Raw genomic sequence first — 288358 nt, 5'->3', positions numbered from 1 at the left:
ATTTCTAACAATATGTAACTAAAGCACACAACAAACATTATGTAAGAATATGACAACGTTGCTACAAATAGTTTTTAAAGTGTAGTTCTGTAACATGTGGAAGCTTTCCACTTAGTAAGTCAGATTACATCACTGCATATCTTCAAAGTGATATTTTGAAATCATGAACTTAGAAATATTGATGGTTCCCCCCATTCTGTTGATGTTACTGGGGAAATCAGACTAAAGTATACAAGTCATTTGTCATGGATACCCGATATGTGGATTAGAAATAACTATAGAAGGAGCAACGTTATAGTCTGATCAATCAAATACAAGTTCTTTTTGGGCAGCACACTCAGGCCTGGACTGCCCATTGCGGGCACCGGGCAATCCCCCGGTGCGTCACAAGGGTGGGGGGCGGTTTTGGGCCCCTGAAAACCGTCCCTGGCAAGGAGCGCGGTCACACCCCCAACCCCCCCTGGTGGGGGATTGGGTGGGGAGGCGGCTGAGCACTTTGCCAGCGCCGGTTTTGGTTCCCACTCCGGCCCTGAGCACACTACCTAAAATCACGCCTTTGAAGGTGCTCTCATGTGTGGTAGAGAAGGTTGGGTGAAATAAAATATTTGTCTAGGATGATACCATATTTTCAAGTGGGTAAGTTAGGATTGAGCCCATATTTTCTGATTTTGCATTATGCAAATCAGCTACTAGATGGATATCCCTTTGCCTTGCCTGTTTTACATCAATGGTCACTGCTTATTCACTAATTTGTAGTGCATGAGGTTAGAATATGGCTGAGAGGCAGAAGGCATATGAAAGCTCAGCTTATTTTGCGTTCAAGGGTCCAAAAGCCAGAGCCATTTATATGGCGGAAGCCTTCAGTGGCCCACCAACCTCTAAGACTGGGTCTTGGATGATAGAGTGACCTATGATGTGTGTGATACGCATGCAGGGATGAGGGCAATGGCCCATGGCACACTTCACATCAGTGTGCTGTCTAGAGGGATTTAAGTGGGCTAAGTACTGTCAGTTCTCAGTTGAAGCAGTAATTGAAAACTGTTTTTAAAATCGGTCCATATCAGGTCCTAAATCCATGTGCTTTACAGGCAAAAGTAATGCTTGAATGCCACATCTGTAGAAAGTATTGAGGTATTCCATAACAGAGATACAGTCTCTGTTTACATTTCAATTTTAATTCCTCTTCCACTCCTTAGGGGTATTTGCTTTCTCCATATGTTGTGCTTCTATAGTGCTTTCATGAAACATAACTTTTAGATATGAAGCAAGTTATCACTCGGCATTTGGGGGATTGTTCGTGATGGAGCATAAGTGAGAGTTGGAGAGGATTCTGAAGGTTGTGTTAATTTCTTACAGTATCTGTCAGTGTGTCATAAATGTGTTCAGAACACATGCACATGCTGTCCGTGGGCTATCTGGATTGAGTCCATGGTAGACCTGTAGCCTTAGAGCATTTTTTAACCCCAAAAATGTATTTCCTCCTCCATTGTTCTAATTTTTTTTTGGGCCCTAGGACTCTGCACACTTTACCACCACAAACCTGTGCTAGCGTGCCTCTCCTTAGCCCCTTCGATGCTCATGACGGAACGTTTCCGTCATGAGGCACAGTGGAGCTGTGCTGATGACGGAACCGTTCCGTCATGACCACACCCAGTATCATTATGCTCTAGCACCGGAGCGGAATATGGCTAGCAGCGATGAGGTTAAAGCATGGTAACATGAGCTTATGCCCTATTGGCATATTTCATGTACTTGTAAGTCCCTAGTTACGTGGCACTGCGTGTGCCCAGGGCCTGTAAATTAAATACTACCAGTGGGCCTGCAGCACTGATTGTGCCACCCACATAAGTAGCCCTTTAAACATGTCTCATGCCTGCCATTGCTGCCTTGTGTGTACAGTTTATACTGCCATTTCAACCTGTCAAAATAAACCTATTGCCAGGTTCTCTCCTTCCTTTTTAATACATATATGTCACCCCTAGGGTAGGCCCTGGACAGCCCAGAGGGCAGGATGCAAAGTATTTAAAAAGTAGAACATGCACTTTTAAGTTTTACATGTCCTGTTAGTGAAAAACTCTTAAATTAATGTTTTATTACTGCAAAGCCCATCTCTCATAGTATAACACTTGTGTAAATTACATGTTATACGTACAATATCCAAATGGGAAACGATAGACAGTTCATATTAGATGTCTCTGGAATCACAATTCAAAATCCTAACTTATGGTGAAGGTGGATTTTAACATGCAATTCTGAAATTGTCACTTTTAGAAAGTTGGTATTTTACTGCCTCATTCCATTTAGGGTCTGTTACCTGTCTCTGGTCACATGACTGGGTGCAGCTGACAGTTGAGCTTTGTGTATTCCTTTTGGACAACTACACACAATAGGGAGCTTTGTTGTACCTGGATAGGCTATCACTGGCAGGGCGGGAGCCGGAAGCTGGGCACAGTCCCACTCACACCTGAATCGGCTGTGTCCTGCCTCCACACAAAGAGCTTCATACCCCCTGTAGTTACTCTGAAGCCAGCACATGGAAGGTAGGCGGCCTGGGGACTTAAAAAAGGAAACCTCTAGGAGCTTATACCCCCCACTTTAAAGGCACAACTGGCTGTAAATACTGAATAAATAAAATACAAGGAGATGATGGATGGAGCGCGGAAACTTTTCAGACACTCACCTCCAGTCACATATCTGGGTTGAATCCCTCATCGTTCTTTAGCTCACTTCACCACCCCAGTTCAGACACAGCTATTTGCAAATCTGTATTGACCCTGTGCCTGATGGGAACAGTCCAGCCCGAACTGCCAAGCCATCTTCCCTGGACCGGAAACAAGCATCCTGGGACCAGTTTTGGGCTAACAGCCCTCATCAGCCAGGCATGCTTGAATCCAGTGGCAAGGTGAGCAAGGGACCCACGTCTGGGCATATCCTGTCAACTTATGGCGAACAAAGCAAACACAAGGAGATGATGGACATGGCGCTGACATTTTTAGACACTCAACCCCAGTCACATATTTGGATTGAATCCGTTCTTTTCTCACTTTGCGACCCCAGTTCAGACACAGCTGTAGGCAAATCAGTCTTGACCCTGTGCCTCATGGGAACAGTTCAGCCCGAACTGCCTTGGCAGGGTATGCCCAGACTTGGGTCCCTTGCTCACGTTGTTACTGGATTCTTGTTTCCTGTCCAGGGAAGACATGGCTTGGCATCTGAAAGGCAGAACAGGATATAGGAATACAGAATGTGCCTGTACCTTACTCAGGGGAAGACGTGGTCCCAATGTGGCCCGTCAATAGTCAGTGCCCAGGTTGTGGAGGCCACATTTAGACTTCCGTATGCATGTAGGGACAGCCCTCTACCTGGTGACATAGAGTGTGCCCCTTAAAGGGGGCAGATGAACAAACTATAGGGGTCACCCATATAACCCTTAGGCTTTTGGGTATCTAGCAAGGGAAAAACAAAGTAAAGCCTACAGAACAATATTATATCTATTTAGTTGTAATACTGGATACCATCAATTGTCCAATCTTGAGTGAATCCTTCTCAACACAAATTAATTGAAGTAATTTTTGCCGAAGAGTATCTCCAGATAGATAACCAAACGCACAGAGCAATACAAATCAAATGTGTAGTTTAACTTTCTCTTTTAATTAAACTACATTAAACCTTAATTATTGGTCTCTCACATTGAACAAAACTGTACACAATTCATATATACACACAAAACACATATACTTTTGATTTACATATATACACTTCTTTTGGAACCAAACTTACGGTTCTAATGCCCCACTTATTTAAACAAGGAGGTAAATGTAAAACTTTTAACCTCTCTCAAAGTAGCACTCTCCTAAATAATTTTTTCAACAATGTTCGACAGATCACTTGTTTTGGAGTCTTCCAATGTGTGTGTTGACGCGTTTCAGCCTCTGTTTAATCCAGGCCTCATCAGGACTACGAGGGCAAACATACTAGGTGTATGGCATTGAATAGATTAAGTAAACACCATTTGCGTAGCTTATTAATACAACCTTTACAGTTACAGTTATTTCGAACCTGGTATGTAATGTAGATATCACCATCACTTTTGGTGACCTAGGCCCATAATTTTTGTTGCAACTGAAAGTGGTTGTATTACTAAGCTATGCTTGTTTAACACGCGGTCTTGGTGGAGGGTCTATATATTCTCTCTGCTTTATTAGTGTCTATTAGAATACACGTAAAATGGTGTTTACTTAATCTATTCAATGCCATACACCTTAGGATGAGATATTCGACAGTGTAAATATAGTCACATTGCAAATAGAATCACAAGGTTTTGTGCATGGGAGGGTGATGTGTTATCCCAGTTAACTTATGGTCAATACAAATTGAGTTTGTTTGTTTTAGGGTTCTAGTATGTTTGCCTTCGTAGTCCTGATGAGGCCTGGATTAAACAGAGGCTGCAACGCGTCGACACACACATTGGAAGACTCCAAAACAAGAGATCTGTCGAACATTGTTGAAAAAATTATTTAGGAGAGTGCTACTTTGAGAGAGGTTAAAAGTGGTTAAACCTCATACACTCCCTTCGTTTTAGTTTTTGTTTTGGTGATCTAAAGTGAAGGAATGTTATGTTAAGGAATTATACATTTACATCCTTGTTTAAATAAGTGGGGCATTAGAACCGTAAGTTTGGTTCCAAAAGAAGTGTATATATGTAAATCAAAAGTATATGTGTTTTGTGTGTATATATGAATTGTGTACAGTTTTGTTCAATGTGAGAGACCAAGAATTAAGGTTTAATGTAGTTTAATTAAAAGAGAAAGTTAAACTACACATTTGATTTGTATTGCTCTGTGCGTTTGGTTATCTATCTGGAGATACTCTTCGGCAAAAATTACTTTAATTAATTTGTGTTGAGAAGGATTCACTCAAGATTGGACAATTGATGGTATCCAGTCTTACAACTAAATAGATATAATATTGTTCCATAGGCTTTACTTTGTTTTTCCCTTCCCTTAAAGGGGGCAGAGCCTCATTGTGCAGTGCTTCAAAGCACGATTAAGAACGAAAATAAGGAGACGGGAAATGTAGTGTACGCTGGCACAAGCAAATGCATGCATTTACCATGGAGTATTCAGGTTGTTCCAATGGTAAAAAAATTAGTACTCTAACTCACGAGTGCCAAGACTCAATTTGGTCAAAACATGGGCCCGCTTTATAATGTTGTGTCTGTAATGCCACGTGTCCCATACAGTCTAGTCATAAAATGCTGGGAAAGAGGAAAGATCAGAGTGCCACAAGGGCCATTCAAAATTGAAAAGGGTCTAACAAGAAGTAAATCATAAAGAACTGGAAAGAGGGGGCCACAGGGGCCATTCAGAGTACTGTGAGACAGCAGTATGACGCAATTGCAGTGTGTGCACAAATGTCGCACAACGTTCTGTCCTCAACTAGAATCTTATCAAAAATCAAAAGAAGTCCTCTCCTGCCAGGGATACAAGGTGATTACTTAGTGTAACTAGGGCACAAATCCAATGGACAATGGTCCTATTATGACTATAGGTAAAAGTCCTATGGATAAGATAGAGAGAACCAGGGAATTTCATTATTGAGACCTCAACCGTCACTCTTAAGTCTAAAAACCCAACTTTGCTCCTTTCTGAACAAGAATTGTGTCGCATTGGCAATTTGTTGTGAAGTGTCTGGTTTGTCCAAAACTGTCAATGACAGTTCATTTGGTCCATGTCCCATGTAATGAAAATGTGTGGTTAATTTGCTAATGATTTTCTTACATCGAATTGTACTCTTGTGCTCTGAGATACGGATCTTGATCTTTCTGGTAGTCACACCCACATATCTCAGACCACCGGGGCAAGTGATAAGATGGATGAAATTTTCAGAGTTACAATTTGTATCATTTTGTAATACCCACAGCCGTTCTGTGCCTATATCAATAGATGTAGTATGTTAAGTTTGTGCACAAACACTACATGACCAGCATGGGAAATGGCCTCTCACAGGCTGTAAATCGAAGAGAGTATTCTGATGTGTAGTCATTTTGGTGTGTGGTCTTGTATGCACCAGACTGTCTTTCAGGTTCATGCTACCTCTAAAAGCAAACAACTGTCTGTGCAGTACACACGCTCCTTTGCTTAGGATCTCCAGTTTTTGTTGATGGATTTTTGTATGAGACTTGATCTATTGCTAAATGTACTGACACAGATCAAGCAGTCAGTCGATTCTTTGGGAGGACGTGCATCTAAAAGAGCTTCACGGTTAATATTTTTAGATCGATTTACTGACTTCTTAATCAGCATGCATGGATATTGATGCTCCAGTAGTTGGCATTCCAAATCCTGAGCATGATCTTTAAATGTATCATTGTCTGTACAGTTACGTCTAAGACATAAAAATTGGCCAAACGGCAAATTGTGTCTCAGCGATCTGGGATGAAAACTAATGTATGCCAAGAGCAATATTTTGCTTTCGGTTTTTTGGAAAGTTCAGTTTGTAGACCACTAGGTGTAGTGTAAATCAGTAAGTCAAGAAAAGGTAATTTCTCTCAACTAAATTCACAAGTCAATTTGAGGTATTCATTACAGTTATTGAGCCACTGATGAAAGTTGGTTATGCTATCCTCTGTGCCCCTCCAGATGACCAACACATCAACTATATAACTCCTGCAAAGGCGAATGCTAGACTTAAACAGGCTCACTGGTGTCAGAATGAGCTCAATCTCAATAGAATGTACATGCAGATTTGCTAGACTAGGAGCAAATGTGCTGCCCATTGAGGTTCCAGAGATCTGAAGGAATAAATTATCTTCAAATTGATTTAAGACCCGTGATTCCATTGTAGTGAGAGTTTGGTCTTGAGGAATGCAAGTATACAATGATTCAATGTGAAATGATACAAGAAAGTCTGTGTCCTTATCGAAGTCAACATCCCTAAGCATGTTGAGGATGGCTTTTGTGTGCTGCAAAAAAGTCAGCATGGCCTGGACAAGTGGATGTAGGAAGACATCAGCAAATTGAGAAAGGGGATCTAATAACGAGCCAATTCATGATATGATTGGGTGTCCAGGATGAGTTGACTCATTGCCACTGCTGCATGGATTGTACCGTCCCAAAGACCCGCATTGCATCACAGCTCTACGAAACCGTGGCATGGACACATCAGCGCGTTGCATCCTCTGCACAGACCAATGCATTCCTCGTCGATGATGGCCTTGATGACACCGGGCCACGAGGCCATCACTGCCTTGCAGCTCTTCGATACCGATGCATCGCCCTGACTGCGTGCCGCATCCTCGACGCCAGACTTCGCTTTGAAAGTTCCACTGATGGGATAACTCAACAACGGTGCAGGCCCTTGAATCGCAGCCTTGCTGCATCTGGAATCACTTCAGCTTAGTGACCCACCTGTGACGCGCATCCACGCAATGCTCCGCAGACAAGGATTTAAGGTAGTTTGTTCAGCAGACCTGATGCGCTCCCTGTAGCTGGTCCACTCTCCATCGCAGTCAACCTGAACTTGTGACTTTGTCCGTGTCTAGTATAACCAGCTATCCACAGTTAGGGCTTTGTGGTTTCTGGCACTATTTGTATTTAAATCTTCAATATTGAATATCTCCTGTTCTCCTGATTGGATTTCTGTTCTTTTGGTCTTGTTTTATTTAAAAAAAATCTATTTTCTAACTTGGCATTGGGATCCTTTTTGTCTGGTGTTTTCACTGTTTTACTGTATGAAGTGTTGCAGAAATACTTTATATATTTCCTCTAAGTTAAGCCTGACAGCTTTGTGCCAAGCTACCAGTGAATTGAGCACAAGTTAATTTAGGGTTTGTTTGTGCCTTACCCTGACAGGGATTGTGGTTGCTGTATGACCAGGGCTCTCATGGCAGTTAACCAACAATCCAATTCCTCACAATACAGAGTTGAGTGTGTGTGTTTGAGGGGCTGGTGAAGTGTGCAGATGAAGAGAAGTAAAAGCTGAAGAAAAGAGTGGCGATACAGTGTGAAGAGGTAAATCATGACATGTGAGAAATGCAGATGGAACATTTCCAAATGATGTGAGGAGAAAAAGGGAGTACGTGTTTAACCAGGTGACAGCAGAAGAGAGTGGTGCAAAAGGGAACAGAAGTGAGTGAGACACTCTGAAGACCACTCCCCCTTCCACAGATCTTAGTAATGTTATATTCAGTCTCAAATGTTTAGAATTGAAATATTTCAGTTCTAATTACTCACTATACTACTGTTGTTGATAGTAATTTATTTGATACTTTTAACCAGCATAAGCAAAGCAATATGTTTGACTTGATATATAGGTGTATGTCTGTTATAAATCTGGATGCACTCAAACACTGACAAGGGGCATTATTTGTAAAGCATAGGATTTTAGTTTTCATGTTTTAAGCCACACCATTAATTATGTAGGCCAAGTCTCTTGGAAAGGATTCCGAGTTACTCTTCTCTGCCAACCCCTTTTTAGAGTCCCCCCCCACCCCCGCCTCTTTCATTCCACCTAAAGCACAGGTCACCTGGGATACTGACGACAATGATCTGATCAAAGCACAGCGTTAGACCTACATGACCTTCTCAGACATTTTTTTGATGCTTCAGTAATTAAAGTTGGCTCTTAAATTATGTGTTGTCCACTGCAGCATCAGTTGTGGAAATCATGTGCTCATTTTTTCTCCTCCGTGATTTAAATATTTCGGTTTTATGGAGAAATATCTAATCCATCAAACCACACCAAAAATGATTTTCAAAGATTTTGAAATATATGTTTTTACCAGTTCCTATCAATAAATGTTAAAGAGCGTTTTATTATTTGAAAGGAAGACAAGTTGTTTTTTATAGCTCTGGAAATTTGAGAGCGCTGTATGTGGAAATAATAAAGTTTGCCAAGTTGTTACCCTGCCTGGGTATGGCTGCTCTTGTTCTTTGACTTCTCAACCGTACCTACGGCTGCAATGCTGCAGTGTGTGATGTACTGTATTATAACACAATAATACAGGGTAGATTTGCTGTTGCGATGCTCTTAGGTCTGGCACGCTAACGTAATTCAGAGCCAGGCTATGTATATGATGAAAGATCATGTCTGCTTACGCAGGGCTGGCTACTTCAGCATGAGATTACAGTGAATAGGCAATCCAACAGAGCCATGTTACTGTACACAAGTAGGCATTCTCCATTGCACCATGTTGACAGTACAACATTTCAGAGATGTTCAAAGTTCTTATTAGCGAGCACGATCTAATGTAGATTCAGATTACTGGGCGTAGACTGTGGTGTCTCCCACTGTTCTTGTATTTCCACACTACTGTAGTTTTTCAATGCAAACTAGCAATATTTCCTTGCAAAGGCCAATATTTTCTTGAAAGTGCTAGCGGGGACTGAAATTGATCGTGCCTTTTTTTGCAAGTAAACTTTATCACCAATTTTATGACCATTTCCTTCTCATCTTTGGACACGAAATGGCTTACACTTATTTTGATGTGGAACTGGGGTATTTTGATGGTTATGATTCCAGGGTGAGCTGTCCTTTGGTTAAACTAATGAAAGTGAGGGTGGTTTAGGTATAGATATGCTAACAATAAGAACATGAGATATATCTGCTGCTAAATGTGGAGGTGACAACCTTTTGGGTGGTAGTGTGTGTGCCTAGCTTGTAGCACCTAGTGGCTTACCTACGGTAGGTAATCCGATACCAAACGTTATCCACATTTGGGCTGTTAATTTCTTTAGACAGGGACCTCAAGTATCAAGCTTAAGAACTGATAAGCTTTAATTTTTTACATCTCGTAATGTGCTCAAATGTCCTCATGATAAACCTGCTAGACATTTGTGCGAGGTCTTAAGATCTGTGGTCACTTCTCATGAAGTCTTTTCCTGTGAGCTCATGAGTCGTGATGCCACTTCCTGAAATGCCATGCGTGATGTCTCTCATCGTGATGTGACTTGCATATTGCCTAACTTGGTTAGTCACGCAATGTCTTTTTTTAGCACTTGCGCACTGAAAGATGATGATGCAGGGCAGTTCGGGCCCCCTTCCCATCTGGGCCTCGGCATTGATGATTTTGCCACAATGTGCACAAATGGATACAAACATGCAGCATTATCACCTGTTACATCATGATCCACCCTGAATCAGAGCGCAGAGAAAGTCCCTCGGATTACACAATTTTACAATCATTTCCACCATTTTATTCCTTCCTCACCCCACAGGTTCTTATCTCTCTATGTGCTGATATAACCAGTTTTGTTCTCTACTAAACAGGGCCCTACTAATGAAATTAAATGCTTCAATTACTTACCGGTAATTGCATTACTCTAAGTCCTACTCCCTCGCTTCCCTTACGTACACAATGAGGCACCCCTGCCTCACCAGACACCCATACCCACGTGATTTATCACGTGAGGACTATAAATAGTCCCCAGCCCCCACACACCTCCTGTAATACCACATAGATCGAAACCATACCAAAAGGTTGGCCTGGACCATCAGGGAGGGAGGGAGGGATGTAAGTAAGGGAAGCAAGGGAGTAGGCCTCAGAGTAATGCAATTACCGGTAAGTAATTGAAGCAATACCTCATCGTCCCTCCCTCGCTTCCCTTCCTTACACAATGAGATGTACAAATCCAAACAGGACAACCAAAGAAGGTATGCAAAAAACAAGTTTATTAAAAAAACACAAACACAGAAAACAAGGAAAAAAACACTATTCAGGTATCATAGTGGAAAGAACCCTGTGTCCAAAGACATCAGCACAGTCAACCTCCTGGCCAATCCTGTAATGAGAGGCAAAGGTCAACGGTGCAACCCTGAACCCCCAAAGGAGAAAGGTGGCCCGCACCCTTGTACGCCAAAGAAATAAGCGATCAAACCCAACTACTCAAGGAAGGAGTAGAAGGACGCAAACCCCGATGCACATGTCCAAAAAAACAAAAAGGGAATCCGAGAGATTGAAAGGAGCGACCCGCTCCAAATAGAGCAGGAGAGCCCTCCTAACAGCCAAAGAGTGTAGCCATACCTCAGACTCCAAGGACGGGGAATCAAAAAAGGAAGGAAGGACCAACTCCTGATCCCTGTAGAACTGAGAATCTACCTTAGGACGAAAGGAAAGAATCGGCCGTAACACGATCCTGTCCTCAAAAAACCGACAAAAAGGGTGTTTGGAAGAAAGAGCACCCAGTTCACCCAGGCGGCGAGCAGAGAAAATGGCCACCAAAAAGAAAGTCTTGAAGGACAACAGGCGCAGATCCACAGAAAGCAAGGGCTCAAAGGGAGGGGACATCAAAGCGTTCAAGACCAGAGACAGATCCCAGGTGGGAAAATGCCACCGAGGGGTAGGAAGAACATTACCCAAACCCTTAAAAAGGCGACTAACCAACCCCTCAGAATCCGAGAGATTGCCCCAAGAGCTTCAAAACGCCTTAATCGCAGCCCATTGAGAATGAAGGGAAGAAACCTTTAAGCCCGGGCAGCACTCTCCTGAAGAAACAGCATCACCTCAAACAAAGAAGAGGAAGTAGGGTCCAAACCCTTGACAAGACTCCACTGACTGTAAGAACGCCAGTGCCGAAGGTAAGACTTGTTGGTCGACGCGCGCCTAGCCGCCTGCAGTGTAGAGGACAAACCAGCCGGAACCCCTTGACGCAGAAGACCTAAGCGTTCAACCTCCAAGCCGCCAAGTGCATCCGGGCCAGAACATCCTGTTGTAACGCCGGGAAGATCAAAGGGGGCGGAGACAGAGGCAGTAACCACTTCACCTCCGACCTCATCTCCACTAGGAGAGGAAACCAGGAAGCACGAGGCCAAGCCGGAGCCACCAGTATCTCAGAAGCCCCAGAGGAGCGGACCCGGAGCAGGAAGCGGAGAAGAAGGGGCAAAGGAGGAAAGGCATACAGGAGCCCACGGGGTCAAGGGCAGGAGAGAGATTCCACCGCCCAGGCCGACCCCTCCCGACTGCGGAAGACAAACCGGGCCAACAAGGCATTGCCCACATTCGCAAAGAGGTCCACCACCGGAACAGCCCAAAGCATCGTCAGATCCACAAACAACTCTCGACGAAGGCAGAAATCCACAGAGGACGGAATGGCCCTGCTGAGGGCATCTGCAAGGTAATTGGACACCCCCTAAATATGGATCGCCGAGAGCGCCAACAGATGAGACTCCGCCCAAACAAACAACCGGCTCGCCACTAGGGCCAGAGAAGAGGACCTGGTCCCACCCTGTCTGTTCATGTAAACCATGGCAGTGATGTTGTCGGTCCTGATCAGGACAACGGAACCCTGCAGAAACCGGGAGAAGGCCAACAGAGCTAAACGGACCGCCTCCAACTCCCTCCAGTTCCATGACATCCTGCTCTGAGAGGGAGAGCAGAAGCCCCTGGACCAATGAACCCCCAGGCAGGCCCCCCACCCCGAGAGGCTGGCATCTGGTCACCACAACCGGAGCTGGAGGAGAGAGAGAGACACCCTTCAGCAGATGACCTCGAACCAGCCTCCAACCCAGAGCCGTCTCGATCTGAGGGGAAACCGGGATCGGAGAAGAGAGGGAAGGCAATGGGGAGACCAATGTGCCAGAACATGAGCCATCAGTGTGTGTAAATTAAACCTGGCCCATGGAACTAGAAAAACTGTGACCGCCATATCCCCCTGAACCTGGAGCCAACGAGCTGCCACCTGCACCGTTCGGGCAGAAGAGACAGGATGTGAGAATGAATCTTGGCCACCCGAGCCTCGGGCAGAGTGACCACCCCTAAATCTGTCCGAAACCGAGCCCCAATGAAGAGACGATCTTGGGAAGGAACAAGGAACGACTTTCCCAGATTGACAAGAAAGCCGTGCTACCTCAAAACGGCCAGAACCACCTCCGTGTGATTGAGAGCCAACTGGAAAGAGGGAGCATGAATTAACCAATCTTCAAGATAAGGATGAAGAAATATCCCTTGACAGTGGACCAGGGCCACCAATGGGGCCAAAAGCTTTGTGAAGACCCGAGGAGCGGATTTCGGCCCGAATGGCAAAACCGCAAACTGGAAGTGAAAGTTGCCAACCGCAAAACGAACAAACTGCTGATGAGTCTGAGCCACTGGAACTTGAAGGTAGGCGTCATGTAAATCGATAGATATCATGAAGTCCCGGACCCCCACCAACGGGATGATGGTCTGTAAGGTCACCATTTTTAAGTGAATGGTCCGAACTCAACCATTCACCCTTTTTAGGTCCAGAACCGGCCGGAATCCCCCTGACACCTTCTGGACCAGAAACAAAATGGAATAACATCGCTGCCCCCGCTGTGCCAGAGGGACCAGAACGATCGCCTTCTTTGACAGAAGATCCCGAACCCCCTCCAGAAGAGCCTACCTTCTGGCCCGGAGACCTGGGGATAGGAGTAAGGATGGTGCCCCAGCCGGGTGGAATGGCAACAAAGTCGATAAGATAACCTCTCCTGATAATAGTCAATGCCCAGAGATCCCTTACATCCAGCCGCCAAGCTTCCAGGAAAGACAACAGCCTCCCGCCCACAGGACATGTGGCTGAAACACAGTCGACGTCAGTACTTCCTCTTGAAGGCATCCGCCAGAGTCTTGGGACCAGCCAAGGTAGAAGACTTCTTGGGCCGGAACTGGCGCTGACGAGCAGAAAAGTTTTTAGAGGACTGCCGGGAATACTGAAATGACGAAGAGGAGGACAGAACCAGATTCCAGAAACGGCGAGAACCAGAGGCAGACGCCTTGCTCTTGTAAGGCAGCGCATGCTTACGATCCTTGAAAGCCTTAGTGATCATACTATCCAGCTGGTCACCAAAAAGCATCTTGCCATCAAAAGGGATCTTAAGGAGCGAGGACTTCTCTGAAGAATCAGCTTTCCAGTCACGCGTCCACAAATTCCGACGATCCAAAACCAAGGAGCCAGAGGCCATGGCCGAAGACCGAAGCACATCCGAAGAGACGTCAGCTAAGAGTTTAGCCTGCTGTTCCATGTGGACAAGCAAGCCAGAGCAGTCCGTCTCCTCCTGAAAAGCCGTGGCCAGCTTCCCAAAGTCAGACACCAAAGATTGGGCCACATAAGCAGAGTAAACGCCAGCTCGCAAAGACAAATTCCCAGCGGAAAAGGCCTTCTTCAGCGCACCATCCAACTTCTTATCCGTGGCATCAGTCGGAGAACAATCTTCTGGATTGATAGACGTACAACCAATCAGAGTGGTTAACATGGCATCCACCTTGACAGAGTGAGGAAGAGAGACCTCCCCCTCCTCCAGGGAATAAAGTTTCCGCAAAAAGCGAGGAACTGAGGAACGCTCCAGGTCCAGCCTCTCCCCCGAAATCAAGTCCTTGATGCGTCCATGAAAGGGCATAGCGAGCACGGGAGGCTTAACATATTGTGGAAAGATGTCATCTGACCCGATGGGAGCAGAAAAAGGAGAAAACCCCAAGTTCTCCCTAATGTGTTGGAGAATTGCAGGCACCTCATCCCTACGTACAATCTTCCCCGAAGAGGTAGAAGGCTCGGCAGTGTCCGAAGAAGAAGAGTCCTCAGAGGGAGAGTCCACCGGACCCACCACAGCACAAGAAGACCTGCGCTTCGCAGGAACCCTGCTTTCCAGAGCACGAGCCACAGCAGCCTCAATCATGGCCTGAACCTCAGAAGCAGACACGAGGGCTGAAGAATCCTCCGGACCCTGGGATCTGGTCCGACGAGCCAGGATAGGCATTTCATCCTCAGAAGAGGAGGACAAAACACGTAAGCGCTTGAAAGTTCACTTAGCCATAATGAAAATGGTCAGAGAAGCACAGCAGTGACAAGCCTTAAATAAGGAGTAGCCCAGAAACCGACCAATAGATATAAAAGACCGGGAGGTACCCAATGATAGAGCATGAAAATGAAAAACCAATCAGCAAATAACAAAAAAGAAATAAAAATGACCCCTTACGAGGCCCCTAATGTAATGGAGCATCAGAAACAGCCAGCCGAGGATCACCTGCACACCCGACAGCTGCCGTCTCCCATCCGGCCTCCTGAACCGGAACTACAGCCCAAGTCACTCAGGACCAGTGACTCAGTCACACGGACCCTGTCCACCCAGCCGCCGAAGAGTGCACCGCTACTCCTGCAACGCGGTGAGGAAGGCTCGCGTACACCAGGCCGGCACCGCCAGACCCAGCAGGCAGCACAAAGCGAGGGCAAAGCCCTCAGAATGCAAAGAATGAGCGCAGCCCCGCAAAACGGCCAGCGCATGGGAAGCGTGTCTCATAATGGTGAGAAAAGAAAAAAACAGGAGGAGTGTGGGGGCTGGGGACTATTTATAGTCCTCACGTGATAAATCACATGGATATGGTTGTCTGTGAGGCAGGGATGCCTCAATGTGTAAGTAAGGGAAGCGAGGGAGGGGCGATGAGGTAATGCAATGTGCAGGGATTTTGAGGGAGTTAAAAAAATTAAAAAAATAAGTCAAATAAAACTTACCTCGCCGCCGGCCCCCATGTCTCTGCTACTGCTCTCCTGCGACCGACTCCAGGAACAAGAAGCACAGCCAGGCTCCCCTGACTAATCATAATGCTACAATGCAGCATTGTGATTGGTCTGAGCACCATGACACGGTGCTCAGTCAGGGGCTGGAGGGGTAGCCATGTTCCCTAGGGCGGCTGTAATGCAGACTGCATGGAGAACAGGGAAAGTGTGCATGACTGTTTTGAGTGGCCTTAGAGGGCTGACTAAACAGTCATTGCCATTGCCTCTCCCCCCTGCTCTGCAACCCCGTTCTGCCCCCTCACGCAAGCTGCGGGAGCAGGAGGACAAAATAAAATGATAATAACAATTAACAATAACAATAACCCCCTCTTGCAAAGGTTTGACCCCTCTGACAGCGCTTATAGACTTGCTGGTGATAACGCTCTTAACAAATAACAATTAACAATAACAATAACATTAGTTATTATCATTTTAGATTTTCTTTTCTTTTGCTGCGTGGGGTGATGCTTCTCCACTTTTGCGGAGGAGCCGCCACTGCCCAGGTAGAAGGTGTAGATCCAGAGGCAAGCAGTGCAACGGTATGCCTCTTCTGTAAGCAGGGCTCTTGCTGAGCCATGATCCTGTCATCCTCGCTGCTAGTTCAATCACATTTTCTCCCTCTCAAGGCCATACAGAGGAACCAAAAGCAGTCCTTTCAAAAATTGACAAATCAGCCTGCTCTCTTCATATCCTTGAGTATCCTCTCTCTTATGATCAATCCACTTTCCCTCTCTCTCTCCTTCTCTCGCCTCTCTTCTCCCTGTCTGTTCAATTTCTTTCTACTTCCCACAACCTCCCTCTCCTTCTCTCTCTTGAAGCCTCCCTTGCCTGTTGCAATTAACCTTGGGTAGCTAGGGAAAGTGACACTGGCACCAAAAGCAGCCCTGGGCTTTAAAAAACTGGCCGCCAAAGGCTCAAACTCACAGATGAAATGCCCAGTAGAATAAAAAAACTTTCCGGACCTGCTCTCTCATCCCCTTAGACAGGTATCAGCACTCCCTCAGAACCTCAGAAAATCGGCTGTTCTTGGTCCCTGAAAAAGAAGGGAAAGGGCAGTGGAACATAAGCCCTTATTTTGTTTTAAAGCACACGCCCAAACCTATGTCCCCCTTCCCCCGGAATACTTTGGATGCGTAGACAAATCCTTGTCCTGTCATTGTTGTAACAGGCTGTGGCACTGGAAGAGGGAATGTTGCCTCAAACCCATTAGGGGAATGAATGATAATCAAGTCCAAAATTCAGGGTTTTTGCATACTCAGGTTGGGAAACCTATACAGCCACAGAATGTGCTGATGCCAAGGATGCAATGTTCCAATTTGCCACAAGTTCCAGTGATGCAGGTCCTTCAAGCCACTAAGCCTTAATACAATGTACATGGTCCTATATTTAACACGTCAGATTCCAAATTTCAATCGAGGTCCTCATCCTCAGACCCGACACCTCCACCTGGGACAACACCTGGTGGCCCCACGGCCTCGGGAATCCACCCACACCTACAGACCACACACGAAACCTCGGCATCATCCTCGACTCCTCCCTCTCCATGAACTGCCAGATCAACGCCGTCACTTCCGCCAGTTTCAACTGCCTGCGCATCCTCCGCAGGACCTTCAAATGGATCCCCCCGACTGCAGAAGGACCATCACCCATGCGCTCATTACCAGCAGACTGGACTACAGCAAGGCCCTCTACGCCAGAATCAACAAAACTCTTCTACGCAAACTCCAAACCATCCAGAACTCTGCAACCAGACTCGTCTTCGGGACACCGCACCACAAACACATGACCCAACACCTACGAAACCTCCACTGGCTCCCCGTCGAGAAAAGGGTCACCTTCAAATTCCTCAACCACGCCTACAAATCCCTCAACAATATCGGACCCAAATTCCGCAATGAGAGAGTCTCCTTCTAGGTACCCAAGAGGAACCTCTGTAGTGTAGTTCCTATATTCCCAATAGGCTCTGCGCATTGGAATAATATATCCTATAGATGTGACATAGGACTGAGGTCAGTATGTCTCTATCGAATATACTAAACTTAATTGTGAGTGCCAGCTAGCTCAGAGGTCACTAGAAACTTTCTCGAATACACAAGAAGGGATTGGTTTCTGACAACCGCATAAACATGAAAACTTTGTTTCTCTAGGATTGGAACAAATAGCTTCAGAGTCGTGGAAACAATAGATAACTATTTTACTCAGTCAATCATGCATGCTTTGTTTCTACAGAGTTGCAGATAAATAGTGATATGGGCGTTTTCAATAGACGGGATTTATTGAACAGTATTCTTTCTCATGCAAGAGAGGTGAACTGCTACAACCGTTAGACAGAATGCAAAGTATAATGCGTACAGCGTAAACAGTAGTATAAGATAATACTATAATAGCATTGTCTGGTGCTATGACATATAAAAATACATACATAAATCACACAGGATAAAATACGCAACTGGTGCTTCTAAAATACGCCTACCCCAATGTACCTAACCTAGGTCTAGTACCAGGGAAGAAGTAAGTGTGCTCTTTTGCAGAAGTTTTAGCTCTTGCCAAGATTTGCCAAAGGTTTCTCTAGGTTCTAATCAGGTCCATACCTTAGAATGAAGGAGGTAGGTATCTCTGTCTCGGGACTTAATTTCCCAACACCCCGCAAGGGGAGTCAGAAACACTGGAGCTGGGTTCTCGGCAGAGGAGGACAACTTCTGATCAGTGCGTCAGCTGGAGAGTCGGCTTCCTTCGGCATTTGCTGTAGCGAGCTGCGTCGGGCAAGTAGGTAGTCGAACTGCACCAAACCCCACCGTGCTTTGCTATAGCAAGTGAAGGTAAATGTATACCTTGAAGGTGTTTAGGAATGCCAGCTTTGACGTAAAGTCGGGCATATGAACGTCATGGATGAACCCCTAAGGAATAGTTGTTCATGCATAATAATGAGTTTCCTGGAAAAATCAATAGGCTTGGGGAAGTCCCTTCTGCTTAAGAGTCTGGTTTTCCAAGAAATCGTTGTGACGTTGATGAAGGGATGGAAGAAGCCATGCCTGTATTTGGGTATCATGGGCTATGCATAAATAAGGGCTTGATTTCTATGCCTATATAGGGCAACGCAAATTGTACCTATATAAGGGCATGAATTGGGAAAATTAATTGGGAATCTAAAACGCCATACAACGCCTTCGCTCCACCGACCTTGCCTTGGCAGAGGTACTCTGCATCCACAGAAAGATAGCAGGCAGGCGAGCCTTCTCCTACATCGCAGTCAAGACCTGAAACAAGCTCCATGTGAACATCCGATGCTCCCCTACCTTGCAAACGTTCAGGAAGGACCTCAAGACCTGGCTATTTGACTGATCCGGAGTTGCACCCCTCCCCAACAGCACCTTGGGACCCACACGGGTGAGTAGCACGCTTTATAAACCCCCTGATTGATTGATTGATTGATTGAATCAAAATTCTTTCCAAAACCAAAATCTATTTCAACAATTTCCTATTTTTGATTTATTTGAGGGTTACGGCTCTGACCAGTCACAATAACAGTGCATGAGGGGGAGGAAGATGCGTACTAAGCGCAGTCTAAGAGGTAGACCGGAGTGGCCTACTTGTAGAAGACGAGGTGAATGGCCACCCTGTGTTGTTCTTGATGGAGAGAGGTTCTACCTGTTCCACTGTTAAAACAGCGGAAGTTTCAAACTACCCCTCTTGATTGAAAGAATCCGAGTTGTAGGAGTTGCTAATAAACAAATGACAAACCCTGTCACAAAACAATTTCCCATTTAAATAGGGTCCCTTGAACAAAGACACCAATTTGTGGTGTGTGAGCCCAGTCCTGTAATTCTTTTAAGGCATGACTTGCTATGCTAGGTGAATGGTACCATTTATTGTACACCAAAAGGTGTGGAGTTTCAGACCCATAATGAGGATGTTGATTTGAAATTGCCAAGCCAAGGTCCAGCTGTTGGATTGTAACCTTTTGATAACTGATGATGATTTGCCACTGGATTTTAAGAATACAGTGAAGCCTGAATTTTGAGACTTTTTAGGAAAGGGATTAGGTCTCATAAATGGAGTTGGGTCTGTCCATATAAATGCTGAGTATCAAAGAATGCCTCAGTACCATTCAACACATTTATTGATCGCTAGGATTATCCCAGTGATTGAGTCATCGATACAACAAGTCATTTTGAAAGAGATAATGGGAATACCATGCAACACATCCATTATGGGCATGCTATAACCCAATGTTAAGTACAGCATTGTGCTGGGCTTTCAAAAGATTAACAACATTGCAGTCCCCTGGTATCTTGTGGTACTGAATCCAGCTGTGATACTATTGCAGATTCCATGTGAGTGGTTAACTGTAATTGGTTTGTGTAAGGCTTTCTTGTCTATTCCCTTGCTTGCGGACCGTCAGTACCTTCTCGCCTTCAGGTTCCAAAACTGTGTTTTGGCATGGTGCTGAGTAACACAAAGCTATAAAGAAAACACCTCGATTTTCAATCAGATCCTTAAAAATAATTTGGAATCCTCTGTAATGTCCTGTAAGTTTGTCTTGGTTCAATATATCGGCAATGTGTAGGTAGTGTCAGAAACTTAGGAAGGCTGTAAACAAGAAACAATAGTGTTGTTGAACCACTAGGCTGAGAATGGGCATAAAGTGGCCCGAGTAAGTTACAATACTGTCAAAGAGAAGCTCTATATCTCGGACATCACATTGAGAAGGTAGCAAGGAAGGTTGCAAATGAGAGAATTTCTGCCATCTTAAAGATGAATCTGCCAATAACCCAAAGAGAAGTCAGGCTGCTTCTGGGAATGATGGGCTACTGTCGTCAGTGGATACCTAACTTTTCCTTAGTGGTCAAACTTTTACAGAGGCTGACACACAAGGATGTGTTTGATCTCATACCATGGGATGACTGTTTAGCTGAATTATATGAGCTGAGAGATAGTCTTTGTCGTTCCCCATCACTGAGAATGCCTGATTTTAACAAAGCTTTTACACTCTTCTGCAGTGAGGAGGGCTGCGCTATTTCAGTGCTCACACAAATACATGGGCATGCCCGAAGTCCTGTGGTTATTTTCGACTACTTTAGATCCTGTAGGTGAGGCACTGCTCAGTTACCTTTCCGTTGTAGTGGCAGTAGGTGTCAGCAATGAAAGATGTAAGAGTATAGTCATGGGACACCCTTTTACAGTCCCAGAGCCCCATTTTGTGAGACATTGCTGATGATTACTCCCAATCAGCACTCAACAAAGAGCAGGTTGACCAAATATGAACAGACTATACATGCAGCAGAAAACATAATTCTGAAGAGGGGTGCCTCACTGAATCTTGCCGCTGTGCTACCAATGCCTGATGAAAATGATGATGGGTAAGTGGAACATGACTAAATGTCACGGAACTATGCACCAAGCTGAAACCAGATATTCAAGATGAGCTTGGCAGAGTCTGATAATATGCTGTTTGGAGATGGCATATGCCTTAGAGATGATGGGGGAACCTTAAGAGCTACTTATGTGGTATGTACAGTCGAGGGGGTAGTAGAAGCTTGAACTGATTGCTCTGACTAGAGTCTGCTGTGTTTCAGAACAATTAATTTTTGCTAATAGACAATACCGCTTTGGTTTGGACATGACAGTTATGTTCGAAAGGGGATTCATGACATCATCAGGATCCCCTATGCAAAATGCAGAGTATGCCATGAATCTGTTAGGAGCATTACAGTTGCCTAAAGAAATAGCAGCTGTGGAGTGTTCGTCACACAGGAGTGGAAATGGCTATGTAATGGTTGGCACTGTACTGTGCTCTTGGGTCCCGACCCAAATTGCTTGCTGTCTCCAAGGCTTAGGCATTTCCATGATCTCACACACATTGGGAGGGATGCAATGATCACGCTGTTTTGACAGAATTGGTTCAAACCCTTGTTTATGTTGATGGTTGAAAGTTTGTGCCACAGGTGTGTTGTGTGCCAGAAAATTGATGTAGGGAAAGGGACATCTGTGACACGAAGGGCCCGATGTAGGTAAATCCCATTTACCGATTTTGAAATACCGAATCCTACTGATTCGGTATTTCAAAATCGGTAAATGGTATGTAGGTCCCAACATCTGGATTTGTTACCGAATCCTTAACAATTCTTTAATTACCGATTCGGTAAATACCGAATCGGTAATGCCCATTCATTCCTATGGGCTTTGAAGCCCATAGGAATGATTAGGCATTACCGATTCGGTATTTACCGAATCGGTAATTAAAGAATACACAAGGGTGCAGGGGGTGTCACTTTGACACCCTCTGGCACCCCCAAAACAGGCACAGGTGCCATGTGGCAGGCATACTGCATGCACACATGTGCATGCACACCGGAATCGGTATTTTACCATGGATTTGTATTCCATGGTAAAATACCGATTCTGTAAGCCATGTGCAGGTACATTGCCTACCTACATTGCATTTTCGGTAATTTTACCGAATCGGTAAATATTACCGAATCGGTAATTATTTTACCGATTCGGTACATATTACCGAATCGGTAAATTTACCGATTCGGTAATGATACCGATTCGGTAAAATTACCGAAAATGTGCCCCTACATCTCAATAGCCCTTTACCGATCGGAAACGGCCGAAAATCGGTATTTTCGGCCGATTCCCATCGGTAAAGGGCTACCTACATCTGGCCTTTAGTTACATAGAGAGATCAGAAGGACCTTTCCACAGGATGCAGTTGGACTTTATCAAGATGCTATGTGTGACAGGCTGAGATATTTCCTAGTGATTAAGTACATTTTCTCACTTTGGGTTGAGGCTTATCCAACTAGAAGAAATGACAATCTCACTGTAGCTCAGTTGTTGATGCAGGAAATAATACCTAGGTTCAGGTCCAACTTCACTGGAGTCAGAACGTGGAACTCATTTTAATAATGAGATCCTGAGAATTTTGCACACAGCATTGCAAGTGGAACAGAGACTGCACTGTAACTATCAGACTGAGGCCTCTAAAATCATGGAGCATGTGAATGCTATGCTGAAATTGAGGCTAGCCAAAGTGTGCACATCGACATCCCTGAGGTGGCCATGTGCTTTGCCTTTAGTGTTGATGAATCTTTACAGCATTCCTGACCGAAGGACTGTTTCTCCATTAAATCATTATGGCAATGAGGCTGCCTGCAGTGCCTGCAAATGCCCTTGTAAACATTACAGTTGACATGATTCTTGAATATTATAAGGGACTGGCTGATGTGGTGCATTCTCTGTGTCACAGGTTGGAGCTGACATTGCCCTGCTGCACCAGGAGCAGTGCCATGATCTCGGTCCTGGAGGCTGGGTTTTGGTGAAAAAACATGTTTGGAAAACGTGTCTGGAACCTCATTGGAGTGGTCCTTTCCGAGTTATCCTAATAATAATCACTGACGTTACATGAAAGGCTCTCCCCACTTGGGTGCATGTCACCCATACTCAAAGAGAGGAGTGTTCATTTGATGATGTGACGGTGCATCTTCCTGAAGTACAGACAACAACTGAGGAGCACCAAGAAGGATCTGAGGAGACCGCGGAGAGTTGGTGGGAGACTCAGATTTCAGTGGCAGTCCAAGAACCTGCAGCAGCACCGTTCTGACACGAGGGGGGTCTTGACATGTTGGTTTCCTAAGTAGAGGTAGCGAGTCTTGGCCTGTAGTGCAAGTGAAAGCAAGCCTCGTTACTGGCAAAGGCCATTGTGGTGTAATCAGCCAAATTGGAGCTGGAGACGATTGGCCAAGAAAGGCAACAGGGGGCGAGACCAAATTTGCTTGTAGGACATCTACATCCTACTGTCCTAGAGGACACTTAAGTTTCTGATAAGAGTGGCAGTGAAGAGGAACAACCTGTACTCAGGAGATCAAGAAAAGCCCAAGTGCCTTGTCAGAGGTACTCAGCCACTCAGGGGACATGCTTTGTGACAGATGACAGTGTCAGGTTGTTTTGTGATTTGGACAGTAATAGTGAGGTGTCAGCATCTCTGTGTGTCTACATTTGTTGCAGAGCATCGTTAGGAACTTGTTTTACTGTTGAATGAACAGACCTGAGCTGTGCCTCATATGGTCTTTGAATTGAACTTTGACTTTTATTTCACTAGAAACAATCTAATCAACTTTACTTAAACAAATGAAGTAGATTTCCTTGGCCAGAGGTTGCAGAAAGAGCATAAGGGTGTCATTTTAGAAGGAGATGGAGTAGGATTAGGAAAGACTAACGAAGAACTTAATCATTCAACTTTTTGAACTCGGCTTTACCATTTGCACAGGTAGAAACATATGGAGGAATCTGTTTGCTTTTATTTTCTACTTAACTGTCTGATTTAAGTGAAGTCATGGAAACTAGTAACCGTAGTAAACATAGTTTAGTGGTGTTAGTGGGTATAGTTGTAGGGTTAATTGTTTTATGTTGTAAATAGGATGGTCATAGATGACAGGATACTTCTAGTTGATTACATGTAGGTTTATTGTAAGACACAGCTGAGTACACAAGCTCGCTAGCTGACCAGACCATCAACTGACACTAATAGAATTCTCAGGTGGAAGTCAGAACATACATAGGCATTGTGGTAGACAGAGAATGAGAGAACACTAAGAAAGGACTAAGACTACAGACAACCATATTACATGAAGAATCAATGTACAACACATCTCCCTCCTTTATAGAAAAGAAATGAAAAAGAGCAAAACAGAGATTACAACACCCACCCCATGTAGTACAAAAACGAGATACACAAATCTAATTAAGTACCACACGAGGTATCAGAAATATCACTAACAAGAACGGAAATACAATAAGATAGTAGACATTTGTATTACACACTCCATCTCCCTCCCTGAGGCACTGAACGTCAGCACAACATAGGGTATACCATGGGTACCGACTGTTCCCACACCCTCCCCAAAGAAGGGTACACCATTGGGTAAAAAAAACACCGCCCTAGGAAAGTACAGCCACAACAGCTCTTCTAACACTTTCCACAATGACCCCCAAAACGCACAAGTTCACACCCTGGAACTAAAACTACAACATACCCTACATAGGGTATACCATGGGTACTGACAGGCCCCACACCCTCCTCAAAGAAGGGTACACCATTGGGTAAAAGACACCGCCCTAGGAAAGTACAGCCACAACAGCTCTTCTTACACTTTCCACAATGACCCCCAAAACACACAAGTTCACACCCTGGAACTAAAAATACAACACACCCTACATAGGGTATACCATGGGTACTGACAGGCCCCACACCCTCCCCAAAGAAGGGTACACCATTGGGTAAAAGACACCGCCCTAGGAAAGTACAGCCACAACAGCTCTTCTTACACTTTCCACAATGACCCCCAAAACACACAAGTTCACACCCTGGAACAAAAAATACAACACACCCTACATAGGGTATACCATGGGTACTGACAGGCCCCACACCCTCCCCAAAGAAGGGTACACCATTGGGTAAAAAACACCGCCCTAGGAAAGTACAGCCACAACAGCTCTTCTAACACTTTCCACAATGACCCCCAAAACACACAAGTTCACACCCTGGAACTAAAACTACAACATACCCTACATAGGGTATACCATGGGTACTGACAGGCTCCACACCCTCCTCAAAGAAGGGTACACCATTGGGTAAAAGACACCGCCCTAGGAAAGTACAGCCACAACAGCTCTCAATACACTTTCCACAAAGACACCCAAAACACACAAAAGGATAAAAACACCAGGTAAGATTATATAAGCTCTCCTAGATAGAGTACATCAGGGGTATTGGCCCTTAAAACTAGAAAAAGACACTGAATGTCAGAACAACCTCTCCATGAAGAAAACAAAAGGAGAACAGACCAGCAGGCAAGACCAATCAAGTCTCATAAGTAACTTTGAAACTGGTGTTGATCTAGTACGAGCATTCTAATACCTCATTCAAGCACCATTTACCAATGCACTTAGTGACTTAATCACCTACAACACAACCAAACAGGGGTGACCACAAAGAACATAACCCCCTCCCATACACAAGCTAATAAGTTGCCTAACAACTTGACACAACTCACACACAACGTATGTTGTGGGACAAACCCTAGTCCCGGTTCCTCTCAGAACCTTTCAGTCACAACTCTCTGTCGTGAATCTGGGACCTTAGACCTGGTACTTCTGTAAGCCCCACTGTCACAAATTTCCTCAAGGTTCTTGGACTCAAAACCTTCTTCTTAATTCAATTGGAAACTTCTCAGTCACAATCGCTCAGGCACTCAATCCTCTCCTAGATTCCTTGACTTACTTCTGGACTCACTGTCCCATTTCAGATCTTTTCCTTTAAGTTTTGGAGTCACCACACTTATAGCAATTATCCTGTACATTCTCAGTCTTGAACGCAGGTTTTAGACTCCACCTTATTCACCGACCCAGTTCAGAACTCACTGTTCCTGTTTCGAAGTCTCCAGACTCCACTCCACTATTCCGGACTCCTTCACTTCTCCTTAACATCGTTTGCCCTCTCCTATTTAGATGCTAGAATCTTTGTCCTTTGATATACTTCGTCCTCTCCCAGTATCACAAGCAATATAAAGAAATTCATTTTCCTTCTTGAAGCTTTCACTTCAAAAGATGGATTCGTCCATCCTTGCTGTAAGTCTTGGAACCTTTGTCCCAAATACGGGCTTTCAGACTTTGCCTCCGTTGTGGACTTCTTGTCCAAACTCTGACAGTTCCCGTCGTGAACTTTCTGTCCAAACACTCACTTGGAACTTATGTCCCCGTTGTGGACTTACCGTCCAGAGTCACACGTGGATCCTCTGTCCCCATTGTGAACTCACCGTCCCGAGTCTCACCTGGAACCTCTGTCCCCATTATGGACTTACCGTCCAGAGACTCCTATGGGACCAGGACCTTTGTCCCCGTTGTGAACTTAATATCCAGAGTCTCACTTGGGACCTCTGTCCCCGATGTGGACCTTCCGTCGAGACTCTCACCTGGGACCTTTGTCCCGGTTGTGAACATTTTGTTCATCTTGCAAACATCTTGCAAACTTGACTCTACTTGCAAGACCATTGTCCATGCTCTGTTTACATACTTTGTTTTCTTTCACCGCTGTCCCCTCGCTTCATTGACTCATTTATGGACTAATTTCGCACTGCTCTTTGACTTTCCAAGGATTCCGTGCACCGATAGTTATTGAACATTTGTCCATAGATTCTCTGTCAAGCCAAAGTCTCCTTTATGCTTCTTTGCTATTCCTAAGTACAAATTACACAGTTGTAAGGCACTCGTTGATATTGTGAGGGACATGACATGAAGATCAACAAAATAGAATTGTTGCTTTCTCAAAGCAAAGTTCAATTTACTTTGCACCATCCACTTCAACTCGTTTCCAGATTATTCACAGATCTCTGTTACCATAACGGAAAAATCCACTAGGTGGCACTGTTACCCCTTCTTAGTACTAGTCACTTTGTCCTATCACAAATCAGCTTTATACAACAGGACGACTTATTGCTTCATCTTCAGACAGCATGCAACTAACAATGCTGAATTTCGATCATAAGAAAACATAATGCAGTCCCACAAGTAAGTGACTACCGGAACACAAGTATCTAAAGAAAAACACACGCAAATAAAGAAGACACCTTCCACTTCTCTCACCGTCTGATTATCAGCCTGTGTGTGACAGTTCTTTCCGGTTTGCGTCACGTTGAAAGCAGGTTAGACACCGAGAGCCTCATTGCTTGTTGAGTTGATGCACGTCAAGCTCCAAAATGGCCACTTGACATCGCAAAGTGACATTACACGTTGCGCACCATACGTGATGATGCACCCAGCTTGAAAGAAGTTTCCCTACTGTAAGAAGACGCTGGGCACACCACGTCACAATGGAGCAAGCAGCCCCTGCGCTGAGACAAACGGAGATACAAACACGTCATCATTTCAAAATGGGTTATGAAGAAGTGTAGATCAAACACGGAGGGAGAATAACGGTATTACTCACGGTAGATGAACTTGAACTTGTATCTTCATTTCCTTCCTCCGTTTCCAGTCTCTAATTCACTCGATTTACTAATTATTTTTTCTAGCATGTGTCCATCCAATTCACTCGTTTTTCCAGCAGCTGTGCCTTGTATGTTGAAAGTACTTAGTTTAAATCCGTGCTGTTTCTCTTGTCTGACGCTTAATATGTAGCATTACAGGAAGGACAGAAGAAATTCTTCGGACAGTTTTCTGCAGTTCCTGGTTCCTTTTGATTTTGATAAGGGTTTCACAACATTGTCAGTTACATTTGTTAGAGGTTCTACCTGCAGCTATTTGAGATGTAGTTTAGTTCTACTTTAGTTGCCACTTTAGAGAGGTTCATTGAAGTCTCTAGACGCTACAAATACTTGTGGCAGGTTTCTTCTTTTTTCACAGCGCTTCAAATATTTCTGGTTACATTACAGCTTTATTTTTTTTTTACACCTTACTTCTTGCCACAGTTAAGATTGCGCAGTACTGCCAGAGATGAGTAATGTACTCACAGTTCTTTTCCTGCTTTAATTTCCTTTGAGTTTTACTTCATTCATCTGGTTTCAAACTTCCTCGCCGTACTGCCAGAAATGAGTAATGTACTCACAGTTCTTTTGCTGCTTAAAATTCCTTTGAGTTTTCCTCATTTAACCGGTTTTAAGCTTCCCTTGATAATGTTACTGGCAGCAGATAGGTGGACCGCAGTGGGTTCTTTTCGCGAGGTGTAGCTCAGGCTGTGTTTGATGGTTTCTTCTCTGGTCTGGTCAGCAGAAAACGTCGCCAAAATGTTGTAAATAGGATGGTCATAGATGACAGGATACTTCTAGTTGATTACATGTAGGTTTATTGTAAGACACAGCTGAGTACACAAGCTCGCTAGCTGACCAGACCATCAGCTGACACTAATAGAATTCTCAGGTGGAAGTAAGAACATACATAGGCATTGTGGTAGACAGAGAATGAGAGAACACTAAGAAAGGACTAAGACTACAGACAACCATATTACATGAAGAATCAATGTACAACATTTTACTTTAAGGATTATATTCGCCCACGTATTCCAAACCAACTCATCCTACCCCTAAACCTATCCCTTGTTCTCTGTACCCATTGATGGTAGTTTGTGCACTTTTGATTTCAAGGCATTAGATGTAGACTCTTCAAGGGGAGTTTTTTCTTCAAATGCTTATTTTAAGTTGCTTTATGAAATATATTGAACTGTTATGTCTGCCATGGTTGCAAACACAACAAGATGATGAACGGAATGCTGAAACTTTTCATTCACTCACTCCCAGTCAAGAGATCTGGGTTTAATCCATCGTTCTTTTGATCACTATGCCACCCCAGTTTGGACCCAGCCATATGCATATCAGTCTTGACCCTGCTCCCCATGGGAAAAGCCCATCCTGAAATTCCAGGCCAGGTCCTCCAACCGCTCCCTTGGCTGCTATTCTTTCTAAACATGTTTGCATCTCTGCTTAATCACTTATGCTCTTACTTCTCTTTTTTGTTACTTTTGAAACACTTGGTTGTTTTACATTTATTCTTGTACACTTATGTGGTACTCCTTATCCCTTCCAATATGGCACCCACTTTCTGAATACGTGACGGGCGTTGTCCTTATTTACTTTTCATCTTCTCAAATGTCCGTCCCATTTAAACCTGCGCTCTGCATAGCCACGCATACTCTTGGTGTTTTTGAACTGTTACAGTTGTTGGGTATGCCATAATGTGCTTTGCCGTATTTGTGTTGTTTTAGTGGGCTTTGTGTAATTAGACTGGGTTTTCTGATATGTACTTCATTTTTTTTCCCCCTCATTCGCCTTGGATATAGTCGGAGCTATTTTTGGGTTTCTCTGGGCCCCTCCCCCCCTCTTGTGTATTTCACAGAATTGATCCAATCTAAAGCAGTCGGCGGGGGACATTCTTTATCCAGTATTTACAAATTTACCTCCGTGCAAGTAAAATTAAATAAAACAATTATTTGTTTTTTTCTTTGGATAGAGATTCATGCTTTGCCATAACCCCAGAAAATACCAGCATTAAGCTTATCTGAAGGTTCACCCCAAGTACTGTAGAGATGCTCTTACTTACATCAGCCCAGAAATGCTGTAACATTAGACCATCCAGAAAAATAAGCACATCATCTGCCTTTTCCTGTGAACAATTCGGACATTTTGGAGTGGCACCCTTCCCGAATTCAGAAAAGAGACCAATAGACCCTATGGAGACAGAAGATGTGATTTCTTCTTAGGTTTGCAGCCTGGACTTTGGAATACAAAGTGTTACATGATACTTGCCATAATTCTTTTAGATGGATCCCAGGCAAGCTTTTTCCCCAGAGCTCCATTGGCAGTTCAAAATCGCCCTCTACAAGATCGATCAGGAGCAAGTATAGATTTGCCACCTCTTTCTTTTTTCGATTTTTCTCCTTCAGGCAGACTCCAATTTGTTCGAGGTCCCAACGGTTGTTCCAGCTGCTTGATGCCATCTTTTCAATGGCAAATATTTTAATCCGGACAGCTCATTGTCCGTGATGCCCCACAGATTATCCCAAGAAAGTAGAGAGCCAATCTTTAACTCGCTGTTCCCAACACAATATTCCGTATTTTTTAAACATGCTGCCAAGGAGTCTTTTGTCCATTCAAGGGAGCCGGGTATCCCAGATGGGTCCCAAAGCACTATAGTAGCTGATTTTTTGTGTCTTCCTAATTTTATGCCACGAAAAGGCAAACCCATGAAAAATCTTGAGGCACACCTTATTTTAAAGTTTTTAAAGTATCTGGGATCTCCAAATTTATATATAAAACCTTGGTCCCTTCCCTTCAGATCTAACAGCATCACCTTCAGCATTTTCCCAATGTCTGAACCATCAGGTTCATTCAACACTTTCCCAGCCCTCATAAGAAAGACCCATGCATAATAAACTAAATCTGTCAAACACAGACCTCCCTTGTTTTCTTTCCTACAAAGTTTTTTTCTATGAAATTCGTATACCTCTAGAATCCCAGATAAAACTGCTCATTTTTTACTGCAGTTTCTTCAACCAGACTAAGGGATATTCTAGCATATAAAAGTTTTGGGAAGACCATCATGTTAATTAGATTTTCTCTGCCAATTATAATCAGTGGTAGATGTGCCCAGCTTATTAATGATTTACATATCTCTTTGCTGACTTTTTAAAAGTTTCTTTCCGGAATTCTCTCAATGTTTTGAGGGACCATGATTCCAAGGTATCTTATCAGCTTTTTCATTATGCATCGTTGCGTATCCATGTTCCATGCCATACACTCTTTATTTGATGCATTCACCTCATAGCCTGAGACACAGCCAAATTGTGAAGCCAAGTTGTGAAGAACCGGGTTTCTAAACACAGCGGCGGCAGGGACACGCCCAAAGTCTTCGGAGTCCCCTGTTTTGGTATACAGAGACACAGAATACTTCTGGGTGGCGTCAGAGACCAAATTTATTATCTACAGCTAGTAACAGTAATCTCAGCAATACAACACGGTGTACAACTCAAGAAACTGTTGAATTTTTATAAACATAGTCTGAAAATCCCATACAGACCCATTAAAAGAAAAAGGCAAAACCAAATAAGGCATACCTCTATCTGTCGTATGAGGCATAAGACCACAAACCCAGCAATTAGTGGTATTCACTACCAACTGATGCTGATGCAACAGCTGTATGAAAGAATTGTTAACAAATTCAGGTCTCCTTATCTGTTCATGTTCAGGCAACGTGTAAAATTGGTGAGAAGAAACAGTAGAAAAAGAAAGCATAGGTTGGGACGTAGGTGCAGAATTCAGTGGAGTAGCATAGATAATCCAACCCACAAAGGCTAATGCAATACTTAAGAGCATAAAAGAACACAGTATTATAAAACATTTGCTACGCATCAATGTACATAATCTCATCTTAAAATTCATTTTATCAACAACTCTCTGTTACAAAAAACTCCATCCTCTAACCGTGTTGTTTGCGGAAGTTGATTCTTTTCACTCAAGTGTGCATCTGTAAGAGTCCAGGGAACGCCCTAGAACAAACCAGAACCGCCGAACTTGCGTCTACATGGCTCACAACCTTAAGTCTTAATACCACGACCCTACAGCTGAGCTCGGATGGTAGCTCAAAAAGGAAAAATAGAACAAAAAGGTTTCTTGTCTGAAAGAGTATAGTTCCCAAAAAAGCTTAATTTGTATTTGTCCATGTTAGATCTCAGATTGTAGCGTTCTTTACCAGACACCGTCTGATCCTTAAAAATCAACTCTGGTTGGGTAGTATCAAGCTTCAGTTGAGGAGGCACAGCTTCTTGTAGAACTTCGTCATCTGCACGTTCCGACTGAGTCCATGTCAAACATGCCTCACTAAAAGGCATAACGTTAGGGACCCTTTCGATTTCTGAATCTGCAATACCTTCCCTGACCTACTGATCATATGGTGAAGGCAAAGGGATCTTCTTGCTATGGGTGGCATGCACCCAGTTTTTCTTGCCAAAAACCTTAAGGGCAGTCCTCGTTGTGAGTAGAACCTGAAATGGTCCTACCCATCTCAGTTCCAAATTCTTTGTCCTCTGGGAATTCCTCACCAAGGTCCAATCTCCAGGTTGTATTGAATGTCCTGGATCCACAGAAGCTGACTGTAAGGTATCGTGCACCTGTTGGTGAAGATACGCAATTTAGCAGTCAAGTCATGTAAGTAGTCGACCAACATAGGATACTCGATGTTGCTATACTCATTCGGCCTCGGCACACCCTAAACATTTACAGGGCGACCAAAAACTATCTCATACGGACTAAGTCCCACACGAGAATGTGCTGTCATCCTTGTTGACAAAAGTGCCAACGGCAAAGCATCGGGCCATGTAAGACCAGTGCTCGCTTGTATCTTGGCCAATTTAAGCTTAAGAGTGCCATTGTAGCATTCGACCAAACCAGCTGACTGGGGGTGATTCGCAGAATTAAATTTCAGTTTGATTCCCAAACCCGCACACACTTTCTTCATAATCTGGCCCACAAATTCACTTCCGTTATCACTCCATACCATTCATGGCAAACCATACCTAGGGAAGTATTCCTTCAGCAAAAACTTGTCTGTAGATATAGCAGTATTATCCTTTAGGGGGTAGGCCTCTACCCATCGGGAAAAGGCACAAACAACCACAAGGACATACTTTAGGTTATTGCATCTCTCCATGTGTATAAAATCCAACTGCAACACCTCAAACGGATATGTTGGAGGAGCAAAATGACCAGCTGGAGTTGGGGTTCCCTTGCCAGGATTATGCATCAAACAAATCATACAGTTTTTAACTGCACACTTTGGAATTCCAGCATTCTTCCATACTGGAGCCAACAACTTACATATCCCTTTTGAACTGATGTGAGCCAATCCATGTGCCATTGTAACCACTGGGAGCACATACGCATCAGGCAACAACCATCGCTGGTGCTCCGACAATTCAACTCAACAGCCAGTCGAGTCCAACATTCCCGTAGTCTCTCTCCACACATTCAATTCTTTCTCAGTAGCTTCTGCCTGAATCGATTACACACTTTCTATCGTGTCTTCGCATATTCCTCCTGCCATAACCCAGCTAGCAGGGCCTGCAACATACATTCGACTCGTCACATCTTTCGCCGTTTCCCTCGCTACTTCATCCGCAAACGCATTACCACGACCAACATCATCCGTAACCTTCTTATGTGCACTGCATTTCACAATCGCAACTTGTGTCTGCAAAGTAAGTGACTCAAGAAGTTCATTCACCAATTGTCCATGCTGAATTTTCGTACCATGAGAGGTAATAAAACCTCGTTCCTTCAACAAACGTCCGAAGCTATGGGCAACACCAAACTCATACTGGCTATCAGTATACACATTCACTCTCTTTCCTTTCGACAATACACACGCTCTCGTCAGTGCAATCAACTCTGCTGCTTGAGCTGAATTCTGTGCAATTCGTGCGGTTTCAACAATCGTGTGCAAAGTCGTAACTGCATACGCTGCAGTCGTATCGCCATTCGGGAGCTTAAAGCATGAACCATCTACCCATAGGGTACCATCTGGTTTCTCAAGAGGAGTATCTTTCAAATCAATTCTACCCTTTGTTTCTTCCTCTGTCCGAAGAAAACAATCAAGCTGTTCCTGAGCATCTGTCTCTACAGAAATCGGCAACAATGTAGCTGGATTCAACGCGTTGCACCGCTTAATGTGCACATGACTAGCCAAAAGCGTCAACTCATAACCCGACAAACGTGCACTAGTAAGGTGCTGAGTCCTAGTCTTATTCAGTAAGGTATCCACTGCATGTGGGACCATCACAATCAACGTATTATCCAATACCAAGCCAGCAGACTGTCGGATAGAAACAGCCGCTGCCGCTGTAGCTCTCCAACAACTCAGCAACGCTCTAGCTACCAGATCCAAAGTGGACGAGAAATACGCACATGGGCGCTGCTTGTCCCCGAATTGCTGTGTCAGTACTGATAACGCACAACCCTCTCTCTCGTGTACGTAGAGTGTGAAAGGCTTACTGTAGTCGGGAGTACCCAATGCCGGAGCAGAACACAATGCATGACGCAGCTCAGAAAAACTCTTCTGACATTCGTCAGACCAAGGAATAGGATTCAGTGTATTCTTAAGGGTAAGTGCCAACAAAGGTTCCACCAATAGAGAAAAATTTGGAATCCATTGCCTGCAATACGTGGTAATACCCAAAAACGCACGCACCTCTCTCTGTGTGAATGGCACAGTCATCTGAGCAATCGCTTGAATACGCTCTGGGGTCAATCGTCTTCCCTCCTTCGACAAGGGATTGGTGTCGTTACAACGCAGGCTATTACAACGCCTGCTGTTACAACGCGGTTTTTACATCGCATACCACTACAACGCATAGTGCTTTTAAGCGCTGGATAGTGATTTATTTAATTTACTATTCCAACTCCAGTCCCCGTGGATAGTAGGGAAGGTGTTGGATAGTAAATTAAATATATTCCCTATCCTAGAGCGCCCCCCAGCGCAATGCGTTGTAATGGTTTGCGTTGTAATGGTTGCGTTGTAATGGTAGTGCGTTGTAATAAATGCGTTGTAAGTGATGTTTCCCTCGACAAGAGATGACCTTAGTAGGTCACTTCTTGGCGGCAATATTGCAACTTCGAAGGCGACACTTTATGGTGAAGGTCAGACAAATGTCGCAACAAAGAAAGCATAGCTGCTTTACAAATCTCTTCATCATCAGCAGCGACCAACAAATCATCCACGTACTGGATAAGAGTCGCACCAGGAGGCAAAACAAAAGCATCAAGCTGAGTTTTCAAAGCCTGACTATAGATAGAGGGACTCTCAGAATAACCTTGAGGAGCGCGCTTAAACCGGAAGCTTTGACCTCCTAAAGAGAAGCCAAAAATATCTCTACTTTCTTCAGCAATCGGAATACTAAAGAAAGCATTCTTCAGATCAATGACAGAAAACCAAGCAGCCGAAGCAGGGATCATAGTCAATAAGGCTGTAATGTCCGGAACAACAGGAAACTGTGGCACGACAATTTTGTTGACCTCTCGAAGGTCAATCACAAACCGATACACAGGTGGTTGAGAAGAGTCAGTACGCTTAAGGACAGGCAAAACAGGACTGTTACACACATTACATCTTGTTTCTTCAATCACACCTTTCTCAACCAAATCATAGATAATCACCAAAAGCTCTCACCATCACTAGAGATCTTATATTGCGGAATGCGAGGTAGCTTAGCATTCGACTTGAGAGTAACAACATAGGGTAGAATCTGCAAAAGGCCAACATCATTCGGACCTGTAGCCCACAAAGTATCGGGAAGCGAACGCAATTCCAGTGGAAGCCGATCTTTAGACAAGTACATCGGAGAGATCACTCTCTTACCCAACGTAAGATGTACTCCTGAAGGAGAACAATGTAATGTCGCATACAATCTTTTCAACAAATCCAAACCCAACAGATTCTCACCACAACCTGTCATTAGAATCAGGGGTGCTTCCAATTCACAAGGACCAATAGAAAGAGACAAAGGACTAGAAACCGGATTACGAACTGGGGCGCCAGAAAATCCTACCGAGACATTCGTCAAGCCAGACAAAGGGCGCCGGGGAGTTTAGAGTGCATGATAGAACTCTTAGCCGCACCAGTGTCCAAAAGAAAAGGTTCTGACACACCTGATGTAATTACTTCAACATAAGGTCCACTCTGGTCTACTGGAACGGACACTACTCCCTCTCTTTGTCCATGGCTGTCCTAGCTATCATTAAAGCCAGCACTCTCACCTCCAACATAATAGTCATCCGTGTAGTACTGGGCAGACTGAACAGACGAATCGTTCTGTTGATCAAAATAATTCACAGAATTCTGAGGGGGAAGGGAACGTTCATTCTGAGAAAACGTACCACGGCCTCTACCCCTAGACGCTTGTTGAAAACCACCATACCTCTCTGACCAGACACACCATTCGCACGTTGTGGCAAAACCGGACAACTATTCTTGAAGTGACCCTCTTCCCTACAACAAGCACACTGATTAGGGCCTAACGGAATTCGCGGAGGAAAAGACTTAGGCTTCTGCAACAATCTCAGAAACTGTGGGGGCTGCTGAAACTGGGAAGGTTGCTGACGCTGATTTGAGCGAGGCGGATACGCCTGCTGTAAAAGAACCTTCCTCTTTAATTCTTTAGTCTTCTTTTCTGCTTTATCCTTCTCTTCTTTATCCCTATTCTCGTAATACTGTGCAGTAGCCAATATCTGGGCCGAAGAAGAAACAGCCCATGAACTCTCAGAGTCCTTCAACTTATTACAAAGTTCGGGAAGCAAATTAAAAACAAACTTATCCACAAACAGTCGTTGGCCACCTTCTGTACTCATGTCCTGACCACTGTGATCAATAAATGTTTCTTCAAACCTAGTGAAGAAATCAGACACACTCTCATCTTTCTTTTGTTTGCATGCTGCAAACTTGTCCCAATTCACTCGCATAGGAGGCATCACCCATCACCCTGCCCTGCCTCTGTGGCACAATTGGCAGCTACTCCCATTTCATGCATTCTGACGGAGCTATTTAATGGGATGTTTGACCTCGGAGAATACCCAACATGCTGGAAACGAGTGTCAATTGCTCCTCTGCTTAAAAAACCAACTCTTGACATCTCAGACCCTAATAGTTACCGGCCTATAGCCAGGCTACCACTACCGGCCAAACTCATTGAGAAAGTCATGAATGCACAGTTATGCGACTTTCTCAGGTCCTATCAATGCCTGGACATAGCCCAACATGGGTTCAGGGAAGGCCATAGTACCGAGACTGCCCTTATCAAGTCTACGGAAGAGATTAGGAAGGTGATGGATTCGGGAGGACTGGCAGCTCTGGTGCTCCCTGATCTTTCCGCGGCCTTCGACAGAGTCCACCATAGTATATTGGTGGACCGTTTAGAAGGCTGCGGAATTCAAGGGACAGCCTTAAGTATGCTGAAATCTTTCCTAGCGGACAGGGTACAGGTGGTGGCCTTGGGAGAATTTGAATCTAGACCTTTCAAACTCCCAGGGGGGGTACCTCAGGGCTCCTCCCTAAGCCCCACATTATTTAATATTTACGTTTCCTCCCTCGCCCCGGTGATTCGGTCATTTGGTTTCGAACTAACATCTTACGAAGATGATACACAAATTGTGGTATCTCTGCTCCCGGGGAGAGAAGAAGGAATAGCGGCTAAGTTTCAGGACTGTATGACAGCAGTGAGCTCATGGATGGCTGGCAATTGCCTCAAGCTGAATTCCTCAAAAACTGAGGTGCTGCTTTTTGGCGCTGATGTTAGTTTCTGGAGCCCCAAATGGTGGCCCCATGATATGGGAGCTCCACTCATTCCGGCAATGAAAGTGAAGAACCTAGGTGTTCTCATTGACAGTCAACTAACCTTTAAGCCACAAGTCAATGCCTTAACATCTTCCATCCATTGGATTATGAAAACCATCAGGAAAATTGTCCCTTTTTTATCAGAAAGTGGCAGGAAAACGGTGGTGACAGCACTTGTGCTGTCCCGCCTGGATTACTGCAACAGTCTTTTTCTGCAAGCCCAGCAAGGGATTCTCAATAAACTACAAATGTTGCAAAATGCAGCTGTTCGACTAATCATTGGCCTGCCTAAGTTTGCATCGGTCGCACAGGAATTGAAGAAATTGCACTAGCTCCCGATATGCAAACGTATAATGTTTAAATCATTATGTATGGTGTTCAAAGCAGTGAATGGACTAGGTCCATCCTTTCTTCAACAACATTTCCAACTGTACACACCAGGTAGACAGCTGAGATCAGCAAACAAAGGACTGGTCAAGACTCATCGGATTAGGAAAGCACGATGGGGAGGACGTAGTTTTATATCCGGAGCTTCCACCATCTGGAATAAACTGCCCCTGGTCTTGAAACAAAGTACCAACCTGATGACTTTAAGGAAAAACATTAAGACTTGGCTCTTTGACCTTTAAAAATCAGTGACCAAATTAGGGGAGAAATCATATCATTTCAGCGCCAGGACACCGCCCGGTAACAGCACGCTTTAAAAATGGTATAAATAAATAAATCAAAGTTTTCATTAAATTAATAATCCTACCAGGTAATTCTGCAACTAAAGGCTCAGGTTTGGCACCTCCTACCTGTCGACCATCTGCAGCAGCAATGTTAGCCCATGTATCTCCTAACTCTTGTGCGTGATTCTCATGACGAATCTTCGCCCACAAAGGTTGAGGAACTACATTACCCAACAACATATCTATGTCAGCTAGATTCATAATACACGCATCAACTGTTTGGGACAACTCCTTGTAGTACCCAGAAGGATTCTTACGGGGATCAGGCAAGGTCTGCTTAAGAGCCATGACCTCTGCTCTCTTCCAAGGAACATGTACCCATACACGCTGAAAATGCACCGGTACAGCCTGAATACCCTGATTAACATTAGCCACAACTTCCTCTCTCCATACAGGCGGAACTTCTCTCATAGGATACTGCTTCACTTTCCTCCTAACAGAAGGATCAGGTTCAAACAACGACTGAGAAGAAAGTTTACACCTAAACGCAAGAAGCGTCTCTACCGCTTCCTCAACATCGGGACCCACTATCGTCCCTTTAGCAAATTCAGATTGAACATCAAGCACTTCCTGCGGAATCAGACCCAACTCGTTAATTTTTCATCCTTCACGAAGGAAAGTACACCACATCAAAAACATACCTTTGCTTAGGCCGATCCCACTGCAAGAAAACATCCATAACTGCTTGTAAATCATACCTAGAAGCATTTGAAACCCATCTACGAGCCAAGAGATCCAACACTACCCGCTCTTCGGGACCAGGAAGCTGACTTCGACTCTGCTTACGTTCCGAAACCGGGGTCATATTCAGTGACCCAAAGACTGGAGACAAAAGACTAACAACAGTCTCTGAAATCCGTTTCCGAGCAGAAGAAGAAGAAGTTGACATAAGAACAGGAGACAAAGTGTTTTGAGGAGACAAAGACATAAGATCAGTAGAAAAAGAAGTCAAAGGCACAGGAGAAGAAGGCAAAGGAGTTTGAGGCAAGACTGGTAGCAAAGCTGGCGGCCCTTGAGAAGGCTGCGCCAATGGAGAAGGAACCAACTGTGGAACAGCAGCTGGCGGCTGAGCACCACCAGGGGGTTGAACAACTGGGGGTTGCTGAGGTGCTGTAGCACTCTGCACATAAGGGGGTGGTAATCTCAACAAATGCAACATCACAGGATCCTTTTCAGGGTCATTTGTCGCACTCAAAGGAAGAGGTGACAAAGCCGGATAACATTTATCAATGGCCATGCAATGCTGTCTATCTGACACCTCAATCGCACAATCTTCTTCATCTTCTTTAAACTGCCTAGCATCTTGCATAATCGATATATTCTTCTCTTTCCTATCTTTCTTCGCTTGCTTAATTTCTCTCTGTTTGGCTTCCTTTCGCCAGAGGCGGAAAGAGTCAAACATCGCCGGCCGGGCTTTCTTCCTAAATAGCGCAACTTCTAGGTTATCTAAAACCTCTGTTTCGAAAATACCATGTTGGGGCCATCGTAAGACACCATCTTTCCTGGTGTAAAGGATCCATATTTCATTATACGTAATTGGACCCACGCCATGCTTTGAATAGAGCTCATAAGTTGGAGTTCCAATCGGAGGTATCGGACACGAATCCTACAATCGGGAATCCCTGTTACAACTACAACGAAACCATTTCCTAAATTTGCTAAGACCAGGCATCTTATAGCTCACTAATCTAGCTTCAAACTTCAAGGGGTTATCAACACGATATACTCGCAAATATACGAGCCCCTCGGCTTTGATTGGTGCAGCAATCAAATCAAAGAAAACCAAGAAACTTAACAGAGTCGTGGGAGCGACCCACTTGTAATTAACCAAAATGTCTGTCACGCCACCAGAAGACCGTCTATCGTCTCGCCTTACAAATCTTCACAAACGGGTCCAAGACAGGGCGCCAGTCAGGGCAGCAGTCCTTCGTAGCCGTCGGAAAGGGGAAGCCTCGCAGTAAAGACCTTCGGTCCACAGTCGACATGCAGGGGTCGATGAAGTAGGGGCCCTCCTCCAGTATTTCCTCACGAAGCTCCTCACAATCTTCAGACTTGGACCGGTACCGCTGAAGTCGCTCCACGTTGGGCGCCAGTTGAAGAACCAGGTTTCTAAACCCAGCGGCGCCAGGGACACGCCCATAGTCTTCGGATTCCCCTGTCTTGGTATACAGAGACACAGAATACTTCTGGGTGGCGTCAGAGACCAAATTTATTAGTTGCAGCTAGTAACAGTAATCTCAGTAATACAACACGGTGTACAACTCAAGAAACTGTTCAATTTTTGTAAGGCAAGACATTCCTTTTTATCCCAAAATTCACAATACGAGTACACAGCCATTGCGCAAAATTCTAACCAATAAGGTACATTCTCAAACAAAGTATCACATAGCAGAAACTCTCAGTTTACATTGCCCCAACCCACAAGTTAAATATTAGGAATGTCCCAAATCCAATCTCCACAAGCCGGACAAACCCATAATTGAAAGCAAAATGCATGTAATGAAAGAGCATAGGAAAGGAAACAATGACAGATAACGAGCAAGATAAAGCAGGTGTAAGGAACCTAAAAATTAACGATGTCCTGAACCTTGGTTCGTAATCTCAGACAACAATCAGCTAAGGAAATTAATTTAGCGAGGTCAGTTTCTGATGGAGGGGCCAGTTTCTTACAATGCACCTTAAAGTCAAGAAAAGGTCTAGTTAATAAGTGTATGAACAGCGAAGCTCAAGCATCTTCGTTCGTTCGGTTACCTCCACGGGTTCACCAGGGATGTATGACGTTACAACGCATACTTTTACCACACATACCATTACAACGCTGTATTTACAACGCATACCATTACAACGCATAGCGCTTTGGGGTGCTGGATAGTGAATAGTTTAATTTACTATTCCAACTCCAGTCCCCGTGGACACTAGGGAAGGTGTTGGATAGTAAATTAAACTTATTCCCTATCCTAGAGCGCCCCCCTAGCGCAATGCGTTGTAATGGTTTGCGTTGTAATGACTGCGTTGTAATGGTAGTGCGTGGTAAAAGATTCGTTGTAAAGGTTGTATACCGCTCACGGGCCTTCGTGATGGCAACACAAAATGGGAGTCCCAAACAAAATGGAACCCATGTTCGAAAACTAAGTCTCTGAATACGTAATGAACTCGCTAGTTAACGTGACGAATTCACTCCATATTAGCCGCACTCACTAAATACGGTTCGACATCACCAAAATTGTGGCGGAACCATGACCTCACGAGACAAGTCAGTGTGGTACTACTGCACCTGCTGCATTAATGGCAACTACACTCCCAAGTCAGGATTTCGCAGAACCTCAGTTGTACAATATTGGGACCGCCGAAGTTAGATCTGACATGTATACCATTAAATCGCCTGCCTACACTTTTTTCTCCCAGTTTCTATACTTGAAAGAAAAGATTCCAGCATCTTGTCAGATTTTTACAGGTAGGGGCTCAATATATAAGTTAAAAAGTAAAGGAAATAAAGGACACCCCTGTCTAGTTCCCCTCTGGATTTTAAAAGGGGCTTATACATTTCCATTCACTAAGACTTTAGCTGAAGGAGTTTGATATATCAGACTAAGAGTCCTCCAAAGTTTTCTTCCAAATTACACAAGCTCAGTATTCGTTGTAGATAGGGCCAATTTACCCTATTGAACACTTTTGTTGTGTCTAAGGTAATAATGGCTAAAGGTGTTTTGTTGAGTGTAGCTAAGTCTATTGTCCCTAATAAGTTTTAAGTCAGATCCTGAATTCCTCTCCCTCGGACAAAACATTTTTGATCTTCATCTAAAAGGCCCACTGCCACCCCACTGAACCTCTTTGTTAAAATCTTGGTGAAGGTTTTATAGTCGCAATTAAGCATGAGAGAGATGGGTCTGTATGAATCACAAGAATTTGGTGGTTTTGCTGGTTTAAGAATCAAAGCGACTATGGCTCCATTCCATGATGTTGGCATGTCCCTACCTTCGCCAAAAATTTGAGAGAATAACTTCTCCATTATAGGGGTGAGAACCTCGATCAGACACTTATAAAAATTCCTCTGGTCTGACACTTTCCGAGATTTTCCAGCCATTATGGCCTTCTTGACCTTTCCTCTTTTAATTGGACTGTTGAGCTTTTCAGAATGTCTCTTTAATTCTACGCGGCTGCATCTTGGCCGAACCAAGCCTCAATGTCTTCCTTCACAACTATTAATTCCTCCTGATAAACCTTTTCAAAGTGATTATGAAAAGCCTCTTCTATCTCTTAACAGCTCCTGAGTGGATTTCCCAACATTTCACACCGTAGTTCTTTTATAAAAACCTTTTGCCTGATCATGTTTGGTTTTTCAGGCTAGGAGCTTTTCACAGCCTTTCCCATATTCAAAGTGAGCTAACTAGCTAGCTTGCCACCGCTGCCTTAGTCTCTGTTCCATCACCCAGCAAGTTCCAGCCTAAGAGATTGAAGAGATGTTTGAATACCTTCTAACTCCTGACCACCCCCTGGACTAATAGCTGTTGTTGCGACTGCTTGATGTTACGTTCAATTTTTCCCACTTTGGCTCTGTATTTCTTCTGTTTGGATATCTTGAGAGACGTAATGTACCCCCTTAAAAAGGATTTATAGGCATCCCATACAGTTCCTATTGCAGCACTATTTAGATTGATTGCAAAAAACTCTTGTGTCTCTGCACTCAGCTTCTCAATCACTTCCTCTTCTAATAAAATAGCACAGTCTAGAGTCCATCTCCTATACTCTGGCCTAACTGGTAGATCTAATAATAAAGTTATTGCAGAGTGGTCCGAAAGATGTGCCCCCAGATACTTTGCATCTTTTACCCATCTTTTCAGATCTTGGTTAATTAAAGAGAAATCCAATCTTGATTGATGTCCATATTTCTTATTGTTGAAGGTGTATCCCCTTCTGTTTCCCATTTTAACTCTCTATATATCCACCCATCCTAACTGCTTCATAGAGGCCTTTAATATTGACCTCAGATTGCAATTTGATATTGCTCTGCTTGTTAATAAATGATCCAAAACTGGATCTAAAACCACATTAAAGTCCCTGGCAAGGATTATAGGATCCGTAAAGCTTAACTCTGTAAGCAACCTTCTAATAGAGTCAGGGTCATCTATATTTGGCCCATAGTATCCCACCACTGTGAATTTATGAGAATAACATTTCATCTTAACTATGGCCCATCTCCCCATTTTATCTACTCTATTGACTTCTACAATGATATATGGATTCCTTTTAATTAAAATTGACACTCCTTTTATGGTTAACTGTTGAGCGGTACAAATAGGATCCTGGACCCAGGGATTTATGTTTATGTTTATGGATTGGTAGAGCGCATGGCTGCCCTAAGGCTTACCAGTGCTAAGAGACGGTGCAGTCAAGGTGCAGAAGTTACGGGAAAAACAAAGAATTAATTTTTTTCCTAAATGGCAGTTTATTCGAAATGACTCATTTCTAAAGGCATGGAGTTTCATAGACCAGGAGTCAAATGTGAAAAGGATCCACCTGGATCTCTTTATTCTTGTCATTTTTCATGAGAAGCTCTGTGGAAGGTCTTAAAGATCTGCCTGGGACATATGGAGTGACAAGGTTTTTAATTAGATCGGGACCACTGATATGTATGGCTCTATGGGCAATACAAAGTGATTTTAACACTAGCATGGATCGGGAGCCAGTGCAGTGTCCTCAGGGCTACTTTCGCTGACTGGGAGTGTGCGTCAAAATCCTAGCTGCGGCATTCTGAACCTCTTGTAGTCGGTTTATGACATATTTGGTTGCACCGACATGAAGGGAGTTACCGTAGTCCAGCCACAACACCACCAGTGCCTGAATAACAGTTCTGCGAGTATGCTCAGGGATGAGAGGTAGGATCTTTCGTAGCATGCGCAGATTACCAAAGCATACGCCCGAAAGTTTCCTGGCTTGAGTCTCCATTGTTAGACTGTCATCTAGCCATACTTCCAGATTTTTTACCTTATTCTTTGGGACCGGGGGTTCCCCCAGTTCTGGAGGCCAGCAGATCATGCCTCTTGAAACTGCCTTATTTCCCAAGAACATAAGCTCTGGTTTTCCTCCATTCAGTTTCAGGCTGCATTTATTCATCCACTCTGCTACTTGTACCATGCAAGGTGCTAGGTTGGTATGGATGGATTGGGGGCCCTGTGTCACTGACAGTATCAATTGGGTGTCATCAGTGTAAGTAATGGATAGCCCAAATTCATGCACTATCTCTGCCAGTGGTTGCATATATAGGTTAAAAAGCGTGGGGTTCAGTGCAAATCCCTAGGGGACTCCGCGCGGAATTTGAAGGGTGTCGGAGAGAGGCTCATCTTCTAGTAGTTGGAAGGATCTATCCTCAAGAAATGAGGCTATCCACTTTAGTGCAGCCCCTGTGATACCCGCTTCCATCAACCTGTGGGTCATCATCATATGATCCATCGTGTCAAAGGCTGCGCTAAGATCCAGTAGCAGGATGGCTGCAGTGCACCCCTGGTCCAATATTCCCTTTAGTACCTCCATGCCCACCAACAGAGCTGATTCTGTGCTGTGTTGGGGCCGGAAACCCATTTGTGTGGGATGCAGCACTCTATTCTCCTCTAGGTATTGGGACAAGATCCGATTAACGTATTTCTCCGCTATTTTTTCTAACAGCGGCAGAAGTGAAATTGGTCAGTAGTTCCCTGGCACTAACGGATCTAGAGGAGTTTTTTTAGCAACGGTCTAACTATGCATGATTCCAGGTTTTAGGGATAATCCCTTGTGTAAGAGAGAGCGAAATGAGATCAGCAGTGGTGGTCCTAGTTTTTTACCTCCATGTATCAGGACATCTGGCGGAATCGGGTCATGTGGGGAGACAGATTTTATCTTCTGCAGAATCGAAGTCATAGCTTCTTCGCTAAGGGCTGCAAAGCGACCTAATCTTGCCTCAGTTTTGGTGCTCACATTGTAACTGAAATTTGGGTGAGCAGCAGTGTTGTTTGGGCTAGTTTTATTATGAAGGGAGTTATACATTGTTTCTACCTTATGTTTGAAGAAATGCGCCATTTGGTCACACCTCTCTTCAGATGAGGAGTGACTAATCGTCTCCTGGTCAATGGCGGTTAGGAGCGCACTACCCTGAATAATTCTCATGAGGAGTTCCTTGCTGCTTGAATCTTGTTCTCAAAATATTTGGCTTGGGCTTGAGTCATTTCATTATGGTACTGTCTAATGGGCAGCTTGTAGTGGCTCTTGGTTATGGGATCATAGTTCTTTCGCTAAGGGCTGCAAAGTGACCTAATCTTGCCTCAGTTTTGGTGCTCACATTGTAACTGAAATTTGGGTGAGCATCAGTGTTGTTTGGGCTAGTGTTATTATGAAGGGAGTTATACATTGTTTCTACCTTATGTTTGAAGAAATGCGCCATTTGGTCACACCTCTCTTCAGATGAGGAGTGACTAATTGTCTCCTGGTCAATGGCGGTTAGGAGCGCACTACCCTGAATAATTCTCACGAGGAGTTCCTTGCTGCTTGAATCTTGTTCTCAAAATATTTGGCTTGGGCTTGAGTCATTTCATTATGGTACTGTCTAATGGGCAGCTTGTAGTGGCTCTTGGTTATGGGATCATAGTTCTTTCGCTAAGGGCTGCAAAGTGACCTAATCTTGCCTCAGTTTTGGTGCTCACATTGTAACTGAAATTTGGGTGAGCATCAGTGTTGTTTGGGCTAGTGTTATTATGAAGAGAGTTATACATTGTTTCTACCTTATGTTTGAAGAAATGCGCCATTTGGTCACACCTCTCTTCAGATGAGGAGTGACTAATCGTTTCCTGGTCAATGGCGGTTAGGAGCGCACTACCCTGAATAATTCTCATGAGGAGTTCCTTGCTGCTTGAATCTTGTTCTCAAAATATTTGGCTTGGGCTTGAGTCATTTCATCATGGTACTGTCTAATGGGCAGCTTGTAGTGGCTCTTGGTTATGGGATCATAGGGGCATATTATCAAGCCTGTGCGCTAAAATTATCGCCGCTTTATCGGGCGAAAACGGCCGATAAAGCGGCGATAATGGGCTTGATAATATGCTCTGTGGAATTCCAATCGAAGCCCATGTTAGATGTCTTCACATCTAACATGTGCTTCGATTGGAATTCCATAGAGCATATTATCAAGCCCATTATCGCCGCTTTATCGGCCGTTTTCGGCCGATAAAGCGGCGATAATTTTAGCGCACAGGCTTGATAATATGCCCCATAGTTCTTTCGCCATTGTCTTTCAAATTTTTTACATGATTTTGTTTTTAGGATTAAGCTGGCGGTAAACCAAGCCACTTTTTTCCTAGATGAAAGATTACTTAGTCTGCTTTACTGAGGGTATTGAGCTGCTACTTTGTTGATCCAGTTTGCCCACAACTTGTCTGACTCCTCTATGTTGCCTGTCATGTCCAGAGCTTGAGCTTCTAGTGAGTTCATCATACTATCAGTAAGAACTCTTGGCCATTTATTCCCATTTTTGGGGGGTTTGTATTATATAGGTAGGCCCTGAAAGTTGTCTAACGTAAAAGGTATTAAGTGGTAATCCAACCACCGGACTGGCATAGAGGAGTCCTTACTGTTAGATTGGGTTTGTTGGAGAAGATGGCATCTAATAGGTGCCCTTTTCCATGTCTGCCAGCGCATACCATTTGTTTAAGTTGCATGGCTTCCCTGTCTTGAGTAAATCTATTAGACGTAGTATTCTCAAGTTCATCTAGATGAAGGTTGAAATCCCCAAGTATGGTGGTCGAGCCTTTACTGACCACTGTTGTTGCTATTGTTCCAGGGAAGACCTCTATGAAGGAGTTAATAGAGCCATGAGGTCTGTAGAGCAGTGTGCCTGAAAAGGTGACATTAGGGGAGAGTTTAGTACTAAATTGCGTAAAATCACAATTAGTGATGGTCAAGGGTGTTGTCATACATCCATATTCGATTTTATATATAATTGCCACTCGCTCTCCTATCTTTTCCCTCAGGCTTGTCTTCTGATTGAGTAACCTGGCGGGAGTGCTTGGATTATGTCTGGGGCACAGCACCCTTTCAGCCAGGTTTCAGTCACAAATAGGATTTCGAGATCCTCATCTTCTATAAATGTCCTGGTTTCTGTAGTGTGTGCAGGTAGGGATCTACTATTGATGAGTCCAATTTTCCATTGACTACTTTTAGCGGGTCTAACTGTTTGCTGGCACTTGTCTGTGCTATCTGTGTTATTCTTGATCAAGCACGGAGGACAGCTAGTCTCCTTACCGATCAGGCTTGCTGGCGGGAATATGTAGTTGCATCGCGAGTATTTGATGGTTGTGTAATCTTAAATAGATGTACCGACAGAGTTTATGGCCCTTAGCCATGTCTGGAAGTGGACGGGCACAGACGGGCTTGCCTTAGGCGTGCTTTTGGTGCACGTCCGTGCTCTGGGCACCATAAATATGGATTTACCAAAATCAACTAGAAAGCTAACCTAGCCCTCTATTCGACACAAGGGAGGGACCTCTCAAGTGTGTTCCTTTCCCTGACCCGCCTTGCCAGCCGTTTAGCAGCGCAGTACGAGTTCAGGACTACCTTCGCGGCCACAATGAGTGATAGTTATTGTTGGACACACATAAAATTCAGTTCGAATTCAAATTCAAATTTAAAACATTTCCAATTAAAAGACAGTTTTAAAATTCAGTTTTAAAATTAGGTACAAATCAGAGCATGTACATCGGTGTGTGTCTGTTACCGTGTTGCTGACCCTCTGTCAGTTCTCTTAAGCATGTCCGCGCTGCGGGCGCCATAAATAGGTGTTTACCAAAATCAACTAGATCGCTAACTTAGCCCTCTAAACAACATGAGGGCAGGACCTCTATAGTGTGTTCCTTCTCCTGGTCCAACTTGCCTTCCATTCAGCAGCATAGCGCGAGTTCAGAACTACCTTTGTGGCCACATTGAGTTATAGTTATTGTTGGACACACATAAAATGCAGTTCAAATTCATATTCAAATTTAAACATTTCCGATTAAAATACAGTTTTAAAATTCAGTTTTAAACTTAGGTGCAGATCAGAGCATGTATATCGGTGCTTGTCTGTTACTGTGTTACTTACCCTCTGTCAGTTAACTAGGTTTCTCATTTCCGTATCCATTAGATGCGTTTCCTGTAATATTAAAACCTATTCTGGAGCGTCTTTCAGATATTGTAAAATCTTTTCCCTCCAGTACTTCACTCTTAACCCGTTCACTTTCTATGAGAGAACCCTCAGCAACACACTTTGGTCACTTATTGGTTGTGTCACATCCCCTTTGCCAAAAACATTCTCAAAATCATACTGATGCAAATTGGACGTTTTATTTTAACATTTTCTCCCACTGCTCCTCACCGGGTGCACCCTGCCTCAGCCCCCCTTACCCCACTGTGAACCCCACCCTAGAGAACCCTCCCTTTCTTCCTTCATGGCCCTATACTGGCCTATGGGGCACCCCCTGGAGTCGGAAGTATATACATTTCATGTTTCAACTGTTTAATGCTCCTTGCTCGTCATTATTTATTACTTCAACTGAAGAGAGAGAAGTTTTTATATCCTCTAGCTTATACCTCCCTCTGAGATAGACTGTAGAAATGTTTCCACGTCTTTCACCCGCCGGAAGACTTGCATTTTGTTGTTGAACATCACCTTTGACATAGCAGGGAATTTTAAATGTGCTGTAGCTTCCTGTTTTGTTTCCTCAGAGGACTGAGGAGCTTCCCCAGCTCCCATTGTTTAGTTGCAGTAATTGTTGAAACATCTGAACATATTTCAAAAGTAGTTCCATCTACTATTAGTGAATTCATCTTGAGAGCTTTATTCAGGATCTCTGCCTTTAGTTTATACGTCAAAAAATGGATTGAAATTTTCCTTGGCCTTGTTTTGTTTGGAGCTAACCTGCAGCCACGGCCCGTGGAGGGAGTTTCGGTGGGGCGGAGAGGCGGGGCGGGGGGTGCTAAAAACTGGAATATGGATAATTGAAGGTAAGTAAACAATTTATTCAATAAAATGAATTTCGTAGCGCACCATGCATCGCATTTTGCGATGCAGGGCACGCTACGAAATTCGTTTTATTAATTACCCCCACCCCCCACACGCCCCACCGAAACTCACTCCACGGGCCGTGGCTGCTAACCTGAACGGATCTCTGTGAACCCTCTGGATATCGGCCAAGAGACCTTACTCAGTAATGTCAGTGTGTGTGTGTGTACCTTCTCTAATCAGTTTGACTACAAACTCCTTGAGGTTATTCCCTTCGGGCCTCCTTGGAGATCTTTAAAAAACGTATTTTGTTTCTTGGGGTGGGAGAACATGGCGACCAGTGAATAGCAGGTCACGTAGTCTCCAGGAGTTGAGAGTCTTTTTGCTTTGAAATGCTCTGTGCAGATTAGGCTAATTAATGAAAATAACTGATGGGAATGCTTACAGCTAGTAAGAAAGTTCCACTGCACATTTGGGGCCCGATGTAGGTAAACGGGATTTTCCGATTTCAAAATACCGAGGCGGGCCGAATCGGTATTCTGAAATCGGAAAACGAGATGTAGGAAAAAAATACCGACTGAAAACCGATTCGGTCGGCATCGGTAATGAGATTCGGTACGTTCCGATTCAGCTCGGTCCGAATCGGAAATTACCGAATCGGCCAACAACGAATCGGAAATTACCGAATCGGCTACCACCGAATCGGATATTTCCGATTCGGCTAATACCGAATCGGTAAAAGCCGATTCGGTAAAAACCGATTCGGCAATCATAGACCCATGGCGAAAAAGCCCATAGGAATGCATTGCATGACCCGATTCGGCTTTTACCGAATCGGATAATACCGAATCGGATTTTACCGATTCGGATTTTACCGAATCGGTAAAAGCAGACTCGGCAATAGGCGATTCAGCCAATGAGGTGGCTCCCCCTCCCCCACCCAAACAGGGAGTGGCAACCCTGGCAGGTGCAGCCAATTAAGAAGTTTCTAGAAGTTTCTGGAAAGCCTGCCTGAGCCCAACACACAGTTAGCAGCAGTGGGAGAAGGAGGTTGCAGACTGAGCAGGAGCAAGAGAATATGGCAGATCAGGCAGGAAGCCAGAAGTCCTCCCAAAAGAGGAAGCCCAAATTCACCACCACAGAACTACAGGTGCTGGTTGAGGAGGTGGTGAGGGTGCACCGGCAGCTCTTTGGCAAGCTGTCCCTCAACGTGCCAGACAGCACCAAGAGGCGATTGTGGGCAGACATCGCCCAGAAGGTCAATGCTGCTGGAGTCACCCCCAGGTCCATTGAGGAACTTAAGAAAAGGTTCTATGACCTCCGCAGCCTCACCAAGAGGAAGCTGGCCGACCTCCAAAGGCAGTCTGGACTCACCGGAGGAGGCAAGAACCCGGCGCCACCCCTCACCGAGCTGGAGGAAATTGTCTCCAGCACCATCGAGAGGGAGAGCATTGTAGGGATCGGGACCCTGGACAGCACTGCGATGGCCACAGCTACAGGTAAGAAGCATGCGCATCATGACACACCCTACCAGACACCTCCCCATTAGACACAATGCATAGGCAAACACCAGCACTGTACTGTCACCAACATACAAGAGACAAGCATCATGGTACATGTAGTCAGCAGAAGTTAGCCAAATATGTCAGTGCAGAATCACAAGACAGGAAACAGTGTGACACGGTGTAAGGAGATGCAAGGACATGTGGAATGCCATAATTGTACTGACTGTAATACATCGGCACTCAGTTTACAAATGCTTCTTTGTACCTAGGGGCACCATCAGGCGGCACCACTGTGGCAGCAGAGGGAGCTTCGACATCACATACTGCAGTGGCAGGGCCGAGCACCAGCCAGCCTGGCCAGGAGGAGGAGGAAGAGGATGAGGAAGGAGACACCCCAGGGCTTGGAATGGAGGGAGTCCTGGTGATTGATTTCCAGGCAGTGCACTCCCCAGTACTGCCCAGCTCACCCCCCTTGCAATTTTCACCATACAACTCCCCAACAAGGCAGACCATTCCGCCGACAACAGCTCCTGCCACAACCGTGGCCTTGCCACCCGTCCTACCTGTCCTGGGAGCAGGGGCTCCGGGACCGGCCAGCACCACACCACCACCAGTGGCACCCCAGCCCACTCAGCAGGCCGGAGGCAGCAGTGCCAGACGCCGTGCCACCACCACCACCACCACCACCACCACTGCTGCACCAGCACGGGAGGGCAGTGTGTTCCTGGGCCTGGAGGGCCAGATGGTCAAAATCCAGCGCCAACAGGCCAGATCCACCATGGCCTGCCAACGCCAGCTCCTGCAGCACAACCTGCAGATGGGGGAGTTGGTGAAGGGGTTCCAGGCTGTTGTGGACAGCAACAAGGAGGTGGCAGCAGGGTTGGGCAGGCTGACCACTGCCATCACCCACTCCTCTGCCAGGCAGGAGGAGCATGAGGTTGCGCGCAGGAGGGATGCCCGGGTGCTCAACCGGGCCATGGCCCGCCTTGCAGCGGCGACCGCCCAGCTGTGCATTCGAAGCGCAAATCAGGAGTCGGTGCAGAGTCAGCAAACGGCTGAGCTGACCAGGGGGATGGCCAGGATCACCACGGCCATGGAGGCCATGTTAATTTCAAACGCCGCCTCCAATCCTGCCCTGGACCTGGGTGATGCTGGAGACAGCAGCAGCCGCAGCAGCCCGGCCAGCGCTGCATCAGAGCCAAGGAGGAGCACCAGGCGATCCGCTGATGCTGCAGGCCATTCGGAGGGGGCCGGGGGACACCCCAGTGGGTCTGGAAAGCGGGCCAAAAAATAGGCTGGCAAGGGGGGATGATCATACCAGGACCCTGGACTTTATTTGTTTTGACAGACTCCATTTTTTGATGCACTTCAGTGATGTAACTGTGGTGCATCACTATTAAAAATTTTATTTTCCAAGCAACATTTAGCTGTCTTTGCATCTGTACTCAGTCAGAAATAGTTCTCAGTGATCTCCTCACGTCTGTATCTGCCATCACATGGCGTACACACCCCAGCTGGCTGTGTCAGTGGCACAGCTTCGTCGTCGTCATAGTCCTCGTAGTCAGACAACTCCACCTCAGTGCCCTTCTTGACCGCAAGGTTGTGTAACATTGCACATACAGCTATGATCTTGCAGCAGGTGATGGGGGTATACTGCCTTGCACCTCCACTCTTGTGCAGGCATCTGAATCTACTTTTCCAGATGCCAAAGGTCCGTTCAACAACATTCCTGGTGCGTATGTGGGCCCGGTTATACCTCCTTTGGCTGGGTGTGGAGGGGTTGAGGTAGGGGGTGAGTATGAATGAGCGGAGGGCATATGCACTGTCGCCTGGAAGAGAAAGGGGTCACATTAGACACATGCATACATGTATTACACCTACCTACTATGTGTTATGGGGGTCTGATGATGTGGCTCACCTAGGAGGTATCCTTCTCCAAAATCGCCAGCCATCAGCCGTGCATATATGCCGCTCTGTTGGAATATATAGGAGTCATGGGTACTCCCTGGAAATTTTGCTACCAGGTCTGTGATGGTGCACTTGGCATTGCAGATCACCTGCACGTTGATGGTGTGTGTCGATTTCCGATTGCGGTATATGTATTCGGTGTCCGCTGGTGGGCAAATCGGAATATGCGTGCCATCTATGCAACCGATGACTTGGGGAAAGTGTGCCATCTGGTAGAAGTCCGCTTTGGTTTGTAGCAGTTCTGCGTGGGTTGCAGGGAATGAGATGTATTGGTCCATCCTGTCTATCATGGCGTCAAGGAATATGTGGAAGAACCTTGACAGGCTGCTCTGGCTCACCCCTCCTGCTGCTGCTACTCCACTTTGATAGCTGCCAGACGCTACCAGGTGTAGGCTGCATAGCACCTGGACGTGCGCAGGGATGGCGTGTGCCCTTGGGGTGTGGTGGTCCAAGTATGGCTTAAGGTCCCTGATGAGCTCAAGTATGGTGTCAGAGTCCAGCCTGTATCTCTGTAGGATCTCAGCCTCAGTGAGCATGAACAGGGTTATCCTCTGTCTGTAGACCTGTTCATTTCTTAGCCATTCCCTCTGTCCTTCCTGCTGTAGCCGTAGCCGCCTCGCAATGACATAGAAAGCTGCCATCCTGCAAGTTGCAATGCATTTTGGGACTGTTTATATGGGTTGGAGTTGGTTACCACCTGATTGCAATCCATGGTAAATACCGAGTGAATTCTACCGATTTTGAGCCGATTTCGGTGTTTCTGTGCCTCCCTACATCTCCCCAACTGTCGGAATCGGGGTATTTCCCGATCGGAGATTCATCCGAATCGGCATGTTTTCCGATTCGGATCATGTCCGAATCGGTATTTTTACCGATTCGGTACATGGACCGAATCGGTGATTTCCCGATTCGGTGTCACTAACGAATCGGTAGTGGGACCGAATCGGTGATTTTCCGATTCGGTGTCACTAACGAATCGGTAGTGGGACCGAATCGGTGATTTTCCGATTCGGTGTCACTAACGAATCGGTACATGGACCGATTCGGTCTTTGTAACCGAATCGGTGTTTTTCCGATTCGTTACATATCCGATTTTCGGTATGTACGTATCGGATTCTTTCACGTTCGGTACACATTCCGAATCGGTTTTCTATCCGATTCGTTCTGTTTTTGGTTCCCTACATCTCGATGGCTGTTTACCGATCGGTAAGGGCCAAAAATCGGTATTTTCGGCCGATACCGATCGGTAAAGCCCTACCTACATCGGGCCCTTGGTCTCTTTCCTCGCTACGGCGTTGACAGGGTCGGCGGAGTTGGCGGCGGCCGCTGCGGAAAGTTGATCTGGGACCCCCGGGAGCTGTGTTGGTCTCGCGCAGCGCTAGAGCGAGGGTGGAGAGTGGAGAGTGGTGGCACGGATCCCCGTCCGTGGCGACTGGGGCACGGGCAGTAAAAGCTCGTTCTGCTCCGTGCGGGATCTTAGAGGAAACTCAAGGAGATCAAAGGCTGCAGAAAGTGTCCTGGCTGACACTGAAGCAGGTAGGGAGGAAAGGCCACTACTGGAGGGCAAAGCAGGGAATTTAGGGCAAGAGAAAACCCTAGATTAACTTTGGAGGAGGGGGTGAGAGTGAGGCCAGACGTACGGGCCAGCAAAAAAGATACACCCTGAGCAGGCTCAAGGCAGTATAAAGAACCCTTAAAAATAGATTACCAATTTTCTCAAAATAACTCTGGCCCAGCCCAGAAGCAGGAAATCCTAGGGGAGAAAAAACACACAAACACCCGGTCTATCCTGCCGCAAGCTGAGGTGGAGAAGTGGGTTAGCCCTAATAGGAGAACATCAAGGAAGGCAAAGTTCCCCCCTCTGATAAAACACAAGGTAAAAAATACCCCCTTGTTAAGAAGTTTTTTCACAGTGATGCCCAGAACTTTAACATTATAACCTACAGATATTTCTATCCCTAATAGCGTCCCCAGATATTAAAATATCCTGAAGATATTCTCAGTCCCAATAGATTTCAAGTGCTTGCAGGTTACTCTAAGCTATCAGAGGTAATTACTCAGATAGTTCTGATGGCGGATACTAAAAATAAGGGTATAGCTGCGACTCCCCTGCCTTGCCTGGGAGACTTGCAGGCAGGGGTCTGCAGGGACACACAAATAAGTGATAATGACCAAGGCCAAGTACCGATTTTGGAGGACTGGACCATCTGACCAGGTAGCTTCTCAGTCAGTCTCAGACTTGGTATAATTGCTGACAATGGAAAATAGAAGTAGATTTGAAGTATCGGAAAAAATTCAAGCCGAGTTCAATTTGACATGTGAAAAGATGGAAGAGAAGTTGGACTCTCTGACGGCTAGAACAGCGGCCTTAGAATCCACTGTGATGGCGTTAACCACCCAAATGGAAGAAAACACAAAAGAGATAACTCGGATAAAAGAAAAGGAAGTGGGTTTTCAAGAAAAGCTCTTATCCCTTGAAAATGCTCAAAGAAGAAACAATATATGGTTGATATGTACTTCATATTGCATGGTAGGCTTATGACAGTCCGTTTGGATATACGGTCTACACAGCTGCATAATCAATATGGCAACCCATATGTGACGGTAAACCCATACACTTGGATCCTTTTTTGTTTATTGTAGACCGATACACTCTTTACTGTAACTTGGTCTCTGAGACACTGGGGGTATCGGTGTTTGATTTGTACTACAATCTGAAACCATCCCTTTACATCCTGCTCCCAGACTCTTTGTTATGTGACTTGACGGTTTCATATGCGGCATCTCTCGGATGTATATGCACTTGGTGGCGTTTTCCCACATGGTTACCTTTTATTTGGTCATTTATATATTAGTAACTCATTGGGTGTGTACGACTGGCAGGTATTGACAAATGTTTGTTATTCGTAACCTTGGGTAACAACCAGTAATCTTGCTGAATATTATTTTTCTCTTCAGATCCTACATGGGCCCCGGGTTGGCTGTGCTCTTTGCAATTGTTCACATATTTGGAAACCTGATAGTTTAAGGTAATTGATACAGGTGTTATTATTACTCTTGTTTTAATGATCAGTGCTAGCCTCTTTCTTCAGATGGCACAGGTGTTTCTGACACAAAGATGTCAGTGTCTCTGTTTTGTATAATGACTGGTGGCTCTGTTTGATATATTTTCTGATAAACTTTCCTCTTGCATCTCTCTGCACCTCCTGGATGTCATTTCCTCCTATTTACTTTAGAAGTTACATCGCTATGCTCACCGGGTGTGGCTTTAGGGTTTCACATTTATGGATTATCCATAACATATGCTGAATTAGTTTTATATGGTTTTCTAGCCTTAAAAAATTCCTGCAGAAAAAACATGTGTAGGCTTCCTCTATGGAGAAATTGTTTCATGCCATGCACGTTCGTTTTTAACAAATAAACAGACGAATTAGACCAACTCGTTTTCTGACTACATCTATTAACTTATCAAGTTATTCATGCAAACAATAGAGTGCGTGCCTTGGTACCTTCCCGTCAAGGTGCTTAGGAAGCAATTGGACATGAATTTGCTGCAGTGGGCAGATGGTGTGGGAACTTGGATAGTGGGATCTTAGGTTCCATATTGAGATCCTTTATAGTTATTGCCATCTGTGTGATCCACTTATTTGTCATGTTCAAGGGGTACAAGTGTCTAACGAAACAACATGGAAGGGGAGGGAACAGAAAAGGAAGGGATGTAGATTTGGAATAGAATCAATGCAGGTTCTATGATGAGTTGAAACACATGGAAAACACAAGACTTAAGATGTTGGAAATAACAAGGTTTGAGCTTGTCTCATGAGATGAGATTCATGTGATATTATGATGGTAATCCTAGCCATCAGAGGGGGATTGATGCAGCATAATTTAGGCTCCACCCTTTTACATCATGAATATATATCTATATATTTATATTTGACATTTATATTCAACATGTGAATTATTTTATCAACATGTGTTACATTTAATGAATCAAAATAGAATATCCACTGCAAAATGCTTTCTTTAATTTTGCCAGTGCGTTTTTGCAGGTGCTTTATCATGTTTCTTATTACCTAGAGAAAGACTTGTTGTTTCTATTAGACAACTGACAGTGAGGCCTGATAAGAGGAATCTGGCAATGAATGGTGCGCTTTACAATTTTAATAAGATGTGTTGACTCCCCTCACATTCAGCAAACTGGTTGGTTCCTGGTGGTGTAAGGAGACATATGGATGTTTTTAAAGCTGCTACTGTTATATGTAATTCGTGTTCCCATAGCTAGTTAGGAAGTCTTACCCTGATTCTGAGAGGGAACATATCTCTCCTGCTAGGCTTTTCCTAAGTGTAAAGAATCATGCTGAATATTTCTCTATTACCCTGAATAGTTGCAATCATGTGCTGTATGAGCATAGACGAATATCGATATAGGACTCTTAAGTGATATAAAATCCAGAGTTTGTAAATAGGTAAGATACTGTAAAAATAAATAGAGCATTCTAGAACCATAAAGTTCGCATCGTAACAACCTATATGACTCAACAATCCCTATTTTGCAGGCCAAATTGGACACCCTGATCACTTTAATATCTGGACTTACCAGGTAGAATGACGTATTGAGTACTCAACACTGCAGACTTCTAATATTTTGGAGAAGATCCTCTACCTTTAACTTAGTTGTAAGTAGGTTTTCCAAGGAAAATAAATCTACCATAGCGGCAGCACTTAGGACTGCTTTAACATCTAACCGACAGGTATTTGTCTCCTACCATAGCTATTGCTCTTAAACAAGACGGCGATACACCGATCCATTGGAAAAAGAAAACACTTCTACCATTTTCCAAAAAACATGTAGGTCATGATTAGACCTTTAAGTTCATCTTTGGTGTAGGTATAAAAATAGCACGTAGATTTATGTTCGCACTTTTGGTGGCATCTATACGGTCTTTGCCCAGATCTTGGGCGTTCTGCTTCTTTTTCTCATTCTACTCACTAATACACCAATTAGGTTTCTGATTTGGATGTGGAGTTTAAAGTCTTGAATGGTGTTTTTTGAGCGGTCATATCTCACCTCTCAGCACGTAAATATATGCTCTAGAATAAGAAATAGTGTCCTTGGTAATTATACAGCACAGATACTTATATACGTATTGTATTATTGCAGATATAAAGAACCCCAGTTTTTTCTTGGAAACTGTACTTTCACGGCCCTGAGGAAGGTGATAACATCTTGCTTTCACCGAAATGTGCGTAGGCCAGCAATACACATCTGAGCATTCCATCTAAGAATCATGTCAAGGAAATGATCATTCAAAACCTAAATGATGGATTGATGCATTTTGAATGTACATACATAAGACAAACAGAATCTCTGTAGCAGGTCATTGTCTCAGATGTGGTTTCTTTGTGAATATGTTTGTACAGTATGAGAGTTAGTATGTCTGAGAGGAATGAACGGTGAGAATGGTTGAATGAGAGAATGTGTTTGATTTCACTTTGTACTTTTTCTGTGGGGGTTACTGAAACAATAACCTATGAACTGAGAAGTAATAGAATATGATTTTTCTTCCTTATCTTCAAATCTCATTGTAAATATTTTCATGGTATGTATTTTTCTTAATGTTTTAATTGAGAACATCAGCAGGGCATACGACAGGTAAATGGTACATACATTGGGTATTACAGAGCATTATAGAAAACAGTGGCAGCATGTTCATCAATAAAGCCAGAAGAAATTATTTCATCCCCGTTGGTACATCGCTGAAATTCCCCCCTCCCTCCCACCTCCTAGTCAGATTCGCTTTCCCCATCTGGCATTGGTGGATCACTCAAATAACCTCAATATTCATTCCAGGCACCCCAAATTTTGTCCCATTTCCGGGGGCATCCACGGAGCAGGTACACCACTCTCTCTGCCATCATAGCCGCATCAAGATCCATGCACCAGTCTCTAAGTGTAGGCACCTCCCCGGATCCCCAATATTTGGCTATATTTTGTTTGGTGTACATTACACCCAGCGTCAACCAATCCTGAACAGGGTGGGTAAGATTGTTCGGCTCCCATATGTTTAGCAGGAAGCATTTTGGCTCCGGGACAACTGATTCCCCCACCACCTGTGACACTGTTCTCAGAATTTTAGCCCAATACGCTGTTATCTGGGGGCATTGCCATATGGTGTGAAAGTACGTTCCCTCCTCCCCGCAACCTCTAAGACAAAAGCGGTGTGTGGCCCTCCCTATGGCGTGTAGCGTGACCCTAGTGTAGTACACGCGATGTACCAGGCAGAGTCTTGAGGGTATGGCCACTTCCCGCGGGGAAGACAGTGCTGTCTGCCAGTCCGCCTCGTCGAGTTCCCCCAAATCAGTATACCAACTGCGCTTTAGTTTCAGTGTTGGGTCCGGTAAGTTATTAACTAGTTTGCAATATGTGGATGAGGTCGCCTTTTTGGGCATGTGCTCAGTAAGCAGTCTGTCTTCTAACGGGGTGGCCTCAGGTACATGGGTGCCCGGCGGGATAACCGATCCCAGGGCATGACTAAAATGCAAATATCTAAACTTCTCGGTGGGCGCTAAGTCATATTGGATCTGAAGCTGGTCAAATGGTACTAAAGCACCTCCCTTCCATAGGTCACCCACCGTGGAGATACCTATCAGGTCCCACGCCCTGAAACCCTGAAGTCTGCCCAATGTTATGTATTTTTTGATGAAAAAATCATTTTTATAAAAAAAAGAAAAATATATATATATTTATACAAATAAAACAAAAGAAAGAGAAATAATGTTTTTGATAAATAAAACATAATGTAAATGAAAGTCAGTTCTCTTGGTTTTGTATCTGTGTGGTATATCAAATATTGTTAGCAGCGCTATTGCCATTTTTTTAAATCAGATAGGTTTGACAAGAGGTTGTTCTAGTTTGTATTTAGACATTCAATTCTGCTCACATGAATTAACATAGATGGAAAAAAAAATAATCCAAACTAACATGTTTTTGGTGTGGGGAGGAGTAGAAGTTAAACCCGTGTTCCAGCGGTCTAGTTATGGACTATACATCCACATACAGTGTATCTGGCATAAGTTAAGTAGTGCTCAGTATACTTTAGACTTCCTCCCCATATACTTTTGCCCCGGCCCCCAGTCACATGGCAGATTGATTTTTAAATCTCCACCTAATATAATAGGAAGTGGCCAGTGTGTTAGTTCATTGGTTATCTAATAAAAAAAAGTAGAATCATCTATATTGCTACCATATAGAGACCATAAATTAAATTCAGGAATCCCTGGGGCTTTGAAGCCAACAATAACCCATCACTCTAGTGCATCCACCCGGACTTGATTAAATTGTATCAATTTGTTACATATTAAAATTGCAACCACGCAGGTACGAGTCCCTTGGGTCGTTGCCCCCACTATGCCATACCCAAGATTCTTTAAGAGACCTTTCTGTGTATCCTCTAGGTGGGTTTCTTGCAGACACACACTGTCTGCCTGCAACAGTTGCAGCCCTTATGACACCATCTGCCTTTTTTTAGCATCATTTAAGCCACAGATATTTACCACAGCTATTCGCAATCTTCCCATCTTTGTGATCTCCCTAGCCCACTACATGAATAGATTCCCCACTACATATGTAAGCCTACCAAAACCAAGCAAAAAACAAACCACACAAAACCTGATGCCTTTCTTTGTGCCTCTGCACCCCCACTGAGTGATCCGCCCTCCCGAATCACCCTTTACATCCCCAAAACAACCAGGCAACCAGGCATAGCCTGAGCGATGAGCGTTTAACCTACTGACCCACAGTCGCTCTCCTCCATTACTGAAACATAATACACATTTGACTGCCCAATCCATTAATGGTCATTGCACCCCAAGGAGCAGAACTGTCCATTCACTAGGGAGGATCTCTCCCTCCTTCTTTTCTCTTGATTTCCTCTAGATACTACTGTGCTTGGACCTCTGAGGTAAAGCTCTGTATAGTTCCTTTAAACTTGATCTAAGTCTGGCTGGATTCTGGAGAAAGACCTCAGCCCCTATTTTCTGAAAGGGAGAGTACAGTTAACGTAAGTGCCATTGTCTTTCTACTATTGCATGAGCAAAGAATGGCTGGGCGAAAAATGATACACCATCACAGGACTTCAGAGCGTTGGGGCGGGCTTGATCGTAAACTAGTTGCCTAAGTAGAAAGTTACCCAAAAAAAAAAACATAGCTCTAGGTCTTTCCTAGTTATTTTTTCAAGGGTAAAGGGAATCGATGAGATGTTGGATTTCAGAGTCCCAATTCCCAGTTCACTTGCTTAGGGAATGCACCTTTCAGTAGGTTCACCACATAAGACCTAGGATTTCTACCTGCCAATCCTTCAGGCATCCCTAGGACCAAATTGTTTCTTCTCTGGTGGTTTTCTTGATCTTCAAGCTTGAACATAACATCGGACATGGCTGCGCCTTGAGTGGCACTTTGCGACTTCAGGGATTCAACCTCAGCTTCCAATATCTCCGTCCGTGTGTCTAGCGATGCTGAACGTTCAGCAATTTCGCAACAAGTTTTATTGAGATTACGAATCCCCGCATATTTTTTAGCAGCGACTCTTGCTCATCGCCCATCGTTACTAGTTTCTTCTTTCATTAGTTTAATGGATATACATATTGTCGCCAAAGAAGGCTCCATAGACTGCATAGCCCCATTTGTGTTATCTTCTACACCATCTTCCTGATGTATTATCTGAGTGTTTGAATAGTCTCATTTTAATTGTTTTCCGGCACTTCCCTGCTGGCTTTTTTTGGAGGATCTTTTCCTTTGTGTTATTTGAATACCCTCAATTGATGTGCAGCTGCTGGAATCCGAAAAGACCTCATTTCTTGAGGTCTCAGGTTTTCCTGCCTGGCAGAGTCTGAGTGATCTGTTAATGAAAAGAACTTCTCTCCTTGCGGATCGCGAGAAGAGACCTCCTTGCACTGGTGTGTGAAATCTGAGGACCCAGATCTCAGAGGTGTATCAAATTTTGAGCCCCCAGGGCCTTCCTTCATCTTGTCCGTTTCTTTGCCGTCTCCTCTTAGCGTTACACACTCCTCCTCCATACTCAGCAGGTTTTTTCCTGCCCCCCCCCTCTGAGATAATGAGGGAAGTCTCTGGTATATCAACAATGGGCATGATACCAATAATTTCTGCTACGGCCATCCCGTGGGGTCTCCCCCTGCCTGTGTCCTTGATTGTATCCTTGTTGTCTGTGCAGCAGTCCGAAGCCTCTATTGCCTGTTTTTATCCTCCCTCTCCACCAAAAGTGCATTGTTTTTTAAAGAGTCAACCGAAGACATGCAAACATTGTTTAAAGAGTCAACCGAAGACATGCAAATATTGAAGCCACCGTAGGTTGTATCCTCCCCCCTCCATCTGTGACATGTGCTTAGCTGCTGTCTTTCTTGTTCCAGTTTCTCGCTTTACTTTTCCCGGTCTGCCGCGCTGCCTCAGGTCTGGAACTGCTCCGGTAATATCAGTAGGCTGGCCGTGTCCCACGAGGTTACACCACTGCTGGGAATCCCGACAGTCCGCACCCTCCCCGCCTTGCCACGTCTGGATGCCATAAGCCAGCCTGACAGCTATCTTCCTGGCCGCCATCGCAGCCGACGACAGCCAGCTAAAAATATGTGCCGAGTAGATGCACTCATTGAGGTCCATTGCAACATCTCCCCCAGGGGCGGCCTTAGGCATGTGCAAGCTGTGCACCTGCACAGGGCCACCAAACCCCAGGGGCCACCACATCAATATATATCCTTAATATAATAATCCTCTGAGGATGTATACATATTTGCGTGGCGGCTCCTGGGAACTGGCAGCTTCCGGCTCTGTTCCATTTCCAAATACCCTGACCCCCTCTTCACTGTCTCCGCGCTCCGCCCCGCCTAGACCCCCTCTTCCGGGGCCCCCTATCTACGCTCCCTGCCCAGGGCCACCATGAGCCTAGAGCCGCCCCTGTCTCCCCGGACCAAATGCACAGTAAGGAGTTCACCAAGCCCATGCCCAGGCTGAGTAGTCGATCGTCGTACCACCGAACGATGGAGAGAGACGGTGAGTGTCACAGCAGTTAGTCGCACACCATCTTTGCCTTTTTCCACTCTGGCATTTCTTCTCACTTGGTACTTTCTGATGCACTTCGGAAAATATGCACACAAAAAAAGGAAAATATTTATGATGTTCTCCTTAGAATATAATATTGCATCTACCCGTTTGCTTGTATTAATGAATTTCAATCGAAATTAAAATGGAAGAAAGAACATTATTTTTCAAAAGATGATTGGTAACATATTATCACAAATGATATCCAGTCCATTGCTTTCTAATGGCTCTACAGTCACTGAATGAACAAAGAAATTGCCAGTACTGTGCAATAATTTGTGCTTGTTTGACAAGGCGTTGAGCGGAAATTTACTCAACCCAAAGACCACTATTTCAGTCTAGAATCTTTTGAAAGATAATTTATTTCATAAGATTTTAGTTTTCTTTTTCTTTTTTACTTTCTCGTGCTACAAAATGTCAATAAACAAGTCAATTTGAACAAGAAAACCAATTGTGGATGAGTATTTGCGGTTAAACTCACCTAATGTTCAACATATGAGTCACACTTGTTTAAAGGTGCATTTCAACACAAAAACGGAAAACCAAAGACAATAGGGGTATCAATACCCAAATCACAATTCACCAATAACAACATGAAAAATGACACTTTTAGACAACGATTAGACGATAGACAACATATAGAAATAATGAGGCTAATGAGGAACCTCAATTTAAATTCGAGTTGTTTCAGATAAGACCCATTGCAGAATCTCTGCTCTAATTTAGGATGGGCCTATACATCTAAATGAAAACGTGCCAGATTAGATTTATCTTTTTACATATACGACCACACACTATGTTTATACTTTACAATTTTTCAAAAAAACAGGTTGATCGCAAAAAACAGAATAAATCTGAATAAATGAGGAGAAGGGGGTCGATGCGTTTCGAATCTCTGCATAAATTCAGAGATTCTCTTCAGGACCAACAGACATGATCTGTATTTTCTTTTAACAATGTTCAAGTCCACAAAGTATAATTGATGTATAGCAAAGTCCAAAAGTTGATTTGAAAGGCAAGTGGGGAATTTAACCCGACTTCTCAGTCAATGTGTAGACAACTCCTTGAATAGTTGCTGTGTCCTCCTTCACTCACTCCCGCTTACAGGGAAGACGCCGTCAAGTTTGGCAACTTGTCTGTTGGTCCTGAAGAGAATCTCTGAATTTATGCAGAGATTCGAAACGCGTCGACCCCCTTCTCCTCATTTATTCAGATTTATTCTGTTTTTTGCGATCAACCTGTTTTTTTGAAAAATTGTAAAGTATAAACATAGTGTGTGGTCGTATATGTAAAAAGATAAATCTAATCTGGCACGTTTTCATTTAGATGTATAGGCCCATCCTAGATTAGAGCAGAGATTCTGCAATGGGTCTTATCTGAAACAACTCGAATTTAAATTGAGGTTCCTCATTAGCCTCATTATTTCTATATGTTGTCTATCGTCTAATCGTTGTCTAAAAGTGTCATTTTTCATGTTGTTATTGGTGAATTGTGATTTGGGTATTGATACCCCTATTGTCTTTGGTTTTCCGTTTTTGTGTTGAAATGCACCTTTAAACAAGTGTGACTCATATGTTAAACATTAGGTGAGTTTAACCGCAAATACTCATCCACAATTGGTTTTCTTGTTCAAATTGACTTGTTTATTGACATTTTGTAGCACGAGAAAGTAAAAAAGAAAAAGAAAACAAAAAACTTATGAAATAAATTATCTTTCAAAAGATTCTAGACTGAAATAGTGGTCTTTGGGTTGAGTAAATTTCCGCTCAATGCCTTGTCAAACAACCACAAATTATTGCACAGTACTGGCAATTTCTTTGTTCATTCGGATTCTGGCACAGCCTTACTGTGCTTTTGCCAAAACCCTCTTTGTTCTACAGTCACTGAAGGCACAATGAAATCAAATGATTTACGTAAACAACTAGGATTAAAATTACTCATTTAATCATTGTGCTCTGGCTGCAATGTTGTCATGCTCATTAGTAGATTGCCACAATTTACAAATATTGTTTTAAAACACGTAGAAAATGTGCTGAATATTTACCCATGAATTGAAACTAAAATGTATATGTGTGCCTCTGAAACTGACCAAACACTAATTGCACTTTACCCTAAATGAGCTACATTTTTATTGAGACACTGTAATGGAAATATTGTATTAATTGCACTTTATGTATAGAATTGAGATTTTATATCACATGATTTAAATTAATTAAAACAAATTATTATTATTAAATTAGTCCACCTTTATTTTACTCCATAATCAACAGTTTAAAACATCATGAAAGCCATAACTCAATAAACCATGGAAGCAACGCCTATGTAACTGCAAATTGGATGGCTCTGACTTGAAATGAACATGGTAAGCATCCATTTTACTAGGTCTGAATGAAGCTGGAGGAAGAAAACACTATGAAAAAAAGATCAGGTGGTTGTCTGGCAGCCACAAAGCCACCTAAAAAGACAAAAAAGAACTGCCTGGTAATAAATCCAGTACTTAATTTGAGCCGGTGGTTGCCGGTGGGGGGCAGTAGTCCTTATTTTTGGGTGCCTGCATTTATTTTTCACATCATTTATTTACCAAGCCCAAAAGAAACAAGCATTTTCAATCTATTTGGTCTCACATTGGTGAAAATTAAAGCTCTTGGCATGAAAAAAGGACAATGTTTACTTTTGGTTTTTTATTTGCAGTGGAGTGATCGTATTTGCATAGCCCTATTGCCATTCGTACTACCTCACCAGAACCAGAAACAGAAAATAGAAAATAGGTTTGAGGGAGGGGCGACAAGAGTAATATGCTGCCTGAAAAAAAGTAACAATATCCTGGAAAAAGTAAACACAGATAGGGAGTGCAAGATTAAGTAAAGCATGTGAAATGTAAGCCAAACAACTTAGTTACCTCAGCTCTTTTACACTTTCATTATTCAGAAATCAATGAGTGTTTTGCATGCAAAGTTAAGGACATGACCACAGGGCCTGAAAGGGACCCGTTTCAATGTCCATTGCTTATATCCTTACAAAACATAGGCAGTATGGTTGAAAAGACCACATCCCTAAACACAGAGCCGCGGAACAGAATTTATTAATTAGAAAAAGGAAAACAGCTGATAAGGGTTCAATTAAACGTTTTCCACTCTACACACCAACCAGGTATTGCAGTACCTCCATAAATGGTGCACTTCCCCTCCCAGGAAAAATAATGTTGTTCAAAGAAAGACAAGGAAAGAAAAGTAGCGCTTCTATGGTAAACTCTGGAAAAGTGGTGCTAATATGTGTGGGTGTGGATAAATATGGCCACTTTGCGACCACTCTGTCCTGCTTTAATTAGGTTTTATTTTAGTCTTCGGATGTTGAACCTTTTTTTGGCTCCACCCCGAGGCTGCACTTTGGAATAGAAAAATGTCAGAAAAAGACGACATTTGCAGCAAAAGAATTATTTTCTTTTTTGGATCCATTTCATAGGGAAACAAAAAAAGGAAAGGAGGGGAAAAAGAGTGTAAGAGCCGTTTGTTAAAGTCACGGTTTTCCGCAAAGGTGGAGGAGTGAGATAGAGACAGAGACAAAAAGAGGGGGAATAAGAGGAAGAGGAAGAAACATGGCACACAAGGCAAACTGAATACAGATCATTAGCCAGCTCAGTAGTACATATTTATTAGCCTTGGAAGGAGAAAAGACTGGTTAAACAAGGTTTGAAACTTGTGACCTGGAAGAACAAGTTACTTACCTTCGGTAACGATATATCTGTAAGAAACAGTAGTTAGTATTAGATTCCTTACCTTAGAATATCCCCAGGCGTCAGACTGGATCCGGAAATTTTTGCGTAGCAGTACCCTTGCGCATCGGTAGGCGACGTCTGCGGCTCCGCGTCCATCCTGGGCGTCGTGGGTGCTGTGATGACATCGGAGTACTTAGACGCAGCCGCCGCGCGCTGACGTCAGTTCTAAGACATAGCTTTTCGCGCCAGAAACGCAGAGCCATGTTAAAAACCGACACTGGTGCCATTGAAACTAGGGCCCTGTAAGGGGATGACCTTAACCCTAGATATCGGTTTGCAGAACGAGGAGGATGGGTGGGGCGGTAAGGAATCTAATAATAACTACTGTTTCTTACAGATATATCGTTACCGAAGGTAAATAAACAGGTTAGTATTAGATTCCTTACCTTAGAATAGATACCCCAGCAATACCAATCCCGGTGGTGGGTCTGCGAACCAATAATCACACCAGAAAGTCCTGGAGGACGGAACGGCCAAAGAAGCCATCCCTCCGGACTTGACTGTCCAGGCAGTAGTGTCTTGTGAACGTGTGCAGCGAGGCCCACGTAGCTGCCTGACAAATGTCCTGCAAGGGGACTCCCCGACCCAGGGCAGTAGTAGCCGCCGTGGCCCGAGTGGAATGGGCCCTCAGCCCAACAGGAGGTTCCTTCTTAGCCAAGGAGTAACATGCCATGATACACAACACGACCCACCGAGAGATGGTCCGCTTGTGTACCACCAGTCCCTTCTTAGCGCCCACGTAACCAACAAAGAGTTGGTCATCCACCCGGAACTGGCGAGTGCGTTCGAGATAAAACGAGAGTGCACGTTTTGGATCCAGACGGTGGAGCCGCTCTTCCTCTTTTGAGGGATGCGGAGGCGGAAAGAAGGTGGGCAAGGTGATAGACTGCCCGATGCGGAAGGCCGTGACAACCTTGGGCAAGAAAGAGGGTCTAGTCCGCAACACAACCTTGTCCGGATGGACAGAAAGGAAAGGAGGTTTGGAGGAAAGAGCCTGGAGCTCACTCACTCGCCTGGCAGAGGTGATGGCAACCAGGAAAGCAGTCTTCAGAGTAAGAAGGCGGAGAGGACAGTTGTGAAGTGGCTCAAAGGGAGCACACATCAGATAAGTAAGAACCAGGTTCAAGTCCCACTGAGGCATCATGAATGGAACAGGTGGAAAAGTGTGTGTGATGCCTTCAAAAAACGAGTTACAATAGGGGACTTGAATAAAGATGGTTGATCAGGCAGCCTTAGAAAGGCAGAAAGGGCAGAAAGGTAGCCCTTGATAGTGCCCAGAGCAGAGCCCTGCTGGGCAAGAGAAAGAAGGAAGAGAAGAACCTCAGAAAGAGGGGCAGAGAGAGGATCCACAGCCTTTGCTGTGCACCATGCCACAAATCTGTTCCATCTGCAGGCGTATACCATAGCTCGGGATACCAGTACCTTCGTGCCCAGTCCGGAGCCACAAGGATGACTTGGGTCCGGTCGCGTTTGATCTTCTTCAGCACTCTGGGCAGAAGTGGTATAGGCGGAAAGGTGTACAACAGACCACAACTCCACTCGCGACGAAAAGCATCTCCAAACGAGTGTCGCCTTGGAAATTCCAACGCGCAGAACTGATGACATTGCACGTTCTCTTCGGTGGCGAATAGATCTAACCAAGGTTCTCCCCACTGTAGAAAGAGACCTTGCACCACGTCCGAGTTCAGACGCCATTCGTGATCCATCACGCACCGACGGCTGAGTTCGTCCGCCCTGGCGTTCAGAGAACCTGCCAGGTGTTGAACCACCAGGGTCATGCCCTGATGTTCCAGCCACTGCCATAGGCACAGAGCCTCCTGGCAGAAGGTCCACAACCCCACCCCGCCCTGTTTGTTGCAGTACCACATGGCGGTGATGTTGTCCGTGAACACCTGCACTACACTCCCCCGGACAGAGGGGAGGAATGCCTTCAGTGCAAGACGAATCGTCCGCAGCTCCAAAAGGTTGATATGGAGGCGGGACTCCGCCGGAGACCAGAGACCTCTGATATCCGCCTCTCCCATGTGGCCTCCCCAGCCCTGGAGGGACGCGTCCGTCACAACTACGTGCTCCGGTTGGGGAAGGGAGAGGGATCTGCCGCTGACCCAATCGCGGTTCGTGAGCCACCACTGCAGCTGTCTCGCAGTGCCCTCCGAGATCAGGACATGGTCGGACAGGTTGCCCTGATGCTGGGCCCACTGAAACTTCAGGTCCCACTGCAGATCCCGCATCCCCCAACGGGCGCGATGCACCAGAAGGATGCAGGAAGCCATCAGACCCAGTAGCCGCAGCGTCAACCTGACCGAGACTCGGGAAAAAGGCTGAAAGATCGGAATCAGAGCCTGAATATCCCAAACCCGCTGCTCGGGGGGATAAACCCGAAACTGCGCCGAGTTGAGAACCGCTCCGATGAAGAGGAGCTTTTGAGAGGGACACAGGTGTGACTTCGGCACATTGAAGGAGAACCCCAGCGGGTGCAGGAGGTCCGCCGTTGTCTGGAGGTGGCTGACGACTGAATGGGGCGAGCCCGCCTTCAACAACCAGTCGTCGAGGTGGGGGAAGGCTGAAACCCCTAACCTGCGCAGAAGAGCTGCGACCACCGCCATCACTTTCGTGAACACCCGTGGGACGCTGGTAAGGCCGAAGGGGAGCACGGTAAACTGAAAGTTCTCATGGCCTACCGTGAACCGCAGGTAGCGCCAGTGGGCCGGCAGGACGGGGTTGTGGAAATAAGTGTCCTGTAAGTCCAACGCTACCATCCAGTCTCCTGGGTCCAGGGCAGCCAAGACCTGCTGAGCCAGTGTCAGTATTTTGAACTTTTCCTTCCCGAGGAAGCCTTTGACGTTCCGTAGGTCCAAGATAGGGCGTAGGCCCTCTTTGCCCTTCTTGGGTACCAGGAAGTAGTGGGAGTAGCAACCACACCCTACTTCTTGCCCAGGAACGCGCTCGATGGCCCCCTTGGCCAAGAGGGCCATAACTTCCTCCTGCAAAAGCCGCAAATGATCCCCCGATACGCGGTGGTATTTCGGTGGCATAGCTGGAGGGGTCGTCTCGAAGGGGAGGGAGTAGCCCCTTCGGACGATTTGCAGCACCCACCTGTCCTATGTGACAGTGCACCAGTAGGAGTGGTGATGGCGAACCCTGCCCCCCACTAGCGTCACTTGGGCCTGAAAGCACGGACTAGGAAGGTTTTGAGGCGGATGCCTTGGGGGAAGGTGTGGACTAGCCTCGCCGTTGTACCCGACCGCCTCCAAGGGGATTTCCACGACCGCCACCATGTTGGATGTTAGTCTGTGGTATGTGGCTGGCAGCACGTGTGGGGGCGCCCCTTCCTTGGCCACGAAAGGAACGAAAGGCACCCATTTGCTGGCGCGGAGCCTAGAGGCCCAAGGACCTGGCTGTAGCTGTGGAGTCCTTAAAGCGCTCAAGCGCATGGTCTGCCTTGTCGACGGAAAGGCGACGGCCATCAAACGGCATGTCCATGAGGGTATTCTGGACATCCGCAGAAAAGTTGGCGGACCTCAACCAGGAGTGGCGACGAATCGCCACAGTCGTTGCCATCGCTCTGCCCAGTGAATCAGTGGTATCTAGCCCACACCGGATGGAAAAACGCGCCGCATCTCGACCCTCCGCAAGGGCACGGGCGAGTTTAGCCTTGAACTCCGCCCGGCATTGTGGCAGCACGTCTGCGACCGTGTCCCACAGGGATTGGGTGTAGCGGCCCAAGAGGCGTGCTTCCAATCGGATTATTCAGGATTATAGGGAGTAGTACTTTAGAACTCCAGAGAAACACCTAGTAACAACCTGTTGTACTGCACCCTGCAATCCTGAATATTCCGATAGGAAGCACAGCAATGATTAAAAAGCCATGCAGTATAAAAGGAAATACAGATACTATTTGGTGAGGATTGTGTCAGGAAAATAGAAATGCTTACCATAGTAGTTCCGGCAAGAGTCAATAATAGTCCAGGAAGATACTACCAATCAAATCCTTAGAATACCTATCTTTTGAAGAAATGCCCGCCGTGGCGAAGCTTCCATCACACAGAGCTTTTGTTGTGGTGCAGCGAGGAGCGTGCACAGAATGACGCCGTGTGCCCCTGCAGCCTCCTGTGCATGCACTCTGCTGCCCAGGCGGGAGTGAGCTTTAAATGCAAACAAAAAAAATAAAGCTGCAAACAAACCTACATTTACAAAAACAGGAAGAACACATGTAATAGGGGAGTTTGCTGAAAGGGTCCAAAAAAGCAAAAGGAAGGGACGAATTAACCATATTCACCAATCACAAGCAGCCATTTAAAAAGGACATTAACAGGAGCCAATAGAAAACATGGGAGGTGCTTCAAGTCTTGACGAGACAGCTAGGCGAGACCTAAAACAATAAGCATATAGAAAAGACAAAAGAAGAGTAAAACGGCAAAACTGTCAAAAATGGAGGAAGCAGGAACATCTGGTAGTGAGATGAAGGGGGAAGGAGTGTGGATTTAAGAGGAAGGTGTGAGGTGGTTTTAAAACTACCAGCCTTGGTATTCCTTGCACCGATGTTTAATTGCACCAGCTACAAGCTCCTGAGCTGAGTTTCAGGCACTGGCACTCTTTCTTTCATTAATTGAGCACTGAACTGCTGCATGTGAGTTATGTTGGCCTGGAGACTTGAATGCTTTTTGCAGCAAGTTGCACTTTCTGGGTGGTTGTAAAGGCATGCTTTTGTTCATAATAGGCCGCTTCGTTGACAAAAACAGGACACACTGTGCAGTCTCCCTCGTAAGGAATTGTCTCCCCATCAAAAGTAACAAACACCGGGTCACCTGGATTCAGCTGCTGCCAGTCTTGATCCTGGAGTAAAATATAAAGCACAATTCTTTAAAATTGTAATTATGCATACTATAATTGAAACAAGCATTGGCAAAGCTATGAGGTCTTGACCACCAAACACACCTCTCCATATATCCTGCCATGCATGGTACACACTATTGACAATTTTGTGAGAATTATGCGCCCAATTAATTTTTCAAAATAGCACAACTGATAATAACAATTTTAGTTATCGGCAGGATGTGATTACTGTGTAAAACTACATTTATTTACATCCAAAAATTGCCTCTTAGTAGGACAGGTAAAGACTTGCAAACACAGCCATTAGTGAAAAATCAGATGTTTGACAGTGAACTATAAAGCTTCCATGTTTCAATCACAACATTTAGAACCTATTGGGCCCTTATTTTGGGGAGTAAATGAGAGTTGCTTGTGCATCTGAGATGCAATCTGGAAGAAGCAATACTTCTTCAAGATGTTCACAGGTAACCAGAATTAACTATGGTTTGCTCAAATGAGTCTTGATGATGGTCCACTGACCACCTGTGTGAATCTTGTGTAAAGTGAAAGATAGTCAGAGATGCACCTTTCTGGGTCAAGAGTAACAACTGAGGTGCACTATTCTGAAAAAGTACATTTCAAATTAGACAGTCAGGAGAGTTGTGGACAACAGCACTCATAGACTTCCAAGGCGGTAAACGTTTAAAGCCCCAAGTGGGAAATAGCACAGGGAAAATGTAGTGTATGGAAACTGTCAGGTTACTGCATGCATATCCTGGACCAAAGGGGAATTGTGGATGATTCATAGAACTTAAACATTCACTCACTGATGAGGGTGCTATGTTACTGTGTGGCAGAAGCTTCATCTATATAACTTTAGTACAGGTACCATTACAGTAAATGCAGACCCCTCTATGTGTATGAAGTAATGCTAACACAGCCCAAACCCTGCTCTGGAGAATGAAAAGCCAAGACTACACAAAATCAACAATAGGGATGTGAAGACCTACACAAAGATCCCACTGTACAGAGGAGTGCGAGCGGAGAGTTCCGAAAGCCCACATCTTACAGTGGCTTGTCTGGATTTCCAAAAGCTCATACTATAGTCACACTCTACACAGACGTGATGACCACCTCAGGTTTACAGCACCATACAGACGGGTGCAGAGAGTATCTGAAGATTGAAAGGTGTTTATTTGTTTAATTTTGAGCAGTTTTAACATGTTGATCCAGCAGTAACAATAATAGATGCATTTAGCAATGGCTGGACGGTTAACATCAATCCAATGAAACACAGTTAAGAATGTTTTTAAAATATCTGAAAGAGATGCTATGACTATCCAAAACCACTCTATACAAAGGAGTGGAATTGTTTTATTATCTAGCTTGCCAGGTTTTATTGTTGATTTCTCAGATTTTACCCAAAACGTTGCCTTCACCGACTACAAATTAGGCAGGCTCTTACTAAAAAAACTATTCAGCATGTCTTTGCAAGCTCATAATTGCCTCTTCGCAAATGTGTCTCAATCTGTTTTTAGCTACATGATTCGGTAATAGGCACCACTTTTATTCTGGTGCCCAAGCCAATGTCCTGTCCCAGTCTCACCCTGAGTGCAGTGACTATCAACACTCAGCTGTGTCCACACAGTTTGTGCTTGAGGTACCTGCTGCTCCTCTCTTCATCCAGTTTTAGCCTTTGGTATAGACCACCCTAAGCACAGGGTGTGCAAGAAGGGTTGGGGAAATGCCCAAAGCCCACGATGCGCGGGGAGGTTGGAAGACTGCCCAGAGCCCTCACAGAGTGACAGTGTTGGAAAACTGCCCAAAGCACTCAGTGTACAAGGAAAGTGGAAGGCTGCTGAAAGGCCAGAGTGTTCAAGAAGGGTGAAAGACTGCACAAAGTTGACAGTGCGCGTGAACGGTAAATGCTGCTTAAATGCCACAGTCTGCAAAGAAGGTTAAAGTCTGCCTAAAGCCTGCAAGAGGGGTGTGATGTGCATGTACAGTGCAAGACAACCCAAAGGCCACAGTGTGCAAGGAGCCTGATGGACAGCTCGAAGTACATAGTGTGGAGAAAAATGGTTGGGATTCTGCAAAACCCTACAGTACCTAAAACGAGAAGGTAAATAAAAACTTCATAAAATCATGAATAAATATTTTGGGGAAAACATGGTAGATAAAATGTTTTTTTACCCAATTCATTATACCTAGAATACAGATCTTAATTCAAATCAAGTCATCCATTTCATGGTTTTCTCGGGTAGTGGTAATGTTCAAGGACTCTTGTAGTTATGTCTAGGGAATTGGTGATCAGATTCAGAAAAGTGATCAACTGATTGGGAAGCCTCGCCTGAGTTCAGAAATATGAGCAGTATACAATGGATGAACCACAGAAGCATTAAATGACCTTTTAGAAATAACAAAACGGAGACAAATCCCTATTGTATGTTTTTGATGCTAGGCTGCAAGGAATGAGCTGGCGATGTTGTGCCAGTGGTCCCGTGGTCAAGAATCTGACATAGTGGCACAAGGCAGAATACGGTTAAATCCCAGAAGTGTGGTTCGTGGGTGGAAGATACAAAGCTGAAGAACTTTGACAGTTTATTTTTGTCCTGTTGGACCAAAAACAGCCCAGACACTTGCACTCTTAAGCTGATCCCTCTGGCATTGCCAGACTCATCGAAATTCCAGTCCAACACTGAATGGCCTCCCTGTATCTGTGAAAGGCAGTGCAGTCTGTGTCTCCTGTTATGGTGAATATTTTGCTGCGACAGGCTCTGCTTAAGTGTATTCAAGAGTGTGGGGTGGGTGCAGGGTTTGCCTATGACTGCAGAATCACTCATGTGCCACAGGACTTTAGCTCGGCTCATGGCTCACAGTGCACCAGTGCATGGAAATGTGCATGTTGGTGAGATATTTGTAATGGCTGGGAAGTGAATTATCTCCCCTGTCATGGCAAGCGGCATGGTTTGAGCAAATGGTTTATTAGGGAATGGCAGATTGCTACAGAGCAACAGGAAGTCACTTCCCAAGCTGCTGGGCATAGCTGAACTTGAGGTCACTATACATGGCCCACACCAGCCCGGCCACCCCCTTAATATTCTGGCTGTTGATGTCCCACAGCACCAGCACGGCCTGAAGCCGTGGCAGCTCCAGGTCGAAGAGTTGGTCCAGGATCATCCTTGCAGCCTACACCGGGCCCAACTGGCCTGCCAGCTCTTCGCCTAGGGCCACAGCAGACAGTGGATTGATGCCTGCATGAAGACTTTGAGCATAGTTAGAGTGACTAACAGCAGGTCCAGCAGGAGGATCAGCCTATAAGGAGGAGAGGGGCATATTGACTATGAGCACAACAAACAACATACTCGAGACAGTTGCCGGGTACCTTAGAGCCACCTGATTTGCCAATCATACTGACTCATAACACATTCCATTAGAATATGATGGATGGGTTAGAGTCTGCCATTGAAACAAGTAATGCCAGGGTATGCCAACCTACCGAAATGCTAAGGAAGACAAGTACAACCCAGATAATGGTGAATATATAAAACATATGATTGCTTTTACCACATCTGCTGACAAACCACGCCATGCTGAGTGACAGAAGTCATGGGTCACACAGTTGAAGGCACGTCCCTGTACAATTACACCCAACAAAGGCTCCCAACAACAAAAGGAAATATTGGGCAGCCAAAGTCAGACCCATCTACTGACTGAGATGTGTTGCCTTGAGCTTACACAGCTATAGATATCACGGTCTTGTCCCATCTCACAGAAAAAATGGTCTTGTAGGATTGATTCCACACATTTAATGTGAATCTGTTGTCAGAGACCAATGAAGAAGGTACAGAGGACCTAATCAATGTATGTCAACATCTTTTGGTGCAATTTGGAGTAATTAGAAAAAATGTTAATGCTGTCTGTGAGAGCATGAATGATGTGAAAAATAAGACTGAGGTTGAACAATCAGATTGAGGACATTTTCAAAGCCAAATTGAAAGGTCTTTAAAACCAGCAGTGCTTGAGATGCAACAATATGGTGGCCTCTAAAATCTATTGCAATTTTCACATATCCATGTGGAGAGCTTGATGAAAAGTTGAAGATATTGATAATTATTGGAGATGTTTGGTTCAGTCCTTTGCTACAGTAAAGCAGATACACCATTAATCTAGTGACACTTTTGCTAAGCACTGATACATTGTAGGGAGTTAAAAAAGAAGGTCTTACAGGAAAGAGAAAAAAATAAAGAAATGGCTAATCATGATCTCACTTGCTCCATTTTCCATGATGCATCTTCAGATACACTCAAATCAAAAGATGAAATGACACTATTAGCTGAAAACAAACGTACAACATACATGTAAAATGAATTTGATGCTGTTTCACCTATCCCTCTGCGTCTCTTTTATACACATTAACAAATCGCTGCATGCAATGAAAAAGATGCAGGCACTGGGACTGAATGTGATGCCTTCCCAGGACAATCACGTTGGGAAGCCATAAGACCACAACAAGACTCCAGCTTGGAGCATGTCAGTGTCAGTGGTAAGAAGAGAAAGGTGGTCGAAGCTTGAGAGTGAGTGATCATCAATATCACACTTTACCTTTTAGACTTTCAAAATAGAGACTCTTGGTCAAATGTTAATGCCTCAACTTCACGGTGACGCAATTTGGATTTATTAGCAGTGGTGTAGTCACAAGCTGGACTTATCCTGGTCTAATGGGGACTAGAGCGTGGAAATGAGATTCAGAAAGGTAGAGCTGATGATTACAAAGGATCATTGTGGTAACTGAAGATATCACATGAATTATTGGAAGTGATATTTGTTGTAAGTAGAAGAAGGCTGCACTGGGAAGTCTCCAAACTACCATCATCAAACAGTTCCTGATATTAATGCTGCACCTTTACAAACCTGATTCATCAATCTAAATTAAATCAGGACTTTCTAGGAGAAACATCAGTACATTCCACCATAAACATACATAGTGTTCAGGAACATACCAGACCAACCGAAGAGTACCTGTACAACAGTTCAACACTACACTTGTGCACATACATTGGCACAGATGGTGTTTGCCTGGACTACCCTATGGATCTGTGATAATAGACCTAATTAATCGTAAGCCACAAATCCCATATATTGTGTTGTGTTGTGGTTTGGTCCAATTAGGGAGGGTGGGTGGGTTTAATAGACTTCCTCAACAGGGCTGGGGATGTGTAGTCACACGTATACAAGTGGAACAAAATATCACATGCAACCAATATGTATATCCACATTGTCTTAAGAGTCAGCTAACTTGTTTATATGTTTTGTGGCCTTTAGGTGTATATTTTAGATATTGCAGTAATTGTGCGCCAAGGCAATGGTTGCACCTCTGAACGTCAAAGGTTGCACTCCATTAATATGAGGCAAGCATATGGTGATATCTGGAGGCACTCATGCATGTATCCTAGGCCTACAGACAATATTATAGATGTAAGGGATGCATGGAAACACAAGAGAAGACCATGTCCCAAGAATATTTCACTGAATTGGAAAACGAAGCACAATGATGCACTGCAAAACATTGACAAGAACAGTACATTTATGTTCAATACTAGAAAGGAGAACAGTAACACAAAGTACAGAAAGGCAACAGGCACCATGGGAGGGAAACTACATCAGGCAATATGGCATTTGAACTCAAAGCAAACATTTTCACAACATTTTCTGAATAATCATTTTTTACCTAACCTGCATTTAGTGCACCCTTATGTCAGGAAATAAATGCACAATGTGAGACTGAGGTACATATAGTCCGTTAACCAGACTATGGACCCTCATATAATATCAGGAGAGATCAGGCATTGAAATAATTGAAGAGGGAGAGCATTGAAACTAACATGAGTAACACGTTATCCTCACTTCAGGATTAGTGTGGCACAGGTGTCTCCAACGAGTAGTTTGTGAGCTACTGATAGCTCGACAGCTACATGTAAGTAGCTCTCCTATGTGCAGCCCAACCTACTAAATAAAAGCTATTGCTTGGATGAATTATCATAGGTATACCAACATAGAAAAGTGTGTATTCAAAGTGAAAATATGTGTATTTTCAAACCTCACAGATGATGTTTGGCGAAAAATGGTTTCATTTCCAAAATATATCTACATTTAAAGGTGATTAAACCTTCCTTGCATTACTTCTGAGAACCCTGCCTAGTGTACTGAGGTTATCACCACTGGCAGACTTGCATGGGGTGGCCACTAATCTAATGTTGTCTGATGTGGTCACTGTATAGCGCGAGTAACACTAATAGCTCTGCGTGATTTTCATTGAACATAAGTAGCCCGTATTACAAAAAAGGTTGGACATCCCTGGTGTGTTACTTTCGGGCAATGAGAGCAGAAGCGGTATGAAAAACTCACAACCACGGGATAGGTGCCTGGTATAATTCCCTGGTTGTTTAGTCGTATTCCACTTCCAGATCACTTTGTCACCTGGCCTTGTGTCCGCACACTTCATAATTGCTATGGCGTCTTTGCTGCCGGTCCCATGGATCTGCCTTATTATTCTCCCCTTTGGTTCGCAAATTCTACATCTGCAAGCTTACCTGCAGTGCGTTTGCCATCAAGAAACTGTGAACGCACTGCCTTGTTTCACCTCAGCAGCACTGACTTGTTTCACCTCTGCAGCACTGCCTTGTTTCACCTCTGCAGCACTGCCTTGTTTCACCTCAGGAGCACTGCCTTGTTTCACCTCAGCAGCAATGCCTTGTTCCACCTCAGCAGCACTGCCTTGTTTCACCTGAGCAGCACTGCCTTGTTTCACCTCAGCAGCACTGCCTTGTTTCACCTCTGCAGCGCTGCCTTGTTTCATCTCTGCAGCACTGCCTTGTTCCACCTCAGCAGCACTGCCTTGTTCCACCTCAGCAGCATTGCCTTGCTCAACTTGGCATCCTTGCCTCTGGGCCTTTATCCCGGTAGGACTAGGCCTAGTCACAACACTACCAAGCCGAGCTCAAGGTAAGCTGATAACACATTCTTCCCTGTGCTATGTGCTGTAATTTATTTACTCACAATAATCCAGATGCTCTTATTAGCATTTGGATTACCACATGGTAGTACTGAGACAATTTGAAGCTGCTATGGGCACTATTCCCAACCAGTTTTTCTATCTAGTCTTATCCTTCTTGTATTCTTCCCCAGGTTCCTGGCCAACTTATTATCATTCAGTACATCAGGCCTGTGCTTAATTTGTAAAATAAAAAAAGGGCTGGAGCCCTCCCTTGTTAGGAAGCCACTGCAATGTGCACCATACATTGCCACTGTACTTACACAACTACTAACCATCACACTGAAGTGTGACAATTCAGACTACTGAAGCCGCCAACGTTTGAAGAATGTCTTGGGTGGCAGATATTAGTTGTTGTTAATGTATATTGAATTAACAAACAACTGTTTTTCTGTTCATCTTTGAATTACACAAACAGCGCCTCCGTGTGGCAGGTTTCACAAGTGCAGGTTAAGGCAATTAAGTGTGGGTGCAGAGCACCGAAAACCACCGGCTCAAATTAAGCACTGCATCAAGCACTGCATCGGGTTGAAGAAGTGGCAGATAGGAACTGTCCACTATATACCTTGGCATGTTCATCCGTAAACTGAATACTGAGAGTTTGTCCATCCATTTATCCACCACATGATGCATTTTGCCGGCAATCTTGTTTAACTTATGGCACAAGCCATTTCTAAAACTCAAAGTGAGTTAGAGACCACTTAACAAACAGCATTCTTGTTTCTGCAGACCATTCAATCAACTGTGCCTACCTCAAAGTTCAACTGCGCATCTTATTGAGACTAGTACAGTACGACACATATAACCAGTAGGGTAAATTTATCTTCAGTTTCTTAAATCGATACAGGTATAATGGGTGGAGTTTAGAGTGTTTTGGCTCCACAAGATAGTTTTGCATGAGAGTAACACATATTTCGATGCATTAAAACCTCCTGAGTGGCATTTAACAAAAGATGCCTCAAACTTGGCCAGGCCACTCACTTTAATTCGGAAGCCCTTGCTTGAAAAATAATGAGCAATTCATTCAGCATTTCCAGAACTTATTAAACAAAGAGAAAATAAACAGGCAGCCCAAATAGGTCTATTCACACTCCAACAAGGAAATCAAGACCGTATAGCTTAAATCAGCCATTTTTAACATTTATCTTTTCTAGTATTCTGCATCAGCAGCATCAATTTAGGTAGGTTTGAAATAAGAAATAAAAGAGGCCTTGTCTATAGTTGTACAGTGACACACAACTACCTGAGTGCTTTTTGAATTAACCCTACAAACTGAACCCAATAACTATATATGTAGAAAAAGCATAGAAATACACGGAGACTGGAATGGAGGGTCTCCAAGCAAGAAAATGAATGTAAATAATAAGAAGTAAAATCTGTGCAAAAGGTGGTACTACAATAACACTCTCCCAAGAAGTAATAGAGCGAAGGCGTCAGAAAGGACTGTGCCTTTTTTGTAGCAGACATGTACATTTTATCAAAAAATGACATTCTGCTCCAAGACATTGAAAGACCTGAGGAGACCCAGGAGAATGTGATCTACTTCCTTTATCTTGGGAGTTGTGTTCAAAGAAACAAATATTTTGATAATGGGTATCCAATCAGATCATGTAAAGGCTAATACATTTGATATCACTGATACTTCAGTATTCTTCATAGTAATAGGAACCTCATGGCTTTGCCGACATTAGCCAAAGATTTATTGGTGGATACTTGCCATTAGCTTCTGTTCTGAGTTTTGCAAAACAAGTTGCTTTGCATGAAAAGATATGGTGAATACCCAGCTCCTAGCCTACCTTCAAAGGAGAATTAAGTCCCTCATCACTGCGAAAACATCTGCATAAATCGTAAAGGTTTTTAAGACATCTTTAGTTGAAAGCTGACAGGCTTCTACAGCCTCATCTACATGCCTATGTCATTGACTTATACTGGAGACTCCCATTCCTGATGGGAGAGTATATCAATGAACCATTAAGGAAGAGAAAATGTTTAAACATTATCTCCAAGAAAACCTGCAAAAGGATTTTGTCTGAAATTCCACCTCCCTTGCAGAGACAGCGATGTTCTTCATACCAAAACCAAATGGAGATGATCAAGCACGCATTGACTATCGTGAGCTGATATTCATCAGCCTCAGGAACTAGTACCTCTCCCCCTTAGAGCAGATGAAAGAAGCCTAAGCCTTTGCAAACTAGGATGACACAGGAGCTTACAATATGGAAGCAATTTGTGATGAGTATGAGTGGAGGATTATGTTCAATACTAGATACAGTCATTATGAATACTTTGTTATGCGATACACTTTATATAAAACCCCTGTAGCATTCAATAAATATATTTTCTTTAGGATACAATCATTATTGCGTAATTGTTATATCTTGATACATTATTAAGACTTTCAACAAAATCAAGATCATGTAAGAGAGCAACTTTTTTGCTTAAGAAAACACTCTTTACATGAATACGCTGATAAATGTGTCAATTGACTAGGATTTCAGGTCTTGGGGAAATGTATAAACAGGGAAAAGTTAGCACTGTATTGTACTGGGCAGCATCCACAGCAGTGAAAGAAGTACAGAGGCAGGCTCTTGGGTTTTGCTGACTTTTATCAATATTTTATTAAGGATTTTCTACTATTGTTTGACCCATAAACAGCTCACTCAGAGTAGCAGTCCCTTATATCAGGAAACAAACAGGATTATGCTTTTCAGATACTTTCTGCCATTGTTGCAGGTTTTAGGCATGAAAATATGCAACTTCCCTTCATTGGGTTTTGCCACTGCTCCAAGTCTTAGGCATACAAATATGCAACATAACTTCATTGTAGAGACTGACCCTGCAGCATTCGCTATTAGGGCAGTTTCCTCCCAAAGAAATACAGAGATCGAAGCAGCTTCTCCAGTGGCATACTACACTTAAGCCCGGTCTTCATACGAGCACAGTCACACTTATACTATTTAGAATCGGGAACTACTAGCAATCAAGGAAGTTTTATTAAGTAGGGACATTAATTTGAAGGGATGATGAATGAGTTCACTCTCTGAACCAATGATAACAATCTTATACATTTATGCTCTATGAAATGTCTGCACTCAAGGCATGCCAGATGATACCTATTTTTCTGAAGGTTCCAGGCTATATAACCACCTACAGACCAGAAAATATTCATGGCAGGGCAGACGTTTTATCTAGACAAGGAGATGAAAAGGAAGAACCTGTACCAGCCTCTAACAGCCTGTCGGCCACTCATTTCTTCGAACCTATAGATACTTTTCAAGACCAAGTCAGCTTCAGGCAAGTACTGTTAAATAGAAAAAACGGATTTAGAAACAACATGCAAAAAGGCAGAAAGTTGCTAACTTTCTGTATCAAAGACAAGCCCCCTATCTTCTAGACGAAGACTTGCATAGAAGCCATGGGGAGGTGTCATGATTTGCCCATTGCAGGATGCCCAGAACCTAGGAAGATGCAGGACCTTGGTAAGAGATATTTCTTGTGGTCATAAAAAACTTTCTCTTGTCTAAAAATAACTTTATAAGTTAATGTTCTATTTGTGCTCAAGCTAATACGATTACTAACTGACCTACTGGGCTACTACAATCAGTTCTATAGCCACTCATCTATACTAAATGGTATCAATGGATTCTGTGGTGGAGTTACTATTGTCACAGGAACTCAACATACATATAGTGATTGAGAATTATTTCATAATATTGGGGACATGTTTTGCCATAAAAGGATTGCCTACAGCAGTGGAAGTGGTACAGGGTTTTATGTGTTCAGGCTTAAAACGTTACCTGATGTTGTACTCATGGATCGAGGATCACAGTTCATCGCCGGCTTTTGGAAAGAAGTATTGAAAATAATTTTACTTCTACTAGTTATCATCCACAAAGTACATACAACCATGGGACCCTCCCCTTTTTAATGCTCTTACAGAAAACATCCTCATGCCTTTCCTGCATGCCTATCTCAGTTCCCTAGGGCACATATTCCTTGGTACCCAAGAAATAAAAACGATAGTTTATCAATACGTCACTCAAGCCAAGACGGATCATAAAATACTGTCCGCAGCATACAAAATGTGAGAGAAAGTCTGGCTCTCTAAAAGATGCCTTCCTCTGTGAGTGTCCCATACAAAGTTAAAGTTTGTCCCATATTCATAGGTCCCTTTCCAGCCTAAACTATCCAGAGACTGCAAATAGATCCTGTATTTCATTTGTCCTATATAAAGCCAGTAGTCTCCATCAAAAAAACACTTTCTCCTTCTGTATTGGTTGATGGTTCCTAAAAGTATGATGTAGAATCTATCCTAGACATACATATTTGTTTTAGGCAAATACAATAGCTTATATATTTGAAGGGATACCATGCTTCTGAGAGATTATGTCAACTACCTTTGTTTCCCATAACCCTAGATTAGTGTATTAGTTCCAAAGAGAGTTCCCAAAGAAACAGGGCCCTTTAAAGAAAACTCTAGGGAAAATGTTATTTGGGGTCAACATAATGTGACTACGGTACATCCAGTCCAAAATCCATGGTTCCAACCCTCATACAGATTAAAAGTAGTCAGGCATATAAAATATGGAAATATGGGAACATTGAAACTAATGTGAGAACTATACGCTTCTTATTCCTTGGTTAGGGGCAATGGGTGTAGCAGCAGTTTAAAAGACTGACAGGCACTGAAATTATGCCTGGCATCATTCCCCAGTTGTTTTGGCTTATTCAAATTCAGAACATGTTTGTTTCCAATTCTTGTATCCCTGCACTTTATCATTTACTTCCCTTCTCAGTTCCCAATCCCACTGACCAGCCTGATCATTTTCCCACTTGTTTTTTTCTGGCTCCTCTTCTTCCTAAATTACACAAGACTTCTAGGGCCAGATGTACAACCATTTTTTTGTGGTCGCAGAGGAGTTTCAGACCCCTTTGCGACCGGAAAAAATGAGCTGGCCATGTACTATTCCCATTTTGCAATTCGCAAATTATTTGCAACTTGCAAAATAGGAATTGCGAGTCGCTATTAGGAAGGGGCATTCCAAGGGCGTCCCTTCCTAATAGCGAGTCCTCCAGGTACGTATGACTCTTTTGCGACCGCAATTGCGGTCACAAAACAGTCACAATTTACCACCCTTCTCAGAAGGGTGGTAAAGCACTAGCAAACGGGAAGGGGCTCCCAGGGGACCGCTTCCCCTTTGGGAATGCAAGGGAATATAATTTTTAAGGGCAGGCAGTGCCCTTTAAAAATGAAACACAAACGGTTCATGTTTTCTTTTTTAAATGCATCCCGTTTTCCTTTAAGGAAAACGGGCTGCTTAAAAAAAAAACTGCTTTATTGAAAAGCAGTCACAGACATTGTGGTCTGCTGACCCCAGCAGGCCACCATCTCTGTGAGGATGGCCATTCCCAATGTGGTTGCATTTGCGAGTGGTTCCTGAATATTGATGAGCCTCGCATTTTGCGACCCCATATGGAATCGCTAACAGTGTCTCTGACACTGTTGTACATTGGGTTTAGTGCCTTGCAATTTCCGACTTGCAATTTGTCACAAATTGCGAGGTGCTAAATCAAATGTACGTACATCTGGCCCCTACTTCCTTACCTGCATTCTGGTTGTTATCAAGAAATGTAGTGTCTTGTAAATAAAAGAACGCTGGAACTCTTTTGGTTCCCAATATACACCTTAGGCCTGTGACGTAAGCGGAGGGATGAGTTGAAGGTAGGCTCAGAATATTGAGTTCTAACATACACACAGCAGAATAAAGACATGTACAACTACTCTCTGTGTGTGGCCTGGGTATTGGCGAGTACCTGGGCTGGTAGGATGCTACAACTGGTGACGAGGCTCAGCTGGTGGGGGAAGGTTGGGTAAAAGTTACTCAGGGTATCGCGTTAACAGGAACAGTCAGACCAGAATTGTCTGAGACCTGAATAGTAGTAAAGCGGAGCCTGCCTGAATCAGCCGCTAAGTGTTGGAGCGTCAGGGTAATGACGATCCACGATTAGAGTGCCTATCATTAAGAGGAAACGGGTGTGCTTCAGGCAAGTGACAGGCACTGGTTCACCTCTGTACCGAAAGTCGACACTGTGATAATAGGGAGGAATGATATCTGCTGATTGATGGAAGACTTGATGGTTTGTGTATCCTCAAAGGGAGAATCTGTGTCCCTAACAGTGACGAAGAGGCCTTCTGGGCCAGGCTCTCAGGAGTGCTGGCACACAGAACTCAGATAGCATGGGTGCTGGGCGGGGACTACAACTGAGCGCTTAAAACTCAACTTGACAATTATCACCCACCACTCCCTTGCTCTCCCCACACACTTCACAGGGTGGGTCCACTCATTTCCCCCCATTTTTTTGTGACCTTTTCTGCCCTTTCTTGGGACCTTTGTGCCTCCGTGCCACTCGTTTCCCCCCATTTTTTGTGACCTTTTCTGCCCTTTCCTGTGACCTTTGCCTCTGTGCCACTTGTTTCCCCCCATTTTTTGTGACATTTTATGCCCTTTCTTGGGATCTTTCTGCCTCTGTGCCACTTGTTTCCCCCGTTTTTTTTGTGACCTTTTCTGCCCTTTCTTGGGACCTTTGTGCCTCTGTGCCACTCGTTTCCCCCATTTTTTCTGACCGTTCTGCCCTTTCTTGGGACCTTTGTGCCTCTGTGCCACTCGTTTCCCCCTGTTTTTTGTGACTTTTTCTGCTCTTTCTTGGGGCCTTTCTGCCTCTGTGCCACTCGTTTCACCCTGTATTCTTGTGACCTTTTACCTTCTGTTTCCTTCGTCGCCCCTCGCCGCTGCGTCCCCGACAGCCACACCCCCCTGACTGCCCATTCACTACCCTACCTCCCGCCTCCCAGCTGCTCCTCCCTCCCACCTCCCCATATAGGCCAGCCGCTGCGCGGTGAGGAGAGCGACCATTGACCCTTCCAGGTAGGTCGCTCCCCCTCTGCACAGCACCGCCTGTGCCCGTTCTCTCCCTCCCTGCCCCGTGTCTCTCTCTGCCCGGTTTTTCCTTCTGCTCCCCTCGCGGCGCCCGTGTCTCTCTGCCCGTTTTTCCCTCTGTTGCTTAGCTGCCCCTACATTTCTGTGACCTTTCTGCCCTTTCTTGGGACCTTTCTGCCTCTGTGCCACTCGTTTCCCCCCGTTTTTGTGTGACCTATCTGCCCTTTCTTGTGAGCTTTCTGCCTCTGTGCCACTCATTTGCCCCCGTTTTTTGTGACCTTTCTGCCCTTTCTTGGGACCTTTCTGCCTCCTGTGCCACTCATTCCCCTCGTTTTTTTGTGACCTTTCTGCCCGTTCTTGTGAGCTTGCTGCCTCTGTGCCACTCGTTTTCCCGTTTTTTGTGACCTTTCTGCCCTTTCTTGGGACCTTTCTGCCTCCTGTGCCATTCATTTCCCCCGGCTTTTGTGACCTTTCTGCCCTTTCTTGTGACCTTTCTGCCTCTGTGCCACTCGGTTCCCCTGTTTTATGTGATCTTTTCTGCCCTTTCTTGTGACCTTTGTGCCTCGGTGCCACTCGTTTCTCCCATTTTTTGTGACCTTTATGCGCTTTTTTGTGAACTTTGACCCTGCTCGCAGGCAGGTCGCCCCCACGCCGCTGCTCGTCACCTGACTGCCTGGTTCCTGCCTCCCTGCTGCCTCCTTGTTTCCTGGGTTTTTCCCTCCCCTCTGCCCTGTGCGCCAGTTCCCCCTGCTCCCCTGCCGCTCCCAATCCTTCCCTTTCCCGACGCTGCTTCCCTGCAGCCCTCCCCCCTGCACACCCAATCGCCTCCCCGCTCACGCCTCCCAGCTGCTCCTCCCTCCCTAGCCACCTCATATGCAGGCCGTCTGCGCCAGTCCGCGCCTGGACCGCACCCAGTGCCAGAACCCCTGGACCCCGTGAACGCCACAATGCCAGCACCCTCCACGCACTCAATGCCAGCCGAAACCACACCTGCTTCCAGGCCACCCCGAAACTGACCCACGGACCCTTCTCCTGCCACACCTGCAGCTTTACCTACAACAGAACCACCAAACCTCCAAGGACTGGACCCAATCACCTCTGCTGCATACTCCTCAACCCCCACTCCGCACGCAAACACACTGTCGAGCTCTGGGATCTGCTCGACACCTCTGCCCCAGACGTGGCCTTCCTGACCGAGACCTGGTGGACTCCTCGGAGCCCGACATCGCCATAGGCATCCCAGACGGCTACAAGAGCACCTGCAGGGATTGTTGCAACGGAATCGGAGGAGGAATAGCCATCGTCCACAAGTCCACCCTCAAGGTCGCCACCCATGCAGATGCACCCTCAACACCGCCGAACACTTGCACTTCCGGATTTACACCGACCCCAACACCACCCTCAGAGGAACACTGATCTACAGACCCCCCCGGACCCCGGGCTCAGTTCAGCGACTCCATCGCCGACCTCACCAGCACCCATGCACTCGCCTCCATGGACTACATCCTCCTTGGGGATCTGAACTTCCACCTCGAGAACAACAACGAGGCCAACTACGCCACCCTATCGACAACCTCGACAACCTGGGCCTCAGACAACTCGTCACCGCACCCACCCACGCCGCTGGCCACACGCTGGATCCCATCTTCTCCACAGGCTCCCACGTCGCCTTTGACCACACCACCGAACTGCACTGGACCGACCACCGCTGCATCCATTTTACCTTCAAGAAACCAACCACGCACCACCGCACCCAACAGCTGCCTCGCCGCTGCTGGAGCAAAGTCATCGAAGACCAACTGATCACCTCCCTCACCAAGAACCCACCCACCGACCCCTCCAACCCAGACGCCGCAGCCCAAAACCTCAGACAGTGGATCGACGACTTCTCCAACACCCTTGCCCCGCTCAAGAAACCCTCCAACAGCCACGCCAACAAGAGAGCCACCTGGTTCACCGACGAGCTCCAGACCTCTAAACGCGCATGCAGGAAACTGAAGAAGACATGGCGCCACAAACGCACTCTGGACAAACACGCAGCCCACAAGGACGCCACCCACAGACACCACCACCTCATCAGATTAACCAAGAGATCCTCTTTCAAAGACCGCTTGGATAACAACGCACATAACAGCAAAGAGCTCTTCAGCATCGTAAAGGAACTCTCCAACCCCAGCGCCAATGACATCCCACCCTAACAAGAATTGTGCGACTCACTAGCCATTTTCTTCAACCGCAAGATTGCTGACATCCACGACAGCTTCAACACCACGACCACCCAGACTACGCCAGACTCCACCTCCCCTGTGAACACCACCAGCGCTAACCGCCTGACCTCCTGGTCCAACATCAACGACGACGAGACACGCAAGGTCATGATCTCCAACCACTCAGGATCTCCGTGAGACCCGTGCCCACACCACGTATTCAACAAAGCAGACGCAGCCATCGCACCCCAACTACGGAAGGTCATCAACATCTCCTTCGAAACAGCGACATTCCTGAAAAGCAGGAAGCACGCCGAAATCAACGCCCTCCTCAAGAAGCCCAAAGCGGACCCCAAGGACCGCAAGAACTTCCGGCCCATCTCCCTGCTCCCATTCCCGACAAAGGTCATCAAAAAAATGGTCAACTTGCAACTGGCCCGCCACCTGGAAGACAACAACATCTTCGAACCGTCCCAGTCCGGATTCAGACGAAACCACAGCACCAAGACAGCCCTCATTGCCGCCACAGACGACATCAGGCGCCAACTAGACAACGACAAAACATCAGACCTCATCCTCCTGCACCTGTCAGCTGCCTTCGACACGGTCTGCCATCGCACTCTAAAGACACGCCTCCTAGAAGCTGGAATCCAAGAGAAGGCTCTTGACAGGACCACGTCCTTCCTCTCCGGCAGAACCCAGAGCGTCTGTCTCCCACCCTTCGGATCCGAAGCCCCCGACATCATCTGCGGCGTTCCCCATTATTTCTCCCTCAGCCCAATGTTGTTCAATGTCTACATGGTCCCCCTCGCACAAGGGGCCCACCATCACCACCTCAACATCATCTCCTACGCTGACGACACCCAGCTCATCCTCTCCCTCACCAAGGACCCACACACCGCCAAAACCAACCTCCACGAGGAAATGAAGGCTGTCGCCGACTGGATGAGGGGCCGCCGTCTGAAGCTGAACTCGGAAAAGACGGAGGTCCTTATCCTCGGACCCACCCCCTCAGCCTGAGACGACTCCTGGTGGCCGACCACACTGGGAACAGCACCAACACCCACCGACCATGCACGGAATCTAGGATTCATCCTCGACTCCTCCCTCTCCATGTCTAAGCAGGTCAACGCCGTCGCCTCCTCCTGCTACTACACCCTCCGCATGCTCCGCAGGATTTACAAGTGGATCCCGACCGAAACAAGAAGAACGGTGACACAGGCCCTTGTCAGCAGCAGACTGGACTACAGCAACGCACACTATGCAGGAATCCCAGCCAAACACCTACGACGACCACAACGCATCCAAAATGCCTCCGTTCGACTGATCGTCAACGTCCCCGGCAGCCACATCACCCCCACCTGAGAGACCTACACTGGCTCCCCGTCAACAAGAGGATCACCTTCAAGTTCCTCACTCATGCACACAAAGCACTCCACAACGCCGGACCAGCCTACCTGAACAGCAGACTCAGCTTCCACACCGCTCCGGTCCGACAGCCTCGCCCTCGCCGCTGTCCCCCGCATCCAACGAATGACCTCCGGCAGCAGATCCTTCTCCTACCTCGCCACCATAACCTGGAACACCCTCCCTACCCAGATACGGCAGACCCAAGACCTACTTGGCTTCAGAAGACTCCTCAAGACCTGGCTCTTCGAGCAGTAGCAACACCCCCTCTCCCCTCAGCGCCTTGGGACCCTCACGGGTAAGTAGCGCACTTTACAAGTACTCTGATTGATTGAATGATTGATTGAAGCATAAACAGATTTCTCTGCAAATAGTCTGTAATAGACTCACATATCATCCACATTAAAAATAAATGAAAGGAAAACGTATTTAAATCAACCAGGGCAAGACTCTCAGCAGAATAGAACTGGGCTTATCAGGGGCCCCCTGAAAGGCTGGGGTCCTGGGCCACAGCCCACTTTGCCCATGGCTTAAAAAAATCTCTGCACAATCTTTGGCACCTTTACAGCAGTGTACTAGCTCGTAAAGGTGCCCCAAACCCCCAAAACGCTCCCTCCTGGGCATTCCCCCCCACTCACAGTCATCTGCTGCCAAAGCTCCAATTTCTCTTAAAATGTAATAAGCTCCCATGCCATAAACCCTCCCATATCAGGACCTCATCACTATGCACGGGGAAGACATTGCAAGCCCTCCCTTTAATCTCCTTGGCAAAGAAAGTGCGGGTGTTGGAGCGCACAGGCCACTGTCTCTATGACTGCACCTCCATGCCTTGGCATGTAAACATGAGCTCTGCACGGCAATAACTGAAGCCCCTCCAAGGAGTGGTGGGAGGGCAAATGATATTAGACCAAGTACCTCAGGTTATCACCTATTGCCAAAAAAAGGTCATTCGAATTGCAAACATTTACGAGCATCCCAGTGGCTCCTTGAGCGTGCAGGTCTCATTTGAGAACACCAGACGGTTATGAGAAACTCTTGGAGTGCAAAATCCGATGAGCTAATCCTCTCACAAACTGGTGCAATCGTCTCCCGCAGAACCTACCGGGCCTTTATTTAGTTTTAATCTTACTCCCGGCCGGCAGGCAGCCGCAGAGCTCCATGATTCCCAGATTATGATCTCATCCCAGATCCCACCCCACAGCCTCTGATGCTCGCCTCGGAGTCAGACCACTCCTGCCTCAGTCAGACACTCACCTAGGCCTGGCCTGCAGCTCAAGTGGCAGGCAGGCGCGAGCGGGCAGCAGTCCAGCAGAAGACAGGGCACGGCTAACCAGGTCCCTGCTTGTAATAATTAAATTATGGCCGATGCCGCATGGTCCTTTTCAGTTGTTCTCTGGCTGGATCCTTGGATGCCTCACCGACACCTCACTGGTCAGGCAACACGCGCACTTTTAATTGCACAATGCGCATGCCTGAAAATAGTCACCAGCGCCCCCCCCATGCCTCACCATGAAGACTGCGCAGGCGCGGAGGCATCTGCGCGCCCGCATACCTTAAATCAGGGGTCTCCAAACCGGTCCTGGAGGGCCGGATCCATGCCAGATTTTTAAAATTACTTCATGTATCTCAATGGGGATATCCCAAAAATCTGGCATGGGTTCGGCCCTCCAGGACCGGTTTGGAGACCCCTGCTTTAAATAATGAGGAGAGCCTCAGAGCCCGGGTGTGGGAAACTAATTAAGAGGCCGAGCCCGGGCATTCCCAAAATTTTATTGAGGAAGAGGTCGTGGCATGCACGCACCGGCATTTAATAAATGAAGAGGCCCTGTACGTGATTTATTAATGAAGAGAAGAGGCTTGCTGGATCTCTGGGTGAGGGGTCCCAAGAGCGCGAGGACCCCCGCAACGCAGGGGCTGCGGGGGCCTGTGTAACGACCCTGCTTGAAATCCGGGGAACTACCTCCATCTCTCTGAGAGTCCCACTTGGTATCTGTCCCCAAACCTGACAGAGATTCCACTAGCCTATCCTCGTACAGACCGATTGCCATTCTTGAAGCAGATTACAAGATCCTGGGGAAAATCTGGCAAACAGCTATTCTCAGATTCTCCCTGAGCTTTCCCATTCAGACCACAATGGCCTCATCCTGGGTTGTAGCACATCTCAAAACATCAGACGTCTTTTTCGGGTGCTGGACCGCATGGGTGTGGGAAAGTGGATGCTGACATTTACAAAACTACTATATACAAACCGCTCCTCCCACATTCGTTTTGGTAGACTCATCATTTTTCCCACCTTGCCGGAGGGTGGGGAACTAGTCAGGGGTGCCCCTAATCCCCCCTTGCTATTTGTGATGGCAGTGGAGTCCTCATCATTCGGTTTCGCAGGGAGCAGCAGAACTGGGGAATCCCCCTCGGCGATAGGACGCATGCAGTGTCCCTCTATGCCAAAGACCTACTCCTGTACCTCTGGGACGCCCGTTCTGAACTCTCCCCATGTCACGCTTCACACATTTGCACGTACGGCGGGTCTCCAGGTGAATTGGACTAAATTGCCTATGTATCTACTATGTCCCAGCGTTACCCCACTGGATGTGCAACGCAGGGGAATCCAACTCAGCTTGCAGGGGACCACTGTTCGGTACCCAGGAAAACATCTCTACCACTCCCTGGCGTACCTCTATGAAGGCAACCTGTGGAAAGACCTGTCCACATTGAAATTGCAAGTACAGTTCTGGAAGAATTTTTCTTTAGTAACCCCAGGAAAAATAGCTTTGTCATAAATAGTAGCCCTACCCCGGCTCCTCTAATACTTTGCAAATCTCCCCAACTCCCCTCCCACCAGTATTTCTTCCGTGACTTAGACACTATGGTAGGTGACCTCATCTGGAGAAAAAAAAGCCACCGAATAGCACTTAAATAAAAGAAACTGCCTGTTGGCGGAGGCAGACTGGGAGTCCCTTCCTTCGAAGCCTACTACTAGTTGAGACACTGCTGCAATGGTTATCATATTTGCTAGCAGGCACAACCTGGGAGAGATGTACAAGCCCCTAGCACCGGCCATGATGAGGGGCGTTCTGCTCCCTAGAATTGCACCCTATCCCCCTCTTCACACACTACACTCCCCGTATGCCCCAGTGCTTCCACTTCTGGGCATCCCACGTTCCCCGGCTCTTTCACAGTACCAGACCTGAAGTGGTGGCAGGAGTGGTCGCTGATCACAATCGGCGACATCTTTTCTGACGGACATCTCTATCTCTGATTACGACATGCCCCCATGACAGTTTCTCACCTACAAACAAATGAGCAAAACATGCCAGGCCCTCTGGCCTACACATGACATGAATCCCAAAACCCATGCAGTCTCGCAAACATTACTTTACATGCGGTATGGACGTCACCTGATGAAATGGATTTGTAAGGTGATATGGGAGCACATCGGTACTCCCCCCATCCCCGGCAAGGCAGGTGGGAGGACGATTTTGGGAGAACGATTTTGGGGGAGTGTTGCATGATACTGAGTGGGAGTGGGTCTTGGAGTTCCCTCAGCGGGTATCTAGTAATGCTCGATTTGAAAGCATACAATTCTCTAGTCTCCAACGAACCTATATGACCCGCGAACAGCTCAAGCACTGTTGACCTCACCTGCGCTGCCCCTGTTGCCACTGCCAATTTGCAGCTTATGCTGTGGTCTTGCCCAGCTCTTACAGTGTATTGGCGGACGGTCCACAAAGCCCTGCGTGAGGTCATGGCGATCACTGACCCTTATTCTTAGGAGACCTATACCTTAGGCATCTTTAAAACAAGCATTTACAATGCAATGGTTTTGCCTTTGCTAAAGTTAGAGCTATTGGCATTGCTCTTGACATTATTTTTATTTATGTTTTTTTAACATAAATAAATGGCATTGTCATTTACAATGCCACTAGCTTTATCTCTCGCAAATGACACACACAAACACACACAGAGCCCCCCCCACACACACACCCACACAGAGCCCCCCACACTCACAGCCACACAGAGCCCCCCACACACACAGCCACACAAAGCCCCCCACACACACAGCCACACAAAGCTTCCTACACACACAGCCACACAAAGCTTCCCACACACACAGCCACACAGAGCCCTCCACACACACCCACACAGCACAAGCAGGCAACGGGGGCACACGGAGGCACAAGCAGGCATCAGGGGCACACGGAGGCACAAGCAGGCATCAGGGGCACACGGAGGCACAAGCAGGCAACAGGGGGACACGGAGGCACAAGCAGGCAACAGGGGCACACGGAGGCACAAGCAGGCAACAGGGGCACACGGAGGCACAAGCAGGCAACAGGGGCACACGGCGGCACAAGCAGGCAACAGGGGCACACGGAGGCACAAGCAGGCAACAGGGGCACACAGAGGCACAAGCAGGCAACAGGGGCACGAAAGCTGAGGCACAAGCAGGCAACAGGGGCACGAAAACTGAGGCACAAGCAGGCGACAGGGGCACACGGAGGCACAAGCAGGCAACAGGGGCACACGGAGGCACAAGCAGGCAACAGGGGCACACGGAGGCACAAGCAGGCAAAAGGGTCACAAGCATGAATTGTAATTTAGACGGGGCTGAAGTGGAGAACGGTCAGTAGGGAAGTAGTGCGGCTGGTGCAGTGGTACCAGGCCGAAAGGTGAGAGGGGCTGTCTGCACCCCATTTTGGATAGTTTCCACTACCTAACAGGGATTGGTGGGAGGGGGGCGTACTTCTTGCTTGCTTTAGGGCTGTTACTTCGGGGACGCAGTGCACGCTGCTGCCTGCTGCCTGCTGCCGCCGGGACACAACAACAGGCAGGGAGAGGACAGGCTAGGAGAGGGCAGGGAGGGGACAGGCTGGGAGAGGGCAGGCTGGGAGAGGGCAGGCTGGGAGAGGGCAGGGAGGGGGCAGTCTGGGAGAGGGCAGGTTGGGAGAGGGCAGGTTGGGAGAGGGCAGGCTGGAAGTGGACAGGCTGGAAGTGGAAAGGCTGGGAGAGGACAGGCTGGGAAAGGGCAGGCTGGAAGTGGACAGGCTGGGAGAAGACAGGCTGGGAAAGGGCAGGGAGGGGACAGGCTGCTTATATTGATTTTCTGCCACTTCGGTGACCTGCAGATCCACCCAAAGTGTGGCCCCTTGCAGAATTGCGTTAGTTAGAGCCACAAGGCTGAAGAGAAAAAAAAAAAGGAGGGGGTTGGTTGCGGGGCTTAAGCTGTGTGCTTCTGGGCGCCGAACCCCCTGCCTGACGTGCTGGGGGGGGATATGCAGGGAGGGAGAGAGATCGATAGATACATTTATCTGCTTAAACTGCCTTTTTATATATGTTTTACTATAATAATACCAACATTTTCACAATCTCTTTCTCACTCGATCTTGTTCATCTGCGTGCTTCATGGTTGCCATGCCTCACAAGTGTACCCCATAGTTAGTCTATTATGTATTATTAAATGATTACTGGGACACTGCTCGGACGCCCGGATGAGTTATCAAGGGAAGTAGCATAGACAGTGAGGTCAACAGAGCATTGGCAGGTTTAATAAAACAGACCTTTTTTGCCGAATGCTGCATACTGTTTAAACTTGTCATGTAAAACAAGGATGGTTCATTAATAATGTTGTTTTCCTTATCAGTTATAAAAAGGGCGTCTTTGATGCGCAGACAGTATTAGCAAAGACAAAATAGACTCTCAAAGAAGAGTGCTTTGAAAAGAAGTCTAAAGATACCGTAAGTGGTTAAAAGACCTGCCGCATAAAATATTGAACAGTAGGTACTTGTGACAGAGGGCCAGTAATTCAATTGGATCTTTAAAAAAAAGCATGTGCTTGCAAATATTTATTTGTGAACAAAAAAAACTAAATCCAGCAGCAGGTTACCATGACTACGAAGTAAAATAAATGAGCATACGAGGATGATTAGTACTAGCTCTTTATGATAGTCTAAAGAATCCAAACACTACGTAAAAAAACAAAAAGTAAATCAGAAAGTATATTAGCAAATTAAATGTTGCAGTGTCACCTAATATCACATCAAAGGGACTGCTTGAAACCCCATTACCCAGACCTAAACAGGATAATGTAAACATCCACGAAATGGCATTGATGCCTTGATAAACAGCCCATTAAAGCAAGGGCAAACTGTGAAAAACATGAAAGCCAATCGTTTAAAAGGGCTCACTCAGAGCGCATCCTCTCCCTGCAAATCGATTGCGCTTTTTTTGAAGAACTGATGATTGCAGCCAAAGGTAAAAAGAACAATGGACACACGGAGAGCGGGAGGGGGGGTGCGGGGCGGGAACGGACACACGGGGAGCGGTAGGGGGGTACGGGGGCGGGAACGGACACACGGGTAGCGGGAGGGAGCCTCCCCTAGCCCCAAATAAAACAAAGCGACTCACCTGTGATTCCTCTGAAGCTTGGCAGAAGCACACCATCGGACAGACACTGGGGCGCCATGACAGCGGGAGGGGACTCACCGGTCTCTCCAGTGTTCCGCTGGTTCTCCTCCGGTTGGCGTCGGGCGAGGCTCCTCCTCTCCGGGGCCTCGCCGAAGACGGGGCGGCAGCTGCGGGCTCCTTCTCACGGCCCGAGCAAGAAGGCGGGTGCCGTCAATGGCGGACCAGATCCGGGGGCGTTCCCTTGAATTGGCTTTCGGCTGACGTAGCGTGACGTAGCCAAAAGCCAAAAATTCTCGGGAACGCCCCCTAATCTGGTCCGGCATTGACGGACAGGCCCGTCTTCCAATGGCTAGCCTCCATTTATGGAGCTAGCCAATGGAAGACGGGGGCCGTTCCTGTCTCCCCTACTATAATCATTACGTTTTCGCCTGCGCGAAAAAGATGCGCAGAGCGCATCTTTTGCCAGGCAAAACCTAAAAAGCATTTACAATGCAATTGTTTTGCCTTTGACAAAGTTAGAGCTATTGGCATTGTCAATGACAAATCTTTTATTTATGTGTTGGTTTTAAAAACAGATAAATTAATGGCATTGTCATTTACAATGCTAATAGCGTAATCTTACGCAAATGGACGATGGTTACAAAAAAATTTGAAAAGTGCTCTATAGAATCAGGAGGAGCCGGGGAGGGATAATGAATAGAGATAGAGCCAAGAAGGAAAAACAAATTAGGGTGAGAGAGAGTGGTGCATTGGAGAGAGTTAACAGTGTGGTGAAGGGAGAGTGAGTGACGAGAAGAGAGTATGAGCAGAAGAAAGAGAGGCAGTGAGAGAAGGAGAGTGTGGTGAAAGGGAAGAGTGAGTGACGGGATGAGAGTATGAGCAGAAGAGAGAGAGGCAGTGAGAGAAGGAGAGTGTGGTGAAAGGGAAGAGTGAGTGACGGGATGAGAGTATGAGCAGCAGAGAGAGAGTCAGTGAGAGAAGGAGAGTGTGGTGAAAGGGAAGAGTGAGTGACGGGATGAGAGTATGAGCAGAAGAGAGAGAGGCAGTGAGAGAAGGAGAGTGTGGTGAAAGGGAAGTGAGTGACGGGATGAGAGTATGAGCAGAAGAGAGAGAGTCAGTGAGAGAAGGAGAGTGTGGTGAAAGGGAAGAGTGAGTGACGGGATGAGAGTATGAGCAGAAGAGAGAGAGGCAGTGAGAGAAGGAGAGTGTGGTGAAAGGGAAGAGTGCGTGACGGGATGAGAGTATGAGCAGAAGAGAGAGAGTCAGTGAGAGAAGCAGAGTGTGGTGAAAGGGAAGAGTGAGTGACGGGATGAGAGTATGAGCAGAAGAGAGAGAGGCAGTGAGAGAAGGAGAGTGTGGTGAAAGGGAAGAGTGAGTGACGGGATGAGAGTATGAGCAGAAGAGAGAGAGGCAGTGAGAGAAGGAGAGTGGGGTGAAAGGGAAGAGTGAGTGACGGGAAGAGAGTATGAGCAGAAGAGGGAGAGTCAGTGAGAGGAGAGTGTGGTGAAAGGGAAGAGTGAGTGACGGGCTGCCGAAGATCACACGCGGTCCCTCGCCTCATGATTGGTTTCCCTGTGGCTCACATTACCCAGAGCAGGGCTGCTCCCCAGTGTGAGGGATCGCGGATTGCAGTGGTGCTGGGGGTGGGCGTATTTGGGGCCCCTCCCCGCCTGCTGCCCCCCCTCCCTGAAGTGTATGCATCTCAGCTGGAGCCGCAGCTTGTCAAACTTCACTCCCCCTCCCTCCTGCACCCCCGCCCCAGGCCCTCTCAGCTGGCTCTCGACCCCTTCCCGCCCCTGAGGTGCTACTTGTACACACTCACGGGAGCCAGAAAACCCTCCTCTCAGTTCTCCATTTATTTGTATTTTTTCAGTTTTATATAGCGCGAACTCCGCGGTATTAGAGCGCTCTGTGCATGTGCCTACACAAGGCCAGTGTTTGTTTTAAAAGTAACGGGGAAATTAAATGATGTTCCCAGAATCACAGGCTGTAGAGCCGGCGCCGAGACTCAAGCCTGGCTGGCTCCACAGTTCTCAATAGCTCTATCGTAATGCCTCATCTTCTCCAGTTTTGTTCCCGATATTGGTGATAATTCTGGCTTTCAGGATGAGTGCAGATGTGCTACCGTGTGCTTTGTCTGTGACCCGCCCCGCGGCCACCGATCTAAAAACAGAAAGTGCAACACCGGGTCAAGGTACTGCCTGAAAAAAACATCTTTAATACTAGTTATAAGAATCAGAACATTTAGAGAGCATGATTTGTAACTCGAGAAGAATGCGTTGCTCACCAAACCGCTTAGCACGCTGGGACTTGTAGTTTAGTATGACAAAAGTAGACCAATGACGTGAAGGTGGAGAAAAAATTAAATCGAGGACAGGGCTGGATTAGCTGTTGGCGACTGAACCGGCCTAACTTCAGAGCTTTGCCTAAAATTATATTTGGGCACGGACAGCGGGAGGGGGAGGGGGGAACGGACAGCGGGAGGGGGGTAACGGACAGCGGAGGGGGGGCAACGGACAGCGGAGGGGGGGCAACGGACAGCGGAGGGGGGGCAACGGACAGCAGAGGGGGGGCAACGGACAGCGGGAGGCGGGGCAACGGACAGCGGGAGGCGGGCAACGGAAAGCGGGAGGGGGGCAACAGACAGCGGGAGGGGGGCAACAGACAGCGGAGGGGGGGCAACAGACATCGGGACGGGGGCAACAGACAGCGGGAGGGGGGGCGAGAGGGGGGCAACAGACAGCGGGAGGGGGGGCGGGAACCTAACGCTCTGCGCTGAAAACCACATTTCGTGCAAGCAGAGGCTGCCTTCCATTTCCCTCTCCCCTGCATCTGCCCTGCTTCCCCCGGGGCTCGCTGCGTAACAAACTTGAATGCCTGTGCTATTCAATGAAAGGCATGCTTGTCAGCTAAAGGGAGTTAAAATCCTCCAGCGAACGGAAAGAATAGAAGGTAATGTAACGATTTCAGTTACATCCAACAGTGCTTGCCTCGGAAGCAAAAAAGCACAACACCACGAAGGCATCTCTTAAAGACACGAAATTCCAATGGCAGCAGAATATCGTTTTATGTAAAGAGTGTGTGCGAGGACTTGGCACGGGGAGTTGTTGCGGGAGCTGGTTATTAAAGAGCAGGACTGAAGATGTTCTAATGTAAATGAGGTGGGACAGACGGCCGGAGACACGGACAGCGGGAGGGGAGGGGGTGGGGTGGGTGCGGGAAGGAACGGGAACACGGACATTATGGAGCTGGGGTCCAGGGTCGAGTCTCGGCGTCGACAACATCTTGTGATTCTATGCATATCACTTAATCTACCCGTTCCTACCAATAAATGAATGTGTCCTTGTGTGACGTAACTGGTGCGCATGTAAAGCACTCACTGTCTCTGCACTCACTGACTCTGCACTCACTGACTCTGCACTCATTGTCTCTGCACTCACTCTGCACTCACTGTCTCTGCACTCACTCTGCACTCACTGTCACTCTGCACTCACTGTCACTCTGCACTCACTTTGCACTCACTCTGCACTCACTGTCACTCTGCACTCACTGTCACTCTGCACTCACTGTCACTCTGCACTCAGTCTGCACTCACTGTCACTCTGCACTCACTGTCACTCTGCACTCACTGTCACTGCACTCAGTCTGCACTCACTGTCACTGCACTCAGTCTGCACTCACTGTCACTCTGCACTCCCTGTCACTCTGCACTCACTCTGCACTCAGTCTGCACTCACTGTCACTCTGCACTCAGTCTGCACTCACTGTCACTCTGCACTCACTCCACACTCACTGTCATTCTGTACTCACTCTGCACTCACTGTCACTCTGCACTCAGTCTGCACTCACTGTCACTCTGCACTCACTGTCTCTGCACTCACTCTGCACTCACTGTCACTATGCACTCACTCTGCACTCACTGTCACTCTGCACTCACTGTCACTCTGCACTCACTGTCACTCTGCACTCACTGTCACTCTGCATTCAGTCTGCACTCACTGTCACTGCACTCAGTCTGCACTCACTGTCACTCTGCACTCAGTCTGCACTCACTGTCACTCTGCACTCAGTCTGCACTCACTGTCACTCTGCACTCACTCAACAGTTTTATCATTTTGCTGATCCAAAGAACGATTTTTCATTGAATGGGGCGTGCCAAATAAATTAGATCTGATCACAGTGTTTCAAAAACCTTACTCAAGTTAAGTTCAAATTGAGTTTAAAAGTTAATTGACAGAAGTGTTTCATTAGGTCAAAGTGATCAAAGTCCAGGAATACAACACAGTTTAAAATTCATACAGCCGATCTATTTTATATGGAGCTCCCCATTCAACAAAAACTTTTTTAGGATCAATAATATTACAAAACTGGTGATATTTTTGCATATCTTTTATTTGGTGACCGTTTGCAGAAAGTTAGTTAGCTGCAAGGCTCACAGAGTAGTACTCGTTGTAAGGATTCATGACGGCCACATCTGACAGCTCCGAACCCAATTCTGAATGGAATGCATGTTTTTCACCGTGTCTGCCAGTAGGTCAGGAAGGTTTTTAGACTGCAAGCAAATCCAATCAGTGGCCTCTGCAGAGCACAAAGAGTGTGACAATTGGAATTCTACTAGAAGGTGTGTGAAAGTGCTTCCCAGCTGTCAGAATATTAACAGTGCTAAGATAAAGAAAATGCAGGGCTTATAGGGGAGTGGGTGGTTGTGTGTATGGTGATAAAGCAGACGTGATACATGTATGTGCAGGAGAAGGTGAAAAGACACAGCTGAAGAGGAAAGAGGACGCGAGAAATGTAGCTGGAAAATTTCATAGTGATTTGGAGAGAAAACAGGGCAAACGTGTCCATCACCATGAGGGTTGTATAAGAAAGACTAAAGGGGAGAACTGAGTGACCAGAGGCCTCAGTAATATTTAAGTCTGTTTTCAGAACTGAAACATCCAACTCAAATCACTCATGACAAAATCAGTGCTAGTTGTATAGGTGATACTGCTAACACGAACTGGCAAAACCGATAGCTTTGTCTACCTTGTTTCCCCTATTCAGTTAAGCTTCTGTCACTGGCAGGGACTCAGGTAGTGGCGCCCAGTGAAGGAAAGAACCCAAATCTGCTTGTTATTCCCCATTATTATTGAGGAAACTCATAATTAGTATAATTTATTTCATGCAATAAATAAACACCCTCAGGGGATTATTATTTATCAAGAACGATACATATTGAACCAAACTCCGGGCCATTGGAGAGAGTCCTTTGAGACCACCATGTTGCTTACTGCCCTGACTACGCATTCTGTTCCGCCCACTTTATTACTCCATTAGCCATACCCTTTTTAGCACTATTCTAATTGTGGAATGCAATGATTTGGGTACACATTCAGACTCACACTTTGTTGTACCCCATGAACTACCCATTCTGTGTCGACCCCCCCCACAGCATTAGACTTTCAGCGTCTACCTACTCCTGCGCCTCGTCAACTAGCCATTCTGTACTCTGCAACCTTGTTACCTAGCCATGCAAACTAGACAGAGAGTTTGTCTCTCTATCTCCTTCTCCTTTGTACCCCATTAAGCAGCCATTCTCTATCCTCCTGCCTCGGTATTCTAGGAGTAGGTTATCCTTGTCTTTTGGAATCCCATTACTCGGTTCCACAGCTCGTCTTCCCCGTCAGGTCCCGGGCCGGCAGCCAATCACAACGCGGCACGGGAATGACGTCACGGGGGTGTCCCGCAGTTCCGCTTCCTGGTCGCGGGCCGGGCGGCGACTGCAGAAGATTCGGGGGCGTTCCCGAGAACAGGCTTTCGGTTGACGTAGCCAAAAGCCAAAAATTCTCGGGAACGCCCCCAAATCTGGTCCGGCATTGACGGACAGGCCCGTCTTCCAATGGCTAGCCTCCATTTATGGAGCTAGCCAATGAAAGACGGGGGCCGTTCCTGTCTCCCGTATTATACTCATTAGGTTTTCGCCTGCGCGAAAAAGATGCACAGAGCGCATCTTTCGCCAGGCAAAACCTAAAAAGGAAAGAGGTGCAAGCTTAGGACTTGCTTTGCAGGCATGGCACTTTAACTAGCTGAGAGAACTCTAACCCTGAATTGAAGGGCATCACCTGCACCACCAGTGACAGAATGGCACAGGCCAATGCGAAAATGAGGGAAAGCTGAGGAAAAAGCCCTATTCACAAAGAGATCTGCCACTTCGGCAAACATCCACTTTCTCAGGAATGGGACACTGTCCTTACCCAATCCTATTGTTCACGCAGAACGAAGACCCCCACCCAGGGCTTTAAGTGGGCGGGGTCTCACCGGGTCTGAACAGCGTCTGTTTAAAGTAGGCCTCAAAATGGGTCTCTATCAAGCTCTATTTTGTGCCCTGGCACAGGTGGTCAGTGTTTTTCCTGGACTGTAGTGACAGCATGCACATCGATGTGCGTGTGTGTGCTCACACTGCTCATGTCAGTTACGGCATGACGTCATGCAAGGTGAGCGTTATAGGGGAAGGGAAATCCTTTAAAGAGAGTCATTTTCTCTCTGGATTTCCCTTCTCTTTTTGAAACTTAGGAGCAGCACCATCGTCATGGTGTCACAAGAGCTTTAAGTGAAAGCTTTTTCAATTAAATATACAACAAGCCATAGTTGCTGCTTATGCAACTAACAACCATCAACAAAGCCAGAAGTTCTGATTTGCTGTAGGTATGATGTTACTTCTTGTATCATGTATCTGGAAGCAATGACAGAAACCGCAAAATACAAGTCGGGCAGCACACTATGATAAGCATAGATTTTTAGCTTGTGTTTTAAGCCATGCCCTTAATTACACTGGCCACACCCCTTTGATAGACCCCCCACCCAGTTTTTTCATTCCACTTAAAGCCCTGCCCCCACCACATGTACTTCACCGGTTGTCCTCAGTCCTCCGCCAGCCGTCATGCATGTCTACACTCTATACTCCTTTACTCTTTCCATTCTTTCCTCTCTCCCACACTAGCTGCATGGCCACACACTACCCCTCTCACCGCTTCAGCAAATAGGGCTAGTTCACCGAAACGTTCCTGCAGCATCACTGCCATGGCTGGAGCTCGCCCTGGGAGATGTCCAGGGGTTGCCCCTACCCACGGACCAGACTACCTCTAAAACCAAATCACCCCTCCCCCTTCCCAAGTTTAAGGGCTCTACTTCCGTTAGGTAGGATTGGAAGCTCTACTGTTCTCGACTATTTTACACCCCTAGCCCCTTATGGGAACGCAAATGAAACTGCCACTCGACATGCACAGCCCTGAATGCTAGTACAATGTATTGTGATGTCATGAAACACTGTGTTATCCCCCTTCTTTGGGGCATGCATTGTTGTATGAATCGGGTTCGATAAACCCCTAATAAAAGCAATTTAAAAACAAAAAAAGAGAGAATCTGTTGTGGAAGGAAGACAAACTACTTGTGGTTTTACTACAGTGTAACGAGAACCCATTTTGCAAATGTAACTGTGTCCGTTTTTACATCACATATTTTTGTAACCCGGACACAGTCCACAGTTTAGAGCTTTGTTTCTTTGTTTCACACAAAACAACTTGCTTAGAGACAAGCAGTGCTGGAATGAAGTGGGAACCAGCCAGATTTCCAAATCCGGCAGCTATTATTTAGGAGATCGTCTGCCCCAGTTGAAATATGCTGAATACATTTTAGCAGGGCTTTCACTGGGAAAATAAACTGGTGGTGCTCTAAAAGGGGTGTGGCAAATTTCTTAAAGGGGTGTGGCCTGTCCGAGTAGGGTTGTGGTCTAATCAAGATAACTAGCATTGTGTGCAGGCCATCAGACGCACCGCAGGAGGTGGAGCCAACATTGTGGCAGGCAGACACAGCTCTATTGAGACCCAGGTGCTACTCTTCCCACCACTCTACATGCAGATGGGTCTGTTCAGCCTTGTACTGACTCAGCCAGCCTCCTGGAGCCGCCCCCAGCCTCTGTCACTCACAAACCAGACAGTCAATACACAACCAGGCAGAGGCACACAAAAAGGTTGAACAGGAAAATAGCCACTTTCTTAAAGTGCTATTTCCAAACTTAGAATTTAAAAACCATCTTCACTAAAGGGTGTGTTATCAAATTCTGAGTTCAGGGATACCAGATTCCATATGTCTATCTTGCGGTTATGGGAAGATATGCAGGTAAACATGTTACACAGCATCCCCCATGTTATCCTATAGGCAAGATAGCCTTTCAATAGTGAAAAACGAAATTGGCAGTATTTCACTATCAAGACATATTACCCACACTAGTAACACCAAACCAAAACCGGGACGTCTTGTCACCCTACCTGAAAATAGAGCGCCCTAGAGCCCCCTTTCGAGGCCCCAAAAAGAACTGGGGGATGTACTATGTAATGGGGATACAAAGGCACACACTTTATTATTACTTCACAAGTATGTAAAAGAAACTTAAGTACTTAACAGATTTGGTGGCAGGTTTTTGGCTTTGCACAACCCCGAAATGTAAGAGATGTGCATGCACTATCAGAATGGCAGATGGCAGATGTATCATTAGGTAGGAGTATTTACAGGAATAACAATTTAAATAGCACTGTCTAATTTTTGTATTTAATAAATTGATAGCGCTACTCGTCCCACTGAGAGTGTCATGGCGCTTTACATCATACATTGACAATAAATCATATAACTCTTACTGTGAATCAATGCACAATATGTTACATAAGACAAAGAGGGTTTCAAGGTGTAGGAGTCCCACATCATCTTTACTGACAGGGATCATATGCTAAGATTGTATAGCCTTGAGAAACACAAAGTCAGGATTACGTCTAGCAGTTTGCATGCAGGTCCTTCATGCTGGTTCATAGCTCCCTGTGTTATATTGGAAGGATTACAATTTATGAACTGTAAGTAATAAATGGATCTCTGTGTCAAAGGCAGTGACCGATTTACGTATCTACATAACATAACGATCTGTCATCAGCATGTTACACAAAGTACTTTGCAGGAGACACATTAACCCATAATGCCACTTTAGGAGTCTAAACTGTGACTAAACAAAACACAGATCTCACCAGCAAGTGGATTAACCAACAGAGGTATTTTGCCAATATTATTATTCCCTAAGAATTACTAGGCAGACAAAGCGCTCGGCACAGGTGCTTTAACCCTTTAAGATATTTCATTATGCAGCCTTTGAAACCAGTTAAGCCAGAACAGATTTACTCTCATGTTTCTTCTTAGTGCTGATTTAATTGTGACAACTTAAAAAAAAAGTTGACTGTCAGACTGTTTTTTATGACTCCGCCCATTGGAACTGCAGCCCCTTTCTATGCCCATCCACATCCCCCCCCTGCCCCCAATGTTTGGGTTCCAAGAGTAAATTGTTTCCAAAACCAGCACTGGAGACAAGGATAACCGTTTGAGTAAAACATTTACTCTGCTTCATTCAAAACAAAAACAATAATATTTTCGACTTTCTGGTGACTAAAAATCCTTCTAATTATATTTTGTTTCAGCATATTATTTTGATGGTCTTCATGTGCTCATTGATTTTTGTAGGTTGGGAGCCATTTGTTACAATGCACTTTTGATTGGCTTCTTTAATGAAAGTCAAAATTAGTTTGCAAGAATAAGGTACACTATCACTGGCAATACAAGGCTAAGTTACTATGAACACCAAAGTACCATTATATAAGTTTCTGCCTTGAATTCAAGGCAACACCAATTTAGCACAGTTTAGTTCTGGTACCTAGCAGAATTTCCACAGCCCTAAATACAAATTCTACAGAGCACTATACAGTGCCTATATGGGAAATTGATTGATCTGCGTTTGGGTGCCTTGATTTGTCCCTATTTACATGTGGAGGACAGCCAACAATAGTTCTCTGACAAGAATTCTCAGGGTCATCAATGATCCCTGTTGGAAGTTAACATAAAGTGATTACATCCATGATTATCAGTGTGGTTAAGCACCTGAATTGTTCAAATGCAAAAAAAGATATTTTTTAAATGATTACATCCATGATGGCATTGTGGTTCTGGTAGTGTAAAGGCCCACCTTTGAGGGTCCAGTAAGGAATATCCCAAAAAGTAGTAAACTTACTAAAAGATGTAAACGTACTTAAAAATTATAGTTTGTGAATCAGGCCCTTGGATTTCATCTTTCAGGACCTGTGTTGATAATACGTACTCTGCTAGGCTATGGCAGGGTTAAGCCAGTCGCGAGGGCCTGATGTGGAATAAGGATGCTTTCAGATCTCAATTGCTTAATTTTATTGACCTTTAGTTTTTACTTGATTCAGCTTTCTTACATAAGACCAGATGTTTTGAGGCCTAACACTTTTCTAGAGAATGGAAATGTCTGTTTCCAAAAGGTGGGTTTTATATATTGTTTACTAGACTCACATTATCAAATGTTCCAGTCATGCTTCCATTTCAGGACTCAAAATAATTCTGTGGCCAGTGGTGGTGGTCAAAAGTTAATCACTAACAAGAATCTGTTTCTCAAGGACATTCTTCCAGTAAAACCGGAATGGCAAGCCATTTGTTTCTATTCTCTTCTATTCCTGATGCGTAGCATGTCATACCATTTTTGATTAGTTCTTGAGTCAAAATGATTAAAAGGAGCATCTTCACAAACCTGTTTAAGTCAAAGTCACTTCTCTACGTTTTCAGGCTGCATAGAATTGTGGGGTTCACATTGCATGCATACCATTTTCAATGTGCACTGCTCATTTACCTCAAATAGGCTACTTGAGTGTTTGAACAACTTGGTTGATTCACTGACATCTAACATCTAGCAGTTCAGGAAGTTGTAGGCAATCTAAACCAAAGACATGGACTCCCTGCTGAATCTGACAGAGTCTTGCTTAGTTAGATCTCAGGAGCCTAGTGTTTACTGAAGTCCTGTATTAAAAGAGTCCATGGTATTTCTCTCTTGAAGTGCTATGTAGCTTACATTTAGTCTCCATTTAAGTTTTTCATTTTAACTTAGCATTGTTTCCCAGAGGGGGTTTGCACATGTTTTCCCTATAGCTAGAATATGCCATACACAGATTTATTCCTGATAGGCATTGTCACCTTGTAGTCAGCACATTTAACTCAAGATCACGATGTATTGTTTTATTTTTCTGTGCTCTTACGAGATGACCCTTCTGCTTTAGTCTAATTAAAAAGTTGTTCTGCACCTCTGTCAAAGTGTGATCAGCTTGCAGTTTTATTATAAAAACTGCATCCATGCTGGAGCCAGTGAGAGATAAGCAAAAACAGTGTCCATGCGGAAGTCGGTGAGATGTTCACTTCCTGCCGGAGTCATGATGAAACGCTGCTGTAACCTGTGACTGAGATGCAGATCAGCTGTCCTCGACCTTTATCCTGAGAAAGGAGATAGCCATGTGAGAAGAAGTGTGCAGGATTGCACACTTGATACAGGGTGCATTCGTTAAAGCACTAAGGCCGACTTCCTTACATAACGTACCAAGGTATGGGGTTGGATCATTTCAATAGGCCTGGCAGATGGCTACTCCCAACATGCTCTCTTTAGCATAGAGATACAGTAATAGATATGAGAAATCTTTTATTATGAAAAATTAACATGGTTGATTTGTTTGTGTTTTTCACAATTTTAATAATGGTTATAACAAAGAAGTGTCTTATCGTTTTCATAAGCGCAGTTCATGTTATATTTACAAAGATTAGAGCTTTTCAATGAAAATTAGAAAATGCATTATCATATCTTTTCTTTGTGACACTGTGGGCATGCAAAAGTGACAAGGAAAAAGGGTAGATCTGTTTTCCAAAATTCCTTGGGAATTTTAGAATCTTATTAGAGGTTACTGACAACATCTATAACTCTGTACATTTTTGGACTTTTGAAGCAGTACTGTAAGCTAGCTAAACGGACCAAAATTTACTGATTAACTAAGACGACTCAGTATCAGTATTATGAAGTGTTGTTGTTCTACATACACAGTCTGTTGGACATGGCCTTCTTAGGGGAACATACCCAAAACATTTGGCTTTTTTTGTATTCCTAGTCTTTCCCTACCCTCTGTTCATGACCCTAAAACTCGGGGCAGTTCCCACTGTTTTGTAGTAGGAAGGTATGAGCACCCACCATACACAGGTTAGGAGTGGGGTGGTCACGCGATTAGGTTAAGTGTCACACCCAGGAGTGTCCTATGAAATGGTACATCATATTCCCAGGGCAGGTACGGCATTGGCGAATAGGGGGATCTGCCACACACCATGCTCCACGGGACTCACCTATCCATTAAATCTCCTACACAGGTCAGCGTCTCCACAGGTAAGCCAACCCAGAGGGTGCCTACCCTACTGCCGGAGCAGCCCTAGGGTATATCCCGAAGGCTGAAGGGCCCAGGTGGGGGCAGGAGCATGACCGCTGCCTGAATAGGGGAGAGCCCTTAGGTAGGGTCACCCTACCTCAGGGTCAGTTCCCCTCTATGTGACACCTCCTGAGAGGTCTGGTCGGATAGTAATGGTCGGCCCTGCACCTGTGATGTTTCTAGGCCCCCACCACCAGCCTGCCAAGACGGGATGGTATGGACATTGGCACCACGGAACTGCTTAGCGTGAATCCGGACCTCCATGGTCAGACGGATAGCGCATGGACACCTTGGGAGTCCTGGGGACCCGGGCTGCTGACCTGCACTGTACAGGAGAGTGAAAGAGTGCACAACCTTCCAACACATTTAAGGAAGCGTGATGCTGGCAAAATGTTTATAAATATAGGTCAGGCCTGCATTTGCAGCCTGGTTGTGCACTTGTACCACTGGTGTGGTTTACCTACGATCCCCCAGCCTGCTATTACATGCCAGTGTGCACACCTGCACAGACTGTGCATTTAAACATGTGTCCAACCAGCCGCAGCAGGTCTCTGAGAGTGCCCTTGTGCACATCCTCCACTGTCTGGTAGCAAACAAAATCCAGCTGGAGGGGGGCCTTTCACCTCCACTGGTATGGAAGTTGAAGGGCTGGGCAGAAACCCACGGTTGTCGGCTGCCCAACTAGTACGGAGGACCCATGAGGATTCCCCTACCGAGGAGGCTTGCTCTTCCCTAAAGGTTAGCAAAGGGATTGGGGCGCCTGTATTTCAAGCTGCAAGAATGGATTGCAGAGACACAGACTCATAATGTTTCCTATCTATGGATTCGCTAGGCCAAACCCATTCTAATGGTAATGGTGGACTTAGCATATCTTGCGTGGAAATGTTGCATATAGACATAAACTCTTTGTATGCTATAGTGATTGGTGCCGATCAACATCGGAGTTGGGGGAGCACATCTAGGCATTCCTCAGCACCAACTATAAGCCATTGACATGCAATTGAGATAGCTGACATCTTTCATGTGCCTGCCAAGCAGAATATATGGGGGGGCAGAGATTGTGGCACCCGATCTCTAGGGCCAGATCACAGCCCCCATAAAGATAGAGATCTGCATTCTGAGGCCCCAGGGCAGACAGGGTTCAGAATTTAGGGGACACATCTGCACTGCAAAGGAATACCCTTTGAACCTTTCCGCAAGTTCAAGGGACCAATAGGGTATAACTACCCAGTGCCACCCGCTACGCAGAGAGATCCGCTTGTAGGGACACAGGAACAGAGAAACTGGACTAGTGGTTCACATTGCCAGAGGACTGTGTTGTACACATGGAGGATAACTGCCCAAATAAAGGACTGCGTGCCTTACTTTCTAGTGGCTGCCCTAGGCCGACTAACTGCTGACGTGTGGCACCCTGAAGTGGGCTTCCACATACAAGTTGGCTGTTCTCCTGTTCACTCAGAGGTCTCAGGGACATCAAAGATCTCCTAAAAGGGGCCCACACCATTTACCTGTGTCAACGGGTGCCCTCTAAGTGCCCACATTGCCTACTGAACAGCACAATGTGAGCTTGGAACTACAGACTCGTGCCTGGAGACCGGACTGCCGAAAGTGCAGAGTTCAAGACATTTCCCGTATCTACGGCAAAGTGGTTCCTGTACTGCAGGGACCACAGCATACATAAGTGACTTGTTGATAGTGAGCGGATTCTCCGGTTGCGGGATCCAAGGTGACCCGCTTCCTCGACTGTGCTGCATTTTTCTTAAGTGCAATGCTGACTGCTTGCTCATTGCGTGCAGTGTCCGTTTCACAGGTTGCGAACCACGGAGGTGGGGGATGCACCCGTTGAAGGGTCTAATACTACCTCGTGAAGCACTGCTGAACTTGTACCTGTGTTTGTGTCTGGAATTGTCTGGTGCAACCGACATCAAGGTGTGCCGGACATAGTGCCTCACGTCGAGGGAGGTACGGAATTGCAACTCAAGTTCGTGTAATAGGAATCGTCTTGTGCATCCGACATCAAGATGAGCCGGACAAAGTGCCTCATTCTCACGGAAGTTCGGAATTGAAACTCTACTACATGTAACCTGAAGCATCTGGTGAGACTCATCTCGGGCACGGGACCTGGTGCCTTAATTGCCGGGGCACCACTTGGATCAACGTGTACCAGACAGGTTGATCCCCTGTGTGTTGTTCCCCATTCACTGCTTGTTCCCTTACTGGTCCCATTACAGTGGACCAACTGCCCTCTCTCCAACTGTCCCTTCTGAAGACTTTGTGTTGCCAGATAGGAGTGAGGAAAATTGACTAGGCTGGAGGGGCATTTCTGAGAAGGTCCGGGAACAGATCAAGAAACTGCATGACCCCCCTGTGCTTCCGGAGTGGATTCAAAACTCCCTCTGTTTACGTCTACCCCTTGATTATGCTTGCTGCCTATCCTGACCTGTTTTCCTGGGACCCATATATGGTGTGCCATTAGCTCTGAGCTGCTTTGTGTCCAGAGGGAGGGGCTGGTGTACTTCCATCTGGGGTGTCTGGGACAGTGGGGGGTGAAATGGAGGGTGGCTGGAGACTTGGAGTCATAGGGTCTGCAGTGTGTTATCTATTGACCTGCTTGGTATCAGTGGCACCGCACTAGGGTGTCAGCTGCGTATGAGTGTGAAAGTGCCCATACTGATCGGGCTGATACCTGTCACATTGCATAGCGGTGTAAAGTGAGAGTGAGTGTGGGGGAGTGAACTTCTGTGGACCGCATGTTCTTCATGACACGTGTTGTTTTCTTTACCAGAAGCACTCTCTCAAGAGTGGGTTTTTCCACGTGGTCTCGTCCCGCACTGCTGCTAAAAGTAATTCTGTACATGCACATATTACTGAGATCATTTTAGCCCAGGGTACACCCTATAGCTGTGTGTAATTTCATGATTAGGATAATGAGCGTGAGTGGGGTGCCGGGGGGTTGCAAACGTGTCGCACCACATAAGGGTGCTGGGTGGGGTTTAGAATAGGACTTTCGCTATGTGTGCATGTTATCGAGATCTGATCAACATGGGCTTAGAACTGCTAGTAACATTGCAAATATGATTTATGCCTAGAACTCCAGGAGATTCATGTGACATTGTTTAATGTGAGTGTTGAATATATACAGCATTTCTCAATGTCATTTATGCTATGCAGAATATTTATTGTGTTAGCTTGCTGTGTTCTTACTTTACACACTGCTTCTGAGAGATGCCTGACTGCTCAGTGCCAAGCTACCCAAGGGTGAACGCAGCTTGTACAGTGTTTGTAATCACCTGTCCTTGAATGGAGCTGTGCGTTCTGGCTGGCTAGGGCACCCCCTCAGCCAACCAGACAGTGCTGGTTTCAACACAGTCCTTCTAGATTTGTAGGAACCATATAACAGAAGAGGAGTGGGTGGCTTTGATGATGCTATAGCTTAGAAATGACTATATGTCCTGGCAGTTTTCACTAACTGTGTTTTGTTGTTCTGGAAGCAAGACTATACTCCATTCCCCCGATTCTTTGGCCTCTGAAGGGCAGCTCAGAGGGTTTTTGAACAATTTTATTTAGCTTTACTATTTTGACACTCTTCTACATGGTATTTATACCCCTTCATATACATGTATCCCCCCCACCCCCTTGAAGGTACTGAGAGCCAATACCGCATAATTGATTGTGGCGCTAACTTTTTGCATTTTTCATGCAAAATATAGAATTTAGTTTTTCAACTTCTTCAACTGAAAGAAACCAGCAGAAATGTTAGATACTCCGCAAGACTTGACTTCTCAGTCAAGGGGATTTGCAGACCAGGGTATGGGAATTGGTCTTGCCAAAAAAACTATATTTTTTTCTAAATTATTTAAATCGGAAAATATTATCCCTTCTCCCAGTTATTTTGTACGTGACTGGAGCACTGTTGCAGATTTTGCCTGAATGAGGTAATTTTCAAGACCTCATTGGTCCCCTGGTCCATATTCAACATTGTGAACTGTGAGTCATCTGTTGTTCCTATGGCCCAAGAGTCTCTTGGCCCATCTATCCCACCACTCCATCTCCCAGTAAGTAAGTACAGACTATTGATCGAAAAGGAATATAACCAAAATGTTTTATCAGAATGTATTTTTGTAATGGTTTTAACTAATCAAAAACAATACAATTTTACTTACTTACTCACTCCATCTCTCTTTATAGACTGTTGATGAAAATATGGAAGAGAAGGGTCCTATTTCTGTGAGTACTTCTCTTTACTCCTGCTTATTTTGGCCTCTACTTCTGTGTCAGTTGGAAGTGGCTATGGAATTAATTTTCCCATCTCATCCATGCCCCACAGAGTTTAGTCTCTATGGGTCCTATTACAAGTTCCCTGTTATCTCCATGAGGAGATATTGGGGCTGTAATTGATGATAATGTGTGGTATCACATTATGAGATAAAAGAGATTACAAGCTATTTCCCCCAGAATGGATAACATTATGTTATGTAATACCATTGGGTCTACTTTTTGCCAGGGACTAGACTCACAAGCTGTCTGTAGCTCCAGCAGCTACACAGACTACTCTGGGGCTGATGCCTCCAGGCCTGTAATTAACAATTTCGGAGTTTGAGAACATGATAACTTGGGCCAAGAGACACCCGAAATCTTTTAATATCCCGGAGCAGTATCCCTCCCAGGGGATACTTCTGTAGGCACCTCATGATGTTGCTGTATCTTGGAGGTCTTGTTTGTAGTTCTTGTTTCAAGATTAGGAGAGAAGGCCTTCTACATCAGGGATCAGCAAGAGATCTTGAAGTGATTATGCACCGGTACAACTGTCTATTGATTCCCCTATTTCATGTCCATCAATGGCAGTACATCTCCAATCTGTGACATTGATCAGGTTAACAGAGGCACCACCAGATTAGATAGATTTGTGGTATACCATGATCCATAATTCTCCTGGTAACAAACATGTCAGCTTTGACGATAGAAAGAACTGAGGCTCCCATCCATGTTGATGGCTGTATTTATGCTTATTATCAGACACATTCCTATTTCATTCCATAGCCCCTTTCATAGAAAACCCTTTCATTCTATCATTGTCTGAGGAGAGTGTGTTGCCTTCCTTTAACCCAGTGCCTCTATCCCAGCTGCAGGATATCTATTCCCATTTCATAGAATTGTTGCACCGCGGACATTGATTTGGCTCACGGTGCTGTCCGCTTCTTCCTCGCGGGCAGTGATACTGCCCGCGGTGCCTCCCTCTTTTCTTCGGGTACATTGCAGTGCTGCATGGTGGCCTCCTGTTGCTGTTTTGGCATCGTGGGTGTGTCCCGCTGTGCCTGCTCTCTTTTTGTGTCGGGCACGCCACCTACCTACACGGCGGCCTGTTATTCAACAATTTGCATGACAGATATGCCGCAGCTCGGATTTTGGAGCTGCGGTTTCTCATTTTCACATGTTGGGGCAAAATATTCTTACCTTCCTTTTACTGGATATATATTTCTTTCTTCATGTCTTCTTGCCTCCCCATGATTCCATGGTCTTCTTCCCAGAAGGCCTTGGGAAGTATCTGCACTACCAATTCAAGATGGCTACCTTCCTATTCCGTCCACTCTCCTTTTTCTTATCCAAGATGGTGGTCACTTACTAACTGTTTGGTCACTCCCTGTTCCTGTTTGGTCACTTCCTGTTCCTGTCTGGTCACTTCCTGTTCATGGGTATTTAAAGGGCTGGATGCTTCATTTCCTTGTGTTACAACACTCTTCACTCCTGCTGGTGTGTTCTCGCTCCTGTTGGTATCCTGTGCCCCTGCAGGGTGTATCTGTGATTCCTATGGCCTACCTTGTGCCTGATTTAGCCTTCTATTCCGGTTCGGATTCCTGGGCTTCTTTTTCTCCTTCTGGAGGTTTCTTTCCTTCCTCTTAATTCCTGGAGGTCCCACTTCCACCAGAGGTTGTCCCTACTGGGTTATTCCCTCTTGGGACTCCTTTTGGAGGGCACGGTCTGCTTTGGCTATTTTATTGTCAGCGGCATCATGGTTACCAGAAAGGGTCGTCGTTACCTTGGGCAGACCAGACCTTCAAGAACCGAAGTCGAGAAACTCTCCAACATGCCAGATCCAGTAAGAACATCACAAGTCTTGACAAGAATGCCCATTGGTGTTTGAGATATGTTTGGAATGGGTGGCAGATATCAGCAATTGCAAGATAGTTTCTTATTTAGTGGAGGCAACAAAGGCAGCCTACTTCACCAATTCCTAGTCGTTGCATTTTTGTCACAACAAACATAGCTTATGCTAAAGCTCATGTACATATGATCCAACTGGTTACGTGAAGATCCACTAGGAGAGTAGCAGTTTCCTGAGAGAAAATTCAGTTAATCTTTTCTTTAGTCATCGGCAGAGCTGCTACTTAACAAATACATTTTCTAATTCCCTAATTTTCCAATATGAATTGCAGCATCAGGGTGCTGTAGAAAGATAATACTTTATTTCTGTGTGAAATAAAATCCTGGGTTTTGCTAAGGGTTTCTCTATCTTTACCTGTGGTCAACGTTGTTTGGTATGGCATCAATGAGTATGGCTTGTGCGAAATAGGAATAGTAGGGTAATAGATTATTTAATTGCTGATAGGCTCCGTTACCCAGAGTCCTACTTCTCCACTGCACAGTCCCTATGCCCGCCACTCCCTGAGTGGTCTTATCAGCTTGTGCTGAGAGGATACCTGAAGAAGTAGCCGTCAGGGTGAGAATCGTCCTAGTTTTAAAACTCCTACGAAGGATATATTTTTTTTAAAAACAATACTGAACTACACATGTATTTTTGCAGGTCCACAGAATGCTGGTAAGCTGTGCAATGACACATCTCCAAGTGTAAGGACTGCAATCAGAAAAGCAGGACTTGGAGTAATAAAGAGTACAATTAAATAATTGGTTACATTACTGCAATCTGTTATTTTCTTCTGAGAAAATGCATAAAACATAAGTATTGTAACCTGATTGGTCGCTTTTCAGTCAATAAAGGAACTCCCAAGGCAAGAAAACGAGATAAGCACAATTAGGCTGCAATTTCACAAGTATCAAAACAGCTCCCCTAAACCGTCACACATATTGCATGAAGAATAATCATGCTATACCTGAAGATTTTGGTGGATAATAGCAGTAATTTCACCATCATCATTCCTAGGATAATAGATCTTCTCTGATATTTTGTAAACTTCAATATCACAAGAGGGGAATTCTTTTCCTAAAAGGGGAGATTAATTGAAAATTATGAATAATGAACAGTCATTATGCTATAAATAAATTGGTCATTCTGTAAACTCACAAAACTGAATTAAAAACCTCAGTATATAGGGATATGTATCATGCATCATTCAAATGTGAGAGCCAAGAGTTTATCAAGCATTTAACCATAGTTGGGTGTTGCTGTTGTTTTTGACTTTTTTATTTGTGCCATTCTTTATTTCATCATCATCATAGTAACTATATTTGAATCTCCAGGATCATAAAAGTACAGACAAAACATGAAATCACCATTTTATTATATAGATGACTATAACCAAAGATCAAAGGCCAGCAGTGCATAGTTTGTTTACATTTTGCACTAAAGTAATGCATAACAAAGTTCCTTGGAAAAAAGGCTCTGAAATTAGACATTTTCAAAATCCAATAGTTTATACAATACAAAGACGAATCAATTGATAAGCTAGATGGTTATTGATGATTCAGAAAACACTGCTAACCCTCCCGTAATACATTTTTTTCGTTGAATTTTGACATACATGTTAAAAAAAACAATATCGTCACTTGTAAATGTAGATTCATAAATAAGGGGGTTCCACTTAAAACCCTAAAAGTGTAAATGCAAGAGAAATTTGTTAACATCGAATATAGAAACAAGTGTAAAAGTACAGCTTTGGGCTGCAACTTGTATTTAAACAAATTCAAAGATTAAACTAAAAGCAACAACATAAAAGCTAACATTTGACGAATTAGCCTAATTTCATTCTAGCACAATAACTCAATTATTTAAGAGGTGCCGCTCCTGTTTTCAGAATTTACAAAGAACAATAAAGTACAAGAACATATGTCCTGCTTGGAATCCGAGATTTCAATATTCACAGTATTAAGCGTATACCGTACACTTAGGGAGGCATAGCGAGAAGCAAATTAGAGCATAGAAAGATCTACGAAAAATCAGCGATGAACTCTTTTAGTAACAACAAATTCGCTGCAACCTGTTAAAAAAGTGAGAGCAATCCAGCAGAGGGTTCCCTACTTCCGGACGCATAAATAATGTGAGATGTCAAATTACACACCATTCATGTAGTACCGGAATACACCAGATGTTCGCTAGCTTTGATGCACTTATTTCTTTATTCCGTAATCCACCCTCTCTGCACCTTTTCGAAGTGAAAACATGCACTGCAGGCTCAGAGGAAACTGAGGATGAACATGGTGTGGGTGTCACAATATGAAGCTGGAGTGACACAGTGTCTACAACACAAAAGCTGCAAACACCAAGATACAGATTTAAGCTTAACTTCACCGCCTGCCATGAATGTAAAAAATCAAGGGGTACATTCACAAGAATGTGTGATAACTACCGCAAGAGTAGCGTAACACAACTTTCAACATTGCAGCCTATCGCGGTAAAATAACCCTGTGTCAATGGGGAATTCACAACAAGGCGGTAGCATGCGACAGTCATCAGATAACGCGTCACAGATCAGCATGAACATCTACACCGCGCTGCAAAAATGCGAAACGCAAACGCAAAAAAACATGCGAGAAGGCCAATCACGGTACAAAAATCAGAGAAAACCAGCCACACGCCTGCTAATCCCACACATCTGGTGGGAAATTGCACTATAAAAGAAAAGAGAGAAAAAAAACAATAAATTCACACTGCCTAGGACCATGGATGCACCAGGACCGAGTGCAGAGGACAAGCCGAACCCCACAAGCCCCATGGAGGATCAGCAAGGAACCTTGTGCTCGGGGAAGGACAAGAGGAAGAGGAAGACGGGCTTCAGTCCACAGGAAGACTGGACCATCATCACGAAGGTCATAGGACACAACTGTTTGGCACCTTCACTGCGGCACTGGCAACCCAAACGGAAATATGGCAGGCTGTCGTCAACAACGTCAATGCAGTTGGAGTGGTGAGGAGGAAACCAGAGGAGATCAAGAGGCGCTGGCATGAAGTGCACAGCCAAACCAAGGAGAAGCTCCCCGCCAACAAGGAGGCAGCAAGGGCGACTGGAGGTGGGAGTCCTGCGACACAGGAGGTGACTGATGAGCTGGAGGAATTGGTGGCTACAGTCAGCAGTGTTGAGATGGTGGCTGGAATTGGGGGCCTGGTCACAGCACGATACAACCTGACCCAACGGCGACAGGGTGAGTAACAACCAGGGACAGGGGTCGGGGGGAGATGGGCACATTGGCACACATGTACAACTACGTGTAGCACAATGCACTCCCACAATGATCGTGGAACATGTCACTGAGAGCCTTGACACACTGCAGCACATATAGAAATGCCAAGTAGGCCCCCGTCCTTAATGTGCACAAAGTTACCCCCTCTAGATCACCAACATCATAATGCAGCACACGCATAACAATCACAGAACAACAGCAATGATGGCAATGAGATACAAAGTGCAACACCAGCACCATAGTACACGACTCACAACAGGTCCCATATGTGCGTAGTAAGTGTCCAATCATATCTGGCATTGCCTGACACTGTGTGATGATAAAGCACAGGTACTACCACACATCCGTCATGTAGTCGAACAAATACACTGACTGCCATCAAATAGCCAGCTACACCATAACAACCACAATGTACATTGGCATGCAGTCAGAACGTATACTACTGCAAATCTCCAACATACATGTACGACTCTGTAACCCTGCATGTCCCCTTTCACATTGCAGAGGGAGAAACAACACCTCCTACAGAGCAGACCAGACACAGTGACGATGAAGAGAACACCCTGGTCATCTGCACCGACACCCTCCAACGGATCGTAGATAGCCTCCGCACCCCATCCCCGGAAACAGGGCAGGCCAGCTGCCCTGAGGTGAGCCCACCACCTGCACAGACCACACTGCAGCAAACACACACCCCCAAAGCTGTCTCCCAGCACCCCCGACTAATTCAAGGATTTCCAACTACGTATGTGGAGTTGCCAGGTGCAGTTGGCTGACCAGCTGCGGGCGGGCTTTGAACTCGTGGCAGCCAAAGTCGATGCCATACGTGGGTGTCTGAGTCCCATCAAGGACCAAGTACAGTCCCCATCGGACATCCCCTGTACGCACCATGCTCCAGCACAGACCTTGGCTGACCTCGCTGGGGCAATGAACATAATACAAGAGCTGTGTGGTCAGACAGGCACCAGCGATCAGAGCACAGAGTTGGCACAGATACGGAGGTCAATGGAGAACATGGAGCAGATGCAGGCTGGAAGTCTGTCTGCCGCAGCTGTACACCAGCGAGTCGTAACTGGGAACCTCAATGCCCTGCAGTACCTCATATTGCCATTGCTGCCATAGAGCCATTCTCAGATGATTGCAGCGGGAACTTCGACACACACAGCTCCGAGCCCTGATGTGTCCGTGGCACACAGTGATGCTGCCCCATCACCTTCGCAAACTGTTGTGTCAGTGGCACACAGTGATGCAGACATCACCCCGCCACACACACCGGACACAGAACCTGTACAGGGAAGTAAAAAGGGGAGGGGAATTACTGTGTGAGGAGGTGGCAGTAGCATCCATCATTGCCATGTGCCCAGTGCCTGCCTGGTAAGCACCTCCTACTACTGACCCCCGGAACACTCTGCGACATTCAACCGGACCCCGACATGGACGTCCATTTCATCACTGCAGACCAATTTCACAGCAATCCTGCCGATAGAATGTACTCACCCACTTCCTAATCACTGCTCAATCCCCAAAGGACTGGGTTTGGCCCACCACTGGGCTTCCATGTGATGTGGGCTTGGATGGCATGTAGAGTACCAGCTCCCTAAATCACCTGAATGTGAAGAAAACATTCTGAATCACACAGATGTGTCATTACTATGTTCTCTCACGTATGGAAGTATGGCTGGATGTGGGGACAATGAGTGCACATGAAGGTACACCATGGTAACTTATGTCTATGCACATGTGTATCCCTGAGACACATGGCAAATTGGATGACTTTGAAGGGAAGTACTAGCCATGTCCCCATTGCACATCAACAATAATCTCACGTCCCCCCTCACTATAGCCCCACATCCATGTGTTGAATGGAGCTATAAGTAGGAGTGACCAGATCTGTAGCAGCCCAGGAGTGCCACCCTACATCATATGTGACATCAGAACTGCACGTCGCAAACCCACTTAGACACATCTGTGTGGCCACATTCCGTTATGATGTATGACAGTGCTCCACATGGTCAGAGGTTGCACACCATACTCACATTGTTGTAGTCATGTAAGTGCACATGTCGGCCAGCACCTATCCCATGACAATGTCTGGCTTATAGAGGTTGAACTTTCAAAAGGGACACACCGCCACTGCACATGCATCAGTCAGTTCCTCCCTACGTAGGGACGATGCTCATTGTGGCATACAGGTGGACAATCAAATCAACACATCACACAGTTAGACACCAATGGGGTGACATGGACTTTATTTCGATGTGCGTGTTAGGACGAATGATGCAACGGCCAAAACAGACAGGGACATGCTTAAGACACTTGCATGCAGCATTGTTACATGTCGAGGTTCAGACATTGTTGTTGCAAAAATGGATGAAAATCATCACAGTTGGCACTGCTCCCAGCCCACCTAGCCTTGCTGTATGAGTCATGTTTTGTTTGGCGTCTGCCCATTGCCCCGTGTGAGGGGGCATGGCTCACTGCCCATGGGATCTGATGGTGCTCTGCCACCGTGGTGCGCATTTTGTCTGCTCTGCTGACAGTGCTCAGGTGAAAGGGTCCGACGTGTTCACATGTCGTGCCACAGGCAGGGGTGCCCTTTGTCATCCCTCCTATTTGCGTTGGCAGTCAAGCCTCTAGCTGTGAAACTCTGACAGTATCATAGATAGTACACGTTGCGATACCCTACTTGACATCTGCTAGTTTCACTCTACCCCGATGACATCACCCACTACATTCTGGCCCCACAAGTTAGTCTGAGTCCTATCCTCCAGTGGTTTATCTGCTTTGGGGAGATATTGGGAGTAAATATAAACAGCGGCAAATACATGAGATTCCCATCTGAATACCCATTGACGTGGTTTGATTCAGAAATGATATATTTGGGAGTTGTGGTTTCTAGGGTTAGAGAGGAAACATTGTGGGCGAACTATGGAACTGCGATTGCCTTGCTCTAAGCAGCCGTATCTTGCTGGATCTCGCTGCCTCTGTCACTGGCAGGACTGCTCTCTTTAATCAAAATGGTTGCATTGCCTAGGCTGCTATAAGTATTCCTCAATATACCATACCCTCATGGACGCCATTTTTTCCATACTTTACAGACACAGCTGACCCGCTGACCTGGGGTGACAAAACAGCCCCGAGTGTACTGGACTATACTTACCCAACATTTCTCGAGAGGTGGTTATGAATCCCCCATGAATTATATTTTCTTTGCGCTCTAGCCCATTTTGCGATCTACTGGTTCCGGCCGCTGCCCTTCATGCCCAACTTAGCAATCGTACAGTGTTACATAGCTCCCATTCCCACTACTACTTTTTTAGGAGAGAAAGTCCCGGGTGCAGACAATTCAACTTCCACAGTGGCGTGCACTTCACTCGTGTGGCAAAGGTTGGCTAAGAAGCTGAACAAAAGTCCTTACTATACTCCCAGCTGACACCCCTCCCTTACCATCGGTTGACCCCTGTCACTCACGAGACATCCTGCCGTGACATGTTACACTAAAGGGATATAGCCACTTGGGGGGACCTTTATCATGAAGGGGTTTTCAAGGACGGCAAGACAGTGGGGATTCACCGCTGGAGATATTTTTATAGCTTAGGCACGACATCAGGGCTGGCGTTCTCATCTTCCCCCATGAACCCCCTACACACACTCACGGCCAGATTCATGAAAGACCCGTTTTGCGAGTCTGAAATAGCGATTCATAAGGAATCGCTATTACAGACTCGCAAACGGGATTCATGTAGGAATCGCAAAATTAAATGTGATTCCTACAGATTCCTTATTTGCGATTAGCAAATTGCTAATCGCAAAAAAGGAATAACTCCCCATTCATTCCTATGGGCGAAAAGCCCCATAGGAATGAATGGGGAGTATTCCTTATTTGCGATTAGCAATTTGCTAATCGCAAATAAGATAGCGATTTGAAGGGTGCCAGGGGTGTCCAAAGGACACCCTGTAGCACCCCTTAAATGCACATTTCAACAGGTGTTGCGCACACACATGTCCTAAGGACATGTGTGTGTGTAACACGGAACTTAGAAAAATGCTATTTCTAAATAGCGATTTTTGCATTTGGGATGATGAATCCCAAATGCAAAAATCGCACTCGCAAAGGGCCAGATTCTGAGAATCTGGCCCTTTGCGAGCGCATATCAGCTTGATGAATCAGGCTGTAAATGTTTTACTGCAGGCTGCGTGACCCGCAAATTTGTCTCTCTGCTCTACCGGACTGCCCAAGCAGAGCGCCCTGAGGTCCAGAACAACTCACAAGCCGGCTGGGATTTAGATCTGGACAAACCACTTACAGATAGGCAATGGCTTTATTGTTATAAACAGCCAGGTATGAAAACTGCTAGAAGTCGCCTGCATATCATACATTTCAAATTCATACATCGTGTCTATTATACTAAATGCTAAATGTGGAATTGATGTCCAGATTTCCTTAATCTTGGATGGGACTGTGCGGTGCTACACGATTATTGGTCATAGGTGTCAGCCGCCTTGTCTCGAATGGTAGACATTCACATTCACCTCACCCCAGTCATGGCACTGATGGGATTCACTGCGGGTATTGAGCCCCCCTACAGGATGTCCATATCATTGGGGTTACTCTTGGCAAAGCAGAGGGTGGCATGCTGGTGGGGGCGAGGGCGAGCTCCCAAATTCAAGGAGTGGCTGGACGATTTCATATTTTGTAAGGATCAGCTAAACACATATACCGAGCTGTTACCCTTGACTACACGACCACATGACATATGGGGACCACTGCAGACATACCTGAGGGAGGGCCCTGACTGCAACGCTGCATGATAGACATAACCACACTCTGTCCCCCAATTCCCAAACCAGTGGGCAAGCTTCTACACTGACACAGCTGTGCATGTGCACTGAGCATTTCTCCATGTCGGGAAATGTCTATCTCATTGACAGGCACCTCACAGCTTTCCTTTTTGGACCTAGGGGTAATCATAGTATGTTGTAGCTATGTTTCCGAAATAGGAGATTAAGATCCAGGGAGGAGATACATTAACTACTCAACCTTTTTTGGGGTAGGAACTGGAATACTGAAACTGGGCTTGTGGACGATCTATTGAAAAGTGGACATCTGTTAAAATCAGCAAATGTAAGTGCATTGTTTTGTCTTGTGAAAACTCAATAAAACATTGTTTAAAAAAAGAATGAATACACGGACATGTGCACAGATATAAATGTATTTTTCTGGAGTTTTTGCGGTAGCGGGTCCCTTGCCCAACCAACAACATCACGGGAATAAACACTTTAAAAGGATGGAAGACCTTGTTCAGCTTTGTTTAGACATTAGTAGCCTTGCAAAGGTGCCTCGTCAATGCTTAAGAGCTCATGTTATTGGTGTCAGTTCACAACAAACCTGAGGCCTAGTATATAGTGTCACCAAACATTTTAAAGGGAATGTGACCTTTACATAGCTGAGAAAGTTTAGTATCGGTGTTGAATTGTTTACTTAATCATTGCAACAGCAGACCTTGAGCAGTGGTGGAGGAGACACTGACAAATAAACCGCGAAGAATTACCACGGCTTGATGCATTCAGAGAAAGAGCAGGTGAGACAATAACGTGGCATGGGCTTGGTGCACACAGCAGCCAGTTTCTGAACTCTAGATTACATTTACCAGACTTCTGCTGTTTAGCACTATGAAGCAAGACTGTGTAGAGACAAAAAACACAGACTTATATAATTCAGTAATAACACTCCAAACACAGAAGCAGTTCACAGTGAGATCAACAAAAATGGTGATCGCAGGGTGGGTGTGGCATGTGAATAAAAAGAAATTCACGTGTGCGTTGCATGATTATTGCATCATACCTAAATCTGCATACATTAACAGTTGCCAGTTTATGAAAATGAAATTTGTGGAACAAACATTTGACATTTTCTATTATTTCTTGATATGCTTGTCCTCAATTTTCATGTACCATTGTATGGAGACAGAGGAGGAACTGATCGCCCAGCTCTCCATGCAGGAAACAAGGCAATAGATATAATGTTAGCAAACATCAGAAAGCAAAAAGAAGGTCATGATGGGTCTTATAGAGAGCTAGTGTGAAATCAAATTGGAAATGCATACAGGAAACCGATTTTCCAAAAACAAAAAGACAGCAAACCCTGATAATATACATTAATTTGCAGAAAATAATTATTATATGCATCTATTTACAAACATAATTATAAACTCGCACACATGGGCTGCAATGAGTTATGCAAGGGTACAAGAGGATAAGGTAGTTTTGAATTTATGGTTTACATCTTTTTATTGATTTCAGCACAAATAAACAACAATGACCCTAAGCCCCTCAATGACATACTAAGGAACAATAATGCCACATTGTGTTGTTACCATAGGTAATAAGCATGGAGCAGGTCCTCCAGACAAACAGGGGCAGGGACAAACAAAAAACTAACCCCCCCCCCCCCATCAAGCCCACCCCACCACCCTACTACCATCCACCCACCCACCCCTCGTCCACCTTGAACCAAAGAACCCAGGAAGGAAGGAAAAAGGGGAGGAAGCGTGTAAAGTGGTAGCAATCTGGAATTCAACGGCCCCTCTGGCGAGATGGCTTGGATGTGCAGCTTGGTATCTGTGTGTCAGGCAGGCGAAGCAGGCGCAGGTATCGAGGACATGTTAATTCCCTGAATTCAGACACCATCAGCGTCAAGAAGGGCCGCCACAGTTCTGGAAATTCCGACCCCCTACAGGCCAATGTGAGCGTGAGTTTCTCCATGCCCAGCACTAGCCAGAGTCTCTGAAGCCAGCCAGTGTGCGTGGGGAGTTGAGTGGAACGCCAATGTATTAAGATATTCTGTACTGCCGATCCCAGAGCAATCGCAATCTGTCGACCTCTCCTGGATTTAAGTGGGTAGGTCAATGTGTTAGGGAGACCTAAGAGAATGTAAGAGGGGAATCTTGGGAGTTGTGTCTCAAAGTGTTGGTCGATTTCATCAATCACTTGGGTCCAGTATGATTGTATGCAAGTGCAGCTCCATAGCACTTGTTCCAGCGTACCCACCTCCCCACATCCCCTCCAACACAGATCACTCCGTTGGTGGTCAAAGCAATGTAGGCGTTCTGGTGTGTAATACCAATAGGTAACAATCATGGTTAGAGTTTCCGTGAGGCCCATGTGATATGCGGAGTGTCTTGCCTTGTGGTATATATTCCCCCATTCCTCGTGGCTCAGTGTTCTGCCCAGATCTCGTTCCCAACGGGCCCGACCTGCATTGTAAGTGTGGGTGGTGTTGGCCAAAAGAATTCGATAAAGGTCAGAAATCAGCTTTATATCTGAGGTACGTGTCACTAACCATTTCTCATAGGGGGTCAGTAGGCGCTGCGCCTGTGGTTTGACTTGTGGATGTAATGCCCAGTGTTGTATCTGAAGATATGGCAAGTGTTAAGTTTCCGGGATATCGTAGTATTCTTTGAGTTGTGGAAAAGTGAGAACGCCAGCCAGATCTAACAGGTGACCCAGGGACCTGCAGGGGGAAGAGCGCCAGGCTTGAAAGGCCCGCGTATCCGAACCTGGCTGAAAGTCCGGATTGTCAAAGAGTAAGAGGAGATGGGTAGGTAGTCAGCTGTGCGGACACATTGGTCCGGTCCCACGAGTCCATGAGAGTGCCTGTGGTCAATGAGGTATACAGGTTGGGGTGGGCGGGGGGGCGGTGGGATCTGCGGAGAAATGTGATACCCTGCAGCGGACGACCTGCAACAGCTTGATCTTTGAATAGCCAGTGTTTCTCCGACTCTATCCGCTGCCACTCCACTATATAGCAGAGCTGGGCGGCATGATAGTATGACTGGATGTCTGGTACCCCTACCCCTCCCTCCCCTGGCGGGAGTACTGCGACCTGGTGTCAGAAGAGGGGATTGCGGCCATACCAGGTGAAGCGTGATAAGTCCGCCTGGGTCTGTTGAATCCAGCCAGATGGGGGTCAGAGGGGAAGAGTCTGTAGGAGATATACGATTTGGGGGAGGATAGTCATTTTGGTAGCCGTAATCCTGCCTAACCAAGACATTGTGCAGTGTTTCCACCTATTCAATTCTGAGCGGGCACAGAGTGTAGACTGGTTGATTTCAGCGGTGGCTTGAATGGTGGGGGCCAATTGGAGGCCTAAGTAGGGTATTGCTGTGGGTGCCCATTGTACCGGGTGTTCCTCCTTGAGAAAGGTTAGGGTGTGCGGGGAGAGGGAAACATCCAGAGCCAGGGATTTTTCCATGTTAAATTTAAACCCTGAGCCGTTTGCGAAGCTATCCAATTCAATGAATGAATTCAATGAATAGGGCGCGTAGAGACGTAATTGGTTCTGATAAGGACAGCAGCATATCATCCGCGTACAAGCTAATGGTGTGAACATCCCGACCAAATTTAATTCTAGTAATGAGGGGATGCTTTCGAACTCGCAGTGCTAGGGGCTCCATATAGAGCGCAAAGAGGAGGGGCGACAGAGGGCATCCCTGCCTTGTGCCCCTGCCAATCGGAAAGTGAGAGGAATGTGACCATTGACTCGGACTGTAGCCATATGGAGGCAGTAGCAATTTAAAACTCGAGTTCGAAACTTCTCACCGAAGCCAGCATCCATCAGTACCATCTCTAGGTAGGGCCAATGCACCCTATCGAAGGCCTTATCTGCATCTATGGCCAGGGCATGTATTCGCCCTGAGTGCGGGACGCCTTCTCTATCAAATGTAGGATGTGCTTGGTGTTATCACTAGTCTGCCTCTGTGGCACAAAGCTGGCCTGGTCAGGCTCTATCAGCTGGGCCATGTATGGTGCCAGGCGAGCCACTAAGATGCTGGTGTATAATTTAATATCTATGTTCAATAGGGATATAGGTCTATATGCGCTACCGTCTCCTTTCCCGGTTTCGGAATTACCACCACTGCTGCCTCCAGCATCTCCCCCCGGGATAGCACCCGTTTGTTCGAAGGTGTTAAAAAGGCCCGTCAAAATGGGGGCCAACTGGCCACAAAATGACTTGTAGAAGGCGGCCGTATAGCCATCCGGGCCGGGTGACTTGCCTAGTTTGAGGCGAGAGATTGCTAAGATGACTTCCTCCGTTTGTATAGGCCTATCCAGATAATCGGCTTGTGGTTTGCCTAGGGTAGGCAATTGGGCCTGTGCTATATATTTAGCACTTTGCTGAGCATCAAGAGAGTCCCCTATATAAAGATCTGCGTACAAATTTCTATATGCCTCTGCGTCTTCAGAGACTAAACTAGCTCTGGATGCGCAAATGGCTTGCACTCCCTGACGCTGTTGGGCTTCACGCAACTTATTGGCAAGAAGGCGGTCACATCTATCCCCCGCTGTATAATAGGAGTGCCGGAGTCTCAATGCTGCATACTCAGCTCTATCCTGGTCTAAGGCTGCAGGTTGCTTTTGTTCGATACAGAGCTGCCGCCAGGCCCGGGAAGCCCCGGTTCTTTGGTGCAGCTGTTCCAGCTCCAAGACCCTCTGAGTAAGTTCCGTCCTCTTGCCGGTCCTCTCTTTGTTCTGGGCGGAGAAAATTGTGATGAATTCCCCCCTGAGAACTGCTTTCAGAGCTGTCCATTGAGTCGCCAGAGAGGTATCCGAGTTAGCATTGAGGGTGAGGAAGTTAGTGATAGCTTTCTGAACTTGTTCGACTATCGAGGGCAGATGTAGTAATGTATCTCGTAACCGCCAGTGTCTAAGGGGTCGAGAGGAGCGGTGAAACTGGAAGGTGGCCACTACCGGTGAGTGGTTAGAAAGTGAAGCCGTCAGAATTTCAGCTTCCACTGCATACGCTTGAAGTGAAGTGGTGCTGAGAAAATAGTCAAGGCGGGCATAGGACTAATGGGCCCCGGAATAATAAGTGTAGCTGCGGGTGCGCGGGTGAAAGTGTCGCCCAAGATCTGTGAGCCTTAGGTCGGACATGTCTGTTCTGTGCTTGGAAGTACTCCTACCTGTGACGTCCTCTGGCATGAGCGGTCTAAGTCCTTGTTGAAAACAATATTAAGGTCGCCCCCCAATAACAAATGGCGGTCTGAGGCTGCAGCCGCCTCTCGAAGGGCAGCATGGAGAAACTTGGCTTGTCCCTCATTGGGTGCGTAAATAGACCCAACAGCAAACGTCACCCCCCCCCTCCCCCCCAGCAAGAACTAGTATGTTAGCAAGCGACCCCAGATTTCTGCTTCTTTCTGTATGATTCTGCCCAGGAAGGAACGGGAAACCAGGAGAGCCACCCCTGCAGAATAAGAGGTGCAAGAGGAAAATAGCTGCGTGGGGAAGAACCTAGATTGTAGTCTATGATGGTCTTTGGATAAGAGATGGGTTTCCTGGATAAGGCAGATGTCAGCCCGGACGTCTCCAGGTAACCCAGGACTGACCTATGCTTAATCGGATTGTTTAACCCTCATACATTAAGGGTGAGGACCTTGATGGGGTAATGTGTCATCAGAGGAGGGTGATAGGGTAAGATCGGCAGGCAGGGGAGGTGGACAAGGGAAGCCCAACTTAAAAAACCCCAAAAGAAAAATTGAAAGCAAAATAGGAGTTCCAACAGGGAACAAAACTCAGTCTACATAGGAAAATCAAGTCCTGACCACAATGTCCGCCTTCCCTCAGAAGCCGGGAAGTCGTCGCCACGGGGCTCATGGTGTGACGAAGGGGAGGAATCTGATCCCCCCGCCGCTTGCCCATGCATAGAGGGCCTTTATTCAAGGGAGGCATGCGTCAGCTGCTCATTCAGCGGTAGAGCTCGGGCCTACCAGCACGTCAGCTGCGAAGGTGATTGCATCCTGCTGGCCCTGCACTATGTCTTGTTTGTCCGGCTTCCGGAACCGCCGTCGTCTCCTGGGTTGTTGCCACCCAGAGGGGAAAGTCTCTGGTTCTGCCACCACACTTCGCTGTTCGTCGTCATCACTGGGCACTGCCAGACCCAACAATTGGCAGGTTTCAACCAGGGAGCGCATCTTGTGTAGTTTGCTGTTGAAGAGGAAGATAAGGGGGAATGGGTGCCCCCATGAATACGTAATGTTCTGTCGCCTGAGGTGCTCTGTCACAGGGCGAAACTGACACTGTCGCTGCAAGGTGATCAAAGCCAGGTCCTGATACAGTACTGGGGAGTGTCCCTGATAAGAGATGGGGTGAAGGGACCTGGCTTTTGTGAGAATTGCTTCTTTGGTTTTTAAGTCTTGCAAGCAAACATGGATATCAGCCGGAGGGGCATTGGGCGCCCGGGGTGGACCGACAATGGGGACATCAGGCGGCTGCGCCAGAATGTAGTGGAAGAGACCTTCCGTTAAGGCGAACAAGTCTTTGATGTCGTCTGAAGGTTTCACCCCCCGGATTCTAATATTGTAGCGACGTGACCTGTTCTTCAAGTCCTCCAGGTGCGTCTGGGTATCTAGGTGCTGATCCTGCAGGCGAAGAATCTCTTGCTGGAGCATGTGCACATCTGATGTAACATTGTCATTCTTTACTTCTAGGGTCGCCACTCGCTCTCCCACGCTGTCCACATCTCGGCAGAGTTCTCGCATTTCAGCAGTGAGATCCGTCTTTACCGTCTGTATATCCGCCCTGAGGGTATTGAAAAGCGATTCCAGGAATGCTTTGGTGATGAGTTCGCCCCCGACATCAGGCTGTGTCTGAGGGGACACCATCTGGGAGGACGCAGCTAGCTGGTCAGGTTTGGACTACGCTCTTCTGAAATTATCCTTCAGGGATTTCTGTTTCCTCGTTCTAGCTGAGGTCATAGTCCGGAGGGCGTCAAGGAGAGCCCACTATAGGGGGCACTACCGTCGTTCTCCCCTGGCGCTAGGTATCAATCCCTGCTCCTTTGTGAATGGTCGGGTAGGGCGTTAACCGCCAGACTCGTGTCAAAGTCCCAGGTCTACCAGCGCAGAATAGCAAATTTGCAGGGGGGGGGAGCCAAAGGTCAAAAGCCAAACCGGGATCCCTCAGGGAGACCCACTCCGCCCTCACCCCGGGAGAGGTGTTGTGACCCACATCTGCACCCCTGTAGTTCCCGAGGCCACCTCCGGCCGCTGGTCAAGCCTCTTCACTTCACCCACCTAGTTCACTGATCACTGAACCATCCATGTGCGTGGGGTGCCCCTGGAAACCTCGTCCAAGGGCGCAGGAGTGTCACAGTGATTTCAGGCTGCTTCTGTACAAGGGAGGTACTGGCGCTACGATGCCGCGTGGGCTCCCTAGTTGTGGCCCTGAAGAATAAAGGCGTGCTTGCACTGTGCATTGCTGCGAGTTGGGTGCCTTTATGCCGACCACCCAGTGCCATGTGGGCCGTCGCCGCACCCTCTCGTTCCTCCACCACCAATGGCCATTTTCCTGCTTCAGTCTAAGGGCCGGGGATCAGACCGGGCCTCACAATATATTGGAAAATGGTGGCTACAGGCAACGGGGCTCTCCCCAGCGAGGCTGCGCGGATTCCCTACAGGGATTACTCACTGCGACCATGGAAGTCTTGCATCATCTTCATACCGCTGACAGAGGCGGCAGCCCCCATCATCTGTTGCAGGGGGTGTCTTCGTGTAGTGCGAGGCCGTGCTGGGCCGATCGGCCCTCCTCCACTCCAGGCCCCGGCTCTGTCCACGGCCTGCTCCTCACTCAACGGGTGGGCCCACGAGGTTCCGACGTCTTCCAGGCAATGCTGTGTCTCCTTGCGCAGGAGAGAGGAAGACTCGGCCTCACCTCCGCTTGCGAAGGCGCGTGGCGGCCAGGCCAGCTGGCAGCCTACCGGCTCTGCACCGCTCTCGGTTCTTCAGCTCCACTTAGCCTCCCGTTTCATAGGGTCCCGAGGCTAGTGACGCGAGACCCAGGCTCGGTGGGGGCGGCCCGCATGTCTTCCAGGCCGCCCGGCAGAAGCCATTTCGGTGGAAGCTGGCCTCGGCGGCACATAAAGCGGGCCATGGAAACCTCGGCCAAGGGCGCAGGAGTGTCGTGGTGATTCAAGGCTGCTTCTGTACAAGGGAGGTACTGGCGCTACGATGTCGCATGGGCTCCCTAGTTGTGGCCTTGAAGCTTAAAGGCGTGCTTGCACTGTGCTTGCTGCGAGTTGGGTGCCTTTATATCCACCACCCAGTGCTGTGTGGGCCGTCGCCACGCCCTCTTGTTCCTCCACCACCAACGGCCGGTCTCCTGCGTCAGTCTAAGGGCCGGGGATCAGACCGGGCCTCACAATATGTTGGAAAATGGTGGCTAGAGGCAACGGAGCTCTCCCCAGCGAGGCTGCGCGGATTCTCTACAGGGATTACTCACTGCGACCATCGAAGTCTTGTATCATCTTCATACCGCTGACAGAGGCGGGCAGCCCCCATCATCTGTTGCAGGGGGTGTCTTCGTGTAGTGCGAGGCCGTGCTGGGCCGATCGGCCCTCCTCCACTCCAGGCCCCGGCTCTGTCCACCGCCTGCTCCTCGCTCAACAGGTGGGCCCACCGAGATTCCGACGTCTTCCGAGCAATGCTGTGTCTCCTTGCGCAGGAGTGAGGAAGACTCGGCCTCACCTACGCTTGCGAAGGTGCGCAGCGTACAGGTCAGCCGGCAGCCTTCCCGCTCTGCACCGCTCTCGGTTCTTCAGCGCCACTTAGCCTCCTGTTTCATAGGATCCCGAGGCTAGCGACGCGAGACCCAGGCTCGGTGGGGGCGGCCCACATGTCTTCCAGGCTGCCCGGCAGAAGCCCTTTCGGTTGAAGCTGGCCTCGGCGGCACCTGAAGCGGGCCGACCCTGACACAGGGCCTCCGCCTCGGCGCGAGCCATTCGGGCCTGCCGGTCTCGTCTGCTCACGGTTCTGGCTTCAGTGCCTGGAGTCTGTAGCCCCCCCCCCGCCTCGGGCACCGAGGCTGAGGGGAGTCCTCTGGTGCAGTTATATGCTACTCCGGCCCCCTGAGAAGCACTTAGTCGCTATAATCGGCGGGCGGCGAGGTCGAGCTCCGAAGATTGCGTCTTATCTCGCCGCTATCTTGGCCACGCCCCCTAGTTTTGAATTTAGAAAGAATTTCTTAAGGAATGTTGGCAAGATTGGTAGGTCTGTTGTCTTAAGCTATTTTTCAGGTCGTTTGAGCTATCGGGCACTTCAGAGATTAAAAGTGAAGCATTTAAGAGATGGGCTGAAATATTCAGAGGAGATGGTGCATACGGGGGAAGCGAAAGAGGAGCTATGTTGGTGGTTAAGGAAAATGGAGGTGCGGAATGAAAAAACTATTCTGAGGGAGAATCCAAGGATGGTTAGAGAATCAGTTGCGAGCTTAGTATGTCGTGGTGTACGTTGTGGTGCAGTACGGACAGGTGGAATATGGTTGGAAGAGGAGAGGAGGTTACCGATATACTGTTTTAAACTATTGGCAGACTCTTTGCGATAAGAAGTTTCATGAAAGTCAAGGCAAGGTGTTCAGTTCTTTTAAGTATATACAACATCTCAACCTTGAGAAATGTGAACCGGTTCATGGTCTGAGCTTAAAGGATCTTGCTGATCTGGGGAAGGTATTCTAGGAGTATTGTATGAAATGGAAGTTTTTGGTGCAAGCTGAGCACATACCGGGTTTGAGCAACGTGAAGGCAGATTTGTTCTCGAGGAGTTAAAGGGATTTGAGCAATTGGTCACAAAACAGATCAGTTTTCTTGAAGTTAATAGAGATCTGGGGTTCCTTTCAGGTGTATTTTTTGCAAACAGGTTGAATGCCAGATAAGGAGGTTTTTCAGTTGGCATCCAGATGCAGAGCCAGCAAAAATAGATGAATTCTGACAGGAATGGAGGGATCTCAGGACATATGCTTTTCACCCCATTTTCAATGATTACTCAAGTAACCTTGATGGTCTGCAAAAATGGAAGGAGAGAGTTGTGTTAATAACACCTCTTTGGAAATCTCAGACTTGGTATCCAATCCTCCTAGAATGGTTGGTGGAATTCCAAATCTGGTTACCTGTATTTCTAAAACTTTTAGTAGGCCCAGGAGAAATGCACGATATGGAAATAACAGGTCAGCTGAGGCTGGTAGCATGGAGAATTTCAGGCAAGACTGGAAGGTGCCGGGAATTTCACAGGGAGCTACAGTTCCCATTAAGGAATCCTGGGTACCAGATACTCAGAAAATGTAAAGGTTGGCTTGGCAGAAATGGTTTTGCTGGTGTGTGGAGAGGGATTTTGATACCGTTTCAGTGGATCTCATAAAAGTGATGAATTATTTATTGGAAATGTTTGAGAAGGGACTTTCTTACAGTACTAATAATGTACATAGATCAGCAATTGCTTCAGGCCATGTTTTGTTTACTGGCATCAAAGAGGGACAGGATGATTTGGTGAAGAGACTATGGAGGAGTATAAGGATTTCAAAGCCATCAGTTTCTAGGTATAATTCAGTGTGGGAGGTTTCTAAAGTACTGATTTATTTGGAAGGATTAGGTGCTAATGAAGGTTTAAGATTAAAGGAACTATCACCACAGAAGTTAACAATATTATTATGTTTAATTTCATTTGGGAGGGTATCTCCAATCCAGAAAGCAGCAACAGCAGTTGTGCTGCAAGGTAGTAAGACTCTTGAGCAGGGACTTGTAGTCCTCTCTCTTTGTGCACGCACTGTAGAGCATCCATCTTTACTTCTCTTCTTGGCTGGTACTTCAGTTGTAGTTGTGAATTTCAATTGTTTGAAGTTCTTCCATGAAATTAGGTACATGCTACATTGCAATAAATATAATTATCTAGGGAGGATTAGCATTTTGGTCATGTCCACTCTCTTAGCTAGGAACAGGGTAAGGATGTAAAAAAATCTACTGAGCTGTTGATAGCGTTAAATTTATTTCCGTGCATGTAATAGTAGATCAAGGTAGTGGAACAAGTAGATCATGGTAGCGTAACAAGTCTTTCATTCGGGCATACCCATCTCTGGCAGTACGTGAATATTTTGTCATTTTTGTCTGTACATGCTCAGTGTAGACTGTTGTCTGCATCATTCCTTAATTTTTAATAGAATTTCAAACAACGCCAAGCGGTACGCCAGGTATACCAGGTATAACAATAGTCAACTGCACATAATAATACTATGTTTTTACAACAATATAGTTCTTGAGCCCATTGTTGGAGTTTGTTACATAGCGGACAGCAAAGGATTCTATTGCTAGGACAAATAGCAATTTGGATATGGGGAACCCTTGTCTCATATGCCCTCCAGCTCCATTCCTTTGAAATGAATCCATTATTTCTTACTCGCAGAGATTTTGTTTGTTAAACTTGTACTATGCCAGCATATGTTTGGCACTATTCGTCAGAAAGCCCTTGTTACTCTCCTCTAGTGTATGGGGCAACTAGCTCTTCCCATTGTTCATATGTTGGTTTCATGAATATCAGTAATACATCTGTATGTGACATGAATACTCATGTTTTCTTGCATTGAGCCTTCTCCAGAATTATAGTAGTTCTAAGTTAACAATACCCTGTACCATTGATCACAATACTTTCTGTTTATATTTTCTTGGGGGAATCGTATCATCATCAATGACACAATTAAAGTCTCCCAGCCTTATAAGTGTGAAGCCTAGGTGGGGATCTAATAAGCAGTTCATCTCCGTAAAGAAGGCTGGATCATATGTGTACAAGGCCTAGATATCTAAAATTGTTGTCTCCCTCCCATTAAGCAGATGTTGTATAAAAGTGTATCGGCCTTCTGCACCTGCAAGCTGCTTCTGGACTGTAAGTGGTACATTAGGAGCTATCCAAATTCCTACTCCTCTGGCATGGAAGCTATAATTGGCACCGTTGAAGTGACCGAGTCGAACAATATTTGAAAAGGCAACTGAGCAGTAGTTTGATCTTCCTGGTAACAGCTATTAATAAAATATTATTATTATTTAAGATATTTGTGAAGGTCCTCACACCCCTTACGGTGTCTCATAATGATGTTAAGATTCAGTTGGATTTCCCTTCCCCTAATTAAGGAAGGTGCACAATGTGAAGAGTCAGGTTTGTAATCTCTTACTAAACTTCTTCAGCAAGGGCTCTTTACGAATCAATAGAGGAATGGAATTTCCTATTATGGCACCCTGAACCTTGAATGCTCTTCCACCATGTTTTAGGGATGGTCAACAGTAGATTGTTTGTTGGAATCTAGTATTCCAAGGTATGAACATTTGGACATCGTGGCTGAGGAGGTTTCATACTGTCAGATAGGTTGAATTTGATTCCTACTGAAGCCGTGTATTTCAGAGTGGGACAAACTTGAGAATCGTAATGGCCAAAGTTCTCTTTCTAAGTCTCCCCCCCTCTCTCTCCATATATAGACTTGGTCCTCCAGAGGTCGGAAAGTCTTCTAAGACAAAATTCTCATTTTCTAACTACAACTAATGCTCCCAGCATTTTAGAACAGCTTCTAGGATACAAGTGAATACACAGACCTAGGAAACATGCTCTCCCACTTCCTCCAACCATGGCCTATCCTGATCTGCTGGATCAGCAAATGATGACAACCATTTGTACTTCATCTGCAGATGGTCAGTTAGTCTGAGCTTTGAGAATCATTCTCAAAAGTTGAGTACAAAGGAAATCAGTTTCCAAGGTAGCTGTAGGGAAACCTTTTTACACAGGGCATGCACTGGGTGAAAAAAAGCTGTAAGAAATTACATCAAGCAAAATTCTTAGGAATTTTGCATAACAAACACAAATTTGGGACTACCACTACTTTTGTTGCTGTTAAAAAAAATGTATCCAGGTCTAGTCATGATGCCACTCCTCTACATCATCAATGGTGAAAAATAGCATGTTACTCTGTATGCATCTGCATACATGGTGTATTCCTTGCTGTTTGAAATGTGCCGAAGTTATAAAACAAAGGTATTTAATCATAATACGACATGAAGTACTAGAAGTACATCATCTAAGTAGCTCATATAACAGTAAGCTCCAACTTACAGCTTTGAGACAATGAAAAAATGCTTATAATGAGAATTTTTGTGCTAAGATTTCTGATTTAACAGAAGTGTAATTAACTGTAAAAAGACATTTATGGAGTCAATCAAATCTTTATACGGGAGCCCTTGGTTTGATGCACTTTATGTTGTTTTTGAGTACAATAAGCTAAAACAAAAATAAAATTCGTTTTTTTTCAAAAAAGTAAATCACAGCAGAAGGGCTGTGAATTATTCTTACATTACGAATCCGGGAGGGCCCCTGACTGAACAAGCATTTGCAATGCAATGGTCTCTGCATTTTTAAAGGTAGAGCTATTGGCATTGCTCATGACATTATTTTCATTTTTTTTTAAACATAAATAAATGGTATTGTCATTTACAATGGCAATAGGTGAGCATTAGAGAGTAGTAAAAAGTATTCGCGGACACAGAGCCGCGCACACACACACAGACAGAGCCGCACACACACACAGACAGAGCCACGCACACACACACAGACAGAGCCACACACACACACACAGACAGAGCCACGCACACCCACACAGACGGCTCTGTCTGTGTGGGTGTGCGTGGCTCTGTGTCAGGGAATACTCTCTACTACTGTCTAATGCTCACCTATTGCCATTGTAAATGACAATACCATTTATTTATGTTTTTTTTAAAAAGAAAATGAAAAAAAATGTAATGAGCAATGCCAATAGCTCTACCTTCAATAATGCCGAGACCATTGCATTGTAAATGCTTGTTACTCATTCTCATAAAATGAATAAAGGGAACGAGGACACGGACAGCGGGAGGGGGGCGGGAACAAAGACACGGACAGCGGGAAGGGGCGGGATACAACAGGAACGAGGACACGGACAGCAGGAGGGGGGCGGGAACAAAGACACGGACAGCGGGAGGGGGCAGGATACAACGGGAATGAGGACACGGACAGCGGGGGGCGGGAACAAAGACACGGACAGCGGGAGGGGGGCGGGAACGAGGACAGCAGGAGCGGGCGACCTCATCTTAAAAAACAACAATCTCAGAACAAAACAAAAAAAGTTGTCTGTGCTGGTTTTGAAAAAGCCACAGTCGAAATTAGGTCATTATTTCTGCTCAGGCCACCAATCATGCCTCGTACATAACTGCGTTTCACACAGCATTACTTGGCAAGCGGCAAATAGCAAAAAGATGCGAGAAGACAGCCATGGGAACATACTCGGGTAGACACGCTAGTATTAATCCACACAAAACTGAAGTGTCTCTACTGAAAGTGGCAACAATAGACCAGCGTAATTTAACTGCTTGAATTGTAAGAATGTGGAAAAGGAAAATTTACTGATCACAAAATTCTCGCCAAGTAATACCTGCTGTTTGTTTTTACTCATTCTCATAAAATTAATAAAGGGAACGAGGACACGGACAGCGGGAGGGGGGCGGGAACAAAGACCCGGACAGCGGGAGGGGGCGGGATACAACGGGAACGAGGACAATGACAGCAGGAGGGGGGTGGGAACAAAGACACTGACAGCAGGAGGGGGAAAGGATACAACGGGAACGAGGACACGGACAGCAGGAGGGGGCGGGAACGAGGACAGCGTGAGCGGGCGACCTCATCTTAAAAAACAACAATCTCAGAACGAAAGAAAAAAAGTTGGCTGTGCTGGTTTTGAAAAAGGCACAGTCGAAATTAGGTCATTATTTCTGCTCAGGCCACCAATCATGCCTCGTACATAACTGCGTGTCACACAGCATTACTTGGCAAGCGGCAAATAGCAAAAAGATGCGAGAAGACAGCCATGGGAACATACTCGGGTAGACACGCTAGTATTAATCCACACAAAACTGAAGTGTCTCTACTGAAAGTGGCAACAATAGACCAGCGTAATTTAACTGCTTGAATTGTAAGAATGTGGAAAAGGAAAATTTACTGATCACAAAATTCTCGCCAAGTAATACCTGCTGTTTGTTTTTACTCATTCTCATAAAATTAATGAAGCAAGGTAAGCGCCCATCCTCACCTGCCAGTCACGCCAGCCTAGACCGTGAAGTGCCCACTCCTAATGGTAAAAACATTTTCTTACCATACAGCACCCCGCTCCCGGACTTTAACAGAAAAGGAGTAAATACAATCCCCCCGACAAAGGAACAATCACGCCCTCACGACCCTGATTCAGGACCCGTGAAGGTAATTATCCCCGGCTCTAGCAATAACATTAATTGCATGATCAGAGCTACCCCCTCACTTATGATCATCCGTTCTCAGTTTTCAGACGGCCCGGCAACTGCCCGTAGGCAGTCCCATGCCAAACCAAGCCTCCCAAGGACTTGGCAGGTCAGTGCTCCTCTCACCAATGTCACCACCACACCTCACCCACGTCGACTGCAATCCTCCCAAACTTCACCTGGCATGCAGGATCACAATTAGGCGATTTATTTTTGAAATTCACTGTTTGACCACCGTCACGAGCACCCCCAAGTTAGATAAGTTATGTCTTCGCCTAACTCAAATCAGAGACATCACCGCCCACCTTATTATGCACTAGCGAACAAAACCAAGAAAAGAATGACCACTTAATCACCAAGTCACCGCGCCGTTTTTTCACTGTGCTATATGAAAAAGCACGCATGTATATAAAACCACGTTATGATATCACGACTCACCGTTATCTCAGATAATTCACTATGAGATGCAATCAAGAGTGGCCTGTATTTTATACATGGACCTTGCTGAATGCTTTTTAAACTCTATGATTTCAGGCGGATGCCTTATGCTGTTTCTCCATTTTTCCCCTTTTTCACTTTCACAGGCGTTCGTATTGTAAACAGGCAGTGATTTAAAACAGTCCTGATGATGATCCCGATTCATTAGGAGCAATAGGGATCGAAACGTTGACGCTCTAAAAACAGTGTGACATGTAACTTATTGTACATATTAATTTGTATACACTGTTGGTTGAGATTTGCGGAATTGTTCATTTAATTCGCAAGCCACCTTTTGGCTCCAAAGAAATTTCTACTTGCCTGTTAAACCCCTTTTTTCTTTCTACTTACCCTTTCTCTTAATCTATGGTTTTTCTATGTTCTTGGGATAGGTACAGGATTGTGCCCTATCTAAATGTTCTATTTGACCCCCTGCAGGTCAATTAATCTTTTGTTATCCCTTAAAATAAAATACTCCTTGCCCGGCTGGGTTTGGAGCTAAAAATATAGCACTTATTGTGGTCTATATTTCCAGTCTCTTTTATATTGCAACTCCTTAGGACCCTTGTTCCTTTTAATAAGCATACGACCCATGGTCCGAAGGCCCCTTTCGGGTTTCCTTGTTCTCTGAAAATGACAGTCGAAATTAGGTCATTATTTCTGCTCAGGCCACCAATCATGCCTCATACATAACTGCGTGTCACACAGCATTACTTGGCAACCGGCAAATAGCAAGCAAGCACTCACCTGAGGACGACTTCTTCCATAGCGGTGGGCCTGAAATGGCTGCCACAAAGCTCCGACATTTTCGCGATTCGGGGGCATGTTTTTAGCAGTTGAGTGACGGATGACGTCACAGCTTAAAAACTGCAAAAAACACGCCCCCGAATCGCAAAAAGACGGGGCTTGAACAGAGTGATGCCCCTCTCCTCCAATGGCTGGCCTCCGTTTAGGAAGCCAGCCAATGGAGAAGAGGGACGGGTTCAAGCCCCACTGTAGCCAAAACATAAAATCTCTGACTTCACCCACTGCTTACACAGTGCGACGCAGGCAGAGACCTAAACATACACTTAAGCAAAATAGCCTTGCCTTCCTCCCCCTCGCCCCCACCCCCGGAAATACGGGCAAATAGTGGTGTCTTCTAGTTGAGGCTTGGATTTGGATGAGGTGGAAATGACAAAGAGAACTGGTGGGTTCAAGAGAATTAAGTAAAGCTCCAAGTGCAGACAATACAGCTGATGGGTTCTTTAAGTCAATGCTTAACTTTAGCAGGTGTTAACTACAGCTCGGCCACGGAATCAATTTTAGAGCAGCAGATAAGTGCCACTGAATATGTCCCCTAGTCAATTGCACCGAGACACAGTTATCACATTTTAATGAGGCTGTCCCGGACCCCTCTCAGAAGCAGCTATGCCGCCTGCACTGCCTCAACCAGCCCTGCGCAGGGGCACACGGTGCTTCCGAGGACGCCCGGTGAGTGAGCCATCTCTTTGTGTCCTTAAGTTGTGGGTGTGCTGTGGCCACATCGGCTGATTGGGCTTGGAGGTGCACGTGGCGGAGCTGCCGGCTGTAGGGGCGGTGGAGGGGTTTTCGGCATTTGAAAGAGGCTTGGGTTGAGCAAGAGCGTGTTTAAGGTTCCGTGCTAGGGCTGCGAACACCTTTCTCAGAAATGTTAGCTCTCGGTGCTTTTGGAGTAAAGGAATCTTTGTCGAATGCACCAGTAACCTTCTTACCAGCACCTCAGTCCCATGTGGGAAGCACTCCAAAGCAAAGGACAAAGTATCAGCTGCTCTTGGGGCTCTCATAGAACTATATATTCGGTGCACGATACAAGGGATAAATACATTTATTTTATTGCGTTGTGTATGGCCAAGTACGTCCGCTAGTGGCCTTCTTCGTGCTTTGTGCATAGACTTTGGATGCATTGTCAAAATGCAGCCCATCAATGCAAAGCAAGTAAAGGACAGGCGTCGGTAGAGATTGTGGCGTCTTCGGTCTGGTTGTGCAGTAGGGTCAGTGGCGGGTGCCTCACTAAGGGGCTGGGTATTTAATGCACTTAGAATATAACAATCCTCACAAATTCACCTGTAACCCCATGCTGTCGGACTAAGGATTGCGGTGCTTTTGAAGTGTGTAGTTTTTACTTGTGTTTGGCAATGTTTGAAGCATGGTGGCAGAGAGCTGTAACCGACAAGACCCAAACGATCCGTGAGACGCAGAAGGTCGAGCCATCTACAACTGGCAGTCAAGCGGGACTTCAAAGGTCTGTGGCCCTCCAGAAGTGGTGTTTTCAAACCCTTCCTATCTGACAGCTCTCTCTGCACAGACAGGCACAGGCTCTCTATGAATGTTTGCCTTTGGAACTGCGGCTGGGTGTTGTGGCACAGCACAAGAGGTGGCCTTGGCCTGAGCGCAACTGGCACAGGGACACGTGTAGTGATGTGGAAGGACGCCGTCAAAGGGCAGCCAAAACCTCTACCCAGGGCACAGTGTGAACCAGGTGCTCTCTATACCAAGGTGAAAGAATGTGGATGGTCTATAAACATTCAAGGTGGGGTGCGGGAGAGAAGCCCTTTTTTCGTTGTCCTGAGTTTTGTTGGAAACAGGGGTTTTAAAGGATTTGGCATAATGAGGAGCAGACAGGATAACTGGTTTGGGGTAGCTTCCCTTTCAAATACCTCTCTATGTAGTTCTGTAGACAGGGCCTTTGTGTGGGATGATGCCCCCTCGCAGCAGGGTAGTCTCCGGCCTGGAGAACCTACAACAGAGGTACAAACAGGTCTAAGGACCTAACTGAATTTCCATGGGGGAGCCTTTCCCTCCTTTAACCTCACTTAACTGGCTGGGTCTCCCACCTCCTGAATCCTGATATATGTCCACAGTCTAGAAAAACAACTTCACCCCCAACTTGTGACATTGCTAGGCTTTAGATACAGCAGGCTGGTGCTTTCTGTGTTTAAATGATATGTACTCTCTGAATCACGTGTTTGAGCTGTCTGTCCAGGATATGGTGCACTATAGGTAATGTTGTTTCTTTCGACAGCTTAGATTCTCTAAATGCTAACTCGGAAAGCCTTCTCCCACTTTATCCCTAAATCCTGAATGCAAAATGGACATTGACTTACTCTTGCTTGATTCCTCTCCTTTCTTTTTTCAGAGTGACCCTCTTCTTACCTTCCATATTCTGCATATGTATTTCTGCGAATATCCTCCTCTCAGTCTCATGCCTGCCTGCCGCAATCCTACTGCAATTGGCTGATACCTCATTTCATAGTTCACACATTTGCCACTTTAAAATCCTTTCCCTTCAATCTGACATTACCTAATCTCCACTAGCCTATCTATCACACCAACTATTCACCTGAAACCATACAGCCCCCGCTAAGGATCACACATCCCTGGTTTTAAGATATGACAAAATAACTGAAGTAAATGCATGCAATTGTTCTTGAGAGCACCAGAGTAGCATGCTACTTGCCATAAAGTGCTTCAACGCCTTCTCAGGGGTAGCAAGCCCTACATAAATTCAATTACAATTAAGTAAAATGAGCTCTCTATCTTGCCTTCACAGCTACCTATTGATGCTAATACAATACAGTCATTTTTATTATAGTTATTGTTAGACCTGGCATCCTTTGCATGGTTTTCCCTGTCTTTTCGCCTTTACATCCGCTATTTTATGACTATGTGCTGGATTTTGCCACTGCTGATCAGTGCCAAAGTGCAAGCGCTCCCTGTGTAAATTGTGATTATTATGATTGGTTATCCATGATTGGCATATTGGATTTACTGAAAAGTCCCTAGTAAAGTGCACAATGTGTGCCCAGGGCCTGTAAATCAAATGCTATTAGTGGGCCTTCGGTACTGATTGTGCTACCCACACAGGTAGCCTTTCAAATGTGTCTCAGACCTGCCAATGCAGTGTCTGCGTGCATAGTTTTATACTGTCATATCGACCTGGCAAGGGCACCCCCTTGCCAGACCCTAACCTTACCTTCCCTTTTCTTACATGTAAGTCACCACTAAATGGGCCAGGTGCAGTATATGTGATAGATAGTACATGTACTGGTGCGTTTTACATGTCCTGATAGTGAAATACTGTGTATTTAATTTTCACTATTGCAGAATTTGCTCTGTGATAGTTTATAATTGAAGCTACCTTGTAACATTTTTCAGGTGTAACTTTCAACTGGGAACAGCTAGAGATTTGAAGTGGCTCCCTGAGCTCAGAATTTAATAACACAACTTTAAGTAAAAGTGGTTTTTAAATTGTGTGCTTCAAATGCCATTTTTAGAAAGTTGGTATTTTCTTGTTTAACCATCCTGTGCCTCTGCCTGCCTGTGGAATCAACATCTGGTTTAGATTGACAGGGGCTTGTTTGTGCATTCACTCCAGGCATTTACACAAAGGGAGCAGAGGTGTGCCATGCATATGCTGATGAGGAGTTGTCACTAACACCTGAATAGGCTGTGGCAGCTTTTCACAATGCTGTCTCCACCCCCTGTAGTGTGGCTGGAATAGGTAGGGCAGAACTGGTTTTACTGAGCATGAGACTGTCTTATGAAGACTTCAAAGTGAAAAAGGGGTACAAGTATTAGACCTAAAGTCCCAGACTTTCAGGTTACCTCTGGACTAAGAGGACACTGCCAAGAAAAAGAGCTGAAGAGCTGCTAGAAGGAGTACTGCCCGTTTGATGTGTGTTACTTTGCTGGGTTGGCATGCAGTTGCTGATTCTGACTGTGGGTAGTGTAAAGGACTGAACTTTTGTCTTGCTGTGGTTTCCTGCTTAAGAGTCTCCAATGACTTAAAGTAGAGCTTGCCTCCTGTTAAGAAGTCTCAGGGATACAAAGACTTCACCTGAAACATCTTTGAACTCCACTGCGGGAAGTTCTGACCTGCCTTGTGGTGCCAAATCCAGTTCTGGGCCCATTGAGGTTGGTACAGTTGCAAAGATCTACAAAGAACTAATGAAACCTACAAAAGCACAATTCTTTTTAATTGATTCCAATATCAAGCCCAGAGCGGGGTTAAAGGCCGCGTCCCCCACAGCCTGCGATGCTGAAGAGCCCGACTCTGCCGGAGCTTTCGGTACTTCTAGCATCCCAAGTATATTTGTGTGAGAGTAGTCCTATTTTAATCCACCGCCAACAGAAGGTTTATCTCAATTTGTTTGGAAGTCTATGTTGCCATTGGAGCTCTTCCTGTGTTTTTGACATTTAAAGGCTGTTTCAGGTGCTTCCGGTGAGCTGGAGCCAGAAGCTGAGCAGCTGCCCCCGGCCTCGCTTAGACAAGAATTAGAGTCTTCTGAGCCTGAACCGTCCGTAGGAGAGAAAAATATGTCGGCCCTTTCAGATGTAAGATTTGCAGCATCCCAGCCAGCATACTCTATGATATGCTCGAGTCCACCCCTGGCTCCGCCTGGAGTAACAGATCGGGAAGTATGCATAGAAATTCTTTCCAGGAGTCACCTGCAAGGTCTCAGTGGAATTACCAGCCACTTCACCCAGATCTACTGCCACCATTTGTGAGGGCTGCCCCAATAATACCACTTTATCTGCCACTTCAGGTACCTCTAGCAGCTCCGGGGATCCCCCACACAAATCAGCAGCAGTAAGGCCAGAACCCACATCCGTCTTGCCAATATCAAATTTTTTAGCAATCTCTTGGGGGGCTGGGCCCATCACTGCGTTTTTATTGTAAAAAACTCAGTAATTGCTGGCTGTGGATGAAGGTGGTTTTCTTTGCTGGGACCAGAAATCACTGCCTCAGGAGCCGAGAACACCCTAGATTTTTTAGCTGTAATCAATGAGCGATCTGGCAGTGCCTCCATTTCCCAACACCCAACCTTTCCAGCCAATTTTTAACAGAGTGAGAGTATATCGGCTTACCTGCACCATTGTCTGCATGATCTAGCAGAGACTCCTGTCTTGACCCCAGTGCGGGTGCCGCAGCCAACACTGAGATGAATAGCGCGTCTCCCTTCTCCTTTATAATTTTGGCAGCTTTAGGGGGCATAATGTAAGTAACACACAGCAAAACAGAATCTAATCCGTGGTAAGAGACTGCACCGGAAATTCTTCTGGCGAGGCATGCCCACCTACTGTGCGCGATGCAGTATGTCCGGGTCAGCTGCTCCAGGATCATGCCTAACATGTCAGTGTAGCCCCTTGAGGCTTCTATAATGCGGGCAGATCCTTGCCTCACAATCATGCCGCACCATGGGTTAAAGCCAGTATCAAGCCGATCAAGACGGCCCGCCAGGACCGATCACTGCTTCGTCGATCAGTAAGGTAGGATGACGGGGAGAGGAGAGCCAGAAGCTGGAGCTCCGCCGCAGTACTCCTACACGGTCACCATTTTGCCTCCTTGCCGTCTTGCCTCCGTGCCATCTTACATTGTGCTGAGACACGCGCAGAGGGCAAAAAAGCTAGACAGGCAACAAGAAAGCTGGAAGGAGCTATCAGGAAGATTGGGAAGGGTGGCTCCGAGATTGGTGAGAAGCTTAACTGCATTGAGGAAGGGACCACTGCTGTGGAAACTGATATGGCAACAGTGAAGGAGCACATTAAGTCATACGATGCCCAACTGACAGATGTCCTGTGGAAGTTTGAGGACTTGGAAAACCGGCAGAGAAGGAACAATCTCCACTTTTTTGGGATTGAGGTAGGCCTGGAAGGGGATGATATTTGATCCTTTATGTTGGACCTTCTCAGGTGCGCTTTTCCCAAACTTTCAGGGTAGAACTGGGAGTCAGAAATCCAGAGGGCTCTCCGGTTTCCGTTAGCCCGGCATAAGCCTGTTGGATTTGAAATGTAATTCTTATTACACGTGCAATTACCGTACTCAAATCCGACGTTTGAACCCCTGTTTTCTTTAAGTTAGCATACATGGTGCCAACTTTTTGGCGCCATATTGTTTCATAGCCAAGATCGAGTGTCTGTCTCTGTAAGGCTTGCCTCCGCGAGCAGGCCACCACACCCCTCTCACTCGCCCTCTTCTAGGTTGGAGCTTCGCTGCCTTAGGGAATGTACTATTTATTGTCATGTGATTTTTGCTATTAGACATGCCTGTTCTCAAAGTTTTACATGGTAGAGAGCTGCTGCATTGCCTTGAGACTAAGATTGAGTGTTCTTTGGCAGGTGGCACAGCCCATCTTATGTGTCTGCCACTGTTCATAATGGTCTGAGCTGGAAAATTCTAGGTTGGGCGGGCCTCTGAAGGTGTAAGAAATTTATATGTGATCTGACCCTGAGTAGGGAAATCAGACCCCTCGGCGGTTCTCTTTAGAGGCTGATCAGATTGGGCTCCGCTGTAGTGTATAGCAAATAAACTAATTGGTTTGTATTCTCTACTGTCTGACCAACTCTTCATTATATGGGAAGGCATAAAGGTGATCGTAAGTGGCCAGAGTGACCCATTTAGGGTCACTTCCTACAAGCCAATTCAGGGTAGTAGAGATCAAAGGCAGCCAAGGGCTATACTAGTTTTTTTGGCAATTTTTTACTTTGACAAGCCATCTTTGAGAAGGCCTGCCCTGAGGCAAAACTGATATACCGAGAATCCTCTTTTTTGGTCTGCCCTGATTTTTGCGACACAACGGTGGAGCGTAGGTGGCGCCTTCGTCAAGTGATTAAGACTTTTCAAGATGCTGGCTTTGAAACCTATTTGCTGGGTCCGGCCACATTAAAAACAATAGTCAGAGGGTCCATTACGTTTTTACCTCTAAAATACAAACTAGAGAATACCTGTGCCGCGCATCGGGAGAAGAAAACATTGCTTAGCTCGTTGAGGGGTCTCCCTGCAAAGTGTTAAATTTAGTTAATTGTAGGTTTTTTTTCTTATTGTTTGTTGGTGTTTTTATAGGATCAATTGGGATTTTGTGGAGAAGAGGGCCCTTATGGTTTAAGATTGCCTGGCATTTGACTAAAAGTCTTTGTAGCCTTTTTTCTCCCTCTCCCTTTTTCCCCCTTTTTTCCTTAGTTTCACTTTATCTTGCTGGTGTGGGGGGTGGCAGAGGATGGGCTCGGGGTCGGGGGGGCTTGCTGTGTCTGATACTAGTCTCCATCACAAAGACCCCTGAGGGTCTAGATGTCTCCAGTGGTGGGGGGAGTCGGGTGGGGGGCAGACTGAGCGGAGGTGTTTTTGGGGGGATTAAGATTGAGGTAGGATGGGGAAATGATGAAAGCGGATATGGTGTTGAAAATGCAGCAAGTTTTTCAAAGTTTGATTCTTTATTTTGTGACATGAAAGGAAAGATGGTGGTGCGATTGTAAACTCGGCCAGAGTAATGCTATTTCGAGTTTTGACAGGCAGGACTTTTTGAGATTAGTTCAAGCAAAATCTGTGGGGTGGGGTCCGTGTTCTGGACCTAACAATGTAGTGTAAAGTTGGCAGAAGCTTTTTTTCACTATGTTCAATATATGCCCTAGTCATAGATGACCCTGGTCTGGTATCAATTTCTTAGCAACTGTATTACCGTCTTGTCCTGCTCTGTATATAGTTTGATGGGACTTTAATCTAAATGGCTCAAGGGGGGCCCCTGGGGGAAGTGAAGCTTGCTGTGCTGGGCACAAACAGCAATTATTTAGATCTTTCAGTGATCTTTTGAATGACATTGGCCTAATTGATATCTGTTCTATCCTGAAAGAGCCTGGGACTGGCTACACTTATCATTCAGCCATCATTCAGCGGTTGCAAAACATTAATACAAGGCTCTGCGGTCGATATTGAGAAGGGAACGCCCTTTCCTAATAGCAAGTCCCAATGCACTATTTTGTGAGTTGCTAATTATTTGCGACTCGCAAAACAGTGTGAGTACGTGGCCCAGACTAAAATTGCATGCGCAAAAGGGGCTACAAAGCCGTTTGTGCATGCAATTTTACGTCATACATCTGGCCCTGTATCTCATATGTGATTGAATATACTTGAATCTAATACATGATCACTGACAAAAGTTAGTCTATGGCAGAAAGGCATTTTAATATTTCTTAAATTAAACACTTTGAAACTGTTAGAGCCTATTTAATTTAAAGATGTACTAAGGTTCTCTCCTGGAAGATACATACCTTCATTAAATAGCTTGACAAAATCAAGGGCATGTTTGATAATATTTCTCATTTTGTCTAAAATATCCGCTCGAATAACTCCATTGGGCTGGGGACCAACTTCCACACCTGCAGTATTAAAAAAAGACAGTTTTAGAAAGTAGGGTCAAAATGTATTTCATGACTTAAAAGATTTGTGTTGTCCTGTTCCAAACCAAAACTGTCTAAAGGCAGTAACAAAGGTTGGGGTCAAGCTCATGAAGGTATACAAAGCATTACAAAAACTCTAGTCATGGCACAAAAAATACTGTGGGCATTTATTTAGCAATATAGGGGCCAATTTAGAGTTTGGCAGAGAGGGTACTCAGTTGCAATGGTGACGAGTACGAGTAACCTCTCTACCAAACTAAAGGTCCGCCTGCCTTTTTAGAGACAGGTGGGGCTTCATTACATGAACGGAGGATTTTACTCTGTTTCTGCCACTGACATAAACCTCCAGTGGTCCAACATCATAAGGGCCGCCAGAGGTTCGCCATGTGTCCACCCACCCGATTGAGTGTCGGCAAAAACATGGCCTGTTTTCAGGTTAAATATGGCAATGACTTGCACTAAAACCTAAGAAATTATCCCTTTCGTCATGAGAGAAAACTCCCATACCAAGGGGGCATCCATTTTTTTTATTTTCCAAAACGAAATCCCACTTTGCCTGTTTTTTTCGTGAAAATATAAAAAACGTGTATGTTTGCCATACGGCTCCATTGTGTTGATGGAGCTGCCTGTGAAACCTACACTGCTTTACCAGGAACTGCGATGACAGGGGTTCCTGCCATTGAAAGAGAAACCTGCTGGCCTGGCGGGCATCTTAGAATTTGGCAAACAGGGACTCCATCTGGAAGACGGAAACTCTAAATCAGGCTGATACCTATTACTAAGCAACTCCTACACTTCAAATACACAGCAGGTTTTCAGTTCATAACAAACCACCTTTGAAATACACATTCCATGGAAATGTGTTAGAGAGTGATGCTCAAAGGATTCGATTGTTATTTTCCTGAGGGACTAAATACAAGACATTGTTCTTGCACCTATTGGGAGCCTTATCCTTCAGTGAACTTTATAGTCCAGAGTTTGAGCCTATGAAAGAATATTAACCTAATTGATCACATGCTGGTATGTTAACAGTTGTTATTTGCTTTTCAATCATTATCCACGCTTGACATCCGCTGGGACTGGTAGCTGAGGGGCAAGGGGTGCAATTAACAGCGTTTAACACCCTCAGGAGAGGGTCTTAAGGGTAACACATTGAGCAGAGAACAGTATCACTTAAAGTCTCATTTACTTAGTGCATTCTGCAGTTAAAACTCATACTGAAATGTGTTCTTACCAAGAGGATGCTTGGCTACGGATCGGGTTGTTGCATATTTCAACTTTGGATGATCAATTAACAACACTGGGCATGAAGCTGGGGCTACGGCTTTCTGGAAAAAAATATGTTAAAATGTCAGTACTGCTTGAATATTCCTTTTGACTTTAATCTAATGCATTCACACATCTCAGATATGCACTGTGACATTGCAAGGTCGCGATATTCCTAATAGCAAAATATACTTACCAACGACAATAATTAAACAAAATAACTTATAATTTTGTATAGCCCTTCTTTTCACAATACTTAATTTATGTGTGCATATATTTTTATATTGTGTACTCAGCCACATGAGCAGTCGAGCACTGCATAATTTACCATACCAAACATTTCAAGACAGCGTAGTATTGCAACTTATATTTCGGAGTACAAACAAATTACCAGGCAGTATAATATTGCAACTTGATTTCTGAGTATAACGTATTACCAGGCAATACAGTATTTCATCATGATTTTTGCGTACAATCTCATTTGTAGCTCAGTGGCATCACTATGAGCTAAAGAGTTTTCCTCTGTGTCTCTGGAGAAAGTATATGCAAGGGACTGAATTCTTAAAGTGACATAAACGGGGTAACACAATGAACACTTTTGTTTCACGATACCAGGGAGCATAGAAAAGCTTGTGAAGCTTTGTAAGAGACAATAAGAGAGAACTGGTGCTCTTACCGCCCTCATTAATTGTGCTCATACTATAAAATTTTGATGGGTGAAAGAGTAAGCCATATGTGAGTGATTCTATCCTATTAATTTCAAGTTGTACACAGTTTCTGCAGAGTAGGCATTAAGACACTAAGGTTCTGACTTAGAGTTTGGTGGACAGGTTACTTGGTCACAAATGTGACAGATATCCTGTCCACTGTGATACAAGTGCCATAGGATATAATAGACATTTAATTTGGTGGACCCAATAGCCACGCAAATGGGATGATGGAACTGCCAACCTCTCACACCTGCCCAGGCCACTTAAGGTTTTGCTGGGTGCACCCCTAAAGATTCTCCTCCATCTTGTGAGTTGCAGCCTACCTGTGCCCCAGATTGCAATGAGCAGAGTCCAGGAAGTGGTAAGGAGGCAGACGAGTGCTGTCTCTTTCCTAAAAAAAATTTTAAACGATTTTCCCTACTTGTGATTGCATCGTCTTATTTTTTTCTTTTTATATTTCTTTAACTGTCTTTTCCTGTGGCTGTTACAGTTTAAAATTGTAGTTTTAACCTGCCAGGGGTTGTATAATTTATCCCATGTTTTTGTGTTTAAACTTGTGGTTTTTCCTGCCCGTGACTGCTTCCATTTAGCCTGTTGAATTGTGGGATTTGCAGTCCAAATTCTGTAGTTTTTCCCTCTCATTCTCCGTGACTATCAGTTTTTCCCTCCAAATGTCTCCTTTGCTCTGTGCTAAGACCTGTATGTTAAGCAGTGCACCCCCAGCGACCATTTTATGTTAACAAGTCAGTAAAACTAGCCCCCCTTCCCCCTGAGACAGCAGTAATCTGCTATAAGCGGTTTAAACTGTCTTTAATAGGGACTGTGCACTTTGATTTTTGGCCAGGAGAGGGAGTAACGTTTTATACAAATAGTTTGTTAGAGCCTTACCTGCAGAAGTCCAAAATGCGGTTTGAGCCGGTCTGTCTCCTAGGAGATTTCTGAATAGAGAAGCAGCTTCCAACTCCCTGGCCAGCAAACCTTGTCTGAGGTAGCTGGAACCTTATATAGCCTGATAGTGTTTGGTGAATATATGAATTTCGTTGCAAAAGCATACGTGGTAAAAGCATATAAAATGTAATGCCTTGCGTTCCAATGGTAGATGCGTTGTCAAGTTATGCAGGGTTATGGTATGCGGGATAAAAGATTCCTGGTAATGGTTGTTAATGTTGTTTGGTACATGTGTACACTGATTGGTGGTTGTATCTGATGTTTCTATTGGATTAGAGTTAGTGTCCTCATTGGTTGGGTATTTGAGGGTTCTGATTGTATACTGGATCTGTGATTCAATCAATGTAGGGTTGGGACTAGAGCAGGGGTTAGGATTTCCATTGGAAGTTGGGGCTAGGGCTTCCTGTGTTATTGGTTATTGGGACTAGGGTGGGACTAGGGCTAGGGTTAGGCCTTTAACTGGAAATAGTGATTAGGGCTTCTGGTCTGGTTGGTTGCTGGACAAAGAAAGATTAGAAGAGGAGCAAAGACCACACCTAGGGCAGGTATGAAGTAGAGTATTTATGTTGAAGAATTATAAAGAGTAGGAAGGTAAATAGAGAAGTAATAGTGTTTTCTATTTGCAGCAAAAAAACACGCAGCCTGAGAAGAAGATAGAAGTCAACAGAAGCAGAAGAACATATTGAAGTGTGTGGCAGTCTCTTCTCTGTCCCATCCCCTTTCCCCTTGGAACTCATTCAGCTCATACGTTACAATTGTGTGTGACTGGGGGAGCTTTAAATGAGAATTGGGAACTTGCAGCGTACTGCTCCTGTGTACAGTTTTGGAAGGCACTCATTGATTAGAGTCTGACAGTTGGTGTATATGTGTCCAGGAAATTGCACTGTAGTGCAGACAAACATGGGCATTGGGTATGCACTCACCTAAAATGTATTGTGGAATTGTTGCAAAGTCATCCTGTGCCCTGGGCATCCCCCAGCTTTTTGCTGACTAATGCTGGTGGTCACTGATTTTGACTGACCATGCACTGTGCCTAACCAGGCCCAGGGCCAGTGCTGAGCTGACAGGAACTTCTAGCGTATTTTTTAATGTGTCCTCACCTAACGTGCCACAGATGAAGCTTTAACAGGATTCTGAATAAGTAAGTATTTGGTTTCTTCACCTAACTAAATGTTTTTATCATGAATAGCTTATTATCTCCTTGTCCATCATTGTGCTAACCTTAACTCTTAAAAATAAACTAAACGTAGTTTGGAAGCTCACTACTTGAAAAGGACCAACTAAATAAGAATACTCTCACGCTTATCCTGTGGTGCACTCGAGGGTAACTAAACTGAAGTCTAAACTTCCTCGGAACTCAGCCCACGAGAATGACTTAGTGTTGTAAATAGACTAAACTCTTATTTCCTTTACTCTCTAACTACAAAGAAAGGCGTACATTTATCGACTTTCACCCACAGTACATAACGAACTTCAGTTCATGACAGAATTGCTTGTTCTGACTCTAATGGTCGTTCAAGAGCGCTAACTCTCTGGCCACGTGCCTCTTGAAAGACACTAACGCTCACGCGGATCCGCATTCATTTTCTTCCTTCTTGATACAATGTGCAAACTCAAATTACGGAACACTCTTACTTGACACAATGCTGTTTCTAATTTTCACAAGCTACTACCAGGGATTCTTGTGAGGCAATGAAGCACGACGCAGATATTGCCCTGCACTATGCGGCGCTTTCAGTAGAAATGTCTTGCTCTCCTCGATAATCATGTGAAGTGCGCCACACTACGGGCATCTCACCAGTTTCTAGCAGATTAGGCTCAATAGCTGGAATGCTAACCTGCCGTTTCAGTCTGTGACTTTTGGTCGACATTTTGACGGTTGATCTAGAAGACTTCTGCAATGCCCTGAAGGTTTTCTTGCTTCTCCTGAACCGTCTAGAGGTAAGCACATTGATAGTCTGACTATTTGGAGTTCTAGATTTGGTGATCCTGACACCAACCCATGAAGACAGAGAAAATACTTTTTTGTTGTTTGGTGTAAATCTGGTTAGCATTTTTGGGAAAATCAGTGTTTAAAATTTCTCAATCCACACTTGGAAGAGTTAGTTTTATCTATAGCTCGACCATAGGTGTCAGCATATTTTCAAAGAATGTTATTGGTTGCCATTATTCACTGTCAGAAAACTTACACACTTGGTATGAGAACCCATCCGATTCTAATTGGCTACGAACATCTGAGAGTTTTCTCCCTGTCAGTCAGATCAAGAGTGTTTGCAAGAGGACCATGAATGACGCCATGAAAAATAAGTTTAGCTGAGATGCGATGAAGCACCTCTGAAACATATCAACACTAGAAGAATGAGAGTACATTTCAGAGCATGTCCAAATTATCTCCAAAATCTGAGAAAGTGAAACGCTGATGTTTGCAATTCGTGCTTTCTGTTTTTTTGTGGTAATCCTGCAGCCACATGAGGATCACAATCATATTTATTCAGCAGACTTCATGTGAAAGCTATGGATGCTTTTGGTGGTGTCTGAGTAATGTCTAAAGTTCATTTTTCAGTAGAATCAGAGTTATATATTTTCTTTATTTTTAAGTAAATGATAGCACCTAAAAGACCAAAGAGCCAACCACGGATATCTGGTCACGCAAGCAAGGGGCAAAGTCAAAAGTTAAGGCAGACTTTAATGAAGTGTGCCTTGGATACACAAGGTGGATTGGGTCCGGTTTCAGCTTACCTTCAGACTTCGAATGCATTTAGAGGAAAAGTTCCTGAGAAGGGAAAGCTTAGCAGGAGATGGCAGCTGGTGGTGTCTCAGGAGAATGCGTAGTCATTGGGGAGCCCTGGGTTGGGGTCATGTGAAGATTTTTACCTTCGTACGGTGTCACATTTTTGGGAAGATGGAAGGAAATCACCAGAGGGTTGAAACTGCAGGCTGTGGCCGGCATGAGCTTCATGAGGCCAGATACCTACCTCGGCAGGTCCTACTGAACAGGATTTTACCGCTGCTGAGAACGTAGCAGGAGATACTGCTGAGTCACGCTGACCAGCGATGCTCCTAGGACGGTTTAGCAGAGAGGCAGGTCCCGGTCTTCTGTTGGTTCTCATACCACCTTTTATAAAAAAAGTTCCTCAAAAATGTTACAGCATTTAAAGATAGTCATGATAAGCCCGTTCCACATCACCTCTAAGTGTCCAGGACTGTATAGGCACCACTTGGAGGGTCAGGGATCACTCCAGGAGAGGCCAGGTGCAGAGTTTAAGGTTTCTGGAGCCTGGTATGTCCTAGTACCTCCCACAGGAGGCCAGCCAAGTAGCCCTTGGAGTCTCTCTGGTATTCCTGGGTTCAAGCATCAAGGTAGGCCTCAAGCAATAGGGCAGTCATCTGGGATGCATGTTAGGCCGCAAGCAGCAGGACCAGCCTCTGTTGGCAGCAGGGCAGTCCTCAGAGATACCAGGCAGGCCTCAGGCAGCAGGGTAGTCTTCTGGGAATCCAAGATGGACTTCTCATGTCCTTCACAGGTCCAATAGTGTATGCAAAAGTTGATCTGAGGGTCCAATATTTATATTTGTGCCAGCCTTTGAAGTGGGGAAAATCTTCTTGCTTACCCCCACAGCTGGTTCGGGAAAGCTCCTTGCTTGACCTACCAGGGCTCCAAAAAGTCTAGGGTCACAAAAGACTAGTGTTAGGTTTCTATAAGTCTGCTGGAGGCAAGCTTTTAAGAGGTGCAACTGGGGCAGGGAACCGCTCCGTCCCTACCTATCCTTAAAGGATGGGCCATTCTGCCCATACCCAAGCCTTATTGTTTCAGTGTCTGCGAGGGATACATAAAGTTTAACAGTGGGGTCACGTGACCCAGGACACTGGCAGGAGGCATCAAATAATAGACAACAAAATACCAACTTTCTCAAAGTGACATTTAAAGAATTGTGGCTTCAAATCTGACTTTACCATTGAAGAGGATTTAAAATTACAATTCAGTTGAATCCAAACATAACATTTCTACCTGTTCCCAATCAAACGTTAGTACATATTAAATACATATTAAATACACTGAGGTAACCCAGTGATATTCCTTGGGAGAGGTAGGCCTTACAGTAGTGAAAAAGCAAATGTGGTAGTTTTTCACTACCAGGAAATGTAAAACTTGTCCTGTGTTCTAAATATGGTACACCCTACCCTACGGGCTCTTTAGGACCTACCTTACGGGTGACTTATATGCATTGAAAAGGAAGGTTTAGGTCTGGCAAATGCTTTATTTTGCCAGGTTGAACTGGCAGTTTAAAACTGCACCACAGGTTCCAATGGCAGGCCTGAGACATGTTTTAAAGTGTTACTTTAGAGTCAAATCAAATCAAATCAGATATTTGTTGAGCACAACTACTCACCCGTAAGGGTCTCAAGGCCCTGAGGGAGTGAGAGGGGGGTGGGTTCGCATGTTCCAGTCCATCAAGGAGGGGGTCTGTCGAAGAGCCAGGTTATTTGTCTGAGGTAGAGCAGAAGGTTGTTCCAGGCTCTGACCGTTCGGAAGGAAAAAGAGCGGCCTCCTGATCTGGTCTTTCTGGTGCGGGGGACCACTAGGTAGGAGAGCTGGGCTGATCGTATGGTCCTTTGGGGTGCATGGAATTTGAGTCGGCTGTTCAGGTATGCTGGTCCGGTGTCGTGGAGGGCCTTGTGAGCGATGGTTAGCATCTTGAGGGTGACTCTAGCTTCAATGATGAGCCAGTGGAGTGTGTGCAGGTGATGGGAGATGTAGTAGTGTCTTGGCAGGTTGAGGACCAGTCTTGCGGCGGCGTTTTGGATGTTTTGTAGCTTGCTGGTGTGGTTTTTGTTTATTCCGGCATAGAGTGTGTTGCCGTAGTCGAGCCTGCTGGTGACCAGGGCGTGAATGAGAGTCTTTCTGTGTTCGAGGAGGATCTATTTGAAGGTCTTACGTAGGAGGCAGAGGGTGTGGAAGCAGGAGGACGAGACGGAGTTGATCTGTGGGTCCATTTTGAGCTCTGAGCCCAGGATGATTCCCAGGTTGCGTGCGTGGTCAGTGGGGTGGACAGGCTTGCGTAGGCGGTGGGCCACCAGGTGTCGTTCCAGGCATCTGGGTTTGGGCCCATGATGAGTACTTTCGTTTTGTTGGTGTTTAATTGTAGGCAGCTGTTTTTCATCCATTTGGCAATGGCTTCCATGCCTTTTCAAAAGTTGTGTCTGGGGGTGTTGGGTTCGTTGGATAGGGAGAGGATGAGTAGGGAGTCGTCTGCGTATGAAACAATGTTGAGTCCGTAGGTTCTGACGAAGGGGGCGAGAGGGGCCATGTAGATGTTAAAGAGTGCAGGGCGGAGGGAGGACCCTTGGGGGACTGCGCAGGTGGTAGGTGTAGGGTCCGAGAGGAAAGGGGGAGTTTGACCCGCTGTGTTCTGCTGGAGAAGAAGGAGCGGATCCAGTAGCGGGTCTTGTCTTGGATCCCTGCGTTGTGGAATCTGCGTATTAGGGTACGGTGAGAGACTGTGTCGAATGCCGCTGAGAGTTCAAGGAGGATGAGGGCTGCTGTTTCTCCCTTGTCCAGTAAGGTACGGATGTCGTCTGTTGTGGCGAGAAGGGCAGTTTCCGTACTGTAGTTTTTTTCTGAAGACAGATTGGGAGGAGTCGAGGATGTTATGCTCTTCGATGAATGTGGCGAATTGGCTGTTGATGGCTTTTTCAATGACTCTCGCTGGGAACGGGAGCAGGGAGATGGGTCTGTAGTTTTTGAGGTTGGTGGGGTCTGCCAAGGTTTTCTTCAGGTGGGGGTTGATATCAGCGTGTTTCCAGTCGTCAGGGAACGAGACGGTTGCCAGGGAGCGGTTGTTGCTGTGGCAGAGCCTGGGTGCGATTGTGTCGGCGGCTCTGTTGAAAATGTTGTGGGGGCTGGGGTCCGTGGGGGCCCCGGAGTGGATTGACTTCATCGTCTTCAGTGTGTCTTTGGTGGTGAGGGCTGTCCAGTTGTCGATTGCTGGCTTCCGAGTGTCGGGGTGGTTGGTGAGGGTTCAGTGTGTTGGTTTTCTTAGTCGAAGTTGTCGTAGTGTGTGGTATAATGAGTGCCTCAGGCCTGCTAGTGGCATTTAATTTAGAAGCCCTGGGTACATGTAGTCATGTACTAGGCGCATAAAAGCAAATTAAATGTGCCAGTCAAGGTGGGCCATTTTTTCCATGTTTTAAGGAGAAAGCACAAGCACTTTACCACTGGTTAACAGTGGTAAAGTGCACAGGGTCATAGTTCCAACAAAAACGAATTTAGAAAACAGGGGCTGTGAAGGCAAAATGTTTGGGGGAAGACCATAGCAAGGATGTCAGGTCTAACAAAACCTTTGTACTACTAACAGTGGGAATAAACCATTACATCAGCTGACTTCACTCTACAGGGCTTGTGAGACCGGATGGGAGACAGTGAATACACATGTGAATGACAGAAATAGCATCCATTTGATCTAATGTGGTGTTTTTACATAAATGTGGCATAACTGAATAAAGATTATTAGTCGTTATTTATTGCGCAAAAATGAAAATATAAACTTAGAAAAACACCACCACATAGGTGAGAACCAAACACATTATATCTCAGCCACGATTGATGTTTCATTGGTGACCACAGCAATCTGAATCAAATCAGATGAGTCCAGACCTGACAGTGTAATGTGCTTTATTAATTCAAAACTATACAAAGGAAGTAATTATTACATTACTGCTAGACCGCTACGGTTTCTCCATATGGGGTTTTGACCATTTCTCCCCGCCCCACACATGGCAAGTTGTCACTCACAGCATTTATTTGCATGTTTGTGATGCCATTTGTTCCTTTAACTTGACAATTTCTTTACATAACCTTTGTGGGGTAAGGCTACTGAAACAGTGCTATGTAGTGGGTGGGGGCTACAATCACTCCTCATGGCAGTGACTGTTGTGATTTCATATGAATGGCACTATGCCGCATTTAAGTGAAAACCGGATGCCTGTGAGGTCAGACCCTTGTTGACGGTGAGCCTGACATGGGTATTTCAGCCCTCAAATCTACATTGATTCACGAAGCCAGAAGTGAACATAGGCACACCTTCCCCTTCTTCGATGAAGCAGTGAGTTTGCCTGCCCAAGCCAATCTAGGCGCTGCTCCCATGCAATTTATTGAACTAAAAAGTATGGAAGCAGCGTCTGAACTGGCTGTATGTACTCCGAGACTGGAGGCAATCCCTGCGTGCTTGCACACACAGTGTGTGTCAGACAGCGCAGGGAGGGGCGGAGATAACTTCAATATGACCAAAAAAAGCCATAGAGCATTTGGCCTTCTTTCTCCCAAGAAATTGTAGTATCCCCTTGACACTGCTACAAAATTCTAGTGCAAATATTAGAAGATAACAACTGAATATAAAAAGGCATATGTTTTATTCAATAGTTTTAAAATAGATCAGATTAAAAACACAATAAAATACACAAATTAAAAGAAACAGGTCCCTCCAGTAATACAAAATACAATTTCAAATCAAATACATAAAAAACAAATTATGACCCGCATAATTACATACATGGACAGACACATGTAAGACGTTCAAATTTGTGCAATACAATTTGTACACACTCAATACTTATTGAACTCTTAATATATCACACTATAAAATCTGTACTTATACTATGGTTATGGAGTCTTGAGTTGTACATAAAAGGTGCGTCGACGCGTTTTGATGGTAAACAATGATTAATACATCTTTATCAAGACTGTATCTTTGTCTCTGTCCTAAGTGCAGGGTCATGTACAATAATTCACCCTGGTTTCCGGTCAAAAGACGTCAAGAATACGGCGTTGCCAAATAGATATTATACACTTCTGATAGGAGGGTCACAAGAAGGTCCTCTTCATGGGAGACTTGATATATGGTGATTGGGATGCCCTGTTTACGTCAGCGCCGTGGCTGAGTCCCTTTAAGTCTTTTCTAGGATCTTCAGTTCAAGATTCAAATATGCCCCCGTGAGGATCAGGGCTGCTTATCCCAATAACGTGATCAGGCGGCCTCTGTAAGTGCGTTTTGTCCTTCGTTAATGATAAGCGCTTCACGGTATCGACATCAAAAGTTATAGGCCCTCGTGGAAGTCGGGGCTGTTTATCCTGATAGTGTGGTCATGTGGCCTCTGTAAGTGCGTTCTGACACTCGTTGATAAAATACGTTTCAAAATGTAGACGTCGAAAATGATAAGGAATCCCTGTAGGCTTCCCTGCTCTACGGGATTGGCTCCTCGTCTGGGGCTCTGCGTAGAATCGCCCAACCCTTGCTTCTTCCATTTTACATAGGCATACTGCGGGCCCATGGTTGTCCTTACTCCTGAAGCCTGAAGCTTTTGAACCCCAACGTGTTCTGATTCTCTTGGATTTGAGAGCAGCCTTTGATACTGTCTCCCGTCCTGTCCTCTCTACACCAGGGTTTTGATCTATCTCGCTTTCATTCCATTTTGCAAGATCGTTCATTCCGAGTCTTCTCGAATCCCTACGAGTCCTCTGCACATCTGTTGCCAGGCACATGGAGGTCTGCATGTTGTTCATTTAGCCCCACTTTTTTATTTGAATACCAATGTTCATCCCTTCACCAACATAGTGGGAGTTTATGATATGTGACTATCCTCTTATGAGGGTGACACACACAGTATGGGTCACTTTCTGCTAAGGATGGTTCTAGAACACCTGATTTCAGTTTATGTCTCATGGAGGTTGCGAGTTGGATGAGGAACAACTGTTTAAAGCTGAACGATAAAGCAGAAGTCTTATTGATAGGTAATCAACCTTATCTTTGGAGCCCTCACTGGTGAATTGGGGTATTTCCCTAATCTCAGTCAAGTTGTCAAAACGTTTGGCTTCTGGATAGATGATACATTCACCATAGAATAGCAAATAAATAAGTTGGCCTCTAGCTGCTCTGGTCTACCTAGATGCTTGAGGAAAATACTTTGGCCCTTACCGAAGGACGATTTTGCAGGGCTTCATTTTTTCTTGACTTGATTATTGCAACATTCTTTATTTTGGGGGCTCCTAAATCCTCAGTGTAAACCACCATGTTTCCAACAGAGGGATCTCAGCCCGTTCGGCTGTCAGGCACTGTCCCCGGGTGAGCTGTCCACTACAGACCTGCCTGTTACATTGGGTCAGAAAGCTCACCCTGCACATTGGGGTCACTTTTTATCAATCCCCCAATTGTATGGTTTTGCTAATAAAATACAAACAAAAATGCCAAAAAACTGCCATGAATTGGCAGTAGGCTAACTTTAGAACATTACACTTTGCAAGTGCTTCTTGGCACAATCACTGTTTCGGTCTTAAGCCTTTGATACATATGACGATTAATTGTTATTTGGAAGGAATGCCTAAGAAAAGTGGTTTCCAAACAGTGATTACTTATCCATTTCTAAAACCGTTTTAAAAGGTGGAATTTTTTTTACAACTACTGATATGGGTTCAGTACATTCCAAAAAGCATTTTGCAATCACAAATTCTAATTCCATGCATTTCCAACCATAACATTGCTTTGAACAACTGGGCCCAATTTACTTAATTTATTTGAGAGTTTCTGCAACTGAAATTCACCTCTTTGATACAGTAGCGCACAGCCTCAGGGTTGTCACATTGAGCCTAGAGAGTTCTAAGCATGCCTTCGATCAGAGCAATTCCATAACTGTTTCAATGTGGAGAAGTCAAAATATAAACTACTATAATTCTCCAAAATACCCTCTGCTCTGCAAGGTGAGTTAACATACCGCGTGCTTAGATACTCTTTTACAACCCCTCACATCTAACGGCTTTCTGGGACTCAACCAAACAAGCTTCACAGCTTTGAATTGCCTGCTTCTGAAAGAACAAAATGTGGTTAAAAGCAGGCAATTTCTTAAGGACTTCAGAGGGAATTTAGATATTTGTGAGAAGACCACCAGCCCCCTGATCAGCGAGGGCCCTGGCCTTCACTCCCTTCATGCGGATCTAGCCACATCTAGAGCTCCCCGTGCCTGGTTTGGAGCTATTTGCCACAGCAGAGGCCCTTAAGGCAGCGTTGAATGCTAGGGTGTTTTCACCTGCTTATCATTTTGTTCACGAACGAGTTCTCAAAGCAGGAGTTTATGAAATAAAATAAAATCAGTGGCAATGATACACAGGAAGTGTTCTCCAAGTGTATCCAGGGCATTGTTTGTTACATATCAGTTGAAAATGGACAGCAAATGTGTGTTACATTCAGAAATACAAGCAATACCCAGCTGTTCCCAATTGGGTTTCCTCATTTTCGGCTGGTAAACTAAAAATCTGTGCTATTTCCCACAGCCAATGTATACCTCACCCAAAGGATTAGGTATTTATCAGGCACAGTAAAAAGCACTACATCATCTTCATGTTTTACCAGCCTCTGACCAGAGCCTGAGAGCCCAGCCAGTGAGGTTACCACCCCTGCTGCCAGGCAACCCCAAAGCACACCCAAGGACTCTTCACCTGCCGGTACTGCAGCTTCACCAGCATCCGCCCCGCCAAACCACCAACCAAAGAACTCAACCACCTCAGATACATCCTCCTCAACACCCGCTCCGTCCGCAAGCACACCATCGAACTCTGGGACCTCCTCGATTCCACCGCCCCGACGTCGCCTTCCTGACGGAGACCTGGCTGAACGCCACCTCAGCACCGGACATCGCCATAGCCATCCCACAGGGCTACAAGATCTCCCACCGAGACCGCGCCAACGGAGTTGGAGGGGGAATCGCCAGGAGTTGGAGGGGGAATCGCCATCGTCCACAAAGACACCCTCAGAGTCTCGACCAACACCGACAACACCCTCACCACTGCCGAACACATACACTTCCAGATCCACACCGACCCCAACACGACCCTCAGAGGAACACTCGTTTACAGACCACCCGGACCACGACCACTGTTCAACGACACCATCGTCGACCTAATCAGCACCCACGCCCTCGCCTTCACGGACTACATCCTCCTCGGAGACCTTAACTTCCACCTCGAAAACAACAACGACGCCAATTCCACCGCCCTCATCGACAACCTCACCAACCTCAGACTCAATCAGCTCGTAACGACCCCCACCCACGCTGCCGGACACACGCTGGACCCCATCTTCTCCGCAAGCCCCCACGTCTCCTTCAACCACACCACCTGACCAACCTCAAACAGTGGATCAGCGACTGCCCCAACACCCTTGCCCCTCTCAAGATCTCCACAACCAACAAGAAAGCCGCCTGGTTCACCGAAGACCTCCGGACATCCAAGCGCACCTGCCGGAAGCCGGAGAAGAAATGGCTCCACAACCGAACACCAGACAACCACACAGCCCACAAGGACGCCACCCGCAGACACCAACAAGTCATCAGGACCACCAAGAGAACCGCCTTCAAGGACCGCCTAGACAACAACGCACACAACACCAAAGAGCTCTTCAGCATCGTGAAAGAACTCTCCAACCCCAGCTCCAACACCAACGACATACCACCATCACAGGACCTATGCGACTCCCTGGCCACCTTCTGTCATCGCAACATCAGCGACATCCACAACAGCTTCAACTCCGAGATCCCCGCACCCACCACTGAGACCACCACCCTCGCGACCTCCACCCGCACCAGCCGCCTGACCGCCTGGTCCACCGTCAGCAATGAAGACACCATCAAAACCATAAACTCCATCCACTCCGGATCCCCTTCTGACCCCTGCCCTCACCACGTTTTCAACAAAGCCAGCACTACCATCGCACCCCACCTCCGGAAAAACAATCAACATCTCCTTCGAAACAGCAACCTTCCCGGAAAGCTGGAAGCACGCCGAGATCAACGCCCTACTGAAGAAACCCAAGGCGGACCCCAAGGACCTTAAGTACTTCCGGCCCATCTTTCTGCTTCCGTTACCGGCAAAAGTGACAGAGAAGATTGTCAACAAACAGCTAACCCGCTACCTCGAAGACAACAACATCCTGGACCCTTCCCAATCCGGTTTTCGCAGCAACCACAGCACCGAGACCGCCCTCATCACCACCACCGACGACATCAGGATCCTGATGGACAAGGGAGAAACAACCGCCCTCATCCTCCTGGACCTATCAGAAGCCTTCGACACGGTCTGCCACCGCACCTTATCAGCACGCCTCCATGACGCCGGAATCCAAGAGAAGGCCCTGGCCTGGACCAGATCCTTCCTCTCCGGCAGAACCCAGAGCGTCGGTCTCCCACTCTTCAGGTCGAAAAACACCGAGATCATCTGCGGCGTCCCTCAGGGATCCTCCCTCAGCCTGACGCTGTTCAATATCTACATGGCACCGCTCGCCCATGTCGCACGACAACATAGCCTCAACATCATCTCCTACGCCGACGACACCCAGCTGATCATCTCCCTCACCGAAGACCCCCACACCACCAAAGCCAATCTCCACAGAGGAATGAAGGCCGTCGCCGACTGGATGAAGGACAGCAGACTGAAGCTGAATTCAGACAAAACGGAGGTCCTCATCCACGGACCCACCCCATCAGCCTGGGACGACTCCTGGTGGCCCACATCGCTAGGCACTGCCCCGGAACCCACCGGCCACGCATGCAACCTCGGGGTCATCCTCGAATCCGCCCTCTCCATCACCAAGCAAGTCAGCGCCGTGTTCGCGTCCTGCTCCAACACCCTCTGAATGCTCCGGAAGATCTTCAAATGGATCCCCCGACACAAGAAAAACCGTCACCAGGCCCTTGTCACCAGCAGACTCGACTACGGGAACGCCCTCTACTCACGAACAGTAACCAAGCTCCTGAGACGACTACAACGAATACAGAACGCCTCGGCACGACTGATCCTCACCATCCCCCGACGCAGCCACATCACACCCCATCTGAGAAGGCTACACTGGCTCCCCATCAACAAGAGGATCACCGTCAAACTCCTCATCCACGCACACAAAGCGCTACGCAACACCGGACCTACATACCTCAACGACCGACTCAGCTACCACACCCCCACCCGCAACTTCCGCTCTGCCAGCCTCGCCCTAGCCTCAGTTCCTCGTATCCGGGAAACCACCGCCGGCAGCAGATCCTTCTCCTACCTCGCCACGAAAACCTGCAACGCTACCACTCGCCGGTGCTCCTTACATTGGACACGGGACGTGCCAGGCAGCCGTTCCGGTGGCGCGTGTCGACCTGGCATTTGATGCAGGACACATATCGTGCACATATAACTATTGAAATTGATCACTTCTTGACAGCTAACGTAGGTATAGTGGACTCCCCAGCATTTATCTTAGTGGCCTTTAAGCCCATGATACGGGGAGTGGACATCTCATGGTGTGCGGCGGCCCGTTGGGAGAAGACCTGGTGAGACGCGAGGCGGAGCTGGAGGCTCTGGAGCGCAGGGGTCGGGAGGAAGATGGCAAGCCCGCCAGACGACAGCTGGCACTGACACAACAGCAATACGCAGCTGTGCTGCTCGACAAAGCTAGGCAAGCCTGGCTAGCCACACGCAGTCGGGTCTACTAATGGGGCGATAAGTCCTGTAAAATGCTCCACCGCCTGTGTCAGGGTATCATGCACGCTCAACCGCTGCCCCGAATTATGGGCCCTGATGACTCCCCCCTCCTGGAACCAGCAGCGCTTGCTGAGAGTTTTGCAGAATACCACTAGGGGTTATACGCACCCCACGAATGCCTAGATGCTGAGGTAGTTCAGCGCTTCATAGATGACCTTCCACCGAGGGCCGTCAGTGACGAGGTGCGGGACCTCTTAGACCAACCCTTGACGGATGATTAACTGGAGACGGCGTTGGGCGAGTTGAACCCGGGCAAGGCACCTGGCCCGAACAGGTTCCCTAGTGAATTCTTCCCGACGATTTGTGACACAATTGGGTCCCCATTTTCGACCGGTGGTGGAGGAGGCATGCGAAAGCGGGGCACTCCCCCCGGACTGGCGACATGCGGAGGTGGTGGTCTTCCTAAAACCGGGGAGGCACCCGGAGAACCACGCGTCATATCGCCCAATATCCCTACTAAATACAGAGGCCAAGATCCTGGCCAAGGCCCTAGCCAATAGACTTAAGCCGTACATCACAGACCTGGTTCATCCTGACCAAGCGGGCTTTATGCCGCGGCGGGATACCCGACATAATATTAGAAGGGCCCAGGTTGCGATATCAGCCTGGGGGCGCCTGGGGGAGCGGGCAGTGCTGTTTCTGGCGGACATGAACAGGGCATTCGACTCTCTGAGCTGGACATATTTGTTTGCCTTGTTGGGACACCTCAACCTCGGCCCGCGCTTCCTGGCGTATATTCGGCTACTGTACATCGGTCTCACGGCCCCGGTGCGTGTGGGTGGAGGGGTCTCTCACTCGTTTCCGGTCCGGCGTGGAACGCGGCAGGGATGTCCCCACTCCCCATATTTATTTGCGCTCGCTATGGAGCCCCTCGCGGCGTGGGTGCGTATAGACACCCAACTTAAAGGATTCCAGTGGTCAGCGGGCCAATGCAGATAGAATAGCGCTGTACGCCGATGACGTGTTGTTTTTTCTCACCGATCTGGAGCGTTCTGGGCCACGGCTGATGCGCATACAGCAGATAATCGTCGAAACAACTGGCCTATATATGAATCAGAGCAAATCCACACTGTGGGTGCTAGGAGGTCCGCAGGCGGTGGGAGACTGGGCATCAGGCCTTCAGCTAGCCACTGAGGGGGTGAAATATCTAGGAATATTCTTGTCTGAAGATGCGGTTCTTTCCAGTGAGCGTAACCTTACTCCAGTATGGGACCGAACGCGTGCGGACCTGAAGGTGTGGTCTAGGATGCCACTGTCTATACTGGGACGGTCTGCCATCTTTAAGATGGTGGCGCTTCCGCGCCTGCTTTACCAACTGAAGAACCACCCGCATGTGATACCGCCTCGCTGGTTTCAGCGCCTTAACTCGCCACTGAGTGGATTCCTGTGGGAGGGAGGAGTAGCGCGAGAAGCCCTACGAACGTGCTCCCTATCAACATATACAGGGAGGCTGGCCACGTCGGATGTGCTCTCGTATTTTCAAGCATCACACCTGTTGATACTGAACGATTGGTGGTACGCCGATAGAAGTGACCCGGTGTACGCGGTCGAGAGGGCCCTAATGGGAACTGCGTCCCTACACACACTCTTGTACTCAGCGCCGCTTAGAAGGTTCCTACCCCCAGTCTCTCAAGTGGTCTTTCAGGTATGGAGGCAGGCCCTGCGCCGAATAGGCTGGTGGAACACGCTCACCCAGGAAAGCCAACTGTGGCATAACGTTAGGCTGCCTGAAATGGACACCCTGATAGGATGCGATTGGCATTTCCACCCTAGGGGATGTTATGACCGGCTGTGTCCCCAAGACATTTGAAATATTGCAGAAGGAATTTGAGATGCCCCGTACCCAGTTCTTCAGGTACCTCCAGTTCCGCCACGCACTGACGCCGTATTTGGCGGGTTTGGAGCAACTCTCTGAGTTTAGCCCACTTGAAGCCAAACTATTTATGGGGGAATTGCCCGACAAGAAGCTGTCACGCATCTATCAGACGCTCGTGCGACATTGCTCCACAGACTTGATGCAACTTAGGACCTCATGGGAACAGGATGTGGGGGAATTAGATGAGGAGGACTAGGTGGAGACCTTAGAGAGTCCTAGGGGGGCGGCAATATCCACGTGCCTGCGACTCATCCAGTTCAGATACTTGCACCGCACATACTATACCCGACAGCGACTATGGAGGGCAGGCTTGGTGGTGTCTCCGGACTGCTTGCGCTGCGGGATGGGGGTGGGCACCTTGCTACACACAGTGTGGGAATGTGGGGCATTACAGAGATTCTGGAATGGGGTCTTCCGATGCCTGGAAGAAGTTTTGGCCTGGGAGATTCAGAGGGACCCTAAATTGGTCTTGCTTCACGTTATGGCCGGGGTAGGGGGTAATAGATACAAGCAACACCTACTCTTGCTAGGATTAACACTGGGGAAACGGGACATTGAGAAAGCATGGAAGGCGCCCCGGGCCCGCCTCTTGCGGCCTGGAAGAATGGGTTGGACTTTTGTATGTGGCTAGAATTACCCATATTTGTAGCTCGGGGCTGCCCCCGGAAGCACTTTAAAATATGGAAAAGGTGGGCTGACTATCGGGGTTTGGAGCTGGACCCACCGCCAGAGGATACTGCCCTCCCAACTTTGTGAAAGCTTGAACTTTACGATACCATAAACGGTGACTCTGTGTACATAACATGCATTGTATTCGATTTCCATGTAGCGAGTTGAGCAAGTAGCGGCGCTCAGGGGGGTGGGCTTAGTGGGTTGGGGGACGGGGGGGCCAGTTGTATTCTTCTTTTGATCTTCCATTGTTCTAATGTAAATTACTGAAGTTGACATTGGGAACACGATGATGGCATTTGAATCTGGATGACAGAGCTGTGCATAAATATGTGTCTTCAGTCAATAAAATTTGTTTTAAAAAAAAACGCTCTCCTTACCAGCCTCCAACAGACCCAGGACCTGCTGGCCTTCAGAAGACTTCTCAAGACCTGGCTCTTCGATCAGTAGCAGCCCCCCCTAGCGCCTGGAGATCCTCACGGGTATGTAGCGCGCTTTAGAAATGCAGGGCCCGATTCACAGAACTAACTTAAGACAAAATCTTAAATTTACTATCATTTTCGTATTCACAGAAGGCACTTAGAGGGCCACTAGTGATTGATTGATTGATTGATTGATTGATTGATTGATTGATTGATTGATTGAGGAGAAAATGTAGCCTACTAAATAGAGTAGGGAGGGTTTCTCTAATAATGGTGATTTTGAGAGGGCGATATGATGCAAAATCCTTGGCTGAGAGGAGAGATTGTTTATTTGGTGTGCACGGTAAGCATAGTGAGTTGTTGATTGTGCATGCAGGACAGCGTAAGTATTATTTAGGCCCAAGAATAATGTGCTCAGGGCTTGATTATATGTATTGGGATTTTCGGTATTGTTATTCTTCCTTCATCTGCAAAGGAATTCTAGCATCTCACTTTCTACAGAATTACTATTAGATGAGAATTAAGGCTCTGGGAATAATGTTACTGGGGAAATATGTACAAACGATGAAGTGTGTTGAAAGTATGTTCCACGGCGTTGTTAAATTGGTAAAGAGATGTGGTATGTTGCAGAGATGTGTGGTTATTTGGTATTTAATTCAAGAATGAAGGAAGGGAATCTGGAGAATGTTTTATTTTGGAAATTGGGTAGGTAGCGAGGTGACATCAGAAGGGCTGTGGACCAGAATTAGAGTGAAAATATGGTTGAAGGTGGCTAGTGAATTAAATCAAGATGGCCTGATTGTGCATAGATGTAGTGATTAGTGAATAATCCCGAAATTAGTAGGGTATTGCAATTAGGCACTGAGTTTCAGCTTAAAAGTCCTGAATGGGATGAGAGACGTCGTGGGCTCAACTTATTCAATATAAACTATCATCTTTTCCAAGTATGATGTCTCATTAAGAAAAAGATCCAAGCAGACTCAGCCACAACAAAATTGTATACACATATTACAGAGAGAGTTTGGGGCGTGGAAGATACCTGCTAACATATGCCTCCTTTAGATCTTTTGAAAGCGTCACCTGTATTACCTGTATTACGGATACTCTTGAGAGAGTGGTATCATTTTTAATACATCAAAGAACTTTTCTGTATTGACGAACGTAGGCATGTAGACACAGCGGGTTTAGACAGCAAATACAAAGCTGGTTGTTGGCTAACAGTGTACAGAGGAAATACAATGCGGCAATATTTACTTTAAGGTGTTACCTTGATATAATGGCACAGGTGAATTATAAAGTCATCTTTAGCATCTTCCATGACAAGAGTGCCACCCATATTGGATGTTGTATTGTGAAGGTCAAAAATAAGGTCGTAGGCTTCATTAGTTCCCTTTGGACCAAATAAACGATTAATTTCTTGGGCCCGTGCCACTTCATAAGGCATATCCTCAGTCTCCGCCATGCTGTTTACATATACAAAGAAAATGAATTAATTTGTGTATTCTCACTTGAAGTCATCATTCTTGAAAGTTCTCTTGCACAGCATAATCAGGTATGCAATTTATAATGCTCCCAGTCAAGGTTTTGATCAATCTGCAGGTCTATATTCTCAGCTTCAGCGAGGCACAGGTCATGAACAGTATGTTCTCCAATAATGTATAGGTGAGGAAAATGTATAAAAAGCTTATTAGGTGGTATTTCAGTCGATGACACAACACATTGAGTGGGTTACCAAACTTACTTAATCATCCCAATGCTGTGAAGACAGTCTCCAGGAAACCTACTTGTCACCCCCTCTGTTTATAATTGCTGTGTCCTTTTAAAAACCTGCTGAAGTGAGCTTTAGATCTTAGAGGTCTCTCTTCTCGAATTCTGCAGCTTAAAAAGAAGCTCTCAACCTGTGTAACTTTAACAAAGACTTACAGGTAGATTCATCATTGAAAAATCGGCTCGCAAAGGGCCAGATTCTGAGAATCTGGCCCTTTGCGAGCGCAATTTTTGCATTTGGGATTCATCATCCCAAATGCAAAAATCGGTAATTGCGAATTCGCTAAATTGCGAGGAATTACATTAAAGGAATCTCTATTTGAGATTTCTTAAATGCAATTCATTAACCATTTTTAAATTGCGAAATCGCAATTTCGGGCCGCTATTTACCGCGAGGTCAAACCTTGTGGTAAATAGCGAAAACTTAGAAAAATGCTTTTAAATGCATTTTTCTAAGTTCCATGTTGGCACACACACATGTCCTTTGGACATGTGTGTGCGCAACACCAATGTAGATTACATTTCAGGGGTGCTACAGGGTGTCCTTTGGATACCCCTAACACCCTTGAAATCGCATCATTATTTGCGATTAGCAAATTGCTAATCGCAAATAAGGAATAACTCCCCATTCATTCCTATGGACCTTAAAGGCATGTAGGAATGTGTAGGAATCGCAATTTATTTAGCGATTCCTACATGAATCCTGTTTTGCAAGTCCTTAATAGCGATTCGTTAATAATCGCTACTAAGGACTCGCAAAACGGGACTTTGATGAATCTAGGGGTTAGGGCTTTAGTTAGCCATTCGTGCTACGGTGAATAGGCAGCCTGCCAGACATATTCTGAAGACATTTTCAGTATGGTGGGTATTATTTCACAGAAAAAGTGTTTGTCAGCCAGACTGCCATGTATGTCATGATGGACTGGTTTGCATTTTGTTTCAAACACAAAGATTTCTCTCTTTGAGCTATGCTGTCAGTGACTACCACGTTGCACTTGGCTTCTGGCTGGAAAAAAACATAGCAGGTATGTTGTTTGAAGCCCCCCATACTTTAGGTTGATCTTATATGCCAAATGAGGTGCGGGTTGTGTGGGACCATGCCTGTCGTGAAGGTCTTTCTGACCTCACAGGCGGCTGAGGCTACACCATCGGACAGGCAGAGGTACCTCCACCTCTTAAAGAGGCGGAGGAACCAAGACTTGGGCATACTCTGGGGTATATTTACAAGAATTTAATGCCATTGTAGCGTACATTTTTGATGCTACGGCAGCATTTTTTTCCTTGCCATATTTACAAGTTGCTGCAAAGCCCAGTTAGAGGCATATTTTAAGCGTTAACGTCAATTTTCGACAGCACCGTTTAGCGTAACTTACCGAAAATTAGATGAAGGTAGGCGTTCCGGCGAATATACTCCCTCAATCAAAAATGCGATATTTACAAGAATTTCCTTGTACGTCACTAAAAAAGAAAAACTGCCACTAAGTCACATTAGTGGCAGTTTCTTACCACTAGGAATTGCCTGGTCTTACAAATAACGCTAACCTTTACAATAGGGGCCTCATTTATGAGGGTTTGGTGCAGGACAGAGCCACAAGGAATCTTGCTGCTCTGCCTTGCGTCAAAAGAAAAGTGCAGGAATGTGTCATATCTGTAAGATACGGTGCATTCCTGCCCTCTTCCCAGCACTGTTGCACAATAAGTTGCCATGCGCCAACACAGGCACCCTTGCACTGTGGTGCCAGGGTGCCTGCATTGCAGACCTTATTGATTTTGTGCAGGAAGGAACACCTCTGTTCCTGACGACCTGGTTGGACGACTATTAGTGGCTGCGACTACCACGAACCTGATCCCTGAACACAAGCGGTGGCTGAGACACAACTACTGGCCGGTTAAGTAAACAACCTATGCTCCCACTGACTAGGGGGGACTGGGCTTATAGTACCGGGAGAGCGAGGCATGAGTGCGGAGATGGTTGTATCACGATTAAGCTGAGATACCTTCTCTGCCCTGCTGGAGAGGTGTGGCGAGCGGCGAGACAACCCGTCTCTGGAGGCCTGGGCCTCGTGGCAACTGGCAGCCTGAGCTGGTGTGTGATCTGACCTCTGACAGCCTGCGGCAGAGAAGACGCAATCATGTGCCATACATGCAGAAATCGGGAACAGCCAGCACAAATGCTAAGAATGGCCTGATCAAGGTCCTCTATGTTACTAGACTAGCACCCAAAAGTGACTAAATACTGTACCCTGCCAAGCTGGAACAGAGGAAGAGAAGAGTAGGGAACCACCTCTCTCTCCAATAGCAGCAAGGAGAGTTGAGACCTCTTGGAGGCACCCCACTGCTCATCTGAAGCGGACCCAATGCGCGGGGTATTGATCGCCAGTGAGGAGTGACCGATCCATCAGTACCTGACACATTCACGGCTGCCTGGGTGGGTAACTTGTGGGAGGCAGAATTAACACGCAAAGGAAACAGGATAAGACTCCTGGCGCCACATTTAACCCTCCCCTGAACACCTAGAGACAAGTGAGTTTTGATAGCCGCACCAGCTGGATCAGACTCCTTACAGAAGAGCCGCGGCAGGCAGAAAATACGAACCAATAGTTGAAATAATGCAAAACTGATCAAACTAAACCAGCAGTATGGGAGGTACGTACCCGTCACCAGCATACAAGCTAGCAAACTTCCAGGCAGCAGGCGAAAGGATCAGCACAACTAATTAAATCTTACCTCGGGTGTGAGCACTGTAGACACTGTATTACTCAGGGGGGGGACAACAGCCGAGAGCAACAGCTGTACAGGATCGGTAGCACAATAATCAAGCAGGCTAAACTACCACTTGAGTCCGGGAAGATGCCCGAGGCCAAGGCGATAACGAGCAGCAGCCAACTGATCCACCAAACAACGCCCTGCAGGCCGCAGAAAATGACCTAAAAGCTCTCCTCATTATCATGAAGCACGGCCTCGCCTCAATAGAGACCAAAATGGACACCATGTGTAATCGGATAGACTTCATGGCCCAAAAACTGTAGAAGCATGATGAACGCATTGGGGGAGCAGAACACCAAATTTCCTATCTGGAAGATACTGCAACAGCCAGGAAATTGCAGCTATCGCAAATGGACCGTCTGTTAATAGTTATTGCCGCCAAGAATGAAGAGTTTAACGCGTGCTCAAGGCGCAACAAAATACGTATTCTGGGAGTGCCTGAAAGTGCCAACACTGGCAAAATGAGAGAACGACTGCTTTGCAAAGACTTCGGCTCCGACGCATTCTCTTCCCAATTGGTGGTAGAAAGAGTGCATCGCTCCCTACGCCCCAGGCCACCTCTGGAAGCACCATGCAGGCCTATAATAGCCAAGCTACTTAATTATAGGGACCGAGACAAAGCATTGTGGATGGCAAGAACAAAACAGCAACTTGTGTACTAGAGGCACAATATTGCTTTATTCCCAGATTTCACGCTCGCTGTCCAGGAAGTCAGGAAGAAATTGGCAAGAAGAAACTACTCCAGGCGCAAATAGATTATGCGGTGATGAATCCAGCTTGGCATTTGAGTCAATCATCAGAGAAAGCAGCAATTCTTCACTAACCCGCAACAAGTGGAGGATTTCCTTAAGAAACAAAAGAAGCAGCGGTTGAATTGAGAGAGAGAAGAGTCTTAACATTATACCTCTTGGTCCAGGACACGTCTTCTTTAGGGCCTTGAAACCCCAAATGATATGGTTCGCCGGGGGGCAACCTCGATTGAAATGGGAGATGCTGACCTTGCCCTTTCTGCATGGGGGATTTGAGGGCCCTGATTTTGAACTATATTATCTTAGTGCACAAGCGCATTATGTTACATATTGGTTTATGCCCCCTCCATATATACCACACTTAGCGATCAAACAATACTATATGTTGCCTACACCATTGTCGGAATTCATAGCCACATAGGCGAGAGTGAGAGATACTGGCTCCACTACTGTGGCATGCACTGTAATAGCATGGCAAAACATTACGAAAAGACTGGACATTGCAATGATATACTCGCCCTTGCTCCTGGTGGCTCGCCACCCCGATCTAGAAGTAACTCAGGAACTAAGATGTTGCCAACTATTAGATAAAATTGGCATTACGAAATGGGGAAATCTTTATGTTAATGAGGTTTTTTGTACTAAAGAACTGTTTTTTACAGACAGGGACCCTGCGGCGATGGACCTATTTATGTTAGACTGTGACAGAGTGTGAGAGCGGCTACTCCAGACATCCCCAACAAGCTGCATACACTAATCCCACCACACCACTTACTACAAAGAACGGATCCCATGGAGGTTGTATCTCTTATATACAGCAACGTAGACGGCCGGAGAGGCAGCTCTGATGCAGTGAGAGGAGGAACTGGGTGAACCCCTTAGTGAAGACAAATGGAGCTATTGCTGTCAACAAACTGGAAATGCATCTGCAAGCAGCTAGCAGCCCATCATACATTTTAAATATGTTCATTGATTAGACTACACCCCTGTTAAAATGCTCAAATTCAAACTATGTGACAATGACGCCTGCGACCGATGCAGACAGGAAGCTACAGGGTTTCTACATATTGCATGGGAATGCACAACAGTCAAATCTTATTGGAGCCAGGTCTTTGCAGCCGCAGGACAGATCCCTAACGCCACTACAGAGTCGCCCGTAGTTGCGTTCCTGGGATACATGGAAGAAATACCTTTAGCATACAAACGGTATGTGGCGCTGGGCTATTACTGGCCAAGAGTAGGGTGGCGGGGAGGTGGGACAGAAGGCTGGCGCCTAAATTTAAAGAATGGATTTGAGACTTCTTTTTTGGCAAGAACATTCATTGACCTTTAAGGAACTACTCCCTGTATCCTCGAGGCCAAAATACATTTGGGACCCCCTACGCGTGCATTTGATAACTAATACAGACATACTAGGTGGGCAGGATGTACCCCACCCCTAACAGACAAGAATTCCAGAGGGGTGTGGGCACATTGGAAAACCTAAGCCACAAATAGGATGTCACTTGGCCTCCAAGAAACCATACACTAGTTAAAAGGTACAGACAACTAGATACTTAAGAAAGTACAACTCATTAGCTGATCATCTGAGTTATAGCACTAGGATTTTAAAATGTATGTCCTAAGTTGCTGTAATGTGCATATTGCTTTCGAAGTTATATTGAGATATTAACTATGTGTTCATGTTTTTGTATGTCTGTATTGTTTTTGGAAATGACAATAAATAAATGTATTTAATAAAAATTTAAAAAGTGGTTTTACGTGGTTTTGTAAATATGCTGTGGCACATTGCGCTACCGGAACGTCAGCAACAGGAAGCTGGAGACAGGGAACTGCAGAAAGCCAGAGACTCTCTCGAGCCGTCGGGAACCATGGAAGAAGGAGAGATGCACAACGAGAAACCGTTGAGAGAGCATAGAAGCCCAGTCTGGAAGATCGTCGCTAAACACAGGAGGCGCTCAGGTAAGGTAGCTTTGATGAGGGCAAGCACGTGTAGATAGTTTGAGCATCTTTTATAGCCTAGCACTCGAGCTGTCACATGTGGAGGTGTCACCATCAATTAGGCCATGTGTGCATGTCTATGGTTGTGTGGACATGTGCCAAGGTTGCAAATGCAACATGCTTAATGTCTTTCCCGTAACTAAAGTTCTGCATGTATACAATCATTATTGGACATATACAGAGTGCACAAACATGTAATTGATGGAACAACCACTGCCACCAGGGATTACTCAGATCAGTAGCACACATGATACATTAGGGACAGTTAAACTACCAACATGCGGGACAGTTCCCTAATACTAGTACTATTTACACTCCATGTTGGACAAGCGTGAGTGTGCATAATGTGCAAGAATAGGAGGAAGAAGGGTCATGACAATCAACACCACCATACGGCAGTGCCATTGAAGGGAGCAGATCTACCGCCAGAATGTCACGATCATTCACCTCTGGCAATAGGAGGTCATAGCCCATTACATGCTTAAGAAGGAGTCCATTGTCCACCTCCTGAACCAGATAGTGCCTGGCCTGCAGCCCACATCCCAGCACTGCACTAACATCCCTCCACAGACCAAACTACTCACTGTCCTCCACATGCTGGCATCAGGAACTTTTCAACCTACCACCGCCAGAGTGGCATGAGTATCACAGGCATCCTTTTACAGGTTCCTCTCCACTGTCCTTGATGCCAACAAAAGCCTGGCAGCTAACAACGGCATCTCCAAGGGCATATCGTGTGTGTCTTAAGAGGAAATCTGCACTGCTATTACCTGTGCAGACACACAATGAATGGATACCAAATACTGTCAAAGCTATGGCCTACACTGGCCCCAAGGTGTCTTGCTTTGCAGTGTATGCAGGATACTTGTTCAATGGTGTTGTGCAACCTCAGGACACATCAAATAACTTCTGTATAGTGTCCCTACAGTGGGCACAGTGCACCACCATGTGTTGTAAAACATCTCACAGGGTCACATACATGCACGTTCATGTCCATGCCTCACACATTGAAACATCAAATTCCCAATAACAAATGGGTGCTCTATGAGGAAAGGTCTGAGGCTGATGTTGTGCAAAAATTGGTAGAACAACATTTTGTCTTGTCTAAAAACACAGGCATGAGGCATATGCACCGCACAATATTTATGGTGCATTCCTGTGCATGCCCTTGCGCTGGTGCCAACAAATCTGGGCAGTGTCAGTGCTGGCACACTTGTGTCTTGTAGCAAGGGTGACTGTGCTGCATGGTTATTTATTCTGTGCATGAAGGGACACATTTACACAAAAATATTCTAGCATGCAGCACACATGGAATGAGCTGAAACGTACAACTAAATACATGTTTCCTAGTCTTGCCTGTCAAACATCGCATTTTCAGAGCTGTCAAAGTTGATACAGCCCCAGATATGTGAACCTGGAGCCGCCTCAAAAGCTATCAATGTTGGGGAGGAACATCCAACCCAACACCAATTGCCCAACACTTAGCTGTAGCGGCCCTATGTGGTAAGGCAAATATGATCAAGGTTAACTTGCTTTGCGCAACCCTGTGATTATGAGGGTGTTTTTAACACTACAAGAACATAAACAATGGTGATGTACCATTGGTGTTTGAGCCTTGTATGCATACTGCCAAATCTTTGACACAAGTACATGCTTGGTTGGCACATATGTGTGTGTCTCAACAGTGGTAGAAACCTTACTGGAAAGGGGTGAGTAGTTGCCACATATGTAGTCACACATAGAACATATGGAAAACAGTGTAACTTCTTCCATTGCATGGATTGCCAATAAAACATTGTGAAATATGGCGCAGCATGCATCTGTGAAGGTATGCATGTTGAGACCCCAGACACATTTTGAAGCAAATACATCTGATCAATGAAAGCCACATACACAACATATGTCACATGAAATAGCCAGGCATGCAACAGCTAAAAAATTGTACAAATACAGGTCAAATACCGCTTAGCGTTATTTTATTAACTGCATTACATGTTAGAGTAAAGTTTAATAGCCGAAATAAAAAAACTCACAAAGTATTCAACTCTTAACCGTTTGTGGCACAAAAATTCAAACAAACTGCACTGGGCTGTCACCTTCGGTCTGCAATCCTGCCTTTCGATTGCCTGCCTGTTTCTGCTTAGTTTTGTGATTTCATGCCAGCACTTCTTGCAGTTCCTCACTGTCCTCTTGACTTCTGCGAAGGAATTCACATTGTTGACAATGGACTGTCATATTGCGTTTTTGGTCCCCAATGACAACTTAGAGTGACGAAGTGCTGGTGTTGATTCTCCGTCACCTCTGCAATCAGGATCTCATTTTCCTCCTGACTGTATCTGCGATTTCTCTTCCTCTTACCCTGGGGCTCTTGCTGGTCATGCTGGCTGTTGGTGGGGGCTTGGAGGGTTGTTGTCCTGTGCTGAACCTGATCCTGGCTGCTCCATTCTGCATTCAGATACATTTTTTCCCTTAGCTATGTATTTGTAAGCTCTTTTTGCCACTAGATGCTGAAAAGTGATGTTGGGCTGACTAGCGTGAACTTTTTTACCACTATTTGGCCGGCCGGCACTTTTTTCACGCTAATGTGAATTTTTTTTAGCGCCTTGATGCTAAAGTTAGAGTACGTTTTCGCTGCTGCTAGCTAAACCCAACGTCATGTAGCGACGTCTTGTAAGTAAATTGCACACATAGCATTAGGACTTGGTGATCGGCAGCTGCTTAGCAGCAATTCTTGTAAATATACCCCTCTGTTTTCTCAAAGGAGTAGTGAAGTCATGAATGGTTGGCGATGGTGACATCTAAGTTCTTATAGCTTTCAGGCACCAAAAAGGTTCTTACCCACTATTTAGGGCTTTAGAGGCAAAAAAGAAAAGCCTCAAAAAGAAGCAGTCATTTATTAATATAAAATGGACTGTAAAAAAGACACTGTAACCACTCGAATATATAATTCACAACATAGGCATGCAATAAAAAACATACTATCAACAATCCTTTCCTTTAATCTTCCTACAATATCAACATTATCGTGTGAAATGTGAAAAGACCAGGTTAACATCGCAGCCCATTATTACAGTAAAGCTGGCTCGAAGAGGACACATTCTCCGTTCAAGGAAACACTGTTCAGTTTATCATTTCCAGTGTTTAAATACAGGTAACACGCCACGAACATGTGGGTGGGTCTTGACTACAGCTACCTGTTTTTTAGTGAAACGTGAGACTGTGAGTGGACACAAGACACCTCCATGTTTTATGAGCTACATCAGAATAATGTATACCAGAGTTCAGCAACTCCTGTTACAAGTATAGTTAATTTCAGAATATTCCTCCTAATAAAAAAGGCCTTATTCTCTTAAATGGTGGGTCTCCCGGAGACCGAGACCAGGTCATGCAGGCATCAGAGGTGGCATTGCCCTCATAATACTTACAGAGGGCGACAGATCCTTCCTTCAGTGGAGGGATGGCGGGAATGGAGAGGACATATGGAAGTCATGAATAGTCACCCCCTGCCAAAGGGCAGTACCTGAACCTGAAATGCATTGGGAACTCATTAGTAACAGGGTCACGAAGAACTATCAAAAACTATCAAGAATTTGGGTAGCATGAAATGATGATACACAGAATATTTTTCAAAAGTAAGCATGCATCAATAAATGGAAGCAACATATTTGAATATTTGAAGATCAGACTAGAAAGTGATTTGATGATTCTGTGATGAACGCAACGCAAGATCATCTATAATAAATACATAATAGATTTTTACAGTATACCATTAAGCAGTTGCGCACAGGGAGACACGAGCCAGGATTTGGGGAGTGCACAATGAGAATTTAGACAAAGACTCTGTCATCAGTAGAGCCCGCCCTAGGATGCCTCTGACCGGATCAACATAAGGCAAACTGGCTGAAAACATGACAAGAAGGGAGTATCAAGCAACAGGGTATCACTTGACTACACTATTGCGGACAACACATAAGTGTATTTATTATATGATATTTTAGGCAGATTAGACTTAATCTAGTCCACTGATGTTTTGCTATTTAAAGTGTTTTTGGGCCTATTCGACAGGAGCATGACTCCCACCAAGCGACTGGTGCTACGATAGCGGGCAATTACATATATTTTTAAAGGATGAATATGCCAGTGAAAACTGGGAAATTTTCACCATGTGTTCAAAAATTCCATTATCATAGACGGCACCTAGTGGGTGTCCGCAGGAGACTTCCAATAGAGTTTCCTTGAACATTTAAAAAAAAGCTCACAAATTAATGTTCAACTTTATGGACATTCACAAACATTTTCAATACATTCCCAAAGTTGATCTTTATTTCTAAAGGACTAAGCAATGTTTGATGGAATCCAGGAGTTAAGTAAAGACTTATAACGTAAAATACTATTATTGTCACTTTATATTTTTGTAACTTTCGGTGCAAAATTATTTTTTATAAAAATACTTTTCTTCACAGATGTCCCTTTCAAATTGGCAACATTTGTTGAACTTTCCAAACATAACTATATCACTCATGCCTGTATCATTTAGATTGAGCAAACATTCCACGGTAGTGAGTACACAACGCAGCCTTTAATGAAGGGGAAGAAACATCTTCACATTAAAAATGAACTATAAGTGAAGGTGGAAATTTTGAAAAGAATTGTGCATTTCAGAAATACAGGGATTCTTCAAATGCAGATTTTGCACAATGCAGATAATCCACAGTCTTAGGCAACACAGGCATACACACCAGTGAAATTAATAAAACCGTTCTTATAAATGCAATATTCCTGAGGCCTTTGTAAATCAGGTTTAGGTTTGTAAATAAGAATATGAGCAGAAACTAAGCTTCGCTAGCTGAGATGTATAATTCTGTTGTTAATGAAGCCCTCAGGGCTTACAACAGAAGGTTAACATTTGGCATTCAAATGTTAGTTCGAAATCTGCTCTTGACCCCGCTTGACGCTCCGCCCCTTATAAATTAAGAAGAGTCCATGTGCTGAAAGGGAGAAGCCCGAACGTTCACTCTCAGTCAAGACCATTAAGAAAGCCTACACAATGCTTTTTCAGTTCTCAGTATTTGTAGATTTATTCTAATAATAGTATCATGGAGGTGTAGCCAGCCCTGACCAATATGGCCGCTGCACCAATCGAGGTGGAATGAATCGAAGCGGGCCCTCTTAGATACCGAGATATGGCAGTCAACAACTAGATGTAGTCTGAGGCCTACATCCTGCTGAAAGACCACGCCCTATCCTAACACCAACCCCCGACAGTGAATCGGAAATCGAGGGTCCCGGCCCAACGGGCGCCCCACACTGTTACAACTTCACTGCGGAGGGAGCAGGATTGGCAATCACCAGATCAATCGGGCCCACCAGCGCAGCCTGAAACTGGAGTAGGCTGCAAGGGGAACGCAGTAAAGCAATTCACCTTGTAAGAGGCAGCAGGGGAGTGAAGCAGCAGTTCATCAGAGTGGCCCGACCTGGAGTGGGTTGCACGCGGACCGCAAAAAAAGGAAATTAATACTGCGGGAGGCAGCGGGGGGGGTGAGATTGAAGCCCTTACCGCCCCTGGAACCAACGTGAGACTCCAATCAGCAGGTCCCTCAACCAGTGAGGACCCCATTGAAGGACACCCAGGAAGTGCAGGGAAGGCAGGCAGGCTGTTGGCTGCTCAACTGAGACTACGGGAATCGCAACTAGCAATACCAGCGATTAAAGATGAGCTGGGGACCACCTTAACCACCCAGTGGACATAGTGAATATGTTTGCCACCTTTTTTACATCGCTGTATAAAGCTGAAAACATTTCCATCCCCAAAGAGCTAGACACCTCCCTTGAACCCCTGCATCTCCCTATCCTCAATGAGCAGGCCCGTGCGATACTTGAAGGAGAACTCATGAAAGAGGAGATCAATCAATCAACAGATTTGTAGAGCACTGCTTGTCACCCTTGAGGGTATCCGGTGGTTGTAGGTGCCAGTTAATTAGCCGAATAGCAAGGTCTTCAGGGACTTTTGGAAATCTGGAAGAGTTGGGGAGATCAGTAGATGGGTAGCTCGTTCTATGTCTTCGCTGCTAGACAGTAGAAGGAGTGACCTCCGCATCTGCTTTGTAGGATGCAGGGGGTGAGGGTTTAAGACAGGGATTCGAAGCGGAGGTGTCTGGTGTGCTGCTGATGGAAGTTCAGGCAGTAGGTGGGTCCACAGCTATGTTGGGCCCTGGATGCATGGGTTGGGAGCTTGAACTGTCATCTGTACATCGAGCCAGTGGAATTCCCTGAGGTACGGGGTGATGTGGGTTCGTCTAGGGAGATCCAGGACAAGTCTGGCTGTGGCATTCTGTATTGTCTTTAGTCGTTGGAGGAGGTAAGTGTTGAATTGCCCGTGGGGTTGTGGAATGTAAGGAAGCTCCTCCATTCAATCGGTGGCCAAGAGAACGGTTGAACTAGTAAAGGACAGACAGTTGGCATGCCGGCTGGTTGCTCCCTCTTCATCTGTGCTTAACTCAATAAAGATTACCATATTTAACCTCCCCATTTGGTGCTTCATTTCACTGGGAACATGAGGATGGTGGCTTTTGAAGAGGAAAGCGCTCTGGCATAGGAGCTGGCAGCATCTGCCCCACTACATTCTGTCCTGCACCAGTCCATGGCGACGAACAGGCCTGCAGCAGCACCATAACAGCAGTGGTGTGGTACTCCATACTTAATTAGTCCCTGTGTACACATGTGCGTAATGTTACGTGAGCCCAGCTGTGCACTTGTGTCGCATGAGGAACCACATGGGCCCAGAATGTTGCCAACCAACCTGCCTGCATCAGCGGCTTTGTTTCCCCACTGTTCATCATGCTTCTGTATTCCCAAAGCAGACACATGATTGGAGCAAGCATGCCTATTTAAGGAAAGGTGTGGCATAAACAGAGGAAAGGCATTCCTAATTTTGGGAAATTATTGAACTCTACCTGAGCTAAACATGGAAGGCGTGATGGCACCTACTCAATTCTTTGGTGTGCCTGGTGAGCCTGTTTTATTATGGAATAACTGGAAGGAAGGATTTCAGGCTTAAGTTGAGGTAAATGGGGGTGACATATATACAAACTCACACAAACTGACCAAGCTGAAGCATTGCCTAGGGACATAGGGGCATCATAGGGACATCATATCTTAAAACACTTACCACCCTTATCGGAGGAGGAGGATAAGGAGGATTCTGATTGTGTTGTCTATGAAAGAGCGTTAAAAAACTAGATTTAAATTATGGGAAAGGAGGAGAAAGAGGAGGATTCTTATTGTGATAACTATGAAAGAGCATTAAAAACTGGTTTTAAATTATGGTAAGAAATAAAATGTAATACTGGAGAGGTTTAACTTTTTGCAAAGAGACCAAATGCCTGGGATTCCGTAGAATATGTAGATTCGCATCAACATGCAACTACAGAGGCAAGATGGCGTCCACGCGAGTGAACGTGTGAGCTGACCGCTCCTGCCCAAGCTCGCAAATGTGACTGCTTGCAGGGAGACGGAGTTAATTGAGCGATAAAAAGAACACCGGTCTGCTTGACATTCTGGTTAATTTACGGTTCCGATTAGGCTGATTTACGAGCCTCTGCCGACGGTCAATGTTGAACTCTTTACTAGAACTTGGGGCTGGGCTGAATAGATGTCGACGGAGCCGCTGGGCGTTTGCTTCACACTGGCTTCGGAGCACGCTGAATGATTTCACCTGGGGACACCTCTGCGAGCACAGTGGAAGAGCCGACCGCCTGATGGTAATGCCGCCGCAAGGAACGCGCGGGAGACCGAGGGCTCAAGGAGATGCATAGGCCAGTGGTTCCCAAACTTTTTTGACCTGTGGCTCCCCTGACCTAATCGGCAGTTGGCCGTGGCTCCCCACCATTTATTTTACCGGTGGGTGGGTGGGTGGTGTGTACCTCCTGTTATCTTCCTTAAAGTATTTGGGACGCAATGAAGGTATTATATTGGTTGGAATGCTTGCATTATTAATCTCATCCACTCGCTGCATCCCAATCCATAGTTTTTTTCCCCAACAGAGTACCTGGTACCAAACCCTTATTTATACCAGCTGCTGCTTTCAGTACCTTTTGGTACTGAGACCCGCTCTGAGAAAATGGAACATTGAGTTTGGTCTGTCGTAATCAGTATCCCCAGCCTTATTTTTACACTAAAAAGGTCTGTCCTTCCATCTGTGTGCCCATCTATATCCAAACATATTCAACCATTTGCACACCTATCCACCATATATCCTTCCGTCCATCATTTCACTCATCCATCCCTCCATCCACCCTTTCACTCATCCATCATTATTCATCTACCCACCCTTTCACCCCATCCATCTGCACTATCATCCATGCATCCACTCTTCCACCCAGCCATCCATTCACTTACTCATCCATCCACCCATTCACGTACTCATCCATTCACTCAGTCATTTATCCTTCCACCCATTCACCCTTTCAGTCATTCATCCTACCTTTCTCTCTCCATCCCCTTTCACTTATCCATCCATATTCCCACCCATTTACTCACCCATTCATGAATCCATCCATTGATCCTATTACTCATCCATTCTTTCACTCATCCAACCATCCGTTCACTCATCCAGCCATCCGTTCTCTCATCCATCCACCCTTTCACTTCACTCATCTATCCATCCTTTTGTCCATCTACCCCCTTTCACTAACTCATCAATCCTTACATCCACACTTTCACCCATCCATCCATTCACCATTTCACTTATCAATTCATCCATCCACCCATTCACTTGCCCATCATCTACCCTTTCATTCATCCACCCATCCTTTCACACACCCATCCACACTTTTACCCATCCATCTACCCTTCCACCCATCCATCTACCTTTCCACCCATACATCCATCTATTTACCTTTTCTCTCATCCATACTTCCACTCATTTACTCATCCATCCATCCTTTCTTTCATTATCTATCCATTCCCCCTTTCAGTCATGCATTCATCCTTTCAGTAATCCATCCAGCCATTCACCTTTTCCTTCACTTATTTACTCACCCACCTTTCCACATTAAGAGCTGAGCCTTTGTCTGCAAAGTTGCAGGCAGAAGAGTCCCATCAAGAACGAACTACAGCAAGGGGTGGGGTGCGGTGGGCGAGAGTTCCCTATGCCCCTGCACATAGGCAGACTGAAAACGTAGAAGTCATGCATGATACACAGTGCCAGGATGTGAGGTTACTGTAACATGGTGTTGTTTCCAGGGCTTTAAGCGGTGTAAAAAAACTGGGGGGTCTCTTCGAAGGGGGTGTTTGACGTAATTAAGAGCGCAGCTTAAAACACCTAGGCTAAAAATATGCGCTTAGCATAGTGTTCTGCCTCACTGGTATTATGTTGTCTCTGTCATTGCATCCAGATATATAATACAGCAAGTATCATTACACCCCAACAAGCCAGGACTATTGGCTTTGTCAATGGTTGCTAGTTCCTTAAAAAAAAAAGAGCAACCATGGCTTTGTTGAATACAATATTGAAAATACTTCAGTTCTAAAATGACAGGACTGTGAGAGAACGAAAACCTGTTCTTTTAAACTTATTTTACAGGCTTCTTTGAATGAAGTGTTTTCTAACGTTGCAGTGTGGGCGTTTTACTTTTTATCGTACAGAATGCCCTTCTGTACTCTGAGGCAGGAGGAGGCCGCCACATGGTGTCACACCCCCATACTGCCCCATTGTCATTCAGTAAGTGGCAATCAGTGGCATACTGAATGACAATGGGCGGGAGGGGCTGCTCTTGTGCTCCTGGAGGAGTGCGAGGTGCCTCCAGCAGCAGGGGTGAGGCCTCTCACAGGGGAGCAGCGCTGCTCCCTGTGATGGGCAAAATTACAGATAAAAGGCCCGTGGTCACCCTAGTGTTCGCGGCGCCCCTGGCACCTCATTACGGCGCTCTGGGGCGCCGCGGCGCACAGTTTGGAAACCACAGGATAGGCTGACAGTAAAGCTGAGGTGAATGACAAAACGCCAGGTAATACAGTTAAAAGCGCTAAAAGTAGCTTGAATGGTGCGAAGGCTCAAATGGATATGTGAGGCAACAAAACTATCCCGGCAATTTTTTTAGTTGCTAAAGAAAAAAGAAAGGGCAAAACGTTTATTAATGCACTGCCAGAGGGCTCTGAAATTACGGATACTATGGACTCTGGGGAGCCAAATATGGATTTAACAATCCCAGTATCAACCCCGGTGATGGGTGATGAAATTTTGGCAGAAAACGATAGAGGGCAGTCAAATGGTCGTGATAAGGTTCCACTAAAAAACTCTATTGGTCCCGGTGACACAGGTTGGACAATAGGAGGTACAGATCTTGGTGTCATTGATAGCAGTGAACTAAATAGTGTACGCAATGATTTGCATATACATCCCCTATGAGAGGCATTCCTGGATGTTCATAGAAATGATTCAAAAGTTCAGGTTGAAGGTAGGTTTATTCAATACTTTTCATTCGTGAAGGTTAATTATTTAATGATATTGCCATCATATCACTGTTGCAGGCACACGATAAACATAAACTCCAATGCATTTCGGGCTGCACGCCCTTTGTCAAGGAGAGCTAAGAAAAAAGAAGAAACAAGCCCATGTCAGGGACGGGGGGATGAAAAAAGAAAGCGATGCTGGCGTTTAAATGCTTTAAAGGTGTCGATCAATATCGTGAGGTAGTCGTGTCCCGGTCTAACATGGTGATGGTCGTGTTCAAAATCGTATAATAGGTGCTAAGAACGGGTACATTGTGCAGAGTGAAACAGTGTGCACGAGGGGCATGAGTGAGAATCAAAAGGTGAAAAAACAACGGTAAGGGGACGGAGCAGCAGTTAAGCGTGCGGGGTGCCGATACATTAAAGCAGCTGAAAGAATAACGTGAACACGATTCCCAAGCGGGAATCTGCATGCGGTTATAAAACTTAATTCATGGCCCAAGCCGTGACAGTCACAGCGGTAACGCAACGGTCCGAGTGTGAGGCTTCAATGCGTGAAGGTGAATGATTAACAGGAAGTGAGGGGAAAAGAGATAAAGGAAGGACTGTGTGCAAAAAACGGGTGTGGGGGCCATGTTGGAGCGGGTAGACAAGGAGGGTAGGTTGGAAAAGTAATTCAGGTAGAACATATATGAAGGGAATCAGGTGAGACATGAGGAAAATCAGGTAAAACATGAATAAAGAGCAATGCGAGTAGTAAATAAACGTATACAATTAAAGGTAACAGCTGTATTCAACACGATCGTTTAATCCATGTGGCTTAAGGGTCTGCAAGCGATAAATCCATTCCAGTTCTTTTTTCAGTAGAAGCTTGAGATTGTCAATGCCTTTGGTGCGAATGACACTTTCCAGCACTATGAATTGCAATTGTGCTATGGTGTGATGAGACTCATGAAAATGTATCGCAATGTTGGATTTTTCTTGTTTGGTACGAATGATAGATTTATGTTCGTTGATACGAACTTTGATTTTTCTTTCGGTTTTACCGACGTACATTTTGCCGCAAGGGCATTTCAAAGCATAAGTAAGGTTCATAGAGTCACATGTGGCGTTAACTTGTAGTTTAATGGAGTGTCCTTTCATAGGATGTTTGATGTGATTGCCTCTGATGATGGAATTGCAGTTGTTGCAGTTTAAGCATGGTTGGGTTCCTTTGAAGTTTTGACAAATGGTGGTTTGTGTGGAGAGAATTTCTTTAATGTTCTTGCCGTGGGTGTGGGCAAACAAAGGAGGACTGTCAAAAATGTTCCGAAAATCTGGTTCCACTTGGAGGATAGGCCAGTGATTGAGGATGATTTTCTTGAACTTGCTGCTGGCTGTAGAGAATTTGGAAACGAGAACCATGCGTTCATTGGGTGGTTTTGTGTATTTTGAAAGGCTTTGTTGCCTGGTGATGTTAGCGACACGTGTTTCTGCCTCATTGAGGATATGCTTAGGGTAACCTCTGTCTAGGAAACGTTGGTGCATCTCCTTAATGCGATTGTTATAGGTGTGTTCATCGGATACTATCCGTTTGACGCGTAGCATTTGCGAACTTGCATCTTGGTCAAGTCCACTGATTGTATGTGGGGATATAAATATCAACTTGGCTAACAAGGAAGTGCAGGATGGACCACGAGGATATAAGGGACGCACACCACAGGTCTTCAATGCCTTATACAATTTTGTGAATGATCATGGTCTGGTCGATGTATGGGGTATTTTATATCCTATGGACCCGGAGTATACGTTTTATTCTTTTCCCAATAAGAAACTGGCACGGTTGGATTATTTTATTTTATCTACCGCATATTTAGCAGGGGCCTCGCCCCAAAAATTTCCTAGGATTTCATCAGATCCAATTATTTTAGAAGTAGTGGCAATCGGTCTTAATGCTATACCTAGAACTTTCTCTTTTGATCGGAAGCTGTGCTTAGATGATGGCTTTAGAGAGCATATGCTTAGTTGGATTACAGAATGTTTATAATGTAATAGACAATCAGCCCACACAACAATTGAATGGGATGCCTTTAAGGCTTGTTTCCGGGGCGTAGTATTGAGTATTGGTCCATATCATTCGAAACTAAATTAGAGATACAGGAATTATACTCTAATTTAAGATTGGCTAATGAAAAATTTACTCAGGGGATAGCACAGTGAGGATATATCTTGGACCTTGAGAACGATGCAGATAGATGTCGGGCCAAAATTAATGGGGTATGGAATAGGGAGAATGCGAAGAAATATCTGGTTTATAAAAGCAATGCCATGAGTATGGTGAAGCAGTTGGTCGTTGCCTCGCACTACGGCTTCATATGAAGGAAGCCTCCCACCGCATCTTGGAGTTAAAGGATAACTTAGGTGTACTGCGTCAAGATCCTCAAGGGATTTTGGCAATTTTTCATCAGTTTTACACGGAACTGTACACACATCAGGAAGTGATGGATGTGGGTAGTAATATATTTATGGGGGGGACATACCACAATTAGACCCAGACGAAGTGGAGCAATTGGATAGTCCAATTACTATGGAGGAACTAGAAATGGCAGTTAATTGCCTGGTGATGGGGAAAACCGCGGGACCTGATAAACTCCCGGGTGAGATTTACAAGGTATTTTCTAACCAGATTAAGAACGAAATGTTGGCCACTTTTAGGGCAGCACAGAACGCAAGCTCCCTAATCATGGTCTTTAGTAAGAAGGGAAAAGCAACGGATTTGCCTGGATCATACCGTCCGATATCTTTGCTGAATTGCGATGGCAAAATGTACTCAAAAATTCTGGCTAATCATTTGGCGAAGATTATTTGTCCATTAGTTTCAGTGAATCAGCATTGGTTTATACCTGTCCTTGGTACGGTTACTCATGTGAACAAGGTAGTGACGCTCTTTGACATAGCCCTGGCTGAAAAACAGGAACTCAAGTTCATTTTATTGGATGCTGAAAAAGCATTTGACCGTGTGGAGTGGGATTAATTGTGGAAATTGATGGATCGGGCAGGATTCGGGAAGGGGTTTATGACTGCTTTACAGGTACTTTATAGTACACCGGTCGCTACAATTGCTGCAATGGGTATGGTTTCTGAGTCAGTGAGAATCACTAGAGGAACGGGGCAAGGATGCTGTTGCTCCCCATTGCTGTTTGCTTTATACATAAATCCATAGAAATGCTGGGAAATAGTCCTTTAATTAAACCTTTTATAGTGCAGGATATCCCACATTCCGTCTTCGCTTATGCGGACGATATAGCTATTACTACAGTAGACCCAATTTCTGCCCTTACGGAGGTCGAGCGTCTAGCAAATGAATTCGGTCAGGTATCTGGTTATAAACTTAATGTAACTAAACAGCAAATGCTATGTACGGATAATATTGTGTCAAACGATGTTAGATTGGTAAAAGAGGTCACGTATTTAGGCATCAAAATTAGAAAAACGATATTAGAACTGGTTGATGCTAATTGGTTGGCCACATTACGTAGGACTGGGGAATCGCTAGAAAGATGGGGGCAACTACATTTTACATTGGTTGGCAGAGGGAATATTATAAAATTAATATCTTACCAAGGGTGTTATACTTATTTAGATCTATTCCCCTGGAAGTGATGCGGGTCCAACTTCAACAATTACAATCATTGTGTGCTAAATTCATTTGGGCTCCAAGCAAACCCAGGCGCGCTACAAGATTTATGACACTACCAAAAGAGAGGGTGGGCTGGGCGATACCAGATTTTACATTCTACTATTATGTTTGTTTTTTATTAAAGATGCAAGTATTATTGACTGGGGAGGATATCGGAATTGCAGCAGAGGCTCCTTCTATATTTCAGTTGATGTTAGGTTCTGAGGCAAGACATTGTATGTTTAAGGAAATTGATGGCAGCTACTTTAAAAGGACACGGTTTAAAGTAATGGATGATGCCTTTAAGGTTTGGAGAAATATACGGAAACTATTTGGGTTGGAAGGGCTGACACATTATACGCCTACGAATGCTCTAAAGATCCTTCCACCCATTTTTTGGGACAGGGTGGCATTAAGCTGGAGGAATAAGGGCATTTGTTAGTCATATCTTAAATTGGTTCCCAGAAAATGGTAGCAATTCCATTACGGTTCGTGAACTGACCTATTTTTATCCTAGATCTTTAGTGGTCCCCATAGCTAATCCCGAGGCCTTAACTTGCTATCAGGCCAATCATTTTATACCCCTCAAAAATCGGTATACGATTCATGCATCTAGTCCTTCGGCCCTTGACAGATTACCTGGGTGGGATACTGCACCATCTAGACACCACAGAACTAGGAGGGTAGATACTCTGGGACAGCTTACTCCTGTGGAGGTCACAAACAGATTCAATGCCCTTTCAGGCATTGATGATTGTGACTGACAGACGGGGGATCTTACAATCATTCGCCTGTTACTGAAAAACTTAATTTATATGTAAACCCCACCTCCTATGCAAAAGCTCTGGTGCTGGACCAGGCAACCCAATCTTTAACCTCCACCCTATTAGCTAATAGACACACACCAAATATTGAGATAGAGGAAAGGGTGGACGTGAGTTCCTATCCCACTGCTGGGCCCATCAGCCCATTGAGTTGTGCACCGATCAAGCTAGGTTTAGCCGATGCACAAATTAAGATTCTCTCCTGGAATGTGGCGGGCGTGAAGAGAAAATTGCCCATCCCAGAATGGGGCATTTTTATGGCTTCACATGATATTTGCATGCTACAGGAAACCTGGGCGTTAAAAGAAAGTATAGTGCCGGGTTTTGCAACATTTGACATTTTGGCAACTAAGGGGAGAAGGGGAAGGCCTTCGGGAGGGCTGTCTATTTGGGTGGGCATCCATTTGGGAGTTCAGGCAACACAAATTCCAACTAATTCATCAGATGTACAGTGTGTACTACTCACCCCGCAAAGCAGGCAAAACATAGCATTGATAAATGTATACTCAATGCCAGTTAGGCGGGGCCTGGAGTCTAAGGCAATTGAAACCTTACTAAATTTCATCCAGTCGATGGATTCTTCCACAGCGTTAGTTCTGTGTGGAGATCTCAATTGCCATTTTGAGCCTCTAGTGGATTCGAATCTGGGGGACCAGGATGAAGTTGACCAGCTTTGGCACATCCCGGATCCGCTGATTCCCAAGGTCAAGGTGTGGACCCCTCTCGTATTTCAAATACAGTCATTTGCGTTAGCTACATCATTGAGAGCAAGTAATGGGAGGGTGGAGCCCGATAGGCCAGGGAGAGAGACGTTCAGTGACCAAACCAAACTTCAGTGATTGATTACATATTCATTGAAGCTAGGCACTGGGATAGGCTGCTTGAATTTAGGGTCCTTGATAGGCACGACAGTGATCACAATGCTCTAGTTCTGTCCCTCAAACCGGGGAGTTTTGGGCTGACAAATCCACCGCCTGCTCAAAAAAGTGCCTCGCAACCACTAATCATAGCTAACTGTAGGAGAAGGGTGAAATGGCCAGATTTACAAGACTCCCCAACCAAACTTGCTGAATTTTATGAGATCATTATTCCATTTATTATAGAAATGGGGAATCTTCGTTCCAGGGGAAGGGCCAATTGGTTGCCATCTTAAAGGACGCCCTTTATCCTATGAGAAGGGTAAATTTGCCCCGGACGAAGACGCATCCATGGTTCAATGCCGCCTGCCGAAAGTCCAAAAAAGCCTTGTTGTCAGCGGTAAAAATAAAGGACACTGGAGCTATTAGGGTCCAACGCTCTCTATACAAAAAGACAATTCATGACGCTAAGAAGGAATGGGAGGTCATGTTGTGGGAGGAGCTAGGAACTGCATTAAGGTGTAGGGATTCCAAACAATGTTGGTCCATTGTTGCAACTGGCCTCAGTGGGCTTACCCCTGTGCTTGCCCCTAATATTGCTTCTGCAGTATGGGAAAAGCACTTTGGTGCATTATACGGTATTCCTGAGATTGACATCTTAACTCATGAAACCCCTGGACCCCAACAAACCCAAAGTGTCCCCAGGGTTGCAGATTGTGAAAAGATGATCGTAGTACCCATCTGTCTCCCCCAGGTTGAACCTATCACACTGAGTGAGGTCGAGGTAGCAATAGGAAATTTGCTCCCCAATAAATCCCACGGACTGGATAAAATGCCAGGGGATTTGTTTTGTACACAACCCAAAATGTGGGCACCTTACCTGGCCGTTTTATTCAATGAGATCTTGCGGGGAGCCGATCTGCCCCCAACTTGGTTGGGAGCTGAGATTGTGCCAATTTTTAAAAAGGGCTGCCTACTTACCCCCTGAAATTTTAGACCCATTAGCTTAATAGACACATCACAAAAGCTAATGGGGAGGATCGTTCTTGATAGGATCCTTGGGTAGATTGATGAGAATGAGATTTTAACAACACTCCAGGCAGGCTTTAGGTCTGCCTATATCAAATATTTCGCTTGCAGGTCCTGTATTGGAAAACAGCAAGTGTAGAGGGTGACAGCCTCTACCTTGTGTTTGTGGACCTGCGGGCAGCATTCGACCTAGTCCCTCGAGCGAAATTGTGGAAGGTGTTGGCAGACTTAGGACTCCCGCCCTATCTATTGGCTATTCTATCCAGGCTCCACACAAATAATTATGCGCAGGTCAGGTGTGAAAGATACGGCGACCTCACGGATCAATTTCCTGTCCAGAAAGGTGTGCGCCAAGGGTGCGTCTTGGCGCCCACACTATTCAGTTTCTATATTAATGGACTTGTGGATTATCTGAATGGTGTGGTGGACAACGATGCCCCAAAACTGGCCCGCTCTGATGTTCGCAGACGACACTCTCCTGTTGTCTAGAACATCAACGGGCATTCAAAAAACACTCAACAGATTTGTAGCGTTTTGCGCTCTGCGGGGATTGGAAATCAACTTTGAAAAAACAAAGTTCATGATTCTCAACCCCCCAAAGTGGACACGCCCAAACCCAGTCTTAAACGGTATTTCCCTCGAGAGGGTCAAGACTTTTTTATATTTTGGGTGTTAACCCTGACAGAGAGCCTTGAGTGGAACACGCAGATTGCCAAGTCGGCACTCAAATTATCGCAGATAGCGGGTGGTAAAGTAAAGTATTTAGGGGGTCAGTCTTTAAGCCGGTGTCTACGGCTCTTGAAATATGTTGTCATCAGGCCAGAACTGCTGCAATTTATGGTGCCGAACTTTGGGGGCATAAACAGATATTGAACCTCAAAAGGGTGGAACAAAGCTTCATGAGGAATCTAGTCGGATTACCGGCAGGTACTCCATTGATCCCTCTTAGACTAGACCTTGGGATGGAGCCTATAGAGGAGATTACAAGTGCAAGGCCAATCATGTATTGGAAGAGGTTCTGGTCAGTCCCAGAACTGGCCGACTACAGAGCAGAATTATCTGAGGTTTGGACCTCCCTTAAATGTAAAAAAAGATCCCATGGCTGCAGCACATAAGGGCTGTTAGTATCCGGATAGGCCTTCCAGAACTTTGGGAAACACCCGAGATCTATTGCCCTGGGATATCAAAAAGGGAACTCCACACTCAGATTCGGAGTCAGAATTTTCTAACATTACAGAGCTCTGCAACTATGGGCAGGCTAACGTCAGAGTTCCTCTTAGTTAAATCGGAATCTAAAATTGAGGAATTCCTGGATGTAATTGAACCTCTGCTTGCTAGAAAGTTGTACCTTCAGCTAAGGCAAGGCACTTTACCTATTAGGTCATTTACATGTAAATGGTTAAATTCTAACAATGAAGCTTGCCCTGCATGTGATTTTAAAATCGAAAATGTACCACATGTACTGTTTTTTTGTCCTGCCTATTCTACAATTAGAAACTGTTGGCTGACTCCAATTTGCAAGAACCTCAGACTCCTGAATTTTAATCAGGCTTTCAGGATACTAACCTATAATACCCATCCCCCTATTATGTTTGCCGTATCCCATTATTTATTTAGTATGTGGCGTAGAAGACAAACGTTTTTAACCTAACTATAGAAAATATGACATCGTCTATTTTCCATCTCTTGATAACTCATTGTTTAATTTTCTTCTTAACATATGATGATTATTTATTATTTTAATATTTCGTGCTTGTATGTATTTTATGTGAACTTTTATGGTCTTTGACAGAAATAAAGTTATCAATTGTTGTTGAATAAGGGCATTTTACAGATAGGAGATTTCTATGAAGCTGGGGGGTTGTTTCCAATGTATCAAGATTTTGCTAGACATTATAATCTGCCTAAAAAGCAATTCTTTTAATTCCTCCAAATTCGTGATTTTCATGGTTGGAAAAATGTGGTATTGACACCAAACCCATTTATTGAGGCTGTAAGACAGCAGGAGAAATTGGGGTGTTATATAAGATGTTATTATCTTCTAGAATGGATGATCTGGAGAAACCCAATGCTCAATGGTCTATTGTATTGGGGGAACATATTATCTCTATAGGGAAAGCTATTACAATGTCCAAGGAAACTATTCTATCCACTAACTTGAAATCACAATTTTTCAAAACTAATTTTAATTTATATTACACTCCGGCACGTGTGCCTAAATGGAGGGGAGGTATGATGGCAAATGTTTTCGTTGTGGGAGGGACAATGCAGACAGTCTACATATTTTTTTAGTTGTTCTAAATTGTGTAGGTACGTGATGGATATTGAAAAAAGTTTGTCAATGATTACTGGGATACCTATTAAAATTACTCCTGCTATAATGATTTTAGGTATTGGGCAAGATTTAGACAAGGGGACCTCTATGTTTAAACATCACCATTTGATTTTTATCGCAATGTTGGTAGCTTGATTGTGCATTGCTGCTGACTGGCTTCAACAAGAGCCCCCCTCATTTGAGCAATGGCGAGCTAAAATGTATGACCTATTTAGTTTTGATTTGAGTTTGTATTCTGCAAAAGGGACAAGGAAATCGAAGATTGGAATGTGTATCTGGGGGGGCATTTTGTGATCATAAGAATGTACTACAAAGGTTTTGTGGATGCGGTGCTGTGAAATCAACAGGTAAAGAAAATCAGAGACAAGCATACACCAAAAAAGTTGCTGAAAACAGAAGACAACATTGGTAAAGGCCATGAAGATAGCTAAAAGTGCAGGGGAATACGGAGGAAGGGCTCATGGAAATGGTATCAAGTTGTGCGGGAAAAGTGGAGGTGGTACAAATAAATCCATCTAATACTGTGAACAACAAAAATGAGACTGCTGCTTTGCAGGGGAATTGGCTAGATCAAAGACGTTACTCTTTTGATAAGTGTTGCCTGAAAGACTACATAGCTACTAATCCCAGTTTCCCAGCTGTAGGGCTGGTGTGCAGGAGGTGCAAAACCAAGGGGCATTTTGACAGGGTTTGCCAATGGAAAGGGGGCTTTCCTAATGCAACATCATCTGTTTGCATGGTGGGTGAAGAAAGTTTGAGAGTTCAGGAAGAAGAATTTATTTTACAAATGAGTTAAGTAGGAGTTGCTTCTGAGGCGGTGCATCCTTATTGTACCATTAAAATGGATGGAGTAGAGAGCGTGCAATGGTAGATTCTGGTGCTCATTATATCTTGATTGGTGAGGAATATCTGGATACAATTTTCAATCAAAAATAGTTTAGACAAAATTGGTTCAGGCTGAGGCGGAGGTGGAGAGGCTTGAACGCCAGAGCCGGGGAGCTAGCGAGGGACTGCTGGTGCGACAACTGCTCCTGGCGCAGCAGTCCTATGCCGCTCTTCTGAGAGATGAGGCCCGACAGGTTTGGCTAGCAATGCGTAGCAGAATATGTCAGGGGGGGACAAGTCCAGCAAGATTCTATATAGGCTCTGCCAGGGCACTTTTCACCACCAGGCCCTTCCGGGGTTCTGGATGAGGGGGGTTGTTGCTTACAGACCCAATGGAAATAGCGGAGAGCTTTGCTATGTACTACACTGATCTCTATGCCCCACGGGAGTGCTTGCCGGAGGCTACAGTTGACAAATTCATCGCAGACCTCCCACCCAAAGCGGTGTCAGATGAGGCACGAGCACAACTGGGGCTCCCTCTGACAGATGAGGAACTGGGTACGGCCTTGGGGGAGCTAAACTCCGGGAAGGTGCCTGGACCCAATGGATTCCCAAGCAAGTTCTTTAGGCGATACAACTTACAGCTGGCCCCTTATTATCGGGCGGCGCTGGAGGAGGCCAGGGCGGAAGGCCGGCTTCCCCCGGACTGGAGGCATGCAGAGGTGGTGGTGTTTCTTATGCCCGGTCGCCCCCCGGAGCAGCACGCCTCCTATCGCCCCATTTCTCTTCTTAATGTGGAGGCCAAGGTTTTGGCCAAAGCCCTGGCTAATCGCCTCATACCTCACATCTTGGCACTGGTCCACTCTGAGCAGGCCGGGCTTATGCCCCAGAGGCCGACTAGACACAACATAAGGTGGGCAAACGTAGTGATGGCGGCTGTCTGACAGGCTGGGCAGCCGGTGGCTCTCCATCAGGCAGACATGGACAGGGCGTTTGACTCCCTCAGTTGGGTCTATTTGTTCGCCCTACTGCATAGACTTAATTTTAGCCTGCGCTTTATGTCACACTTGCAGCTCCTCTACACTGATTTGCCGGCATCAGTACAGGTGGCAGGAGCGGTCTCATCCAGTTCCTCTATCAGACGCGGTACCAGGCAGGGGTGCCCCTTGTCGCCGTATCTATTTACCCTGGCCATGGAGCCGTTGGTGGCCTGGGTGCTTATTAATGCGCAAATCAGGGGTTTTGAGTGGGCCCCAGGCTAATCGGACAGGATCGCACTGTATGCAGAAGATGTCCTCTTCTTCATTACAGCATTGGACAGAACGGGGCCACGACTCCTGGAGATTATGCAGATATTCGGGGAAACGTCCGGGCTATACATGAACCCTCACAAGTCCACGCTGTGGGCCTTGGGTGATCAGGTAAGAGTGGGCACATGGGCGTCTGCGCTCCAGGTAGCGGTGGGGGGCCTCAAGTATCTGGGGGTGTTCCTCTCGGATGTGCCGGCCATATCCTGGGAGCGGACCTTGGCACCGGTATGGGAGCGAACTCGTGCGGACCTGAAAGTTTGGTCGCGCCTGCCCTTGACAATATGCGGCAGATCAGCCATTTTCAAGATGGTGACACTCCCTGGCTTAATACACCAGCTACAAAATCACCTGTACCCGATCACACCTCGGTGGTTCCGGCTGGTGAATTCTGTGCTTGGGCAGTTCCTGTGGGAGGGGGGAACAGTGCGTGTAGCACTGCGCTCCTGCTTTCTATCCACATACTGCGGGGGACTCGCGACACCCGATGTCCTTTCATATTACCAGGCCTCACATTTATTAGTCCTCATTGAGTGGTGGTATAGCGATAGGGGGGACCCGGCCTATGCATTGGAGTGTCACCTTATGGGGCCTCATACGTAACAAACTATTCTTTACTCTGCCCCAATGCGGGGAACGCTGCCACCAGCTACAAGGGTGGTATTCCAAATCTGGAGGCAGTCGCTGAGGAGCATGGGATGGTGGAATGCCCTGACCCGTGAAACTCCTCTGTGGCACAATGGGTGTCTGCCCACGCTGGCGGCCCTACAGGGCTTCCGGAGCTAGTATGCTATAGGTGTTTCAACTCTGGGCGATGTAATGAGGGATGTATCGCTTAAGTCCTTTTACGAATTACAGGGGGAATTTTGCATGCCCCGGTCCCAGTTCTTTCGGTACCTCCAACTTCGCCATTCCCTAACCCCCAGTCTGGAGAGCCTGGAATCTCTCATGGACTTTAGCCCATTTGAGGCGAAGCTTTTCATGGGGGATCTGGAGAAAAAGAAGATCTCCCGGATCTACCATTCTCTGGTTACGCACTGCTCCCCCACACTTCAGAGGCTTTGGGGGGTTTGGGAGGAGGATGTGGGCGGGTTGGAAGAGGAGGATTGGAGGGAGGCCCTTGCCGGCCCCCAGGAGCAGCCATAACGATGAGACTCTGTCTTATTCAATTGAAGTACTTACACAGGGCCTACTTCACTCGGGTTCGTCTGTGGCGGGCGGGATTGACTGCCTCCCCGGAGTGTCTTCGATGTGGCATGGAGGAGGGCACCTTCAAGCATACTGTCTGGCAGTGCACATCACTCGACCGATTTTGGCGGGGGAAATTTTCTTGTCTGTCAGAGGTCCTGGGGTGGGCGCTCCCGCGTGAGCCGCAGTTTGCCCTGCTTCATGTCATGGAGGGGATAGGGGTAACATCTACAAAAGACATCTCATGCAACTGAGCTTCACGTTGGCAAAACGGGATATAGCCTGAGCGTGGAAGGACCCACAGGCCCCTCGGTAATAGCATGGAAAAATGGCCTGGAACAGCCAATTTTTAAAGCCAGGAGATGCCCAGGTAAACACTATAAAATATTGAAACGGTGGGAGGATTATCAGGGTTTGTGGCTGGAACCTCCCATGGAGGTGGATGATTTCCCTGTGGAGTGATATCTGGGCACTGTGGTCTTGTTCTGGAGTGGAGTGGAGGCCGGTCGGGGGGAGTGTGTACGTATGCTTATACTCTTTTGTCCTTTTTACACTCCTCATGGACTGGACTCAGTGGGTTTTGTGCGACTCTGGGGGGAACTTAGGGGTGTTTTAGTATCCTTATTGCTACACTGTGCCATGTATGTTGGTTGTTGTACTTAAAAAAGGTCAATTGCTTCCATTGCTTGTGTAACCTTGCTATTGTGGATGTTATGGGGATGCAGGGCCCCGCAACATATGTGCAATTTGACAATAAAATCTGTTTTTTAAAAAAAATTGTTTAGACCAGATATCAAACTTGCAGCTTATGGAAACAAGCCCATAGACTTACTGGGTTACCTTGAGGTCATGTTGGAATTTCTGTGGGCATGGTCTGTGACCTGAAATGCAAGAGAGATTTTCTGAGGTACTCAAGTTAGGTTAGGTTTGCTCAGTGGCTTTACTCACAAGATTGTGTTGAAAGAGGGTGTGTTTCCAAAGGTACATAAAGCTCCCATTGTGCCTTTGGTAATGAGGAAGCCTTTGAAGGAGTTATAGAAATTGTGTGATGCTGACATTATTGAGGAAATTGAGGCCTCGAATGGTTGGCTCTGGTGGTTTTGGCAAAATAAACAAATGGGGAATTGCGGATGTGCACTGTCTTTTGCTACATAAACAATGCTATTTGGGTGGACAGACATTGGCTGCCCAATATCAGGGAAATGCTAACGACAATCATGGGGGAAAGAGTGTTCTCTATCCTTGATTTGTCATCCGCCTATCACCAGATTGCATTGAATCCTGATTTCAGACATCGCACATCATTTGTCACTCCTGTAGGGGCAAACAAGTTAAACTGCATGCCGTTTGGTCTGGCTTCAGCCTCTGCTGTATTCCAGTGAGCAAAGCACCAATTGTTCCAGGGGTAGAAAAACATAACTTTCTTTCAGGACGACATACTGATTTTTACAGAGAATGTGGAGAAACATGATGAACTCTTGTTTAAAGTGCTGGAAATCTTGCAACTAGGAGGGTTGACCATATGGTTGGAAAACTGCAAGATTGTGGTCAAATGAATGAAATATTTGGGGCATTAGATGGATGAAAAGGATGTGTCACCAAAGTTGAAGTTGGTAAAAGCCATTGAAGAAGCCCTGTCGCCCTTATATAAGGACCAGTTAAGATCCTGTTTGGGACTGAGGGAATACTATTCACGGTCCATCCCTAAGTTTGCAGACAAGACTGGATGTAGGCGTAGGTTGATGTTACAGAATGCAAAGTTTGAATGGGGTGCTGAGTGTGAGCAGGAGTTTAAGTGGCTTAAGAGTGAGATTGTGTCTGCGCCTGCTCTCAAGCCCTTTGATACTTGTCACAAGAGTATAGTGTTTATGGGTGCCAGAGGTTGGAGCCGTACTCTTACAACTGAGACAGGGAAGAGAAGGGACTATTGCCTATGCATCAAGGCTGCTAAGAGATGCTAAAAGTATGTATTCCACAATTGAAAGAGAAGAGCTGGCATGCTGGTGGGGAATGAATCATTTTACTAAATTTGTGTTGGAGTTAAAGTTTTGCCCCAATCACCACCCTTTGTTTTATGTGTTTCCCAATAAGGGGCTAGACTGGCGTCATCCTGAATTTAGCGTTGGGTCCTCAGAATGTTGGGATTCTCATATACCACGGAATATATGCCTGAGAGAAAAAACGTGGTGGCTGACTTTTTATCAAGGTTGCCGGTAAGGTATCTGAGCAACGAGGAGACTGGTGGTGGTGGGGAATTAGTGGGCAGTGTTTTTGCCATTACGCTGGATCACATAGAGCATATGAAATGATTGCAGGCTGTAAAGGAGGAGGAGACGTTGCAGGAAGTTGTGAGACACATGTCTGTTGGCTGGCTGGCCAAAGGAATGATTTCAGAGATGGTGGAGTTATTTCGGAATGTTAGAATGAAATCACCAATGGAGGGCAACATTTTGTTAAAAGGGAAAGTTGTTGGTGGTGCCAGAGGTATTAAGATCACATATTTTGAGTTTGGCCCATGAGGGTCAAGGTGGCATGAGTGCGACCAAGAGTAGGGTGAGAGCAGAATACTAGTAGCTGGGATTGTACAAATATTTGGAGAGGATGGTAAGAGAGTGTCCATTGTGTGCATGGAATGATAGGTTACAGAAAACAGTGAATTATCCACCTGTGGAAGTAGAGAAGATGGATGCCCCTTGGAAATAAATTGGTCGGGACATCTCTGAGCCATACAATGTCCTGGGGTCCTGTCCAGTGTATGCCATTGTCATTGTTGATTACTATTCAAGGTGGCCTGAAGTTGAATTTGTGAATCAGGTAATAACACAGGATGTGAACAAGTTTTTGAAAAGGCTCTGGGAAAAGGAAGGTGTTTCAGAAATCATGGTAACAGATGATGGTGTACAGTTTGTATCTCATGTCGTGGGTGATTTTTTATGGTTGTATGGTGTGGAGCACATTAGGTCGTCAGTATGTTATCTCCAGAGCACCTGGTATAAGGAAATAATAGCTAGAAAAGATAACCAAAAAACTTATTGATAACAATAGCTCCTTGACTAAAAATTATACATTTATAATTATGAAAAAAGCACCCTAATATAAATCATATCTACATGTAGAAAAATTCTTTTTATGATAGTATTTTTTTTTTTTTTTTTTTGTAGACATCTGCCGCAGTGCCTGAATCAACGTTTTGTCTATCAATTGGATTTGTATATACCTATGTTGGTTGCTCAATCTAATCAGATTTCTCTCTTTTTTTAAACAGTTATTTTGTAATATTATATGTACAATTGAACTTCTTTTATGTTTAAACAACTCATGAAGCATATATACAAAAATAAATAAATACTATCATAAAAATAATTTTTCTACATGTAGATATGATTTATATTAGGGTGCTTTTTTCATAATTATAAATGTATAATTTTTAGTCAAGGAGGTATTGTTATCAATAGGTTTTTTGGTTATCTTTGCTAGCTATAATTTCCTTATACTAGTTTACTTCCCTTTGTTATAGCTAGCTATTTCTATAGGGGTCCCTTGCTTCCTAAATAGATCTCCAGAGCACCTGCCTTGTAGAAAGGTGGAATCGAACATTAAAGGAGGGAATTCAGTAGGCTTTGAGTCAAGGTGAGCAATGGAGTTAATATGAGAAAACTGATATGGGCATATCGCACTTTTTCAAATAGCGTCACTGGTAAGATACCGCTTAAGGTCATGAGGGAAAGAAAATCTAGAGCAATACTGGTGAATGGGGTGTTGAAAATTATGGTGTGCCAAGTTATTCAAGGATTCCAAGAATGATGACAAGGGACAGTTGGTTGAAGGTGATTGGGTACGGGTAAGTAAAGGCTGGAAGGAATGCCAGGGTTTATCAAAGTTTTCCAAACCTCTTCAAGTCAAGAAAGTCAATTATTACACTGTGCTCTTTAGCAATAGAAATGTGTGGAACAACAAAAAGGTGGTAAAGGTGCATGATTGTTTGTTGGAGGAAGAGAAGTCTGAGAAGGTCCTCAATGACTTCATCATGGATCAGTTAAGTTGAAATGGGGAATGAGAATGTGTTTTTCAGTATTTTATTGCTAGTGTGTAATTCTGTATATAATATTACCTGTAAAATCTACATAGGTGATTTTGCTATTGCTAATGTGTAATTCCGTGTATCTTATTGCTTTTATGACTTACAAACTAAATGTTGTTTATTTGTTTATTTAGTGCTACTAGGTGTGTTGTTAGTGTGGTAGGTATTCACAGTTGGGTAAGCGAGATGTGTTGTATTGTCTGTGGGGTTGTGTAATGTATGGAATGCAGGAAGAGGGGGCCAGGGTTACAGTGGTACTAGCAAAGGAGAGGCGGTTGAGAGGCTGACTGGTTGCTCCCTCTTCGTTTTTTACTTATCTCAATAAAGATTATTATCTTTAACCTACCCGTTTGGCACTTCATTTCAATGAGCTGCAATCCCTGTGTAGAGCGTTGTCGTAGTCCAGTCAGCTGGAGATGAAGGCCTGGGCGATGGTGTGTCTTGAGCTTTGGGGTAGCCATTTCAATATCTTATGAAGAATGCAGAGGATGAAGAAGAGGAGACGGAGTTGACCTGAGTCGTCTTGGTTAGCTTGTTGTCCAGAAGAATGATGCCTAGGTTCCTAGTGGGGGTATGAGTTTGTCAGAGTTCTGAGGTCCATCAGGATGCATCCCATGGGGAGTTTTTGCTTCAGAAAACCAGTGCCTCTATCTTGTCAATGTTGAGCTTCAGGCAGTTGCCCTTCATCCAGTTGGCGACATCGGTCATGCAGTTTTGGAAGTTGGTCTTGATGGAGTCATCGGAAAGGGAGAGGATGAGTTGTGTGTCATCAGTGTTGGATATTATTTTGAAACTGTGCACTTTGGCGATGCTGGCCAGAGGTCTCATATAAGTGTTAAAGAGGTGAGCGAGGATCCCTGCGGTACTCCACAAATGATTTCCTTGGGTTCTGAGGTAAAGTCAGACTTTTTTCTGTTCTTATGGTGAGGAAATAGGTAATATATCTGAGAGTGTATCCTTGGATGCCTAAGCTGTGCCGCCTTGTGATAAGTGAGTGGTAGTAGACCATATCTAAAGCTGCTGGGAGGCCTACGAGCATCAGAGCTATCGAGAAGGGCTCAGAGTGGACCTCGGATGTCATCAGTTGCTTCAATGAGGGCTGTCTTGGTGCTGTGGTTGCTGCTGAATACAAATTGGGAGGAGTAAAGAAGGAGGTTATGTTTCAGTTGTGCAGAGAGTTGCTGATTGATGGTTTTTTCTAAAACGTTGGCTGGAAGCGGGAGCAGGAATATTGGTCTGTAGTTGTTGAGTTTGCTGGGGTCTGCTGGTAGTTTCTTTCCTTTCCAGTCATTTACAGTGCTGTTTAGCGGTTCTGAAGTCTTCAGTGTACCAGCTAGACTACTTGGTGGATCTCCTGTGGGTGTTGTTGCCGATGGGAGTGATGTTGTGGGTGCTATTGGTGATCCAGTTCTTTAAGTTCCTAACATTCTGGTCTAGGTTGTTGGAGGAGATGGTGTGGGCGTTGTTGAGGTCGTTGATCCATGTGTCCTTTGAGACTTTGCGCCAGCTATGGAGGGGGGCATTCGGCAAACTGGGACGGGCTGGTAATGTTGAATTGGACAATAGAGTGGTTGATCCAGGTGAGTTTGGTGGTGTGGCTGTACCTGATGTAGTCATTGGAGGTGAAGATGGAGTTTAGCATGTTACCTGTGGTGTGTGTGGGGTCATGAATGAGTTGGGTGAGTCCGATATTGTTCATGCTGTTGGGCTGGTTGGTGGGTGTTGATGTTATTGTGGTCACCGAGAGAAGATAACAAAGGATATCTCCCAGATACCCACAAGTAAATCCCTTTGAGAAGATGGCTTCCCAGGGACATTTTACTTCTAACCAAGGCTTATCAAGAGGCCTTTGATGCAGGCTTCCTGGATGCATTCTCTAAGAAAGCCACAATCACCCTCTTCCCTAAAGATGGGATTTGTTCCTGGATGTAATTCTCATATCAACCTGAGGATAGTCAGGCATGTACTGTGGGACTGAAGGGACTCCCCTTATCATGAGACAATGAATATGCATTTGACCGCTTGGAGGGGTCATATCTATTCCATGTGATGGCCAAAATGAGACTGGGGAAAGGCTGCATCAGAAGGGTTCAACTTTTATACAACTCACCACCCACGGAGAACTGTTAAGGGTTTTTATACCGACCATTTCCCATACCAGGTACCAGAAAGGGCTGCCCCCTTTCACTCCTTCTCTTTAGTCTTGCATTAGAACATGGGTTGCTATTTGTTGGGTGGGGTCCTTAAAGCCATAGCATTTAATTAGGGATTATATGACTGTCAGTTTTATTGCATTGTCTAGTGTGTCATGATGGGGCTTTAAGCAGTAACCGGTGGCAACCTCCAGTACACAACCCACCTTTACTGTTCCACCCTCGATATTTAAATTTGATTGTCTTAGGTTGATTACGTTAGTGTTTGAAATGGTTAATGTTCTATGTATTGTTTTCAGTATTCAGTTTGAGATTTGTATTGATTTGCATTTCAACTTTATTAATGTTTTGTAGGAGCAGGTAGTGATGAAGGACGCACAACACACAATCACTCGCAGTGGGGTCGGAGGACAGGGCTCCGGTTCCCGATTCCTCGCACCCTGAAATTTAGCTCCCAACTACTGGCCACAGCCATAACTGGCCGCAATCATTTCTTATAGCGTAGTGCTGCTGCGGTGTATCGACGACGGCCAGCGGAGTTCCCAGTGAGGCTTGACTGAGTAAGACGGGAGCTGGGCAGTGGGGGTGGCGAGGCGCTAGGACGTTTCTGGGAGCTTGGCATTTTGGTCACTTACTGGGGTGGGGGACACCATCAGTTGCAGTGGCCCTCTCTTTTGGCTTCCCTGCTACCCTCCTGCTGTCCTCCAGCTGCCCCCCCAGCAAGTGAGGGTATGTACCAGAGGTACTGCAAGCTTCTTCTATTTAGCCCTTGATAGCTGACTGCTTGAGGCTCATGTCTGTTATGGACACTGAAGACTGCTACCATTCGTCTGCTGTGCAACTGCTTTGCATTCAAATCCTGACTTCTACATCTCTGTAGTCTGCAAAAAGCATCAGGGCAACACTTAATAGGGGTTAGCTGTGGATCAGTCCCCACTTCACTGTTGTTGAGGTCTGCTCCGCGGAAACGGCCCGGCTAGGTTCGGGTGCGGCTTGCGGCCTGGGTGAGCTCCACACCCCTATGAATCCCAATTCAAGATCTTCGACAATACAAAACAGAGCCTGGTCTACCAGGAATGGAGAGGCTCTGATGGATGTAGAGCAAATCCTCTCCCTCTCTCTTGTAAAAAGTATTGCACTTGCAAAAAGTAGCTCCCTGTCAAAACCTCCAGTAGCCCAATTCTCTAACGATAATTCTCTGTTCTTTTTTGATCGTCTGCAGTTGCCAAAAGACGATGTAAATGATTTAAAGTTCTCTCCCTGTGAGCCAAAAGGCCCCTCCCTGAGTATTCACTCTCCTGAACCCTCAAAAAATAATAGTGAGACAGAGTGCTGGAACAAGTTTACTTCATGTAATGCTGACCAAGGAGGGCAGCCCCCCTGCTAATACAGCAGTCATGGAACCCGATATCTGGTTTCGCTTATATTAGACATTAGAGGCTACATCAAAAGCTCTTGAATTTCAATCTTACAAATTTGACATACAAATTGCTTCACTCAAATCTCTAGCACAAGTTACCACCGCCATTGACAACTTATTCAAGAATATGCACTGAACGATAACATAATCATTAAGAGAGTGTATTAAAGCATCAGCAGCTAGCATACAATAGCCAGAACCAGATTTGTACCTGCAGTCACATTATTGAAAAACTGCAGGATGGTCCTGCTATTGTGTCACCCTGGTCGGAGAAATAAATATTATCAAGACGCACTTTCCCGCTAACACAGATAATAATTCTTCTAGCTCCTCTATATCTGCAGATCCTACAGAACAGTTGCATCAAATACCTCTTCAAAAAATTCCCTCTGTGCCACAACTCTCAACAAAACCTTCTCCAGTAGCCAAAGTGAACAAAAACCCGGGCCTCTCTAGCAACAATGGATGTGAAATGCACAACTGAATTTTGTTAATAAAAGCCCACTATTAAATTCCTCTACGGAACCTGCTGCCTCTTCTAGAAGCAAACGGAAGAAAATAAGAAAACAAAATAAAAAAAGAGAGAAAAATGAAAAAGCAAATGAAACTAAAAGAAACAAAGCTACGTTTTTCTCCGATATTCAAACAAACACAACGTTCTCCATCCAATATAGAACATCAAAAGGTCACAACCCCCTACCTAATGGAGAGCAAGTCAACTCTGAGTGCCTATGCCCCACTCCCCCCGCAACTCAACAAGGTCGATCTCAAAATGAATCATCCCCTTCTCTGACCCAAGTGAAGTGCATCTCCATTCTACCACATCTTTGCAAATCCAAGTCTCTGAGAACATGGACCAGCTTATCCTTAGTCCAACAAAGTTGATATTGTCTTCTCTTTCTACGACTAAGGCCCAATGTGCTACAGGAGAGCACCCTGTGTTAGTACCAAACCTCCAGGAACTAATGCAAAAAAGGAGCACTCCACAAATGACTTGTGGCACTAGCTCTTCTCAGACTCTTGTTGCTAGGGACCAACTACCAAAACAATCAATCCCCTTTGGAAATAAGCCTTCATCAGATGATGGTTCCTTTCAAGTGTTCACATCCAAAGAGATGACTCTGTGGGGGAAAAAAACTTTATTCCAACCCCATTATAAATCAAGTAGTATCCAGAACATCCTGAATAGACCTAACATTCTGAAACTACAGGCTTCATAGGAGTACTTGAGACACCTATCTTCCACATGTATAGATGCAATAGAATTTAACCCTGGAAATCCTTACCAGACTACATTAGTAACCTGGATATCACCTGAAATGGCAAAATTGATTACATCAAACCATAGTGTCTTCACAGACTAGGGAATAATGGTATCAGATGTGACTGAGGCGAAATATTTGACTATAAATCGCACCTACCAGCAAAGGGCATCCAACAAGCCTGGGTGGGCCAGACAAAGTCTGTCTCTCTTTTAAGGTATACGAACAGGCGGAGGTAGCGCCAGCTATATCTGTCCAACAGGTTCAGTAATAATATCATTAAACAGATTACAGGGACGTACCTGCGACCATCTAATCCCACACATCTCGAAACAGCAGGAACTGGCTTGCTCCTATCCTTAATCAAAACAAAATTGAGTGACATGGTCAGAAGCTCTCTGCCGTAACCAACCAAAAAGTCTCAACTTCTCACTGTGAAACTAAGCCTCAACCACAGCAATCCCTCCCCGAACAGAAATCACTTTCCTCTAATGCCCATGATGATAGTATCCATCTGACAAGGAGCTACCGTCAACTTCTGTAATTTCATGGAACATTGCAGCCACTAAAAAACTTCATTCAGATCCAGAACTTGAAAACTACTTGAGGAACTTTGACATCATATCTCTGAAAAAGACTGAATTAGGTGGAATCGCTATTAGGAGGTACGTGAACATTTTTACCCCAGCACAAAAAGCTAATAAAAATGGACACCCAAAAGGGGGATTATCAATCTATGTGTCTTGATAAAACTTTGGCCTTAACCCGCCTTTCAATCAATGCATTGTTCATACTAGGCATCAAGATAAACAATTGGGACTTTGGAAGCACCAGGGGACTAATTATAATTCTAAACATATATATTAACCCCAGCTCTGTACAAAAAGGATGGAACATAACAGCATTAGAAAATCTTCTTATGCAATTGGAAATGTCACATGGTGGATTCCCACGTATATTCACTGGTGAATTTAACTTGAATCATTGGGGAAGAAATTACAACCTAAAAACAACATATATGCGCTGGGGAATTCCAATCCAAAACTCCAAACTTTGGAGGCCCTTGGTATCCGGGCACTAAATTGTCGCTCCCTACGAGACATCCAAATGACCACATCAAGAAAATCTCATAACACTGAATCTGACCTAGACTACACGTTTGTATCCCTTCAATTATTTTGGGAAGAAGCTGTTGTATAAAATAACTGCAAAGTGCAAGAGTGACCACTCCTCACAGTTCATCAGGATCACAAATTATAATGTGAGGGTGCAGGTATACAAATCGATCGGCACGCAAGATCCTGGCACCCACTGGAAAACAATTAGATGGAATAAACTCATGTCAACTAGCAATGTGGCATGGAAAAGGTCCAGTGTATCAACCAACTGGGATTCGCAAGGCCCAATTACTGCACGGCACAAGACGCAAGATGAACTCAAAGCCATCCTTGTAACATGTATGAGAGTACTCTGGATCCCTGTCCCCTTAAAATCCTTAAAAATTGCAGGGATACCCTACTTCCCCCTTTGCTGGAAGTTATGAATAGAGCCATCTCCAGTGGGGAATTCCCAGCCCCTTGGAAGACTGCCATCGTTAAGCCCCTTTTAAAAAAGGCCTCCTTGGATCCTGGGATTCTGAAGAATTTTCGCCCCATTTCTCTTCTTCCCGCTCCAGCTAAGATGTTGGAGGCTCATTTAAACCACCATCTTAGCGCCTTTCTAGATAAGACCTGCCTGCTTGATCCATCTCAGCATGGCTTTCGAAAGGCACATAGTACAGAGTCAGCCCTTACAGTGGTGGTCAATAATATCCGCGCCAAGGTTGATAGTGGTCAGACCACTCTTCTGATCCTACTCGACCTTACGGCAGCATTTGACACCCTGTCCCCCACCATTCTGGCCGCCCGCCTCAGTGAGACGGGGGTGAAGGGGCCGGCTCTTAGCCTCCTCACTTCTTTTCTTAACCATTGGGAGCAAAGGGTCAAACTGGGTGACTTCCTTTCCAATGCCATGCCTTTGCAATGTGGGGTACCACAGGGCTCCGCTTTGAGCCCCACATTGTTCAACATCTACGTGGCCCCACTTGCTAGACTGGTAAGATCTTTTGGACTGGAAGTACTCTCATATGCCGACGACACCCAGATTATGGTCTCCTTGTCCCACTCTGTTGAGACCACGGCCCTAAATTTCCGAAACTGTATGGAAGCTGTGGCAGGCTGGATGGCCTCGAATTTTCTTAAATTGAACGGGGAGAAAACGGAGATCTTGATCTTCGGGGGAAAAAAGGAGATCTGGTCAGATGATTGGTGGCCCCAGACTCTTGGATCCTGTCCCCAGCCTTCCCTTTCTGCCCGTAACCTGGGAGTCATTTTTGACACCTCACTTGCTTTTGATAAGCAAGTAAGTAGAACTGTCGCAACCTGCTGCGGGGTCCTAAGAATCCTAAGAAAACTTACTCTTTACCTCTCTCCTGATGCCCGGAAACAGGTGGCAGTTGCCCTTCTATCCTCGCGACTGGACTACTGCAATGCTCTTTACCTTGGCATGAGCGCTAAACTTCTCCATCGCCTGCAGGTTATCCAGAACGCGGTAGCAAGATTCGTTGTCAACGCCCCCAGACGCTCCTCCGGGACCAGGATCAGAAGAAACCTTCACTGGCTCCCGGTGTATGCCAGAATTAAATTTAAAATTCTGACTATCACCCACAAGGCTCTTCACGGTGCCGGCGCTGAGGGCATCAGGACTTTAGTGTCGTCCTATACCCAGGCAGGGCACTACGCTCCTCCGGTCAGTATCTGTTGTCTATTCCCCGAGTTGCCAAGGCTAGATGGGGTGGTAAGGCATTCTCCACACTTGCTCCCAGACTTTGGAACGAGCTCCCCCTGGAACTCAGGGGCCAGGATTCCCTGTTGCTCTTCAGAAAGGGCCTCAAAACCCTGCTCTTTACTGAAGCCTACTCTTAGGCTCTTTCTCTCCTCTTTTTCATTTCAGTACCTGGCTACCTTATATTCCATCTTCTGCGCCTTGACGCCTTTGGGCAAAGTAGCGCTTATATAAATCACCTTTCATTCATTCATTCATTCATTCATTCATTCATTCATACTCGAGTACCAGATTTGTTTCTTTGGTCATAACAATAGTGGGGGTCTCTGGGAGAATATACACCTCTCTCAAAAAACACCCTCTCCCAGGTGTTATGTTGGCCTATGTTACCTTCAGTAGCGGCTGCTACTAAGTCTGGGTGGTCGGGCTGGGGGGTCGCAGAGGTGGAGGATCAGAGAGAGGAATAAAATAAATAAACATAAACTGACCTACTTGGGTGCAGCTAGGTGCTGCCAACTCTGCTCTGTCTCCTCTGCACTGCAACAGGAAGCTCCAAGCCTCCCAGAATCCCAGCCAGCATTGTGATTGGTGTGCTTGGAGGCTTTTCATGTTCCACACCAGGCTATATATAGGCTGTGGGATTTTAGGTTTACACCTATAATAACTGATAAAACCCCACTGAAAGAGAAATAGCCCTCATCGGTGAAAACATATAAACACTGAAAAATTACCTGCACAACCACAAACTAAATGCCATTCAAAGAAAAGAAAAAGAGAGTGAAAGAGTCCTTCTTTTTCCTCCGGAAGGGGCCAATATAATGTAACTTTGCTATACAAGCTAGCATTAAGAAAGACTGGGCTAACATTATTCTGCTTGAGTTTTGTTGTTTAGGGATGCCACTAAAATATTGTTTCTTCTTCCTTTAGCTTTTTTCAGTTTTGTGGTCTTTAGCCTAAAGATGCAAGGTTTAGAAGAATGTTTTCAGTCTTGTTTAATTATTTTATGAACTGTAGAGAATCAGGAAATATCAAAATAATATTTGATATTTTGGCTGTGTTACAGTTTTTCACTGATAGGTAAAATGGATGGTTTCCTAAGAATCTTTCCTAAGATGTGTCATCATATTTACCCACAGAGAATGGGTAAAAACCCTTAATACATCAGCCCACCGTTTCTAGTGAGTCAGTATTGATAGTAAGTGATTTGCCAACACGTCAGGCTTTAAACATTTAATGCAAGGTATAGTGACATATGTATAAAGAGTGCTATCACCAAGCATCTGGGATAGTGGTGAAAACATGACACCAGACTTTTGAAAAACATGAAACGCAGTGCAACTTGGAATGCTCTGCAAAAAAGGTTCTTTCCAAGTTCAACAAAGATTGTATTTGCAGTGATTCAGCTAGGTATGTGAAAAGGTTGTGTGATGACCTGTCAAAATTGATACCCGAGCTGGAGTGATTTCCTGTAGGAGATCCTTGCCACTTGTTAGATGGTATGCTGAAAGCATCTTTACAATCTTCAGAGTTAATGAGGGATGCTATTGACTTTTTAGTTCATTCAGGTGCACTGTTTTCTTATGCACAGGAACTAAAATGCAAATATTTATATTTCATGCTTTGTGTGGCATCAAAAAAAGAGTCATCCCAACTGTGTCCCTTAGCTGATGGTTCCCAGTCCAAGGGGCTATGAATGCTATATTATCAATGTGGCAACCGTTTACACAATTTTTGCTGAGTGTTGATGCCAAAGGCAAGAAATGTGAGGATCTTTGGTCGCATGAAGATAGTGATGTGAAAAAAAGTGCACTTTACTGCATTATTAGATTTTTACAGAAAAACATAACAGCTGTAGTGGACATAATACAAAAACTAGAGTCTGAAAACACCCTTGTTTACCACCTGTTAAGCATGATTGGTGTACTCCTTGTACTCAAGTGCTTGCCACTTGGTAAGCAAAGCAATGTTGAAGAGCAATTCAGGAACTTTATTTTACAATGTATGAGAAATGACTTGCAATGATGCATAGAAATGTCCCTTCACCACCGATGGCATTTGAAGTCAATGAAACCTCACTGTGCTGCTCTGTACAAGTTCTAGATCCCTTCAGTAAAGGGGAATGTCCTCCATAGTTTCAAAAGTGCTGCTTCATTTTTGACACCTTCAAAAACTCTGAGGGCATTAGCGTCCAGCTCAAAGCAAATGTTGCAGAACCTGCCCTGAGAATTGCAATCTTCTTAGAAAATATCACAGCACAGAATCTGCTCTCACTCTTGTGGTCGATAACATCCGACGCAAAGTGGACGCTGGTTAAACTACAGTTCTAGTGCTTCTGGACCTCACGGCCGCGTTCGATACCCTGTCTCCCGCCATCCTAACATCTCGGCTTAGGGAGGCAGGTGTTACTGGGTCGGCCCTGAGTCTCCTCAACTCTTTTCTCCTTGATAGGGAACAGAGAGTGATGCTCGGAAACCACCTCTCCCCTGCCAAGTCTCTGCAATGTGGGGTGCCACAGGGGTCGGCATTAAGCCCGACCCTGTTTAACATCTACGTGGCCCCCCTTGCTAGGCTGGTAAGATCGCAGGGGATGGAGGTGGTATCATACGCCGATGACACCCAGATTATGGTGTACTCACTCATTCCTCTGTCACTACATCTGCCTTCAGCTTCAGGTCATGCATGCAGCATGTGGCAGATTGGATGATCATCAACTCCCTGAAGCTGAATGGCGACAAGACAGAGGTACTGGTCTTTGGGAAGGACCAAGATGTCTGGTCGAGTGAGTGGTGGCCTTCCTCTCTTGGCATCTGCCCCACCCCCTCTCAATCTGCCAGAAATCTCGGCGTGGTCTTTGACACTTCACTCTCGATGTCTCTACAAGTGATTCGAACCGTGGCTACTTGTTGGGGTGTGATCAGGATACTCAACAGAATCTGTAGCTATCTCTCTCTTCAGGCACGCAAGCAGATTGCAGTCGCCCTTGTTGGCTCCAGGTTAGATTACTGTAATTCCTTATACATGGAGTCCAACAAGGGCCTCATACATCGACTGCAAATCGTGCAGAATGCTGCAGCGCGTTTTGTCTTAGCCCTTCCTAAGACATCATCTGCCACCACCGCGAGGAGGGATCTCCACTGGCTTCCCGTCCAGCACAGAATTTACTTTAAAATTTTGTGCTTGACGTATAGAGCACTCAAGGATGGCTCTAAGGGTGCTATTAGCTCTATACTCACCCGCTATTATCCAACAAGGTGTCTCCGTTCGGCGGGATTATTCCAACTTGTTGTTCCTCGATTCAGGCTGACCAGATGGGGAGCTAGGGCTTTTTCCGTTGTTGCCCCTCAGCTCTGGAACGCCGTTCCAATTGAGATAAAAACCCTACCCTCAATGGACCTGTTCAAAAAGGCCTTAAAAACGTGGTGCTTTTCAAGAGCCTATTAATGATGGACTGCTACGCCATGGATATGAGCTGGTATTTTGAAGTAGGCGCCTTGACGCCCATTGGGCTAAGTCCGTGCAGGATAAGACGCCTTTCATTCATTCAAGTGCACCAGTACCAGGAAAGCTATGTCAGTGGCTAGAGTTAACAAATTGTGTACTGGCTGTTTTGGTGTTGCCCGTCTCAAGTGCCTATGATGAGAGGGCTTTTTCACAGAAGGTGACATGGTAAGGAAAGAGTGAGCGCACATGATCACAGAAGAAGTATTGTATGGTGTACTACAATAAGTTTAATTTGCAAAAATCTATTTGGACCTCATATACACTACACGGTCTATATATCATGTTCTATCAGTGCATAAAGCAAGCAATAACAAAAGCAAAAACGTTCCATAAACACCGGAAAAACACTTTTTCTGTTGTTTTTTGGTAGCGCAAAAATGTGTAACCACTGATAACAACTGTTTTGTAAGGTATGAAAATCACTTGAAAACACTAAAAAAAACACACCAGAATTTACCAAAAATAGAAACTAAAAACAGGAAAGCCTAGCTATATAATACCGCCTGGTGGGGAAGACCCAAAGTGTGCATGACTGTTTGAGCTTGGGCCAGTCGAACTGTCATGCGCACTTTAGCGTGTGTTTTACACTCCTCCTCTGCCCAGCCCACCCAGCAGTCGCACAGGAAGAAAAACTAAAACAATAATAACGTTAGTTAGTAGTTTTTATACTGCTCGCAGAGCTGTGGGGCGACGCTCCTCTGTCTTAGCGGAGGAGCCACCCCCACTGTCCTTGCTCCCCTTGGTCCCAAGGTCATGATGGTAAGACCATGAACACAAGTACACAAGGCTGCAATATCCCTCTTTATTTTCTACAGTTTCCATTCCCTTCCCTCACAATAAGAAGTAAGAGGATGTTGGGGGGCTCAAAATGGGGCCGTGTGTCGCCTTCTATCATTTGATATGTAATTTAATTAAAGTTTCTTAAAAAAATATGAAACACGCTTTTGTTTTATTGGGAATTTATTTAATAAAAAAAAACATTATTGGGTGGGAGTTGGAAGCTTGATGTCCATGGGTGCAGCCACTGTTTGTAGTTAAAAAGTTACCCTTATCTGTGACGTCGACTAGGAGACAAGTAGAGAGGGTCATGTGCTCACTGCACACTATTCACCCAATCACCCTCAGAGCTGGCTCGCGCCCTCGATTACTAAAAGTTATATAGTTAAAGCGAAACATGCGCTTTATAAAACCAGAGGAACATATGTGCGTGGCATTGGTCTCACCTGAGACAGTCTGCGCTGAACGCTCGGTTCAAGTCGCAGTCGATGTACCTTGTCCGTTCCTGCACAGCTCTCGAGTTGGTGATAAATGGCGTCACCTCCACGCCATCCCTGTGGAGCTCGCCTTCGTTGTCAAGCCAGTGCCTCACGAGGCAGACCCCCGATAACTCATTGCCGTGCGTGCCTCCGAAGATAGCAACTCTCCGCACTGGGCCGGCACGACTGGCAGCCATGGCGCTCTGTGGCTTTAAGGGAGAGAGAGGGTGGACTGGAAAGACACCAAAAAACAGCCTCGAGCTGGGTAATCCCGCAGGAATGTGTGCTGTTGAGCCCGAGAGTGAGTCGCTGTGCCCTAAAGTTGCTTAGAAGTCAGCTAATCAGTATTTACAGCTTTGTGTGCATGGGTGTCACCGAAGTGACACACCTCCTCCAGCCCGCCCATCGTTTCCCATATTTGGGGGTAGACCGGGTGAACGATTATTTACTTTAACTCACTCGAGCAGTTCACACAGGACTTTGCCACACTTTGGACGCCAAAATAGCCTGTGGTACATCATTAATGTCTAATAAATCATATTTAAGCGCATCTCTTTAAAACTGAATTTATTTACGGAGATCTACTCCTGAACGGAAGACGTGTAATTACATAAACATAAGTGATTCTTCTCGTTAGAACACGAGGTATTGCAGCGATTGACTGTCTCTCCACTGTGGTGAGGCATGTGACTTAAGAAGAGGGAAGGAAAGGCGGCCATAAACTCTGAAAAAAAGGATCAAACAGTGAATGCTGTCGGAGAGAGAACTTTTTGCAAACTTTCAGCTTTGATTTAGTCAGCAGTTTACGGCAAAGTCCTAAATCAATGGATTTATAAGCATAAAGGACCACTGTAGTTTGAGAACAAGTTACAGAGTTCGCAGAAGTTTTCAGTCACTGTTTAAACTCTCCGACCTGAACACTGCTGATCTGTGCCAAAGTCTCACAGTTTAGACAACTCAGCACATTCAGAAACACTGCAGGCGGCAAGACTGCTGGGAGCCAGATGAGCCATTCGTTTCTCGTTTGTATAACACATATTGTTAATTATTTGTGAATGTGTTGCATCATTTCATCTGATATATATGCTCGTTCACCTTAACCAAACGCAATTGCTCTATCTGGCTTTAAACCCCCAGTTACCTCAAAACATGCCAAGCAAAGGCATCACTTTGTTTTCTAGCAAACACATTTAAACAGTCATTTAACCATTGAAATATCTGACCTAGTTAGACTGACTGGCACACATTGAGAGACTTTAGAGCTGATGGAGAGTTCTGGTCGAGCACCCCCATAAAGCAAGGGTGCTCCCAACCCACCCGCCCTGTGGTTACCCACACGGTCTACAGTGAGAGTAAGAGCTGGGTCTGCCAGTGTAAACATGGTACCGGGGAGTCTGCCTCCACTGGGTCACCAGAACAAAACAACGCACCCCCCCCCCCTCCCTGTTCAGGTCCACAAACTGTCACTCATTTTCCCCACCAGGAATGCTCGTGTAGGACATGATGGTCCAAAGGCAGGGGAAATGCACAACTGCCCCAAAGGACTTACTACGAGTTAAGGCAGCTGTTTAGGAGTTTGTTTTCAGAAAACAGAGAACGTTTGCCAAGCGAGTGCAACTAGCATGGCACCTGTTGGGTTCTGTTCTCTTCAGTGCAGCCGCCACACCAGCGGCTCCACTGAATGGGTTGAATGTGGCGGGCTGTTCTCTGCTGGGGGACAGAAGCCATGGCCTCCGCTGACCTGGCAGAAGGATGGGCTGCCTGCCAGAGCATAAACCACACTGTTCTCCTTTCATACACAATTTGCACTGACACTCGGATACGAAAAGAGAGACATGGACACTGGGGCAGAGAACCATGGGTATTTTCACTAGGACACTAAAATGCAACACACAAACACGGATTTCTTTATTTTTATGCATTTTTATATAGCGTGGACATTACCCAAAGGTGCTTAATCGCTTTACAATGAGCAAGGTTTATTACAAAGATACATGATTACAAAGACATAAGATCCATCAAAAATGAGAAAGGTAGACACCAACACAGGGGTAAGAATACATGGACACTGAACCAAGAAGACACAGACATGTGGACAGGGAAGCCGATACATGGAATGGGAGATTCTAAAAATGGGGCAGGGACAGCGGCCTGTAGACGCTGTGACTCGCTCCTCCTCACGGACTGAGTGGTCGCTCCCTGTGTCCCTGGCAGACACCTGGTATCGTAGCGCTGCTTTGCTTAAGATTCATTTGTAAACCTGCATTTCATTTCGCCTGCTGTGTGCCTTGTTTAGCGCTTTGTCTCATTAGCGCTCTAGGTATTTAATGTTGCTGTTTCCTAACATTGTTTGCCCGTTTGCCAATAGCGCTCCGCTCTGCTCCTCCCCCCGCCTCCATTTTGCTTGTTGTTGTCGTCCTCGTGTGCCCGACCCGCCTCCCAGCTGAGCCGCCCTCGCCCCTCCCCCTCCACTTTCCATATATGACAGGAGTTCCCGCGCGCAGCGTTCACGCGCAGCGACCGCGCCCAATTTGCGCCGAAGGTGCGCCAAAGGTAAGCCCGTCTACGCCCGTCCGCGCCTGGACCGCGCCCAGTGCCAGACCCCCTGCCCCTCGCGCTGCCCAGCCCTCCCGCATTACCTACGATGCCGCCACCCTCCTAGATCTTAATCCCCGTCGCGCCCCCAACAGCGTCCAAGCCGCTCCTGGACACACTCATGGACCTTTCTCCTGCTACTCCTGCAAATTCAGCGGCACCGACAACATCTCCGCTACGACCACACCACAGATTCCCGACCCCAACCACCTACAATGCATCCTTCTCAACACCCGCTCGGTCCACAGACACGCCATTGACCTATGGAATCTACTAGACACCATCTCCCCGGACGTCGCCTTCCTAACAGAAACATGGATGAACGCTTCCTCCGCCCCAGACATCACCATTGCTATCCCTGAAGACTATAAGATCACTCGCAAGGACCGTACCGGCCACACAGGAGGAGGAATCGCTATCGTCCATAAGAAATCTATCCGCATCTCAACCAGCTCTGACGCCAACCTCGCCAACTCCGAACACCTACACTTCCAGATCCACATCGACCCCAAGACCACACTCAGAGGCACCCTCCTCTACAGACCACCAGGACCCCGCGCAAAATTTAGTGAAGACATCACGGACTTCATCACTCCTCACGCGCTCCCCTCCAAAGACTACATCCTCCTGGGAGACCTCAACTTTCACCTTGAAAAGATCAACGACCGCAACACCACCACCCTCTTGGACAACCTCGCCAACCTCGGACTTAAACAACTGGTCACTTCCCCCACCCACATCGCAGGTCACACACTCGACCCCATCTTCACCTCCAGCAATCATGTCTCCTTCAGCCACACTACGGATCTCCTCTGGACTGACCACAGCTGCGTTCACTTCACCTACAACAAGCCAAAACCCATCAACCACCTCCAACCAACTCTGCAAAGAAACTGGAACAAAATCACCATCGACCAGATCTCCTCATCGCTCCTCCTAAACACCCCAGCCCACTCTTCTAACCCAGACCAAGCCGCCGCCAACTTCACCCTATGGTTATCCAACACCGCCGACACCTTAGCACCACTGAAAAAACGTCAAAGCAAACCTGGCAACAAGAAGGCCTCATGGTTCAACAATGATCTTAAGAAGTCCAAGAAACTCTGCCGCTCCCTCGAAAAGGCCTGGAAAAAAGACCCAACCACTAGCACCAAGGACGCCTTCAAAAACGCCACCCGCACTCACCACCAACTAATCCAAAAGGCCAAGAAAACAGCATTCAAGGATCGACTTGACAACAACGCCCACAACAGCAAGGAACTTTTCAACATCGTCAAGGAATTTTCCAATCCCTCGGCCAACTCCAACGACATCACCCCCTCTCAAGCCCTCTGCGACTCCTTAGCCTCATTCTTCCACAACAAGATTGCAGACATCCACAACAGCTTCAACAACCAACCCGGAGACCAACCCACCCAACCATATGCTGAACACTCCCCCCCCCGTGAACACCCTTAACGACTGGAACCCAATCTCCACTGAGGACACCATCCGCCTGATGAACTCCATCCACTCAGGATCCCCCACAGACCCATGCCCTCACCACATCTTCAACAAAGCAGACTCCGTCATAGCACCGCACCTCCGAGACGTCATCAACTGCTCCTTCAACTCCGCCACCTTCCCGGAAAACTGGAAACACGCTGAACTCACCGCCCTTCTGAAAAAACCCACAGCGGACCCCACCGAACTCAAAAATTACCGCCCCATTTCGCTCCTTCCATTCCCGGCCAAAGTAATCGAGAAAGCTGTCAACAACCAGCTCGCCGCTTTCCTCGAAACCAACAAATCCCTCGACTCCTCACAATCTGGCTTCCGAGCAAAACACAGCACTGAGACCGCCCTCATCGCAGCAACAGACGACATTCGAACTCTACTGGACAATGGAGACACAGTCGCCCTCATCCTCCTCGACCTCTCTGCAGCATTCGACACAGTCTGCCACAGCACCCTTTTACAACGCCTCAGTAACATCGGAATACAAGGAAAAGCACTTGAATGGATCACCTCGTTCCTCACCGGAAGAACCCAGAGAGTCCGCCTTCCACCATTCAAGTCCGAGGCCACTGAAGTCATCTGTGGCGTACCACAAGGATCCTCACTCAGCCCTACCCTCTTCAACGTATACATGAGCCCCCTCGCGGCCATCGCCCGCCAACACAACCTCAACATCATCTCTTACGCGGACGACACTCAACTAATCCTTTCTCTCACCAATGACCCCAGCACCGCCAAAACTAACCTACACGAAGGAATGAAAGAAGTTGCCGAATGGATGAAACACAGCCGTCTGAAACTGAACTCAGATAAAACTGAAGTCCTCATCTTAGGTACATCCCCCTCTGCATGGGACGACTCTTGGTGGCCGGAAGCCCTTGGAAAAGCACCCATCCCGACAGACCACGCACGGAACCTAGGCGTCATCCTGGATTCTTCACTCTCAATGAACAGACAAGTCAGCGCCGTATCCTCATCCTGCTTCAACATTCTTCGCATGCTCAAAAAAACATTTCGCTGGTTCCCCACCGAAACCAGGAAAACAGTCACCCATGCTCTGGTCACGAGCCGACTGGACTACGGAAACACCCTCTACGCAGGCACTACCGCTAAACTCCAAAAGAAACTCCAACGAATCCAAAACGCCTCAGCCAGGATCATATTAGACATCCCGCGCAACGAACACATCTCTGGTCACCTGAAAGACCTTCACTGGCTACCCGTCAATAAGAGAATCACTTTCCGACTGCTAACCCACGCACACAAATCACTCTACGACATCGGACCAGAATGCCTCAACTCACGACTGTCCTTCTACACCCCCTCCCGCCAACTACGTTCTTCCAGCCAAGCCCTCGCCACTGTACCTCGCATCAACAAGACCACCATGGGAGGCAGATCCTTCTCATACTTGGCTGCTAGAACATGGAACTCACTCCCCACTTACCTTCGCCTTACCCAGAACCACCTAGCATTCAGAAAGCAACTTAAAACGTGGATATTTGACAAGTAATCCTCCTCCCCTTCCTAATCGCCTTGAGACCCTCTGGGTATGTAGTGCGCTATATAAATTCTTTGACTTGACTTGACTTGACTCTCCTAAGGCGGAGGGGCGCTGCCCCACAACTCTTTGAGCAGTGGAAAAAGGAAAAATAAAATGATAATAACACAATGTTTGTGTTATAATTTTTTCATTGACATTTTGAGAATTTCATCATAAGTACAATAAAGTTAATAATAACTTGCAATTTGAAAATATGAATAAATAACAAAATATATGGAAAAGAAAAAGAAAATTCATATATGATAAATACTATGCACCAATAAATAACACTTACAACTATAAAGATAAATAGTAAGGTATACAGTTGAATCAATATGGTGTGAGAAACGTTAATTATTTAAATAAAGCAAGCAACATATATAAGAAATATAAAAGTCTTAAAGAATGAATTATAGGTTAACTCAATAGATATATAAATTGAGTATAAAGATTAAACATTATGAGCCATATGTATGAACACTTTTTCCCTTAGACACAGAATGGGTAAAACTATTTCATACATATGGCCCTAAATATAGCTACAAATATAAGAAATAATAACATGACAAATCTCCGTAGCCCTCGAGAATAACACAATGTTATTATCATTTAATTTTTCCAAGGCAGTTTTACGTGGTGGGGCGGGGCTGGGCTGCCGTCACAGCCAGCAGGGGTAGTGGTGGTTGGGGCACTTAAATGCGCATGACAGTTTGATCGGACGTCTTGGGCCAGCCAGGCAGTCATGCACACTTAACATGTTCTCCACCAGGCTGTAATGCACTGCCTTGGTGGAGAACATGCACAGGTCCCCCTCCCTGTCTGAGCGCCTAACTACGGTGCTCAGACAAATCACAACGCTGCTGTCATGCTGGTGACAGCAGCATCGCGATTGGCTTAGGGAAGCCTGTGTGCTTCCTGCTTCCGGTCCAGGAAGAACAGAAGAGTGTACGGAGGAGAGCTGGCAGCCAGCAACCAGGTGAGTGTAATTTAAAAAAAATTCTTCCTCACCCCCACCCTCTTATCCCCGCCCCACCTGTACTACTCTGTGGCACCCACCACTGGACCAGGGCACATAAACATTTGGACTGATCAGAGCAAAAATTGAGATATTAACATTTCAAAAGGCAATAGACACAGGTACTGGAAAATGCTGCCACTGGCACCGGGTTTGGGGACGAAGCCTGCCGGACACGGAAACATTGACACTAGGAAAGGAAGAAATGGACACGGGGACAGAAGAAGCTGGGATACATCAACATACGGATGGATATTAGGAGACTGCGGAACAAATTAGTAGGTGAGGAAACATCACGACTTCCACCAGAAGGAAGAAGCAGCACTGTCAACGAGAACAAGAAATACATGAGCTAGAACACAAATATAGAAACTAGCAAGCACAATCAGCAGGGCAAGGAGCAAAAAATATTGGAATAGAAAAACATACTTACCAGCGTGCACCAGCAGTTTTTTCAGTTTCAATGATAAAATGGCCTTCAAGAGCAAAGCTGAAGCATCATGTCGTACTACGAAGTCACAGTCCCCACTCGTGCCTTGTAGTTTCCAAGGCTGGGACTGGTGGTTCTGTAGACTAATGTAACGTGAAATCAATTCAATTCATAAGGCACCTAAATTCGAAGGTATCCATGTGCCAACTCAATCCTGCCTCGCTGGGACTTAAAGTGGAAGGTATTAGGATATCCAATACACCAGTCTGTGCTTGACCTTGTGGTGTCATTGAGTTGTGTAATAAAAGACAACTATTAGTACATGCCAAAATGCTCTATGAGGGAATTAGAATGTGCCCATGCAAGGCGCTTAGCCATAGCTAGGGTTTAGCGGCCACCGAGGGCCATGACCACTATTTTGGCCCCTTGCTCCCCCCATATTTCTCCCTTTGTATCTCATTGCCGTTCCCGCCAGGTGGCTGCCAGGGGTTTCCTAGGGGGGGGTGGGGAAGGGTGCAGGGGTTCAAGCCTTGTGTGGTCAAGTGGTGTGGCGTGCCTGCAGGTTTTTAAACCTGCCTTGCCATAGGGTCAGGCCTCCTTGTACCCCAGTTGAAAGACCGCATGCCAGAGGTAGCTGCTTTGATCTTGTTTGTTCGTTGTTTCTCAGCGAAGGAGGTGAGTGTGCAGGGGTGGGAAAGAGGGTCAAAGTATATTCTTAGCTATTCAGGCATGAGAGTCAAGGGCAAAAAGCTTTCTAATATATTGGAAGGTGAGCGTGCATGTTGGAACAGGGCAGTGCTCTGCTTGGTGTATTGGGACGGAACAGTCCTCTGCCTGCTAAAAAACGTGTACCCTGCCCTGATTGCCCAACTGTACTGTTGTCTGAATCACTAATGCTGATTGTTTGTCATAGGTGAACACAAATCATGCGTGTGCACTATGACCAAGGCCTGTCTCGTGGATTGCCATCCTGTTGGACCCAGTAGCGGATGCTCTCATGGCAGAGTGGTGAGGTGGGGAAAGGGTGTGAGGTGGGGGGACAGACAGATGAAAAAAAAAAAAAAAAAGAACTTACCTTCATCTAGCCAATTAGGGCTTGTTAAAAATGGGGGTCTCTAGTTGGCAAAGGTAGGCAACTTTGTCCAAATAAGGACCCTTGCTTCTAGTAAGGGTAAGGGGGAATACACACTTTAGATAACCCCTGCTCACCCCCTCGGCACAAGCAGACAGGCCTATCCCAAAGGCAATGTGTGAAGTATTTGCACTCTAAACACACATTGATACAGTGATAACACCACAAATGGACACCACACCAGTTTAGAAAAATAAAGTATCTTTATCTAAACTCAACAAGACCAAAATGATAAAAATCCAACATACAAGTATTAATAACATTACTTTGAAAAGGTTTTAGGAGCTGGGGAGGAGGAGGTACATGAGAGCACTTTACATCTAACCCAGTCACCAGGCTCTTACAGCCCGACCAAAATCACGGTCCAACTTTGGCATACAAACCAGAAACAGTTGGGGTGGGAAAATAGGATCACGCAACATACCCGACTTTGGGATGCGGAAATGCTCAGGCACATGGGCAAACATCATTGATCATTGATTCGATAAATGGGACCTCATCCGGATATACCTGATGAGGAGCAATATACGAACATTTAAAATACTTCTACAGGAATACGAATTATCTAATACAGAAAAATGTTGCTATCTGCAAATTATGTAGAGAAAGACAGTGTAGCAAAACTCTAAGGGCGTAGATAATCCCTAAATCAAAATCTAAACAGAATAATAGACCCTCTAAAACAATCAAATAAATGTGTGCTGAAACGGGAATTTATACAAAAATTCTTCAATTTATTTATTTTTGATTTTAGTAAATTTTGTTTGTTATTTTTATCCTTTGTGCAAAATTCATTTACTTATTTAGTTCATTGTTCACATTTAAAAAGAACCTTGGAGTATAATACATGATATTCAAACACAAGCAAAGAATTAATTATTTACAATTAAAGGTGTACAAAATTAATAAGTGAGAACAGAAAAAATTACATAAACATAAATACATAAACAAATTAACCCAGTGATATACGAAATATTCAGTTGTTGGTATAATTGATGAAGGCAATGCGGTTGAGTGGAACTACGCGCGTTTCGGCCCGAGGCCTTCGTCAGGTGACCGTCATTCGTATATTTTAAATAAATAAGAAAAGGGTGATATAACCTAAACAGACAAAACAAAAATAAGAAAATATAGATGTATCAACAGCTCAGACACACATATTCATTACAGCTATTTACAATGCAGTTTATGTTTCTGTATTTTTAGGGTCTATAACAGTTGCAACGAAGATATATATACAATACTAACGTTTTAGTGCAACCACCTAATTACAATAAATGCCAGAAATAAAAAGCAGAAAATCGCTCAGTCCGTCTAGATCGCGGACGTCGGAAGCATCAACAGACCAGAACCCCCGTTTGAACGCACGAGAATCAGAAGACAAAGGTACGTGCTCAACACGCAAGTGATATCGTGTTGGTCGGATTAGACGCTCTATTTAGACAAGTTACTCTCAGTATGGGTATGTCCATTACAATAGTGTTTTTATCTCTATTTCCTTTAACAGTGGTCAATATTCTCAGCCCCTCCATGTGCCAGCGTCATCACATCAAGGTAATGACCCTAAGAGACACGATCAGAGAGGCAATATATAGCAGTACTTTGCTTAGTACAATAGTGTCGTTTCTTATATCTTCTTAAATGCAGATTGACTACAAGGAAAGTGACTAAAAGCATTGACCTTTCCTGCGAGTAGCTTTGGGAAAACGAAACTTTAAAAATATTTCGGATACTTGAGGTAGGCAATAAACCCCTAATAAAATTGTCCCTATGAGACTAAAATTGCAAAGTGTGTGAGCTAATTAGGATATATGCTATTTATTTAAAATATACGAATGACGGTCACCTGACGAAGGCCTCGGGCCGAAACGCGCGTAGTTCCACTCAACCGCATTGCCTTCATCAATTATACCAACAACTGAATATTTCGTATATCACTGGGTTAATTTGTTTATGTATTTATGTTTATGTAATTTTTTCTGTTCTCACTTATTAATTTTGTACACCTTTAATTGTAAATAATTAATTCTTTGCTTGTGTTTGAATATCATGTATTATACTCCAAGGTTCTTTTTAAATGTGAACAATGAACTAAATAAGTAAATGAATTTTGCACAAAGGATAAAAATAACAAACAAAATTTACTAAAATCAAAAATAAATAAATTGAAGAATTTTTGTATAAATTCCCGTTTCAGCACACATTTATTTGATTGTTTTAGAGGGTCTATTATTCTGTTTAGATTTTGATTTAGGGATTATCTACGCCCTTAGAGTTTTGCTACACTGTCTTTCTCTACATAGTTTACCTTCCCTACGAGTAGCTAACTGTGTACATTGTAGGGGCCCCCTGTTTCTCATAGAAGCTATCTGCAAATTAAACACGTACTGCAGGGGATGATCCCTAAGGGTGAGATACTCCCGGAGTACTCTCCGCTGGAAGACAGAATCCTAATAGACTATATGAATAGGAAAGCAATATTCCTAACGTGGCGAACACCCATTTTTACATCGCACATGCGCTTAAATTGCAGGTTTTCACATTGCAGGGATTTTACATTGCGCATGCTTATGCTGTAACATCGCCGTTTGTTGATGGGCAGTGTTATTGCAATGCGCATTTATTTTATTAACGGATACAGCAGTGTTATTGTGATACGCATTTATTTTATTAACAGATATACGGATAATAAACAGGTGTTAACAAAGTCAATAGGCCTGACTTTGCGTTTATAGTGGAAAGTGAGTGGATAAATATTTTTGAGTGAGCAAGATTACAAATATGTGACAGTGCTTAATTTGTAATAATGGAATTGCCAGGGCCTGAGATATTCCTGAGGAGGCCACCATGGTTAGCACTACCCACTGGCCCTAAGAGCACTGCCAAATTCTAACCATTGCACAATATAAGCGCTACATTTTGACTATTCGAGGTCAATTGGTGCTGTAAATATGACTGGTACCCGCGTATGTTTTTTTAGGTTTAAAGCATTTTTATTAAGACAAAAGAAACATGGGGAAGGGAATAGGAGGTTAAGGTTACATACAATGCAGTGAAGAAAAGAAGCGTGATCAGAAGCGTTGGTCAAGAGGGAGGTCGGTGGTCCAGAAGGGAAAGACATCAAATGTAAAGCAATAAGGCAGTTCACATAACCCTTTCATGTACCCCAACCCCCCACCCGAAGCTGAGCGCGAGTAGCTAACAGCGATCCAGCAAAGCACAACCCAGTCCCTCCGAGCCCCTCCCCCCCAAGAAAGAAAAAAGGAAAGGAAACAACACCCCAACTCCCCCGTCCAATGGCCCGTATTAGAATAACCCGCCCCAAACAGCCCGCACCCCATCCCCTAAGATCCTACCCCCCATTCGTTCTAGTCCCCCGGGGTCGCCGGTGGCGTCAGCCTAAGAAGACAAAGATACCTCGGGCAGGTGTGTTCCCGGAATTCCGTGGACAGTAGTGCCAGGAAAGGTTGCCATAGCTCTTCAAACTGATCTACATTCCCAGCCATCGTAAGCGACATCTTCTCCATACCCAATACCTGCCAGAGTCTATGTAGCCAACCAGTAAGGGAGGGGACAGTGGCGGTGCACCAGTGGACAAGAATGTTCTGGACCGCTGAGCCTAGCGCGATAGCAATCTGTCTACCCCTGCGAGACTTCAACGGGTACATTAGGTCATTGGGAAGGCCTAACAAAACATACGCGGGGAAGCGCGGCAGCTCAATCTCAAAGTGCTTATCTACCTCATCCAAGACCTCCTTCCAATAAGCAGTCAGCACCGGGCAAGCCCAAAGAATGTGCGAAAGGGTACCCTCTTGTCCGCAACCCCGCCAGCACCCCTTGTCGGTATGTTTATGCATTTCATATAGCCTCTCCGGGGTGTAATACCAATAAGTAGACACCTTAGTAAAGGTCTCCGTAAGCCCAGTGTGGTATGCCGAGTGCCTCGCCCGATATGCGATTTTGTCCCATTCCTTGTGGCTTAGTGTCCTGCCCAGTTCTCTGTGCCAGCGCTCCCTCCCCGGGTTATGGTAGTGGAACGTCGGGGGTTGAAGGAATTTATACAAATCGGTAATGAGCTTGGCGTCCGAGGCCCGGGTCACCAGCCACCGCTCATATGGTGTGATTTGGCGGGCTGCGACGTCGCGTACTTGGGGTTGGAGAGCCCAGTGTCGAACCTGCATATAGCGCAGTCTGTCCATCTCCGTCAGGCCGAATTCCTGTCGGAGTTGTTGGAAAGGAATCACGCCCTCCGGCCCGTAAATTTGGAAAAGGGCTCTGCAGCCCGCGCTCACCCAATGGGAAAAGGCTCCTGGCTCTAAGCCTGGGGCAAAGTCCGGGTTACCCACTATGGGCGTGAACGGCGAGGGGAAGGTAGTCAGTTCACGGGCCTCGCAAACCGCATCCCACACCCGTAGGGGGACCCGCGTAACAAAAGAGGCGTAAAGATTAGCCGGGCGATGCGCGCGGCGCAGAAACGGAACCTCCTGGAGGGTACGGCCCGCCACCGCCTGGTCTTGAAAAAGCCAGTGCTTGTCAGATTCCCACCTGCTCCACTCCACCAAGTATCGCAGTTGCGCCGCCTGAAAGTACTTCCGGAGGTCCGGGATACCAAGACCCCCCGCCTCCGGAGCGAGCGTGGAGAGGACCCTCTTCATCCGTGGCCTGCGGCCTTGCCAAACGAAGCGGGAGATGTCAGCCTGCGCTTGCTATATCCAGCCCACAGGGGGCTGGAGAGGTAGAGCGCGAAAGAGGTACAGAATCTGGGGCAGCACCGTCATCTTCACCGCTGCGATACGGCCCAGCCACGAAAGCAGGCCCTTGCTCCATCGGCCGAGTTCGTCCTTGATCTTCCTACTGAGGGAAGTGTAGTTGGCTGTTACCATCTCAGGCAGCGAGGGCGCCAGCAGGATCCCCAGGTATGGCACCGTAGACGAGGACCACTGCATGGGGAAAAGACGCTGAAGGTCTCTCCTGGTGTCCGTGGCTAGTGACACGTCCAATGCCGCCGACTTGGCCATATTCATTTTATAGCCGGCCACACGTGCGAAGGCGTCTAGCTCCTGGATGCAAGCAGGGAGTGACCTCCTGGGGTCGTCCAGGGTCAGCAGGACATCGTCCGTGTAAAGGCTAACAGTATGGACATATTGGCCCATCTTAACCCCAATAGCGTCAGGATTATTGCGGATCCTCTGGGCAAACGGCTCCATGTAGAGGGCGAACAAAAGCGTCGAGAGGGGGCAACCTTGTCTCGTACCGCGTTCGATGGCAAAACTACCGGAGCTACACCCATTGACCCGCACCGACGCCGATGGTCTTTTATAACAATTGAAGACCATGGTACGGAACTTCTCGCCGATTCCCAGTTTCCTGAGAACCAGCTCAAGGTACGGCCAATGAACTCTGTCAAAGGCCTTCTCCGCATCAACTGATAGCAACATCCGCTCCCCCGGGATACGTGGGGCCTTTTCTAATACGTGCGTCACTCTCTTGGTGTTGTCCACCGTCTGTCTACCGGGTACAAAGCCAGCCTGGTCTGCCTCCACCAGTCCCGGTAGGTGTAGGCCAAGCCTGGACACCAGGATCCCCGTATATAACTTGAGGTCAACATTTAAGAGTGAAATGGACCTGTACGAACCACACAAGGTCCGATCCTTCCCGGGCTTCGGGATGACCGTCACCGTCGCGTTAAGAAGGTCCGGTGGGACAGCGCCAGGCTCGGAAAAGGAGTTGAACAGTCGAGCCAGGATTGGTGCCACAGCGGAGCAGAAGGTCTTATAAAACAAGGCCGTGTAGCCATCCGGGCCCGGGGCCTTACCGTGCTTCAGTCGCGCTATCGCGGAGATGACTTCCTACACATGGATGTCCCTCTCTAGGTGGTCCGCCTGGGCGGGCTCTAGCACCGGGAGGGCCACTGACTCCAAATAGTCCTCGGCGTCCCGCGGTGAGGAGGGCTCCGCAGCGTATAATGCTTCGTAGAAGCTACGAAAGGATTCCGCCACCTCCGCGTCACCTGAAACAGTATCCCCGTCCGCTCCTACCAGTTCCTTCACCACATTACGTTGCTGTGCAACCCTGAGCCGATGGGCCAGGAGCTTACCACACCTGTCCCCCCCTGAGTAAAAGGCATGCTTCAGGCGCAAAGCGGCATACTCCGCCCTATCCAGGTCTAGTGCCGACAGGAGCTTCCTCGCCGCCTTCAGCTGCCTCCAAACTCGAGGAGCCCCTGTGCGGCGGTGAACCTGCTCAAGCTCCCTGACCTGCGCAGTCAGTTCGTCCCTCTTACGCTGTCGTTCCCTATTCTCGGCTGAGGAGATGGAAATAAATTCCCCACGGAGGACCGCTTTCAAGGCAGCCCACTGCGTTGCTTGTGACGTGTCGGAGTTGCCATTGTGAACCAAATAGTCCTGAATGACCTCCCCTACTCGCTTCACAACAGACTTCTTATGTAGAAGAGTATCACGAAGCCGCCACGTCCCTCGTGAGGGAGAGGCCGCTGGCCATTTGAAAACGCCGGAAACTGGCGCATGGTCGGACAGGGACAGGACCCCGATATCCGCCGCCGTGGCGGCAGTGCGTAGCGGGCCACTCACCAAGAGGTAGTCCAGCCGCGAGTAAGTGCGGTGCGCATGGGAGAAATAGGAATAGTCCCTATCGGTGGGGTGCATAGCGCGCCAGAGGTCGTGCAAGTCCATCTCCACAATCCGGTCCTTCACCGCGCGGGAAAGTTCCCCCGTCTGCGGGGAGCGTTGCGCCGACCTGTCCATAGCTGAGTCGAAGACGATATTAAGGTCTCCCCCCAGGACAACATGGCGATCGGGCGAGGCAGTGACGTCCACCAACACTGAATCCAGGAAGCGGTCCTGGTGATCATTCGGGCTATAAACGGAGCCAACCGTAAAAGCTATTCCCCCCAGTCGCATGCGATATGCAAGAAGCCTCCCCTTTTGTTCGGCATATTTATACAGAACCTCGCCTCTAAAGGAGCTAGCTAAAAGAATGGCCACACCCGCAGTCTTGGTCGCTGCTGAGGAGAAGAACTGAGTGGGGAACTTGGCAGAGCGCAGCCTATGGCAATCTTTGGGCAGTAAATGGGTCTCCTGCAGAAGGCATATATCCGCTTGCGTCCCCTCCAACAGGGATAGGATCGCTCTACGTTTCACAGGGTTATTCAGACCCTTAACATTAAGGGTCACTACCTTTAAGGACGGCATTCCACCCGGGGAGCAAAAGCGCTATGCAGCAAGCAAGGGATTAGCGGGCGGGGCGCATGGGGCAGGCGCGCGGGAAAGGCCAGGACAGGCCGAGCATGAGCATGGGCAACATCGGACGGGACCCCCCCAACAACAAAACAACCCTTACACCCTCCCAATACGTACGCATGGCAACTAGCCAAAAACAAAAACAAATGGAAACACCCCATTGTCTCAGTCAAGCCCGATCGGGCAAGTCCGTAGAAACCAACAAAGTGGACGTTCAGCCACTCACCTCCAACCGCCCCCTCCCAACCCCCGGCCCCAACCCAGCATCGTAGAAGCTAAGAATCTCTCCCCCCGGAGTGAAGTCAGGCCGTCATGGCCACGCCATTGGAGTCGGGCAAGTTTCTGGCTGCTGTTCTCAAAGCATCCGCCATATCCGCCCTGATGGTGGGGGAATCAGGGCGACTCGCGCTCGCCGGTGACTGTCTCCTCGTCGATCTCCGTCGACTCCGTCTCTCTGGGCGCCTCCACGTCGGCGTAGCTCCGTCTTCCTCCGTGGCCGTGAGTCCCAGCACTCCGCAGATGTCTTGGAGGGAGCGCAGTTGGTGTAGTTCCATCTAAAGATCAGACGGAAAGGGTGTCCCCAGGAGTAGGGCGTCTCGTGCTCGCGCAGAAAGTCAGTGGCAATCCTGAAGGACCTGCGCTTCTGCAGCGTGATGGCGGACAGATCTTGGTAGAGTGCTACAGGCCGCTCCCTGAAAGTTAAAGGCTGCTTCTTTCGGGCCTCCGCCATGATGCGTTCCTTCAAAGGAAAGTCGGGCAAGAACGCCAAAATGTCCGGAGGGGGCGCCGATGACTGGCGCTGTCGGCCCACTCTATGCGGTCTGTCAATGCGGACCGGGAAATCTGTATCTTCCCCCAAGATCTCACGGAACAAATCCTGTAGATAGGCCACCAAATCGGTCCCCTCGTCGGCGGACGGGACACCCCGCACTCGGATGTTATTCCGTCTGGACCTGTTCTCGAGGTCTTCGGAGTGGGCTTGGAGCTCGACACATTGCTCCCGGAGGCGGAGACGTCCTGTTGAAGATGGACTATTTCTTCATCTCGGCGTTGGCCCGCCGTCTCCACCGTTTCAACTCGCTCGCCAAGGCCCTCCACCTCCCTGCGCACTTCGCGGACTTCACTGGCCACTTCCTTTTTCAATGTCTGGAAGTCTTCCTTGAGGGAGCTAAATAATTCCTCCATAAAGGACCTCGTGACCGGTGGTTCGCCCCCGGCCACATCTGCCGAGGCCCGGGAGGATCCCGGCGACGGTTGTGTTCTGTCCCGCAACTGCTGGGCCCTGCCAAGCATGTCCGGCAGGGTGCGGTCCCCCTTCCTCGAGCCGCCTCTTCCAGACATCGTGGCCGCTGCAGTGGACAAGGCCCAAGTCCGGCCGCCTCAGAGGTGTCCAGTCGCCCGTGGGCGCCAAATGTGGAGACCGCACTGAAAGCAGGGGTGCTGCGTCACAAGCGACAAAATGGCAGTCCGGCCTGGGTACAGCCAGTCGCGACACCCGACCAGGGCGGCGACCGGGAGCCAAAGCAAGGGTCTCTCCGCAGCGCACCCCTCAAGAAGTTAGACCAGTAGCAGAGGCGAGAGCAAGCACCCGCCAGCCAGGGGCACGGGCGGAGGTCACCAACGCCAGCTCTTCAGGGGCAAGATGGCGGCAAGGCGAAGCCTGGGAGAGCGGTCCGGGCTGGCGAGACCACTGGCGACCCCCGGGATCCAGCGATCAAAGAAAGTCCACAGCCAATGTCCCACAGCTTCACCAGAGGGCCCACATAGGCCGGCCCCCGCGGTGAGGCCTCCGGCCGTCGCCTCCGGGGCCGGGATCCGCACCGCACTGTGTGTCGCCGTCGCTAGCGGAGGGCCAAAGCGCCAACTCAAATCCAAAGTCGACTGTGCCACCAAGACGCCGGCCGCCAAGACACCGGCCGGAGGGTCTGTTATTCCCCGGAGCGCAGCGGGTCCGATCCCCTCCGGATCGTCTGCTTTCAGCACCAGGCCCAGTCGAGGCGCCCAGACAGCGCTGCAGTTCGCTCCGCCTCCTAGGCTCTCCTCCGTGCTTCAGTCTTTGAACAAACTTTCGAGGTGCTTCCTCCGAGGCGATGAGAGCCAAAGTGGTATCAATGCGTGCACCAGGAACTCCGGCACATTCCTCTCGCCCGCTGAGCAGCAGCGGCGGGAGAGAAGCGCAGAAAACGGGGCTCGAGCTGAGCCGGGCCGGAGGAGCTACGGGAGGAAGCGTCCGCTCACCCCGCCATCTTGGCCACGCCCCGCGTATGTTTTTTTAAAAAGTATATACAAGCGCTACATTTTTACTATTACAGGTCACTTGGCACGGTGTAAAATAATAAACAGGTGTTAATAACGTCAATAGGCCTGACTTTGTGTTTAAAGTGGAAAGTGACTGGATAAATATGTATTTGTGTTTTGTGTGAGCAAGATTACAAATATGTTATCTCGGGCCCTGGCACTTCCATCATTACAAATTAAGCAATGAAGCAACCCCAAGCCACAGTCTAGTTTAGACATAGGCCACCCCCCTCAAGCTACAAGTCTTGGTGCCACTTTTGGGGAGATATGATCATACAAGAGAGGCACATACCCTGAGATGGTTTCCGTATTACTTCCAAGGCCATTCCCCGGCCAGTACCCTAAGAATCAGAAGTCAGTGCTAATTGCCCCTGATCTATCATGAGAAAAAATTGAGTGCAAACTTTCCCTGGAGAGACTGGCAAGTCTATTCGAAGAATGTCCCTGAGCAGGGCTGTTTTGTTTCCCATTGGGCTTAGTGCCAAAACAGGAGCTGGTTAAATATCACTTGAAGCACAATTTTTCTTAGCCAATGAGGTATCCGTCAATGATGGCCTCTGTCCCCAGTTGTGAACAGCGAAATACACTTCATTCAATCAAGCCTTAGAAAAGCTGCAGAAATAGGCAAGGGAGGTTTGATGGCCGGATCTGACCTAGAGTCTGCCTTTAGGCTGCTGCCAGTCCATCCACAGGATTTCAGGTTTTCTGGGTTTCACATTTGAGGACAAGTTCTATGTAGACAAATGTATGCCCCTGGGGTGCTCCATTGCCTGAGCCCATTTTGAGACATTTAGGGGCATATTAACAAGGCTGTAATATAAAATTCTCGCTGCTTTTGTGGCCGTTTTCAGCCAAAAAGTGGCGATAATTTTATCGCCTTATCAGCAAAGACAGGCTATTGCGTGTTTTGCTGCTATTGCTCCCGTTGCTCCAGCTATCTGCCATGGAACCATAAACGTATTACGGCAACTCTGCATTAAGCTACCCGGAGCTTGCTGTCGAATTCCGCAGACTCTCCTAAATACCGGAAACTAGGCAGAAGCCCGAAACCCGGCTCGCCCATTTCATTAAGACCCAGGATTCTCTTAGCACAAGAGCCGACATTCAAACACATATTGTTTCGACAAACTGATTTGGTTCAACGAGGCATTGTGTTAAATACCAGCCATTTCATTTATTTGTAGTCCTGATGATGATCCCTGTATTTTAAGAGCTTGGGATCGAAACGTCGTCGACAAATGAAACAGTGCCACTGTTTTGTGATTTGTATTAAGAATGGGGTCACTGTGTTGGTTAGCTTACTTGATTCCATGATTAGTTCAAGCTACCATAGCTCAATTTTTGCCTGAAACCCCTTTTGTTTTATGTTCTATGTTTGTTCACCTTTTTTCCCTCAGATAGGGTGCAGGATTGCGTCCTGTTTCCTCATTGTGTATTGCTTCATATGTATGTTCATTTTTAGGTCTCGGACTAGCGTCGCACTGCGCACCAGTGTGGGCGGAGCTCCGAGATTGAATGTTTTCTAGATGTTTTCTACAGTGGGGCTTGAACCCGCCCCTCTTCTCCATTGGCTGGCTTCCTAAACGGAGGCCAGCCATCGGAGGAGAGGGGCATCACTCCATTCAAGCACCGTCTTTTCCAGATTCGGGGGCGTTTCTCTCTCGTCTTTTGTTTTTTTTAAGTCCCGCCCCTTTTCTAGTGGTGGGTGTTTGTGGGCTTTTTTTTTTTAATAATACGAGCCGTTTTAGTCTTTGTTGCTGGGATGTACGGAGCAATTTTCGGGCAGGTAAGTTATTTTGTCTATGTTTCTTTGTCTTCACATCTTGTTTAATGTATATTTTATTACTGTTTCTTTTACAGGTCGACCCCGGCTTGTGTTGTTGTCTCGCCGTACCGTCGTGCATGGAGTGCTTATACCGGTATGTATGCTGCTGTTTGCGGGTTTTAGGTAAGCCATTTTGTCTCTGCTTGTAATGTAATGTATTTTTTTCTTTCTTTTACAGGTCTAACCTGGCCCGTGTCGTCTCCTTGCACCGTCGTGCATGGAGTAGTTAGTCCGGTATGTATGCTGCTGTTTGCGCGTTTGAGGTAAGCTATCTTGTTTCATGTCTCTGTTTGTAATCTAATGTTGTTTTTTTTCTTTCTTTTACAGGTCTAACCAGGCCCGTGTCGTCTCCATGCATGATCGTTTTCTCTTTGTCCATCTTGTGTTTTTTGCTCGTGTAATGTCCTTTTCTCTTTTTCTTTAGGTCGGCTGATGTTTCTGTGAGGCAGGGCACGCAGCGACATGAAGGTAAGTGCAATATGTTTTGGACTTTTGGAATGTACTTTTGTGTTTGGTTTCCAGGTCTATCTTGGCTCGTGGCGTGTCTGTGCAGCGGCTGCTGTTGTTTGCGTGAGTCAGGTAAGCCATCTTTTTCTTTTGTGCTCGTGTAATGTTGTTTTCTCTTTTGTTTCTTAGGTCGGCTGATGTTTATGTGAGACAGGTAAGCCATCTTGTGTTTTTTGCTGGTGTAATGTCCTTTTCTCTTTTTTTTTAGGTCGGCTGATGTTTCTGTGAGGCAGGGCATGCAGCGACATGAAGGTAAGTGCAATATGTTTTGGACTTTTGGAATGTACTTTTGTGTTTGGTTTCCAGGTCTATCTTGGCTCGTGCCGTGTCTGTGCAGCGGCTGCTGTTGTTTGCTTGAGTCAGGTAAGCCATCTTTTTTTTGTGCTTGTGTAATGTTGTTTTCTCATTTGTTTCTTAGGTCGGCTGATGTTTACGTGAGACAGATAAGCCATCTGGTGTTTTGTGCACGTGTAATGTCGTTTTCTCTTTGTCCATTTTGTGTTTTTTGCTCGTGTAATGCCGTTTTCTCTTTTGTTTCTTAGGTCGGCTGATGTTTCTGTGAGACAGGTAAGCCATCTTGTGTTTTGTGCTCTTTTTCTTTTTATTGTGTATACTGTTGAGGAAATAGAAATTTTTAGGTAGCTAATGTGTCCCCCACTCGCACCCTATCCAAACACACGTGTCCCATGTATGTCATGTAATTCCTTTTCCGTGCCTGCTAGAAAGACGCATATGCATTTGCGTCCAACGTTAACATGTCAGTTATACAGTTCTCCAAGAATATCACGTTAATTAGGCTTCTAGGCCTATGGTGCCAACGTCTTTACATGGTACACTTTTGAATCTCGCACACGTTTTCTCCATGTCTTCTGGCCCAGCCGAGCCAGACCCTTAATCGAGGCTCTGAGTTCTTTTCTGTCTCTGAAAGCTGCAGTTTAGGTATGCATCCCTGACCTCTACCTTACATCCTGCTCAGACGAGCGGTGCCCGGCTCGGCCTGGCCTGCCTGCCAAGACGATATTTTGCCTACAGTTATCTGCTCAGCCTCCTCGAAAACACATTCGAGTCTAGTGAAATAGGTAAACATATTCCCGGCTGCAGAGCAAAGGGCCCTGCCTTCCTGTCTCCATGCAAGTAATTTACTGCTCCCGTTACCATGGTAGGCCCATGGCCCCCGCACTTTGCATGAAGATCCATATGCATGCACTAGCATTCAGTGATGACCGGCCTCTGCCCGAGAGACCTTTTACTTCAGCCACTACATCCTCCAGACATAAGATACCAGATATGCTATAAGTGCAGGTCGTTCTGACATCCCAGACATTAGTCTCCTCTACTAGTGCTAAAGTCAAAGCCCCCAACTCTCCCCAGTTACACGTCATGCTCAGTTGCGCGCGCATGTATGCCAAAGGTTTCTGCTGATCCTGCAAACTTTCTCTAAGCAACCACCCACTTGTGACGTTTCTTGTGACGTTTCTCTGACATGTCAAGTGCACGCCCATGTGTACGCCTTCTTACACGCCTCCTGTTACGCACATGTGTTCTTATCTCTCTCTTTTCACCTGTTACGCCTACTGTATTCATTTCAATTATACTGTTTTACTATATATAATGTGTGATGTTAATAAAATGTTGAATGTCCCTTCCTGAACCTTAGTGGTGATGGAACCCGTTGTCCCATGCCTCGAGGCATTTCATTAAAGCCCGTATGACTCAGATACCACGGACTCTGCCTCTCATTTTGATTGAGCTATCCTTATTGTCATTTAATGTAATCAAAAAATAGCCCGGTAATTTTATTTACCACATAATCTGGCGCCGGAATAGGGACCCCCCCCTTCCCCACTCGCCGGCGATGTAACGCAGGCCCCTGACCCCTTCTACAGCCGTGACGGATCCAGTGCACACCTGCGGGTTTTCCTGCTATCTCCCTCAGGCCCACGGAGGAGACGGAGACTGCGGTCCGGCATCCAGACGAGGCGGTGAGGAATGCGGAGGATCCCGACCAGAGCTCCAAGTCGAGAGAGCAAGGTCCGAGGTATCCGGAGGCCCACCTGTTCCGAAGCGCATGCGTAGGAGAAATCGTAGCAGTCCAGTCCAGTCCAGTCCAGTTTCCGAGGCCTTCAGTTTTTGCTTCCCGGTGAGTACCGTTGTTGGGAACGCATCTAGACGGGTTCATTAATTTGTGCCCGGTCAAGACGGGTCTGGGTACACAGATCCGGTCCAGTCCAGACGTGTTCACTTAGGTGAATACGGTAATGACGTGTCTCTTTATGGGACCGGTATTGTCTGTACTGTTTAGCAGTGCATCTAGTGATTCAGTATTCTAGTATTGTATCTCGAGATTTCAGTATTCATGTTTTTCTATGTACCAGGTAAATATCAGTCTGAAATGTTTTAATGTGTTTAATGTCGTGGTATGAATGATTGTTTGCTATTCATTACTGTGTTTATTGTGTTCACGTTCAAGTCAGTTCAAAAATTCCGCTGTTCTCGAACTTAAGTCAGATAGGAACCAGGAAAGGGATACTCGAAGAAGCAGTTCCCGTCCCGCCTAGGGACACTCCAGGACATTTTATGTACCATAAACATGGCTTAGATGCCATACTGTACTTAGACTTGTGGGTGGAGTACACAAAAGATCTGGAAGAGAAATATAGATGGCCTGTCTCAGGGACATGGGATGCTGATTGCATCATGAGAGTAGAAGAAGCATTATGGAAAAAGAAAGCCAGACAATCCCAGAAAGATGTCATAGAATTATGGCGTAAAGAAGCGCATAGAAGAACAGAGAAAGAAATCAGGAAAGCAGAGAGAAGTAGAGAAGAATCCGAAAAAGCTAGAGAAAGAGAGTTACTAGAGGAAGGAGAACGAGTCAGAATAGAACAATTAGACAGACAAAGAAATGCCCTTATTACAGGCATGTATCCTGTTCTCGCCGAGGGCCTGCCCAAGGCGACCCCGGAAGTACCCCGTAACTTGCCACCACCATTGGTTCCGACTAAATTACGTCATAAACAGACCGCAGCGGACATTTTCCTTTCCTCTTATTTAGACGATGTTGCTCCTGAGTATACCAATGTACGTGTACCACCTACTAATAATGTTCCTCAACAGCCTGTTCAGGATGACACGACCCCTCCCACTGACTCACCTGCTACTGTTCCTGCTGCCACTGGTCCTAGCAATCCTTTTACGCCAGCAACACATGGCCAACTTACATTACCTGCACCTATTACTACTACACCTACTCGACCAGTTCCATTACTACCACCGGCAGCACAGCTAGTTGACGGTTACGCTTCCACTTCAGGAGGCGCAGGTCTCCCTATCACCCCACCTCAAGTAAAACGAATGACACTTAGAGAAGTAGCATTACAACGTACACCCAAAGCGGCGTCATTCGCAGCCCTTAAACAGTACCTTACTGATTGCAGATATGATCCAGTACCAGGCGAAGACGAGATGATACTATTCTCAATACGTTTACGACGAGTCACAAACTATCTGTCTATTCTACCACATATAAAACAACATTTAGATAACATATATAATTTCATTAGAACAGGGGAGAGACCAGAATGCATTCACGAGGCCATGGCACACAATAAGGTTGAGACACAAAGAATGATCTTACAGTTTCCATCCCCAAGCGGATATCACACTCCAGAGCCAACCGGACCAAGTCCAGGAGCCTGGATTCTGGTGAATCAGGTGAGCAATTTCGTGAAGCCGTGTGATGGCCTTATACACGGACGGCGCGTTATTAGGAATAAACACGCAACAACTGGATCCGATGACTCTACAAGCCCCGCCCCTATCGGCCAGGATGACGTCAAGGACAAGGCGATTTTGAAGAACAACAATTCTCATAGCAGATTGCTCTTCGGTCAGGTTTCCTAAAGCAAAAGTAGTTTCATTCACTACCGCTTCCAATGTTCTAGTTAATTTGCGTATCAATTTACTGTTCTGAACAGGACCTACAAAGAAAAAGAATCCTTTATTGAAATCTGTGTATTGTTCCCACGTTGTCTCAGTCTGATCGACAATTGGGGTCTTGATCTCCCTTCTATGTCTGATATTCACAAGCCGTGAATTCCTATGATAATCAGGCGGGGCTAGGAAAACAGGTGGCAACAGGAACGCAATATAACACGTCCCATCCCAATCAAGGGGCGGTGTACATAAGCAGTGTGACCACAAATGAAATAAGAATGGCGAGAGGCTTTAAAAGTAGACTTTCCTTTGTCACTGAATTCGACCACAGTATTACAATCACTGTGTCCTAGATGTACTGAGCCATTCTTTCTGACGCATAATTCACCTTTCACTGGCAAAACTGAAATAAACGGCAAGTTCGAATTAGTCTCGGACTGGACGTTCAGGATCATAAGATTGAGGGAAAAATTACCTAATTTATACACTTCATTTTCTAGGTCGGTCCCTTTCCTTTGGGGAAGACCGTCTGCATCTGGGAAACATGCTTTATTCATGACTGTATTCAGGTTCCCCCAAATCCAATTGCTTTGGGAAACTTTGGACTTACTGTCTAGGGAGGACATTAAAGTAAACCATGCACCACATGAACCATTATGTGTGAACGGGTAAGGAAAGAGAGGCAGAGCTCCCTTGTATTTCTGATAAGGCGGGAGTCGGCCACATACCCAGCAATTGGTGGCATTGCTGGCCTGATGAGTATGGTGTAACATACGAATGAATGTATTGTTGCGCATTGCTAATCGATAGGAAAGTTCATGTGGGGGTAGGTCGCTAAAAGAGTGCTCTACAGTGTCATTAGAGGAAGCATGTATACGTGAATCAAGAGGGAAAAACACATGTAACATTAAACTTGTGCATATGATCGTAAGACTCAGAAGAAACATGAAAATTAATGTTATTACACATCGACTGTGCAAATCTTTACAGTATTGTTCTCGTTTCTTGATACGCCTATCTCTCTGACTACTTGGGTCTATCTTATACATGTCAGAAACCTGTCTAACCGCTTCACCCAGGGGGGGACTTAAACAATTAAACGCTGTCTGACTTACTAGACCTTAGCTTGGAACGATACTCCTGTTGAGGAGTTTTCTCTATCAGGGGGAGTTTAGAGTCAGAGTCCGATAGGGGGCAGTCTTTAACCGGAGTCTCTGGACACAGTCCGTGAAATTTTTTAATGTGGCTGGAATGCAGCCATCCCTTCCTTCCTTCCAACTTAACGGCGGTCCTCGTCGTCATCAACACCAACTTCGGCTGTTTCCACCTCGGCTCCAGCGGACTTGTACGATCAAAGTTCTTCACAAACACCAGATCACCCGGAACGACTTCATGCGATTTTACTTGGGTGTTGTCCGGGAAGGCAGCTGCAACCTGTGAACGACATGATTGTAGTGCAGACATCAAGGAAGCTAGGTAATCTGTCAGCATATTAAAGTCAACATCAGTAATTCTACGAGGCATAGGCGTACCCCACATATTGGGAGGACGCCCGAAAACCACGTCATAAGGAGATAGTCCGGTTCTGGAATGAGCAACCATGCGCATATAGAAGGGGGCAACTGGCAAAGCTACTATCCAATCTACGCCTTTTTCTGCACATACTTTGGCTAAGCGTGTTTTCAGGGTCTGATTATGTCTCTCTACGAGACCAGCTGCTTCAGGGTGTCGTACGCAGTGGAACTTTCACTGGTAACCTAACAGGAGGGATACCTGTTTCATGAGCTCGGACGAGAATGGTTGTCCATTATCTGAGTATACGACACGGGGCAAGCCGTATCGCGGGAAAAATTCACGAACCAACTGCTTGGCAGTGGTCGCGGCAGTGTAATCTGGGACTGGATATGCTTCTGTCCATCGGGAAAGGGCACATACAACTACGAGGACATATTTAAAACCTCTACATATGTCCATCTGGATATAATCCATCTGGAGGACTTCAAAAGGATGGTCAGGAGGATGAAATCCACCTTGTTCCACGGGAACACCTTTGCCTGGATTGAACTGACAACAGATCATGCAGGTACGCACTTTCTGTTTTGCTGCTGCTCGTAAATGTTTATTGAACCAGAGGTTTTGAATGCTGTCTAACATGGCTTTTTCTCCTAAGTGTGCTGGACTATGTGCTGTGTTAATGATTACTTGAACCATAGAGTCGGGGAGGAACCATGTGGCTCTTCCCTTCGTCATCCATCCCTGATCTGTCTGGATCCCTCCTTGTTCAATCCATTTCTTGATTTCGTCGGGAGTTGCATGTGTCTGTATGTCGAGTACGTCTAGAATGGGATGCTTCACTGTCATACAATGTGTCTGTGATGTCACGTCAGTCTTTGTCATGTCTGTTGGGATGTCTGTCTGAGCTGTGAGTTTAGCTGTTCGATCTGCCAGGTCGTTACCCTGAGAAATAGTGTCGGTGGCTTTAGTATGTGCTTTGCACTTCATGATAGCAATGGATACAGGTAAGTGTATTGCTTCTAACAGAGCTTGAATGAGGGGACCATGCTGTATCTTGGCGCCATGAGAAGTTAAGAAACCTCTCTCTTCCCAGAGGATACCGAAGTCGTGAACGACTCCGAATGCATACTGTGAATCTGTGTATATGTTTACTTTCTTGTTCTTAGCTAGTATACAGGCTTGGGTCAGAGCAATGAGTTCTGCTGCTTGAGCAGACAAGGTGTCAATACGATGTGTTTCTATGACTTCAGTTTCAGTGGTCACTGCATAGGCGGCCACTAACTCTCCTGTGCTTGTTCTCATACATGAACCATCCACGTAAAGTGTCAGGTCGGGGTCGGGTAATGCAATGTCTGTCAAGTCTTGTCTGGGCTTCGTTACAGTATTAATGACTTCTACGCAGTCATGTGGTGTCGGATCAGTTGTGCTCGAGGGTAACAATGTGGCAGGATTTAATGTGTTGCATCGTCTGATCTCTATGTGTGGCTGAAACAATGTCAATTCATATCCTGTCAATCTTGCTATGGTCAAGTGCTGAGTCTGGGTACGGTTCAGAAGAACTTCCACTGAGTGTGGAACTTGTACTGTCAGGGGGTGTCCTAACACTATGGAATCGCTTTGTCTGATTGCTAGAGCAGTCGCTGCAACTGATTTGAGGCACGCAGGCAGAGCCTGGGCCACTGGATCCAATGTACTAGAAAAATAAGCGCAAGGCTTATGGTGTCCTGCTTGATCTTGTGTGAGTACAGATAATGCGGTGCCATCGCGTTCAGTAACAAAAAGTGTAAAAGGTTTTCTGTAACATGGTGTCGCTAAAACTGGTGCTTGACATAAGGCTTTCTTTAACTCGTCAAAAGCTTGTGTATGTTCCTGAGTCCAAGGGAGGACAGTCGAAGTCGCTGCCTCCTGTGTTGTCAACTGTATGAGTGGTTTAGCTAGATATGCATACTGAGGAATCCATTGTCTGCAGTAAGAAGTGAGGCCAATAAAGGCCCGTACCTCCTTTTGTGTCTTGGGTTGTGGCAGATGTGCGATTAACTGAATGCGGTCTGGTGTCAGCTGTCTCCCCCATTTGGACAGCAAGTGCCCAAGATATACCACTTGCTGGGCACAGAATTGTAGCTTCGAAGGGGACACTTTATGCCCTTTTTCGGCCAAGAAATACAAGACAGTCAGTGACGCGCGCTCGCAGTCACGTTCGGTCCGTGCAGTAATTAACAAGTCATCTACATACTGGAGCAGAGCAGTGTCAGCAGGCATGTGGATACTGTCTAGTTGTCTTTTCAGTGCTTGACTATAGATACTAGGACTTTCCGTGAACCCTTGAGGTGCACGTGCAAATTTGAAGCTTCGGCCATTTAAAGAAAATCCGAACAAATACTGGCTTTCAGGATGAATGGGGACACTAAAGAAAGCGTTCTTGAGATCGATTACAGTAAAGAACGCTGCTTTGGAATCAATAGCCGTCAAAAGAGAAGATATGTCTGGCACTACCGGGTACTGTGGAACAATGCATTTATTCAGTTCACGAAGATCAATCACCAATCGGTAGACTGGTGGTGCATTTGGGTCAGTTCGTTTAAGAATTGGAATAATCGGGGAATTACATACATTGGAGTCAGTTTCAATAACTACTCCTTGGGCAATGAGCTCGTCAATAATCTTCAGTAAGGCTGTTACAGCCTCGGGTGGCAATTTGTATTGTCGGATTCGGGGCAGTACAACTCCTTGCTTGAGAGTGACACGATACGGTGTAATGTGCATACAACCTACATCAGTTGGACCATGTGCCCATAAATGTTTTGGTACATTCTGCAATCTTGGATCAAAATCTCGTAACACATAATGACCCTTAAAGTCACGTAGGAACAATCTTACTCCTTCCGGAGAACAACATATTACAGCACCTAGTGCTTTCAACGTTTTAATACCACGCAGATTTTCAGGACATGCTTTCGTAAGTAACAAGTCTGTAGTACGGGACAATGGACCAACTTCAAGGGAAACTGGCTTTGACACTTCATTAACAATAGGCTTTCCTGAAAAACCCAGGGAAACATTCTGTGAGCCTGAGAGGGGTGCCCCTGGAACCTCGTCATGACTAATGGTAGTTCTGCTCGCCCCTGTGTCAATCAAACATTTTCTGTCTTTCCCTAATACCTGACTATGTACATAGGGACCATCTTGATCTACAGGAACCTCGATGAGGGGCAAGCCAACCTCCCTCTCTAGGCTGTTTCATGTGTACTGCTGATAGTCGGGATAATCTGACTGTGCATACTGGTACATTTGCTGTGTGACATGTTGCGTGGCAGCAATATTTTGGGGTTGGGGCACAGCTACTGTCTATTGTGCTTGCTGTGGTGGTGGTTGCGTGTTCTGTGGAATATTCTGTGGAACGTGTTCCGGTCTAGGTGGACGCGGTCTCTCTTTCGTTTTGCCTGTAGCAATATTGTGTTTCAAAACCAAACACTCATTTATGTAATGACCTGGCTGTTTACAATAATTGCAGTTCCCTTTAACGGGAGCTGCAGATTGACCTGGCGGTGCTGTACCCTTTTTATGACCGTCAGCTGGAACAGATTGGGCAACTAGTACTTTCATTTTCGTGTCTCTCATACGTCTCTGTTCATGATCATGTTCCTCTCTAATTCTGTTCTGGTGGTACTGTAACATTTGTAACATTTGAGAAGGGGTATTTGCTTGCCATGTGCTCTCGACTTTCAATACTCTATTTTTAACTTGTGGTAAGGAATTCTCGACTAGTTTTGTTACAAAAAGATGTGGAAATGATTCGCTACTTGTTTTCAGGCCACTATTTATAATGAAACATTTCTTGAATCTAGAATAAAAATCACTAGTGTCTTCGTCTTGTTTCTGTTTGCAGGCTGAGATTGCATCCCAGTCTTCTTTTTTAATTGTCAATAACCTCGGCAAAACCTGTACTAATAATCCTGGTAATGCTTTAGCTTTTTCCCCAAGACCAGTACTTGGGACTCGTGTATTTTCTTCGCCTTCTAATTCAGCCCAATTAATCTTTTTATCTCCCACCTCCCATTCTTTCTCTTTCAGTTTTTCGTAAATACCAGCCGGCAACAATACCTTTAACATTTTCAGAATGTCGGAATATGTATAATCTCCCATTAGTAACATGTCTTTTATTTCACGGTGAAAACCTGCCGGATCTTTATCATGACAGGGCACTATTTTCTTCATTTCTAATAGTTCCATTTTGCTTAGGGGTGTGTATACGAATACTCGCTGAAGCGTACCCCCTGCGGCCTGGACGGGGTGCACTTCTCGTAAGGGATTTTGTCTATCCATATGAAACGGTTGTCTTACTGGGGGTGGGACAGAAACGAAGTGTGGAGTCAAAAAAGTTCTGTATTTGTGTCGTTGTTCTAGAATGATATTAGTTAAATCAATACCTAGGCCTCTCCATCTTTTTAGGAGTAATTCTTCCAATATATTATATAGGGGACCTGGATCAGAATGCTGACTCTCATATAGTGAAATGAGATGCTGGATCATGTACATACCAGCAAGTCGCTGTTCGTCTGGGGAAAGGGTCAAAAACGTTTGTGCTACTGAATCATCTTTATATATGCTGTCATTTCCAGCCCATTGGACTGCTAACCGTGCTAATTCCTGATCTTGCATTGTACTAAGTTCATGGTAACCTATTCTTTCTTTCAGTATTTTATCGGTGTTTTGAAATACATGTTCAAGAGAACATTGTTCTGGTATGGGAGAAAGGAAACGTTTCTTGTTTTCTAGGCGAATGGGTCTGTCAAAAGGTCTGTCAAAAGAATACTGTTTGGGAAGTTTCACTCTACCTACGTAAGCCATCGTTTCTGGCGTTTCTTCTTCAGTGCTATCTACCTCCTCCTCTGAATTATCACTCTCTTTCTCGGCTCCCCTGGCTACTTTCTCATATTCATGGAATTTTAAGATTACTTTACAAATCTTTCTGTACATGGCTTCTATGCTATTCTGTCTATCATGTTTGCCATCAGTTATGTTATTACTCCAATATACCAACATATCCATTTCTTCTTTGCTTGTCTCTGGCCGATCTCGTTCCCGTATTAGACAATTTATCAGGAACCGTAAGATCATACCTTGTGTCTCGACTTTTTGATGTGCCATGGCCTCGCGAATGCATTCTGGTTTCTCTCCTGTTCTTATAAAATGATATATTTTGTCTAGATGGTCAGCCATGTCCGGTAAAAGAACCAAATAGTTTGCAACTCGCCGTAAACGTAATGAGAATAGAACCATCCCGTCCTCGCCGGGTACTGGGTCATATCTGCAGTCTGTAACATACTCTTTAAGGGCTACGAATGTCGCTGCCCTGGGTGTACGTTGTAAAGCTAACTCTCTACATGTTAGTCGTTTTATCTGTGGCGGGGTACGAAGATGACCCCCTATGGCGCCTCCTGAAGAGGAAGCGTAACCATCACCTAGTTGTGATGATGTTGCTGGTGTCATTAATTGGAAAGTAGGTGCAGGTAATGTCGGACCCTGGGCTGCCGGTATACCGAACGGATTATGAGGACCAACAGTAGTGGGAACAGTAGTAATAGTAGTGACAGGAATGGTTGGGACAGGGACAGTAGTAACAGGAGGGAGAATAACAACGGGTGGGGAAGTCGAGTCTTGAGGGGGTGCAGGGCAGGTAACGTGTCTTGGACAGACGGTACGGATGGAGCAGGCTGCTGTACATTATTAGCTGGAGGTACGTGAACATTAGTATATGCAGGAGCTACGTCATCTAAATAGGAAGAAAGGAAAATGTCCGCTGCGGTCTGTTTGTGACGGAGTTTAGTCGGAACCAATGGTGGTGGCAGGTTACGAGGTGCTTCCGGGGTCGCCTTAGGCAGGCCCTCGGCAAGAACTGGATGCAGTCCTGTAATAAGTGCATTTCTCTGTCTGTCTTGTTGTTCTATTCTGACTCGTTCTCCTTCTTCTAGTAACTCTTTTTCCCTAGCTTTTTCGGATTCTTCTCTACTTCGATCTGCTTTTCTGAGTTCTTTTTCTGTTCATCTATGCGCTTCTTTACGCCATAATTCTATGGCATTTTTCTGGGATTGTCTGGCTTTCTTTTTCCATAACGCTTCTTCTACTCTCATGATGCAATCAGCATCCCATGTCCCTGAGACAGGCCATCTATACTTTTCTTCCAGACCCTTGGTATAATCTGCCCATAAATCTAGATACAGTATGGCATCTAAGCCATGCTTATTGTACATAAAATGTCCAGGAGTGTCCCTAGGCGGGACAGGAACTGCTTCTTCGAGTATCCCTTTCCTGGTCCCTATCTGACGTAACTTCGAAAACAGTGGCATGGTCGGATTACTTTAAACGTGGACACAGTAAAAACACAGTAATGAATAGCAAAACAGTCATTCATACCACAACATTAAAACCACATAAAAACATTTTACCCGATACATAGAAAACACATAAGCACTGAAATCTCGAGTTACAACACTAGAATACTGGATCACTGAATTACTGAATTACTGAATTACTAGATGCACTGCTAAAACAGTACAGACAATACCGGTCCCATAAAGAGACACGTCGGACCGTATTCACCTAAGTGAACACGTCTGGACCAGGCCTGTGTACCCAGACCTGTCTTGACCGGGAACAAATTAATGAACCCGTCTAGATGCGTTCCCAACAACGGTACTCACCGGGAAGCAAGAACTGAAGGCCTCGGAAACTGGACTGGACTGGACTGGACTGCTACAACATCAGGCTGCTACTATGCCGCATGCGCTTCGGAACAGGTGGGCCTCTGAATACCTCGGACATTGCTCTCTCGACTAGGGGCTCTGGTCGGGATCCTCCGCATTCCTCACCGCCTCGTCTGGATGCTGGACCGCAGTCTCCGTCTCCTCCGTGGGCCCGAGGGAGATAGCAGGAAAACCCGCAGGCGTGCACGGTTCCGTCGCGGCTGTAGAAGGGGTCAAAACCTGCGAAACATCGCCGGCGAGTGGGGAAGGGGGGGGTTCCTATTCGGGCACCAAATTATGTGGTAAATTGTATATTACCGTATAGTTTTTGCCATATAATTACAAGTCATAAGGATAGCTCAAATGAGAGGCAGAGTCCGTGGTATCTGAGTCATACGGGCTTTAATATAATGCTTCGAAGCATGGGACATCGGGTTCCATCACCACTCAGGTTCACGAAGGGATATTCAACATTTTATTAGCATCACACATTATATATAGTAAAACAGTATACATGGAAGTGAATACAGTAGGCGTAACAGGTGAAAAGAGAGGTGATAAGAGCACATGTGCGTAACAGGAGGCGTGTAAGAAGGCGTACACATGGGCGTGCACTGGACATGTCAGAGAATCGTCACATGAAACGTCACAAGTGGGTGGATGCATAGAGAAAGTTGCAGAATCAGCAGAATCAGCAGAAACTTATGACCTATATGCGCGCGCAGCTGAGCATGACGTGTAACTGGGGAAAGTTGGGGGCTTTGACTTTTGCACGAGTAGAGGAGACTAATATCTGGGGTGTCAAAACGACCTGTACCTATAGCATATCTGATAACGTATGTTTTGAGGATGTAGTGTCTGGAGCAAAAGGTCTCTCGGGCAGGGGCCGTTCAACACTGAATGCGAGTGCGTGCATACGGATATTCATGTAGAGTGCGGGGGCCATGGGCCTACCATGGTAATAGGAGCAGTAAATTACTTGCATGGAGACAGGAAAGCAGGGAGGCAGGGCCCTTTGCTCTGCAGCCGGGAATATGTTTACCTATTTCACTAGACTGGAATGTGTTTTCGAGGAGGCTGAGCAGATAACTTGTAGGTAAAACATCATCTTGGCAAGCGAACCAGACCGAGCCGGGCACCGCTCGTCTGAGGCAGGAAGTAAGGCAGAGGTCAGGGATGCATACCTAAATGGCAGCATTCAGAGGGAGAAAATAACTCGGAGCCTCGTTTAAGGGCCTAACTCGACTGGGCCAGAAAACGTGGACAAAAACGTGAAAGTGCACCATGTAAAGACGTTGGCACCATAGGCCTAGAAGCCTACTTAACGGGATATTTATGCATGGCTGGATAGCTGACATGTTAAAGTTGGACGCAAATGTATTTGCGTCTCTCTAGCATGAACAGAAAAGAAGTTACACGACATACAAGGAACATGGGTGCATGGATAGGGTGCGAGTGGGGGACACATTGGTTACCTGGAAATTTCTATTACCTCAGTATGACAGTGAAGGATCCCACTCTAGATGTACTCGACATACAGACACATGCCACTCCAGACGAAATCAAGAAATGGACTGAACAAGGAGGGATCCAGACAGATCAGGGATGGATGACGAAGGGAAGAGCCACATGGTTCCTCCCCGACTCTATGGTTCAAGTTATCATTAATACAGCACATAGTCCAGCACACTTAGGAGAAAAAGCCATGTTAGACAGCATTCAGAATCTCTGGTTCAACAAGCATTTACGTGCAGCAGCAAAACAGAAAGTGCGTACCTGCATGATCTGTTGTCAGTTCAATCCAGGCAAAGGCATTCCCGTAGAACAAGGTGGATTCCATCCTCCTGACCATCCTTTTGAAGTCCTCCAGATGGATTATATCCAGATGGACCGATGTAGAGGATTCAAATATGTCCTCGTAGTTGTATGTGCCCTTTCCAGATGGACAGAAGCGTACCCAGTCACAGATTACACTGCCGCGACCACTGCCAAGCAGTTGGTTCGTGAATTCTTCCCGCGATACGGCTTGCCCCGTGTCGTGTACTCAGATAATGGACAGCCATTCTCGTCCGAACTTATGAAACAGGTATCACTCCTGTTAGGTTACCAGTGGAAATTTCACTGTGTACGACACCCCGAAGCAGCTGGTTTAGTTGAGCGTCACAACCAAACTCTGAAAACACGATTAGCAAAGGTCTGTGCAGAAAAAGGTGTAGATTGGATAGTAGCCCTGCCAGTTGCCCTCTTTTATATGCGCATGGTAGCTCATTCCAGAACCGGATTATCTCCCTATGAGGTAGTCTTCGGCAGACCTCCCAATATGTGGGGTACGCCTATGCCTCGTAAAATTACGGATGTCGACAGTAATATGCTGACAGATTACCTAGCTTCCTTGATGTCTGCACTACTATCTTGTCGTTCACAGGTCGCGGCTGCCTTCCCGGACAACACCCAAGTAAAACCGCATGAAATCGTTCCAGGGGATTATGTCTACGTCCGTAACTTTGATCGCACAAGCCCTCTTGAGCCAAGGTGGAAGCAGCCAAAGCTGGTGTTGATGACCACGAGGACCGCAGTGAAACTGGAAGGCCGTAAGGGGTGGCTCCACTCTAGCCACGTGAAGAGATTTTATGGACTGTGTCCAGAGACTGTAATCAAGGATTGCCCCGTTTCAGACACTGACTCTAAACTCCCCTTGCTAGAGAAAACTCCACAACAGGAGTACCAAGCCAAATTGGGGTCTAGTAAGTCAGACAGCGTTTAATTGTTTAAGTCCCCCTCGGGTGAAGCGGTTAGACAGGTTTCTGACATGAATAAGATAGACCCAAGTAGTCAGAGAGATAGGCGAATCGAAAAGAGAGAACAATATTGCAAACACTTGCATAGCAGATGCATCATAACGTTAATTTTCATGTTTATTCTGAGCATTTCGATTATATGTATAAGCTTCATGTTACATGTTTTCTTTCCTCCTTTTGGTTCACATGCACATACTTCCTCTAATGACTCTGTAGAGCACACTTTCAGCGACCTGCCCCCTCATGAATTGTCCTATCGATTAGCAATGCGCAACAATACATTAATTCGTATGTTACACCATACTCACCAGACCAGCAATGCCACAAATTGCTGGGTATGTGGCCGACTCCCACCTTATCAGAAATACAAGGGAGCTCTGCCCCTCTTTCCCTACCCGTTTACACATAATGGTTCATGTGGAGCATGGTTTGCTTTAATGTCTTCTTTAGACAGTAAGTCCAAAGTTTCCCAAGGCAATTGGATATGGGGGAATCTGAATACAGTCATGAATAAAGCATGTTTCCCAGACGCAGACGGTCTTCCCCAAAGGAGAGGGACCGATCTAGAAAATGAGGTGTATGAATTAGGTAACTTTTCCCTCAATCTCATGATCCTGAACGTCCAGTCCGAGACTAATTCGAACTTGCCGTTTATAACAGTTTTGCCAGTGAAAGGCGAATTATGCGTTAGAAAGAATGGTTCAGTACATCTAGGACACAGTGATTGTAATACTGTGGTCGAATTCAGCGATAAAGGAAAGTCTACTTTCAAAGCCTCTCGCCATTCCTATTTCATTTGTGGTCAGACAGCTTATGTACATCTGCCCCCTGATTTGGATGGGACGTGTTACATTGCGTTCCTATTACCACCTGTTTTCCTAGCCCCACCTGATTATCATCGAAATACACGCCTTATGCATGTCAGACACAGAAGAGACCTTCCTCCTGTTATTGATTATTCCGAATCAGCATGGGACCAGTATAAGGATTATGTTAAAGGATACTTCTGGTTCATAGGTCCTGTCCAGAACAGTAAAATAATACGCAGGTTAACAAGAACCCTTGAAGTAGTAGTGAACGAAACTACTTTTGCTTTAGGTAACCTGACCGAAGAGCAATCTGCTATGAGAATTGTTGTTCTTCAAAATCGCCTTGTCCTTGACGTCATCCTGGCCGATAGGGGCGGGGCTTGTAGAGTGATCGGATCCAGTTGTTGCGTGTTTATTCCTAATAACGCGCCATCCGTGTATAAGGCCATAACACGGCTCCACGAAATTGCTCACCTGATACACCAGAATCCAGGCACCTGGACTTGGTCCGGTTGGCTCTGGAGTGTGATGTCCGCCTGGGGATGGAAATTGCTATCCTTCCTAGGAATAATACTACTTATCCTATTCAGTTGTTGTCTCTGTCTGCAATGTGGGCCAGCGATTTGCGGCTTTTGCGCCACTGCTTGTATTACCCGTCCAAGTTCATGTTCCCGTTCCCGAATAAAGAAAGAAGAGCAAATGATGTTATATGAACAGATAGATGGTCTCATGAGAATAGACATATCCTAAAGGGTGAAGTAGGGGCCAAGGAGGGAATGAGGAAATAGAAATTTTTGGGTAGCTAATGTGTCCCCCACTCGCACCCTATCCAAACACACGTGTCCCATGTATGTCATGTAATTCCTTTTCCGTGCCTGCTAGAAAGACGCATATGCATTTGCGTCCAACGTTAACATGTCAGTTATACAGTTCTCCAAGAATATCACGTTAATTAGGCTTCTAGGCCTATGGTGCCAACGTCTTTACATGGTACACTTTTGAATCTTGCACACGTTTTCTCCATGTCTTCTGGCCCAGCCGAGCCAGACCCTTAATCGAGGCTCTGAGTTCTTTTCTGTCTCTGAAAGCTGCAGTTTAGGTATGCATCCCTGACCTCTACCTTACATCCTGCTCAGACGAGCAGTGCCCGGCTCGGCCTGGCCTGCCTGCCAAGACGATATTTTGCCTACAGTTATCTGCTCAGCCTCCTCGAAAACACATTCCAGTCTAGTGAAATAGGTAAACATATTCCCGGCTGCAGAGCCAAGGGCCCTGCCTTCCTGTCTCCATGCAAGTAATTTACTGCTCCCGTTACCATGGTAGGCCCATGGCCCCCGCACTTTGCATGAAGATCCATATGCATGCACTAGCATTCAGTGATGAACAGCCTCTGCCCGAGAGACCTTTTACTTCAGACACTACATCCTCCAGACATAAGATACCAGATATGCTATAAGTGCAGGTCGTTCTGACATCCCAGACATTAGTCTCCTCTACTAGTGCTAAAGTCAAAGCCCCCAACTCTCCCCAGTTACACGTCATGCTCAGTTGCACGCGCATGTATGCCAAAGGTTTCTGCTGATCCTGCAAACTTTCTCTAAGCAACCACCCACTTGTGACGTTTCTTGTGACGTTTCTCTGACATGTCAAGTGCACGCCCATGTGTACGCCTTCTTACACGCCTCCTGTTACGCACATGTGTTCTTATCTCTCTCTTTTCACCTGTTACGCCTACTGTATTCATTTCAATTATACTGTTTTACTATATATAATGTGTGATGTTAATAAAATGTTGAATGTCCCTTCCTGAACCTTAGTGGTGATGGAACCCGATGTCCCATGCCTCGAGGCATTTCATTAAAGCCCGTATGACTCAGATACCACGGACTCTGCCTCTCATTTTGATTGAGCTATCCTTATTGTCATTTAATGTAATCAAAAAATAGCCCGGTAATTTTATTTACCACACTGTGTGCTTTGTTTTTGGGTTATAGATATTAGTTTCTTTAACATAAAAACATTATATTTTTTGGTTTTGTTCATTGATGCTTGTTTGACGAAAGTGCTGTTAGTAGAAGTTTAGTTAAAGTATCTTATTTGACTACGGCGGGGCGATGCACCTTTCTTTTTAATAGAGGTAAGTGCAATATGTTTTGGACTTTTGTAATGTACTTTTGTGTTTTGTTTCAAGATCTATCTTGGCTCGTGGCGTCTCTGTGTAGCAGCTGCTGTAGTTTGCGTGAGTCAGGTAAGCCATCTTGTGTTTTGTGCTTGTGTAATGTCTTTTTCTCTTTGATTTTTAGGTCTACCCTGGCTTGTGTCGTCTCTGAGCAGCCTAGAATAGGTGCAGATACTGCTGCAGCCTCCCTGGGCTTGCCTTTCGCATCAGATCCAAGTAGTTGGGTGGTAGGAGTCCTTCTGTTTTAAACAGTACATTCACCCCCACTTAGTTTAGGAGCAGGTGGGAGAAGGGCTTCTAGGGCGGGTGTGGGGAAAATTGGCTTTCTTCCAGTTCCATCCTTTTTGTGCGTCCCTCTCTTTCTCTGTCTTTTTACAAGAAGAGCAGACAGTTTACCAGCCAGGGTTCCATTGTGTGGGCATTCAACCATTCACCAGGTGGCTGAGAGATTTGTGAGCCAACAGCAGCATGCGCCCACACAGACAGGAAGTATGACTGACCACTGGCTGGGCATTGGGAGCAAATGTCTTTATCATCCATGGGGTGGCAATGACATGGTTTCCTTTGGGAGAACGGGGTCCTGGATGCACTCCTTATTGATGGGAGATATAAAGTACTTGCTGCCCGAAGTAGTTATCATCTGGTCTGAGATCATTGCCCAGACATGAACCGCTCTGTGAACAGCTAAATCACATACTAGCCAAATTGCTACGGGGTCCCTCCCTATATAGGGTTAAGCACGGATTGTTGCAGTTACACTACTATGAATTGTTCTAAAGAGATAGAGTCCACCTATCTGATGCTAGCTGTGACCTGTTTATTGAGACCTTCTAGGTTCCCTCAACATGCATCAGATGAAGGGTAGGCAGGGGTAGGGCGTGCTCAACAGTAGTCTCCTATGCCCTTTGGCAGAAGGTGCACATGCTGAAGTGGGTAAATACAATGTCAATAAATACCATCATATGTGCAGACCTGAAAACGGCAATGTCAGTAAATGAAATGTCAATGTATGTCATAATCTGTGCCTGCAATGTCAATACCCATAAACGCAATGTCATTGTGTTTCATAATCTATTCCCAGACAACAGTGTCAATACCGGCAGTAAAAATGTCAATGTATGGCATAATCCATGCACGAACGACCATGTTGTTCCTAGTAGAATTGGTGTGCGCTATGATCTAGGCAAGCATAACTGTGTCAATATCAGTAAAGACAATGTGGATGTCACTACGACAACTGTACGCACAATGTTGAGAATGTCAATAAAAATTATACCAGTGACTGCCATATTTGTTTCAAGAGAATCAACAAATTCTTATCATTGCTGTCATATTTACCCAAGGTGACCTCACCATCAATCCAAAGTCAGAGATGCATGGTCAAGCTGGTCCTGCGGCCCTCGCCTATCGAATGACAGGTCACAGAAGGTGTCTCACTTAGCCCAAAGATGAAAGCGCACCCAGGGAATGCTCTGATCGATCCCATAGATAGCTTGCTGCACTACAAAAAGGTCAGAGGAAATTGGCCCCAATAAAACACTTTTGGTCAAAGGCACGCTTTCCCCAAAAACATCACAAAGCTAGATACCACATGTAGATAGGAACACTCAGACAATCAGAACATAACATGCACACCCCATGTAGTGATCACACGCTTTTCATTACAGACAACTGGACACATGCACACTGGCCCACACTAGCTCTAACCGAGGCCAAGAGCCATCTGCGACCTTATCAGATGCCCAAACTTGTTAAATTTATGACTGAGATGTTTTTCAGGAATGCAGAAATTACTTTAGTGTACCTTAAGAGATGTATATCCAAGCAACTCGCCGGCCCCATCTGTTCTATCTTAAACAGCTATATGAAGTAAGGCATCCGCCCACTAGAGTGGAAGGCCGCACAAATTCTCCCCATCAGGAAAAATCCTAAATTCCCCACGGAAGATGTATCCAATCATCATCCCATCTCTTTGCTCCCCTTACAGAGCAAACTTCTGGAAAAGCACATCAACAAGCACTTGTCCGAATTCGTTGAATACTCGATCTGTTTGGGTTCCTCTCAATTTGGATACCGACCCAGAAATAGTACAGAGTCTGCGTTGGTGGCAGTCACTGATAATATCAGAATGCTGTTGAATAATGGTAAAGCGGTAATTTTGGTGCTGCTTGACCTGTCTGCAGCGCTCAATACCATCTACCACCAGACTCTACTCAGGAGACTTGGGGACATAGGCCTTAAAGGAAATGCTTTGAAATGGATGTCTAACTTCCTGTCTGATAGAACTCAGACCATTAACCTGGGCCCCTCCCACTCGCAGACCACCAGAGTGACCAAGGGAGTACCACAGGCCTCCTGTTTAAGCCCTACTTTATTCAACATTTATGTTACTCACTTGGCGGGACTACTGAGGAAGTTAGGATTCATTCCTATATCCTACGCTCATGTCACCCAACTTCTACTCTCCTTTGACAAAGCCAATTCCAACATTCAGACCACCTTCTCGGAGGGTATGAAAATCATTGCGGACTGGATGAGAGATCATTTTCTTCAGCTCAATGCAGGACAATCAGAAATAATGCTCTTCCGAGAAGTAACGGTAGTTGGTCCCCTATATGGTGGCCAGGGGAACTAGGTTCTGCCCCAAGTCTGAAACAGATGGTAAAAAACCTAAGAGTCTGAATAGACCACAAACTAACGTTGGTGGGGCATATCAACTCTACAGCTGGAGCATGTTTCCACAACCTTAGTCTTTTAAGAAGAGTATTCCATTTCTTTCCACTTTCCATATGGAAAACCCTGATTCATGCTTTAGCCTTAAGTCGTCTGGAATACTGCAACGCTTTGCTGATTTCAGCTAATCAAAGCTCCTTAACCAAACTGCAGGTAGTCCAGAACACTGCGGCCCGCCTGGTGGTCAATGCCAGCCTTAGAACAGCGTCTATTCCCCTTCTTCAAAAACTGCACTGGTTACTGGTGCGGAAGAGGATCAAATTTAAGATCTGCTGTATTGCTTACTAATCTATAAACAACTTGGGTCTCAGTTACCTAAACAACAAAATTGTCAGTTATTTGCCTTCCAGGCCCCTTCCGTTCTGGATCTAAAGCACTTCTCCCATATCCCGCGCTTCAAAAAAACCTGCTTGGGTGGCAAAGCCTTCTACCACCTAGCCCCACTCTATTGGAATCAACTCCCCAGGGCAATGTCTCCCTCTTGTCCACTTTAGTGAAGGGGCCCAATGGTTCTAAAGGTCTCGCAACCTGTAATAGCCTCTTTTGGAATATCACAGGTTTGTCGAATAAACTAGCAATCGATGATTGGGTTGCTTTTATTAAGAACTACAGCATAGTATGCTTTCAGGAGACATGGTTGTGTGACATTGTCTATATGAATGTTTTTTTTTCAATTTTTACCCCAGCCACGGTCTCCTTGGGCAGGCATGCCAAAGGTGGCTTACTAACTTTGGTTTCAACAACAATGAATGGCAGGATGGGTAAGATCAAGTGCGATTCTCCACATTTTCAGATTATCAATATTTCCCTCAGGCATATCTGATATTGATACTTGTTGTAAATTTCTATCATAATAATTTTAATGTTAGGAATACAGACATTGCCTTACATTTGGAACATGCTCTGTCTAGTCACATCGAGGAGATAAAAACGCATTTCATAGTTATGTGGGGAGGTTACTTCAACTATAAATTAATTAATCGTCTTTCAAACAGGGGGTCTGTCATCTGGTACCTGGGAATACAGAGGGCTGTTGTTATTTTATTCATACTCCATTGGGAATATTTTTAATTCCAAATTATCCAGATGTTCTCTCTGTCTCACTGTGGAACTATTGAGTTCGCCAGAAACTGATATGTCAACATATAATGGGAGAGGCCAGGGCACACTAATGGATTTTATTGCTGTTACTGAATATTTTAAATCCCCCTCCCTGGTTTTTACTATTCATAAAATTAATTATAGCGATCACTATCCCTTCTCTTTTGAGATGGTGACTGAAACTGATGTGCAATCCGCACTCATTAGGTCAGATCCATTCATTTACGATTATAACAAAGGGCTCCTCAGGAATCCTGATCGGGTTCTACATCAAATTATAACAGCAAACTTGACTCAGGTTCTAGCTTGCCTGGAAGATACTATACACCCATCAGTTATGGTAACATCTTTTATGGCAATAATTCAGACTGTAAATGCCACTTTAACTAAGAATGTTTAGCCTAGTACATGGAACAACAAAAGATGGTTTAATGCCGATTGCACTCGCTGTCATAACAAATTAATTAAGACTTTGAAAAAAAAGAACAGAAATCCAATAGAGGTAAAACAGTTACGTCTTCATTATAAGCAGGCCCTACAGAAAGGCAAGCTAGAAATAAGACAGGAAGCTTGGGCACAACTATACGTAAAGTCTTTTTGCAAACTGTTAACCAGGATTATTTCAATGAGAACGGGGGCAAAATTGATGTGGCAATTATGCCTGAGACTTGGGTTGAGCATTTCTCAAATTTATACAAAACCACTAGTGAGCATGTTCTTAGTATTAATATTAATTTTGAGGCCTTAAGTATGGCACCTCCGACACTTCACGAGGCAGAAAGGGCCTTAAATCAGACAGCCTCTGGCCCTGACGGCGTACCCGCAGATTTGTTCCTGGCCAATACTTCCCTGGGGCTTCCGCTATTAACAAATATTTTAGGTTGTTATGCAGCTCAAGGACCACCTGACTCCTGGAGAACTGTGACAATAGTCCCCATCTTTAAAAAGGGTAATAGGGCTGACCCAAAATGCTACAGGCCAATATCTTTGATTGACTGCACCTGCAAGATCTTGGGCAGAGTAATCTAAGAAAGATTGGAGGCCTGGGTAATAGAGAATGGCAAGCTCTCTGACATTCAATATGGATTTAGGAGAGGCCTGGGGACGGTCGAACAGTGCCTTAATCTGCACCTGGTCATAGGCAAATATACTTTAGCCAAGCCGGGTTCCCTTTATTTAGGGCTTATGGACCTGACATCTGCCTTTTGACTGGGTGCAGAGAGGAATGCTCTGGGAAAAGATGTTGGGGATGGGCATAGAACCATCAATTGTGCATTTTATAGCTGCTATGCATTGGGAGGTTACTAGGAGGGTCCGATACGGACCAGGTGGGGAGCTTACTGCTCCAACTAAAATGAGTCATGGAGTCCGCCAGGGCTGTGTGCTTGCCCCATTTTTATTTTGTCTGTACATAAATGATTTGGAAACTTCTATTATAAATGGCCACGTGGACGCATCTCAGATAGGCCGTAGGTTATTACCGGCTTTATTATACGCAGATGACTGTGTTTTAATGTCCGGGGTAGGGCTGCAATGGCTTTCAATTGGTTTTAACAATTTTATAAGTGCCCTTGGCCTCAAGAGTAATGTGGCAAAATCTCAGATAATGGTGCTAGGTAAACATCCTCCCATTGCAAAGACATTTTATATAGGCAATGAGAAATTGATTCAGGTGCCCACCTTTTCCTACTTAGGAGTCATCTTTGACTCTAAAAGCACATGGCTGCAGTTAATGGAGACAAGGATCAGGGGTTTTAATCAAAGCCTGGAAGCTATTTTTAGATTTAGTAAAAATCTAGGCTCACATCCTGTAAATGCAATAATAGAGATTCATAAAACTTGCACATGTGCTGCCGCTTTATATGGCGCAGGAGTCTGGGGCTTCTGCAAGACTTTAGGTCTTCAGCGAGCGGAAAACTCGTTTTTGAAACACCTACCGACCCTTCCACGGAGCACCCCTGCAACCATGTGCCATAGCGAACTTGGTGTGATCCCCCATCCTTTCGAATGCAACTTGCACCGCTCTTATTGTGGCACAATATCTGGGCAAAAGAAGAAACAGTCCTGAATCATGCCATTTTGTAGATTGTTTAAAACTAGAGTGGGCAAGCAAAATCCCTTGGCTCTCCTATGTCAAACCCAACTGAGGAACCTGGGTTTGTCAGATTGTTCGACAACCCAGCAAATACTGCTAAAATTCCAAGGGCCAAGCTAAAGAAAGAATACGTGGTATATCTGTACTTGGAAAGAGATATGCAGGAGATGGGTAAAAGAAGGGTTTTTGACCACTCATTTTTGGTTTGCTCAATGGGGACCGAGCCTTACCTTTCTTTTTACTTTAGTCATGACAAATTATATTATCTTATAAGGTTTAGGTTGGGAAGCTCCCATATGTTGGTTTCATATCCACGAAATGCTTATACAGATGCCTGACTGGACGTCGGCCTATGTGATTCAAAATCGAAGCAGATACGTTGCACTTTATGCTCTTTTGCAATCTTTGTATTACTCCAAGGCGCTCTTTTTTAATACCACTTTTAAAACATTTGAAAATAAGAAGATGACAGGCAGCTGTGCACTACATCCAGCTTTTAAAGGATGAATTTATCTGTGTGATGGTTTATAGATACATCTCCTCTTCAGTTCGACTTAGAAATATTGTTGGGAAATGTGCTTTTATTGTATTTTATAATTGTACTATATACATACTGATGCTTTAAAAATTTTGCCATATGGCACCAGGAATGCAGATTCCTTTCTGTCTCAGTATAAATATTGTTGTGTATAGGGCAGTGATATGAATTGTCTCTTTTTTCTTTTTAAGAAATATTGTTTATACTATCTATTTTTCTAAATCAGAAATCTTCTGTTTTTATGCATTCTTTTATGGCTTGGAATATAGCCGAATAAAGATTTCCGAATGAATGAATGATCAACTCCCCATCCATTTACGTCAATGTAGTCAATCTGGTGTTTAGAAAGCTGATGAAAACTATACTGATCTGATTTGTCTCTCCTTGGTTGATTATGTCAGTCTCAGTGCGGAGATACCCTGATGGGGTGATTCGGGCGCTTTATAAATTAAATATTAATAATCATAAATTAATAGTAATAATATATAATGTCAGGTAAACTTTGTACACCAAGAAACGTTCCTCAGACGCTTTCTGTTGATGCTCTCCTGGCAGCTGCGTTTAATTAAACCAACTTGTTCCTATTTTGCCAAATGCCTCTTATCTTTTCATTTCTTTAAGGTAAATTCATATCCGAGCAACAAAGACAAAGCCGACCACTTTCTTTCAATACCCTCCAACTAACCACACTCTATATTATAATACCGCACAATCAGACTCTGGTCTACAAATACCCCTGGTAGTGCTCTGCATCCATCCTTGACAGAGTAACAAAGCCACACAATAGTGAAATGGCACTATACAAAAATAAATCGACAGAAACTATCCAGCTAAACAGACAACACCATTTAGAGCAGTTGTATTTCAGTAACAACCACGCCACTATAGTCTTTTTTCATGAACCTTTAGAACTGAGATGCTTTAACTCCTACTCCAGTTGGCACACCGGAGGTATTTTTGTACATCTTGCTTGCCTAAATAGTCTTTGCTTATTTATAGTAAGGTTTAATGTTAAAGGCATACTCCCACTTACTGTGCTTGAAATAGCACACTTGATTCATTACAGAAGAAAAAAACAGGGAACAAAATAACCCTGCATGCAGTGGAGACACTGTGCAGAGTAACATCCCAGAAGAAGAATCTGTGTCTACCTTTGGACCCTAGAAGGGAGGCAAAAAGTAAACAGGGGCTTTTAAAACAGCTTACCAATAATCACGTGCCTCAGGTTAAACAAGCTACAACATGCCAACCAAAAGTGTTCTGAATCCTCCACCCATGCCTGACCTGCAAGAGTGGAGGCAAATAAGTGAGCACTGCATTCCAGGAAATGCAGAATTAGGCATGAAAAGCATAAAGGGTTCCACAAAACCAGATTTGTATAGCACGTCAAGTCTTGATTGTTTTCCAAGGAGTTGCAAATCAGTACAGGGACATGCCCCATGCTGGATCCTCTGGGAAAAGTAACATTTGAGAATAAAAGCATTTTGGCTCTTAAAAAGTCTATCATAGATCCAAAGTAAACAATAAGTCCCAAATATTCTCCAAGAAGCATGAAGTCATCACATTCATTCAGCACTAGTTCATGGAGCTTCATCTAGTATTGGAAAGTTCTCAAGGTATGCCTCTGATCCAGCGCAGCTCCAAACCAAACCTCCAAATCATCACTATATCCCCTAGGAGCTAGCACACTCTACTCGTCAGTGGGGCCCATAACACTGCGAGTCACCCGTTCACATAAATCACCCTGCTCCCAGGATCAGTGAAAACTCGAGGAAGAGATGCTGGATTTTAGTGGAGTGTCTTATTTCATTCTAACATTTTATACACTTTATATATCTGCAGTTTATCAAAATTACCATGGTTTTATTCTTAAGAAAACATTAAAACACCCCACCATTTGGTCAATGGATCAGCTAGTAAAAGTTAACTAATGGACAATAAGACCAGCTTAATTCTCCATTTATTCAAATTGTATTTAAAGACTAGGTCTCCAAGCATGACCTTATTTTATTTAGCTTACTTCAATAATCATGAAAACATTTAATAACCTGAAAAAGAAAGTTAAGTTCAAACAGTTTACATTTATTAGCAGAATAGTTCAGAAAAATAATTCTAGATAATATTACCAAGGTTTCATAACACGAACATCAGAGTAAGGATAGCATAGTTCCCAAAAACCACCTCTCTATTCTTTCTTGATGTTCACCTCCCATCCGGGCTCCGCACCCATCCAAAGTTAAAGTCAAGAAAACTGTCAAAGTCTTTGCACCATAGGAAAAGTTTGTCAGTCTGACAGCATGTCGTAGTGCGAAATTAAAACCAAAAGCAAGCTCTTTTCTTACTTCCAAACGTCCTCTTTTATACCCTTTTTCCCTAACTTATCTATCTAAGATTTGAAACTTTTAGAGTCCTCATTCACTCTCATTGGTCCTTGTAAAGGGTGGATGAGCATAACCTCATCTCCACATTGTCCATATTTCCGCCAAGTCATCGTTATAATAAAAAATAAGGTTTTGGTTGTTCTTGAACAGTTTTTTCACGTGTGTCCTTTAAATTGTCACTCCAGGTTTGTTTCCCATGCTCACAACGCGGATATAAAAATATTTGGCACTTGTCTGCACTCCGGGCCATGCTGACCTTGACCCACGCTGTACAGGCACAGGCTGCTTGCACTTCTCTCGAGCACAGCCCCGCATGCGTAGGTCACCACAATTTCTGAGCCTGCAAACTTCCATTTTGGAACAGGCCTCATGGGCCATAATGGGAACTATTATAGAAACAAACACAATTAAACGCTAGATTTTCAAAGTATAGCCCTTCTGTTTACCTCCCCCCATTCTAAGGTAACCTGGTTAGTTATTACCTAGCGGTTTTGCGACAATTAGTTTTCTTGCCATTCTCCATCATTTCTGCCACAATAAGACATACAAAAAGCATACACACATAGATTTTCATTAGGTTATGACATTTGCGTACCAGATCAGTATAATGATTTCACTTAATTAGTAGATTAGGATTTGCAACACAAGCAAATTAGTATCACACTTGTATTTGTGTGTGTGCTTTCAATTCTACGTTGGTTAAGTTCAAAACCACACGATTTGTACATATTACTGTTATGGGAAAGAGATTTCAGGAGGGGTATACAAAAATTTTTGTTTTCACCCTCGCTCCATCAACTCCCCCCTTTGGTGATTTATCACCAAATAACACCCAAAAATTTTGTAAATTTTATCACAACATGTTTCAAATTCTTTTAATTTAGTATGAATTGTACTCTAGTTTCTTCTAGTTTCTTTCTATCTTAATAAATTTTCTCTTTGAACTCTTCCATTTCAATGTCACCTTTTTCACGTTCTCTTTCTTGCCTTTCTTCAAATTCCTCTTTTATCGTCTTTTTCTAAGTTTACAACCTAATCTTAAAACTATAAATATCACTATTATTAATGTTCCTGGAATTAGTACCTTTTTCATAAAACCAATTCTTAACTGCTGAAACACTTTTACTAAGTTTCGCAAGAACACCATCAACCTCCAGTGGTACAATTTCTTTATGCAGCTCTGTAAGATTTGTAATATATCTTTGAATGTTTTGACTTTTATCAGGTATGTAGGTGTAACAATGTTGTACCTTAAAAATTCCACAGATTCCTCCTTCTTTTGCCAAAATTATATCAAGAGCAAGCCTATTTTGCATCACCATAGCTCTCATAGCAACCATTTCTGTATTTACCATTAAACATCCTCCTGCAGTATCTGTTGCCAAATGATCTACTATCGTTGACAATTTCCGAATTCTGTTTGCATTAAAGGATATACCCACTTCTGGTATCAATGCTCCAAAAACATCACCTATTATTTCTATTATACTTTCTCTCTTTCTACGACTTAAAGGTTACCTATCTCATGAATTCCATTAGTTCCTCTACCTACATGAACATTTTTAGGAAAGACCAGGTCTATATAACAGGACCCATACCAGTGATCAGGCAATCTATAATAAGCTTTGTTCCCACACAAGAAAAAGATCCCAGGAAAGACTGGATCGTTACTTCCTTTAAATCCCCAACCCCCTTTTATAATGCATGTATCTTCACATTGACTTGCTCTCACAAAATAATTATCATACATAGTGTTATCTCTTCGAGTACATAATTTCCCTAATAATAGTGTATCTATATTTATAGCCACATTCACATTATGACCTTCTATATTATCATCCTCAAATGTCCGCATTGTAGATTTAGATTGCTTTGCTTTTTCCTTCCGTTTGTACTGATTCCTTCTTTTCTCTACCATATCCAAAAAGGCTTTCTCTTCATTTCTCATTTTACCTGTCAAATTATGTTTGAACGCATAATCATGGGTTAGTTCTTGTGTTTCCAAAAAGAATTCTCCAAAAACTTTTGCAGGTTTGATGTGATTCAATTAAGCTACAATTTTCAATGTAGCAAAACATCATCAGAGTTAGAATAATAATACTCTAATTTACCCGTTCTATAATACAAACTGGCTAATACACTACATGTAACTCCATATGTTAATGGAAGGTGATGATACGTCACACCCTCTGATACAGATGCTGGTAATTTCACACAAACATAACAGTCACTCGCATCCTTCGTTCTCACATAATCAAATAATAACTTTGAAAACGTATTTGTAGAGAAATCACTGATCGAGCTATCTTGATGTACACATGTATCCTTTCCCCCATTGATTCATAGGCCTTTTCTTTCATACTATCATTTGCCTTTGCTTTTTCAAAATTTGGCCTCAAAGGAATTATAATAGCTAAAATCAACCATACTAACATTAATAATCATATACATATTAACCACATTGTACACCATTTTCTAAATATCGTACATTTAGTTTTTGTTACATCATTAGTAGCCATTTTTTTTTTACACAGCGCTTTCCACAATTTTTTCTGTCCTTATATTGTCCCTTTCAAATCTTTCGCACTTAAAGTGTCCTTACCACCAATAATCCCAACATTCTTGTCCCTTCACCTTTTCTCTTCTTTTAGTTTCCTAGTTTAGGTGCTTTTCAAACTTTCTTTTGAGTTTCAGTTCACTCACTTTCCTTTTCATCGCTTTGACAACTCGAATTTTCTTGGCTGCTATTCACTTCACTAATTGGAGGCAAAATCATATAAGACCACTCAGGTGACTTGTATTTTTTGATTTGGTCTTCTCACTCTTTTTGGCCTTTGCACAATTTCTATCGTTTTACCAAATGACTCCTCTTGACTGGTTATTTCATTAACTTGATCCTATTGTATTTTTGCTTTATTGACCAGTTTACATTTCAGTCCATCATTTTCTTTGGGCCAATTATCTCCTTTACAAGGTCTCTTGGTTTCAGGTCCGACAGTGTTACGTTCCACTCTCCAAGCTCTCTTTCTTGCGCTTCTCCTCAATTGAGTTTCATCTTCACTGTCATCAGACTCAGTTTCAGATTTCTCTTTAGTTTCTTTTATGGTGAACTTTATAATGTCAATTTTCTTCACTGAATTTGTTTTATCTTTGGTCAGTTCTTTCACTCTGTTAGGAACTTCTACATAGCTGGCACTTGGAAGCTCATCCTCATCGTGAGTTATTTCCTTTTCACCAGTTTCGAGATTCCGGTTCCTGCTTTCAGAGCTTTCAAACTGCTCTTCAGTATCTTCCTGATTACCAGTTTCATCTTTACTTTGTTCAGTGTCCTTACTGGTATCAGTTCTTACCAAATCTCGACTTTCAGGTCGATCTTCAGAATTTGGAACTTCAACAACTTCACTTTCTCCTTCAGAAGCAGAACTTGCATCTGATATTTCCTGATGTCGACGAACAGGTTGAGCTTCAGTATCTGGATCTTTCTCTTGTTCACCTTCAGAATCTGAGTCAGTTGTGCTTTCTTCTTCGTCCTGTGGATTTTCAGGTTCAGGCACACGGATGGTGTGACTTGCGTACACCCATCTCTTTACTCCAGCACATTTAACTGCAGTTGTGCTAACCAGAATGACTTGTCTGAGCTTCTGCCAACGAGGGACTAAGCAGTTTCTTCTCCTGTGTACCTTAATCCGAACCCAATCTTCAGGGACTAGATCATGAGCTGGATGTTTTTCTTTTGAGTTTGCCTCAGTTCCCACCTGATGGAACATAGAAGTTACCACGTCAGACAGGTTTTTGCAGTAATCCAGCATGATATCATCATTAATAGTCAATAGTTTATCAACTGGCACAAATGCTTGTCTCATCAATCTTCCCATCAGAATCTCATGCAGACTTAATCCTGTCTTTGTATAAGGTATGCTCCTTAGGGTCATCAGAACAAGTGGCAAAGCATCAGCCATTTTAGTCCAGTGGCCAAACACATTTTTGCAATTCTGTTCTCTATGATTCCATTCACTTGCTCAACTACCCCAGAAGCCTCTGGTCTGTAAGCACAATGCAATTTCCGACGAATGTCCAGTGCTTCACAAATCATCTGCATTAACTCATTGTGAAAATATGTTCCAGAATCTGTCTCAATTGTTACTGGAAAACCAAAGCGTGGAATAATTTCTCTTAACAACAGTTTTGCAACAGTCACTCCATCATTCCTCCTGGAAGGGAAGGCCTCCACCCACCGAGAAAATAAGCAAATGATCACAAGTACATATCGAAGTCGATTACAGGGTTGCAATTCAATGAACTCTAATTACATTTGTGTGAATGGACCTCCCTCCCGTCCTATGGTTCCCAAACTCACAACTGTTTTTCTTCTTGTATTCAACTGCTGACAAACAAGACATCACTGACGAAGGCTCTCAGCTATCATCCTGAATGTAGGATTACACCATGTCTGTCTGAACATTCTAATCATGGCATCCCTCCCAATATGGGCTTGACCATGGTACGTTCGGGCCATATTTGAATTCATGTTATCAGGCATTACTGGTCTTCCATCTTTGTAAACCCAAATTTCATCCTCTTCTCTTTGTCTACAGCGACCACTGTGCCTGTAACAAGGCCTGGTCGCCCTTCCTACTCCTGACGTTGCCGCTTGCAGGCTCTCCTGGCTGCCTACCTGCCTGCTGCTTCCCGAGCGACCCAGCCACCAATGAGCCGCCCGCCTGCCCCAGACTTTCCTGCCGCTGCCTCCCTGCGGCCCCGCCCCCGCCAGCCCATTCGCCGCCCCGCTCCCACCACAGTGAAGTAGTGTGGCTCACTGGTTAGAGGCGGCAGACCTGAGAGCAGAGGACGGCCCGGGACCAGGGTTCGATTCCCGGCGCGGCAGGTTTCTGGACCAGGGTCAGCGGACTCGATAATTCTCTCGCCTCGGTGCCCACTCTGATCAGCGATCACACTCGGCAACTCTGGGCATTAGCTTGCCTCATCTTCACTAACGGCCCCACCAGACCGCCGGGGATGCCTGGTCTCACCCTGGAGATACCCATTAGGGGACCATCTCTCAGGGAAGCCAGGAAGGGTTTCGCAGCGGTCGAAGCGCCTTGGGACCCTACGCGTATGTAGTGCGCTATATAAATCCCTATACATTTACATTCACCCAGCTGACCCGCCCTCCTGGCTCCTTACTTAAGGGGACCGCGGACACCACTCTGGAGCGACCACTGTGACTGTAACAAGGCCTGGTCGACCCCCCTGCTCCTGACGTTGCCGCTTGCAGCCTCTCCTGCCTGCCTACCTGCCTGCTGCTTCCCGAGCAACCCAGCCGCCGCCTAGCCGCCCGCCTGCCCCAGACTTTCCCGCCGCTGTCTCCCTGCGGCCCGCCCCCGCCAGCCCATTTGCCGCCCCGCTCCCGCCACCCAGCTGACCCGCCCTCCAGGCTCCTTACTTAAGGGGACCGCGGACACCACTCTGGAGCGACCACTGTGCCTGTAACAAGGCCTGGTTGCCCCTCCTGCTCCTGACTTTGCCGCTTGCAGCCTCTCCTGCCTGCCTACCTGCCTGCCGCTTCCGGAGTGACCCAGCGGCCGCTGAGCCTCCCGCCTGCCCCTGACTTTCCCGCCGCTGACTCCCTGCGGCCCCGCCTCCGCCAGCCCATTTGCCGCCCGCTCCCGCCACCCAGCTGACCCGCCCTCCCGGCTCCTTACTTATGACGCCCACGCGCAGCGTTGATGCGCAGCGGGCGCGCCCATTGTGCGCCGAAGGTGCGCCAAAGGCAAGCCCGTCTGCGCCCGTCCGCGCCCAGCGCCAGGACCCCTGGCCCCCGAGAACGCCAGCCTACACAACGGACTTACGACCCCGCCACCCTCAACGCACTCAACGCTGGCCGGAACCCGCCTGCTACCGAGCCACCCCGAGACGCACCCACGGACCATTCACCTGCCAAGACTGCAAATTCACGTGCCTCCGGACCTGCACCGCTCCCGCCAAGCCAGACACCAGCAACAACCACCTCAAATGCATCCTGCTCAACACCCGCACCCAGACGTCGCCTTCCTCACTGAAATCTGGATGAACGCCTCCTCAGCGCCCGACATCGCCATAGCCATCCTGGACGGATACAAGATCTCCCGGAGGGACCGCGTCAACCAGACGGGAGGAGGCATCGCCATCGTACACAAGAACACCAACCGCATCTCGACCAACTCCGACGAAACCTTCACCGCCGCCGAACACCTCCACTTCCAGATACACACCGACCCCAAGACCACCCTCCGAGGCACCCTCATCTACAGACCCCCCGGACCACGCACACAATTCAGCGAAGACATCGCAGACTTCATCAGCCCGCACGCCCTTCCCTCCGTTGACTACATCCTCCTAGGGGACCTCAACTTCCACCTGGAGAACAACAATGACAGAAACACCACCACCCTGCTGGACAACCTCGCCAACCTCGGACTCAAGCAACTGGTGAACACCCCCACCCACTACGCCAGCCACACGCTTGACCCCGTCTTCTCATCCAGCAAGCACATCTCCTTCAGCCACTCCACCGGACTCCACTGGACCGACCACAGCTGCGTCCACTTCAGCTTCAGAAGAACCACAACCCACCACCACCCGCAACAGGTTCCTTGTCGGAGCTGGAGCAAGATCACCGCCGAGCAGCTCACCGCCTCCCTCAGCCAGAACCCTCCCACCTGCACAACGGACCCCAACGAAGCAGCCAGCAACCTCACCAAGTGGCTGACCGCCTGCGCCGATGACCTCGCACCACTAAAGAACCCTCGCAGCAGACCCGGCAACAAGAAAACCCCCTGGTTCACCGACGAACTCAAGGACTCCAAGAAGAACTGCCGCACCCTCGAGAAAGCCTGGCGGCTCGACCAGACCACGGACAACAGGACCGCCCTCAAGCACGCCACCCGCAAACAGCATCAGCTGATCCGCGCCACCAAGAAGACGGCACTCAAAGAACGACTGGACAACAACGCCCACGACAGCAAGGAACTCTTCAGCATCGTCAAAGAGTTCTCCAACCCCAGCGCCGGAAACAACGACATCACTTCCTCGCAAGACCTCTGAAACTCACTCCCCTCGTTCTTCCACCGCAAGATCATCGACATACACAACAGCTTCGACGCACGGACCACGCACCCTACCACCGAACCAACGCCAGCCACCACCACCCTCTGCAACTGGACCCCGATCAGCACCGAAGACACCACCCGCACGATGAACACCATCCACTCCGGATCACCAACCGACCCCTGCCCCCACCACGTCTTCAACAAGGCCGACACCATCATTGCACCCAATCTCCGGGACATCATAACCCCTCCTTCCACACCGCCACCTTCCCGGAGAGCTGGAAGCACGCCGAGCTTAGCGCCCTCCTGAAGAAACCAACGGCGGACCCCACCAACCTCAAGAACTACCATCCCATCTTGCTCCTTCCTTTTCCTGCCAAAGTAATCGATAAGACCGTCAACAGACAGCTCGCCGCCTTCCTTGAGATGAACGGATCCCTCGACCCCTCGCAGTCCGGATTTTGGGCCAACACAGCACCGAGACCGCCCTGATCGCAGCTACCGACGACATCAGAGCCCTGATCGACAACGGGGAAACAGCGGCCCTCATCCTCCTGGACCTCTCTGCTGCCTTCGACACTGTCTGCCACCGCACCCTAGTGCAGCGCTTCAGCAATATCGGAATCCAAGAGAAAGCACTGGAGTGGATCATCTCGTTCCTCGCCGGAAGAACCCAGAGACTCCGCCTCCCCCCGTTCAGATCCGAGGCCACCAAAGTCATCTGCGGTGTACCACAAGGATCTTCACTCAGCCCAACCCTCTTCAAAGTCTACATGAGCCCCCTCGCAGCCATCGCACGCCAACACAACCTCAACATCATCTCCTACGCAGACGACACCCAACTGATCCTCTCCCTCACCAACGACCCGCCACCGCCAGAGCCAGCCTACACGAAGGGATGAAAGACGTCGCTGACTGGATGAAGAACAGCCGCCTGAAACTGAACTCACACAAGACGGAAGTCCTCATCCTGGGATCATCACCCTCCGCCTGGGACGACTCCTGGTGGCCCCCTGCCCTGGGCACCGCTCCCAAGCCAACGGACCACGCACGCAACCTGGGCTTCATCCTGGACTCCTCCCTCTCGATGACTAGACAAGTCAACGCCGTTTCCTCATCATGCTTCAACATCCTGCGCATGCTCCGCAAGATCTTCAGATGGATCCCCACAGAAACCAGGAAGACTGTTACCCAGGCACTCGTCACCAGCCGACTGGACTACGGGAACACCCTCTACTCCGGAACCACAGCCAAACTTCAAAAAAGACTCAAACGCATCCAGAACACCTCGGCACGACTCATCCTGGACATCCCCCGACAAAGCCACATCACCGGACACCTGAGAGACCTGCACTGGCTCCCCGTCAGCAAGAGAATCACGTTCAGACTCCTCACCCACGCACACAAGGCTCTCCACGACCTGGGCCCCAAGTACCTCAACGACCGCATGACCTACTACACTCCCACCCACCAGCTACGATCGACCAGCCACGCCCTCGCCACTGTACCACGCATCCGCAGAGCCACCGCCGGAGGAAGATCCTTCTCCTACCTGGCAGCCAAGACTTGGAACTCCCTCCCCACCCACTTTCAGCGAACCCAAGACCATCTCTCTTTCCGGAAGCAGCTCAAGACCTGGCTGTTCGAGCAGTAACGTACCCCTCTCCCCCAGCGCCTTGAGACCCTCCCGGGTGAGTAGCGCACTTTACAAATGCCGTGATTGATTGATTGATTGATTGATTGATTGATTGATTGATTACATGCTGATTTTAACTAGATGTCTTTTTCTTCCTCACTTGCTTCTTCCTGCATCTGCTTCACTTCCTGCCAAGTCTCAACTACTGTTGTTAGCATTAAAGGACTTGAACAATTGTTCAGCTTTTTTGTCCTGATTGATAGATGCAAGATTTTTGGCACAGTATTTAATAATTGAGTGAACAAAACGATTACCTCTGGTGACATAATCATCTCCTTTCTTTTGAGCTCCACATTTCACAACAGCAATTTTTCAGGTTAACTGGATTGCATCAATCAACATTTTCACAAATTCAAATATTCTGATGGGGGATCCTGCAGAAGTTAAATAACCTATTTGGAACCACAGTTGACCATAATCATGAACAACTCCAAAACCATATTGACTATCAGTCACTATGGTGACCCTCATCTCTTTTCCCAGTTCACATGTTCGAATCAAAGCAATCAATTCTGCTATTTGAGAAGAGAGAATTCCTTTCAAACAAGATGCTTCTAGGACATCTGCCACTGTACATACAGCATATGCGGCACTTAAAGCACCCTCATCTGTTCTCAGACATGAACCATCTACAAACATTACATAATCGGATTCAGGCAATGGTTCGTCTTTAATGTCAGGTCTTGGTTTGCTACAGTATTCAAGAACATCCAAACATTTAAGATCAACTTCATTTCTCACCTCAATATCCATAACATCAGGTAACAGAGTAGATGGATTTACATTCACGCATCATGAAATTGTCACATTATCTGCACCTAGAATTATCTTCTCATATTTTGTTATCTTGTTATTAGTAAGCAACTGCGTTTTAGTCCTAGTGAGGAGAATCTCCACTGAATGAGGTACATATACCCTCAAAGGATATCTCATCACTATACCTTCACTTTGTTCCAAACTCACACTTGTGGAAGCTACTGCTTTTAAGCATCTTGGCAATGCTTTAGCAACTGGATCCAAAACAGCTGAGAGATATGCAGTTCGCTTTCTCAGTTTTCCATGTCTTTGAATTAGAACTGATAATGCACATCCTTCTCGTTCACTGCAATATAGTTCATACTCCTTCTCATAATCAGGCATTCCCAATGCTTGTGCTTCTCACAGACTGGTTTTTAGTTGTTCAAAAGCCTCCACGGTGGTTTTATTCAGCACTTGGGGGCTTTTACATCTGCTCTTATCAGCCTCTGCAATGGTTTTGCTATCAGTGAGAATCCACTGATCCATTGTCGACAATAACCTACCATTCCTAGGAACATTCTCACTTGTCTCTGAGTTTTAGGAGATTGCATTCCCTGTATCATTCTAATTCTTTCAGCCACGGCCCGTGGAGGGAATTCCGTGGGGCAGGCAGGCGGGGCGGGGCGGGGGAGGGGCAGAGTTGGGGGTGGTAAACACTTAAATATGGATGATACGAATTTCGTAGCGCGCTCTGAATCGCATTTTGCGATGCAGGGTGCGCAACAAAATTAGTTTTTTTCATTTAATCGTTTACTTACCTGCAATCATCCATATTCCGGTGTTTACCACCCCCCACCCTGCCCCTCCCCCGCCACGCCTTCCTGCCCAAGGGAACTCCTTCCACGGGCCACGGCTGAATTCTTTCTATGGTAACTTTTCTGATTCCTTTGGCAATCTTATGACCTAAATATTGCACTTCTTTCGACAGAACTGTAACTTTGATGGGGACACCTTATGTCCTCTTTCTGCCAAATGGTTCAGTAATGCAATGGTATCTGAAACACATGCATCCTTAGTTCTTGATGCCACTAACAGGTCATCAATAAATTGAACCAGTACTGAATTTCCAGGCATGTTCAAACTTTCTAATGATTTCTTTAGCAACTGATTAAAGATGGAGGGACCCTCAGTATACCCCTGAGGAATTCGGCACCATGCCAAAATACTGTCTCTAAATCGGAAAGCAAATATTGGCTGGCTATCTGGGTGTAATGGAACTGTAAAGAACGCATTACATAGATCAATGACTGTATACCATTCTGCAGCATGTGGAATTTGGTATAGGATCACTGCTGGATTTGGTACAATTGGAAAACATGGGATAACAATTGTATTAATTCTTCTCAAATCCTCTACTATCCTAAATGCTCCATTACACTTTTTCAATCCCATTATAGGTGAATTACATGGACTTCAGAATTCCTTGTTCAATCATTTTGTTTATCACTGGAGTTATTTCTTCAATTATTTCTGCTGTCATTTTATACTGGGGAATGTTTGGGTAACTTACTCCTTCTTTTACAGTGGCTTTCACAGGATCTACACCTTTCATTAGTCCAATATCTTTTCCTGTGAAATCCCACACTTGTTCTTTGACTGACTCTTTCAACTCACCAGGTATCTTTTCTCGGTCAAATACAGAAAACATACTACTTCGTTCTGAATCTATCAGTGAGATAGTTATTTTATACAAGCTATCTTAATCTGGGGTTTGAAGCTCAATGCCATCTGGTGAACAGTAAATGACACAATTCATTTTACATAGTATGTCTCTGCCAAGGAGGTTAACAGGACTACTGTCACACATACTACAAATCGACGCATATCTTTGAAATTTCCAATCTCCACTTCCACTGGTTCTGTCAGGGATGTTTTGATCTGTCTATTTGCTACACCTACAACTTGGATGCTTTCTCTAGAGAGAGGAAGATTTTGAATCTCTACTGATCTACAGTAGAACGGGTAGCACCTGTGTCCACTAGGAAAGTCACATTTACATCATTCACCTTTCCATTCACATAAGGACCAGATTGATCTACCTCTAGCGTCAGGATCTAACAAGGCGCCTACCGAAAGTCTAAGAACTACAAATCCCACAATGCCTATACAGGGGGCGGGGTCCTATAAAAGTCAGGTGGACCCATTGCTTCCTGTTAGTAATTTTGTAACCTACGGTGCTTGTGTGGCTATCCAGACTTTTGTTTCCTGGCTTCTCTTGGGACTGTGTTTGGAGAAGCTTTGTTCGAGTATTTTGCTGGCTCCAGCGCGAGTGCTTTTGGAGCGCGCTAATTGCCGAGGGTTTCGTTTGTTTTGCCAGTGTCAGCGGGGAAGGAGTTTCCCGTATCTTTGTTTGAGCACTGGCTGGTTGATCTGGCCACTCGTCAGCGGACTAGGAGCTTACTCTCAGAGGAAGCGCGGCAAGGACAGAAGAAGCGCCTTTGGGTACAGTAAGTGACCTCGCAGCGCGTGATGTTTAACGCGCTGCAGTGATGTAAACTGTGATGCTACAAAAAGGAAAACTGAGTGTCAAAGGAGTGACATTGGAGATTTATATCTTGTGAGTGTTCTCGCCGGAGAGCGGAGTGCAGTGGGGAACTCCTCTGCGCACTGCCGCTACGAAGTACGGCACTAGTGTCTTTTGCGTTCATTTAACCAAGCGGGAGATAGTGGGAAGGCCTACATCTTGCCGTGTTGGGAGAACGGTGATATTGGAAGACATTTGTTGATATTTGGAAGGAAGCGGAGGACAGTAGTAGGAGGCTACGTCTTGCCGTGTTCCTAAAAGAGAACATTGCATTTATGGGCGACACTTAAGTACTATTTGGAAGAGCATAACTTTGTTTGGTTTTTGACTACACGTATTTGGTGGAGGATACACGTTTATTTAAAGACACTTTCTAAACAAGGAGGGGTAGGTGCTGTTTCGATACCATCAGTATACACAGTCAAAAGTAGGAGGGGTGAATCAGAACTAATTGTTGTTTACCATCCTTAGGAAACCTGTGCTGACAAACTCATCATTGTACAGGGAGGAGGCTATTCACAACCAGGATATACAGGGAGGTGAAAGAGAGCATTGATTCTAGAAAGGTGAACCCTTTTTTAAATAGTACTAAAAGAAGCAGAGAGACAGGGGTTTGAAGTAACAGTTCTAACCTGTGCATTGTTTTGTCTTCTTGTCTTTCAGCTATCCCTTCCCAGCAGCCCCCTTCCTTTCCCTTCCTTGGTCTCCTGTTTTTTCCCTCGCCCTATCGCTCGAACCCACTGTGTTTTTTAGCCAGTGTGTTGGTGAGATCGGGAGGTGGAGTTTTATGTGCATCAGCCGGATCCTGCAGTGTGGAGTCTGACAGAATTACTAACCCACGAATTGCATACTGCCTGGTCCGGCTGGGGTACATATGGCCACCTTGGATGATGTGTTGAGGGCTTTGGTCTTAGTTCAGCAAGAACTAGCGGCTTCCAAGGCGGAAGCTGTGGCTCTGAAGGATAGGGTTGAGCAATTGTCAAAAAACCCTTTTTCTTCGGGGGCACAACAGATTCAAGTTACTGTACCTCCCCCCATTCCTTTAGCTACTCCTGAACGATATGGAGGGGATCCACGCAAAACACAGGCCTTTATGACACAGATTTTGCTACATTTCTCATGCAAGCCGGCGTCTTTTCCGACTAATCACTCTAGGGTGGCGTTTGCCCTGTCATATTTGGTGGGGGATGCTGCAAATTGGGCGGTGCCCTTAGTCAAAAACGACGATGCCATGCTGTCCAACTGGAATATGTTCAGGGAGGAATTTGAGAAGGTTTTTGACAGAAGGGCCACCAATTTCAGTGCGGACAAAGAGCTGTTGTCATTACGTCAGGGGAGAAGCGATTTAATAACGTATTTGACTACTTTCAATCGCTTAGTAGCCGAAACAGAATGGCCTGAGGGAAAAAGAATGTCCTTGTTCTATCAGGGTTTAAGAGATGAACTGAAGGACGCAGTGGCGCATATAGACCCACAGCCAACCACTTGTATAGACATGGTGAATCTGGTGTTGCGGTTGGATGGTCGTTTGACTGAGAGGAGTGGGGATAGAAGGAAGTGGGACAGGGGCTATGCCCGTAATACAGGGTTTCCCTCTAGAGCTACGGGTTCTGCAGAGTCAGGAGTGGAGCCAATGGAAATCGGAGCGATTAGGCCCCCTTTATCGAAAACCGAGAGAGAAAGTAGAAGAGTACAGGGGCTCTGTATGTACTGTGGAAAAAAGGGACACTATGTACGAGAATGCCCTTCAAAACCCAAGACCACTAATACTTGGAATAAGAATCAAAGGGTGGCAGCGTCTAGCACGGCAAGGGAGAAGGAAGAAGTACAAACATCATTGCCTAAGGCGGAAGAGGTTCCCGATTGGAAACTTACCTCCTTGGCTTCCTCTGGTATAGGAGAAACTGAGTCACATTTGGTGTTGGAGATGTCCTTGGAGTGCGAACAAAAATCCCATTCTGTGATGGTGATGTTGGACTCCGGGGCGACAGGGAATTTCATCGACAATGGATTGGTGGACCGACTGGTGTTGCCTAGGGTACCCCGAGGTAATCCTGAGGAGGTATTAGCGGTCGATGGGCAGCCCATTAAATCGGGTCTCATAACCGAGAAGACAGCAGAGGTGGAGTTGTCTATAGAGGTATCCGAAGGGAGACACGTGGAGAAGGTGGAATTGAACATCATAGATGCGCCACAATACGAAATAATACTGGGAATGCCATGGTTCACATACCATAATCCGTCCATTGACTGGAAATCCCGTACAGTGCTGTTCTCTTCTGGAATGTGCAAGGAACATTTGGTGCCTTATGTATCTTCTCCAGGGGCAGTGTTAGCCTTGCAATTCCGGGTGGCTACAGCCGCAGAGAAGGAGGTAGTGCTTCCGAAACAATATGAAAGCTATCAGGAGGTCTTTAGCGAAAGCAGAGCCGAGAAGCTACCGCCTCATAGGGCCTATGACTGTAGGATTGATTTAATTGACGGGGCAGTGATTCCTACATGTCGGGTATATGCATTGTCCGTACCTGAAACAGCTCATTTACGGGAGTACATTACACACTATGAGAGCATTGGATTTATAAGACCTTCTCGTTCCCCCGCAGCCTCTCCCCTTTTCTTTATAGCGAAAGCTAATGGGGATCTGAGGGCATGTGTGGACTACCACGTCTTGAATAAAAATACCATCCGAAACCGTTATCCTCTCCCCCTAATCACCGTGTTGATCGATCAGGTGAGAGAAGCTGTGATCTATACTCGCTTGGACTTGCGGGGGGCTTATCACCTGGTCAGGGTTAGAGAGGGGGACGAGTGGAAGACGGCTTTCAAGACGCGGTATGGACTATACGAGTATCTAGTTATGCCGTTTGGGCTTTGTAATGCCCCCGCGGCTTTTCAGTTCCTGATTAATGACGTGTTAAAGGAGTTCATAGACTTGTTTGTTGTCGTGTACATAGACGACATTCTGGTGTACTCGATGGAGGAAAAGTGTCATGTGGAACATGTTTGCAAAGTGCTGGCCAAGTTGCAAGAACATAGCCTTTTTGTAAAGCTCAGCAAATGTGAGTTTGGTGTGTATAGTGTAGAGTTTTTGGGAGTAATGATCAGTCCATCGGGGTTGCAAATGTCGGAACGGAAGGTGGAAGCAGTGCGAGACTGGCCGGTTCCGAGAAATGTGAGAGCGGTCCAGAGCTTTCTGGGCTTCGCGAATTACTATCGCAGATATATTATGCATTTCTCGTTGACGGCGGTACCGATTACCAAACTTCTGAGGAAGGGTAAGCCTTTTGAGTGGACGGTGGAAGCCGGGGAGGCTTTTGAAACACTAAAAAACTCATTCACTACTGCCCCTGTGCTGTCACATCCCAATTTAGAACATCCCTTTATTGTTGAGGCAGACGCTTCGGATGAAGCAATCGGGGCGGTATTGTCACAGAGAGATGGGAGTACAGGGCAGTTGCACCCGGTGGCCTTTCTGTCAAAAAAGTTGAGTTCGGCGGAACTCAACTATACGATAGCGGAGAAGGAACTACTGTCGATAAAAAGGGCTTTTCAGGAGTGGAGGCAATACCTATGGGGGGCACTACATACCATCACTGTGTACACCGACCATAGGAATTTGCAATTCATGTCATCTGCTAGACACTTAACACAAAGGCAAATGAGATGGATGCTTTTTTTTGCCGAATACAATTTTGTGGTTACCTTTCGTCCGGGGTCTGAAAATAGAAAAGCAGATGCCCTATCAAGACAGACAATGCCCTCTGATAGCGTGGAAGAAACACGGGCCATCATTCCAGAAGGGAAAGTTCTGTGTATAGTGAGAGCTGAAACGTTTTTGGATGAGGTACGAACCTATTCGTATCCTGGAGGATGGATGTCATGGGCTCATGGCATAGCAGAAAGGAGGGTGAGAGATGGTTTGCCTTTTTATCAGAACAAATTGTTTCTGCCCTCATTACCATTGCAGAAAAAGGCGTTTGTTTGGGGGCATGAGGGAGAGCTGGTGGGACATCCTGGTGTTCGTAAAACCCTTGAAATAGTTCAAAGACACTTCTGGTGGCCTAGTCTGGGTAAGAACGTCAAAGCTTGGGTAGCTCGGTGCGACACATGTGCCAGGGCAAAGGGACTAAACTCTAAAACAGCGGGGAAGCTTATAACCATGCCTACTCCCAATCAACCCTGGCAACACATTAGTTTGGATTTTGTGTCTGGCCTTCCGTTGGACAAGGGATTTTCAGCTGTGTTAGTGGTAGTAGACAGTCTCACTAAAATGGGACACTTCATCCCTTGTAAAAATCTACCGAATGCCAGTCAGACGGCGCAACTTCTAGCTAGTAATGTTGTCCGTTTGCATGGTATTCCCAGGGTGATAGTGTCCGACAGGGGGCCCAGTTCATTGCCAGGTTCTGGCGCATGTGGTGTCGCGCCCTGAATATTGAGTCTAATCTGTCTACCAGCTTCCACCCACAAACAGACGGGCAAACAGAGCGACTGAATCAGACCTTAAAGAAATATTTGAGATGTTTCTCTAAAGAAGCACATGAATCCTGGGTTGATCTGTTGTGGATGGCGGAGCTGGCTTACAATAACTCCTGGCACAGTTCAACAGGGATGTCGCCTTTCAAGGCTACATTCGGATTTGACGCAAAAACATTGCCGATTGATATACCACTCGATCTCCAAGACCAACCCTCAGTCAGGGAAAGGGTGCTAATGTTGAGGAAGGTACATAAGGGAGTTCAGATACATTTGAACAAGGCTAAGGAAGTGTACAAGAGGTGGGAGGATCGTCGCAGGATTGAGAGCCGTCAGTACGTGGTGGGAGATAAGGTCTGGCTGTCTACCAGGAACATCAGGTTCAAGTTGCGCAGCGTGTTCCACCCCAGGTTTATCGGCCCTTATGCCATTGTGAAGCAAGTGAACCCTGTCACTTACAAGCTGAAACTGCCTGGTTCCTTACGCATTCACCCGGTGTTCCATGTACAGCTGTTGAAACCTGCTCTTTCTTCACGCAGGGCGGCCCCTCCTCCAGTGTTATGTGATGGGGGTATGGAATACGAGGTGAGAAGCATTAAGGACTCAAAGTGGAGCAGGGGTGTTCTTAAATACCTGGTTTCATGGAAAGGGTACACCGCAGAGGATGATTCCTGGGAGCCATGTTCGGACGTACATGCTCCGGCGGCGGTGCGCTCGTTCCATCGGAGGTTTCCCGCTAAGCCTGGCCCTAGGAGGCGCTAGGGGCGGGGACATACTGTCAGGATCTAACAAGGCGCCTACCGAAAGTCTAAGAACTACAAATCCCACAATGCCTATACAGGGGGCGGGGTCCTATAAAAGTCAGGTGGACCCATTGCTTCCTGTTAGTAATTTTGTAACCTACGGTGCTTGTGTGGCTATCCAGACTTTTGTTTCCTGGCTTCTCTTGGGACTGTGTTTGGAGAAGCTTTGTTCGAGTATTTTGCTGGCTCCAGCGCGAGTGCTTTTGGAGCGCGCTAATTGCCGAGGGTTTCGTTTGTTTTGCCAGTGTCAGCGGGGAAGGAGTTTCCCGTATCTTTGTTTGAGCACTGGCTGGTTGATCTGGCCACTCGTCAGCGGACTAGGAGCTTACTCTCAGAGGAAGCGCGGCAAGGACAGAAGAAGCGCCTTTGGGTACAGTAAGTGACCTCGCAGCGCGTGATGTTTAACGCGCTGCAGTGATGTAAACTGTGATGCTACAAAAAGGAAAACTGAGTGTCAAAGGAGTGACATTGGAGATTTATATCTTGTGAGTGTTCTCGCCGGAGAGCGGAGTGCAGTGGGGAACTCCTCTGCGCACTGCCGCTACGAAGTACGGCACTAGTGTCTTTTGCGTTCATTTAACCAAGCGGGAGATAGTGGGAAGGCCTACATCTTGCCGTGTTGGGAGAACGGTGATATTGGAAGACATTTGTTGATATTTGGAAGGAAGCGGAGGACAGTAGTAGGAGGCTACGTCTTGCCGTGTTCCTAAAAGAGAACATTGCATTTATGGGCGACACTTAAGTACTATTTGGAAGAGCATAACTTTGTTTGGTTTTTGACTACACGTATTTGGTGGAGGATACACGTTTATTTAAAGACACTTTCTAAACAAGGAGGGGTAGGTGCTGTTTCGATACCATCAGTATACACAGTCAAAAGTAGGAGGGGTGAATCAGAACTAATTGTTGTTTACCATCCTTAGGAAACCTGTGCTGACAAACTCATCATTGTACAGGGAGAAGGCTATTCACAACCAGGATATACAGGGAGGTGAAAGAGAGCATTGATTCTAGAAAGGTGAACCCTTTTTTAAATAGTACTAAAAGAAGCAGAGAGACAGGGGTTTGAAGTAACAGTTCTAACCTGTGCATTGTTTTGTCTTCTTGTCTTTCAGCTATCCCTTCCCAGCAGCCCCCTTCCTTTCCCTTCCTTGGTCTCCTGTTTTTTCCCTCGCCCTATCGCTCGAACCCACTGTGTTTTTTAGCCAGTGTGTTGGTGAGATCGGGAGGTGGAGTTTTATGTGCATCAGCCGGATCCTGCAGTGTGGAGTCTGACATCTAGAGTTGAGCCAAGTACGCACTCTTCTCCCTCTCTGAGGCACCGTCAGAAGCTGTCATCTGACTCACTCCCATCTTTCTTCAACCAATACTGCGAACTCATATTCCCTCTGAGTGATCTTGTTACCTGTTCTTCTCCGAAGAATCCTGGGTGGACATTCACACTGGGTGGATATTGGGTTCCCCCAGTGGGAACCCTAAGATGAAGCATGTCACCACTAGGTTAGTGAGTGAGGGTTCTTCTAAGAAATTAGGTTTTCTTCTTGTTCAGCACATCATTGGTTCACTTTTTCTTTTTCTTTGTTTTCCTATTTTGGTTTAGCGTCTTGGTTGCTTTGGTGAATTTTCATTATAGCACCTTTGAGTCACTCTTATGTTGTTGTTTAATTTATTCTTAAGAAAACATTAAAACATCCCACCATTTGGTCAATGGATCAGCTAGTAAAAGTTAACTAATGGACAAAAAGACCAGCTTAATTCTTCAGTTATTCAAATTTTATTTAAAGACTGAGGGCCCGATGTAGGTAAATCCCATTTACCGATTTTGAAATACCGAATTTTACCGATTCGGTATTTCAAAATCGGTAAATGGGATGTAGGTCCCAACATCTGGAATAGTTAGCGATTCTTTAAAAATTCGGTATTTACCGATTCGGTAAATACCGAATCAGTATTTGCTATAGAATCCTATGGGCCTTTGAAGCCCATAGGATTCAATTCAAATACCGATTCGGTATTTACCGAATCGGTAAATACTGAATATGTCAAGGGTGCAGGGGGTGTCACTTTGACACCCTCTAGCACCCCCAAAACGGGCATTTGTGCAATGTGGCACACAGACATGCCCTAAGGGCACGTCTGTCTGTCACATGGCACATGTGTACATGCACAGATGTGCATGTACACAGGAATCGGTATTTTACCATGGATTTGTATTCCATGGTAAAATACGGATTCTGTAAGCCATGTTCCAATGGAAAATTGGCTACCCACATAGCATTTTCGGTAATTTTACCGAATCAGTAAATATTACCGAATCGGTAAATATTACCGAATCGGTACATTTACCGATTCGGTAATAATTACGATTCGGTAAAATTACCGAAAATGTGCCCCTACATCTCCATAGCCCTTTACCGATCGGAAACAGCCGAAAATCGGTATTTTCGGCCGATTCCGATCGGTAAAGGGCTACCTACATCTGGCCCTAGTTCTCCTAGCATGACCTTATTTTATTTAGCTTACTTCAATAATCATGAAAACATTTAATAACCTGAAAAATAAAGTTAAGTTCAAACAGTTTACATTTATTAGCAGAATAGTTCAGAAAAATAAGTTGAGATAATATTACCAAGGTTTCGGAAAATGGACATCAGAGTTAGGACAGCATAGTTCCCAAAAACCACCTCTCTATTCTTTCTCGATGTTCACCTCCCATACGGACTCCGCACCCATCAAAAGTTAAAGTCAAGAAAAATTTCAAAGCCTTTAGCACCATAGGAGAAGTTCGTCAGTCCGACAGCATGTCGTGGTGCGAAATTAAAATCAAAAGCAAGCTCTTTTCTAACTTCCAAACGTCCTCTTTTATACCCTTTTTCCCTAACTTATCTATCTAAGATTTGAAACTTTTAGGGTCCTCATTCACTCTCATTAGTCCTTGTAAGGGGCATAACCTAATCTCCTCATTGTCCATATTTCCGCCAAGTCATCGTTATAATAAAAAATACGGTTTTCATTGTTCTTGAACAGTTTTTTCACTTGTGTCCTTTAAATTGTCACTTCAGGGGGGCGTGGCCAAGATGGCGACCTGAACGGACGCAGGTCTCTGGGGCTCCCTGCCCCGGCTCCCGCCATCAGCTTCAAATAGCGATAAAATTAGACCCTGCGACCACAGCACTAACCCTCAAGTGGCCGCGGTCGAGATCCACGTTGCCAGCGCAATTCCGGAGCCGATCTGACTGAGCTTACGGAATGGGCGGCGAAACTGACCCGGACTGCGGAGGGAGAAAATGGCGGACTCCGCGACGCGCGAACCAGCGCTGCCCTGATGCCGCCCTGCAGCTCGCCCCGGAAGAGCACCAGCTGGTTCGCGGCTGGCATCGGCCCGTGAAACGGTGGTCTCGTACTTGGGCTGGGAGCTGTGCCAGGGACTCGGACCCTCCGCCTGCAAATCCGGGCTCTGGTGCTCGGGACTTTCCCGCCTCCCCCTTGCCAGTCCGGGGGAGACAGATCCAGGCCCCGGCCCTCGGGCCTACGACGCTGCGGGACCCCGCAGGCCCAGTGGTCGGACACAGCACTGGGGAGCTCCAGACACGACGGAGAGGTCTGGGATTTCCGTGACGACGTGGCCCCCGATGGATTGAGCAGTGGAGCAGACGAGTGGGCGCCATCTGCGACACGGAAGCCGGCAGCGGCGGGGACCAGGCGGATCTTGGCGCCGAGGTGTGGAGGTGAGGAGCTTTAGCGGGAGTGGACAGTGGGCGGCTCGGGGGGCACCATCGAGCCCCCGGTGTGTAGCACCGTGGACCTGTAGCGGACTTAGCTGCTGACCGCGGGTGAGGTCTGAGGAGGGAGTAGAGTCACCCCCGTACCGCCAAATCGAGGCCCCGGCTCTCCGGCCTGTCACACGGCGGGCCCCGTGGCTGGATCCTGGATCGGTGGGACTGCCGGTGAGACCGCCGAGATCTGAGGCGCCCAGCACGTCGTGACCCCCACCCGAAACAGCCAGAGTGGTGGGGCGGACACGTAGACGCCATTGACAAGGTTGAGGCCCATATGAGGAGTGCCCAGAAGCGGCGCTGAGACACAGAGCGCGGGGCCCTGGCAGGCCCCACCATAACGCGCAGCAGCGAGGAGCACTAGCTGGGGTGGCGAGTGAGAGGTTCCGGGGGCATTATCGAGTTCCCACGAAGTGGCGCTGTCGGCCTGAAGCCCACGGGCTACCTGCAGCCGCTGGGCCCCGAAGAGCGGCGCACCCGCCCAGTGTGCAGTGACCAGATCTTCTGCCGCATGTGTCGCCGCAGCGCAGCCATCCCTTCACCCCCGACCTACCCAGACGCAGTAGAGAACGGAACGGAAGGTTCAGCCTGCCGCCCTCCGAGGTGGGGAGGAGGGGAGGTGGAGAGCGACGGGGCCAGGATCGGGGCCTCTCCAGACCAGTCCCCTGCTGACCCCGGAGTGAGTACCGGGAACCCCTGGACAGCTTCGGACCCCGGGAACCCTAGACCCCCGGCTACGCCTCGGCCATGTCATCCACCAACCGCCGCGCAGGCCGCACAATCACGGACATGCTGGCGAAGGGTTCGGCCAAAGGGGACAAGAGCCCTGACAAACCAGCGCAGAATGCTCAGCCTAAAATGGGTGACCGAGTGGACGGTGAAGCGCCAGCCACGAAGTCCTTCATGGAGGCATTATTCGCCTCCCTCAGAGATGACATCCAAACACTGAAGCAGGAAATGGCGGGAGCATACAAAGAACTGCGGAAAGACATGGATGAGCTGGGGGAGCAGGTAGCGGAAGTGGAGTCAACGGATGCTACCAGGGTTGAGGAGGTACATATCCTGCAGCAAGAAATAATTAGACTCCAGGAGCAACAAAAGGACCTACAGACCCACACTGAAGACCTAGAGAACCGCTCGAGGCGCAATAACATACGCGTCAGGAACGTGCCCTCGAAGACGGAGGGGGAGGATGTGACTGCCTACCTGCAAGGCCTGTTCAGGGACATATTGGGAGAGCCGGACGACTTCGAGATCAGGATTGATAGGGCGCACAGAGTAGGCCTTCCTCGACGGGCGTCCAACCCCCCGCCGGACATCCTCACCTATCTTCCGGACTTCCTTCTCAAGTAACGCATCTTGAAAGCTGCCCGACAACATCAACCCACTATATACCGTGGACAGATGGTGCAACTGTTCCAGGACCTGTCTGCAATCACCCTTCAAAAGCGAAGAGGTTTCAAGACAGTCACGGCCTTCTTGCGGGAGAAGGGGGTTCCATACTCCTGGGGACACCCATTCCGCATCATTTTTAAGTGGAATGGATCCCTGCAGCAACTTAGATCCCTGAGAGACACTTGTGATCTACTGGGCATCCCGCACGAGGAAGAGGTATCAGGAGACGACTCGGGGACAGCCCCCTCATTGTCAATGCCTCTGCCGGGCGTTAGACAGGGCTGGCAAAAGGTGCGTCACAAGCGCCAGAAGAAGAAGATTAACAGGCCAGACCCCGAAACAGTAGCCCTGGAACATGCGTCCGCCATTCAAGAGGTGTCCAAAGACACAGCCAGCGTGCCATGAGAAATAGCGGTCAAAGCCTCAAAGAGCATGGCCACTAAGCGGCATGGCGGCGGGGAGCCGACGGGTTGCCGTTGCCATTGCCTACCCACCATGGATACACTCTACCACGGGTCCAGATGAACTGCTGTCTGGACCTGGGACTATGTTTGATAAAGACTTTTTCACAGTTGGGACAAGGGAGTGGGGGGAGAGAGGGGGGGGTGTTGTGGAAGTTCGGGTAGGGAGGGAGTTGGGGGGGAGGGGGGGGGGGCTCTCCTTGTCCAGGGGATTTTGACCTTGCTATTCGGTTTCATAGACTGACTCACGTCAGGCGAAGGGGTACCCTACCATTGATACATGCAGACCAGGTGCTGGGTTTAGCTGACTTTGCAATGCGCCCACCATGACTCGCCCCTTGACCGTGCTCACGCTTAATGTGCGGGGCCTTAACAACCCGGTCAAGCGCAAGGCGATGCTGTCATTCCTGGAACACTCAAAAGCTGACATCTGCCTCCTGCAAGAGACACACCTAGTATCAAAGGACCATCATAGACTTAAGTCACGTTCCTTCCCTTGGCAGTTTTTCTCGTCTGCCCATAAAAAGGTGGCGGGAGTAGCGATACTGGTAGCCAAATCCTTTGAGGGGAGGGTCTTGCAAAAGGAGGCTGAGATTAAGGGGCGGCTGCTCGTCCACAGCTTTCAGGTAGCGGGCCAGACATTACTAGTGGGCACTGTATACGCACCGAATGAGGGCCAGGAGACATTCTTGCACACAGCCTTGGAGGCGGCCACAGCCACTACACACCCACACTTACTGCTTGGTGGAGATCTCAATTTAGTGTTTCACAACACGGCAGACCGCTCCGGCCAGAGATTCGGCCAAGTGGGGGCACTCTCGACACCAGGACATGCACACATTTCAGATCTGGGCCTCGCAGATCTGTGGAGGCACTCTCACCCACATGCGACAGCATATACACACTATTCGGCAGCCAACAAGACCAATGCGTGGCTGGACTATTTTTTGTGCTCCTCCCAACTAACCACACAGGCTCGGGACGTAGAGATACTCCCAGCCTCATTATCTGACCATTCGCCGGTGGTGGCGACCTTCCATGTCGCTGCCACGCTGAGACCCCAGAGACACTGGAGATTGCGGGATGGGCTCTTACAGGCCCCAACCACACAGGAACGACTCAAAGCAGCGATCGCTCAATTTTTGACGCACAACGCGAACGGGGACACATCTAAGGCCACACAGTGGGCGGCCCTCAAAGCGGTCCTCCGCGGGGAGATCATCTCGATCGCTACCGCTAACAACAAGGAAAGGGCACTGAAAAGGGGCGAACTCACCCAACTTGTAGCTGAATTGGAGCAGATGCACCAGCGCACCGGGGCAGCGCAGGCGTGGCGCCAGTTATGCACCGAAAGGAAGATGCTGGCTGCCCTGGACCAAGATGTGGCCGAATACGCCGCCATGCGCCTCAAACACGCATACTACACCGGGGGTGACCGCTGTGGGAAGCTCTTGGCGAGCAGACTAAGGGAACAAAGCCAGAGGCAGCACGTACGCTCCCTCCAATCCGCCCAGGGTACCCTAGTCACAGAGGACGCAGCCATAGCTGCAGCCTTCGGTAATTATTACGCCGCCCTCTATGATGCTGACTGCCTCGACTCACAGGCCGGCCTGGATTACTTACGGGGCGCAGCGCTTCCCTCCCTAAACCAGGCGCAAGCGGACTTCCTGGATCGGCCCATTGGCCTTGAAGAGGTCATCTCGGCGATATCCCACCTTAAGGTGGGGAAATCCCCAGGGCCAGATGGCTATACAGCGGCCTTTTATAAGACATTCTGCCCACAAGTGGCCCCTCTCCTGCGTGACCTTTTTAACACGTTTGATCAGCCTGGCGCCATCCATCCTGACCTACTAGAAGCGGCCATCTCTGTGTTCCCTAAGCCCGGGCGTGACCCGACCAACTGCAGCTCATACCCGCCTATCTCCTTACTGAACATCGACTTGAAGCTCTACACCGGCATTCTAGCAAGTCGCCTAGCACCCTATATGCAGCAACTGGTGGAGCCTGATCAGTCGGGCTACATCCCACAAAGGCAGACTAGCGACAATACCCGGCGGGTCCTCCATCTCATCGAGGCCGGATCGCGCACGAGACCGGGCTGTATGCTCCTCACTATCGATGCGGAAAAGGCATTTGATAGGGTGCACTGGCCCTACCTCGACCGGGTGCTACAGCACTTCGGGGTCGGAGAAGTCCTCCGCCACAGTATATTTAATTGCTATCGCCGACCCAATGCAGCAGTGCGGGTTAATGGCCACACTTCCCACGATTTCAAATCAGCAGAGGGACCCGGCAGGGATGCCCACTTTCTCCCCTCCTGTTCGCGCTCTATATGGAGCCACTGGCGCAACGAGTGCGGCAACACGAACTCATCTCTGGCATCCCCTTTGGCGGAGACACGCACAAGATTAGACTATACGCGGACGATATCTTATTGTCTCTCACAAACCCGATGCAGTCGCTACGGGCGCTCTTTGCGGAACTCCACACTTTCGCACAGGCGTCGGGCTTCAAGATAAACGTGGCGAAATCGGAGGCCCTGAATATTTCGTTGCTGCCTGAGACCCTGGAAGAGGCCAAGGCCGAATTCGATGTGCAATGGTGGGACTCCTCCATCCCCTACCTGGGTGTCCTCCTGGCCCCGACGGTGCAGGCCACCGTGGAGACCAACTACACGAAACTCAGCAAGAAACTTCGAGACCACCTAAGGTGTTGGAAACGCCTCACTCTAATCTGGCTCGGCCGGATCATGGCCACCAAAATGACTCTGCTGCCCCAGATTCTTTACTTGTTCCAGACACTTCCCTTGCTGCCGCCGGCGGGGTGGCTTCAGAAGACACAGTCGGAACTAGCACGGTTCGTCTGGAACGGCCGACGCCCGCGGTTTAAGCATGCCATTGCTGCTCTGCCGCCTGACCATGGTGGCGTGGGCATGCCCGATCTCACATTCTACTTCCAGGCGACACAACTGCGCACGCTAGTGGAATGGCACCAATTGGAGTCAGGCAAACACTGGCTCTTTCAAAATCAAGCGGTGGCTGGCCGCCCACTACAAGGCGTCCCGTTCCTGCCACGTTGTCATAGACCCCCCAACCCATATGCCTCAAGGGTGACGAGCACGGTCCTCGAGGTGTGGTACAGAGTGGCTGTGGCCCGCGGGTTGACCTCCTTTCCCTCACCGATGACTCCGGTATTCGATAATCCAGACTTCACACCAGGTCTGGACTCTGAGGCATATGCGACGTGGAGAGCGACCCCCTGTAGGGATGTGGGACACATGTTCGACCTCAAAGGTATCCTCCCGTTTCACAAAGTGAAAGAGGACTACGGTGTTGCAGAGACGGATCGCCTACAGAACCTGCAGGTGCGACACTGGGTTCTTCACCCCTCGATCCAGCCCGGAGCGCAACGACACCTCACACCCTACGAGAAGTGGCTGCTGACCCGCACATCAGAAAAAAAAACGAATCTCAGACCTCTATCAACACTTACTCCTAACCAACATTCACACCTACAATGCGGGGAAGGAATGGGAGGGAGTGTATTACAGGGCCAGACACTCAGCACAGCACACGGGTCTCATTGAAACAATGACCAAAGTTGCCACATATTGGTATCATACACCCGAGAGGTTGCACCGGTGGGACTCCCAAGTCAGCGACCACTGCTGGAGGGGTTGTGGGGAACTCGGGACGCTGGAACATCTGCTGTGGAGCTGTGATAGACTCCGGCCCTATTGGACCCCCATCCTTGATCTGATAGACTCTCATCTAGACACGCAGCTCCCTGCGATTCCCATCATATATTCTACTGGGCCTTCCTAACGCTCTCATGTACCCCTTGAAATCCTGGAGAGGGAGGCTCATTGCACTTGCACTGGGGGCAGCGGTTCAGAACATTGTGGCTCACTGGAGAGCTGCCCAGGCCCCGCAACAACTGGGATGGCTGCATCGTCTCTGGGCGAATCTGGGGATGGAAAAGGTGTCATTAGCCTCGGCGGGGAGGGGAGCGGACTTTGCAGCACTCTGGCAACCTTTTCTGACCTTGCTGACCGGGGAATTCAGGGAATTGAGCTGTCCCCACTACCTACGGCTGCTACGTCTCGCAGATACCCCACTCCCAGAGCCTAAAACACACTAACGCAGGCGCAGAGGCCCAGCACACACTGCACCAACTGGCTCGTAGCGAGTCAGTGACGGACTGTTACCCATATGCTCGACTTATGGACAAGGGGAGGGGAGGGAGCGGGAGGTGGGGGGGACCACTGGGGTTGTTTTATCCTTTGTTTGGGTTTCCTGTTCATTCTCGCATTTCTATTGGCTCTGCTTGCACCTCCATGGCACCTCTTTTGACCCGGCCGGCCCGACTGGGTTGTAGGCGGCTTGCTGTGTTAATTGTAATGGCTGTTGAGCCAGATAGTCATGAGTACACATTGGCTCTGTTTTGGGCCGCCTCATATATGGGTCGGCGTGGATGGCTTTGGGAGGTGCATTGCGCTTGTTTATTGCTCAATAAAAAAGATTTAATACTAAATTGTCACTTCAGGCTTGTTTCCCATGCTCACAACGCGGACATACAAATATTTGGCATTTGTCTGCACTCCGGGTCACGCTGACCTTGACCCATGCTGTACAGGCACAGGCTGCTTGCATTCTCTCGAGCAGAGTCGCGCATGCGTAGATCACCACAATTTCGGAGTACCGCAATCTTCCATTTTGGAACAGGCCTCATGGGCCATAATGGGAACTATTATAGAAACAAACACAATTAAAAGTTAGATTTCCAAGTATAGCCCTTTTGCTTACCATTCTAAGGTAACCCGGTTATTTATTACCTAGCGGTTTTGTGACAATTAGGCGTAGGTTTCTTACCAATCTCCATCATTTCTGCCACAATAAGATATACAAAAAGCATACACACATAGATTTTCATTAGATAATGACATTTGCGTACCAGATTAGTATAAGGATTTCACTTAATTAGTAGATTAAGATTCGAAACACAAGCAAATTAGTATCCCACGTGTATTTGTGTGTGTGCATTCTATTCTACGTTGGTTAACTTTAAAACCACACGATTAGTACACATTACTGTTATGGGAAAGAGAGTTCGGGGGGGGGGTATCCAAAGATTTTTGTTTTCACCCTCGCTCAATCACCTCTCAAAGACATGCATGATTGCTTTGGGAATGAATCACAGCAGTTTTAGATAATTTGTATGAACTAGGATCGCATCATACTACGATATACACACTAATGCACTTAATATACTCCGTAAGAAAGCAAAACAACATATTATAAAATATACTACTGCATTACATAAAGTAACAGAAAAAGAAGAGTAAGAACTAAAAGAAAAAAAAAATATTTGGGGGGAGAAAACAGCACAAAGACAACCGTTCAAATGCACCAACTGCCATAATGAAACCCACAAACCGTTGTTAACAACCACATGACAAAAAAATACATGAATACTCAATGATATCCTTTGAATTCCCTAAAGAAATCTGCATATCAGTTTGAAGAAATGTCTATCAGTCTCAAGGCAAACCAACTTTTTTTTAAATGAAGCAATATGCAAATGCTGCTAATGATATAATAAATTGGAAAGGTGTTTAGGGAAACGGCAAAGTGGCTAAATCACTTGAGAACTCTGTAAGACAGTATTATCATACAAATTATACACCCCTTTCTAACATTAATTTGCTAATAATCCCCCAAAGTCTGTATGTTTTGAAGAACTGGCAGAAGAAGTATGTGGCAATGATTTTCAAATTATCGAAACATTATGAGTATGGATGACAAACATGTAGTACTTATGTATGGAGAACCAAGCCAAATTCTCAAATATGGAATACATG

At 46.1% G+C, this 288358-nt stretch overlaps 1 protein-coding gene across 2 annotated transcripts; it reads right to left on the bottom strand.

Annotated features, from left to right (window-relative positions):
* Nucleotides 1–64930: 64930 nt before the first annotated feature.
* On the bottom strand, nucleotides 64931–212914 carry ASPA (aspartoacylase). Of its 2 annotated transcripts, XM_086955014.1 has the most exons (7): nucleotides 212520–212655; nucleotides 177010–177110; nucleotides 167569–167764; nucleotides 148078–148171; nucleotides 146715–146822; nucleotides 114742–114851; nucleotides 64931–71316 (listed from the first exon to the last, which is right to left on the bottom strand). In XM_086955014.1, the coding sequence occupies exons 2-7, from the start codon at nucleotides 177072–177074 to the stop codon at nucleotides 71116–71118; spliced, it is 774 nt and encodes a 257-aa protein (XP_086811140.1). In that variant the 5' UTR covers nucleotides 177075–177110; nucleotides 212520–212655; the 3' UTR covers nucleotides 64931–71115. The 2 variants fall into 2 exon arrangements, with proteins under 2 accessions (XP_086811140.1, XP_086811139.1); XM_086955013.1 differs by lacking the exon at nucleotides 177010–177110 and having other exon boundaries at nucleotides 212520–212914.
* Nucleotides 212915–288358: the final 75444 nt, after the last annotated feature.

Source organism: Lissotriton vulgaris, chromosome 2_1 (assembly GCF_964263255.1).
Source record: "Lissotriton vulgaris chromosome 2_1, aLisVul1.2, whole genome shotgun sequence".
Classification (NCBI taxonomy): domain Eukaryota; kingdom Metazoa; phylum Chordata; class Amphibia; order Caudata; family Salamandridae; genus Lissotriton; species Lissotriton vulgaris.
The sequence above is the reverse complement of the archived record's forward strand: the minus strand, read 5'-3'. Positions and strand labels throughout refer to the sequence as shown.

What these genes read in the sequence shown, in the direction of transcription:
- ASPA (XM_086955013.1), bottom strand. Translation starts at nt 212,749, where the DNA reads ATGGCTGCCAGTCGTGCCGGCCCAGTGCGGAGAGTTGCTATCTTCGGA. An exon ending in TTCAGCGCAGACTGTCTCAG is followed by an intron (nt 167,765 to 212,519) that starts GTGAGACCAATG and finishes ATATGTAAACAG; the next exon opens with CATGGCGGAGACTGAGGATA. An exon ending in ACCTGTGCCATTATATCAAG is followed by an intron (nt 148,172 to 167,568) that starts GTAACACCTTAA and finishes ATTTTTTTCCAG; the next exon opens with AAAGCCGTAGCCCCAGCTTC.